Below are 288,358 nucleotides of genomic sequence, written 5' to 3'. Positions count from 1 at the left end.
GGATGGAAGAGGAATGAAAGGAGGGTTAAGGGGGTTGGGTTAAGGTGTGGAGCAGGAGGGCTAGGTCTCAGAGGAGGAATGTTAGGGTGTGGAGTAGAAGGAAGGTTAGTGAAAGGTGAAGAAGAGGAATGGGTAGGTGGAGGAGGATTAAGGTGTGGAGCAGGAGAAGGAAAGTTGTGGAGGTGGAAGAGAAAGAAGAGGAGTACAAGGAGTACATGGAGGATAAAAAGTTGTGTTAAGGAAAGAGAATAGATAGGGGTTAGGAAGGGGATTAGCTGAACGGAACATAAAAGGGTAGGGAAATGAAGAGAAAGGAGATAAGGGAAAGCAAATGATGGGAAAGGAAAAGTGTTGTCATGGAAAGGTAGAAGAAAACAAATGTATTAAGAAAAGGGGACAGGGGAAACGGGAAAGGAGAGGAAAGAAAGGAGAGAGGAGAGGTGAGGTGAGGTGGTGGGTTAGGGTACTGAAGTGAAAGGACATTGAAGATTTATTAGGGGAAGGATTGGAAAAAGAAAGGTGGGCAGGAAGGAAAAGCAGTGAAAGGTAAGGTAAGGGAAGCAAATGGAAAGGAAACAAACAGCAAGGAAGGGTTGAGGGGAGTAGAGTAAAGGGTATGTGATGTGGAAAGGACAGAGGAGTGGATGATAGGAGAGAAAATAGGACGATTGTGGAGAAGAAGAGAGGGAGAAGGAGCAGGTGCCTTAGGGTGTATAAGGGAATAGGCACTGAAGAGATATAATGTGAAGTGAAAGTACTGGGATAGGGAAAGGGTAAGGGAAAGGGAAGGGTGAGTAGACTGAAGCGTAGAGGTTGAGGAGAGTTGGAGACAGTACAAAAAATAGAGTTGGGGGACAGCAGAGAGCAATGGGGTGTAACGGGGAATGACTGTGAAGGGAAGTGGTGGGATATAATATGTTAAGACAGGTCAGCATGGTTTCTGCAGGGAAGGAGAGGAGTAGAGATTGTGAAAGGAAAATGGAGGGAAGTGAAGGGAACATAAGAGAATGGAAGAGCGCTGGCAAGTAGAGGGAAGGGTATTGGGAGGGATGGTAAATGAATATAAGGAAAGGGAAGGTTAAGGTAAGGAAAAAGGAAGAGGATAAAAAGGATGGAGTATTGTATGGAAGGGAATGGACTGCTCTGGAAAATGCTGGTCGGAATGGACCTTGAAAGGGACGACAAAGAAATGTAAATGCAGTGATTATAGTAGAAAAGTGAAGGAGATATAAGAAAGAAGCAGAGGGAATAGAAGCTAGAATGGGAAAAGGAGTAAAGAAGGAAGGAGAAAGAAGAAAGGGTAGGGGTGAAGGAATAGGAAAGGGGAGGTTAGAGGCAATTAAGTAAATGAGTGGATTCGGTAAGGTGCTGGGGATGCAAGGGAAGGAAACGAGATGGAAAAGGAAGGAAATATAGGGGTTGAGTATCAAAGGGTTAGAGTAGAAAATGGGAGGACTATAGACGAAAGGGGTAGGGAAGAGGGAAGAGACTCGAAGTCAAATGCGAAGATTAAGTTGTAGGAAGGGAATTGGAAAGTAGTGAGAGAGGAGGAAGATGTGTTGAACCAAGGGAAGAGGGACATAAGGAATGAGAAAGGTGAAGAGAATCGATTGGAAAAGTAAATAAGGTTGGGATGGGAAGCATTAGGGTGGAAGGGCTTCCAGTTGGAAGAATCGGGGTGAAAGAAGGGGTTGGGAAGAAATTAACTGTTAAAGTAAATGGAGATTTCAAGTCAGTTTTATGTCAGTTTTCAGTACGGTTTTCAGTTCAGTTTGGTTTACATATCAGTTTTCATTTGGTTTAGTCACTTACCTTGTACTCGCGCGCCCGCCACTGCCCTCTTCCTTTCTGGAGCCTGCACGTTTCTGCAGTTTAGGCCTCTCCGTGCCACCATACTCCAGCCGCCAGCAGTGGCCCTCCCCGTCCGGGGTCCTTGTGTGCAATGCTGCAGCTCCCTGGTTACCAGCCTTTTATACCAAGTAAACGTCACAGTGGTTTTCAACATGTCATCATACCTCATCACTTTGTGGCCGATACCATTTGGTGTGGTTAACAGAAGATCAGTTCAAGTATAGGTACGATCTCATTTTTTAACGAGTCCCATCTATTAAGTCACTAAAATGATCAAGCCATAGCCCTGAAAAAAAGACCTCCATGCTCCCAGACATACTTCTTCGGCAGTTGCCTTTCCTTTTCTTCCTGTTGCAGTTGAGGCCTCCCCTTTGCAGTTAGTTACCCGGGGTCTCAGGATATCTCATTGCAGAGTCTGTGATGTCATAAGCGTCCCATTCACAGCGTTCTGTTGGTGCTGCTAGGATAGAATTTATGGTTGACATAGTCCATATTTCTCTAAATCATTGTTAAAGAAATGATATATTCATCATAATTCCCATTCTTATGAACATGTCTGCACAGAGCCCCTTCTATTTATTTATATATTAAAGGATTCTCACTAGGCCTCACCTACTCCTCTGTGCTTGTATGTACGTTCCCTGTAGTAATGTTGTGTAATCCATCTCACAGCATCTCCTTTGGCACACATCATGCCCGCCCCAGCAGCAGTTTTATCTCCCGGATCCATAGTGCGGACGTCCATAGTAGGCGTGGCCGAGTATGAGGAAGTGAGACACAGCTCGCAGTAGTCTGGCTCCGATGTTCTGCGCCTGCAATACTACGAACAGAGCAGTGCTTTAAATGGGCCGGCACTTGAATTTTTCCATTTCAAGCACTGGAACAGAGTATTTTCATTGGTGCAAGTGGCGCAGTGTCACCGATGCCCAGGTCTGTAAAAGGCCAAAATTGCACCTCAATATTTTCTGTTGTGAAGTATTCATATGTCAAGTTTATGTATACCGTTTTCTCCAGTACCAATGTGGAGGCGCATGTCATATAAAGTGCCCTCCCACGAATTAGTATTTTTATTTATTTTTGCAATTCAGTATAGCGAGGACCTGGCCCAAAGGCATCAGAGACCCTTACAACACAGAGTTACAGCAGGTTACATTAATAGTGGTTGCATTTGGACGTTTACATCAGGGTATGTATACATGAGTAATCACAAGAGACAGTTATATTAATAATAGGGCAGAGAACATGAATAGTTAAACATAGCAAGGCAGGTGGTTAGACGAGTGACAGAGAAGAGTGTTCCAGATTCTAGTCACGCTACCACAGAAGGACTGATTCATGTATCGTTGCCTGGAGGTAAGGGGTTTCGGGAGCAGGAATTGGCCTTTTCTGGAACCCCTATTTGCTTCTGATCATTTCTTTCATTTAAGATGGATAACAAACACGCATTAGTGGGTGCTTCAGGAGAGGATTGGGATTCTATATGCTCCTACTATGTAATAGAATGTCCAGTCTTAACCACACGAGGCAGAATCCTAATTTCTGAACGTTCTTTCCCAAACTCACTCATTTATGGTTACCACTTCACAGTAACTAATGCAGGAAGTGTTAAGACGTGCAAATTGTAGTCAAGGGGTTTGCCCACTAGATGGCAATCTAACTTCGTAAGTGTTCTTAGGTTCGTAGATTGACAACAATCAATCAATCAATCAATCATAGTATTTATAAAGCGCGCTATGTACCCGTCAGGGTTTCGAGGCGCTGAGGGGGGGGGGGAGGGGGAGCGCTGCTGGTTTAGCGGTCGAAGAGCCAGGTCTTGAGGAGCCTTCTGAATGCGAGGAGGTCCTGGGTCTGGCGAAGGGATGTGGGGAGAGAGTTCCAGGTCTTGGCGGCGAGGAAGGAGAAGGATCTGCCGCCGGATGTCTTGCGCTGGATTCGGGGTACGATGGCGAGGTTGGCGGATCGGAGTTGACGTGTTGGGGTGTAGAAGTGGAGTCTGGTGTTGAGGTAGGAGGGTCCGGTGTTGTGAAGTGCCTTGTGAGCGTGGGTCAGGAGTTTGAAGGTGATCCTCTTGTCTACCGGGAGCCAGTGGAGTTCCTTTAGGTGAGGGGAGATGTGACTTCGGCGGGGTATGTTGAGGATCAGTCGGGCGGAGGCATTTTGGATACGTTGGAGGCGTTTGATGTCTTTGGTTGGGATGCCTGTGTAGAGTGCGTTGCCGTAGTCAAGTCTGCTGCTGACGAGGGCCTGGGTCACCGTCTTTCTGGTTTCTGTTGGAATCCACTTGAAGATTCTGCGGAGCATTCGGAGGGTGTTGAAACAGGAGGAGGAGACGGCGCTGACCTGTTTGGACATGGTGAGGGCGGAGTCCAGGATGAAGCCGAGGTTTCTTGCGTGGCTGGCAGGGGTGGGTGGGGGTCCGAGGACGGAGGGCCACCATGAGTCGTTCCAGGCCGAGGGAGTGCGTCCGAGGATGAGGACTTCCGTCTTGTCGGAGTTGAGTTTCAGGCGACTGTTGTTCATCCAATCGGCGATGGATTTTAGTCCCTCGTGGAGGTTTGTTTTGGCGGTGAGCGGGTCTTTGGTCAGGGAGAGGACGAGCTGGGTATCGTCGGCGTAGGAGATGATGCTGAGATGATGTTGGCGGGCCAGTTGAGCGAGGGGGGGCCATGTAGACGTTGAACAACGTGGGGCTGAGGGAGGATCCTTGGGGGACGCCGCAGATGAGGTTGGTGGCTTTGGAGCGGAAAGGGGAGAGACGGACTCTCTGCGTTCTGTCGGAGAGGAAGGATGAGATCCAGTGGAGGGCTTTATCTTGGATGCCGGCTTCCTGGAGGCGGGTCAGTAGGGTGCGGTGGCAGACGGTGTCAAAAGCGGCTGATAGGTCGAGGAGGATGAGGGCTGAGGTTTCGCCGTTGTCCATTTGATGTCTGATGTCAACTGTGGCGGCGAGGAGGGCGGTCTCAGTGCTGTGGTTTCGTCTGAATCCGGATTGTGAGGGGTCCAGGATGAAATTGTCTTCGAGGAAGTGGGTGAGCTGAGTGTTGACGATCTTCTCGATGACTTTCGCTGGAAAAGGGAGGAGAGAGATCGGACGGAAGTTTTTGAGGTCGTTGGGGTCAGCCTTGGGTTTTTTGAGGAGGGGTTGGATTTCTGCGTGTTTCCAGCTGTCCGGGAAGGTGGCAGAAGTGAAGGAGAGGTTGATGATCTTGCGGAGTTCGGGGGCGATGGTGGCGTTGGCTGAGTTGAAAACATGATGGGGGCAGGGGTCCGTGGGGGAGCCTGAGTGGATGGTGTTCATGGTTGCTATGGTTTCTGCCTCGTCCACGTGGGTCCAGGCGGTGAGGCGGCAGTCGCGGGAGGAGACGTCGGGGGTGGGGTCTGGCGGTGGACCGGTGATGAAGCTGTCGTGGATGGTGGTGATTTTATGGTGGAAGAAGGTGGAGAGGTCGTCGCAGAGTTTCTGGGAGGGCGGGATGTCGTTGGAGTTGGCTTTCGGATTGGAGAGTTCCTTCACGATGCCGAAGAGTTCTTTGCAGTCGTGGGCGTTGTTGTTGATGCGTTCGGTGAAGTGGGCGCGCTTGGCGGTGCGGATCCGTTGGTGGTGTTCGCGGTTGGCGTTTTTGAGGGCGGCGAGGTTGTCGGGTGTGCGTTCTTGGATCCATTTCTTTTTGAGTTTCTGGCAGTTGCTTTTGGAGGTGGTGAGATCGTCTGTGAACCAGGCTGGTTTTCTCTTTCCTTGGGTGGTGGTGGGTTTCTTGAGAGGGGCAAGGGTGTTGGCGCAGTCGAGGATCCATTGATGGAGGTTGATGGCGGCTGTGCTCGGGTCGATTGCGTCGGGTGGAAGGCTGTTGACGAGGGTGCTGGTCAGTTGTTCTTGGGTGATTTTGCCCCAGCGGCGGTGGGGAGGTAGCTGGATGCGGTGTTGCTCTGTGGTTTTCTTATAGGTGAAATGGACACAGTGATGGTCAGTCCAGTGGAGTTCGGAGGTGTGGCTGAAGGAAATGTGGTTGCTAGAGGTGAAGAGGGGGTCAAGGGTGTGTCCGGCGATGTGGGTAGGTGTGTTGACTAGCTGGCGGAGACCGAGGTTGAGGAGGTTGGAGGTCAGTGACGCGGTGTTGACGTCGTTGGCATTTTCCAGATGGTAGTTCAGATCTCCCAGGAGGATGTAATCCGGGGAAGCGAGGGCGTGGGTGCTTGCAAGGTCGGCGATGGTGTCGTTGAAGAGGGGTCTTGGTCCTGGAGGGCGGTAAATGAGGGTTCCTCTGAGGGTCGTGTTGGGGTCCGTGTGGATCTGGAAGTGGAGGTGTTCGGCTGTCCTGAGGGTGTCGTCCGAGTGGGTGTGGATTTTGAGGGTAGCTTTGTGAGCGATGGCTATTCCGCCGCCGATTCCGTTGGTTCGATCTCTTCTGGTGATTTTGTAGCCGTCCGCTATGGCGATGGCGATGTCCGGAGACGAGGAGTCGTTCCACCAGGTTTCGGTCAGGAAAGCCACGTCAGGAGCAGTGGTGTCGAGCAAATCCCAGAGCTCGATGGCTCGACAACACGTTTTCTGTTACTCAAGTACTATTAAATACTGGTTTAAAGTGAAACAACTCAAATGCTTTCCTTTTTTAAGAAGATCAAAACGAAAATGTGACACTGCAAAAGCATAGAATCAAGGCCCACATTTATGGTGACCTAGCGCCATTCCAATGCCACATTAGTATCATTTTTATTACGCTAATATGGCATTGGAAGGGCAAAAACGCAGTACCATATGTGTAAAGTGGTGCAATGCTTGCTTTGCACCACTTTGTAACCCCTTGCACCACATCATGCCTACACCAGGCATAATGTATGCAAGGAGGGCCTTCCGGTGCTAGGGGAGGGCTATTAAAAATGGCAAAAAGAAGTCTATCATACTACTTTGCACCATTTCTATCAGCACTTTCTAATGCCTGCTAAGTGCAGGTGTTAAAAAGAGGCTCAGATTGTGTTCAATGGGACTCTCGGTGCTTTGCAGGATTAGCGTAAAAAATTTCTGACGTTAGTCCTGCAAAGCGCTGGACGAGAGTAAAAAATTATGACGCTAGCTCCCTAACTACCGCCATGGAGCGCAGTATTTTAAATACAGCGCACACATGGTGGCGTTTGGGGGTGCTAAGGGGCGCAAGAAAAGTGGTGCTGCACTCAGTGCAGAACCACTTTTCATAAATCTGGGCCCTAGGCTGCTGCATCATGGAACTAATCATTTCTAGAAAAAAAGTTTGATTCTTGTTAGACCTGTCAGCTCTTGGCATGGTTTCCCCTGTCTTTTTGGCTTCTGACCTCCTGTTTTGGTCCTGTGCTAAAATTCATTTTTTTGCTGGCTTTAGAACTCTAGGCACTTTGCCACTGCTGACCAGTGCTAAAATGTGAGTGCTCTCTGTCTAAATGGTATTGATGATTGGTTTAGTCATGATTGGCATATCTGATTTGCTAGTAATTCCTAGTATAGTGCACCATGTGTGCCCAGGGCCTGTAAATCAAAAACTACTAGTGGGCCGGTTGTACTGACTGTGCAACCCACAAGAGTAGCCCTGTAAACATGTCTCAGCCCTGGCACTGCAGTGTCCCTGTAGGCAGTTTTGAACTGCCAGTTTGACCTGGCAGGTGCACCCACTTGCCCAGCCCATACCTTCCCTTTCATAACATAGCAGTCACCTCCAAGGTAGGCACAAGGCAGCCCCATGGGCAGGGTGCAGTGTATTTTAAAGGATAGGACATGTACTGGTGTGTTTAACATGTCCTGATAGTGAACAGTTGCTAAATTCAATTTTCACTATTGCAAGTATATCTCTCAGTTAGGGTAACATGAGGATTGTCTTGAAATATCTTTCAAGTGTAATTTCCTACTGGGAAGAGATAGAGATGTGGAGTTTGTAGTCTCTAAACTCAATTTAATAACACGACTTTTGGAGATTGCTGGTTTCTGAATTGTAGGTGTGAAATTGCCACTTTTGGAAAGTGGACATTTTCTTGCTTAACCATTCTGTGTCTCTGCCTAGCTCTAGAATACATATCTGGGTCAGGGTGACAGTTGGGTTGTTTGTGCGTCCTGTAGACAGTCACACAATGGGTGCAGAGGTGTGCCCTGCATATCCTGATGGCCCATCACCAGGCTGATGGGTCTTCCTGAGCTAGAGTGGTAGGAGGAGCTAAGCCTGCACCTGAATAGGGCTGTGCCTGCCCTCACACAAAACAGCCTCCAACCCATGGAGTGTGTCTGGGGCCAGGGCAGGGAAAGGCTGGATCTTGTGCCCTACAAAGACATTCCTTTGAAGTTTGCCTACTTCGACAGTGGAAATTAATAGAAGTACTGGACTGCTGAGACCACAACTTTAGAACACTTCTGAACTGAGGACATTCTGCCAGGAAGAAGAGATATATGCTGTAGGAGGGACAGCCACTCTGCTTGTTGCTTTGTTATGCTGGCCCGCTTTTTGCTGCTTCTCTCCTGGGACTGAAAGGACAGGACTTTGCTTTCTACATCTCGCTTTTTTCCAAGGTTCTTCAAGGGCTTGAACTGAGCTTTCCTCCTGTTAGAAGTCTCAGGGACATCAAATAATTAATCTGCCAGTGCCTGGGCTCTACTGCTGAGAGTCCAGACTTCCCAAATGGTGGCAACTCCAGTCTTTGGGCCCTTGGAAGTGAAAGCTGGTGACTTGAAGAAGAAAATCCATGCACCAACATTCTGCAGCAGAAAAATTGACGCAGTGGCTGTTCCTCAGCTGAAGAATCAACGTAGCACCTGTCTCGCTGCTGCAGAATTGAACATAGCGCATCTGGATTTAAAGGCATCATCCCAGGGGTGTCAATTTCTCAACAACCCCGCACCGCAGTAAGGAACCAAGGTTGTGTGTCTGGAAATCAATGCACAGCCTTTTCCACAAGGAAAGGATTGACACATCACCTCCCCTACGCAGTGACGAACCAACACATTGCTTTGCTTTTTGACATCTCACCTCCCCTGCGGCTTACAGCGTATTTGTTTTTGACGCACCCCAGGTACTTTGTGCTAAAAAGATTCAATCATTGATTCTTATGGATTAGGACGCATTTCCACTTTTAAAAAGTGATATTTTTACTTGTGTATGTTGGACTTTTGTTGTTTTCGTCTTGTTTTATTCAGATAAATATTGGCTATTTTTCTAAACTGGTGTGAAGTTATTTTGCAGTGTGTCCACTATGTTACTGTGTATGTGTACAAATACTTTATACATTTCCTCTGAGATAATCCTGACTGCTTGTGCCGAGCTCTCCAAGGGGGTGAGCAGGCTTATTTTAGCTGTGTGACTCACTTACCCTGACCAGAGTGAGGGTCCCTCCCTGGACAGGGTGAAAACCACTACCAACTAGAGACCCCTTTTCTAACAGGTCTTTCCAATATTCGTGCTAAATACCATAACAATTTAATACCCTACTCTATAGGTAGGATAGTTCAAAGTTGCACATGTCGCACTAAAGTAGAATCGTGACTAGTGAATCACACTAGTTCCTTAATCAGCGCAGATGAGCTGGGCTTCTGCCAACTGGTAGATACACTAATAATTTTTGTAAATGCCAAAAAAAAACACTGCGCAAGTTGTGAGCCTTTGCAATTGCAAAAATGTAAATCACTTTTATATGTTCCTTTCTTTCTTTCTGATGATGATGATGATTTGCTCACATCCAATTAGCTTGACACATCTCACTGGAAGTTAGGAAACAATATGTGGCCTGATGAAGGTTAGCTGTCTGAAGTGTCCAGAGCCAAAACATAGATTTTTGTGGCTGAAGGTAAATGTAGTGAATAAAAACACAACGCATTTTCTTACAACTCTGTGCCTGTTTGCCTACACGTTGGCTGTGTTCATGATATCACATAGGGTGATCTGCACCCATCTCCTCCTTGTTCTCCAGATTATGTCTCAACTCACCATTGTATAAATTAAAAGTGCTAAAACAGTATTTGGAAATGCTGTGCAAAACACCAACATCGGAATATTTATGGAGATCGCATAAAAGCACTAAACAGAGATCCATACAGACAAAAGTGTAACTTTGTACGAAAAAATGGAAGTAAGTGAAGTATATATGGAATAATGCAACCGACATAGCACAATAAAAAGGATGGGTCGTAATGCAGCAGACGGCGTGCAAAGACACAACACTATCATTTGGAAATATGTTCCCACGTCCTTCAAGGCAACCTTGGAGGTTAGCCTCCACCCACCAGCAGGTTTGCAAAATAAGTGTGTATTGTTTTCGATGTAATGGGTTTATACTATAGCTCTATAATGTCGAGCGTAGCACCACGTGAGATCAAATACTTCGGCACTCTTTACTGACAGCATTTTTGGTAAAACATGCAGAAAGAGCAGATTTCTGCACATTTCACCGTTTACAAAGGGGTCTTAATGACCTCTTACTTCAGGAGTCGGCCAAGTCCAATTGTTACTCGATCATGTTCTTCGTCAGATTAATAGCGAAATCTGCAGAATTGCACTTAGTTCTTTGAGCATTTCTTTCCCAATGAACCAGTGCTTTAAAAGGCCGGTACTGAGTTCTGGCACTTTTTTATTTTGCGAGGGATAGTACCTGCACTTCTTAAGAAAAACGTAATACTTCCATTGGAGAGTACCGGCACTTCTCAGAAATAAGTATGTACTCTGACACAGAGTACCTGAACTATTTTTCTAACTCAAGCACTGCCCAATACCCAACCATTAGAGCAAAGTTCATAGTAGATGGAATTCCTATTCGCAACGTCAGGAACCACCCCAAGAACACTTTGTAGCTAATCTTCACTCTGTTTCACATGGAAAAAACTTGTGCTTGGACCAAAATGGGTACCTTGCACATCATTAAGGTATTTCTAAGCAGACATGATTGTTTCTTGTAATTGATAATCCACATCCCAGAGACCCTAAGATATGTAGGACACCGTTCCGGTGCCATCGGTTAAATCGTTTGAAGGATTATCTTCACAGGCTGCAGAAATTCATATTATGATTTTTTTTCTGCCACTCCGGAAGAACGATCTTTAGAGAAAAAGTGGTGACGGTCATCTATTGAACAATGTAATCGAGGGACTTTGCGGTATGAGGGCACGGTTGCATCTTCAGTCATAGTTTGGTCCAGTGGAACAGCAATCACAGATAGAAGGTAAAAGTGCTGGTAATTCAATTAAGTGATGCAACAGCAACTAAAAAGCATCCAAACGCACCCAAGAAAGCTGGGGGGATCGGGGTGAAGTATGCCAAACCCACACATTTCACCACCGTGACCCATTTTCTGAAACATGTATTTGCAACCTCCTAAATCCCCACCTTCTCTACCTTTATCTGCTAACAAGCACTAAAACGGCAGTTTGCTTAATGCACGCCAGACCTGTTGGATTTGCCACTGCTTGTTGTTCTTTCCCCATCTGGATTCTTTTTTTCTTTTTTTTTAATAATGTGCCTGATAGTTCCGATTCCATCTTGAACGAGGAACAACTATTGGCACTTAATCGTTCCAGAATTGTTCTTGTTAACGAAGGTCTAGGTGTCTGCAGTGGAAGCTGTGTTCCGGCTACAGGCAACAACAGCCCATTGCACAAAGGTCGACAAAAGAGGAGAAATACACACACACAAAAAAACAGTAAAACTGATGGGTTTTGTTCTTCATGGTCATATCGTCCCCTAGGACAAGGTGAGTGCCTAAACGAAGAGCTGTAGCTATTAAATACAGGTATTAACCCAGCCCTCAAACTCCATTCCAGAGCAACAGTCACGAGAGCCATTCTTGAGTCCTGTGTAGATTATCGCAGCTGTATTTTCATCGGATCCTCTGTCCAAGCGTTGAGCAAGTTTCAGAAGGTACAAAATGCAGCTGCTATGTATGCTCTGGGCTTGCACAAGTCACTCCTTCTTTGCATTCTTTACTCTGGTTCCCCATAATATCGTTTATTGTTCAGAAGTCTCGTTCTGATGCTTAAATCCCTTCACTTCACAGATCCTAACCCCTTGGTACGAGGCTCTCGTTTACTAGAACCACGGTGGGTTTTAGGGCCCGAAAATGCTGGGCTGGCAAGTTTTACTTTGCTGAAACTGAAACCCAAAGGGGCGATTGTTTCATCTGGACCATGTGGTGGAACGATCTCCACCATCTTTAAAGATGACCACACACCTGGAGATGTTTTTTTCTTTAATAATTGAAAAATAATACATCTTTGATTCATCTGCTCGTTGAGTATCACAACACATTCATACCCACAGTTTAGGCATGACAAAAACGATTGAAACTACAAAGACAGCCTTCCAGGCATCCACTTACAAATCATCATTGAAAATGGGAAGAGATCCTAAGTTCTCACCACTCTGCTCCACAAATCCAGCGGTCTAGCCAGCCTAAGGTCCGGTACAGGCCAATTCAGTAGAACAACTACCCAATTTCTCCTTCAAATGTCTCACAAGGGAGGTGAACCAACATTTCGTTTAGGACACATTTTCTCTGAACACCGCCTCCCTCTTGTTCTTTTTATTAGCACTCTACGACTCTGAGGATATTTTTAGGGCAGCCAAGGAGTTACAGGGCTTCAATAGTGAGGGCACAGGTTGTTTACGACTTATGTCCTTTGATCCCCACACAAACTTATTCCAAATTGAACGAAGCATATCCCACAGCACTGAGGGTTCAATATGTCAACGAGAGAACGGTCCAAATCTCCTTCAGAGAGGTGAGAAGGGATGGAAACTCAGTAACGCATATTAAGACTCAGTAAATCACTGCACAGTCAGCGCTTTCACTTCTAAAAAGAAAAAGAGCTTTAATGCATGCACCTCTAAATACTATGGAATCACACATTTAAACTGGAAATGGTTTGCAGTATAGCACAGCAACATTTTTAGCATAGCTGATGCTCATGAGAGAAGCTCCTAGAAGAAGCGATAGCTCACAATCCGTTGGAACTCCAGGACAGGAGGGCAAGTTCAGAAGATAGTCACGCTCATGGTGAATGATTTGCACTATATAATTTTCCTACATTATAGATAGATATTGCTTCTAACTGCTGTAAATACTGCACCACTGCAAAAAGAGAAAATAACTCCAACTGTGATGCAGTGTGTTTTAGAGTCCATTTCTAGGGCCTTCGATTTAGCGAGAGTGGTTGTAGGTGGCTGTTTGGTTTTTGTTTTTCCCTTCAGGGGACACCCACCTCCCGAAATCCCCCTCTCCCCCCCCCCCCCCACTTTATGGTCCAAATCTAATGAACGTCGTTGAGATACAGGAGACTCAGGGGCCCTCTTCACATGTCTATGGGAGAGCTATCATGTTGCGTTACACCACTGGCCTTGCCCCTTCTTTGAAAGGCCTGTCACAAATGAGTCTCAGCCTTCCTTCTGTGGCTCTCCCACCTCAAATTTCACCAGACCCTATTTAACCTCCAATCTTTGAGTGCCCAGCACTAGCAGATGGTTTAAAGGCAAGCTCTGGGCTTTATTTAAATCAGGTAGCCATGAGCACCAGAATCTCTGGACCTCGAAGTTCCCGCCGCACTAACAATTACATTTCAATAGGCTAACCAAACCGAAAACAAAATGACGTCCAATTGCTTCATTTACCCCTCAAATTTGTGCCCTTCTGCTGCCATTTTACTGCAAGGCTCATGAACCATTCACCAAACTGTACAGTGTCAGACAGATATATCACAATGCCTTCCAGCATCTCATGCATTCTCCACTACCTTATTACTTGGGGACTTAGGCACTATGCTAGATTGCACTTGTAGTGCCTTTGGGTAGGCCCTACAGACCTACTATTGAGTGCTTAGTTCTCACCCTGGGATGAACCCATATTACTTATGGATAGGGCTCACCACCCTCCTATTGTGGTGTTTAGGCTTAATGCTAGGTCATCTTGATAGTGCCTCTGGGTAGGCCCCACTGACCTTCTAATGTGGTGCTTAGCCCTCATCTTGGTTCACTCCCATAACCGTAACTGATTAGGCTTCCCTGACCTACTACTGTGTTGGTTACACTTAAGGCAAGACTGCCTACAGTACTTCTAAGTAGATCGCCACTGACCTACACCTGTAGTGCTAAGACTTCATATTAGGTTGCCCTTAGAGAGCTTTAGGGTAGGTCAAACCACCTTCTACTGTAGAGCTTACTTCTCTTCCTATTGATCCTAAATTGCTTCTAGGTGTGGCTCATTGACCTACTACGGTTGTGCTTAGGTTTCACCTGAGCTGCAACCCACTCTTCATTAGGGAGGGCCCAACTTATGCTTAGGCCTCATGCTAGGTTCCCCCTACAGTGCTACTAGATAGGCCCCACTGACCTAAAACGATGGTGCTTTGGCTTCATGCTAGGTTGACCTCATAGCATTTCTGGGTAGTCTCTACTCACCTGTTACAAAGGTCCTTAGTTCTCATCCCAGGTTGCTCCCAAACTGCTTCTGTGTGGGCCTCACTGACAGAGCTGTGGTCCTTGGTTTTAATCAGAGTTGCTGCCTACCCCTTCACAGAGTAGGCCCCTATTACCATGGGACAGACTTCATGTTAGGTTATCATTATTGTCTGGGTCGATCCATTGACCTACTCCAGTGTTTTTTTGGTTTTGCTGTAGATTGCTCTTACTCTGCTGCTGGGTAAGCCACCCTCACCTACTACTGTGGTGCTTAATTCTCATCCGGGGTGCTCATACAGTGCTTTTTGATGGGACTCACTTATTAACTAATGTTGAGGTAAGGTTTCACTTGAGTTGTCACCTAACCTTCCATTGGGGTGGCCCACCAACCAACTACCCAGGTGTCTAGTGTTCATACGGGCTGCTCCTATTGTGCTTAGTCTAGACATAAGTACTTTTACATTGCTCTAGGGTTTTTCATGAGTTGTGCCTATTCCGAGTTGACACCCCGACTGAGCTACTGAAGAGCCTACACAGTGTGCCACTCCAACTATGTCTTTACTCAGATACTAACGATCCGTTATTGCTAAATCTGGCTTGCCTTGCAATGACTATTAATACAGCTCAGAATCCAGTAGTACAGTGCCTGCCATCCAAAACCCGTACCTGATTATCGACTTCTTGCAGTTCCAGATCAACAGACCCAGAATAGTGGTGTGAGTTTACTTATTGGCTCCTATCTTTCGCTACAGTTTGGTCATCTCAAACCTTATTACTGCCAACCACGGATTGCGCCTGAGCATCTGCCACCCTGGGTTCACTCCTGGCTACTATTCTTCCACCACTTCAGATCAATAGACGGACTAATTAGCAGTTCTATTTCGCTACATCAACACAACAAAGGGGCCAAAAGTTCAGCATAAAATCAACAAACAAGTTAATGGACCAAAATCACAGAACCTAAAGCCAACCAAAACACTACTTAATAAAAATAGGAGCTTTCAAAACCAAACCTAACAGTCAACGACTCAAGTGAACTAGAACCACTGCTCACTTTCAGCCTAACAGACTTGTTTACTCATCAGATAACGCGTATTAGTAAAAATATCATTAAAGAATTTATTACTGTAAATCTCGCAAAATAAAACTGCTATTGGCTGCACTACCATACTGCGGAAAGGTACCCAACCATCTTGTCTCAACTCTCTGCCCCTCGTTCTTCTCTGATCCAAGTGTGCACTCCCTAGCTCTCTAACTAAACCATACCGTCTTCCACTGCCCCTGGCCCATCACACCTTCTCATGGACCCTTTATGGCAAGCCTCCAACACCACAATCACTCATCAAAATCCTTAACTGCACCCAGTTCCTTATCCTTCACTACCCACAGCCTCATCTAATCTGTTCTACCCAAACCCTCAATCCTCCAAAGTCACCAATCTCTCTTAGTACAAAACAAAACTTTGAAGCACATTGATACTGACTGGTCACCAGCTCCACGTGCTCATGCCACGAATTGTAACATAAGTCATAAAAGATGTAGACCTAGATAACAAACTGGAATCATTTTTACAATCTGCAACTCGACAAAAGACACTAAGCCTCTTTCTGTTATTGTTTTCTAATCCTACTGTGCCTCTCAAATGCCTTCCTACCTAACTAGAATCCCTAGCTAACCTTTTCAATCACCCACTATACAATCCTCTTCTAACAGCCAACATTCTTATACCTCTCTTACCTTACCAAAACCAGAAAAATCACCTTTCACATCCAAGAGCACTTCAAAAATCAACAACTAAAATGCTACAGTGGTCTTAGCTGCAACTGTGCATTGTCTAGGCAAAACATCAGAATTATAAATCAGAATTGTCAGCCATATTCTACAGTACAGCTAAGGAACTGAAAAACTACATAACCTTAAACGCCACCAAATATAAATGACCAACAGCTAGGCCTTCAGCATCATCAACCAGAGGAACTAAAAAAAGACCATCTGAGAAGCTACTGTAGAAGCACCCCAGATCCCCAATAATAATGCCTCAATAATAACACGTGAAGTAGTAGACTGTATATGTGAAATCACAGACCTTGGCTTAACCTGAGCAAATCTCGAAAGCTTCACACCTCAGCAGAACCACAACCAGATGAATACAATCAACTAGCATTGTTAACTTTTCCTGGCCAAACCAACAACCAGTTTTCATGCAGGCCTACCAAAGCTAGAAAACTAAGCAAACACAGGAACCACATTTACGACCAGCTAGCGGATTGAAAGCCTGTTCTATTTTTATTATGAGAAACCTGGCTTGGCAAAGATACCACACCCACTCTACAGAAACCAGTCGGGAAATGATACCTATATCCAAGGTCACTGGAATCATGCAATTGTGCAATCAAGACGATTTTCGCATAGTTATAGATTAGCCAGATTTGCAACATACTTTATCATCTGCTGCATAAACTGGAAATGTTGACAAAAAATGCTGTTTCTAACAGAAACGGTTCAAAAGTTACTAAAAAACGCAGTAACACGTGTTGCTGCACAGTGGAAGCCATTTGAAAATGTTCACTGGTTCTTTATTTCTATGTGTGAGTGTTCGAATGAGGTGCAGTCAATGCCCAGACAGTGTTAAAAAGTCTAACAAGCACTGTCAAAGCCAATAGGTCTCACCTATACAAGAGCTATTGGCTATGGAAATGTGTTTTGCTATGTTGTACACCAGTGTGGCTGCTATTCAGTATGGCTAAAATATAGTGGCATGAAGTGTCAGAGTGAAGTAGGGGAATACAGTGTCAGAGTGGTTTTGTTGGAATGTTGTAAAGTGTACAAGGAGGAGTAAAGTGTCTCTGATTTGAGTAGAGTTTATTAGAGTTTAGTGGTTCAGTTGCAGAGAGTGTTGTGAAGTGGGGATGGAAGAGGGTGAAGTGGATTGAGTAGTGGGGTGGATTGGAGAGGATTGAGAAGTGGGGTGGATTGGAGTGGAGTAGAGTGGGGTGGATTGGGGTCGAGTGGGGGGTTTGAGTGGGGTGGATTGGACTGTAGTGGGGTGGAATGGATTGTAGTGGGGTGGATGGGATTGGGGTGGATTTGAGTGGGCCACATTCGATTGGATTGGAGTGGGTGGTCTCAACTGGAGTGATAGGGGTGGGGTGGATTGAATTGGAGTGGGATGGGATAGATTGGACTGGAGTGGGGTGGGGTGGGGTGGGATAGATTGGAGTAGGGTGGGATAGATTGGACTGGAGTGGGGTGGATCGGATTCACTGGATGGTGTGGAGTGGAGTGGGGTGGATTGAAGTGGAGTGGACTGGGGTGCACTGGATGGACTGGAGTGGGTTGGGCTGAATGGATTGGGGTGGGGTGGATTGAATTTGGATTGAGTGGGTGGATCGGAGTAGAGTGCAGTAGATTGGAGTAAGTGGGGTTGATTGGAGTGGGGTTGATTGGAATGGGCTGGATTGGATTGGACTGGGTGTGGATTGAAATGGGGGGATTGGGTTGGGGAGTGGTGAGCTGCAGTGGGATGGATTTTACTGGAGTGGGGCTGGATAGATTGGATTGGTGTGGGGTGGATCGGATTGGGGTGGGGTGTAATGGATTGGAGTGGGGTGGACTGAACTGGGCTGAGGTGGAGTGGATTGTAGTGGGTGGATTTGATTGGAGTGGGGTAGGCTGGATGGATTGGACTGGAGTGAAGTGAAGTGGACGGAATGGGATGGGTCTGATTAGGGTACAGTGGAGTGGATTTGATTTAAATGGGTGGGATGGGTGGACTGGAGGGATGGATTGGGGTGGGGTGGGGTGAGGTGGATTGGACTGGTGTAGGGTGAAATGGATTGTAGTGGGGTGGATTGTAATGGGGTAGGCTGGAGTAGGGTGGACTGGAGTGCAGTGAGTCGAATTGGGATGTATCTCATTTGGGTGGAGTGCATTTGAGTGAGGTGGATTGATCGAGTGGGTGTATTTGAGTGTGGTGGATTGGAATAAGTGTGGTGGACTGGATTGGGGTGGATTGGATAGTTGTGGGGTGGACTGGATTGGTCTGGTGTGGACTGGATTGGAGTGGGTGGATTGGACTGGAGTGGGTGGGCTGAACTGCTGTGGGTGGGTTGGATTGTGGTGGATTGATTGGAAAGGGGTGAACTTGACTGAAGTGGGGTAAAATAAGATGGTTTGGAGTGGGGTGGATTGGACTGGAGTAGAGTGGGTTAAAATGGATTGTATTGGAGCGGGATGGACATGGGTGGTGTGGGTGGATTAGATTGGAGTGTGGTGGATGGGTAGATGGAGGACTTAATTGGAGTGGGATGGTTTTTTGGAGTGATGTCGGCTGGATTGGAATAGGGTGAGTTTGATTTGAGTGGGGTAGGATGAACTGGGGTGGATTGAGCTAGAGTGGGGTGGATTGGAGTGGGGTAGATTGGACGGGGCTGGATTGGGGTGGGCTGGATTGGTGTAAAGTGGACTTGACTGGTTTGAGGTGGATTGGTGTGGGGTGGACTGAATTGTAGTGGGTGGATTGGAGTGTGGTAAATTGGGATTGAGCTGGGTGGATTGGAATGGGGTGAGGTGAGGTGAGATGAGGTGGATCGGATTGGATTGGAGTGGGACAGATTGTTTTGGATGGAGTGGGTTGTTCGGGATTGAAGTGGAGCACTGTGGTTTCGGGCAGGTCCCTGCTCCTTTCATCCACAAGCACGACTATGCTTTCATAGATGCTATCATGGACTCAAAAGCAGACCACAAGAAACTCTGCATCCTTGGTGACTTCAATATCTGCTTTAATATAAGAGTACTAGAACGGACAACATGTCTACTCATTAAATTTGCCCCTTACCAGTTGGTCACTGGTTCCACCCTTTCACCTTGCCACACTTCTGATGCTATATTAGCCAAAAGAAATTTCAGTCCTAAGAAACATACCTACTTACTTGGGGCTACCACCATATCTTCTTTTTTAAATTCAGTCTCTTGAGCAGTTCAGTTCAAGCCCCCTCAGAATGAAATGCAACCACCAACACCTGGAAGAAGCACGACCTAAACTCAGTAAAAGAATAGCTCTCTACTTCTTCTCATCTGACACGTCAGTAAGACAGTTCTACTAATGGCTAGCCAGGCAATAGAACATGGTAACCCCACTCAACTGAACAGGTCTACAGCTTCACAGAAGAAAGGCTTGCTGGTTCATCTCTGATACAACATTTATGAAGATAGAAACCAGTATCTTTTATGATTATGACATAAAGCAGCTCCAAAGACAGTGATGAATATACAGAACTTCATCATGATACATTACATCTGCCCAATTAAAAAAAGGTTCCTGAAAACAGTTAGTAACCTCTGTAGCCCTGTCTTCACCTCAGCAAACCTGCAGCACTCTCAATAACTTTGCTATGCTTTAGCAAAACAGTGCAGTAAAAATGCCAAATTTGAATCTTAGTTCCATTAAAATGCAAGCAACAAAAGCCTTGCACCGCTTTCCCTGACAAAACTGACCACCCAGAAACCAAAATCTACACTTGCACATTCAACTGTATGTCACAAAAGGAAACCAACAACATAATCAAAGGCATAAACATGACATGCTCCCTCTTCAAGCATCTACAGAATCATTTCCATAGCGACAACTGCTGCAATATTGGCGAGGTTACTTTACTCCCTCACTGTAATGAACTGACTTTGATACTCAATTAAACCAATCTTTAAGCAACAAGAGTCTTGGCCAGCCAGCCCCAGAAAAATGCAGTGCCTAGTGATCTCTTTCTAGGCAAACTTAAAGATAAGACAGCCTTCTCCCAATTCTCATCTTTTATCGAGCAACAGTAAGTGTACTATTTGACAGACAGAACCGTTTCAGTCCTGGAAGCCGCACAGAATCAGCACTAATTTATCTCAGGCATGGCCTCAAGAACTCCAGTGCCACTAATGGTATTGTTTTGCTACTACCACCAGTGGGAATATAGTCAGCGTTGGACACAGGTGCCCAGCCTTTCCTACTGAGAGACATTTTGACACTGGTATCCAATGCACTGTGCTGAAATGGGATAAACCATACCTTAAGTACAGATCACAAACTGTCTCACTACCTCCCTTTATTTAACTCATCCTACACTTGCTCTACTGGTATACTGCAAGTCTAAAAATTCACACCCTTATTTGTCTACCTAGTCCTTCTTCCTGACCTTGTGAAGCTCCTTTAACTTCACAGGCTACACTATGCCAATAAAACCCATACGATTATAATACTAAAACAACCACTCAGATCATGACCTCAGGAAAGTGCAATTGCCGCGGAACGTTAGAGGACAGAGAATCATCTCAAACTAAAATCCATCCTCAAAACAAATACTCACCTGTGGATCTTGGCTGAACTATCACCTATGCATCGGTGTTCTATGGAAACAGGACTGTCTCCAAGACGGCAAGTGAATTGAAATATCTTGGTGTGATTATGGACTAGAAATTCACCCTTCATTCAGAAATCAACAAAGTTATAAGGGGCTCGTTCTAAAGAATGCATATATTTTGACATATCTTGCTTTTATCTACGCCTGGATACAGGCGTCACCGGTCCTAGTGATTTCCGGTTTAGACAGTACATTGAGGAGGAGGCTTACAGTATACTTAAAATAATATTACTTGATGATACACTTATCCCGTAAGAGGAACTATCTTTATACAGGTAGTTAGCTCAAAATGCTTACGATTAATGACAGGAAAAAACGGTTAGTAGTTGCATGGGTCTGCTAACCCCCTAAATATGAGCCACGGACCCCAAGGAGCCCGTGACCCACACCTGCAGAACCTCTGCTAAAGAAAATGAATCTGCAAGCGAAAAGAAATTCAGAAATCAGCAACCAGACTAGTCCTCGATCTAAACAGAGAGGACCACATCACACTAGTGTTACCACATATCTAAGCAGCTGCAGAAAGAAAAGAATGACTTAGACAAGCATAAAGGGTCTTGTACTATCAATTCTCTTATGGAATAAGATACAGGCATCAGCAGCCAACATGGTGCACTACACAAATAGGGTAGAAAAAGCCACAGGAGATGCTCAGAAACATATGAGGTGATAAAGCCTCAAAAGACACTGAAATCATTTTTGAACTAGACACTTTGACAACACTGTAAATGCCAGAAGAACAAGTTACTTACCTTGGGTAACAAATTATGTGGTAGAGACATATTCTAGTTGCAGATTCCTTACCTTAGAATTTCCCCCAGACGTCAGACTGGATCCAGAGATTTTCTTTGATACAGGTATGAAAATTAAATTAAATTTACCACAGCAAACAGCTATAGAACTGAGAAGGGCATGGAGAAATTGGCATCTAAACACTCAGTCAAGCACTACTGTCACCCCATTGTGGAACCCTGTAGGTAGAAGTTCTGTAAAGGTAAAAGAACTATAAATTTGTTACCTCTCTTGCTAAAGAGTAAAACCACTAAAAACTGTACAATAATCAAACAGCCTATGCCATTAAAAATAAGCCATAAACTACATTATAACAGGGAACGAGGTGGGGGCCGAAAATTAATATAGGAATGAGAAGTTGTGATAAATTCTATGTTCTAAAAGGAACTTGCATTTCCCTATCCAGGTTTGTTTCTTTAAAAATATATATGAAATAGTTTATACTACAGTGGACTAAATCAATAAAATGCACATTAAATGGCACTGTTCACAGTCAATTAATCTGGCTACCAGCCATGCCCGGCTTTGCCTCTGGGCTCCCTCCCAGTGACCCTAGTCCAAAGTATGTTCTCCACCATCCCCTGATTTTCTCAAACTTACGAGGTTAGCCTCTGCTGTAGTATGTCACTTTTGTGGCAGTTGTGCATAGGTCCATTTCCCGTCTCCATTCCTGCATGGAAGGTATTTATGCGCCCCCCAATATTTGACCATATCCCTCTTGACCACCACTAAGCCCAACATACAAAAAACAAGTTCGGAGAAGCGAAGACCAACATCATTGGGGATCCCCAGTATCACAAACTGTGGATCGGACTGGAGGCCTGTATTCTTGGACATTCCCACAGCGTATGCATAAAGGACCCTATGGCATCTGTGCAGCATAAACAGGCCGGGGAGGGTGCTCTTCCCATACTGTACAGTCCGCGGTGGTCAAAGTACGCCCTGTGGAGTATTTTAAATTGTGTTAAGCGCAGACATGCCTTAATGGCTACCTCCCGTGGATGCGTTAGCGCCATCTCACAATCTATGGCCCTCATTATGACATTGGCGGTAAATCCCACTTACCGCCATGTTGAATGCCGCCAACATACTGCCACCGCTGCGGTTATCCATTCAAAATATTATGACACACACACACTAATCCGTCACTATTCAGCCACACACACAAAACCGCCACACCAAAGGTCAGTGATAAACTGGCGGTATCCAAAACCACACTGTTACGCCAACAGAACAACCCCCACAACATTGTGACCCACGAATCACCACGGGGGACATTTAATGGCGGTAAACCATTGGCGGTACATACCGCCACGCTCAAAATACACACACTCAAACAAAACACCACCACATTGGACAATTCAAACTACACACACCTGACACCCATACACACACTGCACCCACACCACTACAAAACACACACCCACATTACCCACAGCCCTTTACGACTACAAACCGTTGCCATGAAATAGACACCACAACCACAGACAAGATCAGAGACACACATCACCATCACCATCACCTTTACACCACCCACGCACGTTACATCACACACCCCAACACATCACCCTACACACCCTCACCCACACTACTCACACAACAACCATGGCACCACAACAACACCCCAGATTCTCTGAGGAGGAGCTAAGGGTCATGGTGGAGGAAATCATTCGGGTAGAGCAGCAGATATTTGGAGCACAAGTGCAGCAGATATCCATTGCTATGAAGATGGAGCTATGGCGGAGGATCGTGGACAGGGTCAACGTCGTGGGACAGCACCCCAGAACAAGAGATGACATCAGGAAGAGGTGGAATGACCTATGGGGGAAGGAGTGTTCCATTGCTGCAAGACACCAACTCGCAGTACAGAGGACTGGTGGTAGACCCCCCACCTCCTCCCCCACAACTAACAACATGGGAGGAGCAAGTCTTGGCAATCATGCATCCTGAGGGCCAGGCTGGAGTAGGAGGAGGACCGGAATCTGGTAAGTCAACTCTCAACTACTATCACCCCCCTACCTGCATGCCATCACATACCCCCACCCTCACTCCCATCACTCCACCACCTCCCACACACCACACCATCACATATCACTCATCCCAATGCCAAGCTCTGCATGCCATACCAAAGCATGGACACCACCCACATACCTGCATGGACACCTATCACTAAAGCATGCATACTAGAGACAATCAGCTAGCCCACCACATAACTCACACAAGGTAAAGCTGGCAGGGCAATAACAACCATAGAGGGCAACACACCCATGCACAATATGTCACACACAGAAACAATAACACTGCATTTACATCCCTACAGGTATCCCAGCCAATGTCATCGGAGAAGAGGTGCCAGCACTATCCAGTCCCCCCCACAGAAGAGGCCCACAGTGATGACAGCGACTCTGCTTGCCTGGATCTGGATGACCAACCTGGCCCATCAGGGACCTCCGGACAGTCTGTTACCATGCACAGTCACACACCACCACAGAGCCTCCCCCCTAAGGAAACACCAGCAAAGCACCCACCCAGCATACCCATGCCTCTGTCCCCAGGACACGTCAATCAGCAGTGTGTCCACCTCTACAGGGACACCAGGGCACACCTCAAACCCAAGACAATCAGGGACCTGGGGTCAGTGGCAGTGGGCACACGGTTCACGGGACAGAGGCACAGGACAACAGGGAAACTGGGAGGACTGCTGGCCACCAGGGGGAGGACAGGCCCAGGGAACTGACTCTCCAGGAGGCACTCACTGAGATCCTGGGAGCATACCAACATTCCCAGGATACGCTGGGCCAGATCCTGGACAACATGCAGGAGAACAGGCGGCTGCAGGAGGGACAGTACCAGTGGATCAGGGAGATAGCAGGGGTGCTGGCACACATGGCCAACATAATGAGGGATATCACCGAATAACCCTTAGACCTGGGTATTGTATTGTATTGTAATAGTATTTATACAGCGCTTACTACCCCTGACGAGGCGTCAAAGCGCTTTTCGGTGAGTAGCATGCTGCTCTGGAACCCAACAAGAATTAGTGATGGATTAGTATCGGGAAATATGAGTACAGTTTTAATATTATTATGAGTTAATTTGAGCCGCGGATATGAGAGTTTGTTAGTTAGATTGACTGGAGTAATGGAGGGGTGGAGGAGGAAAGAAATCCAGAAGTGTTAATTGGGAGTATATCCCTCATTTACTCAACCCAAAGTCTTGGGCTGAGTAAAGGAGGATGGAGAAGGGAAGAGTGTGGAAGGGTTAGGGAGAGCATAGTAACAGGGTGAGATAAATGAGGGAGAATTTAGTAGGGTTGTGTGGGAGGTCACGGTAGTAGAGTGAGGTTTGGTGAGTTAGATGTGGAAGCGGAGGGAAGAGCTTAGGCAGAGTTATTTAGGAGATGAAAGTAGTAGAAAGGATTTGGGATGAGTCAGAGTGGGAATGGGGGACAGTTTGATAGAGACATGACATATTATGATGGGTAAATAAGTGTGATGAGATGAGAACAGGGATTCATAGATATCTAGTATAACAACCCACCCAGGAGCCATGCAATGACCCACGAACATGCCAAGCACAGAAACATATACATATATATATATATATATATATATATATATATATACACACACACATATATGTACATACACTACATTATTAGAACCATGGGTAAATATATAAGGTATAGGGTGTAAGTACCTAGGGTGCCCACTACAAACCAGGCCAGCCTCCTACAAAAGTACCTTCCGTTCGGTTCATAAAAGGCTACCAAGAATACAGTTTTAGACAGAGGTTTAGTGATCTTAGTTTAGAGTTTATGGGGTGCTTAAATATCAACTCCTGGCAAAAGATTTAAAAATTACAGCACATGGTGTGGGGTAGAAAATTTAGACATGCATACAGTTTACAGGACGGATGTGTAGAAGTGTGCAGATTATATTGGCAGTTCTCACATTTACAAGAGGCTCAGGAGACTGGAAAGTCTGGTAAGTAATTACTGGTAAGTAAATATTAGTAAACACAAATTTTTGGTCAAGAAGGGGGAAGTATATACCTAGACTTCCACAGTAAAAAATAGGTGATTCTATTTACTATCGTATTTTTAAGTTGCTATACATTTAAATTATTTGCAACAATATTCAGTATGACCTCTTTATTGTAAATAAACTTAAAATTAATGCTTAATCACTAATTTCTAGGTGCTCCTAAAATAGCAGCACAGTGAAAGTGAATATTATGATACATAAAGTGCCAATGTTATGTACAATATATACAAAAATGTCGTTAAAAACAACAAACAGTGACCTTCCATAAGATTCCTTCAATCCAGGAGTCTTGAAGTCACTATATAATTTCTACAGTAATCCACATTAATCTTCTTGTCGACGTTTCGACCCTATTTGAGTCATAAATCAGAAAGGGGTCATCATCAGGACTGTGTATTTCTCTAAATTGGTAGCACCTATTTAATCCAAGGTCATCTAGTGCAATGCTCCCAGTATATTTCTTATTGGAAGTTATCAGCAATATTTATCCTTTTCATAAATCCAAGATTTGGAAATTAATCTTCTGAAAGATGCCAATGTCTCAACCCTGAAAAAACAGAGGATGCTTTATATAGCAGCAATCTGTTTATCTTAGACTTTGCTGTTGTGGCGAAATGTAACTTAAAGGCTCTTATTCCTTCTTTTATGATAGGAACAACGCGCTGCAGGACACATGTCCTGCAGCGCATCGTTCCTATTGTAAAGACGACTAATTTCCGTAGAATCTACATATGGATCCCGACGGAAACCAGAAAAACTGTGACCCAGGCCCTCGTCAGCAGTAGACTGGACTACGGCAACGCACTCTACACAGGCATCCCAGCAAAAGACATCCGACGCCTCCAACGCATCCAAAACGCCTCCGCCCGACTGGTCCTAAACGTACCCCGCCGATGCCACATCTCCCACCACCTGAAAGACCTCCACTGGCTCCCCGTGGACAAGAGGATCACCTTCAAACTCCTCACCCACGCACACAAGGCGCTTCACAACGCCGGACCTGTCTACCTGAACAACAGACTCAACTTCTACGTCCCCTCCCGCCAACTCCGCTCCGCCAACCTCGCCCTTGCCATCGCTCCCCGCTTCCAACGCAAGACCTCCGGCGGCAGATCCTTCTCCTATCTCGCCGCCAAGACCTGGAAGGCCCTCCCGACCGCCCTGCGACAGACCCAGGATCTTCTCACCTTCAGGAGACTCCTCAAGACCTGGCTCTTTGACCAGTAGCAGCAGCCCCCCCCCCTTCAGCACCTTGAAACCCTAACGGGTACGTAGTGCGCTCTATAAATACTGTGATTGATTGATTGATTGATCCTTCTTGTTCACCTATGTGCCTCAATTTAACGTTCCTCAGCCCTTGTCCTGGGATTCCTCACAGGGGTCAGTAGCCATGATGGGTTGGGGTAACCAGAGTCACCTGAAAATATCGAGGGACAACAGTTAGCCACACACTATCCCTTATGGCCCACACCATACCCATATACCAACATCCACTGAGTGGGAACCAGGGCTCACCTATTAGCCACATCCTGTGCCTCTGGAGTTGACCCATCACATTTGGGATGCTGCTATTCCTCAGGATAAAGGCACCATGCACAGACCCAGGATACTTAGCATTGACATGGGAGATGTACTGGTCCGCCAAGCACACCATCTGGACATTCATCAAGTGAAAGCCTTTTCGATTTCTGAAGACCTGTTCATTGTGCTAGGGTGGGATAAATGCTATATGAGTCCCATCAATCGCCCCAATGATGTTGGGGATATGTCCCATTGCATAGAAGTCAGCCTTTACCATGGCCAAATCCTCCACCTGGGGGAAAACAATGTAGCTGCGCATGTGTTTAATCAGGGCAGACAACACTCTGGTCAGCACTATTGAGAACATAGGCTGTGACATTCCTGCTGCCAATCCCACTGTCACTTAGAAAAAACTAGTTGCCAAGAAATGGAGCACAGATAGGAATTGCACAAGATGGGGGATCCCAGTGGGGTGATGGATAGCAGATATCCGGTCAGGCTCCAATTGGGCACACAGCTCTGTGATTGTGGCCCTGTCAAGTCTATAGGTGAGGATAATGTGCCTGTCCTCCATTGTTTCCAAGTCTACCAGGTGTCTTTACACAGGGGAATGTTTCCATTTCCTATTCATCTGCAGCGGTTGCAATCTATGGGGCAAAACAGTGAGGAGCCGGTCATTACTGTCCAATGCATGATGTGAATTTTAAATGTATTAGTGGCATATGTCCTGTATGTACAATTAGATATGTGACGCAGTTATGATCCATGGCTGCCTGCCCCCTGAAATGGCATCCGCCTGTCCTGTATGAAGGGACAGGTGGAAGTGAGGTAATTCCGCTGACATTGTGCGCCTTTGCCTGAGGTGGTTGGGAACGCTGTGCAACGCCTCATTGGATAATACTGGGCCCTATTGGTTACGGTGGCCAATGGTGATGTACGCTGGCGGTGACGGTATGCACCGCCGTGGATGTCACCACCATTTTCTACCTGTTCACTCACTTGCCACCTGACCTTCAACAGGAGAGGACCTACATGGCATGTGCTGCTGTGACCTGTGTCTGTACCCTACCATGGCCCGTGTGACTCCTCAGCACAGCAATTATAACCAGTCTTCTATGACTGGTCATATGTCAAAGACTGCACTTGTTTAGAACACAAGTGTAAGATGCTCAAGATCCCTTGCTCATATCAATAATTCCTGATCCTAAAGCTTGATCATCAATTCTGTAGGTACAATTATGAACTTAAAACAGAAACTGCCAGGATATTACTGCTCTTAACCGGGCTAACCAGTGTCTGAGTTTCATGTTTTCCCTATAAAGCTCCCAGCACTCAAACCTAGCTACGGAGTGGAGTATATTGTTCTGAAATAAAAACTGAATGTCACACAATCCACAGAAGTGCCAGGGAACACTTACCAATAAATCTAAAGACCATTAATAATATTGGGAAGAAGGATAGAATGACATAGCAATATTAAATCATGAATGGTCTTACTCTGGGTACGTTGTTTGGATCCCTAAGGGTACAAGAAGTTCATAAAGAGAAGCATATCAAGCTGTGATGAAGGACACTGCCTGGATAAAACTAATGGTCAAAGAGAAGCCTTTAATACAAAACGTAGATATGCTGCGCAGAGGTAATCCATTTTACACTATTATTCACAGCAATACATTTTAGAGGTGATACACTCAAAGTGAAAGAAAAGAAGAAAAGGAATCAACTGATGTGAAGAACCAATAAAAGAAAATAGCATTCTACCTATCATGTGACTAAAATATGTACGTTAATGAGTATCAGTAAGTAGTACTACATTCTTTATTGTTTAGATACTTAAAACTTACAATCGATAAAAACACAGAGTAAAAAATATCTTTGAATAAAATCAGCTGATTTGAATGGGTCTTCTTACAATCATCCTTCTTAGGAAACACATTAGCTGGCCAAAGATTGCATACGTGGACATTTACTCTATAAAATCAATCGAACATTGTGTTACAGTCTTGATTAACAGTTAAATTCTATCAGTCATGCGTTATTATGCGCAAAAAAAAAAATGTCATTAAATTCCTAAACATACCAATACTGCAAGATTCTAGAATACTTAAAAAGCGCATCGTAGCTGTAATAACGTGTCAAAATGTAGTAGCTTTAAAAGTGCTCATTTTCTATTAAAAAAAGAGCTAAGTGCATTGACATTACTTTTGTCTCCTCATACTGGTTATATCAAAATACCATAAAATACGTGTGCTACTTGAACATAGGTAATAATTGCTTATCACAAACCAAACTAGCTTTAAAAATACTGTTTTCCTAGATAATGTGATTAATAATTTGGCGTTAAAACATAGGTAATAATTTCTTATCACAAACCAAACTAGCTTTAAAAATACTGATTTCCTAGATAATGGGATTACTACTTTGGCGTTAAATCTCATCTCCTCATGTCTATATACAATGATACCACAATAAACTTGGACAATTAGAGTAAGGGCAACAATTACTTAGCTGAAAGTGCACACTACCCTCCCACAGATACTGAGTACTCTAGTAGTTCTTTGGCATTAATTCTATCTCCTCATGCCTATACTGCAGTGATACTATATTTAACCTATACTACTAATAAAAATTACATGTCAGAAAGTGAGCACTACCTGCCCCTTGACACAGAGTACCCCGCTTTCAAATACATAGCGACTAAGCAATTGATCAGTGTGATTGGTTCTTTGGGGTTTGTTCATGGAAGACACAGAAATTACTATAACCCAGGTTATTTTCCTGGATTAATTTATTTTAAGTGCTGTATCACACAGAAAAAAAATTCTTAGCTCATTGTCTATCTTTGTACAGTCTCTCCCTCTCTCTCTCTGGTTGTTTTTTTTTTTTAATTCTTTCATCTTTTTGGTCATTGGGTTTCCTCCATTTGTTCTTTCTGTTAATCCTCCATTTCCTTGTATTCTTTTTAGGTATATCTCATCCGGAGTTCAGCTCCCAGATTGGCGGGACCATGCGGGAAGAGAGAACTATGGAAAGAAAATGTTAGTGGATCCCGTTCATTTTCTTTGTCTTTATGTAGAAATAAGAGTGGGGAGGAGCGGTCAAAACAGTGTGAGGAGAAAAACAAAACAAACAACAAAGAAAGAAAAACTCCAGCGTGAATATGGGAGGGACCCCGTATAGTCACAGTATAGTGTCAATTTCTTAAAGCATAGCAGTGCTTTTTGTGCAAACCCAGGTGTACAGGATTTCTTCCCCTTCTGCTGCTCCTCGTCTCACAAATTATTCCTTCCGCCTCCCCACTTCCACCAAAATCCAGTGGTGCTGGGAATACATGCACGTACATGCATGAGCCACGCCCCTCCAGGGACGTGGCTGGGTTCTTTGTTCTGTCCCATGATGGTATCACCACAATGCGTACCGGGTTCCCTACTCTGCACGGCGTTCTCGGTTCTCCTTCCCTCCTCCTGTCCTCCGGCGTCTTCCTTCATCTCTCCCAGTGGGTCCGCCCCCTCTCCAGCTCCGTCGCGGACCTTTCGGTCTCCATGGTCTTCCCTTTCGTCGCTCTTGCCCTCACTGGCGTCTCCTTCTCCTCCTTATCTCCTTAGTCCCTCGCGCCGCCTTTTTCCACTATATCTTTGGTATCCCGGATATCCGGGCTTCCAAAAAGGGTCCGGTCCTCTTTTTCCTCGCTGGGACACCCAAGGTATAATAACATCAGCCCTGTTTCACTATTCTGTGACAGGGTTACCACAACCCTGTTACAATCAGCTAACAGTCATGCCAAATCAAAGGATCTTTTGTAATTCAATCTGTGCTAGTTTTGACTCTGCAATTCGTATAAAGTTAAGAAACTTCCCAATGAACATCGCGTTTTCTCCTTGGAGGCAGGCTACAATCACCCGCAGACACATGCTGTTCTTAATGAAATACTGTCTCAACACCTCTTTTCATTCTATCACAAGAGCAGGACAGATACATACAATGTGGCAAATGTCCTCCTTAAAGTAATTACAAAGCAGACATGTTATCTCAGTGAAGCATCGCCTCCAGACAGGGGAGGGGAAGGAGTTTGGGAATCCCCCATCTTTAAGCTTGGATTTTAGCACAAACAGATCCCCGAAATATGGTAGGGGGCTTTAGGAGGTCATATGAGCCGACTTCCATCCAGACGTGAGATCTCTTAGACAACACTTCTTTGCCTTCATAGACTGAAATATTTTACCCTATTGAATTGATAACCCTGTTAAAAACAAGTGGTGAAATGGCTAAGGCCCAAAGCGCCACCTCCTTGAAAGTGGTAAGGGACTGATTTAAATAGTTGTTTGCCTCAATGTTACTTGGGTCATGTATAGCCTTCCACACAATACTACTTAAATTAGCTCTTGAGTTAGCTTATAGCAGACTTTCAAGAATGCACCCAGGCTACCCACGTTCTGTCTCCAGATAAACTCCAGACTGATTTGTACTGGAGAGGCACTCTGAGGAAAATTAAACACACAATTGTATGTCCTTATTACAACTTTATCAATTATTTTATCCGTTCCTCCTCTTAGCACCTCTATTCCATAGGTAGGAGAGGATGCATGTTTGCTATCATGACCTGCAAGAGAGGCTGAAAAGACATTCCTTTTAAGGTGCTCCTCAAGAAGCAAAAAGCAGAGGTTAAAGTGTAGTTTCTTCTTTGTATAGTACTATACCGTTTACCGAAAGTTCCTTTAGATTAAAAAATGACTACCAGATATTTAGATTCTGACACAGGAACTAACCCTGAGCCATTCAGATAGTAAATCGATGGTAGGCATCGTCTCAAGGTTACTAACATTGTGTTTGTTTTGGATAAATTCACTCCTAACCCATGTTTTTCAGCGAACGGAGGCGCTGCGGTAATTAATCGCTGTAGGCCAACCTTAGTATACATAATCAAAACTATATCATCTGCATACAGCATACGGGCCGCACTAAATCCTGACATCTTAGGAGAATATGAGTTAACACTATTAAACAACGTGGTCACCTCTACCAAGTACAAGTTGAAAAGAAATTGAGCCAAAACACATCCATGTTTAAGGCAATTGTTTGTCAGCATTTTCTTCGACATTGGTAAACCTTTGCCCAGATTAACCTTGTTCGCTTGTTAGTGTGCAGCAGTTGTATGGCTCTTAATAAAGAGGAGAAACTCCCCAGCTTTGCAGCCTGGACCATAGAATGTTACGCTGCACTGCGTCAAAGGCAGAACTAAAGTCAACATAGCAGCGATGTAGATTGGATGAACAGCACCATGCTTGTTCCATTAACAAAGCAAGCATGAAATTGTTTGCAGGAGTACCAGTTTTCTTAAGGAACCCAGTTTGATTCACAAGCACTAAAGAGCCTGCTTTGGCCCAGTCTATAACGTCTGCAAGCAAACATTTGGGAAAGTATTTTATCTCCCCATCCATTAGGGTATTTAACCAATAATTGGCTGGTGACGTGGTCTTCCCTGCTTTATAAATTGGGGCCAAGATTGACCCATGCCAACTGATGGGAATTACCTGATTTGTAAGAACATAGCTGTATAAAGCAGTCAGTTGTTTAGGCCAGTACCGGAGGTTCTGTTTGTAGATTGCTTGTAGCATACCGCTGAGACCTGGGGCGCCGTCGCAGCGATTATAGTTGTGATGATTTTCTCCACATCCCGGTTGAAATAGATCTTACTGGGCTTATTGTCTTCATGTTTAAGGACCCCTCTTCACGAAACCCCTGTGATACCCTTGGGCCTCCATACATTTATGGAGATCTATAGTCCAGGTGGATTTCATGATGTTCGAAGTTAAAGGGGACATCCCAGCGCCTGTGGCATGATTCACCAACTGTCAGAATTCTCAGGCATCATTTTTCCTAGAAAGTATTTTATACCAATACAAGTATTTTTTAGTCTTTACTGAGTCCCATGTGTTTTTTTTTTATATATAGTGATCTCAGCTTCTAGAGAGTCACACTCTGGAGGGGCAGATTTGGACCATTCCTAAGTAACCGTAGAGCACGATTCAGTTTCTTCTTTGGTGTTATTAGTTGGGCCGATACCTTTTTCAGCTGAGCTAGGGCTAAACCAGAGGCATTAGAAACTCCTTGGCAATGGTCTTGATCCACCAGGAGTCACGTCGAAAGTTGAGCCCATTAATCACTGATTTCTTCACAAACCTGCTTCCATTTATAACTGGCTTTATGTTCCACAGTTTCCATGGATCCTTGTGACCAAAAAAACCTTCTGTAGTTGATCGTAGAGACTGAGCCTACCGCCAGCTGGACTTGAATTGCACATTCTACATGTAGCAGTGTCCTCTGAGGTTGATGGTCACTTTCCATCTGGCTTCCCTGTTCATAATGTTTAATAATTTGAAATAAGGCTAGTGACACAAAAGTATAATCAATTATTGAGTTAGAACTTGCTGAGTGGTAGGTTGGCTGAGCTGGAATATCTGGGCTAATGCAACTGTTTTTAGATTTCAAAGCTATGTGCTCCACTTAATTTACAAATTGTTGCCCCCTGTTATCCTTTCTCTGCATGGACGGCTGAAATGTAGGTGTTAGAAATGGTTGGCAGTCAGGTTACCCCCTGTCCAAGCAAGGACCCTCACCCTAGTCAGGGTAAAGGAGAATCGCCCTCAGTTAACTCCTGCTCACCCACTTGGTAGCTTGGCACGAGCAGGTAGGCTTAACTTCAGAAGCAGTGTGTAAAGTATTCGTACCAACACACACAGTAACTCAGTGAAAACGCTACAAAATGACAACACAGGTTTAAAAAATAAGTCACATTCATCTAAACAAAACAAGACCAAAACAATAAAAACCCGACATACACAAGTCAAGTTATGAATTTTAAAAATAATGAAAGTCTTAATCCTGAGAAAACAGTGAGAACACTGTTATTTCACAAACGTACCTGGGTAGCGTCAAAATAAAGCAGCCTGGGCGAGTGTGTGTCGAAAAAAGCCAGCGATGCGTCAATTTCTCACCCACAAGCGACAATGTGCGATGTTCCTGCTTTGGTCAGGTTGGCGTGTGTCATTTCTTCTCTCCCGCAAAAGAGCGATGTGTCAATCCGGACGGGCACCTCGGGTCCGGGCAGGCTTTGCGTTGATTTTCCACAGCCAGCGATGTTGCATTGAAATCCGGTCACACGGTGTCAAGAAACCGCGCTGCGTGGGGGCTTGTGTCGTTAGCAGCTGCTGCACCAGTGTTGTGTGTCATATCTCCAGCCGCATTGTATAGATCTTCCAGCCGCGATGCAGGTGGAGAGTCTATTTTAGCCGCAAGGCCGGAGGTGTGTCTTTTATCAGCCGTGAGGCGGGTGGTGCGTCGAAAGTTTCCCTGCACGGCAGTCTTTGCGTCAATTTCGGTCCTTTTCAACCAGCTGCACCTTTCAAGGGCCAAGAGACTAGTTAGGGCACCACATGGCAGGCAGGACTCTCAGCAGAAGGCCCAAGTGCTGGCAGAGAGAAGTCTTTGCTGTTCCTGAGACTTCAACAACAGGAGGCAAGCTCAGTCCAAGCCCTTGGAGATTCTTCTCAAGCAGGAATGCACAACAAAGTCCAGTCTTTGCCCCCTTCCACAGGCAGAAGCAGCAACTGCAGGATAGCTCAACAAAGCACAGTCACAGGCAGGGGTAGCACTTCTCCTCAGTTATTCTCCTTGACAGAGCTTCCTCTTGATTCCAGAAGTGATCTAATTTTCAGGGGTTTTGGGTGTTCTCTTTATACCCCTTTCTGCCTTTGAAGTAGGCCTACTTCAAAGAGAAGTCTCTGTTGTTTTCAAGATCCTGCCTTGCCCAGGCCAGGCCCCAGACACAAACCATGGGGTTGCAGACTGCACTGTGTGAGGGCAGGCACAGCCCTTTCAGGTGTAAGTGACCATTCCTCCCCTCAGCCCAGATGGCCCATCAGCATAGGCAGGCTACACCCCAGCTCCCTTTGTGTCACTGTCTAGAGGAGGTGCAAACAGCCCAACTGTCAAACTGACATAGACAGGGAATCCACAAACAAGAAACTGCCTTGTTTCTAAAAGTGGCATTTTCAAATACACAATCTTAAAACAAACTTTACTAAAAGATGTATTTTTAAATTGTGAGTTCAGAGACCCTAACCTCCATATTTCTATCTGCTCCCAAAGAGAATCAGCATGTTAATAATATTTAAAGGCAGCCCCCATGTTAACCTATGAGAGAGATAGGCATTGCAACTGTGAAAAACTAATTTGGCAGTATTTCACGGTTAGGACATGTAAAACACATAAGTACATGTCCCACCTTTTACATTCACTGCACACTGCCCATGGGGCTACCTAGGGCCTACCTTAGGGGTGTCTTACATGTATAAAAAGGGAAGGTTTAGGCCTGGGAAGTGGGTACACTTGCCAAGTCGAATTGGCAGTTTAAAACTGCACACACAGACACTGCAGTGGCAGGTCTGAGCCATGTTTACAGGGCTACTAATGTGGGTGGCACAACCAGTGCTGAAGGCCCACTAGTAGCATTTGATTTACAGGCCCTGCACACCTCTAGTGCACTGTCCTAGGGACTTATTAGTAAATCAAATATGCCAATCATGTAAAGTCAATTACACATACATTTTTGATAGGAGCACATGCACTTTAGTACTGGGTAGCAGTGGCAAAAGTGCCCAGAGTAACAAAAACAGCAAAAACAGAGTCCAGTATACATCAACAACCTGGGAAACAGAGGCAAAAAGTTAGGGGAAACCCCCGCCAAGGACGCCAAGTCTAGCAGTAGGTATTTGCCAAGTCTGATCGAATATATCCAATATTTGATCCCTTGTCAATTGCTGCATTAAGTTCATAATGAAGTCACCTGTCATCAATATGAGCGGAGCTGGATTTAAGGCTGTTTAAACTATTATTAAGGTCAGTAAAAAGTTAATTTTTTTTCTTGCTTTTTAGCATGCAAAGGGATATAAACACTAATGATTAGCAGAGCTAAGGCACTAAACGTAAGGGATTCCGTGAGTTTTGCCATGTGCAAATTAGGGTGGTGTGAGAAAGTGCATTCTTTTACATGGCTGGCTCCCCACCAGGAATATTATGTGGTCTTGATTGTACTGCACAGGGTTCCTGACAACCAGGTCCCCTGTGCCACTGCTTCTTCCCTAAAACTATACCACAACTGGCAAAACATCAGACCCCCCTTATAAGTCCCTAGTAAATGATACCTTCGATAATTACGGCATGGGGACTGAAGACGGTCCCCTAGGGACCCCTCACCAAGGTCATGCCACCCCAGCTGGCATCCCTTGCTGCTGGACCAACAACCCAGTCGACATGGCCCACTGCTTGTGTGCCATGGCCAGAAGCAATGCCTAAGGTATAGGTAAGTCACCCCGTTAGCAGGCCTTGCAAGCCCTAAGGCAGGGTGCACTATATCAGGTGGGAGCATATCTGCATGACCAGCTATGCCCCTACAATATCTAAGTCTATTCTTAATATTGTAAGTGGCAGTGAAGCCATAGAGAGTACGTGGCCTGGAAACTCGAAAATCCCTTTATAAAAAACAAATAATAAATAAAGTGTGAAGCCTGTGGGAGTTTAAAAAAAAGATAGGAATGTTTGTGGAAGGAGAGAAGATGTACCAGCATTATAGGATCCTGGGACTTCCTCCTATATAGAAGAGAATCAGATGACAGCTAGTGGTACTCAAGCTGTGGACAAAGCACACTAATGAGCAAAATCTCTGGAGGTTTTGATTAAGGATTTTGTCGGGAAGCATTTTAAACCTCCTGCGTTAACTGAGATCACAAACCTGGGACATGGGTCTGCATTATGGGGGAGGCTCACAAGAGCTGTTGGAAGTACTGGAGAAGACAATTTTTGAACTTTTTGGAACCCCTGGAGCGACTTATCCTCAGCTTTCCTCCTCTCCATGTATGTTCCGCCCTGAGGGCCTGAGCTTTGCAAGCTCAGGTGAGGAGTCAGGGTCTGTAGAAGGCCTTCCTCCAAGTAAGGAAAAATCTGCAGATGGGCAGCCGAAGGGTGGGCAGCTCGGAGTACCTGGTTTAACTGCCTGGGAATCCCAGGATGGCAATGAAGGGACTTTGCCTATGTCAGTGGCAAATAATGACTTTATTATCAGGCCCCTCATTGACGTTGGATGTCCTCCTGCTTATGCAGAAAACATTACATGAGCTATTTGAAGCTTCACTTGCCGCAAATAAGTCCATGAGAAAAGAGGCACGTCTGTTTAAAAAAAAAAATTGTTCGAAATAAAAGCAATTAATTCTTGTATGCTCTCATTGGTAAGACCGGTACTTTCTCAATCTATGAGTAAGGAGTTATCATTGGGCCAAGGTGAACAGGGTTGTCCATCTGTATATGTATCTAGAAGGTCTATATTGGTGAGGAGATGGAATCATGGGTGGGTTGAGCGCTGTCGTTTGTGTCAACTAAGGGAGAGGAATGGAAGGAGTTTGAGATCAAGGCCTCACACTGTAAAGCTCAAACCAACACAAGCTCAACCAGTGCAACTTGAACCCTTAGAGAGGCAGCAAACGATAAGAGGGGTGGGTATAGGGAAGAAGGGAGGCGTTAAAAAGGGTTTATAGAAAAAAAAAAAAGAAAAAAAAAAGAGTCTGTTGGGTTCTATAAAAGCCAAGGTGGGTGTAGGGACCAAGAGCTGAGGTAACGCCAGACAAGGTACGAAAGGAATGAAGCTTCTCTGTCAGGGTGTAAGGAGTTTTAAGAAATCTGAAGGCCAAGTATTGTAAACCCCGCAGCATACAGATGAAGATTCAGCCCAAGCGAGGGTATATTCTACCCGTGGTGTACCCAGGGAAAAATATGTGTATCTGGAGGTGACCTGAAAAGGGAAAAAAGCGAACTAATGGAAACCAATAAATAGATCAAGTATTTTGTCAGCATTCTCATCTTGTAAGGTGCTGAAGGAGGTTGTGTCAAGAGATAGCAAGTATGTAGCCTTCGTCCAGTCCAAAGCAGAGAGATAAGTAACGAAAATTAGTTTTAGCTCTATCATTTTTGAAGATTTGGGTTTAGAGGCTAGTGACACTCTTAACAATCTAGGCTTAAGAATAGTGCAGGCAATAGAGGTAGAACCTCTCAGGTCAGAACTTCCCCTGTTGGTAAACCATGCAGGCCTAAATAAGGAACAGCTAAACTTGGTGATGGGGGAGAAAGGAAGCTCGTCCCGACCCTGGTTGGTGGGGTTTAATCATGGTACCTTAAAGGTAACTCTTCCGTCTCAGCCAAGAGAGAGAGTGATAGATCGCCTCCCTCTAAGGAATAAGTTTGCATGTTTAAGTTTTGATAGAGAGAGTGACCCTTCATGGCAAGGAAAAGTACATTAGGTAGTTGTCACACCCACCAGTTTAGGAGTTGTCTCCTGGAACGTACATGGGTTGGGGAATTTGACAAGTTTGGCAGACCTCAGACAACTATGGAAGGATAATGAGATAATTTGTTTCTAGGAGACTTGGGTGGTGGAGTGGTTATATGCAGTTTGTGAAAGGAGGCACCAAGACGGGGCCGGGGCGGGTGCAAGGTGGCTTGATGACACTTGAATCAACTAAATGTTGTAAAGGGTCAAGAATTATAGAGATAAGTGATTGGCTTCTAGCTGGTTCATTGGATCTTTATGAGGGTTGCATATGGCAAAATACAGTAATTGTAGCGATATATATATATATATATATATATATCAAAAACGAAGTTGTCCTCATGTGAAAGCGCACTCCCAACAGGTTAATATAAACAGGAAGAAAAAGCAAAGCCAGCAACTCACAGTGAATTCTTTAAGCAGTTTCATTATTCCAGGCCTTAAGTTATAAAATCATCTCTGGACACGTGTTTCAAGGTCAATCCTTTCTTCAGCAGAAAAAATATAAAAGTGTTTCACCCTCGTAGGTGCAGCCAGTGCTGGAGGTGTTCCAGGCATCTCTTTCTTACTGAAAAGACCGGCATGGCTTCAGCATGTCTAATTACAGGCACCTGATTAGTCTCTTTAAATACTAGTCCGCCCCAGTGGGCCTCTCAAGTGAGCAGTGCATGCTGGTTGTGGTGGTCCTGCAATTTTTTCATTTTGCCCCAAGTGGGTTGCTGGAGCCAAACGAAATAATGACCCAAAGTGCAAAACCTTTGTAGGCGAATCCAAAGTAAAATTGTCAGATTTGCTGTGAATACCCAACCTGATTGCTCTTATGTGACAATCCATTTTTAGTCACACAGACCTGCTTCGATGTGCAGTGGTGCTGCCTTCCCGGCTGGACAGGCCGGTTAATTATCAAAAACGAAGTTGTCCTCATGTGAAAGCGCACTCCCAACAGGTTAATATAAACGGGAAGAAAAAGCAAAGCCAGCAACTCACAGTGAATTCTTTAAGCAGTTTCATTATTCCAGGCCTTAAGTTATAAAATCATCTCTGGACACGTGTTTCAAGGTCAATCCTTTCTTCAGCAGAGAAAAATATAAAAGTGTTTCACCCTCGTAGGTGCAGCCAGTGCTGGAGGTGTTCCAGGCATCTCTTTCTTACAAGCTGAAGCCATGCCGGTCTTTTCAGTAAGAAAGAGATGCCTGGAACACCTCCAGCACTGGCTGCACCTACGAGGGTGAAACACTTTAATATTTTTCTCTGCTGAAGAAAGGATTGACCTTGAAACACGTGTCCAGAGATGATTTTATAACTTAAGGGGTAACCCGAAAAGAGATGTGGCAGGTGTTCCAGAAGGACCTGGTGGAATTCACAGAGCTCCCGGGAGTCCACCCATTTTTCTTCCAGGGGACTTCAAGCTTCGTCTCATTCCTGGTCAGGTGGATACTCCCTAGATCTATTAGAGAGTTATGGATTCCCCAATGTAATTTTCCCCAAATGTGCACAGTCTAAGTTTGAAGGGGAAATTACACATGCTCTTTTTGAGCTAGGGTTTATATGCTTAAGGGGGATTCACCAGCAGCACAAGCCCTTTTGTACGGGAACCAGCAGTGTCCAATTGATTATATATTTATAGAGGCTTGGTTGTTCGTTCTTTGTACGGATGGTAGGGCATTGAGTATAAGGGTCAGTGCACTGAGGGCTACAAATGAACACAGTGGCAGCACCAACACCTTGGGAGAGAGTGATACTGATGGTAGTAGATCTTCCAAAATGCCTGACAATGAGGAAAGATGAAGTATACATTGACCAACTGAAGCAGTATCAATTTACCCACAAGATGGGCCATGGTAGGGCTGTGGAGAAATCAATATTGGTATGGTATTCTAAAACCATTGAAGAGGTAGTTGATCACTTGCTGCCAGTAGTGGGGCGATGTAACAAGAATGTAAAAAAGGATTTATTGTACCTCCCTTCTAAGCAGCAGTGATCTGATAAGGATTGTATATCTGCCAGAAAGAAGTTAAGAAAGGCAGGAAGGGTGGGGCGCGCTACGAACAACCCTAAATGCTAATGAGGTCTATTATTGTAAGAAAAGAAAGTACGAAGCCCTGGTTAAGACAAAGAAGCAGGCCTTCTTCCAGACGAATTGGGACCTTGTAATTAGGACCCTACAGGAAAAGGAATTGAGGAAGTTCTGGCAGTTGCTGCAAAAGGGTTGTGGTACTGCGTCCTCATTGGCAAGAAGTATCGTCCAGAAACTGACTGGGTAACATTTTTAAGTGAAATTTATAGGGGTAGAGAGCCAATAGCAAAGGAAATTTGGCCAAATGTGTTGGAGGAAGCTTTGGTGTCCTTATCTGTTTATTCTTTAGCCAAGTTGATAACCTTCCTAAATGTAAAAGGAGCAGCAGCACCAGATAATTTAACAGATATTGTGGTTAAGTTAAAACCAATGTGGTGGGCAATGTTTTTTCCAAACGTTTTCATAGCCATAACCAGGACAGGTGTATTCCCATCCAGTTGGAAGGGAGCAGTAATCAAACCACTATATAAGAAAGTGAGAGAAATGTATCTGTGAACTATTGTTTGCCGTTGTGGCTGGCGATGGGGCAAAGTGGCGAGGCTGGGGGGTTTGGGGAGACACACAAAAAAAAATCATATCTTGACCGCACCGCCGCTCTCTGCTGCACTTCAGGCACAGACTCCCAGCCTGGCCTGCGGCCAATCCTGTCGCTGAACAAACCAGCGCTAGAATTGGCTAGAGCGCCCTAGATGGCACTCCGAGGCAAACTGGAAGCCTGTGCCTTCTCTCTCCAATCCGGCAAGACAGTACCGGGTAGGAGAGTCCTGTGCGCATGTGTGTTTGGCTGGCATGAGACAGCCGGCCAAACATAAACGCATATTGAGAGGAGTGCTGTGCACTCTCCGCAGTGCTTGTCACCCCTATGTCCCCTCCCCTATAAAAAATAAAACAATAATAAATACTGCTTATTATCATTTTATTTTTAAAGGTTTGCAGCTGCTGCTGCTGGCGGGTGACGGAGGCGACGCTCCTCCGCCATAGCGGAGGAGCCTCCCTGATCATTTGATAAGCCTGCTGGATGTGGGTGCAAAACTGTACCCTAAGGCCATCCTTAGCTCCCTGAAGAATTGAATAGAGGGCAACGGAATAATATCACTGGATCAAGGGGCATTCAACTATAGATCATTGTTTTAGTTTTGGGGCTCTGGGACTGAAGGCAATGGAAACAACTGGGAATTTATTTTTCTGTTTTGTTGATTCTAGCTCAGCTTTTGATTTGGTAAATGAGTATTCTGTGATCTAAACTAAGGCAGCAGTAAATACCCCAATGTCTATTGGTGATCCTGCAGGAATTACACTTCTGAATTGGGCCCAAGTGGACTTGATTTGGAAGGGTCTCTTTCAGGAAAAATACCTTTAGGTAATGGTCGAAGGCAGGGGTGTGTTTTGGCACCTACGTTGTTCTCCCTGTTCCTAGCCTTGGGGGGGCAACTCAGTCCTGCTCACCTACAGTAGGGGGTAGACATGTGTCATCCCTTCTCTATGCAGACGATTTGGCAAATTTGGATTTGATCCAAGTATGCTTACAGAGAAAGCTGAACAGATTTAATGATTATTGTGAGGCAAACAAACTAGAAGTGAATTCGGAAAAAAAACAAAATGATTCCCTTTGGACAAATCATAAATGGTTGTTAGGTAATAGTAGGGTGGAGGTGGTATTATCCTACAAGTATTTCGGTATTATGTTTACAAGACAGCCGTATTGGGCCCTTCGTAAAGAACTGGTTGAAAGGAGAGCAGTAGCAACGACTGGGGGCCTAGTCCATTTCAAGAATACTTATGGGGGCCCCTCGTGGTTTCCACTCCTGACAGCTTATAATGCAATGGTCCCCATTCAAGGTCTTTATGGGGCAAAGGTATTGTCCCGAAGCACAGATGAAAGTTGGGAGAAATATAAGAATAAGTGTTTCAAAAAACTGTAAGCCCTCCCAAAGAGTGTGATGAGTCAGGCAATTAGACTGGAAGGGGATTTGCAGGTGTGGAAATATTTAGCTTATAAAGCAACCCTGTGATTTTGGGACAAACTTTGGGTCTCGGAGGGACAGAAGATATCAGCCTTATGTACTGTGGAGATAGGAAGGAGCAAGCTAAGGTGGGTGGTACAGGTCAGAAAAAGGTTGGCAGCAATTGAAGATGCCCATCTTTCGAAAGCTGAATTTAAAATGGCCTGTAGAAGAGAGTCTAGATTGGCTGACATGGAGTATGTAGGGATCAGGCCCTCCACCTTGTACATGGTAAAATCATAGGAAAATAAGAAGGCATTTCCGTACTTAGTGTTGCCTGATGCCCAACTACGCTCCGCCCTAATAAAATTTTAGTTGGCCTTACACTTTTGTTATTTAAAGGCTGAAAAATATGCAGCGTTTTTGGATGCAGAGAATAACTGCACATGGGTTGCAGTATCATAATTGTAATATTCATATGGTGATAGAGTGTCGTCATTCTAATAGGATTTGTTGTTTGATTTTCAAGCCTTTGTTCATAAGATATGATATAAATCAAGGTAATGAGGCACTTGCACTTTTGTTGAATATGGAATTTTTAGATGTTGCATGCGCTTTGGTATTTTTTTAAACATTTGTTTGGACTAGTGGTGTAAGAGGATTGGTTAAGAATGTTAGATTTTTAAGGCCAGGTTGCTTGGGAAAACTATTATATGTATAGTGCGTTGGATACTTGAATTATAACATGTTTTAAGAATGGAAGAGGGGTAATGTGGGGGGCAAATTATTTGATTTTATTTGTATGTATGTTTTAAAGACTGTGTCTAAACATTAAACAATAAATCTTGAACCTGAACACCTTTGCAAAAAAGGAATCTTATGTTGGGCCACTGAGAGTTCGCACTGGATGCAGTGACTAGAATAGTAAAAGAGCTGACTGTAAGGCAATTACCGACAGCAATAATAGGAGAGAAAGGAGCAAGAGTTACAGAGATGGCGGAAGATTGGCTGCTGAGAGAAGCGGATGAAGATGCTGATTTAGGTCTCAAAAGCAGACCACCGAAGGATACCTCACAGTAGACTTTAATTTTAGTTTTGCAGACTTGACAGTGTTCTGATCTTCCTTACCTACATGTGCTAGCATGTGACCCACTAACCATCGAGTTCGTTAAACGAATGGGAATGGCACCCAGTCTCAAAAATATCTAAATTACACTTTTAATTTACACGATGTGAACGAGTGAATGCAATATAAAGCACGACTCTGAAGACTGTAAAATAATTTGCGGCAATCAAGCATATTTTGCATTGTCAGCATAGAGAGCTTTTAGCATGAATAAAGAGTTCTAAATCTGGTTACTCACTGTCATACGTAGAAACATTGGGGAAACAAAAGTTGTTTTCGTCTGTTGCTACCTCACACAGAGGTTGCAGGCCACACTGGTTCACTGAAGAACAAAGCGAAGACCTCTGAGTGGGGAGGGGAAGGGTTGTACAGAGGATGGCGTGGAAAGGTGGCAGGAGGCCAGATATATTTTATACTTAGTATTAGGGACACCGAAAAGAAGGTGATGTGGGTTGGTAGGACATCCGGCCTTAAAAGGAAATGCGTGGACAGAGGATGTTAAGTGCTGATGGTAGAACTGCAGGTATTTATTTATTTTTTTAATATTTAGAAGGGCGAGAGGAAAGTAGTGCTGGGGATGGTGTGGGAGGGTGTCATTATTTTTGGAATGGAAGGAAGGAGAATGATGACCAGAGGGTGGTGGATAGCAGGGTTCAAGGGGCTGAGGCCGATAAGGTCACGTAGAGTGTATTTTCCCCACGATCACTCTATTACTGAATTGCTGCTAAAAGTAGGGGCAGATGATTTGAGCGGGCCATACCGAAAATTGTAGAAGGGTAAAATTGAATTACAGGTGTTTTTCACTTGGGTGGTCCGAGTGATTTCTTAGACAAGCCAAGTTTTGCTCTCGTTTTCTGATGAACCTGTCGTTCAGAACACCTCCATTATCATCACCACTCTATTCTATACGTAAACTTTGCTAAATTATTTGAAATAAAATATCCTAGAATTAAAGAGATGGGAGTTTTTCATTTTCCCCAAAGAGGTGGGGAATGTTCCTATTTTGTATACTATTAAGTCAATGAGCTATGATAGTCACAAGAGTTTAACATTTGTTTAAAAGTATGCAAGGGTCTTTGCCTTGAATCTGTTCGGTAGAACAGCTAAAGAGAACACATTTTTTAAGGAACTGAAAAACAATGACTACCACGAGGCAGGTATTCTACACTTCATCATACATGTGGTCTTAATAGCCTATGCAGATGCAAGGATATGTCCTGGACTGCCAATGCAAGACATGTGAGAATATATTTTAACTGGAAGGACACATTTAACTATTAAAATAGGTCACTGAAGATTTGCCTAAAAGTGACAATATAAAAGAAGGGTGACAATTGGATATGATACCTTTAAGGACGATGGCATGACTATCACATCCAATTTCTATATTAAAATAAACAGCCAGACATGTAGCCAGAGCTAAAAAATCATGTGTCTTCCCTGTTGCCTCTCTTTAGACGTCTGGCTGCACCTTTACTATTGACTGCTTGGCCTATAAATCAAATCCTTTCGGATGATAAAAGCACTTTGCCTAGTTCTCAAAAATTAAATAGTACCTTTAGGTCAGGTCCGGTGAAGCTTCTCAGCCTAAACAATAGAGACAGCCTAGTCTCATGTCTCCAATGCTCGTCGTACAGTCCCTTTGAAGTCTGAGAGATAAGGGGAAGGCATGCATAGGCTGAGACATGAAAAGCAGAATTTATATGGTCTTATTCTGGACAACTGCTATTTTGAATGTGGTGCAGTGATTAGTAATGCTTGTGGACAGGCTCCTTAATGCAGCAGTGATGATGTAGGAACATTAGATTTGGTGGGGTTCTAACCCAAAACAGAATCCCCCAATTCCCTTTTTAGCTCCATGTGCATGCAGACAAAATGAGCTGATGAGATGCCAGAGGTTTTGCAGAGGTCTGTGAACGAATGTAAAGGACTAGCTCTGCTGTTGTGGTCCCACCCAGAAGGATGAGTGGCTCCTCTCTCAAGGTGTCAACTGGACTCTCTCCCAGGATGCTGTGATGCGATTAATTTTGTTTGACCAATGACTTTGTGTTTCACCACTGCGCATATTAGTTGCTCAATGTTCATCAGTAGCACATTGTATGTTTTGTACAGCCTAGCCGCCTATTGGCTTTGACATGGCATTAGCCATTATCTTCTGTATTCAGTTTAGCCGCCTATTGGCTTTGACATTGCATTAGCCATTACATTCTGTATTCTGCCTATTGGCTTTGACATGCTGTATTCAGCTCAGCTGCCTATTGGCTTTGACATGATATTATACATTGCATTTTGTATTCAGCTCAGCTGCCTATTGGCTTTGACATGATATTATATATTACATTTTGTATTCAGCTCAGCTGCCTATTGGCTTTGACATGACATTAGACATTGCATTTGATATTTAGGTTAGCTGCCTATTGCCTTTAACGTGGAGTTAGACATTGCAGTTGAGAATCCAAGCTGTATTTTTCCAAGCTGTGTTTTTCCACAAGATGAACCAAGCTGTTTTCTTCGCACAGTAGACTAGACCTGATAAGAGAGGGTACATTTGGTGTTTTTCTTTCTGCTCAAGCTTGGGAAGAGGAGCAGTCTAGGAGATCTGGCCAGTCTCCAAAGGCTTGCGTGGTTTTCCCGAGTCTGAGAGGAGGGGGCACACTTTTGTAACGGATGACTCGGGCTTCAGAGAATGAGATTGAAATCTGCTGGACTTCAGGCTGGAACTTGGCGCCAGTTGCCAGTCTCCTGTGTGGGTAGATAATCTCTTTCTCGCAGTTGACCGGAGTCATCAACTTGCAGACCCCAGAAAGATGAAGCTGTAAATGGTTTCTCACACGGTGAAGTATTTGTTTTGCTTTGCATTATATATATAACCTGCTGTGTACATTGCAACTGAGAAGTACTGTGATATATTTTGTTTTCATTGAACGTGTGCTTGAAATCTATTAATTCGTCTCTCACGAACTTGTGGGTGGGGAAGAATGAACAACAATAAAGGTCTTCTTTGAACTCAGAAGTGCATTCTTGATATGTTCTGTAAGCTCTGATACGAGATAAGTAGGAAAGTAGAACAGATGCAAATACCTGCTCCTTGATTCTACCTCAGAAACAGGAGAGAATGTGCCTGTTGTGCCATAGGTTAGCCTTGTGGGCCTGCCACAATGGGCTTCTGCCTCCATATTCTAGCACCTAAGAGTGTCCCGTGGTTGTAGGTGGCTAAGGAGTGCTGGGAGGTAGGGTCGGTTTAGAGCTCCTACAGAGAAATTCCAGTAGCTAGAATTAAGATGTGGTGCAAAAGCTGAAGATACCTTTCAAACGTTTAGGACTAAGGGTTTGGAAGTTTTTTTAAATCTCACTTTATTCTTAGTCCAGGAGTCCTGCTGCTTATATCCCTCATTGCTAGAGTAGGTCCTATGGAGCAGAAAATAACCCAAACTCTTTCCAAATCAGTGCAGCTGGGACCACCTTAGCAGCAGTTTCAGTTGCCATTCGTGCACACACTGTTTTTGCTACCTGTGGTGCTGTGTGGCTGTGGGCTACAGATAACATAAAATGTACAGTGTGATTACGAGCTTTCATGTTCAAAATCCAGACGAAAGAAGACTACCCACAAAACTACACATGACATTTTCAACTTGAGCCTATTTCAAGTGTGCTGTCCTCAGGGTGGTCACGTGTTTTAACAGTATTATCTCTCCTTTCTTTTAAGGCATTACTGCTGCTGAAGTGTTCCTGTGAAAGTGCATAAGGCTTTGGTTGGCATGCTAGGCCCAGCCATGTGCTCTGAACCATGACCACCCCTTCACCTGGAGCTGTATTACACTGGAAGCCTGTGAATTAGATGGCTGCACCAAAAGAAAAGTTGACGGACCTCAGGAGAGAGCGGCAGGTGAACGGAAAGTGAGTAGGGCACTTAGAGGCAAAAGCTACAGAAGAATGGGTGGATTGTAGAGTACCAAGGCATCTCTGTGAGGCACAGGCGTCCGCTACAGCTGATTTGTCTGCTGAGACGTATTTCCACATTGACAACCCTAATGACAACAACACTGCACACCTCCTCAACAGTATGGGCAGGCTCAGATTGACCCAGATCATCCAAGACCCTACACATCGCAGAGCACACGCTTAACCCCATTTTCACCTCCACCGCATCAAATACAGCCATATTACAGAATGCACATAGACCGATCACTGTAAACTTAAAACTGTAAACATAGCACTTGTATAGCGCACTACTCACCCGTTAGGGTCTCAAGGTGCTGTACACATATCGCTGTGGAACCCCTCCTGGCTTTTCCCTGTGAGGTACCCACTCCTGGACAGCCCCAGGGTGAAGCCAGGCAGCCAAGCGCTGTGAGGGCCGTTGTGGAGATTAAGCAAGCTATTGCCCAAAGTTACAAAGTGGGACCCATTAATTAGATTAGGCACTGAGGCGAGAATTATCTGGTCCAAGGGAATTGAGCCCAAGACCTGCCGAGTTGGGAATTGAACCCTGGTCCCAGGCCAGATCTCTGCATCAGGGTCTGCCGCTCTAACCATTGTGACACACACACTTCTCCACTGCATCGTCCACTTCAGCATCTCCAGCCTCTGCACCTCCACCCCCAAGATGATCAGGGGCCCCCTCTGGAGGTGGAACAAAATCTCAGAGACCAGCTGGGTGGACGTTCTCAACACCTCCAACCCAACCTACCCCCCTACCGCAACCAGCCTAGAACAAGGAATAAAAAACTTCGATGCCTGGATCATCAATTGCACCAATAGCATTGTTCCCATCAAGAGCAATATCCGGAGAAAATCCTCCAAAAAGTCCAGCTAGTACACCCAAGAACTCAGAACAGCGAAATGAGACAGCAAACAGCTGGAGAGAGGAAATGGTGCGCCAGCAAGGACACCTCCGACAGAGCAGCCTTCAAGACCTCCCTCAACCTGTACCACCACCTGCTGAGGGCAACAAAGACAACCCTTGCCACATGCATCGAAACCTGCATCAACACCACCAAGGAACTTTTCAACATCGTTTAGAAATACTCCAACCCACCTGCCAGCGAAAACAACATCACACCCTCACAGGAGCTGTGTGACAACCTTGCCCACTCCTTCCATGACAAGATTGCAACCATATTCAGAAACTTCAAACCCCAATCCACACCTACAGACTTCCTCAGCAGGTAGACCACCACCGTAATCAACACAGACCACATACTGACCACCTGGTACACCCTCCCAACCCATGACATCAATTCCACCATGAAACCCATCCACTCTGGAGCTACCACAGACCTCTGCCCGCACTACATCTTCAACCTTGGCAATCAAAGGATCGACCAGGAACTCACCACCCTCTTCAAAACCTCTATGAACACAGCAACATTTCCCGACCCCTGGAAATATGTCAAAGTCAGATCACTACTCTAAAAACCCTCTGTCGACCCCAGCGAACCCAACAACCACCGACCAATCTCCCTGCTCCCATTTCCAGCGACGGTACTGGAAAAGATCATCAACAAGTAAATCATGACATATCTGGAGAACCAACTACTCAATCCCCCATCCCGGCTTCCGCAGCAATGACAGCACCCAAACTGCCCTGATCGCAGCCACCGATGACATTCGAACCCTCCTTGACTGAAGACAAACACCGCATTCCACAACATGCTGATCGAAAGACTCACAACATTGGTATCCAAGAGGACGAGCTCAGATGGATCACCTCCTTCCTCACTGGAAGAACCCAGAAGCTCTACCTCCCACCTTTCATCTCAGAAGCCAAGGAGATCACCTTTGGTGTCCCCCAGGGCTCATCCCTCAGCCCCACACTCTTCAAGCCATATATGGCCAACACAACAGATACCCACGGTCTCAACGTAATTCCCTACGCAGATGACACCAAACTCATCCTCTCACTCACTGACGAACCCTCCACTACCAGAACCATCTTCCACAGATGCATGACAAGCATTGCTGATTGGATGAATACCAACTGCCTGCAGCTGAACACAGACAAGATGGAAGTACTGATTTTTAGCAACAGCAGCAACACATAGAACAACCCCTGGTGGCCATCAGACTTAGGGCCCACTCCCTCCAACCACACCACAAACCTCAGAATCATCACACAATCTCATCATGAAATCACAGATCAATGTCCTCTCCTCCGCCTGCTTTCCCACTTTGCGCATTTTACGTAAGATCTTCAAGTGGCTCCCTCTGCACGCACCGTGACAGGCCCTCATCACCAGCCGACTGGACTATGGCAACGTCCTCTACGTAGGAATCGCAGTGCACCTCCTACAGAGACTTCAGACCGTACAGAATACTGCAGCCAGACTCATCTTCAGCCTTCCCTGATGAACCCACATCACACACCACCTCAGGCAACTCCACTTGCTCCCCATACAGAAAAGCTGCCAACCCAGACACGAATGGGTCTACACAATCAAGGACCCATGTACATTAACCAGTACCTGAACTTCCATCAACCGTTGAGAAGACTACTTTCTGCCTCCCTTTAACTTGCCCATACTCACCGCGTCTACTGAAGCAGAAGTGGAGGACATACCTTCTCTCACAGCGCAGCAAAATCCTGGAACAGCCTTCCCACACACCTCCAGACCATCACCTCACTTCCGGAATTCCTAATGGCCCTCAAGACCTGGCTGTTTGAATAAGCCTCCAGGACCTGCAAGCATCTGGATACCCTATTGGGTGATTAGCCTCACTTTATACATTCTGATTGATTGGTGCTCAAATGAGGAACGGGAGTCTGTTGCAATATCTTGGCACCTGTTATTGTTCTAGAACTAAAGAGGAAAAGAAACCAGAACATTTCTGTTGAATTTCTAGGAAACTGTTAAACAAAGCAGAGTGTGCGAGGATTTAAAGTCTCCATTATCAAAATATTTGAATCTGTCTAGAAATAGTGATTGTCTCTCTAGGGAGAGACCAGGTGTCATATTCAGGTCGCAAAGACAGCAGGCTTTTTGTGAAAAGCCAAGTCAAAGTATGTAGGCCTGTATTTTGATAGTAAAATGCATGTGTTAAAGGCAATATGCCTTTTTTGGCACACTATTGTTATGCAGAGGTACAGGCATTTTTTTTTTAAATTGGAACATCAGATTACTAGTATAGGTAGGTTAGTTTATACCCCCACCCAAAAAAATCCTTGAGGCAACAGATTTACACCCTGGTACCTTTCAGAAAGGTTCTGAATCGGGTTGTCCACTGTAAAGTCATATATAGTTTTCAATTTTGTGTACACTATTTAGATGTTTGTACATTGTAGTACATTACAAACTAAAAGCAGTAGGTGGACATTGATTCATTGAGTGTGACTGATATACGCTGTTAAGGCATCAGTTTCTAACACAGAGGCCATATTGGGTCAGTCCTGGACTTCTTTGCCTTGCTATCCAGAGGGTCAAATGGCAAAAGGGTTAAAAGACCCTAGTTTGAAAGTCTGTAGTAAAGAAGTCCCAGGATGCCAGTGGTAATTAGCCTTAACTGTACAAGTTGCAACCAGTAATTTCTGATTTACCTTTGACCCCCTCCCTCAAACAAGCTTTCTGATACTAGCACTGGGCCTTCTTGAACAAGTTATGCCGCCGTGCACTTACACTTCACACAGTTGTTCAACAGTTCTCTAACATCAGGTCGGATAATATTATCTTAACACTTTTTTAATACCAAAAACCTTTTAAAATGTCATTTTAGTAAGAAGGCTGCTTCAGAGTGGAATCATTGCTGCAGTTAGGCACAAGGGTTCAAAAAAGAGACAATGTGTGTAGACTTATTATGGGAAAGGCATAAATGCTTGCATAATTGCTTTAGGTTATGATAACATCTATTATTTATGTACCAAGTTTGTTATCTGTGTCAAATATATGACTGATACAATTATATGACACAATGTCAATATATTCACCATAATGCACTGTTTAGACATTTCTTTTTTATGCATCTACTACTTACCTAAATGGAGAAAAGAAAAACAGTACACAGGCACCGAAGGGGTTATTATGTCATTTCTTTAACTCTTTAGCATGACCCTTACCTTCTGCTCAGTTACTCTGCAGAGATCAAATGCGCAAAAGATTGTGTCCGTTTTCAAAGTTTAATAAAGTGTGGTTTGCCAAGAGTTTATTAAATTAATTTATGCATACATAAAACCAGGAAGTCCAATTTGTCCTGTACAGCAGATAAAGCCCCTCAAAACACAAGAAAATTGTGCCAATTACAATGACCATGTTAAAAGTCTCATTTCCCTGGGGTTTTAGTCCTCCATTCATGCCACATTTTAACAAGTGGTTCTCTGTTCCTCCACATCAGGTCATGTCCATAGGTCACGTACCATCTGCACACAATAAATGCAATACATGATTATTTACAGTAAAATATCGAATAAGAATGTTCACTTCACTATCTGATGCCATTTTATTATGTCGACCACATCTGTGAATGTGCAAGCAGGACAGGCAAATAATCTACTCCAAGAGGCCTATCTCGTTGATCACAAACGAATACATACAGGTGCACTTGTAAAAGAAATTACTATAGAAGCATCTAGCCTGCTGATAGTGCTTGGCGATTATGGAATTCCTGAACCCAACATCAAATATTATCATTAATCAATCATTTGACACAATGCAATTTTTTTTATCACCGTAAATCTGAGCAAAGCGTACATTTTACGAAGTGGCTCTGAATTTCATAAATTTGGCAGAGAAGGATTTACTAGTGGAGATAGATTGTTTTTATTGTATCATTATGGCGTCTTTACTGCCTTTTCAATAATTTTTAACATAGGCCTGCATCTGTTAATCAACTTTGTTCATGGATATGGACTCAAACATCACACCTATGTCAACAAAACCGAGACAATATTCATTTTGCCAAAGACCACAAGTCTGGTAACCCATTCATCGACCTCTTGAAAAGATGCACCACTCAACGAGTTTTAAAAACCAAAAGGTCAATGTGTATATCCATCACTAGGATTAGCAGGGATGTGTTGAACGAAAAACTAAAGAGCATTTACACTAACGTGCCCCATGGTTAGACTAATGCTACGCTAGTTGTCCTTTATCACAGACAATATTTATTTGGGGATGGGGGTGGGGGGTCGGTCATGTCATTGTGAGTTCAGATATGGATGCTCTCCATCACTGCTGCCTGTTTTTCATTAAGCTTCTGTTTTTTCAACAAAGGAGCTTACTCCAAAACCTGAATTCTTTTTTATGAAAGCATGTAGTTAGAGCAACAAGCAGCAGGAAATTCAGGTGGGGTCACTGCTGTTGATACGGACTTGGCTCATGTGGCGATAGAGGCTTGGAAGGGGGATTGCACTGGGGCCTTCTCAGTGTTCACACGTTTGGTGGTGCAAAGAGGAGATTCAAGAGGACTATTCAACAGCTGCAAACAAAAGAGGGACCGCAGATCAAAGATCAGAAAGTTGTAATCTTACCATAAATTGAGCTATAGACCTGTAAGGAGGACTGATGCCTGAAGTATCCTTGAGCTTCCCCAATCTGCTAGGAGCCCGAGATTCAGCGATCTTCAAAAGGTCTGAGTTTTGGTTTTGGAAGCAACACATGACTACAGATATAGTGCAGGCAGCTCATCTCGGTTGTATGACACAACCATGCATGCCTTAACAATTAATTTTGTTGTGAAAGCATGCTTAGTAAAGGCATATGTAGAAACCTCATGCGTGGTTGTGTCATACAACTCCCCGTCTTAACCTAAAAAACTATCCCAACCCCCCCTCACCTGCCCTGTGGCGCAAAACTGCCCCCACCCCTAAACAACATCCCCAAACCCTGGCCCGTTTACATAAAAAACAACCCCAACCCTCCATGTGCCCTGAGCTCTGAAACCTTACTCCACCCCTATAAACTAAACTACCCAACACCCCACCCACCCTAAGGCCCCTAAAAATAAGTAAACTACTCCGACCCCCACCCCTGACAAATAAACTACCCAGACCCCCATCAACCCTAAACCCTAAAAAATAACCTCCCTCAAACCCCCGCCCCTAAAAAATAAACTACCCCACCCAACCTAAGCCCTAAATACACCCCTACCCCTAAAAACTACCTCCAAACCCTGCCCCATTTAACTCACTGCGTCCTCTCCCGATCCTTCCTCCTCTTGCCCTTCCTTAAACCTTACCCGCCCCTAAAAAATACACTACCCTGCACCTAAAATATAAACTACCCCAACACCCCCACCCACCCTAAGCCCTAAAAAATAAACTTCCCCAACCCCTAAAAAAAGAAACTACCCGACCTTCCATCCACTCTGAGCCCTAAATCCACCCTCACCCCTAAAAACTACCCCCAAGCCCTGCCCCAGCCCCACTTACCTCACCATGTCCTCTCCCGATCCACTAGACCGTTCTCTGCCTTTTCTCTGCCTTAACCATGCATGTGTGGTTAAGGCAGATGTTGTTTAGGCAAACACTGTTCGGCTTGCATGGGAAACTTCCATGTTGTTTAGGACGTTTTCCCACTCACCTCTCCTCCTTTCCGTCGCCCCCCCCACCCAAGAACAATACTATAGCCTTAGATCTGCCGTAGCGGGCTCTACCGGCTATTAATGGCCCGCTCCAGCGAGGGCATTTAACAAGGGAAAGGGCCTTTAATAGCCGGTAGAGCCCGCTACTGCGGGTTCTAAGGCTATTAGAACATTCTGCCCTGAGTGGCAGAATGTTCTATTAAAAAAACAAATTGCTCACGGAGCCCGAGGGGATTAAAATCCCCTCGGGCTCCGTGAGGCTTTGTTCACAGCTGTTGCTGTGAACAAAGCGAACACTGGAATGTTGGCGCTGCGGGCTTTTACCGGCCAGTAAAAGCCCGCAGCACTCTATGGTTTTCAATGGAGCTGCCAACGTTTGAATGTTCTAATTAGCATTATTCCACTACCAATGCCCCATGAAGTATTGAAAGACTTGTACGTGCAAGGCTGGCAGGAAGTCTTTCGTTCCTAAACAACACATGAGGAATCTTTAGTAAAATATAAAAGCTGCAACAACGACACAAAAACTATCCCTTTCATTGGTAAAACCACTTTGGAAATTGGCAACTCTAGACATATCACCACTCACTCTGAGCACCCCGGTGTTCTGGACTGAATTTGTTTACATTCCCTCAGACTGTGGCAAAAAGGGATCAAATCGGAGATATAGAACCATATTTCAGGCACTTATCCTCATTCTGGCACTGTTCTCCATGGGGAAAAGACACAAAAGGGCTTACTTTCCACACAGGCGCAAAGGGTTTGTTTACATACCCCGCTGCAGCTATTATAGGAGCTGGACATATGTACATTTGCTTCAGACTTCAGTCAAATCATGAGCCATCTCCAGCTTTGCTCAAGATAGAAAGACAAGGTTGTGACTAGGCCTGGGTTAAACTCACGGAGTTTAACTTCACAGAATTCTGCAGAGTTACAAAAAAAACTGTGCAAGATTCTGCAGTATTCTGTGAACGGACAGAAATAGGCACATCACGCTGCTTGTGTTTTGATTTAGCGCTGGGAGCTCGTTCAAAAGGGCGAATGGTACAATGTGGCATGGCAGAGGATGCAGTTCCTCAAGTGGATTTTGCTGCACCTCAACTAGATCTCCTACTCAAGTGGCAGCATTCTGCCTGTGAACGTTTGCGACCACATGCGTTGGAGAAATTGTCTTGGGTACTCTCCTAGGGACTGAAAATATTGCTAGGGGGCGACAAATCTCGTCCGCCAACTTACTGTTTGCGAGTAACGTGCGAGAAAAACCTCTGCTATGCAGCAGTTGGCAGAATTTGGCCAAAACACCGCCAGAGGAGAAGAATATACCACCCACCTCTAGCTGTCATAGCTTTTCCCAAAGGGTTTCGAGTATTGCAGCATCATTAAAATGGAACGTTTCAGACACTACAATGAGGAACAGAAAATAAAGTGGAACCTTCAGCTCAGAGGACAATCTTCATAAATGTGTCTAACTCCGAGATACTCCTTTTCTGCCACCAGTCTGCCAACAGGAAGATACAGGCACAGTTTGAGTATTCCACTCCGAAGTACTGTTCTGTCTTTAGATACCAAGACCAAGAACATTTTTGAGTTTTCCTATTACTTTTTTACCAAGTTCTTCAACAGATGGTTTCACAAAGACAAACACTGTGCTATAATCGACCCAAATTGTAATTACGTTTTCAGGGACACTTTCTATGTAGTCCGATTTCCAGCCTTACCCTGCTAGTATGCTTGCATTAATAACTAAGATTCCCACCATTCCTTAAACTGAGTGCTTTCCCTCGGTTTTAAAACTCAGTAGCGTTGCAAGCAGTCCAAATTGTGTCAGCAGAGGGCTTTACAGCACACATTAATTGGAAGTTGTGAGAACTAGGAAAATAAATAACAGAAGCGCACAGAATGAAGTACATGGAAACCTTGGTGCAAACCTTACCAATAATCAAATTAAATCACATCAAAAGCAAACTTTATTCGGCTTCTTAAAGGCATTAAAGCACAATAAATTAGCACAATATATCAATGATAAATACATATAAATACACTGTTATAAGTTTAATAAATGTAAAACCTTAAAAAGGTATTACCCACCAATAATGCCACAGTGGTTAAGAGTTCAAAGTCCAGAAGCCCAACAGAAAGTGAAACATACACAGGCGAGACTACCCTGAGAACAATTCCCAGCTTAGCAATACATATATTAGGGGCATTCCAGCACTGCTTTCCTCATACGTCTTTAAAGTTTATTTGCAAGAACTATTCGACGAAGTCCTTCAGGACAAAGACCAACCTCAAATGATACTGAAACTCAGTATCTCCACACAATAATGCTTTGTGAATGTGTGTGGGGATGTCCATGTTGCTGCGTCGCAGCTCGTGTCTATTGGCACATTTGCCATGAATGCTAGTGTTGCGCACTTCTTTCTTGTTGAATGTGCTTTAGAGCAATGATGTAGACATTTGCCAGCTGAGGTGTAGCATCTTTGTTTGGTCTCCACAATCCATTGTGCAATAGTTCCCTTTGTGATGGGTGACTCCTTGCTGGATTTGGTAGATGAGGTGAACAGTTAGTTTCCCTTGCGAAACTGTTTGGTTTCCTCTAGGTAGTATATCAGTGCTCTTCTTACATCAAGAGTGTGTAATGTCTTTTCCAATTGTGTCTGTGCGGATTCTTAAGGAATACTGGCAACTCAATGCTTTGGTTGACTTGGAATTTCCTCACAATCTTATATAGGAATTGAAGATTTGTCCTTAGGACAATCTCGTCCTTATGAATTTGCAAGTATGGTTCCTGTATTGTTAGCAATTGAAGCTCGCTTACTCTTCGTAGCAATGTGATTGCTATCAGAAAGGCAGTTTTTAATCTGGTAAACCAGATCCCTGATTTGTGCATAGCCTCAAATTGTTTTGTCACCAAATGTGTTAATACCGCATTTAAGCTCCACATTTGGGCTGGTGCTTTCCTTGGGGGATTGAGGAGGAAATTGGTGAGTGGGGGGGGAGGGGAGAGGCCAATTATTTTGGATCCCTCCAGGAACCTTTTTATTACAGTTGCCCTGAAAAAACGCTTGCACGCAGCTCCCCTTGTGTAGGCCACAATTGCTGCCAGGTGTACTCTGAGAGATGAGTAGTTGATCACAGTGTCCAGCAGGTGTGTGAGATGGGTTATCACTGTTTCCTGTCTAGATATGGTCTCCAGGGTATTGTTCATTGTGCACGATAAGAGGTACCTTTTCCACTTTGTTGTGCAGCATTGTCTTTTTGGCTTTCTAGCCTCTCTCAGTATTTCTATGGTCCTAGGTGGGAGGTTTATGTGTCCGAATTCTATGTATCCAGGCGCCATGCTGTTAGACTGAGTGTTGCTGGTTCCGGGTGGAACACTCACCCCTTTTGCATTGTGACCAGGTCTTGTTCTACCATGATCTTGATCACATGTTTTTTGGACAGTTCAAGTAGATTTGAATACCAGGTTTGTCTTGCCCACTCAAGGGGCTAGTAGGATGGGATTTGTCTCTGTTTGCCTGACCTTCTCCAGCACATTTGGCATTAGGAGAATCGGAGATAAGGCATAGGCAAATCTTTCTGACCAGTATAGAGACAGGGCATTCCCTTCTGACTGGTGGTGCTGAAACCTAGAGGCAAAGAGTGACCTTTTCTGTTTTCTATTGATGCAAACAGGTTGATTGTTGGTGTGCCCCAAATCCTGAAGATTTTTTCTAGGTTTTCCTGTTGTATATCTCATTCGTGTGAGCTGCTTTCCTGTCTGCTCAGTCTGTCTGCCTCTATGCTGACTTTCTCTGGAAGGTGGACTGCTTGCAGTTTGATCCCTTGTGGTATCGCCCATTTCCATATCTCCTGTCCTAGTTTGCTTAGGGTAAATTACTCTGTGCCCCTCTGTTTGTTCAGGTAGAACACTGTTGTTGCATTGTCTGTTAGGATTAGAACGGTTTTCCATGTTACTTGTGGTTGAAAGGCTTTCAGGGCTAGTAGCATGGCCTTTATCTCTAGGAAGCTGATGTGCTTTAGAAAGTCAGTGTTGTTCCACTGACCCCAAATTCTCAAGTTGCCTGCGTGTGCTCCCCATCCTTTGTGAGACGCATATGCCCTAATGGTCACAAATGGAGTTGTTGTCTTGAAAGGTCTCCTCTTGGTTATGTCTTTGGATGCCCACCATTGTATCTCCCTCTGTATTCTCTCTGTTACAACCACTAGAACTTCCCAACTCCTGATGGCTTGTGACCACCTGTTGCCTAACCATTCCCGGAATGGGTACATGTGGAGTCTTGCATGGGTTATGAGGGGGATGGCTGATGCCATCATGCCCATCCTCACTGTCAGAGATTGCCCCCTCTGGTAAGGGCGAGTTTGCTCTGTGATTGCCTGTACTCTCTCCTGGTTAGGGAATGCATGTGCCTTTCTTGCATCCAGTCTTGCTCCTAGGAAAATCTTCTCCAGTTGTTGCTCTGGGGATGATTTCTTGTGGTTTATGCTGGACCCCAGATTTTTTAGGGTTGTGATTGCTGTTTTAGTGTCCCTTTGACGTTTCTCCTTTGTATTTGCTTTTATCAGCAAGTCATCCAGGTAGGGGTAGACGCAAAATCTCTTCCTTTTTAGGAATGCTACGACTGTTGCCAAGCATTTTGAAAAACGCTTGGTGCTGATTTTATTCCAAAGAGTAAGACCTTGAATTGATTGTAAACCTTGAGTACGAACCTGAGGTACTTTTTGTGTTCTTGATTTATGAGAATGTGCAAATAGGCATACTTTAGATTGAAAATGTCACTTACCCAGTGTACATCTGTTCGTGGCATTGGTCGCTGCAGATTCACATGTTGTGCACAGTCTGCCATCTGGTGTTGCGTCGGAGTGTTACAAGTTGTTTTTCTTCGAAGAAGTCTTTCGAGTCACGAGACCGAGGGACTCCTCCTCTTTGCTTCCATTGCGCATGGGCGTCGGCTCCATCTTAGATTGTTTTCCCCGCAGAGGGTGAGGTAGGAGTTGTGTGTGTTAGTAATAGTGCCCATGCAATGGAATGAATAAGTATGTACAAATTAAGGTTAAGTAATATATATATATACAAATGCACAAATGTTGAAGATAACTTCCAACGGCTACAGGCTCCCGGGGAGGCGGGTGGGCACATGTGAATCTGCAGCGACCAATGCCACGAACAGATGTACACTGGGTAAGTGACATTTTCAGTTCGATGGCATCTGTTGCTGCAGATACACATGTTGTGCATAGACTAGTAAGCAGTTATCTCCCCAAAAGCGGTGGCTCAGCCTGTAGGAGTGGAAGTGGTCTGAAACAAAGTTCTCAGTACGGCTTGACCTACTGTGGCTTGTTGTGCGGATAGCACGTCTACACAGTAGTGTTTAGTAAATGTGTGAGGCGTGGACCATGTGGCTGCCTTACATATTTCGTGCATTGGAATATTTCCTAGGAATGCCATGGTAGCGCCTTTTTTTCTGGTTGAGTGTGCCCTTGGTGTAATGGGCAGTTGTCTCTTTGCTTTAAGATAGCAGGTTTGGATGCACTTAACTATCCATCTGGCTATACCTTGTTTTGATATTGGGTTTCCTGTATGAGGTTTTTGAAATGCAATAAACAGTTGTTTTGTTTTCCTAACCTCCTTTGTTCTGTCGATGTAGTACATTAGTGCTCTTTTGACATCTAATGTATGTAGTGCCCTTTCAGCTACTGAGTCTGGCTGTGGGAAGAACACTGGTAACTCTACCGTTTGATTTAAGTGGAACGGTGAAATAACCTTTGGTAGGAATTTAGGATTGGTTCTTAGTACAACCTTATTTTTGTGTATTTGGATAAAAGGTTCTTGTATTGTAAACGCCTGAATTTCACTTACTCTTCTTAGAGATGTGATGGCAATGAGAAATGCAACTTTCCAGGTTAAGAATTGTATTTCGCAAGAATGCATGGGTTCAAAAGGTGGTCCCATGAGTCTTGTCAAGACGATGTTAAGGTTCCATGAAGGAACAGGTGGTGTTCTTGGTGGTATTATTCTTCTTAGGCCCTCCATAAATGCTTTAATGACGGGTATCCTAAACAGTGAAGTTGAATGGGTAATCTGCAGGTATGCAGATATTGCTGCAAGGTGTATTTTAATGGAAGAGAAGGCTAGATTTGACTTTTGTAAGTGTAGTAAGTATCCCACTACATCTTTTGGGGATGCGTGTAATGGATGAACTTGATTATTATGGCAGTAGCAAACAAACCTTTTCCATTTGCTTGCATAGCAGTGTCTAGTGGATGGTCTTCTAGCTTGTTTTATGACTTCCATACATTCTTGAGTGAGGTTTAAATGTCCGAATTCTAGGATTTCAGGAGCCAGATTGCTAGATTGAGCGATGCTGGGTTTGGATGTCTGATCTGCTGTTTGTGTTGTGTTAACAGATCTGGCCTGTTGGGTAACTTGACGTGTGGTACTACTGACAGGTCTAGTAGTGTGGTGTACCAAGGTTGTCTTGCCCATGTTGGTGCTATCAATATGAGCTTGAGTTTGTTTTGACTCAATTTGTTTACCAGATATGGAAGGAGAGGGAGAGGGGGAAAAGCGTATGCAAATTTCCCTGACCAGGTCATCCATAGGGCATTGCCTTGAGACTGTCTGTGTGGGTACCTGGATGCGAAGTTTTGGCATTTTGCGTTCTCTTTTGTTGCAAATAGGTCTATTTGCGGTGTACCCCAAAGTTTGAAGTAAGTGTTTAGGATTTGGGGGTGAATCTCCCATTCGTGGACCTGTTGGTGATCTCGAGAGAGATTGTCTGCTAGTTGATTTTGGATCCCTGGAATAAACTGTGCTATTAGGCGAATGTGGTTGTGAATTGCCCATTGCCATATCTTTTGTGCTAGGAGACATAGCTGTGTCGAGTGTGTTCCCCCTTGCTTGTTTAGGTAATACATTGTTGTCATGTTGTCTGTTTTGACAAGAACGTATTTGTGGGTTATGATGGGTTGAAATGCTTTTAGCGCCAGGAATACTGCTAGTAATTCGAGGTGATTTATATGCAGTTTTGTTTGATGTACGTCCCATTGTCCTTGGATGCTGTGGTGATCGAGGTGTGCTCCCCACCCTGTCATGGAAGCATCTGTTGTTATTATGTATTGTGGCACTGGGTCTTGGAACGGCCGCCCTTTGTTTAAATTTGTACTGTTCCACCATAGAAGCGAGATGTATGTTTGGCGGTCTATCAACACCAGATCTAGAAGGTGACCCTGTGCATGTGACCATTGTGATGCTAGGCACTGTTGTAAGGGCCTCATGTGCAGTCTTGCGTTTGGGACAATGGCTATGCATGAGGACATCATGCCTAGGAGTTTTAAAACCACTTTTGCCTGTATTTTTAGTGTTGGATACATGGCCTGTATGACCTTGTGAAATTTTTTAACCCTTAGTGGACTCGGAGTGGCTAATCCTTTTGTTGTGTTGATTACCGCTCCTAAGTAGTGCTGTATTTTGCACGGCACAATGTGTGATTTTTTGTAGTTGAGGGAGAACCCGAGTTTGTAGAGGGTTTGTATGACATACTCTGTGTGTTGTGAACACTTTGTTAGCGAGTTGGTCTTGATTAGCCAATCGTCTAGATACGGGAATACGTGTATTTGCTGCCTTCTGATTTGTGCGGCTACTACTGCTAGGCATTTGGTAAATACTCTTGGTGCGGTCGTTATACCGAACGGTAAGCCTTTGAATTGATAGTGTATTCCCTTGAATACAAACCTTAGGTATTTCCTGTGCGAAGGGTGTATCGGTATGTGGAAATACGCGTCTTTGAGATCTAAGGTTGTCATGTAATCTTGTTGCTTTAGCAGTGGTAACACCTCCTGTAGCGTGACCATGTGAAAGTGGTCTGATTTGATGTAGGTGTTTAGTATTCTGAGATCTAAGATTGGCCTCAGAGTTTTGTCCTTTTTGGGTATTAGAAAGTACAGTGAATAGACTCCTGTGTTTATTTCTGTACATGGTACCAGTTCTATTGCTTCTTTTTGCATTAGTGCTTGAACTTCTATTTCTAGGAGGTCTAAATGCTGTTTTGACATTTTTTGTGTTTTTGGTGGGATATTTGGAGGGTCTGTAGAAATTCTATGCAATAACCATGTTGGATAATTGCTAAGACCCAAGTGTCTGTTGTTATATCCACCCACGATTGATAAAACTGACTTAGTCTTCCCCCCACTGGTGTTATGTGGAGGGGTTGAGTGACTTGTAAGTCACTGTTTGGTTGTTGGGGTTTTGGGGCTTTGAAATTTTCCCCGGGTATTGTTTCCTCAGGAATTGTCCCCCTCTGTACTGGCCCCGAAAACCTCCCCTTTGGTACTGTCCCTGGTAGGTAGACGGTGTTGATTGTGAGGTGCTGCCTTGTGTGGCCTGACCCCGAAACCCCCCTCTGAAGGTTGTTTTACAGAAGGTGCCGAAAGTGCCTCTGCTTTGCGGGGAGTAGAGCGCGCCCATGGCCTTGGCTGTGTCAGTGTCCTTTTTCAGCTTCTCAATCGCCGTGTCAACCTCTGGTCCGAACAATTGTTGTTCGTTGAACGGCATATTGAGTACTGCTTGCTGTATTTCTGGTTTAAAGCCAGACGTGCGTAACCATGCGTGCCTTCTGATGGTTACTGCAGTGTTTATTGTCCTTGCAGCTGTGTCCGCTGCATCCATAGAGGAGCGTATTTGGTTATTGGAGATGTTTTGTCCCTCCTCAACCACCTGTTTTGCCCGCTTTTGAAATTCTTTGGGTAGATGCTCGATGAGATGCTGCATCTCGTCCCAATGGGCTCTGTCATAACGCGCTAGGAGCGCCTGAGAGTTTGCGATGCGCCACTGGCTTGCAGCTTGTACAGCGACTCTTTTCCCAGCTGCGTCGAATTTTCGGCTTTCCTTATCCGGGGGTGGTGCATCGCCCGATGTGTGTGAATTGGCTCTTTTGCGAGCTGCTCCTACCACGACTGAGTCTGGTGGCATTTGAGAGGTGATATAAGCAGGGTCTGTGGGAGGTGCTTTATATTTTTTCTCTACCCTTGGAGTGATCGCTCTACTCTTGACAGGGTCTTTGAAGATTTGCTTCGCGTGCCTTAGCATTCCTGGAAGCATAGGCAGGCTTTGGTAGTTGCTATGGGTGGAGGACAGGGTGTTAAAAAGGAAGTCATCCTCGACAGGTTCTGTGTGTAACGACACGTTGTGGAATTCTGCTGCCCTAGCTACCACCTGCGCATACGCTGTGCTGTCCTCGGGTGGTGAGGGCTTGGTAGGGTATGACTCTGGGCTATTGTCTGACACTGGGGCGTCGTATAGGTCCCAAGCATCTTGGTCATCTTGGCTCATGGTGGTGTGAGCCAGTGAATGTGACGGAGTTTGTGCCGGTGATATCTGAGTTACAGGTGGAGGAGAGGGTGGCGGAGTTGCTTTCTTTGCAACCTTTGCTTGTGGTGTCAGTTGTTCAGTTTGGAACTCTAGTCTCCTTTTTCTCTTGATTGGTGGGAGAGTGCTAATCTTCCCTGTTCCACTCTGGATGAAGATCCTCTTTTGTGTATGGTCTACATCAGTAGTCTGTAACTCCTCTTCAAACCTGTGTTTACGCATTTGAGAGGACAATGATTGTTCCTCTGAATATGAGCCGGTAGTGGGTTCGGTTGCTGGTTGTTTTGGCACCGAAACTGTGTTTTTTTTTGTTTTCGGCTCCGAGGTGAATCTCTTCTTTTTCGGAGTCGAGCCTTCTCAGCGTCGATCATCCTCGGTGCCGATGTCTCTGCGTCGAGCAGCGTCGGCTCCGCTTTCTCGGCGTCGATCTTTTTCGGCAACACTTTCTCGGTCCCGAGAATGTTGCGTGCCTGTGTCTCGACCCGAGTCGGACGATCTGGGCACCAGTTCGGCCTTTTTCGGTGCCGATGGACGGTCACCTTTATGGGTTGAGCCATGGCCAGTTGGCAGTGGCGTCCCCTGGGCCTTGTCTGTTTTCTTGTGCTGTGTGCTTTTCGACGTCTTACTCACAGTTTCCTCGACGTCGAATTCATCCGAGTCCGATTCATGGATGGAGAAGGCTTCCTCCTCTTCTCCTTGTTCCTCGAACTCTCGGTGTTCTGTCGGCGTGGACGCCATCTGTAGTCTTCTGGCTCGACGGTCACGGAGCGTTTTTCGGGACCGGAACGCACGACAGGCCTCACAAGTTTCTTCTTTGTGCTCGGGTGACAGGCACAGGTTACAGACCAAATGTTGGTCGGTATATGGATATTTATTGTGGCATTTAGGACAGAATCGGAACGGGGTCCGTTCCATCGGTGTCGATGTTACACGCGGTCGGGCCGACCAGGCCCAGACGGGGGATCGAAATTACCCCGAAGGGCTACCGGAGCTCTTCACGATTCGGTGTCGATTCTAACTATCCCGATCCCGAGCGAAACAATACCGACGTAGTTTTTCGAAGTTTTGACTATCTTTCCGTCCCGAAACCCGGAGCGAAAAGGAACACGTCCGAACCCGAGGGCGGAAAAAAAACAATCTAAGATGGAGCCGACGCCCATGCGAAATGGAAGCAAAGAGGAGGAGTCCCTCGGTCTCGTGACTCGAAAGACTTCTTCGAAGAAAAACAACTTGTAACACTCCGACCCAACACCAGATGGCGGACTGTGCACAACATGTGTATCTGCAGCAACAGATGCCATCGAACCTATGGTTATCATGTAGTCCTCCTTTTGTTAGACTGTAATTACCACTTGTAGGTTTGTCATTTTCAAACGTCAATAAATTTGTTTATAAATCTGAGGTCCAGGATCGGCCTTAGTGTAAGGTCTTGCTTTGGTACCAGGAAGTAGGGTGAACAGTTTCCCTTCTTCAACGCCTTTGTTGGTACCCTTTCTATTGCGTTTTTTTGCAGGAGTTCTTTTACTTCTTTCCTTAGTTGTATCAGTTCTGTTTTCTGATATCTTTTCTTCCTTGGTGGGTTTGCGAGTTCTATGCAGTACCCGTGGCGTACCACGTGTAAAACCCAGCTGTCTGTGGTAATCTTTGCTCATTCTTATGGGTATTGTGCTATTCTGCCTCCCACAGGTGGTGTGTGTGGGCTTGGGGCTATTTCCGATCACTTGGAGATTCCTCCTCCTTTGGAGGATTGGCACCTAGCTCTCCCTCTACTACAAAAGGGCTGTTTTGTGTGATGTGCCATTGCTGGTACCCGGTTTGTTGGCCCACCTGTTGTGTACTACCCTGGGTCTGTTGTGGCTCGTGTTAAAAAGGGTCTCCTTCCTGTGCGTCTTCTGGGGGTATTTCCTCCCCTCCTGAAGATACCTCTTTATTGGAGATCATCCATCGCCTTTGCTGCCTCGTTGTCCTTCTTAATTTGTTTTAAGTCATCATCTGCCTCTTGATCAAACAAGGCAGCTGCAGTGAAGGGCTTGTTTATGATGGAGGCCTGGACTTCTGGCTTGAAGCTCTAGATTTTGAGCTCAGGGTTGTTCCCATACACAATTGTCTGCTCGCTGTGTTGGCGGCATCCAGCGGTGATTTTCGGCAGGTGCTGGGGATATTTTTCCTCTTCTGGGAGCCTTTTCATTAGCGCCTCAATCTCGTCCCACTGTTGGTGGCCATGTCTATTGAGGAAGGCGTTGGTGTATGCTATACACCATTGTGTTGCCGCGTCTCTCTCCACCTTCCTTCCTGCCATGTCCAGCCTCTTGCTTTCCCTTTCAGGAGGAGGGCCTGTGGAGGTGTGTGCACTGTAGTAGTGATGATGATAGAGTCTTACACTGGGTTCCCCTGGAAATATTTGGGGTCCTTTGAAAAAAGTTTATTTTTTCTTTTCCACCCTTGGTGCCATGCCCTTTGCTTGCAGCAGGTTCCTTGAAGGCCTCCTTGTCCTGGTCTAGTATGCTGGGTAGATTCCCCTTGCTTGTCATCAAAAGGGTTTCTAGGAGGAAGCATAAGTCCAGTTTCTCGTCCTCTAGAGGCACACCATATGTTTCAGCTGCCCTCTTAATCAGGCTGTTGTAGTCTGTAGTGTCGTTGGGGTGGAGGCCTTGAGGGATAGCTGTCGACCTCTTCTTCTGGGCTCTCCGTGTCGAGGTCATGAAATTTGTCTTCAAACCTCCCTGTTACCTCTTCCTCTTCGGGGTCGTAGAAATCCTCCTCTGCCTTCTTTTTGTGGGGTGTCAGGAGGTGCTGGTCCCTCTAGAGCAGCATCCTTCTCTTCGACATCTGTGCTCATCGAAGGCTTAGCTGGGATCATGAATTGTTTCAGCATGTTGTTGAACTCCTTCTTGCGTTGAAGGAGCGCCGCCATTTCTGCCTCTAGTCGACACATCTTCTTCTACACTTCTAAGGCCTTTTCAATGTCCTCCGTCATTGATGGTCTCTTTATCGGTGTCGGCAGTTCTTCCTCCAATGGTTTTTGTGTTTCTCTCCCCCTGGAGGTTTTTGTCTCTTTCAGCACTGTGCCTTCCCCGGTATCACTGGTCTGTGATTCATGGGCCTCCTTTGGGACCCTCAATCATCGTTTTCTTGGACATCAGGCTGCCTTGTGCAACTTTTTCCTCTGGGATCTTGTCCTCCAAGGTTTTCAGCAGTCTTTTTACCTCCTCGAGTCTCTTTTCGAGGTCCTTCATTGCTTTCTTCGGTGCACGTTTTTTCTCTGAGTCCGCCTCGGGAATTTCTATGTCAGACCCTGTGGGTGGGTTGATTCTGCACCCTGATCTGCTCTTCATTGCTGGATAGACCTAGGTCCTTCGGGGGTGCTTGAGGTTTCTGGCTGTGCATTGCTGCGTGGTGTTCCTCTCTCTGCTTTCGGCACACCAGAGTGTTTTCGGTGCGAATGCAGCACATGCCTCATCCCTGTGGTCTTTTGGCAGGCAGAGGTTGCAGACTTTGTGCAGGTCGCGCAGGGCAAATTTTATTGCGGTAGTTCAGGCAGAATTTGAAGAGGGTATTTTCCGTGCCACATGTGAAATCCGTCAGCGTGTCCAGCCAAGGAATGTGACCAGCGGTTCCCTTCTGCCACTCTTCCCTTCTTTCATTTGACGATTTTCCCTAAAAACCTTGATTTTGCTGGAATCTTCGACGTGGTCCCAAAAAACCTTTGGAGCTCCTCCTCTTTCTTCCAGACTCAACAGCAGAAAAAAAAAATCTGAAGATGGCTACCACACACAGGAACTTCTGGGGCGCCATCTGACATCACATAGGGGACAGACCAATCACCAAAAGGTGGTCGACGATGCCCGGGGGGGAGAAAAAAAAACTAAACTGAAAAACAGACAATGCCAGATCCAACCACTAGCTGGTGGAATCACGCATAGCATATGAATCCAGAAAAGGATTCACGCTGTAAAACCCACGGTTCTGATTGTCACTCAGATGTTATGCATTTTCCTTTAAGAACATGGTGTCTGTACTTTAATATTGTTAAATTGGGATAGTTTCAAACTCAGAATGAAGGCAAAGAAGTAAGAATGGGAGATCTGCTAAGACCAATACAGGAGATTGACCCATGCTGTCACTTCATCTCATGAACATCAACTAAGGAACTAAGTTGATCAAGGTTATCGCTATGATTCATCCTGAGTTCCCAAGAGGCTGAACAAAATCTACATATGCAGAACATACTACATTTTTAGTGGTACTGCTGAAGACAGGTTTGCTCAAACCCAGTAGAAAACAGAGGACCACTTAAGAAATGTTGCAGAGCAGATAGGTACTAGGTGAATGGTTAAGGCACTGTTGACCTCTACAGTGAAGATGCAACCAATAATCTCTAGGTTTTAATTAGGTTTATTCACTGGACTGGCTACAGACTTATACAACCACAAATACAGTATGTATTATTATTCCTACAGCCCTGGCCAATTAAAGCTACCATGTAGAAAACCTAAAGGGTGGACAATACATCAGCTAACAAATGGTGATGCACAGAATCATCATGCCCTATGCGGATCAAAGGGACCTTTTATGAAACATACTTTTTTTTTTAAATATCTTTCCCTGATATTGAACATGAATGAAGTAAACAAAAGGTATTCCATTACTGTGATTTCTACTGTATCAATATCATTAGTGTCATTAATGCTTTCGCTGAAGCTTAGAGAAAACTCAGCTTTTTTTCCTCAGTTTGAGTGGGTACTCTTTCCACCTCATTTCCCACATCCTTTATCTTTTTTTAGATCATGATCTCAGTCGGTCTTAACTCTTCATTTCTGGTTAATAAGTGGTTTACACTGCTCAGAACAACAGACGAAGTACTCGCATGACATTTGAAGTCAACTCAATCACACCTCGTTATGTAATTAATGTACTTATCAAAAATAAAATTCCTCTCTAAGTAACGCCATATTGGAGACAGTAGCTTACTTTTACCAGTAGAAGAAAATGTATATAGATTTCAACCTTCCGAATCCATCTGTGGGCAGACCTGGACCATGCAAATCCTGTAATTACTTCTACTAACAGCTATGTTTTCCTTATTCTTTCTTTCTGTACCATAAGAAGTAGTTACTCATCTATGGTAGCAATATTATTAGATGCTGTATCTAACTGTATATTCCTGATCTTTAGAAAACTCCCAGACACCATGCTGGAACCAGAGACGTTTTCCAGCAATGCTCCCTTGTGCGAGTAGGTGGCGCTGCGTGGCTCCTCAAAGACTCTGTACTCCCCTGTAAGTGATACTGCGGAGCCATATAGCAGAGCTTGTAAAATTTTTTTCCCTCTGCGCCCTCAAATACAGAACATGTGGACAAACTGTGGATGACAGTTTGCTAATCTTTAACTTGGGGCCTTTTAAGTAGCTAAAGAGGCCACTCAACAGAACGGGTGGAAAGAGCACAGTGAGAAATCTGCTATTAGACAGTGTCCAGCAGACACAGCAATACCAAAAGTAAGTGCCTTGTTTTTCTGATTGATACTTCTAACTATGGAATCGTCATCTTCAAAATAGGTATCAGAGCAGTACCTCCCAAAAACCTGGAGGGTCTGACGAGTGGCCTAACAGGACAAACAGGGAAAAGTGAACTTCCTGCTCGAACTGACATCCAAGTCAGTAATACTTTGTGAGCGCTTTCACACACTCCTATTTAGCAGCCTGGCAGGTGTCTAAAACCAACACCCCTCAGGTCAAATCCGTAGAAGTGGCCCTAGATCTGGTGGAATGAGGGTGCAGGCCTCCAGGGGGGTGTTTCTTGGCCAGTGCACAACATATTTTGATGCATGGGACTATTCACCTTGAAATTGACCTCTTGTACCTTGCCTTTAATTTCTTCATTGCACAAAACCTCACAAAGAGCTGGTGGTCTGCACAATGGTACCTTAAGCAGTAAATATAGAATGTCTGCACCATTTTAGGGTCGAGCTCTTTCAAGGGGTGAAGTGGAGCTAAACATTTTGGCAAAGTAATCGATTGACCAACGTGAAAAGGAGTCAAATCCTTTGGTAAGAAGACCTCCTCAGGCCATTTTGTCTGGGAAAATGGTCACCTAGGGTGTTTACACAGAATGCATCTGAGTTTCACTCAAGTGGCCTGCAGATATGAGAGAAATGAGGACAACAACTTCAAGCATCTATAGTAACAATGGGCAGTTGCTCATTGGCTTAAATGACTTGCACATGAGAAATGCTACGTCAATTCAAATCCCACTGTGGCATAACAAATGGCTTTGGTGAAAACATGCGAGTCAAATCTTTTATAAGATATATTCCAACCGTCAGGCAAACACAATAAGGCCAAAACGCTGACTTATAACCATTTACTGTGCCCACCTAAAAGCCTAGCTGGGCTAGTAAAATAATAAAACATCTGAAAGTTTGGCTTGCAGAGGGTTGGTGAGTCAAACACCTCACCAAACACATTTATCTCAGTGTTGATGGATTTTGAGGAAAGCTGTCTGGTTGTGGGTATGACATCAACCAACTTGGTCGGTATGTCACGAACATTTGATAAACAATCAATCAATCAATCACAGACATTTGTAGAGCGCGCTACTCACCCGTTAGGGTTCCAAGGCGCTTAGGGAGGGGGGGACTACTACTGCTCGAAGAGCCAGGTCTTGAGGAGTCTTCTGAAGGCGAGTAGGTCTTGGGTCTGTCGGAGGTAGGTAGGGAGCGTGTTCCAGGTCTTCGTGGCGAGGTAGGTGAAGGATCTGCCGCAGGAGGAGGCTCATTGGATGCGGGGGACGGTGGCGAGGGCGAGGCTTGCGGATCTCAGTTGGCGGGTCGGAGTGTAGAAGTTGAGTCTGTCGTTGAGGTAGGAGGGGCTGGCGTTGTGGAGTGCTTTGTGTGCGTGGGTGAGGAGCTTGAAGGTGACCCTTTTGTTGACGGGGAGCCAGTGGAGTCCTTTGAGGTGAGGGGTGATGTGGCAGTGGCGGGGTGCGTTGGTGATGAGTCGGGCTGAGGTGTTTTGGATGCGTTGGAGTCGCTGTAGGTGTTTTACTGGGATTCCTGCATAGAGTGCGTTGCCGTAGTCCAGTCTGCTGCTGACGAGGGCGTGGGTCACTGTCTTCCTGGTGTCGGTCGGGATCCACTTGTAGATCCTGCGGAGGGTGCAGAGGGTGTTGTAGCAGGAGGAGGTGACGGCGCTGACTTGTCTGTCCATGGAGAGTGCGGAGTAGAGGATGAGTCCCAAGTTGCGGGCGTGGTCGGTGGGCGTCGGGGCAGTTCCGAGGGAGGTGGGCCACCACTAGTCGTCCCAGGCGGAGGGAGATGTCCCAAGGATGAGGATTTCTGTCTTGTCGGTGTTGAGTTTCAGGCGGCTATTACTCATCCAGTCGGCGACTGCTTTCATTTCTTCGTGGATGTTGGCTTTGGCAGGGTCGTTGGTGAGGGTGAGGATGAGCTGGGTGTCGTCGGCGTAGGTGATGATGTTGAGGACGAACCGGCGGGCCACTTGTGCGAGGGGGGCCATGTAAATGTTGAACAGCGTTGGTCTCAGGGAGGAGCACTGGGGGACGCCGCAGATGATGATGTTGGCTTCTGAGCGGAAGGGTGGGAGGCGGACGGTCTGTGTTCTGCCGGAGAGGCAGGATGAGGTCCAGGCTAGGGCTTTTTCCTGGATGCCAGCTTCTTGGAGGCGTGACAGTAGGGTGCGGTGGCAGACTGTCGAAGGCCGCGGAGAGGTCTAGGAGAATGAGGGCGGAGGTCTCGCCGCGGTCGAGTTGGCGTCTGATGTCATCTGTTGCGGCGATGAGGGCGGTATCGGTGCTGTGGTTGCGTCTAAATCCGGTTTGTGAGGGGTCGAGGACGCTGTTGTCTTCGATGTGGCGTGTCAGTTGAAGGTTGACAATCTTTTCTGCGACTTTAGCTGGGTAGGGGAGGAGGGAGATTGGGCGGAAGTTCTTGAGGTCCTTGGGGTCGGCTTTTGGTTTCTTGAGGAGGGCGTTGATGTCTGCGTGCTTCCAGCTTTCTGGAAAGGTGCCTGTTTCGAAGGAGGCGTTGATGATCTTTTCAGAGTTGGGGCGCGATGATGGAGTCGGCTTGTTGAAGATGTGGTGGGGGCAGGGGTCAGTCGGTGATCCGGAGTGGATGGAGTTCATGATTTTGCGTGTTGCATCGTCGTCGACGTTGGACCAGGCGGTGATGGGGTTGGTGATGCTAGGGTACGAGGTGGTGACGGAGGTCGGTGCGGTCGGGGTGTTGAAGCTGCTGTGGATGTCGGCGATCTTGTTGTGGAAAAAGGCGGCGAGGGAGTCGCAAAGTTCCTGAGAGGGCGGGATGTCGTTGACGTTGGTGCTGGGGGTGAATAGTTCCTTCACGATGCGGAAGAGCTCTTTGCTGTCATGTGCGTTGTTGTCTAGGCAGTCTTTGAAGGACGACCTCTTGGTGGTCCTGATGAGGTGGTGGTGTCGGCAGGTTGCGTCTTTGAGGACTGCGTGATTGTCCGGTGTGCGTTCTTGGAGCCATTTCTTTTCCAGTTTCCTGCAGGCGCGTTTGGAGGCCAGGAGTTCGTCGGTGAACCAGGAGGCTTTCTTGCTGGCGGGGTTGCTGGGGGGTTTCTTCAGTGGTGCGAGGATGTTGGCGCAGTTGTTGATCCATTGTCTGAAGTTACAGGCTGCGGTGTCTGGGTCGGTGGGCTCGTTTGGTGGGTTCTGGGAGAGGGTGCTGAGAAGTTGTTCTTTGGTGACTTTGCCCCAGTTGCGGCGGGGGAGTTGGTGGCCGTGGTGGTGTGCGGTGTTTTTGTTGTAGGTGAAGTGGACGCAGTGGTGGTCGGTCCAGTAGGGTTCGGTGGTGATGAGGCCGAGGTTCGTGAGGTAGCTGATCAGTGTGGTGGAGTTGTGGTCGTTGTTGTTCTCGAGGTGAAAATTGAGGTCCCCGAGGAGGATTTAGTCCGTGGAGGCGAGTGCGTGGGTGCTTGCGAGGTCAGCGATGGCGTCGCAGAACTGGGCCCGTGGTCCGGGGGGTCTGTAGACGAGTGTTCCTCTGAGGGTGGTGTTGGGGTCGGTGTTGATCCGGAAGTGTAGAAAGCTCTGCGGTGTTGAAGTGGTCGTCGGTGTGGGTGGTGATCTTGAGGGAGGATTTGTGGACGATGGCGAGTCCTCCTCCGTGGCCGTTGATGCGGTCCCTGCGGGAGATCTTATATCCGTCTGGGATGGCGATGGCGATGGCGATGTCTGGCGTGGATGAGTCGTTCCACCATGTCTCGGTCAGGAAGGCTACGTCCGGGGCAGTGCTGTCGAGCAGGTCCCAGAGTTCTACGGCGTGTTTGCGTGCGGAGCGGGTGTTGAGGAGTATGCAGCGGAGGTGGTTCGGACTGGTGGTCGTTGGCTTGGAGGTTCAGTCGCATGAGAAGTGGCAGGTGCAGCAGGCGAAAGGTCCGTGGGTGTGCTTCGGGCGGCTTGGTAGCAGCATTGGTTTCGGTCTTGGTCGTAGTTGAGTGCGTGGAGGCAGGCGGCGTCGTACCGGAGCCTGGGCGGTGCGAGATCCAAGGGTCCTGGCGCTGGGCGCAGGCCAGGCGCGGACGGGTGCAGACGGGCTTGCCTCTGGCGCGCCGGCTGCGCAGTCGCGCAGCGACCTGCATTAAGAGGGGGTGGAGGGAGGGAGGAGGAGCTGGGGGCGGGCCGAAGCGGCGGCAAACGGGCGAGGGAGCGGCGAGTAGGGATGAAAAAAATAACGCTAGGTAGCTAGAGGGGCGGGGGAGGTGGGAGGGCAGGGGGTGTAGGCTGGGAGAAAAGAGTCAGGGAAGCGGGCGGATGGCGCTGGATTGAGGGTGGGGGGGGCAGAGGAGGAGGGAGACGCGCAAGGGGAGAGAGCAAGAAGCGGCACAATACACAGGACAACGAGACCACTAGGCAACAGGTACAGACACTAGGACACAGGGCACAGATGGAACAACAGTGAACAACAGTGACAACGTGACCACAACACAATACAACACAGAGAATACACAACAGGGAGAGACGGCGAGGAAACAGAGACAGAAACAGACACGACAGAGCAAACCTTACTGCCCACCACTGGGCCACCAGGGATGAGGCGCAGGCGGGGGCCTGCGGGTGGAGGAGGGCCTCGAACTCAGGCAGCAGCGGCAGTCAGGGACAGGGCACCTGCAGGGTGCGCTGTGCGGCGGGGGGAGCGTCCTGTCCTGACAACACAACATTATCACTGCACATGAAGGTGTAGTTTGTAGAAATTTGGGTGCAGGACCCTTTCCGTTTTTCCTAGACAGGAGGTTGTCACAAAGTGGTAGCCAGATTGGAGGGCAAATGCTCAGAAGTTCTGGCAGAAAAATTCACCTGGCCCAGTTGGGGTTCATTAAGAGGACCACGGCCATGTCCGATCTGATTTTCCTCGAACCTCAAGGCCAGATAGGTAGCAGTGGAAGCGCACACTGGGGCCCTTTGTCCCATCTTAACTAGACTGAGGGCCTCATTATGATCCTGGCGGGCGGCGGAGGCCGCCCGCCAGGATGCCGCCGTCCAAAATACCGCGCCGCGGTCAAAAGACCGCAGCGGGTATTACAAGTTTTCCCCTGGGCTGGCGGGCGGTTGCTGAAAAACCGCCCGCCAGCCCAGGGGAAAACGACCTTCCCACGAGGATGCCGGCTCGTAATCGAGCCGGCGGAGTGGGAAGGTGAGACGGGTGCATTGGCACCCGTCGCGTATTTCAGTGTCTGCAAGGCAGACACTGAAATACTTTGCGGGGCCCTCTTACGGGGGCCCCTGCCGTGCCCATGCCATTGGCATGGGCACGGCAGGGGCCCCCAGGACCCCCGCGACCCCCCCCTACCGCCATCCAGTTCATGGCGGGAACAGGATGGCGGTAGGGGGGGGTCAGAATCCTCATGGCTGCGGAGCGCGCTCCGCAGCCATGGAGGATTCAAACGAGCAGCGGAAAGTCAGCGGGAGACCGCGGACTTTCCGTTTCTGACCGCGGCTGAACCGCCGCGGTCAGAATGCTCGTTGGAGCACCGCCAGCCTGTTGGCGGTGCTCCCGTGGTCGGTGGCCCTGGCAGCCACCGGCCGCCAGGGTCAGAATGACCCTCTGAGTCTCCAAGCGATTGTCATTAAGAAATCTTAAAATTGCAAATCTTTTGACACTGCATGTTCTGGACAGTGCCAATCAGATCCAGTCAGGGCATACCCCATTGGTCGAAGACACCCGCAACACCTAGGCACGGAGATGCCACTCTTGGTTCTACAGGTGACATCTGCCACCTCATTTGCTCTGGTGTTCAAGGGCCTCCAGTAGGTGGTTTGTAACAAGAAAATGTTCTACTTATTCAGCCACCTCCCTAGAAGACTTTTGGACTGAGGACATTCTGCCACGAAGAATAGCTAGATGCCGTAGGAGGGACGGCAACTCTGTCTGTTGCTTTCCTGTGCTGGCCTACTGCTTCTGTCCTGGGAGGGAAGGGACTGGATTTTGTTTTCTACATCCAGCTTTCCAAGGTTTTCTAAGGGCTTGAACTGAGCTTGCATCCTGTTAGAAGTCTCACCGATATCAAAGACTTCATCTGCCAGACACTGGGCTTCCTTGTTGAGTCTTGACGTACTATGTCATGCCAAATCCAGTTCCTTGGCCTTGGAAGTGAGTTCTGGTGAAATCAAGTAGAAACCAAGTGCATCGACTCCAGAGTGACTTCGGAACTGGTGCTGCTGTCCGACGTTTTGCCGCTGCCTGCACCAGGAGCGGTGGTCCCCACTGCATGCAACGACCGTGACTGACACCACAGGCGTGACGCCACTGCAGCGCCTCCAAAGTCCTGCCACAGTGTGAGTCCCGAGTGCTTAGTCCCTGAAGTCCGGGACACCCGACTCCGCGACAGCATCTATGGCCCGTGGTGTGATCACGCCACGACGAAGTGGATGCTGCATATCAACCCCACTGGATCGTAAGGAACCAATGCCTCTACACCGACACCACATCACCCCCCCTGCAACCATAAGGAACCTACGCCTCACCTCGCCTTTCTCGCAGTAAGGAACCGACACCTCACCTCCCTGGTAGCAGTAAAGAACCAACGCCACACCGGTGACAGTGACGCCTCACCTCCCCAACCCGTGCAAGGTCTTTGTTTCCTTGTCATTTTCCAAGGTACTGTACCTGGGGTTCTGTGTGACTCTGTGACCGGCTCTCACTCACTTGAGTGCCACTGGACTGTTGGGAACAACCCCATCAACGACGGTCTAATGGCCCAAGCTGGAGCTATTGTGTTTATAAGCCCTATACTGAAGTTTAATCTTTGGAAATTCGTATTTTTGCTTGAGTATGTTTGTTTTTTGTTGTTTTGGTCTTGCTGCATTCAGATAAACATTGGCTGTTTTTCTAAACTGGTGTAGAGCACTTTTGTGGTGTTTTCACTGTGTATATATTTACAAATACCTTACACATTGCTTCTGAGATAAGCCTGACTGCTCGTGTCAAGCTACTAAGGGGGTGAGCAGAGATTATCTTAGCTGTGTGGCTCCCTTACTCTGACTAGAGTGAAGGTCCCTAGTTGGACAGGGTTCAAACCACTGCCAACTAGAGGCCCCATTTCTAACACTGCATCAAAATTACAAAGTCATCCTAGGGAAAGTTGCTCTGGTGTCAAGGTCGGAGTGGAAGCAAAAGGCAGAGCGCAGCTCTTTTACTCTGCTACACAGGTTGGGAGGGCTGGCATGCACAGTAAAGAAGCCCACTGAATAGCCCCTAAAGTTTCTGTAATGTTTGTGCAACTGCTTGACTGGCCCCAAGGATTGTGCTGTGGCGCACCTGTATTTTGTTTTCAACATTTCTTTATTGAGCATTTTGCATATTACAATGCACAATCAACACCAAATGCCAATCAGAAGCAGAATCATACTTAAGAAAGTGGGTAAACTAGGTAAGGAATGATAACCAAGTAGTCCAGCAAAGGTCCATATTTAAACCGCCAATACTGTACTGCCCACCATTTATACAAAGAAAGTAATTAATAATAAACTGTAACAAGGTAAATACCATCATCCGATTCAGTATTGTTTTAGGAAGAGAAAATCCTTGATATACATGTGAAACTCATGTAATTGGGCTACGTAGTTCCCTCTGTTAAGCTCACTGGAGGAGTTAACAATGAATAAACAATGAACCATATCAAGATGGGCGTAAGGGTAAAGGAGACCGAATGCTTTTAAACGTGTCTGATTGATCCAGGAGACAACAGGTGATCGGTTAATGGTGTTGTGAATCCTAGTTTGTTTTTAATGGGATAACAGGAGTTAGCTTAGCCTCTGGCTTGCAGACTCGTGCCCCCGTCACCTAGTGACTTTTAACCTACTTAGCTTGCTCCGTCTTAGCCCATTTAATTATTTAATTCTTAGAAGATGGCTGCCTTGTTTATAGTTAGGCCACTTGTTATGAGTTACATTATCAGTGTCACCATGCTAAGGCGTCAGGATCAAGCAACAAAGACAAACAAACAGTAGGTGTTCACACTTAGGGATTTTCCCTCTCTATACTTTCGAGGCATTGTTTATATTGATTGCTGTCCCAAGCAAGTCTGTTATCTATTGTTTGGGAACACACCTACGTCAGGGGTCCTTGTAGATCTGTATAAATACATTGCACTTTAGACAGATAATCAGAGGGATTCCGACCGGAGGGCCTCGCCACCATCGCTGATATCGATGCTGCAGTCGTCTTGACGCTGACCCAGTCTCCGTTTCCCTGCGGAGTCTGCAATAGGTAACGAGGGTTGGGGGCTCCTCTCATGGACATGGCATTGGCAGATTAGGTTTAGCAAACCCAGCTCTCCTTTAGGTAGGAGGTTAGGCCTCTCACATTAAGGTATCAGGGCATATTAAATCTCGTATGTCTTTCCTATGCATTGCAAGATGGTGGGGGTCTTTGTAATAATTACTCTCGTCTTCACAATTCTGTTTCCTGCATTATTCATTATCCTAATCATTGCAGCCCATGCAACTTATCGTAAATTGCAGTTATGTTAAATAAAAACTATTGAAACTTTACTGCATTTTGTCATTGCCTGTGTCTGTATGAGACATGATATATCTGTGAGAAAGAGGTAATCTCCGTTTAACTATGACACTCCTTGAGATATCTTATTCTCGAGTCCATGCGTAAAGGCTGCCACAAATCACCTTTTACTATTGTGTTTCTGGTGAGGTGCTGCTAGTGAGCCGGTAAGGTTGGGACAACAGTTGTGACTTGTTGTAGGAAAGGCGTAGTTGCCTACAAGCAAAAGTACTGTCATCCTTTAACCAGCAGTCTTGCCCAGAAAAAGGGTCCAAACTACGACAATGGGACACCAGAACAGACTTGTCAAGCATGCAGTCAGCATGCGTCGGGGAGGTTTTTGCTTCCAGCTTTGTAGGACTGTCACCCTGGCCACCTCCAGGGCATTCTATATCCAGTGATCGATACGATTGATAATGTCTGGGACGGAGGTGTCCTGGAGAAATCACAGTTCTATTGTTGGTTGTAAGTTCATGGCCATGGCGTCGTTCATACGAGAAAGTCTCAGTGACTGTATCTCCAAGGCACACTGCAATGATGGATTTAAGGGCTAGCTGAGGAGAACATCTATTCGAAAGTATCAGTTCAGTTTGACTCTCTATCCAGAGGACTAGTCTGGTTTGCCTTACTTATTGATGCCTGGACTACCAGGCTTTCTGGTACTGAATGTTAGGTCAGGAAATCTGGATCACCAGCAGTAGGTCTAGGTCGCCTAGACGCAGGCCAGTGCTAGAAAAAAAGCCCATGCTGCCATAAGAGTGTCATTAAAGGCATCACTGAATGGCAACAGTGACAGATGAAGCTGTCTCTGGCTGAAGAATTTCAGTTAATAAATTTGACTGCTTTAGTCATGGACAACTAGAAGCCTAGGGCCCAGCCGCCCTTCATACCACCACTGCATAGAAGGCGCATTCTTCCATTGGTGGTGCAGATAGCAAGTCTACTTCAGTTTCTGTGAATGTATATAGCCCACTGGCATTTTGTAAGTCTCACCATAAGTCATCATCAGTATAAGGAAGAGGAAGTAAAGACACCTCTACATCATCATCATTAGTGTCATGAGGGACATTAAAATTAGGTATATCCTAAAATGCATCAAAATCAGGTCTGACGAAAGAGTCTAGTCTTTGATAGTAATCGGGTCGCGGCTGAGCATAGGACTGAGTGGCTGTGCCTCTGTTATCTCATAGTGTGACATAATCCTGGAATGGGCTGACATTGGTTCAAGGTAGGAGAAGAGCATTGGAAATGGATCTTGAATGGTGGAGTTGGTATCTGCAGTGCCATGGAAGGGACCAACGTGGTCCTCAGTGTCAGTGTGGAAGAACCGGCATCGAGATGTGAACAGTACTGGGTACCAAGAGGGCACATGGACGCAGGGTAGGCCTCACCAATGGGAGCACAACTGGGGAACCTGCATTTCTATGGAACCTGAAGATGTGTCGGAGTGAGCCAGAAGCGCATTGAAAACATGCAGCAATCGCTCTTTGAAAGAAGCTACCTTTCAGATTGACAACAGCCTAAGGAATTCAGAGGGTCTAGGGACCAATTGGGGTGCATATTGGATAAGGATTACACCAGGGATGCTTGACTGCTGGAGGTGGGTCTGGGCAGGATTACATGTTGCTGAGGGGGAGGAGTCCTGCTGGAGGTAGGCTTGTGCACTTATAACATGTCTCATTTCCCAGCAGAATGCACCTGCGCTAGAGCAGGCCTATTTGCACCCAGCAGAGCCTGAAGGAGGCTGGGTCAGGCCCTGCCTCTGTTTTGCTACGAGACTCGCAGCAGAGATTTGTGTCTATACTTTGCAAGATGGTGAAGAGAAAATCTGCAACCATCGCCAGTGAAGAGCGAAATTTAACTATCTCTATTGCTAGCTTCTTAAGTACTTCAATGGGAGCCATTAACCAAGAGATTGATTCTGTGGAAGAAAGACTGGGTATCACCAAAATAGAAGCGTATGATGCTTCTGGTAACAATGACAATCTCGACCCTTCTTCCATTTCCACTTTGCTGCCAATTTCTGGCTGTCCCTCATTTAGTGGGAGAAGGGCTAATCCATACGATTTAGGTATGCCACTGATCCACCTGAAGAAACAGAGACAAAATTAGGTTCTGGCACCCCGTTCGCCACCAACCACTAAAAAGAAAAAGGACTGTGTGCACTATACGGGGGTAGGGGAAACCTGCATCTAAACTTACAACAAATGCAACTGCAGTACTTGCTAACAAGGAAGGCATGGTAAATGCGGACAACCTACTTTAGCTTCTACCCATGAGAAATACCATAGCTTGGAGGGATTGATAACAAAGTGCATGGACCTGTTGTTGCTCGCCTGAGCGCTATTGAGGAATGCATTCTAAATTCTAATGCAAGTGTACACCCTAGCAAGGGGGCTCTGCTTTGTATTCAAAATGACTGTTTAAGTTCTACCCCATCCACTACATCTGTAACTATACTAAAAAAAAAATGCTACGCTTAGCAACACGTCTTCTGAGAACCCCAGTATTGCTCCACCTGCCCGGGCAGGTCCTGAGTGATAAACATTCTATACAAACAACTGGGAAGTCTTTTTCACTCCCTCCTCCATCTGAAGCCATCCCATGTGTTGTAATTCTTAAATGTGCCCCATCGCTGAGGCTTCCAAAATGGTAGAGTCAAGAGCAACTAGTGAATAAAGTAGTTCATTGCTGAAGGGGTGAGATGGTTTTGGTGATTCTATTATATAGACAGATTAATATGGTTCAACGGAGAAAAGGATTGGGAACAGTTTGAAATCGGACTGTAAAGACTGTGCTGAAATTAACTTTAGGAATCCTAATGATGTACACCATATTTTCAATAAGATCTTTTTAGTTTTGCTAGGTCCCAATAGGGTTGTGGCGGTGCCCCTGGGATCTTTGTATAGACCCGAACCTGTTCCATTATTTCTTACGCCACTAATTGTGGTTTCTCTAGCCAGGGGCCCCCCTCATTCACCCATTCAGTCCCAGTAACTAACAGATGTGCAGTATGCAATATTGCCATTGACTGACTTACAGGGCACATATCGCATAGCCTGCCTCTTCATCCAATTACAAGTGCTCTACTTGCCCAGGTACTAATCGTTTGGCAACCCCTATAGACTCTCTGAATTGTTATGAGTGTGACAGCGTGGCCCACTGTTCACTACCATCATTAAATTCTATATTTTCCTTGCAAACCCGACCCTCTGTTGCATATAAATTTGCTTCATGGAGCGTGGCAAGCTTGGGGACCAAGTGTAAGAACCCAGAATGGCAGGGCTTTGTGGGCAATTTTGATGTAAATTGCTGGGCTACTGTCCCATTACACTTGGATGGATTTACTTCTTATTTCACTCCTGCAATTCCCTCCAACGAGGGTAGAGCCACTGGGAGATGCTTACCCTCTTTTCACTTAATTTTCCGGGGAGAATTGTGTGGTAGAATTCAATCGCACCTCATTTTTAAACGCTTACACTTGATTGTAGAGCTAGGGAATTTTTATTAATTAATTTTTATAACAATAATTTTGATCCCAGCAATATTGGTATTATTAATTCATTGGGGGGTGAGCTGGACAAGGTTCCTAATTTTTTAACCGGCTCGCCCTTCAGTATTCTGGAAGGGAAATAGTAATATTCGACACTGTAATTTTTCAAACTGTAACACATGGTGTTGTTATCAGTGAGTCTGTTAATCATTTCCAGCACACTCCTTATGGTAAAGCCCTAAGGTTGTTATTGACCACTTACTTACTGTTTGCAGTTTGCTACATTTGTTACTTTCTGGACCGCACCTTTGCTTTGAGGTATGCTTTTCTTCATTTCTCAGCTATGATACACTATCATCATTTCAAGGTACCTCCCTGATGTTGGTGATGGGGTTTTATTAGAATTTTCTATTTGTAACACTTTTCCTATGCCATCGCTACTATTTTATGTCACTCAGGGTATGCGGACACTGGGTTCTTTGACTTTCTTACTTATATAATAGGCGTGTTTTTACGATCATCTCTCTCACTACTTCCCTTTCTTATTGGCATAGGGCAACTTACCACCTTTTATCTTCAGTTGACGCATGATTCACCATTTGTACTCTCACACTCCATTTTAACATGCTATCATCCTCAAACATTCTTTGATAGGGTATTTATTACAATAAATGTTTGTATATATCTTGCAGCCTTGAAAAAGTCACTTGTTTTGACAAAACACGTGTTGGCTTGCTTATGCAAAGATGTTCATCCAACTGAGTACGATGGCTGTGGTTAAGGAACGTTGATCACTCGATGGACCTATGCTGATGCCTTCTGATGAACTATCAATTCACAACTGTTTTCAACTGAAAGACTGATTTATATGTGGACTTTCTGAGTGCAGCAGGGTCGGTTATTAACTTTGTTGAAGTGTTTGTTCTGAACACCAAACTACTACTCTCTGATAAGCCTGAACTGCTCACCCACATTACCACAAAGAGACCATTTGGGATTACTAATTTAAGCCCTGTAAACCAATAAGAGTCGTCTGGACTTTCTACATAGTGTACTTCTTTTTGGTACACTACATAAAAAGCCAGCTTCCTACACCCTGGTGGTAAGGTAACAGGCCAAGATGGGGTGCCTGTGGATCTATTTAAGGGTGACATTGATCTCTGGGCCCCTTTGCTGGCCAATGTATTAAAGACAATTTCAAAGCAAGCACTCAACTATCTTGGTCCAATGCTACAATTGTACCGATTTTCAAGAAGTGGGATAAATTGGACCATAAATGTTGTTACCACCCATATATTTGATTGACAGTACAGCCAAAATTATGGCCAGGATTGTCTTAGATCACCTTGAAACATGGGCCCAGGATAATCACATTCTTCTAGACCTGCAATATGTTTTTTGTTCAGGCGTCAGTACTATTTAACAAAGCGTTAACCTGTACTTACTGATAAGCAAGTATACCAAATCCAAGCTGGGCAATTTGAAATTTGCGTGTTTGGATTTGAGCTCTGCAACGGACTACATAAATAGATCAAAGTTGTGACAAATTATGCTTGGTATGGGTTGGAAAACACAGTTTGCTTCCTGAAGTAACTGCATACTTATGTTACTGCTACCGAACAGTGAAATGACTGAGGCAAAAAAAGGTTAGTTTTTTTTCGTTTTTTGGGGGGGGGGGGGGGGGGGGGGGGTTGGGTGGACTCTTCGTCATACCTCTGTACTTGCCCCTTTTTTTCTCTCATTATAATAACAGCCTTGGGAAAATGTTGGTTAGTCTGGATGTAGACTCAAGTAGGATCCCGCCTTGTCCTGGTGTTACTCTATGCCAACGATGCGGTGCTCATTGTTAGAATCCTAGTAGGTCTTCAAAGGCTACTTGATCATTTTTCTAGGTTTATGTCAGGTCTAGCTCTCTCCATTAATCATAACAACACTCCAATTATGACCTGTGGCTATGACTAGGTCAAAAAACAAGGGTTACCATTTGAACAAATTTAAGATTGAATCAGTATCTAATTTTTCTAAACTGGAAAGCATAGGAGCGGATCAGAATCTGAGTTTCCAAGGAGCATTGAGGAGCTTTTTGGTTTTGCCACCAAGTTTGGGGGTCAAACCACTATAGAATTTGATGGCAGTAAATAAAGCTAAAAGTGTTCCCACTTCAAATTATGGATTTGAAGATATTGGAAAATGGATTGTTGAGGAGGTTACTGGATATACCTAATAGAAGTTCAACTTATGTTTGCCATGCCAAAATGCAGTTTGGTTATATTACGTATATATTAAATTGCACCCATTTCTTCTGTGATACTGAACTAAGTATGAAACTGGTCTTAACAGACCGGTTATGCAGGACTGCCCTAAACTAGACAAAGCCCTTAAAATCCCTTGGTTAGAATACATAAAGAACGTATGACGCAGTTTGGACATGCCCGAGTTGTACAGTAAGCCACACACTTGCAAGGGCAGTGTTAAGGCCCATTTTTACAATAATGCCAGAGCCAGCTGTGAACTTCAGCAGCAAACTGTTAAAAATTACTTATTAACTGAACCTTCATTTGGAGTAGCATCATACTTCACCTCGGTCACAAACCTACAGCACGGATATCTTTTGATACACTTCAGGCTTCTGACTGTATACCTCATTGTTCAGTTTCCAATACCAGTTCAATAGTTTGATAAGCTCATACTATGCCCATGTGATGATTATTCACCACAGAGCACAATTCATTTCATGCCATTTTCTAAAGTTCTAAGAAAGCAGTTGATGTTTCCCATTTTGAAGCATGCTGGACTTAGGCAGACTGTGGACAAATATATTCAATTTTCAATTAAGCTGAGATTATTAATGACTAGATATGTAGGATTATGTTATGTACCCTTGGTCACTGCACTGCCCTTGTCGAAATATTATTGAACCTTATACTTCTATTGTTTATAAATATTCTTAAGCTGAATTTTTTAGTATGTTGAGCAATTGATTTGCAGGGTAGCATTAGGTATTGTAATGTTTTCAGTGTAAATATCTTTCAATTACACTGTTTTTAAACATTTTTAATGATAAAAGTTACCCTTTATGCTAAAACATTTTATCTATATAGAATGTTTTTACTACGTAAAATATTATAAATTGATACTTTTTATAATAACATATCTTTTTACTGGGACCTTATGAAATGTGCAGCATTAGGTTTAATTATCCTGTTCCTTAGGGTATATATTTAAACAAATAAAGATGTTGGTTGACTGACTAACACCAGAAGACTGAGATCTATAGCTTGACATCCAAGGAGTCTTCTCACTGTCTTTAAGTGGCAGGATGGTTTTGAGTCCCGCTTGGCTTTTTGCCACTTATGGGGCATTTTTCATTTGAATTCATGTAAGGCTTGCACTTTGAGCTAGGCTTTTTCACAGGAATAATGTTGTGACAGAGGCAGGAATCAACTCTGTGCCTTGGGGTAGTATTTGTGCATCAACTACTACCTCTTCTTATGTCTAGAGATGTAGAGCTTTGCCTCCAGTTCCTGGATCACTTTCAAGTGCATCAGTGCACTTTCAAGTGTGTAAGTGCACACTTGTGACAGGACCCCAAGTATCACAAAAAAATACTGTGCTGGTCTGCACCCGACATTTGCTTCCTGCAGTCTCGGCCCGGTTTAAATCCTGCATGTTTGGATAGGACATTTTCCTTGCACACTGTCTGACTGAGTCGTCGGAAGACTGTCAAGTTGTGAACGAAGCTCTAAATATGTGCCAAGAAACAAACTGACATCACTTTGCAGGGCTGGCAGTTATACGCAGCTCTGCTCAGTCACTTGCAAGGTATTACAATGTCACCCTGGAGCCTCAAGGCGCCACATATTGGCATGGCTAGAAAACATCTCTAGGTCCAGTCTGGCTCCTTAAAGTATTCTAAAGGTGATGAGTCTGCGGCTAGAACTATTCATCAGAAATTGGTGGTGTTAGTATGTTGCATTCTTAGAATCATTGTGACAAAGGACCAGTACATTTGATGAGCAACTTGCAGGTCATTAAGATTGTGGATTATTGCTACTAGTGTTTAAATTCCTGATTTCCAAGCAAGTAAAAAGATACAGAAAATACTAATGCTTATCTTATAAAAACATATGTATGGAATAATGCTTATTTACTATATTTCTAACAAAATAAAATAGCCCTTACATTCCAAACAAAGCTCCACCAAGATGGGCTGCATGGTCAAATAGCCTCCAACCAAGAATTAAACCTGCGGTATCCAGTGCCAAGATAGCCTTCAAAGCCTGAAATAAAACAGAATACGAGAATCAGCCCAAACACACTAAGGTTTTCATAAGATATTCTACAATATTTTACATTTCTTTTCGGACACAGCTTGAAACAAAAAGGTTACTATTCTAAATTGTATTTGACCGATACAGTCTATTGTGACACCTGCAATACGAACTCTAATGAGCACACAATAATAACTCAGTTAATGATACAAGTGCTGTCTCAGAATTGTAATTTGAGTTACAAAACTGTTTGTAAATGTTCAGCAACTTGATTTTGATTTGAATCAGAAACTATACACTTAATGTAAGAATTTACAATTCAATCCCAGTCAGTTTGGTGCAACATCGGTCGAGGTAGATTTGTTTTAGAGTCAGAAGGACAAATGGTTCTTCCTAAGGGTCTGTGGCCTCAGCACTGGCGTGGACACCTGGGGAACCAGCAAAGATCTCAGCCCTGGGTGAGAAGTCGGGACATGCATTGGTCCTGGAGTGAAGGCGGACCCTGCAGTGGGGTTAAGAGGCACAGACGGCATGGGATGATCTTCTGGTGGTAGTATGACTGGAGGCCTCCTCTGTCCCATGGGGCCAAAGGCATGCCAGACAATGCGAAAGGGTGGCGAATATATGCAACATAGCCTTTCTGAAGTCTTCGACCTGTTGCGGCATTGTCAATGGCCTGGGAAATTCAAGCAGAGTTGCGATCAGCTGAGGAATCTGCTTTGCAGTTGGCGACCAGGACCAAGATTGAGGGGTATTCGGACATCCTTGCAACTTCTTCTGACAAGAGTGGTGGGAAGAAGGCAAGAACTTGAATGTGTCCTCGAACAAGACTGACCCTTAAGCATCTTCTGGCAGTGTTCTGCTACATACAGCTTGTCCTTGCAGTCCCGGATGACCTTTAGGTTCATCCTGGCACAGTTGTCGCATCACTTTGAGTTGTGTGAAGAACCCAGACACCAGAGACAAACTCGGTAAAGGTCTGTGAAGGAAGCTGGCTCTTCATGTGTATGTCAATATCTAGATATATTGTGGAAAGAGTCCAGTGGTTCCCCAAGGAGTGGACAGGGGCTTGCTATACAAAAAACTAAAATCTCAAAAAGCTCTATTTGGAGGTTGTGTGGTCGAGCAGCTTTAGGCTTAATACACACAACAGTCAATAAATGAAATGCACGACTCAAGGAGATCCACACCAATTTATAAAAATAACAAGTATTTTTATATATGATTAGACATGTGAGAAGAATTGTTCACGTAGTATGAAAAACAATTTCTGCAAACAGGTAGAGTACAGCGACTTACAAAACTAATTTCCAGGAGTTAAGGTGAGTGGTGGGCAAGGTCCAAGGCAGCACCAGCAGTACACCACCAGCAGCAAGGGGGCAGCCGGGTGCAGGGTGCCAAACGAACGAGTTACTTACCTTCGGTAACGACTTTTCTGGTGGATACATTAGCTACCTGTGGATTCCTCACCTCATGAATACTCCCATGGCGCCAGCATTCTACGGAAATCTTCTTACTAGTCTCTGCACGTCGACGAGGACGTCACTGTCTCGCACGCGACGCCGTCTGACGTCATACAGGCAATAAGAGGTCCTCGACGACGTGCGGACGTCAGTACCAATCATTTTTTACGTGCATGAGAACAACCAGGCAATGCAATGAAAGAACAAAGCAACATCCATTATAATGTAAAAATACACCACATTGTATGAATAACTGTAAATCTTTTTATGTACATATATATATATATATATATATATAAAACTCTCTCTTTTAAAATATATACACACACCAAGTATATACATAAAGATATATAGACATATACCTACATATATATAAATATATTATATATATACATCTATTGCACCCTCAAAGACCAAGAGGAGCACACTCAAGGATTACTTGGCAAGACCATAAAGGCAACGGGGAGGCGGGTGGGACCGTGAGGAATCCACAGGTAGCTAATGTATCCACCAGAAAAGTCGTTACCGAAGGTAAGTAACTCGTTCTTCTGATGGATACAACTACCTGTGGATTCCTCACCTCATGAATAGAGTCCCAAAGCAGTACCACGCCCGGCGGTGGGTGCCTAAATGGTCAAACCAAGAAATCCTGCAGCACTGACCGTGCAAAATGGCCGTCCCTTCTAACCTCAGAATCTAAACAGTAATGTTTTGCAAAAGTGTGAAGGGACGACCAAGTTGCGGCCTTGCAGATGTCGACCACAGGAACACCTCTGGCTAAGGCCGAAGTGGCCGACTTAGCTCTGGTGGAATGAGCTCTAATGCCCTCAGGAGGATCCTTCTTTGCCAAAGAGTAACATATTTTAATGCAAAGAACAACCCACCTGGATAGTGTTCTCTTGTGGACTGCCTTTCCTCTCCTCTTGCCCACGTATCCAATAAACAGCTGATCCTCCAGCCTGAAATCCTTTGTTCTATCGATAAAGAAGCTCAACGCTCTCTTTGGGTCCAGACGGTGCAGTCTTTCTTCCTCTTTGGAAGGATGAGGCGGAGGATAGAACGTGGACAAAGTAATTGCCTGAGCCAAATGGAAGGGTGAAACAACCTTCGGGAGGAAAGCAGCCTTGGTCCTCAACACCACCTTATCCCCATAAAAAGTTGTATAAGGGGGTTTTACTGATAAGGCCTGCAACTCACTCACTCTCCTTGCTGATGTTATAGCTATCAGGAAGACTGTTTTTAAAACCAAATACCTCAAGGGGCAAGAATGCATAGGTTCAAAAGGGGACCCCATAAGGAAAGTCAGGACTAAGGACAAATCCCATTGCGGCATAACGAATGGCTTTGGAGGATATTGATTTAGAAGACCTTTCAAGAATCTGATAACAATAGGGGATTTAAATAAAGATGGTTGGTCTGGAAGACATATGAAGGCTGACAAGGCCGATAAATAACCTTTAATGGTAGCCACTGCACAGCCTTTCTGCGCCAGAGATAGAGCAAAAGACAAAACGTCCGATAGATGAGCATGTAAAGGATCAATCTGCCTCTCTCCACACCACGCAACAAATTTAGACCACCTATTAGCGTAGATAGATTTAGTGGAGTGTCGCCTGGCCGCTAATATAACATCCACTACCTCAGGCGGGAGAGAGAAGGAACTCAGGTTGCCCCGTTCAATCTCCAGGCATGTAGGTGCAGACTCTGGAGGTTGGGGTGTAGAACCTGCCCCTGCGACTGTGAGAGGAGGTCTGCCCTGAAAGGGAGACGGAGCGGCGGGCACGTTGAGAGTTGGAGAAGGTCGGAGTACCACACCCTCCTTGGCCAATCCGGAGCTATTAAGATTACTAGAGCCCGGTCTTGGCGAATCTTCCTCAATACTCGAGGAATCAAGGGTATGGGAGGAAACGCGTAAAGCAACTGGCCGCACCAGGTCATTTGAAACGCGTCCCCCAACGCTTCCTGCATCGGATACTGAAGGCTGCAGAACAACGGACAATGCGCGTTCTCTCGAGTGGCGAACAGATCTACCCGAGGAAACCCCCACTTGTGGAAGATTAAACGGACTTGATCTGGATGGAGACGCCACTCGTGGTCTGCCGAGAAGTGGCGACTGAGACTGTCCGCACGCACGTTCAAGACTCCGGCCAGATGGTTTGCTATCAAGCAAATCCGATGGTCCTTTGCCCAGGACCATAGTCGAAGAGCTTCTCTGCAGAGAAGGTACGACCCCACTCCTCCCTGCTTGTTTATGTACCACATCGTGGTAGTATTGTCCGTTAGGACCTGTACCGACTGACCACGAAGGGAAGGGAGGAAGGCCTTGAGAGCCAGACGTACAGCCCGTAACTCTAACAGATTGATGTGAAAAATCTGTTCCTCTGGAGACCAAAGACCTTTGATCTCCAGATCCCCCAGATGAGCTCCCCACCCTAGAGTGGAAGCATCCGTTATGACTGTGGCCACTGGTGGCGACTGCTGGAACGGCTTTCCTTGTGAAAGATTGTTGCTTGCAATCCACCACTTCAAATCCACAGCAGCATCTCTGGAGATCTTGACAGTACCCTCTAGATCCCCTCTGTGTTGAGACCACTGCCTTCGGAGGCACCACTGAAGAGCCCTCATGTGCCAGCGAGCATGCGTGACCAACAGAATGCAGGAGGCAAAAAGACCGAGCAGACGAAGGACCTTGAGGACTGGAACTACCGCTCCATTTCGAAACATTGGAACCAAATCCTGAATATCTTGAATCCGCTGAGGCGGAGGAAAGGCCCGACCCAATGTTGTATCCAGTACTGCCCCTATGAACAGGAGGCGCTGAGAGGGCTCCAGGTGAGATTTGGGCTCGTTCACCGAAAAGCCCAGGTCGAACAACAACTGGGTTGTTGACTGCAGATGACGCAACACAAGCTCCGGGGACTTGGCTTTGATCAACCAATCGTCCAAGTAAGGGAATACTGCTATCCCCTTCCTTCTGAGCTCTGCCGCAACCACCGACATCACCTTCGTGAAGACTCGAGGTGCTGAAGTAAGACCAAACGGAAGGACCGCAAACTGGTAGTGTTGCGATCCCACCACAAACCGGAGATACTTCCTGTGTGACTTGAGTATCGGGATATGAAAGTAAGCATCCTGCAAGTCGACAGACACCATCCAGTCTTCCATGTTCAACGCCAAAAGCACCTGTGCTAGGGTCAGCATCTTGAACTTTTCCTGCTTGAGGAACCAATTCAAGATCCTCAGGTCCAGAATTGGTCTCAAACGACCATCCTTCTTGGGAATCAGGAAATACCTTGAGTAAACTCCTTGACCCCTTTCCTGCTCCGGGACCAACTCCACCGCGCCCTTTAAAAGGAGGACTTCTACCTCCTGTTCTAGCAACAGGAGGTGTTCTTGTGAACAATACGAAGGGCGGGGCGGGATGAGGGGCGGAAACTCCCGAAAGGGAAGGGTGTAGCCTTTTCCCACAACACTGAGAACCCAAGTGTCCGACGTAACAGTCTCCCATTTGGTGAGAAAATGCTGTAATCTTCCCCCTACAGGAGAGGAGTGAGTGGGAAATGGTGGAAGCCTAAGGCTGCTTCCCCTGCTGCACCCCGCCAGAGGATGAGGAAGAGGCAGAGTGCTGCTGAGAGGCTCCCCTGGTGCGGACCCTACCCCTCCCCCTAAAAGATCTATAGGGGTGGGAAGAGGCAGGTTGCTGATATCTTCCCCGAAAGGAAGAGGAGGAAGAGCCACGCCCAAATCCACGAAACCTCCTGAAGAATCTGGAAGAGGCCGTGGAAGAAGGAGCTTGGAGTCCCAACGACTTAGCCGTGGCCCTGCTCTCCTTAAAACGTTCCAAGGCCGAATCAGCCTTAGCCCCAAACAGTTTGTCCCCATCAAACGGGAGATCCAACAATGTGGACTGTACATCTGCCGAAAAGCCCGAGTTACGGAGCCAGGCCTGTCTCCTTTCCACCACAGTTGTGCCCATTGCTCTGGCTACCGAGTCGGTGGTATCCAGTCCCGTCTGGATAATTTGGGTCGCAGCAGCCTGGGCATCAGAGACAAGATCCAAAAGACCCTGGGGAAGCTCTGTAAACGAAGAGGAGATGTCATCCATCAGAGCATGAATATACCTCCCCAGGATACAGGTCGCATTAGTGGCCTTTAACGCCAGACTGCAGGACGAAAAAATCTTCTTCGACTGCGCCTCTAGCTTTTTTGAGTCTCTGTCCCCAGGCACCGTCGGGAAAGAACCAGGCGCTGACTTGGACGAACAGGAGGCCTGCACTACCAAGCTCTCCGGCGTAGGGTGCCTAGATAGGAAACCAGGATCAGTTGGAGCCGTCCGATACCTCCTGGCCACGGCTCTGTGAACTGCTGGGGAAGATGCCGGCCTCTTCCACACCTCTAAAACCGGATCCAGCAGAGCGTCATTAAAAGGTAACAGAGGCTCCGCCGCGGCTGAGGCCGGATGCAACACCTCCGTCAAAAGGTTTTGTTTTGCCTCCACCACCGGCAAAGGCAGGTCCAAAAAACTAGCTGCCTTCCGTACCACTGTATGAAAGGAAGCAGCTTCCTCAGTATATTCCCCCGGGGACGAAAGGTCCCACTCAGGGGAAGTGTCCAGCCCACTGGCCGACTCCAGTCCACGCAGCCCATCACCCGAGTCCTCTAGCTCTCCTTCCTCTAGGGCTCGTTGGTACTCCTGCTCTTCTAGTACCCGGAGAGCACGTCTCCTCGAATGAAGTCGTTGTTCAATACGCGGAGTCGACAATGCCTCCGCCGAAGTCGAAGATCGGCGCCGATCTTCAGAAGCCACCGACGCCGCGTCCGGCGCCACATGTAACTTCGGCGCCGACGAAAGAGCAGCTGAAGCAGATGGACCCACCGGAGTCACAGGCCGAAATCCCGACGTCGACGGGATGGAAATCCCCGGGGCCAATCCTTCTGAAGCCACCGGAGCGGCCACCGGCGCCGACACTGGCGCCGAGCCCACGTTCCCAAACGGGAGAAAGGGCATAAAGGGTGCCGGCCGAAGAGGCGCAGGATCACCCAAAGAAAAGGCCAAAGGCCCAGCCGGAGCACCCCCTGGAGCCATCTGTTGGAAGATGGCATACATCGCATTCAAGAATGCGGAACTATCGGCTCCAGGGGTGGGAAAAGCCGGATACTGGGGTGCCTGTCTCGGAGGCGACCCCGACTCCGGCCTCGGCGTCTGCGCCGAAGAAAACACTTGAGGCTCCAATACCTCAATCACCGACGCCTGTCCAGGCGAAGTTGGTGACGCCGGAGAGGGCAACGGCGTCGAAGGATGCGGCGTCACCGTGGGGCTGACCTCCCATGTCTTTCGGCGCCGATCCGGAGACCTGGAACGAGCCTCCCTTGAATGACGCCGAGATTCTCTACGGCGCCGGGAGTCTCGATGACGCCGATGTTTTGGAGAAGACTTCTTGTGATGCTTCTCCTTTGACTTGGCCATAAACAGCTTCGCCTCACGTTCTTTAAGGGCCTTCGGATTCATGTGCTGACATGAATCACAAGTCGAGACGTCGTGGTCGGAGCTCAAACACCAAAGGCAATCGGAATGAGGATCCGTCACCGACATCTTGCCTCCACACTCACGACAAGGCTTAAATCCAGACTTTCTCTGCGACATTATTTCCACGGAGAAAGAGTACGCAGCAAGATATACACTGTAACCGCAAGAGTAACAGTTGCTCCCTCGAAGATAACCGTTTCGAATGCACGGAAAAAAGGGAACTGACGTCCGCACGTCGTCGAGGACCTCTTATTGCCTGTATGACGTCAGACGGCGTCGCGTGCGAGACAGTGACGTCCTCGTCGACGTGCAGAGACTAGTAAGAAGATTTCCGTAGAATGCTGGCGCCATGGGAGTATTCATGAGGTGAGGAATCCACAGGTAGTTGTATCCATCAGAAAGCATCCCACGCCCAACGTGTTTCAATTGAGATTGGTAACTGCAAAAAGAGACTGCAGGCTCTGGTCAGGAAGCCAGTCTGGCTGAACCACAAGCAAGGATTTCGCCCCATGATACTTGGACACAGGCACCTTTGGTCCTCTTCACCACAGCTCAGGGGTGAATGGTGCAGAGGTGTCTTCAGGTGTCAGGTGTTCCTTATTGGTGCAGTCGCGGTAGAGGGGGCTGCATGCAGAGGCTGCAGGCGTCCTTGGGAGTTCAGGAGGAGTAAAACAATGATTGACTCTGACTCTGGAGGGTTGGAGAATCATGTTGGCACTGGTGACCCACTTCAACTCGTGCCGGAGGCAGTAGGCGCAGTGGTGGCTTCATGTGTCGGGTTTAGGCACTTCCGGAGGCTACAAAGTCCTTTCTTTGGAGTTTGGAGAACAGATCTGCTGTTCACAGAAGGTCTTAGTGTTTATTAAAGGCAAGTAGTCCTGCCAGGTTTCTGGATTCACATCTGCAGGACAAGTTGCCTTTGGTGCAGATTTCAACTAGGGATGCAGACAGACTGGTGGGGTTGGTACTAAGTTCACTTGCTTCTTTTTCTCCTCTTCCGCTTTTCACAGCTCTTTAGTGTCCTTGGTCTTCTTAGGTCGTCAAGATCTGCTTGTCTGGTGCCAGGGGCTCTCCTAAATACTGAATTCAGAAGTGTTTCAGGGAGTGCAGGGTAGTAGCCATGGGGCTATTCACCCCTGCGGTCACTACAACCCCTATATGACCACTTCCTGTGGGAAGTGGGCATAACACTGTCCCAGAATTCCTAAATCTGCCAACACCAAGATGGCAGATTCTGAAATGTGGTGTCCACATCAGGCAGCTCTCCTTAGGGGTTGGCCTGACCTGAGAGGTGGACACACATCTCTAAACACTAAAATTCCCTGTCCAGGTGCCAAATGAGCCCTGGGGTTTGGAGGGGTAGGGTTAAAATCTCCCTTTTGAAGGAAGCCAGATCTGCAAACCTAGGGCACTGGGCTTCTTGGAATTTAGATTTGCAGGTCATCCTGTTGGGTGGGGGTGTATAACACCCCTCCCAGAGCAGGCTTTGTAGCTGACTGACTGAGAGCAAAGGCTCTCTCACCTTAGGAGGTCAGACACTTGTCTAGTAGTGGCAAGCTGGCTCAAACTAGTCAGCAAGCACACCACAGGCTGGGGTACCTCTAAGATGCCCTCTGGGTGCATGTATTGATAAATCCATCACTGACATCAGTGTGGGTTATCAATATGAGATGTTTGATACTAAACATCCATATCTTCAGTGAAGCCATCATGTAGCTGGGGAACTTGCATTAACCAATGTCCAGCACAGCATAAATGGCGTCCCTGCCCACTTATCAGGTCTAAGAATTGCAAAGACATAGCAGGGGTATATCTGCTCTATCTGATATGCCCTCACACTTCATATAATGCAACTTGCCTTAGGACTGTAAAGCATGCTGTATGGGTGACTTACATATATTGCATGCAGTGTTAGGGGACATGGCACACATGCTGTGTGTTGTGTTTTCACTTTTGTAAGCACTAAGACACGCAGCCTGGAATGGCAGCCAATCATGTGCTTGGCGAGGGGTCCCCTAGGGTGGCACAATTCGTGTTGCAGCCCTTAGGGACCCTCTTTAGTACCGCAAGTCCTAGTTATCAGGGGTACTATTTACTAGGAACTTACAGAGGTTGGTAAAGGGTTTGCTAATGGTGGAAATAATTGTTCAGTTTTGGAAAGGAGATATGGCACTGGGGGTCCTGGTTGCACTTTCAGTCAAAATCACATAGAGTACCAGGCAAATATTAGGGGCAACCATGTCAAAAAGAGGTACGTTAATACAGTCTGTCACTAACATTTGTTTGTGTCAGCCTTGCAGGGTTTCAATTCAACAGTTTTAGAAGGAGACGTATCCCTTGCACTCTGTAAAATTGGGACCCTGTGAAATTTTCTACATGCTTGATCCCAGTCTGTGGTAAAAGCCTACAGAAGGCATGTAAATAACGAAATGAGCAAACAATAAATTAAAAGGTTTTACTCTTTTTCCACTCCTAACTGGATGGTGTACATACACTGGTAAGCATTTCTTAATCATTTTTTAAGAGACGCATGACATAATTTTGTACTTTACGTTTTCAGGTTTTACAGATTTAACTAAATTATTGCATGGATGACCCTTCAAAATATAAAAGACAAACTTAAAGAAAAAATTGGGGACGAAATTGCTAAACATGCTGATAAGTAAAGACACCAGGGCTACCTACTGTCTGTCCTCAGTAGATTAATCTGTCATATTCTTTAAGACATAGTTATTCTATTTCGAAACATTAAAAATGTTAATCCAAATGCGTACTCACACTTCCAGCTGTGAACGTGATCATAGGAAGAAGAATTATTGCTAATTTTGCTTCTGGCATCTTTGTGCATACTGCTGCAAGGACTGTCATAATGGCCCCTGACTGAAAAAAGAGAAAGCATACTAAGAATCATATGTGTATGTATTTATATATGTATGAAAGTATATATATAAATAATATATATAAATAATATATATATAATATATATATATATATATATATATATATATATACATATATATATAAATAAATAATATATATAATATGCTTTATTGTATGTTGGTTTCTTTTCAAAGTAACAGTGTTCATACATTAATCAAAACATTTAAAAAGGCATTTACAGGTCCTTGGACTTTCTATCACATTCCCAGTGGCTCACATAAAGAAGGAACATCTACAAATCACAAAGGGTCTAGGCAGACAGACAAAATAGCAGTATTCAATTGACATGGAGCCCTAAAAGAGCACAATAAATACAAAACTTAGGTCGATCAAATAAAACCCACCATAAAATAAAATGTAAAGATGGAATACAACTAAGTAAATAAACATGTTAAATATTAAAAATTATTAAAAATCTAAACACAGAAATAAAACAATTGACATTAAAAGGAGCAATCCACAGTTATAGCGCTGACCCTTCACAGCAGAAATGGACAACTGGGTGAGTACTTTTAGTCACTCAAAGCTCATAGAATTTCTAGAGCGTACCGCCACACGCAGAAACAAGTTTAAACAGTGGCATGTTACCTCATCCCCTAATTCCAGCAGTGTCCGATACGCCTGAACACAATATCAAAGGTTTTGGAGTTTCAAAAATGGAACCAAAAATCATCTGGTATAAATCTTGTAAAAGCAACGGAAAACAAGCATTTGCAATGCAATCAGTCTCGCGTTTGTGGAGGTTAGAGCTCTTGACACTGAAAATGATAATGTTCTTATACTTTTGTTTTTTTTGTATGCAGTGAAGTGATATTTGCATAGTGCTACTGCCATTCATATGACTGCTGGCGCTCAAGTACCCGAAAATTTGAAATAGGTTATGAGGGAGGGGAGACAAGGGTAATATGCTGGCTGACAAAAAAAAAATTAACAACATCCTGGAAAATGCAAACACTCAGGGAATGCAAGATTAAGTAAAGCATGTAAAATGTAAGTAGGAACAACATAGTTACCTCAACGCTTTTACACTTATTATTCAGAAATCAATGAGTGTTTTTGCCTGAAAAGTTAAGGACATGACTATAGGGCCCGTAAGGGACCAGTTTAAATGCTCATTGCTTATATCCTTACAAAACTTAAGCAGTCTGGTTTAAAAAGACCACATCCCTGAACATGAGCCGCAGTACACATTTTATAAACTAAAATAAGGAAAATAACTGATAAGGATCAAGTTGATTATTTTCCACTCTGCAAATCATCTAGGTATTGCAGCACCTTCAGGAATAGTGCACATCCCCATCCGGGGAAAACAATAGGAGTTATTTACAAGCCCCTTGTGCCACCGGCGCGTCACTTTTAATATCGGAAAAAGTGACATACTAGTGGCACAACCGGCTTGTAAATAAGCCCCAATGTTGTTCAAGGAAACAGGAGAAAAACGAAAGTAGCACTTCACTGGAAAACTCTGTAATGTGGCGCTAATGTGTGTGTGGTTGTGAACAAAACCAATCTGCCCACTCTGGGACCACTCTGTCTTGCTTTGTTTAGTTTAGTTCCCCTATTTTGAACCTTTTTTTCCCTCCATCCTGAGGCTGCACCTTGGAAGAAAAAAAGGTCAGAAAAAGACGACATTTGCAGCTGAAGTGTTTTTGTTTTTTGGATCCATTTCACAGGAGAACAAATAAAGGAAAGTAGGAAAGGAGAGGAAACAGAGGGTAAGAGCCGTTTGTTGAAGTCATGGTTTTCAGCAAGTGAGGAGGAGTGAGACAGAGACAGAAAGAGAGGGAAGAAGAGGAAGAGAAAGAGGAAGAAGGGCGGGCAGCTGGCAGAGAAGTGGGCATTGTAGAGAGGTAGGTGGTGTGAGATAAGTGTGGTGAGGGGGAGAGGGGTGGGGTTCATCATATTCTGAAGGGGGGCCCTATACAGTGGTGAGGTAGATAAATCCATGCGATCAGCTGGTTTTCTTGTGGGTGGACCAAAGACGAGCTGAGGAGCAAACAAACGTTTTCCACTGTACGCATCAACCAGGTAATGCAGTACCTCCAGGAATGGTGCACTTCCCAATCCTGGGAAAACAATGCTATTCAAAGAAAGACAAGAAAACAAAAGTAGCGCTTCACTGGCAAACTCTATAAAGTGGTGCTAATGCATGTGGTTGTGAATAAAACCAATCTGCCCACTTTGCGACCACTCTGCCTTGCTTTATTTAGTGGCTTTGGTCCAGAGGCTGCACTCTGGAAGAGAAAAATGTCAGAAAAAGACAACATTTGCAGTCAAAGTGTTGTTTTGTTGGTATGCGACTCATCGCAGGTGGCAGGGGCGAAGGGGCGGGGAGGGTCTCACAACCTGTTTTGACGCTCCAGCAGCTCCCCGTTTCAGGCCCCTGATACTAGCAGTGCTCACCTAATGACAGCAGACTTCACATGATATACTGGCAGCAAAAAAAATGTAAACATGAAGCGCGGCATCCATGAAGGGGGGCGACGTGCTCATAAAACAAAAGCGTTCTACAGCGCAAGTGCAACCGGAAACATGAAGCGCAGCATCTGTGAAGCATGCACCCTGCTCATAAAACTGAAGCACTCTATAATAAAAGAAACTAAGTTTTTAAAAAATACAGTAAGACCACATATAACGGGGCAGCCCTCATGGGAGGTTACAAAAGTGCAAAAAGGAGCGAGTAGTAAGCATTTGCACCAATCAAAAGCAACCATTTAGGAAAGGCTGTAAAACAACCCAATTAAAAGATGGGCGGTACTTAAAGCCCATATTCTAGATACATCATGTCTTGGAGACAGCACATGTGCTACCTAAGCAAGACCTAAAAAGGAAGTGGATCATGGATTGTTTAGAGGATTTATTACATGGACATGTTCTTAAGGCAAGCTTGGTCTGAAAACCCACTGGGAAACGTATGTAATATTGTATAATGCCCACCTTAAAACGAAACAACAAAGCACAATCCCAATTCCTAGCTGTATTCTATAAATAACTTGTGGGAGGAGCATCAGAAAAAAATATCTTAAACTTGGGAAAATAAGTCACTTTCTTCCCCGCCTCCCTCAATCTCTCAGATTGGGCATACTCAAGCAATAGGGCGTGGACTTGCTTTCTACCAGGTAGGAAGCCAGATACTGTGACAGAAAAATATCTATGAGACCAATTCCTTCCACTTATTTTTTTTCACAAAAGCCAACCAGGGAATAGAAAGACCTCTATGGCAGACAATCGGACACTATATCTCTCCTTAAAGATGCCTCTTCCGTGTGTAAGACAGACAACCACAGAAGAGGGGGTGAGTATGAATATAGTCACTCAAATATGTCATATCTAATTCCTTATGGCAATTAAAGTGAGAAGTCGATACCGGGACCAAAAGTACTCTTCTCAAAAAACGATTATCTTCCATTTCTAGGATTGATGAGATTCCAGCCCTGTATGTCACTATAGGCATGCACTGGGCAGAATATATCTGCAGCTGCGGTGCAAATACCCTCCCTCCCCCTGAAGATGCTAAACTAAGAAGGGAGCCTACTGCCCTAGAAAACTAAAGACTATTCTGTGAAATGTGAGGGGACCATGAGCCATTAGCACTAAACATAACCCCCAGATACGCAGACAGGGAAAAGTTCAGGTACTAGACAAAGTATTCTGGCCCACCTTAATTGAAGGCACCCCACCTTGTTTCGCCCCACAAGTCACTATAAATAATTGAGCATAATTAGTTGACAAATCTAAATTTGACAGAAAATGAACAAATGAGTTAACTAAAGTGTGTAAGGCTTATGGAGTATGAGCTATTAATACTGCATTATCGCGCACAGTAATGGTCACCAATTAATATTGGAACATCAGATGTGAACCTAGTGAGCTCCAAGCTGAGATCATTAATGTACAAAATAAATAACAAAGGTGCCAACACACAACCCTAGCGCACAAGGTACTCAATATTAATCTACTCAGACACTTCTTCTTCATCACCAAACCTGGCCTGTGCCTTCGTACCAGTGTGCAAACACACTAGTAAATGTATCAAAGCAGAGCCCATACCCAGTTAAATTAGGACCTGCCACAGCTTGGAGCGACTTACGCAATCGAAAGCCATCAACAGGTCCATAAATGCTAGGTAGAGTGGGAAATGCTTTGCCACAGCATATTTCCCAATTATTAGGTGATAGTTTAAGCACTGCTCCACTGTGCCTATTCCTATACAAAAACCAAACTGACAAGCATTTAGTATGTTGTTGTCATTAATCCATTTCAATATTCTATTATATATCGCTCTCCCTAGAATTTTGGCAGGGATATCAACCAAGGAAATTGGCGGTAGCATTTTGGGTCCAAATGATTCCCTTGTTTAAAAAATTGGGACAACAGTAGAAGAGACCCAAGAATCCAGAATTAATGAAGAGGACAAGTTGTTAAAAATGTTTGTCAACAGTGGTGCCCACAAGCTCGTATCACTTTCATTAAATTAATTGGGACGCCATCCAGTCCTGGCCCCTTACCCTCACGCTCTCCTGAATAGCCACCATAACTTCCTGCAGGGAGCCAAAGGGGAAGGGTTGGGAAAGCTTCAATGTGGACAACCCACCCTCATGACCTCTCCTCCAAAAAGTCTGACTATCTTTGGTGCAGGCTATATCGGCTAGTACAGTCCATTGATGCTCAAGTACCACTTTCCTGCAATTATTTATAACAGCCTTGTAGTGCTTGCGCTGGGCTTCTAAAAAGCAGGGTCACTAGGCCTCAAGTTTAAAGCACTCTGCAACAGGCAATTTACCTGAGAACATTTATGGTCGAACCAACAATGGGACTGGAGAACTTGTTTATTTGGGGACTAAAGTGAGAGACTAATCTTTCCACAAAGCATCACGAAAGAAACCACCACCTGCTCTTTGTGCTCATCCTCTGCTAAACATTCCAAAAATAAGGGCTTATTCCCAGCTATCAAGATATACAAGAATAGCATGGGATTAGGCATTTTCCAGCATAGTCTGAGATTGTTTTAAGAAGGTGCAAAATTCCTAAGGCCGGAACTACCTTGAGGAATCTCTCGGGGGAGGGTGGTTCAACTCGGTGGATGATTTCAATCAGATTGTGATCCCTGAAATTTGAACTAATAATAGAACTAGGCTCAGAACTCTGCAGAATTCACAGATTATGAGAAATAAAGATATGATCAATTATTGTGGTAGCATTCAACCCCCTATAAGTAGGCAAACTGGGTTCCTCCCCCTCCAAACATTGAGCAGATCTGAAAAAGCAGCAAATGCCTTCAGTTCTCTCCCCCTCATCATTGATTTCGAAGATGCCGTAGCCACAGACCCTGCACCTACAGAAGACAGACTGGCGTTAACGTCTCCAGTTAAGCGGAGATACAATTGCTGGCGCTGTAGATTTTTGCTCCATCCGTCTGTTATGAAATCAAATAGACCACACAATTTCTGATTAGGCACATTAGATAAATCATTGTTATAAAAGTTAACAAACAATAGCGACTGACCCCCCTTATACCACGACACCACCTGAAAATCTTGTCTAGGTGTCTTCACAGTCTCTGCACGCCCACCAAGCAATCGGTTAACCCAAATTAGCAAGCCTCCAAATGCACGGCCAAAACTCATTGGCAGTGCCGGTGAGTTGAAGCATGCAAAACCCTCAAACGCTTTAGAATTCATTTCCTAGGTCTCTTGTAATAACACAATGTCATATGAGACCTAATCCAGTAATAAAACTGTAGTCCAGTAATGTTTCAGCTCAGGATTTTTAATGAACAATTTTTAGCTGTGGATGGCGCAGAGACAGAACACACAAAAGGGCACCCTGATATAAATGAAGTGGTATTGATCGAATCAAATGCTGGATCGCAGGACATCAGGGTTATGTTGAGGTGATCAGGCTCTACTGAATTGTAGGAGGCCAATGAACAAGTAGAAGGAGCCGCCAATCTCTTTGACATATCATTAAGTTCATCATCAGGTAGAAGTAGACTCCACGCAGTCGGCCTCAGTACTGACCACCAGTCAATATCATTTAGGTCCGCTAACGGTGAAAACCTGTTACTGCAGGGTAATCTCCACAAAGTCTTAAAACCTGGGTCATGATGGGATGGTTGTCTACAGGTGCCTTGATAGCTTATAAAAATGCCCCCAAGGCAAAGTCACTATCTTGGAGCTGGCTACTGTCTCTAGCACATAGTGCCCCAGTAAACTTCTCATGCTGTGTGGGCACTTAAAATTAACATTAACACAGTCTAGAGTTATATTGTTCTTGGAGGGGCCTGTCCTGCTAACCCTCCGTACCTTCAAAATTTCACGTCTTCTTACAGGATTAAAGTTTCTATGCACAAAAGGTCTAAAATGTAACAATATGTTGACCTAATTTTGTTCAATTGGTCAAAGTCGTTAGTTAAACAGTGCACAGAGCTCTAGAAATGGGATTGGTCAGTCCTATATGAAGGCAATAAATAGTTTTCCACTCATCTGTCCCAGCTGAATCAATAAATATTTTTTCCTGAACAGTCACTGCTCCTGAGGTGAAACTGAAATCAATATGTGGTGACTGATGGTTGTATCTGACGAATTTAACAGAAAGTGTTTTGAACAAACATTGTAAAGTACAACATGTCAGATTTTTATATGCTAATGTACGCAAACAGCATTTCTTTATGCCTGCCTTTACAGGGATCAGCACATTAACAGCAAACACAAAGGCTTAATAACTGGTTGTTCTTCCATGAGTAGAGTATTTTGTATGTTTAGCCATTGTGCTGTAGTTTGACCTGGGGCAAAGTGACTTCAATAATAGGATTACACTGACCTGTAAAGAATACTACATAAAGGCAGCCACATCTTAGAGTGACGGAGGCTGGTAGAAACAGGGATGAAGGGAAGAAGTGAAGAATTTATCAAAAGGTAACAAGCGACTACTAGGTAGAACTTGTACAGATTCTTCCACATGATATATATTTCCTAGTAAGTGGCAGATAGCTCCCTGTTTTGCCAAAGGCTAGTGTACTATTTAGGAGTAGGTAATGGTGCAACAGGCAATAGACATTTACCCACAAGTAGCAGGAGCTGTTTAGCAACCTTAGGGCCTTTCCTGGGCAAGTCACTTGTTAGAAAGTCCAATTATTCCAAGACATCAGCACTTCAAAATGACAGCTTAGCTGGGGTTAGGTGAACCATGTTAATGGTCCCATACCATAGCATGTGCCTGACTGCCCAAGACCTACTGGCCTGACAAGGGATACTGGCCCTTCTGTTAAACTAGAAGTATTCTCTACCACCCCTACCACCACTGGTAAGGGCCATATGGAGCATGGACCAGCTGATTAAAAAATAAAGACTATTTGTATAGGAATTAAAAAGGGGGCACCATTGCATCACCAGCCGGGAGTCTTAAAACAGCTAAAATAAATATTTGCACACTGTTGAGTCAGTGATGGTGACAGATTAGAAAGCATCAGGCTTGAGACTCTATGCAATTCACTTCTGAATAAATCATCCAGGAACGCGCAGAATTGCACATCAGCACACAACCTAATGCACAGCATGGAGCACAACCATCTCTGCCCAAAGTGTGTACCAAAGGTAGTTACACCTTACACCAGGTCCAGTTATCCCTAATTAGTGAAATGTAGTCAGTGTCTAGCAGCTAAGCTGCCTAGTGGTAGCTTGCAGCAGAGCAGCCAAGGCTGAACTGGGAGACATGTAAAGCTCTTGAAATACCAGTGTAGTCACACAGTACTCACACACATGAAAGAAAATACTCAGTGTTACAAAAATAAAGGCACTTTGTTTTGGTGACACAAATCCCAAAAATATCTTAGATACTATACTCCCTTAGGAGGTGAGTAATATGCGCAATATATACACTAGTAACAAAAAACAGGTAAGTACACAGTCCGAAAACAGTGCAAATAGTGAAAATCACAATAGGTTGCAATGGGCCTAGGGGGAACACAAATCATATACTAAAATAGTGGAATATGAAAGTCAGTTTCCCACCTAGGCAAGTGTAGTGTGTAGAGGAGCGCTGGGAGTGTAAGAAAACATCAAAGTTAAGTAATAGACCCCACCCTAGAGATCAGGAAAACAGGAGTAAATCACAGTAAGTTTACTTAGAAGTTGTGATAGAAGATTATGCAAGAACCAGAAGAGACTGCAAGACACCAACAATGGATTCCTGGACCTGAAGACCTGTAGAAGAAGGGGACCAAGTCCAAGAAGCACTGAAGAGTCCAGGGAGAACAGGAGCCCCTGCTAACAAAGATGAAGGTGCAAAAGAAGAATCACCGGTGAGTTATGCACTCAAGAAGACAGATGCGGGTTCCTGGTTGGTGCAGAAGATGTCCCACGCTGGATGGATGATTGCAGTCTGGTTTGTGTCGCTGGATTCCGCCAATAAGCCTTGGAACACGCAAAGCTCAAGGTTAGCGGAAAATGGCGCTGCCCGGGACCAGGAGGGACCTGGTGGACTCTACCCAGGAGGGGGAGACAGAGGGGGCTCTCAGCAACTTAGAGTTTTCTCAGAAGACCAGGCAGCACGCACAGTAGTCCCACAGCACGGGGACAAAGAAGGTGCAAATGAAGGCCCGCGCAGCACGACACAAAGGGATCCCAAGCTGCCGGAGAGCAACTCAGGAAGCTGTGTGTCACAGGATGGAGTGATGGGGGCCTAAGCTGTGCACTAAGACCTTCTTTGAAGTTCGCACACAAGCCTTGGCAAGTGCCAGTCACACGGTGCACGAGACTACTGTCTTGCATGGGGAGGCAAGCCCTTACCTCCACCAAAGTTGGACAGCTGGACCTTGGAACTGTCGGGGTCACTTTGGTCCATCACCTGTATTGCTGAATCCACGCTCGTCATCTGGAGAGGGGACCCACGCCACCAGTCATCGCTGCAGAGAGGTGCCTGCCGAAGCAGGGAAGTGACTCCGTCACCCCACGGGAGATTCCTTCACTTCTGGTGCAGGCTGAAGACAGGCAGTCCTCTGAGGTTGCACGACCTGGCAACTGTTACAGTTGCTGGCAAGAGCTGAAGATACAATGTTGCAGAAGTGGTCTTTGCTTCTTTGTTGCAGTTTGTAGAGTTCCTGGAAGGTCCAGATGCAATTTTCTCAGTAGAAGATGAAGTAAAGGATGCAGAGGATTCCTGCTGGAGTCTTGCAATTTGAATCTGAGGAAACACCCAAAGGAGAGACCCTGATAGCCCTGAAACAGGGATTGGTCACCTAACCAGGTAAGCACCTATCAGGGGATGTCTCCGACGTCACCTGCTGGCACTGGCCACTCAGATGCTCCCAGAGTGCCCCACCACCTTGGAATCCAAGATGGCAAAACCCAGGGACACTCCGGAGGAGCTCTGGGCACCACCCCTGGGGTAGTGATGTACAGGGGAGTGGTTACTCCCCTTTCCTTTGTCCAGTTTCACGCCAGAGCAGGGACTGGGGGTCCCTGAACCGGTGTAGACTGGACTATGCAACGAAGGCACAATCTGTGCCCTTCAAAGCATTTCCAGAGGCCCTGGGAGGCTACCCCTCCCATGCCTGTAACACCTATTTTCAAAGGGAGAGGGTGTAACGCCCCTCTCCCAAAGGAAATCCTTTGTTCTGCCTTCCTGGGCTTGAGCTGCTCAAGCAACAGGAGGGCAGAAACCTTTCTGTGAGGTGGCAGCAGTTGGGGCTGCCTGGAAACCTCAGAAGGCTGGTATAGCAGTCCTGAAGGTCCACTGTGGCGCCCCCAGAGTGCATGGGATTGTGCATCCAATACTGGAATCAGTAATGGGGTACAATTCCCAGTTGTAAGACACCTTAGATGGCCATATTTGAAGTTACCATTGTGAAGCTGGACATAGGTATTGACCTACGTTCAGCGCACATGTAAAATGGCGTCCCTGCACTCACGAAGTCCGGGAAAATGGTCCTGGACAACGTGGGGGCACCTCTGCTAGTGCAGGGGTGCTCTCACACATAGGTACTTCGCACCCAGCCTTCAGGGTTGGAAGACCTGACATATAGGTGACTTATAAGTGACCTGGTGTAGTGAAAATGTCTGTGAAACAGTGCATGCACTCTTTCACACAGGCTGCAATAGCAGTCCTGTAGAAGCCTTTGCAGGGGCTCCCTATGGGTGGCAAAAGTAATGCTGCAGTCCATAGGGATCCCCCAGAACCCCAATGCCATGGGCACCTAGATACCATATACTAGGGACTTATACAGGAGGACCAGTATGCCAATTTGGAGTGAAATACTGAGTTACCAGTATATAAGGACACATTTGGAAACAAAGAGAGCATGAGCACTGGTGTCCTGATAAGCAGGGCTCCAGTGACACTTTAGAAAACAGTGAAACATACTGACAAGCAGGTCAAAAATCGTAAGCACTGGGGTCCTGACTAGCAGGATCCCAGTGACACAGTCAAAACACACTGACATCAGGCAGAAATTGGGGGTAACATGCCAAAAAGAGCATACTTTCCTACTGAGGGGCAGAGGACAGGAAGAAGAAATAAACATCTTGGTTTATATCTGCAAAAGGCCAGCACCAGGAAAGTGAGTATGGAGGGATGAGAAGAAAAGAAAGGGAGTGGCAAGGATATAGAAGTCAATTACAGGAAAAGGTGCATATACAGAGCTGTAACAAGATGGCCTGTAGACAACTTTCTACGACTGAAATTACAAATATCTGCATGCCTGGTGAATCCTGTCCAAGAGGAGTGTTAAAAACACCCATGTCCTAGGGAAAATCTCTCTTCTGCTTGGTCCCCAAATCAAATTTCGTATGAGGCTTCTGTCTGGGAGCATGCGCAACACAATCAGTCTTAGCAGTCAGACTGCCAAGTACATCATGAATGCACATTTGTTTACTACTATACATGGAGGAAAAAGATGGTGGTGGTGACTGCATGATCGTTTTTATCCCAACCGCTATTGGCTACCAATTCCTATAATTTGTGATGGATCCTCTATTTTGTTGTCAGAGAACTGGGGAATGTAATCAGGAGGTCTCTCTATTTAGGACACTCTAAACGTATAGGTGACATTATTGCTGTCTAGACCAGTGCTTAATTTGTGCTTGTTGTTTCTAGTGCGGAGCACCAGCACTTATTGTTGAGGGCCGGCATTTAGTTTTCTACCTCAAGCATTTACTGAGAGAAAGAGACACATATGGTAAAGACTGAGGAAGATAAAAACGAAAAAGCCTCATCACAGGAGAAAGCAGAAAACTGCAAAAGTGATCTGAAGGGACAGGAAGTGACTTTGAAAAGGCACAAGATAGCTTCAGCATTACGCTGCCACAGTATTCTGTGTTCGCACATTTAATTGAAGCAGCGGCGTATTTCAGAGGAGAGTTATGAGCACCGGCACGTTTTTATTTACAAATTAAGCACTGGTCAAAGCAAAAAGTAGTGCTTTGGATAAAGGTGGTTTCACCTTGTAGCTCTCTGGTTAGCTGCTGCGTTGCACAATTATTTTACATAGCCAATCCTAATCTGTGGAAAGGGGGAAACAACTGTTTCATTGATCGCAAGGGGCATGACCAATCACGTTCAAGCACACGCAGCCTTCGCAGATGCAGTCAATTTTTTTTCTCTAACTAGCACCATAAAGTGGTACAAGATAGACTGATGCTTTGCGAATTCGCAAGATGGAAAACTGGGCTGTGAATATAATTTCAAAAGGAAACATAGTTCATCCTGCCATAGGACTACTGACCTTACAAAATGAGTTATGCATTACAGACTGACCTGTGCAGTAATTACTTCTCCACTGATCTGTCTAAAATAAAGGCACCTAAATTGACAGACCTTATTGTAGGGCTGAGCCCTAAAAAAAAAACTCAAAGGATGTGGCTACCACCCACTAGTTATCACACAAATTAAATAAAATCAACCTGTGCTCAATCACTGGTAACAAGATACAAAGTAGTAAGACTTAAATCAAAGGGAACATGTAAAGTACCTAAGCAGTGCATACACATTAGAAAAACAAAATAAAACAGCACAACAAATTTTAACGTAAAGAGAAAAACTTTGGGATAATAGACGATCAACATGAAAAAATCCAATATGAGGAACAATAGATATGAGTTTTCAAGCGCTAATGTGAAAAAGTGAAATCACAAAAATGGAACGACGATTTAAAAACACACAGAATTAAACACAAATGTTTATCCTTCAAGTTGCATGAAAACCTTAACCTACCAACCTACCACATACAAGTATTCACCAATTCACACCAAGTACAAATTAATACACACATTGATTGAAACATACGCTCACATTAAATGCACTAAGTGGAAAAAAGATGCATTAAACTACTTTATATACAAATTATTTATTCACATATTAGAACAAGAATCAGGAAACTTATGTTTCTTCATCTTGGAAATTCCATGGCAAATACCATTTGACTGTTGAATTGAAAAGGTGCAGAGAGAGGACAATGGATATAAACAGTACTCAAGTGTTGCAAAGAGAGGCCACAAAATATTCCCAAGTTTAAGATAAATTTCTAAGTGTTCCTGTGCACGTTCCCATCTTTCATTTGTACAGGTTTCCTTTTAAAAAAAGATAAGGAATATGTTATTTACCCTGTAAGCATCCTTTCATAGCGACTGGCGCTGTAGATTAACATGCTCTGCAAACCCCTCCCATCTACTTTTGGAATTGGACATTAAAATGTTCCCTGGCACCCTGAATCTCAGATCAAAACGGAATTAGAGAAAGAACTTAAGAAGGACTGCTCTGCTGATCCCTGGAACTGGCAAGAGAGGCTGCACCGACTGTTAGACGGCATCTGCTGTGCCTTGGACTAGCAAAAAGAGGACTGTGCCTATGGCTCCTGGTTTGTGGAAAGGTCGCTGCAGAGCCCCAAACCAAAGAAGTGACTCCAGAGGTCAGTCACATGACAACCTGGAACCAGGACCATCAAAGCGGAAAAAGCCCAACTCAGGCAAGTCAATAGCCACATCGCCACTAGATGACCCAAGAGGCTCATCCTCGATGGCTAAAAGTTGCACTAGAGTCTGCTAGACCAGAGAGTGTCTGTTGAGTCCAGATTGGTCACCTAAGTGCAATACCAGCCTTTACCAAAGGATACTGCTGGACCTGCTGTGTGAGGAGAGCAGTAGCCCAGCAGCAGCTGGCCTCCGACTTACTCAAAGAGGACTACAAGGGATATCTACCCCTGTGGCCAAAGACGTCCCACCTCACCTGTAGACCGAGGAATACCCACAAGGACACTCCCGCTGACCGCGTTACACCAAGAACATCGATCAATATTCTGCATCTCTAATATTAGGACCATTACATTGAAGTCTATGGCGGTCTTGATGTAAAGTGTAGATCTGGATTTGAGACTGCTTTGTTGACCAGGTAAGCCATCCAAATACCCCTTATTGGTCCACGTGACCTTTTCCCTGTCAGAATTGGTTGCCTCACTCAGACTGGAGCTGCTGAACAAAAGGCTTTCAAACTTTTCAAACGTTTCTAAACTTTTGTTACCTATGCTTGTTTGTTCTTCGGTCTAAAAAGCTGAGATGTATGTTTGTCTTTTAAATCTATATCTCTGGAACCCTTTGGTGGATTTTGATTGGTGTATAAAAATTCATAAAAATATAATCTATTTTTATACATTGGTGTGAGATTTCTTTTGTGTTGTGTGACTTTCCCATTCCATTGTTTCATGCTTCTAAATGTTCCTGTCGTTACGCCTTGCTGCTTGAAGCCACAGCTACCCAGGGTTGAGCTATGGGGTTTTGGAAACCCAAGACTGGCCCAAAGACTTGCGAGTGTAGTACACTGTAAGGTTGTACAACCATACCGTACCACAATCTTCACAAAATGGGACTAGAAAAGTTCTGCCGAGCAACAGATTGTTGCTGCTCCACCACTGGAGGGAGTGCTGGTTTCTATCAACACTAGACCATCCCAATGACCCTTCGCTTTTGACCATTGCCTCGCAAGGCACTGTTGGCGCAGGCATATATGTTGTCTGGTGTGTGTCACAACTGCTATGCAGGCTACCCGGATATCTAAGAGCTTCATTACGGTTTTTACAGTAACTGGACTGAAACAAAGGCAGGAGCTGATGATATGACATCACCATTTGTTGTTTGGGATATGCTTTCATTCTGACAGATTTTAATACAGAGCTTAAGAAGGGCTGGATCTGTTGGGGATGAAGGTGGGACTTCTTTTCACTTATTCTGAACCCTAGACTGTAAAGCAAGGTCACAGCTATTCAAGTGTCTGCTAGGTACTGTTGTGAGCTGCTTCTCCGGCTCAGACAGTTGTCGGGTTATGGGAAGAAGTGAATGCCTCCTCTATGGAAATGGACAACTATCACTGTCAGGCACTTTGTGACCACCCTAGGAGTCAGTGATCCTAAAAGGTAGGACCTTGAATAGGCAGTTTTGTCCACTTCCCTCAAACCAAAGGTACCGGTGATGGGCACATTAGATGGGGATATGGTAGTAGTTGTTTCAGGTTAAACATCACCATGAAGTCCATTCGGTAGAGCAGTGGGATGATATCCTGAAGGTTGGTCCTATGAAAGATCTCTGACAATATGTACTAGTTTAGTGGGCTAAGGTCTAGAATGGGTCGGAGGGAACCGTCCTTATTTGGGATGAGTAAGTATACTGACTAGACACCTTTGCCTCTTTGATGTGGTGGCATGAGCTGTAGTTCTCCCTTTTAGGGGGGTAGTTTCAACCTCCTCCTCGAGTACATTGAGGTAGTCTTATCTGACGATGGTGCCAGAGTGGTATGTTAGAAGGTTTGTGAAATTCTAAGCAATAGCCCTGCTGATCTGTTGTTAAAACCCATTGATCCAAGGTGATTTACTTCCAGTAGGGGTCGAAATCCTTTAGTCTCCTCCCAACAGGGGTTATGTCAATAGGGGAGTGTGGTTAAGTCAGTGTCTGGAGGCAGAGTTTATTTTGCCAGAACCGCCTCTGCCCTGTCCTTTGTAGCCCTGGTAGCTGCCTCTTGAGTATCATCTGCCTGCCTGGGACACACAAAGGTCTGCTGTTGACACTGGTAGATTTGCACCTGGAGAAGGAATGTGATCCTTGCCTCAATCTTGGGTTGTTGCCTGTGAAAGCCCCCCCCCCCCTCCCTTGTAGTGCCACTATAGACTTTGCTGTCTCGGTGTCCATCTTTATTTTTTCTAACATTTCATCTACTTGAGGAGAAAAGGCATGTTCCCCATTGAATGGGGTGTTTAGTAGGGATGGTTACACTACCACTTGAACCCAAAGATACATAGCCATGCATGAGGCGCAGCAAGATACAGATGTTAATACGATGCAAAGTGGTATTCACAGCGTACAGTGAGTATCTGCAATGTATATGATCTTCTCCTCTGTTACTATCTCGTATTCTTCTCCTGTTATTGGTATTGTTAGCCCTCTAAATGAAAGTCGCTGGACCTCAACAGCAAGTCAACCAAACCCCCAATACGCTAGTAGGTGGGTGCGCCACCACCATGCGCTTTCCAGAAGTATCAAGGCATCACCTGTGGCTTGTGCAAAGGTGTGCTTCCATGCTCTATGTACCACCAAGGACCCTGGGGGACCTGACTACAGATGTAGAGTGGGTCAGTGAGAGAAGCTCACTCTTCTTCTCGACCTGTGGTGCGACTACCTTCAACATAACAGGGTCCATGTAGAGATTTGGGGTTGACTTAGCATAGCCTTGAGCAAGACGATGAACTGAACAGTGCATTCAGTTTTGAAGAAGGTCTCCACTAGAAAGTTGTCCTTCCTCCTGCAGGACATGCATGTCTATCTTATTATGGTGGACTGTTCTCTGAATCACCGCATGATACATGCAGTATTATCTGGCAGGTATGGGTTTGCTGGGTATGGCTTCAGACTGGGCTGTTCGTAGGGTCAACTCTGCAATCAAGACGTGGATTGCTCTCATCACCTGCTCCTAGAGTCTGGTACTTTTAGTCTCTCTTCCTGGGTTTGAGCTGGAGTGCACTAACCTATTGGGTACTTTGGTGGTGGTCGTGGAGGAGGTAAGTATTGATGTGGTGGTAGTGGAGGTAGCAGCAAAGGTAGCAGTTGGTGTGGGGGAGTAGAATTCCTAGACAGACGCCCAGGACATATTGTTTGGGGTGAAGAACAACAACCCCCTGAAGCACAAACCCTTTGGCTGCCAGTATACAGTAACACATTATGGATCAGGGAAGAGCATTATCTGCAGAAATATTTGTGTCCAAATGTTAACGCTGTTTGAACCTGTATTTGTGGCTCATCAATGCAAAGCCTTTATTATTAGGGAGGGTGCTCTAAGGAAATCTGAGCTAGGACTGCATTACTGATGGCGGATTCAGTATAAAAATGTGTACACATGTATGCAAAGTTTAACAATATGAAGCTAGATATAAGGTTCCCAAAATGCTCTCTAATTAGATACAAATATTTGTAGAAGCTGAAAGCAAGATCATTTTATCTTTGTTTTCAAAATAAAAGGTTCACAAAAAAATGAAACTAAGAAGAAATGTTTGCTAAATTACTGTGAAATTTTAGGTAATATTTATTCGCAGCATTTTTTAGTAAAATGTGTCAAAAAATATTTAAAATGGAAAAAAAAAAGATTCGGTGTAACCAGTTTCAACAAGATTGCATGCCTTGTTTTAACATAGTTTTTGTAAAAGTTTTTTGTTGTGGGAGCTGCCAAGCTCACACGATTGTAACAAACATTGGCAAAAAGCAAAAATATTTTTGGGTCTCAAAAAGCACACATTAGCACAACAGTTCCTGGCACTGAACAAAACTATGTGTGCCAATATGCTCCTTATGGAAGAGAAGAACGCAGTCACAGATAGACAGCGAGAGAGAGATACATTTTTAATAATTACAAAAGATCTTGGTGAACGTCAGACCAAATGAGATGCCCAATTTTTAAAGAAAGTCACAAAAGTGCACCCATGAAATATGTCCTTGCATTTGTGTAGATTTATGGCTTTCATTAATTCATGTAAAAGCAGGACAGGAAATCCTACTCCTAGAAAATGTTTGTGAACTCCATTTTAGCATGAGCAAATATGAATGTGTAGATTTGCTCATGTGAAAAACTGTTGAGAGTTTACATGTTCACTTTCCCTCAATCCACTTTTTTCCAACCCTTGAAGTAGTTGTACTTATGCCCTTGCCAAGGAGTAGATTTCCAACCTATCTAAGTATGGGAAAAGATGAGAGAAGAACTGGTGAAAAGCCCTAAAACATACAAGTTAGTAGGTTTGCATAGATTCAAAAGGGCACTCCAACCCTGGAACTATTGGTAACTCCAGTTCCAGTATGCAGATCTGAGGAAAAGTGGCAAAATAAGGGAACTGCTAGTATTCCAACTTTACTATAGTATGAACCTTGGCATAATAAGAGAGGTTATTATCAGAGCTCTTACATAATGAGATTGCTGCCATAATTTGTCATTGCACTACATGGTACCAAAAGAAGTGGATTTGGTTACAGGACAAGCATATTTATGAAGCAACCTGTCCCATGGACAAGTAGATATTTTATTACATTACCCAACCCTGTGGAGTAAAGGAGGAGACAGTGGTGGTGATTGACTGGGTGTGGGTGGTTGGAAGTGAGGTGCTTGTGGCCTTGTTCCTATGTTTCGTAGGCACAGATATCTCAATATGTTAAAGGCGAGCTCTTCTTCAAAAGGTCAATCACTGCTTCTTGGAATTGGGAACAGTGTGGTTGACGGCCTTCCAGAGGGTGGCTTGGCAGTGATTTTGCCTGTCTCCCAGATAATGATCAGCTGCTTCAGTATGGTGTCAAGCTCCGACACCACCTTTTCTGGGATAGGTGCTTCAGATTTCACCAATCTCTGCATCTAAGGGAAGCTGAGCATAGATGTGGCGCTTGGTTGCTGAGGTGCTCTTGGCATTGATCTTGGCTCTAAAGGAGGTTGTATGGCACCCTTTGGCAAGGAATTGACGACTGACACAGCTTAACCTCTCTTGCTGGTGGCATGCTTGGCTCCAAAGCTTTCTCACAGTGCTGGCTGAAGCCTGATGCCAGCAGTGAACCAAATGCTAGGAGCTTCTTTCGCCCTCGCTCAGGGCTCTAACACCAGACTCTTGCAGCATTGGTGCTCTGCCTCAGCATGGGGGTGTTTAGCAGAGTGGCGTTTTGTCCCTTTAATTTGCTCTCCGGAATCATATTCATGTCACTTGGAGTCTTCTTCACTCGAGGCAATGGTGATTTTGACTCTTAAGGGTGTCCAACTTGGTCTTCTCCTTCAGAGGCGCTCAAGGACAGGGATTTGAGGCTGGGTATTGATTAGGCCCCTGGGAACGGAAGGAGACAGCTCTTCCTACTCGATGCAGAGTGTGTCCCGTTCCCCAAAAATGTCAGAATGCTGAAGCACCTTGTTGCATGACCAGCACTTTTCCTTTCTACACCTTAGGTTTCTTTTTGTTTTTAACCGCAGAAGGTGAGGCAGAACTCCCAGGAGGTCTTGCTGTGGTTGATGGAGAGACAAAAGGTTGCAAATGCTGTGCTGGTCTGTCCAAAGATACTTTTTGTTCTACCTTGAACAGAACTGGAATGGTGTGTGTTCCTTATCCCCTTCCTGTATTTATTCTCTGAGGAGAACTCTTCTAGTACCAAAGGGGACTCAGAATCGAGGGAAATAGACAGAGACACCGAGATGTCCAATCGGGACAGTTGTGGTCAGTGAACAACATTGTCGACCACATGGTAGTTGTTAACCAAGCAAGGGGGCTCACGTAGGTCTCCAAATCATTCTGTATTTGTGTGTACCTGATGCAAGAGAAACAAATTCTAGGGTGGAGTCAGAGCAATGCACATTGTGGACTAAGGGAGGAGTCACAGCACATCCCATAACTCAAAACTTCTTTGAACAAAAAAGTTGTAATGTCCAACACTAGATGGCAGGATTATATAAAGCATGTGCATCTACAGCCACTCATGTAATGAATGTAAACATTACCCAGTGCTGTGGCTCTTATGATCCTATTCCTCGATCTGTGATTCTCCAGACAGACAGGATGTTGTATTAATAGGGAAAAGGAATATCTGGCATCATAAATGTTAAAATAAACTGAAATAGAGGTGAATCAGGAGTCCTGTCTTTTCGAAGGCCCACTACCATATTCCATTCTCTGGCACTGAGCGATGTACAACACAATTGTACTTACAAAACACATGAATACAGTGAATACTTTGCCCATCCCATTAAGTATATCATGGAGATGGAAAGCCACCTAAGGTGGCCAGCTGTCAACTGTTCTAATCAGTTTCATTCAAAGGAGAGAATTTCTTAAAAGTATAAAACTCTAGAATACAAGTGGCAACCTAGCACAGAACACTGGCCTTCAATGCATATTTGCCCAAGTAAGAAGTGGTAGTGTCTGAAAGCTTTCACACAATCCAAAACCTTCCATACATCAACGTTTTGAAGGATAATTTCAGCTCCTACAACATGAAACTGAAAGATACCATGAGAAAGATATCCTGGTGCACTGGAAAATGGAATGGAACTTTGGCAAAAAGAAAAGTACAGCTGATAAGAACTGCCTTTTCCACATGGGAACCTGCTTCCAATCCTGTCCGGTTGAAATAACTGCCCAGGCCTGCTGAAATAACTAATAATGAATGAGCTTTTGCAGGTCATCAATTGAATATCACTTCTGTCAAAATTGTTTGCAAGCAATTACAGATAAAGCAATATCCCACTCAAAAATGGGATTGAGCATTAGCACACAGAAATAGAGCAGCCTCTCAAAAAGTTATTTGGCTGAGCAGTTTTGGAGTTAAAAAAACACTTTTTGCATGAAAACCTATGTTTAACTGAAACTGCCAAGTACGATCTGCTTGGCTGGAATGGTGAGCAAACAGAAAAGACATTGGCCAAAACTGCAAGTTTAGTGAATGATATCTTTTGCAAGGCCCCAGCAAGCATAAGTTTGGAAGTCGGACTATGTGAACTCTGAATGATTTACAAATTCCCATGAACCAAGTAAAAGTTACTATAGGGTGGTGTTGGTGGTGGGACAAGCAGTCTAGATCAGTTATAGGAAACAAAGAATTGCAAGGTCCCTCTGTTAATAAAAAAAAAAGTCTCTGAAAGGAAATTGCGCAATCTCTAGAACATATGGGAAACAAAAATAATTAGGCCTGAAGGAATGTTCCAGAATCATGCTACACCAAAGACCTCTTTTTCGTAAACCATCTCTGTGAAGAGATCAAAGAGGAAATTCATATTAAAGGTGTGCAAACATATAGGTTCCAATGGTCTAATCAGTCAAAATTCATCATTTAGAATTTTTCATGAAATCGCAACATTTACTTTTTTATTTTTCAATGAAATCACTGGAGAAATGCTTCCATTTTTGCGTGAAGTTTTAGGCAAAACAAGTTCACTTCCAGTTATTTCAGCAAGCTATATTATTGCGGTCTTAATTCGACATTTAGAAAAAAAAACAGTTTTTATAAAATTTCTGGAAAACTGCAAAGCTTGACCCATAATTACACGCAAATAGAAGTAGTAAATTTAATTGGTTCTGCTCAACCCTTGCGCATATAGGAAGCTGTTTTTCTAAGTGAGCACAATCTCTGCTAATACACAAGATAAATTGTACAATGCCTGCAGGTGGCAAGCAGGTCTCCTATAGGATCATGTGAGTAATGAAAAAAATAGTATGGATATCAACTATTTGCAGCAGGTCCTTTTTTGGGCGGGGGTGCAGAACTCCTATCACCCGACAACCGAAACATGAGGTTTTCTGTCACTAACATTTAGTTATATAATGTCAATTTTGTCCGAAGTACAAAAAGGCATTAAGTTATGCTAAAGTCAAGCAGCTGTGGCACCCTGCTGCTCACAACCAATGAGGAAATCAGAGAGAAATCTGAGAGAAATCCTACCACTGTGGAAAAAATATGAAGCCTTGTCAATGGGTAGATGTTGCCTAGGATCTAGTCTTGGATTGGCTGAGAGGAGGATCCTGAGCCCACCCCCAGATAAAACATTTCACACTATGGGGGAAAGCTGGCTGTGTGTGGCTAGTGAGTGATCCATGTGGCCCTCGATGGGGTCACTGCACCACTGTTTAGTAAAAGGCTGAAGGGTGGAGTCTCTCATGGAAGTTATTCGAGCCCCTGGCTAAGCTCCTTGCTCTGCCCAGTACCCCTCCTGGCGGTCCCTCGCATTGAATTTCCTTCCTCCCAATACTTCTGTCCAACTCCCTAACCCCATTCCACTGCTGAATGCAGTCCCTGTCACTGGCCCGCTCATGCGATCAAGCTGCTCGCTTCTCTGTTACTTGACAGACAAAACAGACTGAAGGTTTATCTCCCCCACCAGGTTTTCTAGTAGGAGAGAGTAAGTGAATGAAAAAAATCAATAATCTTATGCTGTCTGCCCTCTATCGACAATAACAACATCTATGTATATTTAAAAGTAGAGTCCACATTACCACCCCCAGTCTCCTAAAATCTGCAAGGTCAGGGGCATTACGTCACTGTGACTGGTATGTAGAGACCCCTCTGTAATCTTAAATTTAAATATAAATAATCTGGATTGCCACAGCTACATTGCCACCAGCTGCCTCCTAAAAGCTGTCAAAGAAGTGGCATTAATTCACTGAGATTTCTAATGGAGCTCTTTTTGACCCTGTCCCTTGTCAGTAATCAGTCTATGTGGCCGTTGAAGTCAATGGCACTTCTGCTAGCTGTGAAAGGCGCAACATTTGCAGGACGTCTATGAACTCAGAGAGTCTGTCTGCAACTTTAATGAATGCCAACGAAGAGCTGGCTGGGCAACTTGCAAACTGTTCTTTGGTCTGCTGTGATAAGACAGGCCCCCTGAGAACAAAGGTGGTGCAGTAGTGTATGACTCCTAAGACTCATGGGCAACACTGCACCACCAGATGGACAGACTGCTGCCTGCCAGTGCCACCTAATTCTGCCAAATCATCCTGACCTAACCCTGGCAGAACAAGGAGGACTGTCAGCAATTAATCGTACCCTCAGTGGCATACTCAATTCATTTACTCAGTGCTGATGAACTTTTGAGTTTAAGTGTTTCTGTGTGAGAGAGCGTAGTTTAAATATTACATATATATTAGATGTGAAATGCTTATACCTAACAATGCTGCCTACAAAAACGATCATAAAATATTATTTGCTTAAATGTATTCTTAACATAATTATAAGTGTGAAGTTACTATTGTGCACATATGCTAATGTCGAATATAAGAGATAATTGCTTATGATTAATTGAACATCTACGAAGATTGCGTTTATTAGAATCTATAAGTCTTAAGTTAGCGTGAGCTGAAAACTTAGCTGTGTAGCTCGCATATTAAAGCATATTTTTCTGTTTCTCCAGTGTGCTGATTCGCAAAAGGCCATGACCCAGCATGTGTTCTTTTCCTTTGTTTTATGTTGCAAGTTATGCCCTATTCCCATCCGCATGCTAGCTGCCTTAGTATAAGTTTTATACGTTTTTGCAACAAATATGGAAACATTCAAGGACACTCGACCATGGAAAAGAGAACTTTTGACCTGAAGAATGTGCCAGAGAATGAAGTAACCCCCGGATGTGCCACCTATGAAGACGTCAATTATGAAGACCAATCAAAGCGTTATAAATTATCGTGGGGTGACAAGTTGGATTACTTAATGTATAATTTGATAGGCTAAACATAGTGGGGTATAGCGATTATCCAATAGAATTTTGGGGGAATGTATTTGGGAAAAGGGATAAAAACTCATGACCCAGAACTGTCAGTAGAATTAGGTAGGGAATGATATCGATTGCATCCAGAAACTCTGTCACGCTGTTTGGCGATTTGAGACTTAGACAAAACCATCCTCAGCCATAGACTGCCCCATTACACTTTCCCTCCTTATGAGGGTAGTGTCCCCTGTCCTTAGATGAAATAGACTGTCGGCGCTCTAACTGATGTCCTGAAGACAAAGACTGATCCTGTATGCTGACTCATTCCGAGGAGGGTAATTATGACAATTGCTATTGTAATTCGTCTATTTGCTTTTCCTTTCTAGGTACCAACTGCTGTATTTTTTTGGATAGAGACCATAGTTAGATGTTTTCTAAATTAGTGTTCTAAATTGTTTTGCATGAAGTCCAACATGCTGATGCTAATTAGTGGTTAGATTAGGCATTCACCTTGACTGACGCAAATAGACATGACTGACGTTGTGCTATGCTGAATTGAGACGTATATGAGGCTTTATGCATTCTGATTTGTGTATCTCTTACATTGGTGCTTTTATGTTTGTGATCTTTGTCTTGTCGAAGTCTTATCACGTTTGTCATATCGCGACTATGCTCTTTTGCTTCATGGTTTTGAGACTAATACTCTTGCTATTAGATTGTAATCAATAGGGAATAAAATTCACAAAACTCTCATAAAGGTGTGGTTATTCATGACTGAAAGGTCATGGTTGCGCCGACCGTTTAATCAAAGTCTAAAGTGAAATATATAGTGGTGATATATGTTGATAATATCATTGATATACTGCTTGACATATTAATCAGTTATCTCGTTCTACGGTGTCTCACAACTGGGTCAAAAGATTCATCAGCCTAAAACGAGTCCTAATGTGTATAAATTGACATAGAGGGACGCGTTATCATGTGCATCAGGCAAACAATTACAGTTTTTAAAACTGGATGGTTCGTCTTTACGAGTAGGAGGTGCGCCAACCTAAAAATGTTCAAAATACTTTTCTCGGTTTCAGAAAAGGTTGAGGAACAGGGGGCATGTATGCACGTGATGAACACAATTTAACTCAGATGATACTGTGTGGAAAAGTTGCACTTGAGTTCACTTTACTGAGCATTGCCATGTCTTTTCTCCCTGTTTATTTGTGATGTCAAGTAAGTAATCGTGTGTCCTGCAAAACTGTAGTGCAAATTTTAACTCTTTAAATGTCAATCTCGGTTTTTTGTTTTCAGAATCTGGTCACCAGAGCATGAAGTGTAGAGTGCAAGCAGGTGACGGTGCCTGCAGGTTTCTATACACTTGCTGTACATTCCTTTGCAGGGATGGGGCCAATAAGTGTTTATTTGCCTTTAGTGATTCTGTGGTTAGAAACCACCTTTTCCTCTGGCCTTCAGCACAGACAGTACGGGCGCCTACCCTATACACCATGGAAGGTGGGCCACTGAAGCTGAAAATGAGCAGAGCATTAATGTGGCTTTTGCTTGCCGCTCATACCTGTGGGGGGGGGCTGTGGCGGCGGCTTTAGTTGTGCCGATCAAACAGATGACATGGAGCGATGTGTAAGTGCTTGTGAAATAAATAAGCACATTCAAACAGCTTTTTCACAATCAGACACCAAATTAAAATAAGCAAAGTGTGTACTTATTTAAAACAGAATGCTGTCTTGGCTCCTGAACAAATTTAAACAGAAAGCACTGTCCTTTGAGTTTGAAAAGGGGAAAGGAGGAGACATCAGTTCAGTGGCTGAATTCTACAAGGTGTAATCAGGAAATCTGAGTTGAATCCCAGCTTCCCCAAATCATGCGATTCTTGACAGTTACTTTAGGTCACTGTTTACCTATTCCACTGATTATCAAGTCTGAAAGTGCTTTGCTTGCTCAACAAAAGCCTCTCTTCTATATGCTCTAAAAGACTTTAATGCTGCTCTGTCTATTCAAACAACTATATAGAACATGCATACAGAGCACAGAAAAACGGACTTGTCTCTTGGTTGACTAATGGCATCTTTCTCAGGGCATGGGGAGGCAGTTCAATAATGTTTCTAAATTCAGGTTTAGAAACTGTCACTTTCAATAGGTGGCACTCAGTCCAGTATAATCTAGTACACTAGAGTGTCCGCTTCCACGCGTTAAAGGAATACATCTTTCTACCATTGAAGATTTTAATCATATTTTACAAGACATTTGTTAGACAATTAACATGCCAAATATTGATGTGCCTCTGATAGTGCTCTGGCTGTTACTTCTATGTCAGACCACTGATTTGTCTGGTTCTGTTAATTTACTGGCTTGCCTACCTCTGTCAGCAGAGGGTTGGTGTGAATGCTGGAATAAAATCCGTACGTTCTACAGGTTCTTTTCCCAGAGTTCTTAGGGTACTGTGTTGCATCTTTATAATAAAAATAAAAAAAAATAAAAAAAAGGGTATGAATATATCAAAGTCAGCGTATAGAGTGCATGTATTTTGTAGAGCATTTATGGTGGCCCATCTCATATATACTGCGAGTAGGTGAGACAAGTGGATATCTTAACAGGACAAGTAGACTTCAGTAGCACTATATCCCTCGGACAAGTACATTTTTAAAATAATTCCACACCCCTGTTGAGGTTAGGTGACAAGGACATATTCTTTTGCCAACAGATACACTCTTATTTTCATTAACTAAAGGAAAAACACAGATTGGAATGCTTCACCATCCGCATGTTGAAATGCAAGATAGAAATTGTACTGCCTTTTAACACCAGAATGTCATCGCATGACAAAGATTATGACTTCTCAAACAGACCAAGGAAGCTCCGCTTAGTATACCTCTGAGTCGTTCACCTGGTCCCTGTAAATAGGTGTCAAGGAAACTGCATAGGTAAGCAGGCAACCAGGAGGACTCCAAAAGGGCATCAAAATGCCCAGTGGAAAATGGTCTGAGACAACAAAATCCGCACCAGATGTGCAACAGATCTTCTGGACTAAAAGCAATAGATTTGAGGTAAACTAACTGATGACTGTCTTGCTGGAACGCACTAGTGGGGACAGATATGTACTGTGCTTCTGATTTTAACATGTTTCACGTTGAGCAAAGAAAACTGCTTGTCTCTTAGTCTGTAAATGAATCCTCGGAGTCTGGAAGACATTTGCTGTAACCTCATCTTTAAGCACAATGAAATGTGCATGGAATTTGTGCATTGTGCTTGGATACTGAAAGAAGTCAAGAAAATGCAGTGCCACCATGTACACTTCCACCAACATGCCCAACCTTCCAATACTCGCTCAAAATAATTTGACTAATGGCATTAATGCAATGCAGATTAGCAGTGTCTGTGTTGTCTTTAGTGTCCTAAATAAAAATATTATTTAATATACAGGACAAGTTAACTACTTATTGATCCAAAAACAATATTTATGTGTGTTAATATAACACCAAGAATATATAGTGAAATAAAACAAACTGAATGAACTACTTACAGCACCAAGAGATGGACCAAATCGCCCTGTGGCCATTTTAGCAACGTAGCTGGCAAAACTAGAGATAACACCTACAATAAAAGAAGGTATACATTGTAAAATCAAAACACCAATTTCTGCAATGATTGTATATTTTAAGCTAGAGATGGCTATATTCCATATACCCAAGTTTATATCGAAAAAGACTGCACATCCACCAACATAAACATTTTAAAGACAGTAGCAATGAACGACTAGTCACAAAAAAGCAAACTAGGACGCCAGTACACCATTCAACATGCCCAGGTCTCAAACAGGATTGTGGTTGTAATATTTACAAAATATATTTAATTTAAACTTTACTTAGTTTTTTTTTTGCATGCAATCATTGCAAATTCAGACACAATCAAGTCACAAATACCACAGCTGTAAATCTCACCATTTGCAATGATTTACCCTCATGGCAGGCCAGTTTTCCAGGGCCTAGGCATGTCAAGCGCAGCTATGTAATCCCTATAAGAAGCATGGTCACTGCCGCCAGAAATGCAGTGAGTTAACACTACTGCAAGCTCACTGAAATGACGTCTCTAAGTTTCCACGAGGAAGCAAGGTCGAAGATGCAATGCTTACTTTTGGAGGCTAGTATCGGATAAAAACGTATAGATCGGGCAGTGCAGGTACAACTCACAATAAATAGGTTGACTGAACATTTTCTTTTATAAAAAGGACTACAACTGTTATGGTTTTAAGTAAATGAGCACGAACTGCAAAGTAACTTGCAGTTCAACAGCATCAAGATACTTGAGGTTCTCACAGTCAATACAGTTCTACCACCTTCTGTAATAACCAAAGGGGACAGAAACATAGGCGGTCATTATGAACATGGCGGTAAAGACCGCCGACCGCCGTGGCAGCGGTGAACAGAATCCCGCCGGCGGCGGCGAATGGAACCCGCCATATAATGAACAAAAAAAAAAACAACACCGCCAAACATTCCCACACCACCACCCCCCGCCAGGACCCTGTCGGCGGGAATCACGGCCCACACCACCCCCGCTAAGCACACCCACATCTCACCCTCCAAATAAAGATGCACAAATCACCTCAGCGGACAGTGTAGGCCGGACGACCATTGGCGGCTGCGACTGCCACAGGCGGCAAGTGGGACCAACAGCAACCACTGCACACATTGGCTAGGCTTAGAACCCACACAACACACATCCAGAACACCATAAAACACCCCCAGACACACCCCACAATCCCTTGCAATGAAACCAGGACTCAAGAAGGAGAGCACCAGAGCCTGTTTTGTGGAGAACCCAGCACTTGTGAGTCAGGTGTGGCCAGGGACTATTGAATTCTGTTGGACTGGCCATTGGCCCTGTTTGCTTCATCTAGCTCACTGAGCGAGTTAATAAAGTTTCTGTGTGGCCTGTGTTTGGGCTACACGCAGTTCCACCCTGGTGTATGTTTAAATGATTTATGTGTATGGGGCTATTGTATGTCCTATGGCCACGTTGCAATGGCCTCCGGTCGGGTACGTCCCTCTTGGTGTGGGGTGTCTGACTAGTGCTGCTGGGAATGGTTGGGGGGGGGCTTTGCGGGGTGGGTGTAGTAGGTGGGTATGTCATTTTGCCCTTTCCTCCCTTGTGTCGTAGGTTGCGGTACTTACCGTCGTCGTCTTAGTTAGCGGTCTCGGTCGTGTAGATATATGGCAAGGAGCAAGGCTGGCATGCTCTGCAGCTCTCTGTCCATGGCTGCCACTGCACGTTTTGTGGTACTCCGGTGAATGTTTCCTTCTATTTGTTTAATTTCCGCCTGGCTTTGTGTGGCGGTGGTTCCCGCCCGGAACTAGCGGCGCAATGGTGTTCATAATTTGATGGGCGGGTTGGGCCTTTTCCGACGGCCTGTGGGCCGACTCTGCCGGCGTCAGCGGGACTCCTTTCCTGGCGGTGGGTGGTGCGCGGGATGCAAGAGTTTCGTTTGGTTCATTATTTGGCGTCCGGACCGCTCCTCTGTTGGCGGTTGCTGCCACCACCGCCCGCGGTGCGGAACGGACCGCCATGTTCATAATGAGGGCCATAGTCTGGATTCTCTAAACATACAGTAATTATCTTCAGGGTCCACAGTCATTAATGTGAATTAAGAGCTCCCAGGACTTTGGGGTAGGTCAGAGTCTCTGTGCTCGTCAATGCTCACCGACTATGTAGAGATGGAAAAAATTCATACAGTTCCTCATCAGCAAAGGGCAAGCCGGGCAGCGTCAGTCAATGTACAGCAATGCCAGCATTCATGCTCTTGACGAAGGAGTGAAGGAAGGTCACAGTTGCAGCTGGAAACCGAATCGCTCTGACCTTGGTGATTGTTGCGGACGTGTAGGGGAGAAACCATCTTTTGAAATGCTTAGGATCATCATCTTGGAAACACCAGCTCACAGAACAACTGGTTTCGTAGCAGGGGACTTTCTGGACCACCACACAGGATGACACATGAAGTGTCACACACTGCTTCATACCAGCAGGGGTGCAGGGACTCACAAAGATGGTAAGCAAACTCCCAGGGTGCCTCTCACAATGTCGTACTGTACACATCCACACTCTGGACATGCGTCTGCGGATGTCGGGATTGACAGTGGTGGGGTGGGGTCACCAACTACCCTCATGCCTGCAGTGCTGTAACGAGTGGGCTACTTGAAACTCAAACTTCAGTTGGGCTGGGCTGGGCTGCCTCCTGTCTTGGTCCGCAACTAAGCAACTCACTGCAGCACAGTCACATAGGCTCACAGGTTCTAGAAACGCAAGGAAGGTTCCGAACACTCATAGTATATCATTCTACCACTGTCTCAGAATGGCTCAGCGGCATGGATCTTCTCAGTCCTATAGATTTGGCAATAACCCCTGAAAGGTGCATCTGGTCACTCCTTTCTCCTCACAGTTATGCAGACCTTCCATGAGACAAAAGGTGAATAATCGGTAGCTGAGGGGAGCACACATATCCAGTCTTTATGACCATTGTCATTTTTAAGCAACAAATCAAATTCAACATTTGCCCCCCCCCCCAATCTTTTGGGAGGATGCAATCCATAGTGCATTTATGTATCATGAAGCAACATCACTGTGGTGACCGTTTTGGGGAGAAACTCACAGGTTTCCATCTGTGCATTCCACGCAGTCAATTTCTGATGTGGGCTGGAGCATTATCCCAGGCTTTCTATGAGTTATGTGACTCTTGGCCAAACTATCAGGGTAAAGTATTAATCACACTGTTGCATTCTACCGATACCTACTGGAACTGGTTTGTACTGGTCTGTACTTAATGTTTATTGAAAGCCTGTCAACATGTACTCATATACACAACACATACTCAGGTGTAGCTAGTGAGACCAGTTATGACCTACTTCATGAATTTAAAATGGAGAGCCGGTAGGTAATCACCACAGCAGGACACAAGAGGAAAAAGTCCCAGATCTCATTGCTAGAATCATCCTCCAAACATTTACAGTGTCATAGCCTCAACACGTTAATATTAGTGACTTGTGCAATAAAGAGCACTACCCTGTAAGGGAAGCATATCTTCCTTCAGTTCCGTATTGAGATCAGCCTAATCTATTCTTATATTATGTGAGATCCACAAGTTATTTATTGCACCAACCGTTTTGTAAAAAATAGTGATCTTACTGTTTATTATTATCCCAAGCGTATTACACACTTAAAAAGAAGGTACACTCAAAAACAATAGTATCACATTTAACTGCATTTAAAAAGCAAAGGAAAGGGTAATAATAAAAACCTTAGTGGTTAAAGAGAAAGTAATAAATGACATGTAAGTTAAGAAAGACACTATTTCAACCTTCTTTATGAAGCAAAAAGGGGGAAGGAAAAAGAAAAGATGAAGTGTAAATACTTCTTTTGTTTATGGGATGTGAAAATGTTCATCTTTTAGGTCTGTTATGGACATGTATTCTGGCAATGCTATGGCGTTGAGTCATTTCTATAATGCCATAATGCACCACGGACATCATCAACCAAGAGTGCTACTGTACTGCAGAACAACAAGCCCACGACCATGTTGAACTATCAGCAAAAAGAAGAGTGTGAGACAACAGTCCGCTGAAACGCAAACATGACCTGCCACAATTCTCAATTTACTCTGCTTGAATGCTCATGTGTGCTGGTTCTGTGACCAGTAAGTGGTGTCCCCACTGTAGGAGTAAGAGACAGAGGGAGAAGGAGACCTGTTGATCAAACCCCATTATAGGTGCCTCAGATTTAATTCTTGAGTTGGGTAAAAACACATAAAAAGCAAAGACCAAATGAAAGTTCTGTTTATGCTGTGTGTCTGCGTGTTATATAATATTATCAGGTACTATCCAGGAAATTATCATCTATCGGTATTTAAATATGACCTCTGAACTCACCAGACACAAGGGGCCACGAAAAGGAACCACACCAATGAGGGCAGGAGAGGACAGACGACATGCAACGTTTGTCATTCCCACTTAGGCTCTGCATACCACTGATGCGTTGCCTGCTATATAATCCCTTGAAACTCACCTGTCCTGGCCAAACTTTGGGAAAAGGGATTACCATGCGGAATACCATAGAGAAAAATCTGTGTCACAAAGTTATCACCAGTTTCTGGAGGTTTCCCTCATAACTGTACCATACTGGCAGGTTGCCACCACACAGTAATGGTAATTAAGAATGCACCTCACCAGTAACATCAAGTTCATAATCGGGGGCTAAGAATCTGCCTAAACCTAGCCTCTGCATCTTGTGCACGTTGCTGCAAACCTTCTGTCCTCACTTGTACTTGTTCAAAAACCTTACTGAAATATGATCAGCTGGTGCTGCAAAGTTGCAAAGCTTGGTGCCTTATTCACAGACTCATTTCTACCCTAAAAGCTGCTGGATGTCTCTCAAGACTCTCGTCAGAATAATGACTAGGTGCCATTTTTATGACACCTTTTGGTTACAGAGAAATAATTTTCAGCAAGGCATGCAAACAATGTTTTATGGTAGTCAAAGTGGCTTACACTTTCCTTTTGTTTATGTTATTCCCCTTTCTGTGAGGAATGTGTTTAATCTCCTTAGATTTAGGTTCTGCTGTCCTGTCCCGTCCATGCACTAACCAGCTCCTGCCAATCCTTCAGATCCCTGCCCACTCCATCAACCTACTCTGGTCTTCAGCCCCAGACCACTCTTCCAGCCAGAAGGTACAGGTATATGCTACTTGCTACTTTCACTTCACACAAATCTCCTTGCACCTCCAGTGAGCAAACTCCCCATTAGCTACTCCAGTCCTGGTTTAGACAAGGAAAAGAAAATGCAACAGAGAAAGCCTGATATTTCCTGAGGATAAAGCTAGAGGACAGACATATGGTAACTGACCATCATTTTTTAAAACAAAATTTCTGCAAAATGAGACTGGGATGACATATGGACTCAGCCACAGTCTCACCACTTTTGAAGAACTACAATCTGGTTTCTTGATCCTCAAGTATGTATTTTTTGCAAATATCTTCAACTGGAGTCCTACCTGGTGTCCTTTATTGGAAGCAATCACTTGCTGATGGAGATCACACTGGTTAAAGGTCTTTGATCTTTGTATTGCATCTACGCATTCTATTGAAATCTGATTAGGAAGATCACTTGGAGCTACTCAGTGAGAAGTGGTCAGGGGAACCCAGGGATCCAATAACTCCAGACACCATTTCTTTATCTCTGCAATCTATGTGTCAGTACTTGAAACCCGCTAATCTTCAGCTAGAAGACTATAACGAAATTTGTAGCATATATGTGTTTCCTGAGATAATGGCCAAACAGTGTATTCTGGAACAGATGGCTTACCCTGAATGTAAGGGGACAGGCAACTATTCTCCATAAGTTGGCTACCTGTCTCTCACTGAATACTTTCTGGAAGTAGGTTTTCAGACAACAAGCAACATTCACAAGAAAGTTCTGGCCCCCAGCAAGTGCTAAAATATTTTGGGTTGGGAATCCACGATTTTTACAATTCTCCAACCTTTTGTGTCTTGCCATTTAGCAATGGTTACACTAACTATGGAAAAGTATAAACCTATCCGAATGGCACATCTATCTACCACTTGAATTCCGATTTATCCACATAACATTTTTTTTTAAATGACCTTTTGTTGTCCTAACAGACGTAAAGTTAATAATGAATGGAACACACAACAAGCCACTTTAAATCTATAAGGCTTAAAGTCTACTGCAGGTTCGGTTTTTATTTTTCAAATCCCCACAAGCACTTATTTATTGTTGTTGTCACTAACATATTTTATTCACTTATACATCATGTGGCCATCCTTATTTCAATTATTTTAAGTTTGTATTGCACTGAAAAGGTAGGTCAATAGAAAAATAGGAAAATCTCTAAAGAAGGTTAACATTTCCTATAGAGGAAACAATATATGTTTTTAAAATGAATCCAGGTCCACATTTTACTACAGTAAAGCAAATGTCAATGGGTGCTCTGAAATAGATGACATTCTCTTGCAAGGGAATGAACGCAAAACAAACGTTGATGTTATTTAGTGAGAAAATGTCATCAGAAGAAAACTATTTTGCAAACAGACAAAGTGAGACGCCTAAAACAGAGATAGACAATCCTAAAATCTTCAAGTCCTGTATTAAGTCATGAGGCGCACTATCAACATTACCAATTTGAAAAGTCAATGGGAACAATGATGTGCCACACTTGCATGCAATTAATATAATAGGATTATGTTACAAATGTATATAAGCAAACTGCATTCTTAAAAATAAGAATAATAAAAGCTTATTTACCTGCTGATAAATAAACTGCCATGAACTGCTCACGTCCCAAAATAGATACTATACTTGAAGAGAAACTCCACAAAACATACATATTCGCTGCCATGTGAAACAGGGAGAAATGACTGAACGTTGACAGAATCATTGGTAGGCAAAGGGTTTCTACAAGACATAAAACAAAAATAAATGCTTATATGATATTGCAAGACTTAGCATGAATAGGAAGTAATTGAAGTTAGCAAAAAAATATTCTAGATTTTAAAATTCCAGAATGAAATGAAAGAGTAACATGTATGAAGTGATATAATCTCCAAACAATCTTTGTTTAACAAGTTTGAAGAACAGGGTGAGTAGTGAGGGCTGGAGTCATCAGGACTGGATATGGTTATCAATCTCGGGAAGCCCAGAATTCCATTCCATAGGACATACCCCAAAAGCAGCAGCCGTCTCTCCCATATCCAGGTGATTTGCTGTCCCTGCATCTGCCCCATTTTCAAGAAACAGCTGCTAGTCTGCTGAAGCCAGGAAATAACTGTATTAAGATGACTGATTCTATTACTAGAACAGGAGCAACCACTTTAACTGCTGCCATTAAAAGAATATTCTATAGAAATTCAGTTGCCTAATGTCACTATGGGATGGCATGTTAGAACTGACTGGTCTTTGCTGGTAGGAACGGTACAAGTAGAAGAGACATGACATAGATTGCATTTACTTTACTAGCTATCCTAGTTGTAAAACTAAGGACCTTCAGATCAACTGCTCCCAAATACAACTTGGCAGTTGATATTCCTTGCACAGGAAATACTTCGGTAGTGGTTGTAACTCTGTCCTATTCCTTGGTCTCTGTTACCACCACCTTCTGCAAGGCTATTCTCTCAGAATGAGCAGACTCTTGAACCACACACGGGCTACTCAGGCCACATTTTTTTGGTGCGCTTTACACTTAGGTTACAAAAAAATCCCACCTGGCATTGGCAGGGCAAGATACTGTAAGGCTGCATTCGAGAAGGCTAGCTGAACCTGGCCTACACTCAGAGAACCAATACAATTAGACTTAGCCACCGACAGTGCTTTGAGCAGTCGCTGTATATTTAAGGTGCTGGAACATGTTGAAAGTAGTTGGTAGTGCTCTTTCCATGTCAGACTGTTGCACCTGACCGCACCATTTTTTTTTTTACTTTTGCAGAATCTCTGACAATCTATGCCCCAGAAAGGATACAGTATGCAAATACAAACCGAGTGTGCAAATACTTACTGGAGGCCGGGTTAGAAGTGAAGTATTTAATCATTGTGCGCTGCATGGATGGTACTTTCCATAGACAGAACACTAAGATATTTGCTGCTATAATGCCTGTAAAAGAAAATCAAACAAATTATTTTTTGAATTGTTAATGGATATTTGTACTAAGCTGTCTTAGGAAAAAAGGTACTGTAGAAAGCGCAACACCAGAGGATTTAAAACTCAAGTTAAGATGCATGATGAAAGTGAAACAGCCAATAAAACTCATAAAATTGTGTTATACAAGACTGAATCCAAGTATGCCCAGTTACATGTGGACATGCAGTGGTAGCCACTCATGTCAAAAGGAGTACTGTTATGTATTGCACCCTCATCACACAATCAGGCTTTAGCAACATACAAAATCTTGTACAGACTTTGTGAGGAGACTTGTGACATTGATACGCAGCACAGGCAAACATGTGGGGGTGGTAATGATATAAAGGAGATACATGTAGCACATGGTTATAGTGTCAAAAAGCATGGACTCCACCCTCACAGAATTACACTGCCAGATGATGGAGTAAGTGGATCATGATCCTAACCCACTTCTTGAGCAACAGCATGATACTGGAACTGTCCCTATAGTTTCAACCACTTTCCCTTGAAGAAGAAGGTCTAACGGCAAGGAAATTGCTGTCAGTTCCAGTAGGAAGACATAACCCCTGTGTCCTTCTCCAGTCACAGCAAAGGGACTGCCATAAGCTGCCCAACAGCAGGGGTATTAGTTATTAAGGAGATCAGATGAGATGGACCATGATATCGTCCTTTCATTCTCAGCTTTGTATTTGATAGCTACACTAAAGCATGAAGCAGTTTATGTTAGGTTACCCTAGAACCATAAAGCAGAGCTCCACTAGATGTCTGTCAAATGGGGTATAGTATTCTTTAAAGCAAATGCTCTCTTGAGGTAAGGAAAACACATTCCCATGAAAAAAAGTGACCTAACAAGTGTTTATTCTGGTTTCTATTTTATTGAATTTCGAATAGCTGTGACTTTGGATGAAAACTATATAATTAATTACCAAGGATACCGCTTACAGAAATCATGTTTAGTACGTCAGGCACATTTGGATCAAATCCCTAGTATGTGGGAAATGGAGCAAATAAAACAATATAATCCTCGGTACAACCCATCTCTTTGCCATGGCTGAAGTGAGTGGTCTTGCAAATGGAGAATTTGGGGTCAAGCTCAGAACAATGATAAGTACCTTTCCAGGTTTCTTCCACTTTGCCTTGTAGGTTAATTTGAGCTCAGTGTGCATGGTGGAATGTCGCAGTGCAAAAGTTCAGAACAGAGCAAAACACAACAAACAATCAGAAAGGATATTAGATAAGAGAATTGTAGGTTTCAAGTCGTGCGGCATTCCTATAGCAAATCCTCGTTGATCAAAACAAAAAACAACATTAGAAACAGCAACACTAAAGAAACAATTTTCAGAAAGGGCTACTACGAAAATGTGAGAATGTTCAGCGACTAAGGCGATACTCAGAGCAATATGTTTAAATTCTGGGACAGAAAGGATAAATAAATAGGATAAATACACAGGATCTATGAGCGTAAGAACTATTTTAAACTAACAATCCTCTGAACAGGCACGGGGAAGGGCTAAACAACGCTTATCATAAGAAGATAGATTTGCGAACGGGACCGTCCAACGTTCAACTCTAGCCCTGTGAACACTGAACGTGCCACTTCTGAAAAGTCCTGAGTGCTGGGCATGTATGTGTTTTTAGAAAGTAGACTTGTAGTGCTGCTATCAAGGTTTTTTTGCTCCAGCCCTCCTCTTCTTTTACTAGGCCCTTACCAAATTGGAGTATCCACACGCCTTCTTCCCATCAGCTAGAGGATGAAGACAGAGAAGGGGTGTTTATGGTCATTTGCTGCATGTAAACAAAATCTGTTTTAAGGAGTGCATTATGTTTGTGATCCTAATGCGCATAATCAGATTGCTTGATGACACTGCATGACTGGACCACTAATATTTTGGGACATTAATTTAAGGTCAAGTTTATTAATTTCAAGAACATTCGAGAAGGCACACAGCTTACTAAAATGTTTAATATATGGCTGCCATGAATTAGAGCAGTGCATGCACTTTTGCAAAAAAACTCATGAAAAGGTAATATGAACAAGAGAAATATCAGCCATTTCACAGATATGGAGAATGGTTCAAAAGCACCAAGAATTAATGAAGCAGGCAGTCTGAACAAACTCACTACTGACAAACTGCTGCGTGTACATGTGTGCAACAGATGTCTACTCACTCACCTCCATGAGCAATCGGATACTTATGAGGGGGGTGTAGGGTGGGGAGTATAAAAGCTGACTGTACTGTGAAAGTCCTTAGGCTCAGGTACCCTATGCTTGCTCCATTTTTCAGAAAATATCCACATTTTAAGCATCTACAAATGGCATAGTGTGTCTTTTACAGGGGAAATGTTCATATTGTGAGAAGACTTTTGAGATAGGCATAGCTTTATCCTATTTTCCTGCAGTTGCAGCTCTAATCATAAATGTAGAACCAAATGCAATACCTTTAATTACTTGTTACGAGCGAATCCTTTAACACAGTAAGTTTAAACAAACCTGCCACCGTCTGTTGCCCTTCAGTCAGGCTGTTCCACCACTTGTTCACCTACAAATGTACAACAATTATTAATCAATAGATTCATGCACGATTATCTAGTTTCAAATGCACTTTGTAGTCCTTTTTAGTTGAGAGAAATAAATAAAGCAAGCGATTTTACACACTGATGAGACGGTTATGGAATGTTCCTTGCTCCAAAGTATTGCATATTGTCAGGGAGTGCTCATGCTAACTAATTCTAAATGACTATTTATTTGACGTGTGTCTGGTGACTAATAATGAACTCAATAAATTCTAACAAGTGACATGAGCTGCAGCAGCATGTTGTCCATGAAGGATTCCTGTTTTGTGCTGGCACGCCAGCTTATGCAACCATATGTGCATGGCATATGGGATGTTGCAGTTGTGCGTTACCAACATGTCAAACAAGAAGGCGGCAGATCAAATTTTAAGAGGCAGTCACAATCGTGCAGCCTGTTAATGTTCATAAACATTTACACGATTACTTTTGTAAAAGCAGACAGCTTTGAGGATCATCATGTATCCGTATGCTTTTCATTTACCTTACATTGACCTTAACAGGGAAACCTCCAGTATCTTTGTTTTTGGTTTTCATTTCGAGTTAATTTATAATAGTATCTCTTTGAGCTTCCCATTTTACCTCTGACGAATATAAATTTGTTTAATATTGTAACTTGATTTCGTTATATATATATTTTTTTAAATGAAAGTGTATTATGCCCCTAATCCTACGGACCGCATAGCAAAAATAGTTATCATGACCGAGTGATTCATTTTTTGGTACACAAACAACCTTCAGTGTGTGGCTACCATTAACTTTGTTGAAGTGCTCATAAGCTGAGCAATACCTCTATTAGTGAAACTGAGCTGACAAGACCACAACTGTGGGTCTTTCAGATCGCACTATGACTTTGGAGTAGAAAAGACAACCAAAACAGGAGCTAAGTAGAATGATAATTATGTGCTTTGGTGTAACAACAGTGGCACAGAAATGGTGCCACGGACACTAAAGCATTAAAGAAAATATCCTTTCCTGCCCCCTTGCTGAGATATCATTTACTGGAGTGTAGTGGATCCCTCACACCTAGGCACCCCGGTGCCAATGCACCTTTTTAACTACTGATAGCTATAACCCTATGCATTATTATTTGTAATTTAATTTAAAAAACATAGTTATGTACAAAGATTCACAAATTCAAAAACATGCTTCCAGTTATCTTTAATGTGTGTGTAGAGTGATATGGCTGCATTAGTTTTACTGCTAAAGGGTTTAGCATTTGTAAAATAAATACCAAATTGTTTGCTAGTTAATGCAAGATTTTCTTCACTGGAGATCACCATTCTCATGACTACCGCTCTAAAGACATCACTACAATCTGAATTGTGCCCAAACCTCCAAATTGCTCCGATTTCCAGTAAAGCATTTTTCTACGCTGTGTGCCGCTCTGCTGTGCTCACTAGTCTTTAAAGTTTATGCTCAAAATTATACATGCTAAATTAAAGAAGATTAAATTGCAAACATTTTGTTTGACCCACATTTTCATAAAGATACGTTCCCTGTGTGGTTGGGTAATTAATGACAGGAACAGCAAACTATACATTAACATTCTTAAAATGGTTACAAAATATGAATATAAATACCCATAGGGCTACTCAAATTCGTTTGTAATTTCATTACCTGTTTTCTGAAATCCAGTTCTTTTTTAGGCCTCCTACTATCCAGCAAATCTGCCTGTACCTCATCAAAATAGCTCTGGACTCTGAATTTCAGAGATTCGTACTGCCAAATAGAAGCAGAAGCAAATGCACAACCTGTAAACTGGATGAAAAAGAAAACTATGAAAAAAATCTTCCATATGAGAATACATATAGCATAGAAAGTGCGTTTCAGGCATCCAGACGACAGAGAGAGAGAGACACATTGTTGTAACCATCTCAGGAAACACCGAAGTAAGCGTTTTGTGTTTTCTTTATTTGGCAATAAATCAATCATGAAGAGCGCAGAAAACGCGTCTCTTCGTCAGCTTCATCTCCATTCAACTGTCACTCTGCCTCGCTCGAGCAGCCAGACGCGACCGAGGCAGAACGGGTTCGGCACGCGGAAGCGCGCACCGAACCTGAGCATAACATATTATCTCCCTTTTTTTTTTTTTTTTTTTTTTTTTTTTTTTACAAAAAACACTTACATAAATAAGAACAAAAAACATAAGCGCATTGGACAAAAACCTATGAGCATTAGATAACCTATGTATTCCATAACATTTAACAATCACATCAGTGTGTACATGAGATAAAAAAAAACATAAAACATTCTTGCTAAATACTATGATGTTCTCTGAGTTTGATCGGAATCCATTTCTCACGGACAGACCTCCTCAAGGTGTCGGGTTCTAACAAATGATTGTCTAACACCTTGCGTTCCTAATGAATGCCCTCTGACCCAGAGGAGTCACTTCCTTCCACTCCACGGTGCCCAACATCCTTAACCTTAACAACCTTCCCCATATTCCACCATTGACCACTCTCAACCATGATGGCATTACCACATACTTTCTTTACCCTAACAAGAGCCCCATAGCAAGCTTCCCCTTTCCTCACAAATGTCTGTAACTTGACGCGCACCAGATCTCCAGGTTGAAATTAGAGTTTTTTTGTAGAATTTTTCAGGTCATACCTAGCTTTTACCTTTTCTTGATTTATTTTTACTTCACCCAACACCCCGTCCTTGTTCACAGAATCAGGAATTTTACCTGAAACCACTCTGGCTAACCACGCTGGAAACAGTCTTGAGGTGCTTCGTCTTCCTTTAAGCAGTTCAAAAGGAGAAATGTTAGTCACAGAATGTGGAGTGGTTCGATAGAACCACAACATCGAATTCACGGCCTCTTCCACATCCAGTTTACTTGCTTTAGCCCATTTGATACATTCCACAACAACCCTATTCATTCTCTCCACTAAACCATTTGTTTGAGGATGGTATAGAGAACTTTTCAAATGTTTCACACCAGATTCTCTCAGAAACATTTCCATGTCATAACCCACAAACTGTACACCATTGTCCGAAATCAAGGTTTCCGGAAAACCTTCCCTCCAAAAAATCTCTTTGAGAAACTGAATCGCACTACCCGCAGTAGGCTTTGCAAAAAAACGCACTTCTGGCCACTTACTGTAATAATCCATTAAAACAAACGCATAACGCATCTGGCTGGGGAGAAAATTGAATGGTCCAACCATATCAACCCCAACTTTGACCCAAGCCTTATCCGGTAACGATATGGGTTGTAATGGTGGTTTAGCAGTCTTCAACCCTTTTTCTGCACCATTACACACCACACACCCATCAACCACTCTTTCTACATCCTTGTCCATAGAAAGCCACCAATAGTGTGCTCTAATACGTCTCTTAGTCATAGTGGCACCAAGATGACCCTCATGAGCATGGTCCTCCAACCTTGTACGAATCTCACACGGGGGAACACATTTATCATTCCTCAAAATGATCCCATTTTCAATTGACAATTCTTCACCCACCTTGACATATGGCTGAACTTCAAGATTCACATTTCTTTCCTTAGGCCAACCATTGATTATATGCTGCTTAACAATGGACAACACCTCATCACTGCTTTCAGCCTCCCTCCACACAGTCTCAGTGCACACCTTGGACTCATCAGCATCAATCGCAGCTATGAAACAATCTTCCACATCATCCTTCCAAATCAAGATTACTTTCTTCAGTTATAGGTAGACGAGATAGATAATCTGCTGTGAAATTGTCTTTCCCCGGAATATGCTTGACCTGAAAGTCATACTGCAACAATTTTGTGGCGAGGCGTGCGATATGAGGAGTCGTATAGTTAATCTTATCACCATTTAAAATGTAAACCAACGGTTTATGATCTGTTTGAATTACATATATTCTGCCCCAAACATAACTCCTAAATGTTTCGCTAGCCCAATAGCATGCGAGCAACTCTTTCAATTACTGAATAATTCAGTTCAGGATCACGTAAGACTCTAGAAGCATAACTAATAACTTTCTCCTCTTTTCCTAGACCTTGCGACAAAACAGCCCCCAGCCCATACATACTAGCATCCACCGTAATAGTACACAGTTGACTGGGGTCGTAAGAACTCAGTGGTCTGGCGTCTATCAACTCTTGCTTGACCCTTTCAAAAATGGTTTGACATTCACTGTCCCATTTAAACGGAACTTTGCTCTTGAGCATATTGGACAAAACTTTCATTTTGCTAGCATAGTTGGAAATGAACTTTGAGTAGTATTCACACATGCCAACAAAAGATCGTAACTCATCTTTATCTTTAGGGTTAGGGGAATCTACAATCGCCTTTACTAACCCAGGACGAGGTGTAATACATTCCCCAGACACACAATGGCCCAAAAATTCTATTTCTTTCTTATAAAACTCACATTTTCCCTTCTTTACACAGACGCCAAAGGACTGAAAAATTTTAAACACTGATCTAATTTTCTCATTGTGATCTTCTAAACCCCTTGTGTGAATCAACACATCATCCTGAAAAATTAAAATACCTTGGATTTCCCCCAAAATTTTGTGCATGACGCGTTGGAACGCTGATGCTGCTGAAGCCAACCCGAATGGCATCCTGCAAAACTGGAAAGTGCCAAAGGGTGAATTGAAAGCGGTGTAATGGCGCAAATCCTCATCCAGTTCAACCTGGTGTTAAGCAGACGCCAGATCAATCTTTGAAAACCATACTGAGCCCCTGAGCCCTTCAAGTAGGTCACTGATCTTGGGTAAGGGATACGAGTCTATCCATATTTCCTTATTGAGACTCCTGAGATCCACACATAAACGCAGGTCTCCATTACGTTTACGGGCAACAACCAAAGGAGAAAGCCACAAACTGGACTCAATTGGCTCAATTACACCATTCTGTTGAAGCTTGTCCAATTCAGATTCAAGATCTTCTCTTAAACTAAATGGTACTGACCTGACTTTATGTCTTACAGGAATGGCCCTATCCTTAACCTTTATTCTATGCTTGAATCCTGTAATCTTCCCCAAACCCTGGGCAAAAACACCAGGAAACTCATCCTCAAACGGTGTCTTTGAATCTGCACACTCCACCACCAGAACTTGCTCTTTAGTTCCAGGTTTCAGCACCATGCCAAACAAACCCCGATGATACCACCCCAAAATATTCAAACCCTTATATGCCACATAAATTTTACCAAAAATCTTCCGACCCTTGAACACTAATCAGTCTTCTATGTAACCTTCTAACTCAATTTTCCTGCCTTCATACGAGACCGGAGACCTATCGGGAGGGAACAACTTTCTGTCACCCCAAGTATTATGGAACAGCTCTGATGAAATCATAGTAATGCGTGCACCTGAATCCACCAATAAACGAAGCATTTTATCCCCAACCCAAATATCCACCATGGGATCTATGCATTGGTTATGTTCCTTGACCCCTAATACTTTATCTGTGACCACAACAATCATGTCTTGGAAGGCTTTTACAAAAGATTCTTCTCTATTTTCTTCCTCGTCCTCCACTATGCACGTGACATTAGCTTGCTTATTACTAGTGGATTGACAGACTCTAGCAAAGTGACCAACTTTACCACATTTTCTACACATAACGTTCTTTGCAGGACAAGACTTGCCATCTTTGAAATGAGGCATGTTTCCACATCTAAAACAAATGTTCGAGGATCTAAAAAAAGGATTGTCACTCTTCTTCATATCAGTATTCTTCGCTGCACTCCTTTTAGTAACAACACTGGCATGAAGAGGATCTGAACCCTTCATCGTAGAGCTAGAAGAAAGTTCCATCAAAGAGATCTGGGCAAGCTCCACACTCTTGGCTACTTTGATAGCTTCATCCAACGTTGGATTTCCCATGGTGAGTAATTTCTGCTGAATATGTTTATTTGTACAATGACCAATGAACTGGTCCCTTATGAGTTGGTCTTGAAAATCCCGAAATTCACACTTGGAAGCCAGTTGTCTTAGAGCACTGACATATGCATCAACATCCTCGCTTTGAAATTGCTGACGCTTGAAGAATTTGTGCCGCAAAACTACTAGACTAGGTAAAATGTCAAATCTTGTGGACAACTGTTTTGTAGTCATCAAATATTCATCTAGTTCTACTTCATCCAATTGCGGTAGCTCAGGTAAATGTTTGAAAATCTCTCTCCCTTCATACCCCAATGAATGTAAAAGCAAACATTTCTTTCTTTCAGGGCGAAAACGAGATGCTCCTATGGCACCCAGGTAATTTTCAAAGCCATCAAACCACTGTCTCCATGGAATAGGAGGAGCCCCAGGAGTTTCCAAGAACGGTGGTGGTGGATTGACTGATTGCATTACTTAAATCCAGGCGTGACGTTCACAGTCAATGTGCTTTGAACACGTAACAATAAAATTCTCTTGGTGATATATAACAGGAAAGATTTAAGCAAAAAGTACTTCCAAGATGGCACCTAAAAAGGCCATATCCAGTACAAATCAGTACACGTACTATATCCCCAACACAACATGCTGATTCACAAACCTCCGGAAGGAAATGCCCAGACAACACCTGTTTTCTTCAGAAAAAAGATGTGTAGGACGCCTCCCACGAAGAAAATGCCAAGGAATATATTCCTAATCTCCTCACGATCAACGCGTAGTAGGAAACCAGCTCGTGGCCACAAATGCGATGTTGTAACCCTCTCAGGAAACACCGAAGTAAGCGTTTTGTGTTTTCTTTATTTGGCAATAAATCAATCATGAAGAGCGCAGAAAACGCGTCTCTTCGTCAGCTTCACCTCCGTTCAACTGTCACTCTGCCTCGCTCGAGCCGCCAGACGCGACCGAGGCAGAATGGGTTCGGCACGCGGAAGCGCGCGCCGAACCTGAGCATAACACACATGCAATGAGAAAGTAGGACAGAAATACAAATGAAGAGAAATAGACAGGGATGGCTCCTCCATTTGGGCGGAGGAGCGTTGACCTACCCCCCACCCCAGCCAGCAGCGGCAGCTGCAAACCTTTACAAGAAAACGATAATAGACAGTGTTTGTTATCATTTCCTTATAAAGGGGTGGAGCCACGGGGGTGACGAGGAGTGAGGGGGAGTGCACTTCCCCTCAGAGCGCATGTGTGTTTGGCCGGCCGTCTCGGGCTGACCAAACACACATGTGCAGTAGGCTCTCTCCAGCCCTGCAGTATTTGCTGGGCTGGAGAGAGCCTGCACAGGTTCCCAGTCTGCCTGGGAGCGCCCTGGCTGGATGCTCCAAGCCAATCGTGATGCTGCTCTGAGCCTGTGCCTGCCCGCAGCAACAGAGGAGAGGAGCGGAGCTGCAAAGAGCGAGGTAAGTGATTTGTAATTTTTTTTTTTGTATTTTTTTTTTTTTCTAAAACCAGAGCGCCCCCAACACCGCCCCACTCCTTCCATTCAGTGCGAGCCACAACTCGAAGTAGATCACACTGTCAGATCCCCAGCACCTCTGAAATAATCGCAACATTGTGGAATAACATTCCAGGACTCACCTCGGTGGGATACAATTTGGATATATTGACAATAAGGTTTTTGACTGGTCAGTGACAAAAAGTCCTTCCAACCAGTCTAACGGTCACCTCCTCCAGAAATGTTAACCCTTAAATTGAGATAAAGGTTGATTGTGGCTTGGAGAGACAGACATAAGCAAGCACCGCCCTCCCAAACTGTCTGATCAAACTTGCAGGACTAGCTGCAGCAGACACATCTGGGCTGCCAACAATCCCAGGTCCCTGCAATGCAATGGTTTATCCTTTCCAGCACGGCTGGGTATGCCATGTAGGGTCAAGAAGCTAATCCAAAGGATTCTACCAGTCAAGTACCATGTGCCAGGTGACATCTGTACAACCTGCAAGGGAATCCCTGACGTTCCCCTTTAATCACAGGTTCTTCACAAACATGAAATCTTCAGGACTGCTGGGGGTGCTTCAGGGTGCAAAGGTGAGGAGGACTGTGTCACTTTCCCCAAGAAAAACGGTGTGTTCCTCAGCCTGCTTCATATGAAATCTTGCTGTGGGAGTCTAATGCCAAGGTCCACTTGCACTATCTGACGAAAATCCTTAAAGTAAAATCACTGTATAATCTTTGACAATGCACAAGTTATCCCCTTTCACCACGTATAATCTTATATGCAGAAGTTACTTTTCCCATCACACACTTGCTGCCCTTCTTGGGTTATTTCTTTCTGAGAACAGTCTATAAATAATGAATAATAAAAGGATAGCCTATATAACATGAATATGTGGTTCCGTATGTTTTAGGTATTAAAACAAGGCTTAGTTAGTAGTTGATGTAAATGAAGAAGGAGAAAATGAAGTAGTTTTTCTATATTCACCAACGTTTGGTCAGATGTGGAATAAGAACCTGTGTCAACTTCATACTGAGATGGACGACATGGGAGACTATACATTAGTTCTTGTCTTATCATTGACCCTCACAGGTCACTACTTCAAAGGTCATTCAATGGACAAGGAACCCGACTCTGAAATAAGTAAATGAGGTGGGCCTGATGCCAGGGTCACAGAATGCTACAATTCCTATGGGCTCATGTTAGGTGCCCCACGTCCCTGTCAGTTGCACAGTTCAATGAAGCCTGAACCCAAATTTGACACCCAGAACTGTGGCACAACTTGAGGCATATTTTCCAGGCTCCTGAATGCAGATGTACAGTGGCTTTGCGGACCAGTATCTCCTGAACCCTCACCACATCTCATGCCTTGTCTGTGAAGCAAGTTTCACAGCTTCTCTCCTTAAGAAGGGATTTGGCAGAGAATAAGTGCTTTGGTTTGATTTTAATGTATACAGTTTTCTATGTTGAAGTTTTGCCTCTTCATACAACTACTATCTCTTCAAAGTGTTTTGTTAACAGCGTCACAAACAGTAATGCACAAGTGGATTTGTGTTGCTAAATCGGTTGGTACCTGACACAAAGCATTTGCGTTACATAGTGCACCAAAGAGTGGCACACAGAAGAATAATCCGACGGCAGCAGAATCTTTTGAAGAATGTGTATCAGGCCCCTTTATAAAACATATACATAGCTGGCATTTCGCATGTACACTACACACTCAAATTAGTTATATAAAAGTAATCTATTATTACATATACAAGTCTCATGTATGTTCTCACCACAATCTTCAAGTACCTGTTATTTTAAACCTCCCATTTATGTCACCACATCATTTTTCTGCATTGCTTGATATGCATTCTTGTCCACATTTCTTTCACAACAGCTAAACCACATGACCAATATAAATATATATCTGAGTAGGGACACAAACAGTTCCAAACCACTTGAATATTGTTCGGCTAAGAAAATCCCCAAACGCCTAACACTTAAATACTTTCGATGATTAATAATATCCGACATCTGGAATTCTTTGAGCTACTTCATGCTCAAAGGTCATCCTTCTATAGTTTAAAGATTCTTCTACGTCAGGGCCCAGGCGCCAGGTTTAGGAGTTTTATTTTTCTATGAACACCCAAAGATAAAATTGTAGTAAAATGCATTTTCGGGAGAGATAAGTAAATTAGTTTTTAAAAAAATCATCAGTCTTTAACTAATCACCAACCTAGAACTGATCTATGGTAAGTGCGGATCTCCAGCACTTTCTCTTCCCTCACTGTCAGCAGCCAGATAAGTGCATTATGTTCTTATACTCTTCGCCCTCCGTACTGCCAGACCTACTGGTTTGTTCAGAGTTGTTTAAGCTCATGATATGCATTGTCCACTCAGGTGAGCCAGCTCCTTTATACTGAGCACTCTACACCACCTACACGGGGGCCAGGACTCGGAGTCCTTAAATGGTGGTCACATCATTTCAGTTTATGTTACGCCCATTACATTAAATTGCAAGGTCTAAGGGACCGAATGGACAGATGGAGGGGGGGGTGGGGGGGAAAGGGGGGGAGGGAGTCTTCTCTGTCAAACTGAATACGTTTGTAAAGAAATGGCTCCCTGTTGCAGTTACCCCCCACTTTTTGCCTGATACTGATGCTGACTTGACTGAGAAGTGTGCTGGGACCCTGCTAACCAGGCCCCAGCACCAGTGTTCCTTCACCTAAAATGTACCATTGAATCCACAATTGGCACACCCTGGCATTCAGATAAGTCCCTTGTAACTGGTACTTCTAGTACCAAGGGCCCTGATGCCAAGGAAGGTCTCTAAGGGCTGCAGCATGTCTTATGCCACCCTGGAGACCTCTCACTCAGCACAGACACACTGCTTGCCAGCTTGTGTGTGCTAGTGAGGACAAAACGAGTAAGTCGACATGGCACTCCCCTCAGGGTGCCATGCCAGCCTCTCACTGCCTATGCAGTATAGGTAAGACACCCCTCTAGCAGGCCTTACAGCCCTAAGGCAGGGTGCACTATACCATAGGTGAGGGTACCAGGGCATGAGCATGGTACCCCTACAGTGTCTAAACAAAACCTTAGACATTGTAAGTGCAGGATAGCCATAAGAGTATATGGTCTGGGAGTCTGTCAAACACGAACTCCACAGCACCATAATGGCTACACTGAAAACTGGGAAGTTTGGTATCAAACTTCTCAGCACAATAAATGCACACTGATGCCAGTGTACATTTTATTGTAAAATACACCACAGAGGGCACCTTAGAGGTGCCCCCTGAAACTTAACCAACTATCTGTGTAGGCTGACTGGTTCCAGCAGCCTGCCACACTAGAGACATGTTGCTGGCCCCATGGGGAGAGTGCCTTTGTCACTCTGAGGCCAGTAACAAAGCCTGCACTGGGTGGAGATGCTAACACCTCCCCCAGGCAGGAACTGTGACACCTGGCGGTGAGCCTCAAAGGCTCCCCCCTTTGTCACAGCCCAGCAGGGCACTCCAGCTTAGTGGAGTTGCCCGCCCCCTCCGGCCACGGCCCCCACTTTTGGCGGCAAGGCTGGAGGGAACAAAGAAAGCAACAAGGAGGAGTCACTGGCCAGTCAGGACAGCCCCTAAGGTGTCCTGAGCTGAAGTGACTAACTTTTAGAAATCCTCCATCTTGCAGATGGAGGATTCCCCCAATAGGGTTAGGATTGTGACCCCCTCCCCTTGGGAGGAGGCACAAAGAGGGTGTACCCACCCTCAGGGCTAGTAGCCATTGGCTACTAACCCCCCAGACCTAAACACGCCCTTAAATTTAGTATTTAAGGGCTACCCTGAACCCTAGAAAATTAGATTCCTGCAACTACAAGAAGAAGGACTGCCTAGCTGAAAAACCCCTGCAGAGGAAGACCAGAAGACGACAACTGCCTTGGCTCCAGAAACTCACCGGCCTGTCTCCTGCCTTCCAAAGATCCTGCTCCAGCGACGCCTTCCAAAGGGACCAGCGACCTCGACATCCTCTGAGGACTGCCCCTGCTTCGAAAAGACAAGAAACTCCTGAGGACAGCGGACCTGCTCCAAGAAAAGCTGCAACTTTGTTTCCAGCAGCTTTAAAGAACCCTGCAAGCTCCCCGCAAGAAGCGTGAGACTTGCAACACTGCACCCGGCGACCCCGACTCGGCTGGTGGCGATCCAACACTTCAGGAGGGACCCCAGGACTACTCTAAGACTGTGAGTACAAAAACCTGTCCCCCCTGAGCCCCCACAGCGCCGCCTGCAGAGGGAATCCCGAGGCTTCCCCTGACCGCGACTCTTTGAATCCTAAGTCCCGACGCCTGGGAGAGACCCTGCACCCGCAGCCCCCAGGACCTGAAGGACCGGACTTTCACTGGAGGAGTGACCCCCAGGAGTCCCTCTCCCTCGACCAAGTGGAGGTTTCCCCGAGGAACCCCCCCCTTGCCTGCCTGCAGCGCTGAAGAGATCCCTAGATCTCCCATTGACTTCCATTACAAACCCGACGCTTGTTTCTACACTGCACCCGGCCGCCCCCGCGCTGCTGAGGGTGAAATTTCTGTGTGGGCTTGTGTCCCCCCCGGTGCCCTACAAAACCCCCCTGGTCTGCCATCCGAAGACGCGGGTACTTACCTGCAAGCAGACCGGAACCGGGGCACCCCCTTCTCTCCATTCTAGCCTATGTGTTTTGGGCACCACTTTGAACTCTGCACCTGACCGGCCCTGAGCTGCTGGTGTGGTAACTTTGGGGTTGCTCTGAACCCCCAACGGTGGGCTACCTTGGACCAAGAACTAAGCCCTGTAAGTGTCTTACTTACCTGGTTAACCTAACAAATACTTACCTCCCCTAGGAACTGTGAAAATTGCACTAAGTGTCCACTTTTAAAACAGCTATTTGTGAATAACTTGAAAAGTATACATGCAATTTTGATGATTTGAAGTTCCTAAAGTACTTACCTGCAATACCTTTCGAATGAGATATTACATGTAGAATTTGAACCTGTGGTTCTTAAAATAAACTAAGAAAAGATATTTTTCTATATAAAAACCTATTGGCTGGATTTGTCTCTGAGTGTGTGTACCTCATTTATTGTCTATGTGTATGTACAACAAATGCTTAACACTACTCCTTGGATAAGCCTACTGCTCGACCACACTACCACAAAATAGAGCATTAGTATTATCTCTTTTTGCCACTATCTTACCTCTAAGGGGAACCCTTGGACTCTGTGCATGCTATTCCTTACTTTGAAATAGCACATACAGAGCCAACTTCCTACATTGGTGGATCAGCGGTGGGGTACAAGACTTTGCATTTGCTGGACTACTCAGCCAATACCTGATCACACGACAAATTCCAAAATTGTCATTAGAAATTGATTTTTGCAATTTGAAAAGTTTTCTAAATTCTTAAAAGACCTGCTAGGGCCTTGTGTTAGATCCTGTTTAGCATTTCTTTTAGAGTTTAAAAGTTTGTTAAAAGTTTGAATTAGATTCTAGAAACAGTTTTAGATTCTTAAAAAAGTATTCCAACTCTTAGCAGAATAATGTCTGATACAGAGATGCAGGTGGTGGAACTCGACACCACACCTTACCTCCATCTTAAGATGAGGGAGCTAAGGTCTCTCTGTAATATAAAGAAAATAACCATTGGCTCCAGACCTACCAAAATTCAGCTCCAGGAGCTGTTGGCAGAGTTTGAAAAAGCCAACCCCTCTGAGGATGACTTCACAGAGGAAGAAATTAGTGACTTGGAGGGCAATTCCCCCCTTCCAGTCCTAAATAGGGAGACCAGGGCCTCTCAAGCCCTGTTTCCAAAAATGATAGTCAGAAATGTTGCTTCCCTCACAGGAGGGTCCAGCATTTCTGAAATCACTGAGGATGCTCTCAGTGAAGATGACCCCCTGTTAGCCAGGATGGTCAAAAGATTGGCTTTGGAAAAGCAGCTCCTAGCCATAGAAAGGGAAAGAAAAGAGATGGGCCTAGGTCCCATCAATGGTGGCAGCAACTTAAATAGGGTCAGAGATTCTCCTGACATCCTAAAAATCCCCAAAGGGATTGTAACAAAATATGAAGATGGTGATGACATCACCAAATGGTTCACAGCTTTTGAGAGGGCTTGTGTAACCAGAAAAGTGAACAGATCTCACTGGGGTGCTCTCCTTTGGGAAATGTTCACTGGAAAGTGTAGGGATAGACTCCTCACACTCTCTGGAAAAGATGCAGAATCTTATGACCTCATGAAGGGTACCCTGATTGAGGGCTTTGGATTCTCCACTGAGGAGTACAGGATTAGGTTCAGGGGGGCTCAAAAATCCTCGAGCCAGACCTGGGTTGATTTTGTAGACTACTCAGTAAAAACACTAGATGGTTGGTTAACTGGAAATGAAGTGTGTGACTATGTTGGGCTTTATAATTTGTTTATGAAAGAACACATTTTAAGTAACTGCTTCAATGAAAAGTTGCATCAGTATCTGGTAGACCTAGGTCCAATTTCTCCCCAAGAATTGGGAAAGAAGGCAGACCACTGGGTCAAGACTAGGGTAACCAAAACTTCCACTGGGGGTGACCAAAAGAAAGGGGTTACAAAAACTCCCCAGGAGAAAGTGTGTGACACTAGAAACAAAGAAAAAGAGTCCTCTGTAGGCCCCCAAAAACCAGAACAGGTGGGTGGGCCCCAAGACACAACCCAAAACAAAGGTGGGTACCAGGGTAAGAACTGGGATGCCACTAAGGCATGGTGCCACAACTGTAAACAGTCTGGGCACCACACCAAGGACACTTCTTGTCCCAAAACCAAACTCCAGAACAAAATTCCTGGGGTAACCAGTGTAGCCATGGGAGATGACTCCTCAGATGAGGAGGTCTTCCTAGCCTTCAACTGGAAACAGGGCCCAACAGGTGAGTTGGAGATCCCAGAGGGAAGCAGACACTTCCACCACCTACTGGTGAATGGAATCCCAACCACTGCCCTGAGAGACACTTGTGCCAGTCACACTATTGTGCATGACAGGCTGGTGCTCTCAAACCAGTACATCCCAGGTGAGACTGCCAGGGTAAGAGTTAGCCTAGACAGGGTCACTAAGAGGCCTGTGGCTTTAGTACCCATAGAAGTGGGTGGCACTCTTAGCTGGAGAAGGGTAGTAGTCAGTACCGACCTCCCCCTTGATTGTCTCCTTGGAAATGACTACCCAGAGGTTAGTCAGAGCCCAAGAGAGGAACTGGTCCAGTGCCAGTCCTCTCCCAAGGATTCTGGAAGTCCTGCCTCTGCAGTAAATGCAAGCAGGCCCCAGAAGAAGAAGAAAAGAAAACAGAGTAGGAAGGGTGGACAACCTTTAGCCAAGGTTACAGCAAGCCAGGGAGATTCTGCTCCAGTAGGGGAGGACTCCAAAAATGGCCCTGATAAAGTCCAACCTGACCCACAAGAAGTCCTGGCTAGTCAGGCAACTGTTAAACCTGAGTGGGTGGCTCCTCAGCTAACAGAAGAAAGAGTGGAAGAAGGGTGTTTACTACAAAATGTGGTAACCCCCCACTCTAATACAGCAGACAGGCACCCTGAACCCAAAGAAGCCTGTAACTTAGCCCCTTCCCTTGTAGGTGAAGAGCTAAAGGTGTGGTTCTGGGCACTGACAGCTGTCAGTGGCCTCTGCTGGGTGTTAGCCTTTATGGCTGCACTATCCTTGGCATGGTGGTCAGACCCCATGCCAAATAGCAAGTTAGGCCCCCTGACCCTGTTGGTCATGGTGGGGTTACTCCAGCTCTGGGTAACCTCTTTGGGTAAGCTAGGGATGACCCTGGCTAAGATAAGATTAGCAGAGGTGGATACCTCTAAACCCAAAATAAACAGAATGGGTGGAGACATTGAAGAGGCAGACAAGAGGCAATTCAGACTAGGTCCTATCACTGTGGAAGTGGGTCAGTTCCCCAAAGGGAATGACCTGAACAGAAGGATGTAAGGCAGAGTAGGCCCTGCAACTAACCAGCCTATTTCTCCTACTCTTCCTCGCCTGACAGACTAGGAAGACTCTCCCAGCTTGGGCTGAGTCTCCTGGCCTGTGGGCTGGGGGGGGCTTGTGTAAAGAAATGGCTCCCTGTTGCAGTTACCCCCCACTTTTTGCCTGATACTGATGCTGACTTGACTGAGAAGTGTGCTGGGACCCTGCTAACCAGGCCCCAGCACCAGTGTTCCTTCACCTAAAATGTACCATTGTATCCACAATTGGCACACCCTGGCATTCAGATAAGTCCCTTGTAACTGGTACTTCTAGTACCAAGGGCCCTGATGCCAAGGAAGGTCTCTAAGGGCTGCAGCATGTCTTATGCCACCCTGGAGACCTCTCACTCAGCACAGACACACTGCTTGCCAGCTTGTGTGTGCTAGTGAGGACAAAACGAGTAAGTCGACATGGCACTCCCCTCAGGGTGCCATGCCAGCCTCTCACTGCCTATGCAGTATAGGTAAGACACCCCTCTAGCAGGCCTTACAGCCCTAAGGCAGGGTGCACTATACCATAGGTGAGGGTACCAGGGCATGAGCATGGTACCCCTACAGTGTCTAAACAAAACCTTAGACATTGTAAGTGCAGGATAGCCATAAGAGTATATGGTCTGGGAGTCTGTCAAACACGAACTCCACAGAAACCATAATGGCTACACTGAAAACTGGGAAGTTTGGTATCAAACTTCTCAGCACAATAAATGCACACTGATGCCAGTGTACATTTTATTGTAAAATACACCACAGAGGGCACCTTAGAGGTGCCCCCTGAAACTTAACCAACTATCTGTGTAGGCTGACTGGTTCCAGCAGCCTGCCACACTAGAGACATGTTGCTGGCCCCATGGGGAGAGTGCCTTTGTCACTCTGAGGCCAGTAACAAAGCCTGCACTGGGTGGAGATGCTAACACCTCCCCCAGGCAGGAACTGTGACACCTGGCGGTGAGCCTCAAAGGCTCCCCCCTTTGTCACAGCCCAGCAGGGCACTCCAGCTTAGTGGAGTTGCCCGCCCCCTCCGGCCACGGCCCCCACTTTTGGCGGCAAGGCTGGAGGGAACAAAGAAAGCAACAAGGAGGAGTCACTGGCCAGTCAGGACAGCCCCTAAGGTGTCCTGAGCTGAAGTGACTCTAACTTTTAGAAATCCTCCATCTTGCAGATGGAGGATTCCCCCAATAGGGTTAGGATTGTGACCCCCTCCCCTTGGGAGGAGGCACAAAGAGGGTGTACCCACCCTCAGGGCTAGTAGCCATTGGCTACTAACCCCCCAGACCTAAACACGCCCTTAAATTTAGTATTTAAGGGCTACCCTGAACCCTAGAAAATTAGATTCCTGCAACTACAAGAAGAAGGACTGCCTAGCTGAAAAACCCCTGCAGAGGAAGACCAGAAGACGACGACTGCCTTGGCTCCAGAAACTCACCGGCCTGTCTCCTGCCTTCCAAAGATCCTGCTCCAGCGACGCCTTCCAAAGGGACCAGCGACCTCGACATCCTCTGAGGACTGCCCCTGCTTCGAAAAGACAAGAAACTCCCGAGGACAGCGGACCTGCTCCAAGAAAAGCTGCAACTTTGTTTCCAGCAGCTTTAAAGAACCCTGCAAGCTCCCCGCAAGAAGCGTGAGACTTGCAACACTGCACCCGGCGACCCCGATTCGGCTGGTGGCGATCCAACACTTCAGGAGGGACCCCAGGACTACTCTAAGACTGTGAGTACAAAAACCTGTCCCCCCTGAGCCCCCACAGCGCCGCCTGCAGAGGGAATCCCGAGGCTTCCCCTGACCGCGACTCTTTGAATCCTAAGTCCCGACGCCTGGGAGAGACCCTGCACCCGCAGCCCCCAGGACCTGAAGGACCGGACTTTCACTGGAGGAGTGACCCCCAGGAGTCCCTCTCCCTCGACCAAGTGGAGGTTTCCCCGAGGAACCCCCCCCTTGCCTGCCTGCAGCGCTGAAGAGATCCCTAGATCTCCCATTGACTTCCATTACAAACCCGACGCTTGTTTCTACACTGCACCCGGCCGCCCCCGCGCTGCTGAGGGTGAAATTTCTGTGTGGGCTTGTGTCCCCCCCGGTGCCCTACAAAACCCCCCTGGTCTGCCATCCGAAGACGCGGGTACTTACCTGCAAGCAGACCGGAACCGGGGCACCCCCTTCTCTCCATTCTAGCCTATGTGTTTTGGGCACCACTTTGAACTCTGCACCTGACCGGCCCTGAGCTGCTGGTGTGGTAACTTTGGGGTTGCTCTGAACCCCCAACGGTGGGCTACCTTGGACCAAGAACTAAGCCCTGTAAGTGTCTTACTTACCTGGTTAACCTAACAAATACTTACCTCCCCTAGGAACTGTGAAAATTGCACTAAGTGTCCACTTTTAAAACAGCTATTTGTGAATAACTTGAAAAGTATACATGCAATTTTGATGATTTGAAATTCCTAAAGTACTTACCTGCAATACCTTTCGAATGAGATATTACATGTAGAATTTGAACCTGTGGTTCTTAAAATAAACTAAGAAAAGATATTTTTCTATATAAAAACCTATTGGCTGGATTTGTCTCTGAGTGTGTGTACCTCATTTATTGTCTATGTGTATGTACAACAAATGCTTAACACTACTCCTTGGATAAGCCTACTGCTCGACCACACTACCACAAAATAGAGCATTAGTATTATCTCTTTTTGCCACTATCTTACCTCTAAGGGGAACCCTTGGACTCTGTGCATGCTATTCCTTACTTTGAAATAGCACATACAGAGCCAACTTCCTACAAAGTTGTATTTAAAATTTGTGGTACCTTGGGACTCCAGCTGGGCCAATCGTCCTGATATCACCATATCTTGAACCTTAATTTCTTTAAAAAATGGTAAACTGATTTACATCAAATCTCAAAACGCATATTTTCGGAGTTAAGATCTAGCTTCTGTCAAATTAGATGTAATTTTGTTTACCTGTTTTTGTCTCTATTGCCACCCATAATCCATACGGGAATTTACATGGGAAAAACGTGTTTTGGGACCCTCTTTTTTCAACCCTTTCTTGATGTATCAAACAAAACCTTGCCAGGAATGAGCAGAAGTAAATTAACTTTCTTTTATAGAAAGCTTCATCAAAATTTGTCAAACGGCACTGGAGTTATTAGCAAAACAAAACAATGCTCTTCCTACGAAAACTGTATGTCACAGTGGCGGTTAAAATTAGGTCAGCGTTTCCATAGGAAATGCCTTTTTTGTTTTGCTAATAACTTTTTCACCGTTTGATGAATCTTCACAAAACCTTCCAAAAAAGTACTTTTTTTTTTGCCTAGTTTGTGCATGGAAAGTTTCAGGGTGATTCGCCAAGCAGGGACCAAGAAAAAGGTGGCGGTCTCAAAAAGGAAAATCCCCACACTTTTTCCATAAACTTTTTTAAGACGCACTACCACAAAAACAGCTGAATGGAATTACACCAAATATGGCAAGAAGCTAGATTTTGGTCCAGAAAGTGTGCTTTTTGGGGATTTGGTTTAAATCCATTCAGTAGTTTCTGAGAAATTAGGGTTAAAATGTTTGGGTATGTGGGCAGTTGGTGTCCAGATCTGCTCTAAATGGCCAATTTGAAGAAGAATAGTGATTCCTGAATGGTTGGTGACAACCTGAACAATGTGTTTTGGCAGCCAATGCAAGACTCAGTGAGGTGGTCCCTGTGTATTGTAACTTAATATAAGAAAATACATAAGGGGCTGGGTAAGTACAACCAAGACCCCAAAGGAGTGTGTGTTGGGGGAAAGGAAAGTTGTTCCAGAGGCAACCCCTCCCACACACACACACACACACACACACACACACACACACACAAACACACCACCCTTATTGGCTGGACACAAAATGGAACATGCTGTGGCAGCCTTTACAAGACTTTGGGACATAGACCCCATTGAAATGCAGGGTAGTGAATGGTTCTAGGGGTCACAAAAAAGAGCATTTATAAAGGGTGATAACACTGTTTAGTTACAATCTAAACCATTTGTCGGTGTGAAATGTGGGGTGTTCTAAGGTGATTTTACCCTGTGAAAAATTCAGACCATCTGTCGGGATTTAATGAATCAGTTTTGAGAGAAAACCCTCATGAGTTTCTCAGAGAGGTTATAGAAGGTGCCACACAAGCTAAATGAGAGCATACTTTTAAACTCACTGAAACATGCATGTTCAACACCTGCACCAGACTGCCAGTTAACTCCCCAGTGATCAACAGTTACCATGTTCTAATGACTAGCTAGAATATTAATATTCTGAAATTTTGACAAAAGTGTGGCACATCTGAACACCAGTTTGATGGAATCAAAGCATTTTCTACTGAGGATGCTACAGTAAATGAGGAAATTAGATGGCTTCAAAACAAAAACAAAACAAAAAAATCGCAATAGATGTCCATCGGACAACAAATAGCTCAAACGTAGCCAAATATTACACAAATATAGCCCAGGTATAACCCAATGAGAGAAGTGTGCAAAATGCTTAAAATGTTTTTATTTTGCAGTTTTATATAGTGCAGACGTGACCCGAAGGCTCTGGGTTGCTGTATGTGAGATTCAGTTACATTGCAAAAGGACACATTCATTTTGGTTTCAGGCATGATGAGATTATGCGATTTGGCCAGGATGTTGAGCCGATACCGAAACTCAAACCTGGTTTCTCAGTTGCAGAGTGTGAAGCTCCAGCCGTAATGCCCAGTCCTTCCCCCTATTTATAACAAATAATCAAGTGATCAACTCGATAAAAGCATAAAGATAGTAAGTAATTTAGGGCCAGATGTAGGAAACTCCAATTTTGCGACTTGCAAATTGCGAGTCTGACCGACTCGCAATTTGCAACTCGCAAAATTGGATGCAGAAAGGTGTCTCAGACACCTTCTGCGACTCGCTATGGGGTCGCAAAGACCCACCTCATCAATATTCATGAGGTGGGTCGCAGTTTGCGACCCCATAGCGAGTCCCTGCACTCACAGGGATGGTGGCCTGCTGTAGTCAGCAGACCTCAATGTCTGTGACTGCTTTGTAAATAAAGCAGCTTTTTTTTTTCATTTTGCAGCCCGTTTTCCTTAAAGGAATCTAGGAATCTAGGCACCAGGGATCATTTTTTTTTTTTTAGGTGAGGAGCGACCCACTATTGGTCGCTCCCCTAGGGGGCAAATTATATTTAGGCCATTTCAGCCCCCCTTGTGGGCAAATTGGCCTATTTTGATGAGGCCAATCTGCCCCCAAGGGGGACAGAAACCACTAGACACCAGGGAGTTTTTTATTTTTACGTGAATTTCACGCAAGGGGAGCGACCCCTTAGGCAAGGGTCGCATCCCTGGGGGGAAAATTTATTTTAGGCCATTTCTGCCCCAGCCTATTTTGATTAGGCCGATCTGCCCCCAAGGGGGACAGAAACCACTAGACACCAGGGAGTTTTTTTTTTATGTGAATTTCACACAAGGGGAGCGACCCCTTAGGCAAGGGTCACTCTCCTGGGGGGATAATTTATTTTAGGCCATTTCTGCCCCCCTTGGGGGCAGATCAGCCTATTTTGATTAGGCCGGTCTGCCCCCAAGGGGGGCAGAAACCACTACGCACCGGGGATTTTTTTTTTTTTTTTTTTTTTTTTTTTTTTTTTTACAGATGGGGAGCGACCCCTTGGACAAGGGTCGCTCCCCTGGAGGGGAAAATTGTATTTAGGCTATTTCTGCCACCTTTGGGGGCAGATCGGCCGATTTTTGCTACGCCAATCTGCCCCCAAGGGGGGCAGAAACCACTAGGCACCGGGGATTTTTTTTTTGGCGCCAATGTCACGCAGGGGGAGCGACCCCGTAGGCATGGGTCGCTCCCGGGGGGAGGGGTACATTTATTTTAGACCATTTCCGCCCCCCTTGGGGGCAGATCGGCCTATTGTGCTTAGGCCGATCTGCCCCCAGGGGGGGCAGAAACCTCTAAGCGCCAGGGCATATTTTTTTTTGTGTTTTTTTTGTTTGTTTGTTTGTTTGTTTTTTTAGAGATGGGGAGTGACCCATTAGGCAAGGGTCGCTCCCCTGGGGGGCAAATTGTATTTAGACCATTTCTGCTCTCCTTGGGGGCAGATTGGCCGATTTTCAGTCAATCTGCCCCCAAGGTGGCAGCAACCACTAGGCACCGGGGATTTTTTTTTTTTTGCGCCAATGTCACGCAAGGGGAGCGACCCCGTAGGCAAGGGTCGCTCCCGGGGAGGGGTTGGGGGGGCAAATTTATTTTAGGCCATTTCTGCTCCCCCTGGGGTCGGCTGAGCTAGAGGCCAAAATCCACAGGTAGGCACTTTGCAAAAAACACCTCTGTTTTCTGTGAAAAATTGTGATGTGTCCACGTTGTGTTTTGGGCCATTTCCTTTGGTGGGCGCTAGGCCTACCCACACAAGTGAGGTACTATTTTTATCGGGAGACTTGGGGGAACGCTGGGTGGAAGGAAATTTGTGGCTCCTCTCAGATTCCAGAACTTTCTGTCACCGAAATGAGAGGAAAAAGTGTTTTTTGTTGGCCAAATTTTGATGTTTGCAAAGGATTCTGGGTAACAGAACCTGGTCAGAGCCCCACAAGTCACCCCATCTTGGATTCCCCTGGGCTTCTAGTTTTCAAAAATGCGCTGGTTTGCTAGGTTTCCCCAGGTGCCGGCTGAGCTAAAGGCCAAAATCCACAGGTAGGCACCGTTTTCTGTCAAAAATTGTGATGTGTCCACGTTGTGTTTAGGGGCATTTCCTGTTGCAGGTGCTAGGCCTACCCACACAAGTGAGGTATCATTTTTATTGGGAGACTTGGGGGAACGCTGGGTGGAAGGAAATTTGTGGCTCCTCTCAGATTCCAGAACTTTCTGTCACCAAAATGTGAGGAAAATGTGTTTTTTTAGCCAGATTTTGAGGTTTGCAAAGGATTCTGGGTAACAGAACCTGGTCAGAGCCCCACAAGTCACCCCATCTTGGATTCCCCTAGGTCTCTAGTTTTAAAAAATGCGCAGGTTTGGTAGGTTTCCCTAGGTGCCGGCTGAGCTAGAGGCCAAAATCTACAGGTAGGCACTTTGCAAAAAACACCTCTGTTTTCTTTAAAAAAAATGTGATGTGTCCACGTTGTGTTTTGGGGCATTTCCTGTCGCGGGCGCTAGGCCTACCCACACAAGTGAGGTATAGTTTTTATCGGGAGACTTGGGGGAACATAGAATAGCAAAACAAGTGTTATTGCCCCTTGTCTTTCCCTACATTTTTTCCTTCCAAATATAGAAGAGTGTGTAGAAAAGACATCTATTTGAGAAATGCCCTGTAATTCACATGCTTGTATGGTCACCCCGGAATTCAGAGATGTGCAAATAACCACTGCTCCTCAACACCTTATCTTGTGCCCATTTTGGAAATACAAAGGTTTTCTTGATAGCTATTTTTCACTCTTTATATTTCAGCAAATGAATTGCTGTATACCCAGTATAGAATGAAAACGCACTGCAGGGTGCAGCTCATTTATTGGCTCTGGGTACCTAGGGTTCTTGATGAACCTACAAGCCCTATATATCCCCGCAACCAGAGGAGTCCAGCAGACGTAACGGTATATTGCTTTCGAAAATCTGACATCGCAGGAAAAAGTTACAGAGTATAACATAGAGAAAAATTGCTGTTTTTATCACCTCAATTTCAATATTTTTCTTTTTCATTTGTTATTTTCTGTAGGAAACCCTTGTAGGATCTACACAAATGACCCCTTGCTGAATTCAGAATTTGGTCTACTTTTCAGAAATGTTTAGGTTTCTGGGATCCAGCATTGGTTTCACACCCATTTCTGTCACTGACTGGAAGGAGGCTGAAAGCACAAAAAATTGTAAAAATGGGGTATGTCCCAGTAAAATGCCACATTTGTGTTGAAAAATTGGGTTTTCTGATTCAAGTCTGCCTGTTCCTGAAAGCTGGGAAGCTGGTGATTTTAGCACTGCAAACCCTTTGTTGATGCCATTTTCAGGGAAAAAACCACAAGCCTTCTTCTGCAGCCACTTTTCCCCATTTTTTTTTTAAAAAAACGACATTTTCACTGTATTTTGGCTACTTTCTTGGCCTCCTTCAGGGGAACCCACAAAGTCTGGGTACCTCTAGAATCCCTAGGATGTTGGAAAAAAAAGGACGCAAATTTGGCTTGGCTAGCTTATGTGGACAAAAAGTTATGAGGGCCTAAGCGCGAACTGCCCCAAATAGCCAAAAAAAGGCCTGGCACAGGAGGGGGAAAAGGCCTGGCAGCGAAGGGGTTACAACACTGTGGGGGGGAAGTAGAGCTCACATTTTAAACATACAAAAACAACAGAAATGCACCTGCTATATTTAGAGCTATCTCAAGTAACTATAACTCGTGACTTCACCATGCACTGCTAATTGCTCCACAAATTACAACACTCATGATATTTTTCATAACATCATTGATAATATCAAAGTAATATTTTCTGTAAAATGCATGCATGGCGGGGGCGTGAGCCATAGTAACCTTAGGGCACAAGTTATAGTTACTTGAGATAACTAACTATAACAGGTGAATTTCTATGGTTTTGTATGTTTAAAATGTGACACTGTAACCTTTGTTTTTATTAAGTGAAATATATAAAATTAACTACTGGTGTAGTTATAGTTAGGAACTAGTTCCCACAGGAAAAGCATTTTTGATTTTGCTAATAACTTTGGCACCGTTAGATAAATCTTCACGAAAATTTCAAAACTAGTTTTCCACTCACTTCACCTGCTGTCTGGACAGTTTTCAGGTGATTCATCAAGTAGTCGCTGAGAAAAAGGGGATTCCCAAAACGCGTTTTCTCCATGTAATTTCCCATAAGGATTTTAGACACAACTACTGCCCAAACCACTGGACAGAATTGGAATTACACCAGATTTGACAGAAAGCGAGAGCTTGGTCCAGTAAGATATGTTTTGTAATTTGGTCTAAATTTGTTCAATAGTTTTGGAGTTATTAAGGAAAAAAAGATTTATGTACATCTAGAGACATGGATCCACTCTGGATCCACTGCGGCACATCTGCGGATCCACACGCCAACAGCAATGCCGTGCTTGGCTGGCCAGAACCCTAGCGAAAATTTGCGGCTGCCATTTTGTGTATCAGCGCTCAGTCCCATGGGAGGGGGGAAATAAAGATGAAATAAGATATAAGGGGTCAGAATAGAGGTATCCAGAACCCATAGAACTAATGGAGGGGTCTTTGCGGGAGCTCTCATCAGCAACAAATGACCCCAAAACACTGTTTTTGGGGACACGTGAGGATCCACAGACCCTCCACAGCACTAAGTGCAGTCCCTGTGTGAATCCATGACAGATCGGCCAATTCAGACGCAATAAAAAAAAAAATACACCCCTCACAGACCTACTGACACACACACACACACACTCACAGTCACAAATCCACAAAACTACTACTATACCCAGTCAGATCCACACAGCCACTCACACACCCACACAGCCACTTGCACACCCAATGATAGATCTACACAGCCATTCATACACCCACTCACGCACCCCCAAAACCATGCCCACACTCACTTACAGACCCCTAACACCACTCACACACCCACTCACATAACCACTCACATAACCACAGACTCACTTACACACAGTCATACACTCATACACTCACATACCTACTCATACGGCCACTCACACACCCATTCACAGACCTAGAGTGTGGGGTTGGCTGCAAGCAGAGGGTTGACCGCAGGCCAGGCCCTGTGGCTAACTCTCTGCTGAAGGCTGTGTGCAATTTGGGGTTGGTTGTATGCAGGGGTTTGGCTGAAGGCCCTGCAGCGCCCCCCCCCCCCCCACCACCACCACACACAGTCAAAGGCCATGTGCAGCGTGCATGCGGCAGAGACTGGATTAACGTATTAAATATTGCTTTATGTTAAAATAACCCCTAGAAATTTACTGAAAAAACAAAGTATACAGGGATTTTATAGTTAGGAAACAGAATTAAAACAAATCTTAAGAAATTCACTAAGAAACAAAGGTTACAGGGATGTTATAGTTAGGCTTAGATTTTATAGACACAAAACCATTGAAACTCAGAGGTTCTAGTTATACTTAGCTCAGAAAACTATAACTTGTGCCCTAAGGTAACTATAACACCCACCCTCGCCATGCACTGCTAATTAACCCACATATTACATTGATGACATCATTGATAAAATAACTGCAACATTTGCAATAAAACTATTGATGAGAAAACTGTACGTGGGAAGGGCGTGAGTTATAGTTACCTTGGGTTTTATCAGGGCTAGCTATTTTTAGGGCGACTGGCCTACCATGGTGAGAGAGCACAAACTGGCAAAGAACATGCTTTCTGTTCATTCATAAAGTGAATGAGTAATAGAGATTCCTTTAAATCTTGCTTTCATCTTCTCACATTTGCTCTGTGTTCAAAGACAGAGGTCAAATGTCAGCGTATGTCTTAGAAAACAAAAACTGCTGCTTATATTATCCTGGAGACTAGTGTTTACTTTTCTTTCTCTGACAGCAAAGTTAGAGGATTTTATAATGTGAACTGTCCAACAACCATGCTGGGCACACAACATTTAGATAGCTTGTAAATTAACTGTTCAAATATTTCAAAACATATTTCAGTGGTCAGGAAAGCACTTTTTTCTAAGCTTGAAGTAAAATGGAACTAAAGATTTTAATAGAATAACCCCAAGTGGTAACCCTGGGGAATCACCCCTTGATTCACTGATAGCGTTGGACTTTGGCATGCACGGCTGCCTGCGACGGCTACGCCTCCTGTTCTTTGGGGGATTCGTACTCTGGAGGGCACCTCCCCAGCATGTGCAAATTCACTGCTCTCCTACCGCTATTGGCCAAATGAAGAGTGGTCATTCTCTGGGGCAGGCGCCCAGCTCCTCTACCCGCTACCTGGTTGCAGGATGCTGCTTACTGTCAGGAGGAACTGGACATATGCCTATACGGTCCCAGCTGAAGGATATTTGGGCTCTGCTGGTGGCCTATCTGATGATGCAGCAGAATGCAGACCTCAGTGATGGGCACGCTAACTCTGAGGGGGTGCCCCTTGTACTTTGGACCATGTCTGACAGGCATCAGGCTCAGTCTCCCTGCCTTCCCCTGGGGCCATCAGCAAGCCTGTGAGCCCCCACTGCACACACCAAGTGGAGTTGGATTATAGACGTGCTTTATGTTGTACTGCTGGGGACTGAATAAAATATTTGCCTAGGATCACATAGTTTGCCAAACGTTTATGATTTAAAAGCATTACAATTAGGTCAAGTTCTCATAACATTTTTCAGATTTTAAGAGGCCTGGTAACCCTTAGTGTTTATTGTTTGGCTAGGACCTTTTTCTGTTTTTCATTATTTTTTTCAGACTCAAGAATCAGACGCAAACTTCATTCCCTGAGGATTGCTAAGGGTTCACAAGTCAGACCTCTCAACTTCTTACTTGTCAACTCTTGGTTTCTAAAATAGAGTCAGAAGACAGCAGAACAAAGAAAGGGTACTACAGTACCCAACCACCACTTGAAGTGTCAGGGACTAACAAATCAGAAATCCAACTTATTAATCATGCAAACGTTTTCAATTTGACCTACAGGGGTGCCTTTGAGGGACCTCTAACTTTGGGACAAGTGTCAGTGTGTTCTCACCATGCTCCTTGCAAGGCATTTTTCCATAACTGCAGGACATGAGCACTTTGACAGAATCTTGTAATGAATGACAACTGAGTATTTTTTCTCCTGCAACAGCCAATCAGAGTTCTAGTCTTGCAGCTTCCTAAGAGACAACAGGAAAAAATGCTTCCTTGTTCAATCAGATTTCTTACATTTTATAAATCTAGACATGCAGATAATTTATGAGACTCAACCAGCTAATATGTCAAAACTACTGACCAGATTTACACCAAATCAATAAAAGCACACTTTCTGAATACAGTAATGCTTTTATTCTACGTTTGGTGTACATTCGTTCAGAGGTTCAAGCTGTAGTAGTGAGAAAAATTTCCATTAGGAGTTAAAATGGTAAAAACACCACATTTTTCACCCTCTTAGCTTTGTCCCCCAGAGAATGGATTACCATACTGAAGCTTAACTGAATGAACTAGTAAATTGCCAATTTTTACAAATCGTCTAAAGGGTCAATAAATTTAGGCAAATCAAAAAATGCCTTTTCAATGTAAAGTGCATCTAAACCATAACTACACAATAGCAACCACCACTGATATATATTAATTAATATCTATAAAAAAAATCATTACATTTGCCTGCAATGTTGCACTGGGATGATCTATCTGCAATGGTGACTCTGTATGAACTGAATGCGTTGTAATGACTTGTGTTGTAGTATCCATATGGTAGTGACATACCACAATCTTATGACTTTTCAGGATTTGAAGGAAGAGTTGTCTTGGAAGGCATCAGGAAGCTAAGATGTATTATGCAGGAAGTGGGAGTTGACATATTTAGTTTGGGCTCATTCATGAGAGGGGTCATGACATCCAATGCTTTCCTGGTTGGGGGAAGAGTGGAGAACACAAGAAGGTTGCAGGACTGGGTGACGGATTAAAACCTGGAAGAAGTTCAACTTTAAAACGGTGACTGATGTTGCCTCTTTGTAACTGAAAAGCATTGAACTAACACAATTCTCAACAAAGTGTCCTTACATATAAGGTAAAAGAATCTTTTGTCTTAAAAGGTACCAACTTTTAAGGGCATGAAGGTGTGAATAAGCCCACGCAACATCAAACGCAGAGGCTGTCTTTCCACTGGAGGAAGGCATTTGAGATGATTTTTTGTTCAGAGCAACAAAGAAATAAAATTATGATTTTTGCATTTGTTTGATATGTACTTTTTGGGCTTTTTTTGATTTGTACAGACACTCATGATCTCTGTTTATGAAGAGAGTTGATTGGCTCTTTACAGTTGAAATGGTTTCTGCGATCAACCCTCACAGGAGTAATTTTATTTTGTGAAGATCTTGTAGGCCTTTTGGAGTACGTAATGGCTTCTTTATATCGGTTTGTTATTAGGTATGTAACAGAAGCACAAATGAATGCAGGAGAAGCAATTATACAGTATTTGCTTCCTGGCTGGACGGCACTAAAGATTCCACACATACAAAAAGTAGAGCTGTGAATTCTCATTGCCTTTAGATGTGCTCTAGACTGTTGAATGGATAAAGACTGACAACGTTTCGCCTACTTTTCTGGACTTCTCCAAGAAATGCAGTTTGATGCAATGTTATTGGTAGCTGCTTAGTACAATAAAGAAAGAAAATGTATAATTATTATTCTTATTAGCTAGAATCTTAGTTTTCTGTGTTGAAAACAAGGACATTTTACATGTCACTGCTTTGCACTGCCCTTCTGTTCAGCCATTTTCCACTAACCTAATCATGTTCACTTTTTCATTAAGTATATTTCTTAGGTCAATTTTAAATATAGCCAAACATGTCTTCTGTCAAGTCCCATCATTTTAGATCTAAACATACATTTAAATATTCTCACCTCTTCCCTTTATTTATACACCAAACATATGGTAAAAGCCATTATGTTTCCATTCTTTTCTATCACAAAATTATCTTCCTCCACCACTTTAGAAAACACACAGCAATACCCTTGCATGATAAAAACCTTGCACTACTGTGGTGTTCCTCCTCCAGGCATGGGCAGATCTGTCTTCTGCTTCCGGAGAGTGGACTTGAGAGACTACAAGTTAGGCTAGATAGGCTGTTCCTTTTCTACCTATTCTTCCTGAAAAAGAGGCCACTGATCTTCTCTGGAACAAGATTATTTTTCTTTCTGGAACCCACAAGTGATCATGTAAATCATTCATTCACCACTATTTTTATGTGACAATAAATCTGGCAATTTGTTTTTGATGTAAATAAATATTACTCGTTATACTACAAATATATTCTTAGTATGAGAGAAAAGGGCTGGTATGGAAGGTTGCTATTCCCAGAAAAAATAAATTTACTCAAGCTGAATGAGTAGAGAGCCTCAAAGAAAAACATTATTTTTTAAGGAGATAAAGAAATCTAGGACCATGTCCACAATATTTAGCTCATCCTATTCACAGAACTAGTAGTCGCAGGTATTTTGTATCATAGTTTATAGCTAAAGAAGTGGGGAATCTGGTTGGCAAACATTTTCCATGCCCCGTTACTAATGCAAATATATTTGTACACCAAAAAGGTTGGATTATGGTTCAGATAAGATTTTAAAGAGGCTCCAACAGATCAAATGTTTGTTGCTCTGACTATAACCCACAGGAATCTGATTTGCCTTTAATAAGGTTGCTTCTAGGGTGTCAATTTTTATGTCACCTTTTCTACTGACATGCCTCATCCTGGTTTAATAAAATCTAAGGCTTTATTTTAATATGTTTCATGTTATGAAGGCTGTGTTAATTTACGTTTAAAATATGCTTAGGGATTACAAATACATGATCACTTTATCTCCCAGTGCCTCCCAAAAAAGTAAATGTCTCCTTGTGTTACGTAACTGGTGCTCATGTAAAGTGCTTCAGTACCTTCCAGTCAAGTTCGCGCAATATAAAAACTGCAAAAAAGAGAGCATGCATTGCTCATTTTTTTTTTACTAAACAATGACATGTATGGTGCTAAGGTGTGTCAAGTTGCCACAATATTTTATCATTACCTTGCACATGTATATCTCATGAGCTATAGTTCCACATTAAACTAAAAACTAAGAACAACTTGGGCCCCAAGATTAAAAAACAAAATAAGGTGAAATATATAAATCCCAGATAAAGCATCTGTAAAACGACTTCATCTGCTGCCGAGGGAAGCTAGAACGACTGATGAGCATTCAGCCCAAGAACTGGGAACAGTGAACATTTGGATTGCGTTCTTCCCAACAACCCTGAGAAATGATACGGGACTGATATGAACGACTAGAAATCAGGAAATAATATTGTGGGTGCAGGGGAAACTGCAAGCCCCTTCTTAAAATATTTGGGAGATATATTTACGTTCCTACTAATTGACTGTGCAAATGCTTTAATTATCACCATAATTGCCAGTAATTTTCTTAACTCTAGGTGAATGTGTAGTAAAGAGTTTTACCAATATGATCGTGCTTGTTTCTAGCCTTCCAGAACCCAAAGTGGGGGCTCCACATAAACGACACTGCATGATTTTCTAGATTTCTTGGAAAAGCCTTGATACTGACTCAGTCTGTATACTTTAGCGTACATAGGGTCAGTGAGCACCCTGTCTGTTTTCCCAGCTCTTCTGGCCCACAGTTTAACTAAAAGAGTTCCAAGGCCACAAGAAGCCACGAAACACCAATGTTCAAATCACTCAGTCGACCTCAAGATTGGCTGACTTGCCATCAGTCCCCTAGTAGCTGTTTGTAGTAAGGATGCTATGCTTCAGTCACCATGACATCCACGTTTAAGTTACAGCCTTTATCAGACTCCAGTATACTCACTAACTCTATGAACACCTGTTTCCCTCCTCGGGTGCAAACTGTTTTGCTGTGCCCTCAGTATGGCACACGTGTTGCAGGAGCTGGGCCTCCTCAAACCGGCTAGCGCATGGAGTTCGCTCTCTAAAGACTTCAAGCCTACATTCTAAGGAGCCTGGGATTACCAATGTAGTATTCTAACACCCAGTATTACTGGCATGTGGCTTTCAGTAATTTCAGGAAAAATGAATACCATAGCATTATGACACTCCGTGAGCAGTCTCTCTGAGAAATGAGGAATCACAGCTGTAATCCAATTTATTGCAGCAGACTGTTGCCACCATTCCCATTTCTTGATGGTTTCTCTTTCGGAAATGTCAATAGTATTGGCTGGTGATTTGTTTGGAGAGGCAGGAGGGATAATGGGCATGCAGTATTCAAATGGAACGTTAGATTCCTGGATGAGGAATTCCTTTTAACTTCTAATCAGTAGCAGCTCGTGGGGATTTCTGGGGGTAGGGATTGGGGGGGGGGGCATTAATACATTATTAAAATGTATGAAAGAAAAAAAAACTACCTTCTCTGCTGGGCGCTGCTCCTCTCTCCCGCGTCGTTGCTCCAGGCACAGGCTACCAGCCTGCCCTGCACCAATCCTGACGCTGCTAAGCCAGGGCACTCCCAGGCAGACTGGAAGCCTGTGCAGATGGTCGACCAAACATACATGGACAGTGAGAGGGAGTGCTGTGCACTACCCCTCAGTGCACGTCACCCCGTGGCCCCAACACTTTCAAAGAAAGGGATAATAAACGTAGCTTATTATCTTTTTCTTTGAAAGGTTTTGCAGCTGCTGGTGGGAGGTGGGGGGGAGGGGGGGGCGTAGCTCCTCCACCCTTATGGAGGAGCCGACCCTGCTTCTAACGCAACCCTTTAAAGCTTGGACAATCATACACACAACAGAAAACATGCAACAACAGCGCTGCCTGGCTAATTGTGTCTTAGTACTAGGACAACCTGTGTCTGGGTAACAGTGCACTTTATGAATGTATTTTCAACATAATAACGATAATACAAATCTTCTAAAATAATTTGGCATAACAGCTGGGCACTGCACAGAAAACAAGCAATAGAATCATAATTCCAAACTTCAAGTAGTGTGTTGCCTCGTCCCTCAAGTACATAAGAGAAAGAAGTTTGATTTGAGAAATGGTCAGGACATAACCTCAGTTATCAGTCTCCTCATACAATAGCTCATTAAGAAATGTTTTCTTGACAAAGAAATGTCTGAAAGGAGTGTTTTAAATTCTCTAATTTTGTTAAGCACAAATGGGGATTTTAGCAGCTCTGACAAGTTTGGTTTTATTATTTTGGAGTGCCATACTTCCCAAATTGACTTGTGTACCTTCTCCCAGAAGGTTCAAAACCGGAGTCAGTAACAAATTTAGTATTGCATAGTAGACACATATTAGATAGTTGAAAATACAGCAAGCACTTTACGGCCATATCTTACCCCAACAGTAAAAACAAAAGGTTTAAATAGACGCTTCACTGAACTGGAGGTTGTCTGAAAGATGGCCTCCTGTAATGGTGGAGCAATTTTATTTCTAAAAACCTCAGCTGTCTTCTCGGACTTTCGAGCTTCAACATTTTTGGGTGCTTTCCGAAATCCATGTCTTTGCTGGGTGAAAAATGTAAACCTGAGAAAGAAAATGTAAAGTTAAGAAATATTTTTAAATCTAACCAAATTTAACATATAGCAACAAAACTGAAAACGTGTGCAACAATCCCATTTTTATTTGTCTGAGGTACCCCCCCCCCCAAAAGTAATCTTTAATTTAGTTATCATAGGTGTTATAGTAAACATTAAAATGTAAGGATTTTTGTGTTTCCCACATTCACGTAAAATGTTTAGAGGTAATCTTGGACGTTTTACAATGTGAGCTCTGCAAATTAATATGATCAACTCATCTACACAGACCACAACTCTACTTCCATTTACTGCTGTAATCTTTGTGATGCAAGAAAGAGTGCTTTCATGGGAGCAACAACCACTGCAGAGACCCCCTCAAATAGGGAAGATGCAGGGCAAGAATGACAGACTTAATGCTTACATTATTATACAGGTAATACCTATTTTAACAAACTTTATATTCGGAGTTTTTATCATCCGGTTTTCTCAAATGTATTTTACACTCAGATTACTTGTAACAGGTTTTAGAAACTCCGAGTTATTATAAATCTTATAGACCTTTTAAAAGAAGCAAATGTGGTCCATGTTTCTGAGGCTAAATCGGAAAGAAAATTAAATACGGGTGTGAATGACCTCAAAGGGGAATTCCAAAACAGGTGGGATGTTTTCAAAGAATGTAATGGGCAAACTAAAACATAAATGGCCCAAATAACAAATAGGAGTCACAAGTCTACTGTAGCAGTTGGAAATGGGATCTTCCAATTTTTTGTGGATTATCGATCTCAAGAGTACAGCTGGAGAGCTACAAAAATCAAGGATTTCCAGGACTAACGGCACTAGGCTAAGTTACATGACAGAGTATAGTGGGTGGGATGTTTTCAAAGATTGTAATGTGCACACTAAAACATAAATGGCCCAAATAACAAATAGGAGTCACAAGTCTACTGTAGCAGTTGGAAATGGGATCTTCCACTTTTTTGTGGATTATCGATCTCAAGAGTACAGCTGGAGAGCTACAAAAATCAAGGATTTCCAGGACTAACGGCACTAGGCTAAGTGAAATGACAGAGTATAGTGGGTGGTACCAGAGGGCCCTGTATCCACATCTCCTGAATTCTTCATGTTTCCAGTGTGTCTGGAGAAAAATGCACATGAGACATGGGCATGGAGAGACCACGGGAACTGGACGCCACACATCCTCCGACGTGTGGGGGGAATCCCTTTATCATTCAAGACAAGACTATCCATGAGCAATGCACCAAAAGCCCACCTAAGCCACCTCCATTGATGTGGGAGCTGAATTTCAAAATGATTGTTACCGAGGATGCAGAAGCTTCCTCAGTGCCCCACTGGTGTTTGAAAGTCTGCATGTTGCGAGTGGAGAATACTGCAGGAGTGCAGCTTCATCCTGGTGCTGCATGAACCATGTGACTACATCACAGCAATGTGCCATTTGTGGGTACCCATGTACAGGAACTGCACAAGTCCCCATGTCACTTATATTGTCTAAATCCATGGTGTAACTAACAATGTGCCGGGCCTGTGAATGGGAAAAGCCTGAACTGTGATCTGACTGGGAACAAGTGGCTATGGCCCCTCTTCCTCTGACCTGTGGAGTTTAAACTGCTACATCAAGGGGTGGTAGAGACAATGCTCTGCCTCTCTGAATGAGTGGTGAAATACCTGCCCTGCTAAGACTGCTTTAATGTGTGGCTCCAACTGCTACCTCTGCTCCTTTAGATGGGCTCTATAGTTAGTGGACCCAAACTGCGAGATCACGTTGTCCTTCTGAAATGAAACTTAGTTTCTGCCTCCCTCATGCCAGTTGTTATATATGGTTTGCAACTGTGCTGAGTAAAAGAAAGTCAACACTTTTTCTGTGCTTGTTCAGTGTAGTAAGACCGAACTTCTGTAACACTAGATTGTTGACAACATGGACTTTCAGTTTCTGTTGCTGCCATTTTGATTCTATGGCAGGACCGGGTGCAAGGATTACGCTTCATCTTTCTTCTTTTATTAACAGCAGCCATAACTTAAAAGTTATCAGACTTCATTTCCCATAAACCCAAAGGAAAAAGTTACAGTTAACAAATGTTAACGTTCAATCAGATGATGCAACGACCCTTCTGTAGTCCCACAGCGCTGTTGCTGCCTTCTCTTTCTTGGATGCTCAGTAGCAGAGTTCAGATATTAGGTATCAATTTTACGATGTCTTCTAGTAATGAGCAAGTGAGTTTCTTGTGTCTATGGGTTGGAGTAGAAAATAATAAATTGGCAATGAATTTATATACCAAATAAACTGATAGAAACACTCTACTTTATTTCCAAAGCAGTCACCCAAGGGCCTTAAAAGAAAATCTTCCCGATGGTCAATTCCTTATAATACGCAGGAATTGCACTTCAGAGCAGGATTATTTCCAAAATGTAGAAATTCTTTGCGACAAACTTATGAAGAGAGGCTAGCTCAGGAAATTGCTCAAGAATGCATTGAAGAGAGCATGGTTTACTCCTAGAGAACTTCTACTAACTCCAAAAGAAAGAGCACAAGAAGTTCCACTAACGTGTGTTGGCCTTCTCCCCTAGCGCTAATAAGATCAAAATTATTAATTCCAACATGAAATTAATTAAAGACACTTGCGTGCCAAGACCTCTACTTGCATTTAAGAAGAATAGGAATTTACGCCAATATTTGGTCCGCACACAGTGTATAAAGAGAACTTCCCTACCAAAGAGAATATTAGGGTTACCAGCCCCAAAGGGACATTATAAATGGACAGAATGCAAACAGTAAAGAGGTACAGGTTAATGGACAGATATGGTAATTAAAAAAAAAATCTAATTGCAACACCAAAAAAGTGGTGTATTATGTACGATGTCCATGTAATTTATATTATATAGGGCAAACCATCCAACACGTTAAATAAAGAATACTACAACATGTCTCATATACGATGCAAAACACAGGGAGCTCCATTAATTCAACATTATAGTGAAACCGAACACACAGAAAATGTTATGAAATGGGAAGTATTATACGTGCTTTCAAAGTGTGTTAAAAAGGCCCATATAAGTAATGTGGTTTTAAAAACAGAGGCAAGTTTGATTTCGAGATTTGTTACCTCACTGAATGGATTAAATGAGTATGATACCGTTTGGGTTTTATTGGATATGTAAGAGTTCATGATAACCATGTGGGTTTAAGAGCTGACCAATAGATGCTTTAGTAATTAAGACAAGGTACTGCCAGGAGGCAGGATTATATATGTTTCTTGAGTAAAACTGCTGTCTTTTTTGTAAATTATTTTTGTGAATATTTGGATATAAGCGTTTGAGCTTTATTTGCAATACATGGTATGCCCAGTTCCTTCTGCCCCCTCTTCCTTTTTGTAGCCATCCGCTTTATTACGTAGTTCCAGGCCATTTAAATTAGTACCGACATTCTGGGTCGACCCCACATGATTAGAATATGGGAAATAACTGGTGCAGTTGGGAGTGATCAGGCCTCTAGAGGAAGGAGCAAAGATGCATATGACATACCCGACAGTGAAAGAGAGATTGCAGTCAAGTACGCTTCCAGCTGGACGTACGAGGAGATTTCAGCGCGGGTCAGACACTGCTGCTTTCCCCGCAGCAGAAGACGAAGCAATGTGATTACAGGAGATCGTATTATGACTCCATCGCGACTCTACGTTACCCGAGCAGTGAGTACATTATATAAAGGATGGGTTGCATAGTAAGGAACCCGAAGTAACTATTCAGGGGATTAGGGACTTATTAAAAATTGTTTGTGGTTATTGCATAGGTCCTCGCATGCTGGGGTGATATGATGAGGAGCGGTTTTACACGATCAGTAACCATACCCTACAGAAAGGTGCGATACATGTGAGTTTTTCCTAAGTGTTTTTTCATCACAAGTCCCACCATTTGTTCACTGGAAGCAGGCTTAGAAAGGGGAGTAATTAAGCTTCCTTTTTCACAGAGGGCACAATAGACTGAGCTACATACAAAATAAATTATAAGAACATAACAATACAACACATGGCATGTGGAGGTGTTTGGTTCATGTTTGAAAATAAGGGATAAAGTCATCACCTGTCTAGTTTGGTCTTTTTGATATAAGAGTGTGTATATAATGAAAATTATTTTAACAATAAGATGTATTTGTTAGACCTGTATTTGTAATGGGCCTTTTGTGTGTTTTTACTTTAAGTGAAGTGAAACATGCTCCTTATGGGTCCTGAAGAGGCCAGAAGTAAATAGGCCGAAACGCGTCAACAACATAATATCAGGAATCCTCATAAATTACAGATTTATGGATGGTGGTGGTCAATAAATCGTTCTACAGTGTAAATAATTACAGTTGACTGGGTTAAATGAAGTTTGTTTAATCGACTACCTTGCATAGACAGACCTGGACTTTGCGAGATATTTATGGATAATGACAGTCAAGTAACTAGGAGATAAGGAATACGTACAGAATGTATTTTGTTTTTAGAGACTATAGGAACAAATAAAGGAAATTATAAATACTAGGACAAAAATAATTGATGTCTTATTGGTCCAAATAATGTGTGTTTATTGATCTCTTGAGAGTCAATATAGTTTTTTTTTTTTTTAAGAGTTGATACTCCCCGTCTGCAGTTGTGGGAAGAAAGAAGAGGCAACAATAGCATTGTGGGACTATAGAAGGGTCATGGCATCATATGATGGGGCATTAACATTTGTAGAACTGTGACCTTTTCCCGTGGATTTATTGCAAATTAAGTCTGTTAAGTTTTAAGTTATGGCTGCTGTAAAAAAATTAAGAAAGATGAAACGGAAACCTTGTGTCCCTAAGAGAACTGAAACTTTCCATTACACTAGCTAGGTAATTTTTAATTCTTCCATAAAACTTTCTCTGGTTTCTGCACCAGTCTAACCTGATAATATTATTTCACAAAAGCTGCTGTTTTTATGCCAGACAAGATTTCAAAGCCCTTCGCATCTACTGACATCTGACAACTGGGGGAATATAGTTTACGCTGTAAATGAGATATGCACAGAACTGGGGCTCAAAATATTTAGGGTCACTGATTAAGTTGACTGGCTGGGCAGCAATATACAGAACTTCTCAAACAGGGCGCCCATCACAAATATGTCAGTGGCCAAATGGAGAACAAACACTTCATGCCTACAGAATCACAAAATACCTACATTTATGCCAGAGTATGTAGAGGGTTCCCCCAAGGAGTAATAACATCCGAGCGGAGTAGCCGGAAGTGGTAGAGGATTTCAACATCTAAATGGTTCTCAAGAATGGTTCCCTACTAAATTGGCACTGAAAGATTATCAAATCTGTGACAATGCAAGGCAAAAGGTTTCCGGGCTCCCAATCCATCTTCATCACCATTGCACCTGTTGAACTAGAGGGGCTAAAATCATGTGGAAATATGTCAAGGATGATTATACTTCTTGAAGTAAGTCAACATAATAGTAGCTGTTTACCTTGATTACACTCAGGCCGCCAAGCTGAAGTGCAGATCATTGTTCAAGGTGAAGACGCAGCTAAGGTATCTGAAACTGAACTAAATGCTCTAGTTTCTGGCCAGGCGGAACTTGATAGTGGACGACAAAAAGCAATATTTCACGGACCACAGAATGCTGTGAGGTTGAGTGAATGGATGATTGCCAATAGTGGCAAAAGAGGGAAGATCAGGAGGTTTCAGAAACCAACCTGATGACAGAAGGAAGTCTAAGGGGTGGACAGTCATCAAAGTGAGTTCCCTGCTACATGTGAGCCTCCAAACCATCCACTGTGACTCTGACACATACACCAAAGCATCATCAGCATCTTCTGGAACTGCTGAACATTGTACTTTTACAGATCCCATAAGTACAATGATGCTGAATAACTGTGATGGTGAACAGAGAGGGGATGGTAGATGCTGAGTGTGCACCCATCTGACTTGTTGCGTAGTGACAAGATTGATTTGGTCTCCTACATTGTAGTACACTCACTCCAAACACAGCTCAGCCCAATCGGGGGATTGGATAGCAAGGTAGGTAATCTTATCTATTTAACTATATGTAGGGTTTATTCCACAGCACCCACCAGCGGGATGTTTCCCACAAAGTCCCGCTCTACGAATTGGAGTAGGGCATCTGATGACGATGCAAACTGCATCAACAGCAAATTGTTGGTGTTACAGCTTAGTGAGGAAGTTGGAATAATAGCCCATCAACGGGGGTTGTTTTGATGGTTCTCTTTTGGTTTTGTTTCATACTGTTAGTCTTCTTCTACCCCTCTGCCCATTGCTTCCTCCCATCCTGGCATGGGCAAGTTCCATCATTCTGTTTTTCTACTTTGAATTATTGATTCCGATTTGGTGGTTCATGAGTACCCAAGGGTGGCCTATCGTCATTGGAAATAAGATATCCTGTAAGATACTCAATCTGGATTCACCCTATGCGTCAAAAAGGTGCAACATACAAGAAAATGCAGTGGTGAAAGAAAAGGAATCAGCCCCTGCTTATTCAACAGACAGGAATTACCATGATGTCAATTAACTACTGTTTTTTTTTTTTTTGGCAAGGAAAGCAACAGGAATGGTTTGTGGCCATATGAACTGCGACCGAGTCCGGACATACCTGTAGCACTGCTGTGCTTATTTTGCCTCCCTGTAAGAAATACACTTATAAGCAGAGGAAGCCCCTACCCTCTGAAGGAGATGGAATCAGCAGTACTGCAAGTCTCACTCCTCCAATGATAAGGAGGCAATAATGTGGATGAGGCCTGGGGTCCCATCTGAAGCCACAAATATGTGCACTGACAAAATGGGGAGGTATAGATTTGTAATTGATTGCCTGAACAGTAATTCTTTGTCTCTCGACGTGAAAGTACCTAATGTACTTCCTGCAGTTTCTAGAAAAACTGGACTAGTCCAGTGATGGGCTGGGTGCTTGACCATGCTGTGGCGGAGGTGACTTCAACTTATACCTAGATAGTTCCAGCCTCTTTTCAAGACATGCGGCCAGTACCAGAATCACACTGGACCCCTCAAGGCAGGGCAGCAAGTTTTGCAATGCACACCATATAACAAGACACACTCCCAATGACAGGACATTCGCCCGTTATAACCCTACACATACGCTGCATACAAGACTGGATATTTTTACAAGGGTCAAGCTTCAGCCATGGAGTGGGAAAAGTACAGTCCCGAAGAATACTCAATCTAGCCATAAACTGTGGTTGATAACACCGTCTAGAATCACACCAGTGGTGTGGATCACTACTTAGTGCCTTCAGACAGCTGTGCTCTCTGATGCTTTTGGGGGCACCCTTGGTGACACTATTCAGTACTTCAACAAAAATCTGGGTTTTACACGTAAAGTGTGGACTCAGAGTTAGGTATTCTAGTTGGAGTTTTAAGAATCCTGTAATGAGTCAGTTTGAGGCTCCCATTAGGCCACACTGAGAGCTAGCTCAGACCACACATAAAAACATAATTCATTGTATGAAGATCAAACTTATATCAAATCCCACATTAGACACTGAACACTTAACAGAGAATGACAAATGTGCATGTGGTGGTAAGGTTTTTGGTGTTTGTCTATCATTCGTATGCTGCCACTTGAGGGGAAAAAGTGCAGAGAATATTATTATAACTACTATGAAGCCAAGCCGCCAAGAGAAAGTTGACTGCACTGCTCAGAGAGCAGAGGATAACTCTCTGGCCCACTCAAAGGGAGGGACCAGCCAGGTATTTGTTAGGTAGCCTATATGAAGTACAATATGCAAAGCTCACCCAGCCAATCTTGGAGAGTTTTGGATGACATGCACATTCTTTGAATGGCAACTAATGGATGCATTAGATGCAACTCTCACAGTCCGAGAGGTCAGCACAACCATAAAATTGGTCAGGGGTTAAGAGCCCACCCTCTGATACAATCTGATGTGAGTTCTACAACACCTTTAAAAGCTTGCTAACACCTAGACTTGTACAATCATATACACATGCGGATTCAACTGGGAGGCTTCACTCGTATTCCACCAAAGTGATTTTGCAGCTGTGCAAAAGGCTGGTAGGCATTCAGACATATCTTTTTATCACCCAATCTCAATGCTGAATATGGACTTGAAATATTGATAGAATTTCTAACCTAGTCCATTCTAATCAAATGGGGTATTTTTCCAGGCAAGAATGTGCGTCCAATCTCAATGGCCCATTTCTTCTGATAGTTGGACTACTGACCAGTGCCCCTTCTCATTACTTACCTCCTCCCCCCCAACCCCCCCAGGCATGGAAAAGCCATTTGACATGCTGAGATGGGACTACCTGCACAAAGTCGTACGTGTGATGAATTTGATTTTTCCTAGAGTGAACACCTGTTGCTGCCAGAACCCCGTTTACTTGATGACCCACTACAGCCATAAACACTCAACTCATTGGTATTCCCCAACTCGTTCTCTTGACAGTGGCTATGATGCTTCTGTGTCTGGGTAGGGGTTTTGGGCAACAGATAAAAGACATATTGGAATACCACAACATGCCTCTATAATGCCTACTTTTCACTTTTTGTACATTTCTGCTACTTAACTATCGTGGTCCATATGTATACCTATGTATTTAACTGTTTCTTGTACTTTCATGAAGATGATTAAATAAAACCAAAATCAAAATAGCTTTCTTAAAAAAAAAAAAAAAGACAACTAAGGACTTTTGTTAGGGTATGCAAGTTGGCGATTGGCGTTAGTGGTCCAATTTTTTTTTTTTGTGCTTTTTAAAATATTTTTATTGAATTTTCAGTACAAATCTGCTTTCCATAATTTTCCATTTACAATGTCAGGATTTGGGTGATCTGATATAAAATATACATTCAAAACAAACAATAAAAAAAAAAACTTAACTTAGGTCTTCTTATAATGCTCAGAAAATATTGGTCTGCTGTACCTGGGCGATAGGTCTTGCAGTGTAGTGTTGGTTGCCATGTAATCAACAGCTTGGTTATGCTCTTTCCTGCTAGTGTATGATTTGTTTGTGGTGGTGGGGGGTTCCGGTCTAGTGTCGGTTTGTGGCATATGCTGCAGTAGTACTTATTATTCATATTCTAATTGTTTACTCATCTCTTGCTAGTCGCTGTAGGTTGCAGCAGATTGAGGGTGTGGGAATGGAAGCACTCTCGAGCCTTATGATATATCTCGTCCGGCTTGCTTGGTCATGTTAGAGGTGATCGGGTGCCAGCCTATTTATCTCAAAGCGGTCACTTAGTCGAGTTCATGGCGGCCTCTCATCATTCTTGGCCTCTAATCTGCTTACTAACGTTTCCCAGGCTTCACATCCTGTGTGTTGTTGGCCCTCCCTTGCTAATTTTTGTAATACCAGAGATTCTGTGCAGGTCCATCGCAATGTCATGTTGTGCCAGGTTTTCAAATCTGGTGCTATGGACGCTTTCCAATTCATAGCTATCAATCTTTTGTACATCACATATGCTAGGTCTGCGAACTTATGTAGGTGCCAATGTTTCTTTTCTCTCGGTCTCAGCCCTAACAGGCAGGATTTAGGATCCACTGTGAGCGCCAGCCCCGTCAACTCTGAAACCTCTTCTACTACTCCACTCCCTGTACACCCGAGCACATTCCCAGACCATATGATAAAAATGTGCCAGTGAGGCGTTACATCTAGGGCAAGCTGGGTCTGAGCCGGGGAACATGCGTTTAATCCTAGCTGGTGAAAGGTACGTTTGGTGTGTGTAGTTGAATTGTGTGCAGCGGAATCTGGGATTTCTCGATACCCCCCATGTGTGGTGTAAAACGTTCGGACAGTCCTCTTGCGATATTGGGTTTGGCAGGACTGTGTTCCATCTTTCCCTTACATTCTCCAGGTTAGGTTCGGGGAGTTTATTCAGGGTTTTATATAAGTTCGACACTACCTTTATTTGATTGTCATATTGCAGCATGTGGTGCAGTGACGTCAGTTTCCCTTCCTCAAAGCAGTCTCCTGCTGACAATATGCCCGCCTCTGCCCAAGCCGTTAGCGAGTGCGTCCTAGCCGCGTTGGTCCATCCAGGAATCAGTCCCAGTGGGATGGGCGGCGAATAGGGGAGCGCTGTGTGACCATTTTGTATATATCTCTTCCAGCATGAATGTGCCACTAGCATTAACGGATTGTCAGACGCCCCTTTCAGTGTTTTATTTGTTAGCCATGTGATCAGAGGTTCTCCGTGTAGACTCGCCAGCACCCAAGCAGATTCCGCCTGTGTGGGTCTATGTATCCAATTCAGTATCCACTGTAACTGTGCAGCAGCGTAATAAAGTTCAAAATTGGGGGCGCCCAGGCCGCCCGCATTTACTGGGCGCTGCAATGTGGTGAGTGCGACGCGCGCTCTGCCCCCTCCCCATATAAGTTGCAACAGGATTGCGTTCAAGTCACGAAAGAAACTCTTGGGGACCGGGAGTGGCAGTGCTGCGAACAGCCGGGGTAATAACAGCATGTTTGCTACCGCCACGCTGCGCAGGGGTGACAATGGTAGTTTACTCCAGAATCGCAGCAACCCTTTCATAGAGGCCAGTGCTCTCCCCAGGTTTCCATCTCTAAGTTCTTCAGTTCTATGATATATATGGACCCCCAAATATTTGAACGTGTCAAAACACCATTTCAGGCGCCCTGCTGGGGCCGTTTCTTTTCTCGACGGGGACCATATGGTTAATGGGAACACACACAATTATCCCCAATTTACCACCAAGCCCGATATCTCCCCGTATTCAGTCAAGAGTGAGATTGCTAAGGGTATCATCTCGCTACCTTTCCGCACGTGTATTAGGGCGTTGTCTGCATATAATGATATAACGTGGTGTAGCCCATTCCTGATTATTCCCCAATTATCTTCCACGGCCCGTATTCGAGTCGCTAGTGGTTCCATCGCTATAGCGAACAACAAGGGAGATAGGGGGCATCCCTGCCTGGTGCCTCTAGCAATCGGGAAGCTATCAGATATGACCCCTCCTGTTTTCACCCGAGCTTGTGTGTTGGCGTATAATGTCTGTACCCACTGTATGTAATTAGGGCGATTCCCATTTTCCGCATGGTGCCGAACCAAAAGTCCCACCCCAGTGTGTCAAATGCTTTCTCAATATCTAGCGAAAGGACCATTTCATCATAGGCATCCGGGGGGGTGCCTCCCATTACACTCAGCAATCTGCGGATGTTTAAAAAAGTATTACGTTTTGGGATTAATCCATTTTGGTCGTCGTGTATCAAACTGTGTATGTGTATTTTGCCTAGGATTTTACAGTCGAGATTTAGGAGTAAGAGTGGTCTATAGGATTTAACATCTGTGGGATTGCGTCCTTGCTAAGGAAGGACCACTATCATTGCCTCTCTCTGTGTGGGGGGCAATGTCTTACGGCTCCATGCCTCCTCGAACATTTTCAGCAGTTGAGGCTTTAAGTGTTTTGAATACATCGCGTAATATTCTATAGGGAGGGCGTCTATACCTGGCGCTTTGTTCCTGGGCATCTGTGCTAATGCTCAGTCCAGTCCCTCCCCACCCAGAGGGGCCTCCAACATCTCCCTGTCTGCCTGTGACAATTGCGCCAAGGGGGATCCTGCAAGAAAGGATTCAAGTTGTACAGCCGTGCATACTGTGCATTTGGTATACAGGTGCGTGTAGTATTCCCTAAACGCCCTGTTTATCTCTTCTTGCGTGGTGGCCATTTTACCGTCGTCTAGTTTTATAGTATCTATGGGAGACTGCTGATGGTTCTCCCGAAGGAGCCATGCCAGCAGCCTGCCCAATCTATCCCCCTCCGATTGTAGGCGCATTAAATTATATTTGTGGTCGTGTCGGTGGAGGCGAGAATCTGCTTCATTATATTTTAAGCGCGCCTCTTTTAGCACTGTATTGGGTGTCTCCTTTCGTGCCACTAGTGTTTCCATTGTTCTCAGTTCCTTTTCCAATTTACTAATCTCTGCGTGAAGGGCACGTCTCACTCCCTAAGTGGACGATATACAATGCCCTCTGACAACCGCCTTGTGTGCTTCCCACTCTACTGCTCTTGTGTCTGTGGAGTCTTTATTAATTTCCCAGTACTGTCTCAGTGTCGTGTTCAGACCCTCTGCGAATGCCTGGTCCTGGAGAGCTTCCACTTGTAATCGCCAAGTAGGGATCACCGAGCATCTCCTACTCCAATTTAGTGTCAATCTAAGCGGCGAATGATCCGACAGTGTCTTGGCCAGGTATTCTGTACCATTGGTCAGTGCGCATATGTCCAGGGTCCACCATTTTATATCTATTCTAGTGTGCACTTTATGGGGTATTGAGTAAAATGAATACTCCCTCTGTTGGGGATGTTTCATGCGCCATAGGTCATAGAGTCTCATGTCTCCCGCCCATGTCAACAAGGGGCACCTGGTATTTCTATTTGTTGATCCTTTCGGGGGGGGGGGGTGTTTGATCTGTCTAACACTGCGTTCAGTATGCTGTTGAAGTCGCCCCCCCAGATGGCTGGGGCTGCAGAGTTTACTAGTAATGCTGGGGTAAGCATGCCCAGGAATTCCGCTAATGCATTGTTGGGGGCATAAATCCCTATTATAGATAATTGTCTCCCGTCTAATTGCCCCTCTATTGCCACATATCTTCCCCCTTGATCTATCCTATGCGAGGTTTGGGCAAATGGGACGCCACCAGCTATCCATATCAACACTCCTCTAGGGAAGGCTGAGTATGTTGTGCCTGTTATCTGCCCACCCCATTTCCAGCGAATCTCCTGTAAATCAGGCTCCAGTAGGTGTGTTTCTTGTAGAAAAGCGATATGTACTCTCTGGCGTCTGAGACGTGCATATACCCGAGCTCTTTTACTTGGCGCACCCAGTCCTCTCACATTCCACATGACTATTTCATAATGGTGTGTATTGAGATTTGCGTGCGGAGTCATGTAGTGTTGTATGATGTCCCTATATGAAACCAGCTCCGGGTTACAATGCCAGTCCGGGCCCACCATCCTCACCAAATAAATAATTAAGGCTAACAACCGCAGCAGTGTTCTCTGTGTTCTGAGTGAGTTGACCTATTGTATACAACTTAACTGTCTCCCCCCCTCCTCCCGCCCAAACTAGTTCCCTCACACGACTACAAACACGTAGTAAACTACACAACACACTCCTACTTAAGAAAACCTCTATCCGTGCGAATACCTGTAGGGGAGCTATTTTGGCAACCTGATGTGGCTCGAATATGGGGCTCACATCCTTCCACAGACATGGTCTGTGCAAATATATGGGCGCTCCCGGAGTGTTAGCCCCCCCCCGGCCCACATGCACAGTAATATTGGCAATGTTCACAGTGAAGAGGAATGTATTGTTCAAAAGATACTCGTGGGTGGCAACGGCGTCCTACGAGTTGATTCCTGCATCGCCCAACCTTGCCTCCCATCCGCTTGTCACACAGTTCGGGTGGGGAAGCGGTCTAGCTGCTTACATTCACAGTGCATCTGCAGATCTGGGGGTGAGCTTTGGGCCCCTGAGCACTTCTGTTATTGTGGAGTCCTAGCTAGCCGAGTCGGAGTCCGAGCTGGCCGTGGGGGCCGCCCGGAGTGTCTCAAAGGAGTTTTGCGTGTGCAGGGGAGTTTCTTTCAGTACTTTTGCCCTTTCTTCTGCTGCCTGTTTTTCCGTGGGTTGACCCTTGGGGCATCTCCTGGTGCGCTTCCTCGATGAGGAGGTTAGCCATTCCTCTCCTTCATTCATTCCCTCTTGGGATTGTGCGATGCCTTTGGCATGCAACCACGTCCAGGCATCTTCAGGGGAGGTGAATATGTGGGTGCGCTCTTCTGATATTACTCTCAATTTAGCAGGGAAAAGAAGGGCATATTTAATGTTGTGCTCGCGGAGGCGTTGTTTGATTTTTACATAAGAGTTACGTTGTTTCTGTACCTCTTGTGTGAAGTCTGGGTAGGCATTAACCACTGAGTCTTCGTGTCGGAATGGGCCTTTGCTGCGGAATTGCTGTAATATTAAATCTCGATCTCTGTAGTTTAAAAATCTTGCTATCAGTGGTCTAGGTGGTTGACCCGGGGACAGCGCCTCCCCGGGACTCTGTGCGCCCTTTCCACAGAAAAGAACTTCGATGGGGACCCATTTAGTACTTCTTTGATTAGCCATTGCTCTAAGAATATTTCAGAGCTCTGTTCTGGTAATTTCTCAGGAAACCCTAGGAAGCGAACGTTATTGCGCCAGGATCTGCTTTCTGCTTCCTCAGCGCGTCGCCACAGGATCTTCACCTCTGCATCCAGACGTTGGATTTGTTTTTGGTTATCCGAGACTATAGGATTCGTCGCGTTTAGCACATCTTCCGTCGACTTCACTCTCTCCGCCAGGTTGCGATGGTCCTCTCTAAGTAGATTCAGATCTTGTGATACTGTGTCTATTCTAAGTTCCAGAGAGGATTTAGTGTCCCTGATTGCCTGTAACACTTTTTCAAATTGTGTAGAGTGTATTTAGAGTGTGCTTTCCAGCGACTGTAGGGTTGGAATTAGCTGTTGGTCGCTCTGTGCCGGTCCCGGCGCATTTCGTTCTTGATTTTTGGCAGATTTAGACTTCCCAGCCATGTTGCGTGTCCGTTGGGCAGCTATCGCGATGTAGGGCAGCGTTGTTATGTGCTGCTTGGTCGTCAGAATTCGCTGGTGGCGCGGGCGCACTCCTCGGTGTGTGATTCCCTGCTGTGGCTCCGCTGAGCTTGCCTGCGACTCCCCTCGGTCGAGCCGGACAGCGACGGCGCAGGTAGAGGGCAAATGGGTGGTAAACACTACCACTGGTAGTTAAATGCCCTGGGGCAGGAGTGCGTCTCCTCCTTCAATGTGCCGAGCCACCGCCAGCAAAATGAGATTCGGGCCACCCGGGTGACCTCCGCCGACCCACCACAGACACCGCTTCCGCATGTGTATGTGGCCTCTGACAGAGACGGGGGAGGGAGGCCGGGCGGGGCGGCCAGCAGATAAAAGATGCCCGAACAACCCCCCCACCAGTCCAGTGTTGTTGTTGCCCCCGCTCCGCGGGGGGGAAGGAGTTCGATTTTAAATGGTGTAGAGGGAGTTGTCCTTTGGTCGCGTGGGCGTCACCACAGGGCCCGGGTGAGCGCTCGTTAGTCCGGAGCAGCTCCTCTCTGACTGTACCGCGACCTCACCGCTGCTCCAGGCAGGAGATCTAGGCAGTGGAGCGGCGCGCAGCTCCCGGCCGCGGCACATCAACTCCCCCGCTCCTTCTCCCCAGACGCAGGGGCGTCCCACCCGCGGTGGAGAGCAGAGTCAACCGCGGCAGCCGCCGCTGTCCTATGGAGGGGGGGAGGGGGTGAGACGGGGGAAGCCGTGCGTTAATGCTGTCCCCCCCAATGAGATCCCCCCTCTGTATCATCCCCCTCACCTCGCGCCGCTGCCCGCCGATCGCAGATGCGTGTAGCCCAGCGCCGCCTCCGCCTGAAATCGAGTGATGTCACGGCCTCTGGCTGCCTCGCGGCACACGACCGGTCCTGGCTCCTCCGTCCTCCCACACTATGCCACTCGGTTCTTCAGCGGCACGACTGCTTCCAGGACTTGAGTGCAGTGTTTTAGGCGCTGAGTTCCACTCCGGGAGCGCCCTGCAGGATAATTACCGTAAGCCAGAGTCGGAGCTCACGGATTAAGCGTCCGACACTGCCGCCATTTTGGCTCCACCCCGCAGTCCAATGCTTAACCAACCTCCAACTAGCTGTAACAAAAAACAAACATGCATTAGCAATGATAATAGGTCTGGCTTTAAAGAAATGTTGTGCGGTAATGTGAAGCTGAATCTCTAGAGATGGATAGACTCCCTTCCTGAAGGATGCAGTCATTATGCTTCTCTTCAAGCCTGGCAAAGATCCTCTCCAATCTACGTCCTAATAACCATTGTCGTTGATTCATTTTGACACCAAAATCTTGGCAAAAGTATTGGCCTCCCACTTGTCGTTGCTATTGGACCAAATCATCTCCCGACTGCAGACAGAATTCATATGGGGGCATTCCTCTTCCCATAACTTACGGACCATTTTTGTGGTACTCCATAGGATTTCCCCTGGATTGCCCTCGGCGGTCGCTCTTCTTGATGCTGAGAAGGCCTTTGATTCTCCTGAATGGCCCTTTTTGCTTGCCACACTACTCAAGTTGGGCCTTCCTAACAGTTTTGCATCCCCGATTCAACTTTTATACACTCAACAGCGGGCCCACATTTGTGCCAATGGGTCCCTTACGGGCTCCTTTGCCTTGACAAGGGGGACCAAGCAGGGCTGCCCTCTATCACCTCTCCTATTCATCATGGCCATGGAACCACTGGTCTTACATCTTCAAGCGAAACACCTCCACCGTGGCTTGCAATTTTGTACAGGACCTCTCTTCTTCTCATTACACGCAGATGATATCCTGCTCTTTGTACGAAATTCCAGGGAGAACATGTGCTCCCTTATACAAGAAGTCATTCAATTCAGCCAGGTCTAAGGGTTCTGTATTAACTGGGGTAAGATGTAAATATTCCCTCTTACTGACTCCACAAAACAATTTATGTGCCCCTGCACGTTGCTGTGGAACCCAGGCCCCGTTCACTATCTAGGTATTTGGCTCCACAGAGACAAGGAGCAGATTACTCAGCTAAATTACGGCCCTGCTACAGACACCCTGGCCTCGCAGATTGAGAGGTGGTGCCGACTCCTGTCATCAATGGCAGGCCGCATAGCAATCATTAAAATGGCAATCCTCCAATACAGATCCCCCTCACTAATGCCTTTTTTGGCACCCTTAAAACCTTACTGCTACTGTTGATCGGGGAAAATTGCAGGCCCTGGGTGTGTTGGAGCACATTGGTGCTACCTTATGACAGGAGCGGATTTGGTGTCCCACATTTTCAGCTGTACTTTTTGGCTGCCCAATGTCAATAATGATATCGTTGGTTTCACCCTGACACCAGTCTCCCATACGCTATACCAGAGCATGATCAAGCAGACCCAGTTCCTCTAGCTTCTATCCTTCCGCAGGGTATCCCTTTGGACCACACTAACATACAACCCCTCTCCACCACTTGCTGGGCATGGCGGCAGCTCCCTCGTTTGCTTTGGGGTGACCTTCTCTACTCTTCAGCCATGTTGATGTCCAATAACCAATGGCTGCCACCCACACAGGATAAGCTGGTACAGCATACACTCTCTCGCCATGAACTTTACACATTTAGGGATCTTTTCCTGAGTGACATGCTCTCGCTAATGATGATAATAACTGATCCGCTAACGCTACGGTTCTGGATCACTTCGCTTTGAGATTCGTACACAGTTCTCTGCAAGCTCGGATCCCCTCCTATCCTTTTCCCACAGACAAATTCTCCCCTCTGACTGTGGTGATAGCTGACCCCAAAGATCGCCATCCGTTGTCTAAACTAGGTCACGCCTCAATGGCATTGGTTCCGACCTCCGATATCAAACTTAGGGAACACTGGGAGCTTGATGTGGGCAGGCCACTAACAAATAAAATATGGCATTTTTGTTGCACACAAACCAAATTGGTATCCCCTAAACATAAACACAAACTGGTACACTTCAAATTCCTCAGATGTACTTACCTCGCCCCACTTACCCTTGACAGGATAGATGTTACTCAATCCTCCCATTTCCCAAAGTGTAGGGCGCTGGACGCAGACTTCGCACACATGACCTGGAACTCCGGTCACATTGTAGAATACTGACGCTAACTATTTACGCAGCTATCTGCACTGACAGAGACCACCATCGAGCCTGCCCAACTAATGGCCTTGCTGGGCTATGTGGCTGAGCTACCCCCTGGGATCCATAGATTTACTGCTATAGCGATACTATTGGCCAGAAAGGAGATAGCCTTGCACTGAGACAGCAAACAATGCTCCTCTTTATCCAAATGGATTTGCAGCATGATACACTGCAATACTACCAGAGAGGTCTATGCATCATTCCCATAACCTCCAGGCACAGTGATATATGACAACCCCTTAGGAACTATTTAGCATTGCTGGATCCTTCCGATATAGACTAACACCACCAGACTGGGTCAACTGCTACCTGGGAATACCCTTGCCTACCACCCACTCTGGTAATGAAGTATAGCATCACACCCACATTTTATGTCTCCTGTCGCCTCCGATGATCCCACTTAAAACAAGCTACCTCCCCGCTCCTTTTGAATGGAATTACTAATGTATCTGATTCAGCACTGCCTTTTGTACATTGTACTATTGTTGATGTATATCTATCAGCTCCCATGCAAGAGTTGTAAGTGATTATTTGTTTGTGTTGTTCTCAAAAAATATAAACAAACTTTAAAAAAACAAAAACAAAAAAGAACAATAAACTAGCATGAGAACGGATATGCATTTGTGTGAAAGCAAAGAACTGTGGAATAATATTGATATAGGTTAAAAGGTTAGGTGACAGATAAACCTTCCAGCCAGACCTAAATATCCATGTAGACTGACTCCCAACTGTCCTGCTGCCAGTGAAAAACCCCATAAAATAACTAGTTACCTAGGGCACTTTAATAGCATTACAATGTCATGTGTGTGCCCCTGAAAGTTCAAGCTCAGGCAGCCAGGTGTATAAACAACAACATGATCACAACTATGTGGAGCGCAGCCACTTTTTTCTGTTATAAGAACTTCTGCCCAATCAAAACATGGACTCGTGGCTCTCAACACATGGGCAGAGCCAAAACCCCACCCTAGTAATGCTCACAACGCTGTTGGGCGAGAACTGTGCTGTCAAGCCAGATGACAGTCTAAATTCACAAAATAATTTGGAAATATATTCCTGAAGGTGCACATCAACATCTGACATAGATTTACCTATTTTGGGGAATTTGCAAAGTATTCCAGATGTGCTCCTGGAAAGACACAATTACAGTTTTCTGTGAATATTTGCATTTATAAGCAGTTACCATTAACAGTTGTGCATGTTGTACAATAAAACGTGTGCAGATAGTTTGTTTTCTCCTCATGGAAATATTTTCCACATGAAGAAAATGCTTTCTCTATAGCCCCACCAATTGTGAAGTTGTCACTCAACATTCTCACATAGGAGAGGGATTTGGCCCTGCTAAATAGATGTAAATCTGCAAATGCATCTACTGGGAAATGTGCATGGTAAGGTTTGAAAATACCCATAAATGTATAAGTCTGCAGGTGTTGACCAAATTTCCCTTTTACTCCAATCGTGAACCAACACTCCCGGCCCCAGTCAGCAGATTTCTACCTAGTACATAGTATTACACCATACTGTTCTTGTATTGCCAAGGAACAAAGGGATGGATGAGAGCAAATTTATCATTTGTAATTGCAGAGCTTAATTTCCACTCATAAAGCAAGTTCAACTTAAGTTTTGCAGACGCTTTTGTGAATCTTGCCCTTAAAGAGGAAAGCAGGCATATTGAAAGGTGCAAAACTAAAAACATGCCACAAGTAAGCAAGAGGAGTAGTCAACTGCAAATGTTAGCACATAGAGTCAGGAGGTGCACTGCATGCTTGATCTCTTCCCAACAGCACAATGTCATTTAGATGTTGTGATGTGACTGTTGGGCAAAGCCATATTTTCCGCTCAGTTTTTATTGCCTTTTCAGTGGTCTCCATTTCTCCAACTTTTTCACCCAACTTCAGAAATTACATCTGCATTGAAGAACAATGTGGTGTGATATACCCAGGAGGATTCAGAGAGAAATGGTCGCACCCTTGGTCAAGTACTGGAACAGAAGGAATGGTTGTACAATCATTGAATGTATGTTTATATCATTCTGTTTCACATTTCAGGGAAGGCTCCTCTTACACCTTCAGAGAGGATTTGGGCTAAATGTGAGTGCTTTAAAAGTGTATACTTGCCTGGTAATCGGTGCAACAACATCAAGGAGAAACAAGCATTTTCAATGCAATAGGTCTCGCATTTGCAAGAGTTAGAGCTACCTTGCCTCATAATTTGGTCCGTTCCTGCCACATAACTCAAAAAGAGTGGGGCCCTGGTCGAAGGTGCATAACAAAGGCTCACAAAAAAAAAAAAAAAATCAGTCCTACCCGGGCTTCACCCACAGAACTGGCTTATGCTATGTGCTACCGATCAGGGTGACAAATGAACAGTCAAAAGTGCTACATTTTTTGGTTCCCGGTCACAGAAAACAGTCCCGACACCAGTAGCAGGTTTCCAGTGGAGTTGCAGCAAGCCAGCTTCACAATACAATAGACATTTTTTGCTTTCAAAACACTTCTTGCAATATAAAATCATTATTTTGGCTCACTGCCCTGATGAGCCCCAACAGTACTAGCAAAGACACTGGCCAAACAGCAATAATGAAATACCACAGTGCATAAAATATATCCCAAAGATCCACAAAGTACTGGCCACAAGAAAATCTGCAGTGGCCTGTGATGCCTCTACTCTGGGTCACACAGAGCAATGGGCCGTAGGAGTTAACGATAACAGGGCCAGTTAAATACTTTCATAATAAACTATCGGTTGTGACTCCACAGCGAGCGCACCATCTGCCTCCTGCACAAGATTTCAGGCAGCAGTGCAGTCCTGCCAGCTTCATTTCAGATCCTCTTGGGTCCGGACAAGAGTAAAATCTGATCAGAATGTGGCTACAGATTCAAGTTTCAAAACACTGTGAGCCTTGTGAAAGGCAACGGAACTGCAGCAATGATTAACTCTGTCATAGAAGAGTGCATGCGATGTACCCAGTCCCTGTGCGCCAGGGTATTTCTGAACCCAACATGACAAGGACAGTGTGCAAACGGGGAGTACATTACAGAGTAAAGAAGATAGAGTCAAGCGAGAAGATGGGTGGTGGAGGTTGGGGAAGACAGGGAGTCAAAAACTCTGGGTGTGTATTAGAGCGACCAAACACAATTGAAATGACTGAATCGATAACAGTGTGACCATTGTGACGTAAGTGGTACAATACCTCCAATCAAGTTTGCGCTGCATGAAACTTCAAAGCGCCATGGCCTCCATGGAGTGCGAAGGGGAGAGACAAAATAAACAAGCATTTGCAATGCAACGGGTCTTGCATTTGCTCGAGTTAGAGCTATTAGCGTTGTAAACGCCTAACCAGACTTTACTTGCCACATAAATTGAAAGGAAAAAGAAACGAGCGTGATCGTGCTATGTAAAACGCAGCGCAATCGCGCTGCGTGGAAAATAAAAAGATAAAGTAGTGCAGAAACCAGGCTGAAAACATGGAGCCTCGTATGTTTTCAGTAGTTTACCGGTGCAGTGTAGGTGGGCTAAACACCGGAAAAGGCATGACGTATGCATGCCTTTCACTAATGAAAGCAAGCAGATTCTAAAAAGCAAGCACATGAACCAATGAAAGTGACAGGCGTGACATGGGTGTGGTTAGCACCCCAAAGAGAAATTACAACAGGGACAAAGCGCTTGTGTGCTCGACCCTAACAAGAAGGCTGTCAAATCACGAGTCATATGGGCCTCAGGAGCGCTTGAGAGGGAAGCATTGGGGAGGAGCACAACATCTGACCGGAATGAAAATGACTCAGCGGAAATTCCTGTAAGATCGTCAGCACGCGCAGAACGTGGTCTCTTTCTGTGCAGGTGAAGAGAACAGAGCTCTCAGGAGGCGTGTTTTGGGAGCGGGGCTTACTAAAGAATTCACCAAAAACGGAGTCAATGTCAGTCCCACCGTGAGTTGAGATATTGAGGCCTTGCAAACAATAGGCATCTTTGAGCCTCAGTCAGTGAAAGGCTCGAACACCGGGGACCGCATGCAGGCACACTCTGCGCAGAGCCCACAAAGAGCAAATGTAGGGCGAAGGAGAGACACAAAAGAAATAAAATACTTTTCCCACGCTGAGGTATATCAGTGATCATGCAGTAATCAATGTAACTGGGTCAGTCTTCAAGGTGGTAACAAAACCACCCCAAGGTGGGACAAACATAAAGCATTTACCAATGTCATCAAAGGATTTTTGAAAGGCAAGCCCACAAATGAGTGAAAGGGATGGACGTGAGGTGGTTGTGGGTAAAAGCGCACATAGATACCAACACGCCTGAAAAGCAGCGCTTGGGCGCTGCCATGATCGTCCTAAAAAGGAAACACTTTAAAATGTGTTTTAGATTTGTCATAATGATCCACGACTGATAGTTAAATTAAAAAAATACTAGAAAGCCATGTTAAAAATGAACACGCACGATTGTATATAAAAGTAAACAAGTAAAGGCCCATTCATGTATGTCTGAGTCTTTGCAGAATCTTAAAACATGAACAAATGGTCAGTATTATTCCTTGGGAAAGGTGACAACTGTACCACCACTGCAATAAAATTCCTTTGAGATCTCCTTCTTATCTGTTTCCAAATACTGACATGCATGACAGAACTTAAAAGAGTCCTCGCAGCAGCAAAGAGAACTGTTGACCAAAACCACTTCTACAGGCAACGCACTGTCTCATTTTACCACATCTACTGAGCTTGGCTGCCGTAGTAAAACCGAGAACGAATTGCTAGAAGATTAACCCATGGGGAGGAGTGCCCATTAGTCCTTGATTTCTTTCCCAGACCAGGTGGCATATAAGAGGTTTGAGGACAGGACAGAAAGCAGCGCATGTGTCCTGGGAACAAATGACACTAGTAATTCACAAGACGTGTATTTGTCTCCTGTTTCCCGAGCTGTTTCTGGAATCCTTTCCTTCATCTGAGATTGGCTTTCTGAGCAATAGCACCGCCTCCTTGCAGGAAGAGAAATTTTAAGTAGACCAAAGCAACAGCAAAGTGAGATGAGTTGAGGAGGGGCATGGTTTTAATGTGCATGTACTACGTACAGTGCTGTAAATGGAAAACCAGAGCTCTCACTGCTTATTATAAACTTCAGAATATCCAGCAAAACAATTTATCAGCGCATTCATTTTAGCGTGCTCTTAAATCATCATCCTGCAAAATTTGTACTTTTTTACAGCATGTTTAGTGGGAAACCGTATAATAAAACAAAGCGAAGCATACAAAGCACTCTAATAACGTGACCGATTTCACACTGTTTGCGCTGTGAGCATACAAAAGTAAAAATATTACAAGAAAAAAAAAAAACAGCGCGATCGCGCTGAAATTGAAAATGGAAAAAAAAGAGCGCAATTGCTCTATGTAAACGGCAGAGCAATCGCGCTGCGTGGAAAATAAAAAGATAAAGTAGTCCGGAAACCATGCTGAGAACACCGACCCTCGAATGGCTTCAGTAAGTTTACCGGCGCTGTGTAAGTGGGCTAAACCCTGGAAAAGGCATGACGTACGCAAGCCTTTCACAAATGAAAGCAAGAGGATTTTAAAAGGCAAGCTCATGAACCAATGAACGTGACTGACGTGACATGGGCGTGGTTAGAAGCCCAAAGAGAGATTACAGCCTGGGACAGAGCGCATCGCACTCGCCCATAAAAAGGAGTGTGCCCAAACTAAAGTATATGGTGCAATAATCCGTGTAACAAGGTCAGTCTACAAGGCGTAACAAAACAGCCTCAAGGCGGGAAAAGTGTCAAGCATTTACCAACAACATCAAGGGATTTTTGTAAGGCAAGCCCAGGAACAAAAGAAAGTGATGGGCATGAGATGGGCATTGTTAAAGCCCACAGGACAGATTAAAACACATCAAAAAGAAGCGCTAGCACGCTGCTATGCTATACCTTAAAAGGGTTCCTTCTAGAGATATTGGTTAGCACTGGTGTTTCGGATTTCCAAAGAAGATGCAACATTTGAATATATTTTTAGCAACACCAATAAGAAGAGTGGTTGCAATGATTGCTTTAAAGCAGCACTACGTTCTGCTCTTTCTGACATATTTAAGCACTATAAATAACAGTTGTTTGCTATTACCTATTTTAATGGTACTTAGTTTATTGATCTCCAACTGAGCTTAAGCTGAGCTGGCCATTTCAGGATCCGAGCCTGTGATCTGAAAATCACTGCATTTCTCTGACACAGGTGTTTATGTAAGTGAACAGTTCTGCTTGCAAGTTATTACCCGGGCTTTTCAGATGGAGGTAGACAAGTGGGACCCAACAGTTTCACGTAATAATGAGAAGCATAAGCAAGATGACTTACTCGTTTATCAATGCATAACATCGAATCAGAGAGAAATCTCATGTTTTAAGTTATTTTTCTACAGAAATGTGGTTGTCTATAATCAGATTCAATGCATATTTTTATTCTTAGTTAACCAATGGCAGTCCATTACGGACTAAATTTCAGGGAAAAAATTAAAGTAAAAGATGTGAAATCATTCAAGATGATGATATTAGCATAAAGATGGTCTTGGGCTCATAAGAACAGTTTTGAAATTGAGCACTGTTCTACCACAAACATCACACAACTATAATAAAAAAGCAACAGAACGAAAAGCGGCGTGGAACCTATCCAATCTGCTATACCGAGAGGATCCATACTGCGTCTTTGTTGATTCCAGCAACTTCAGCACCGGATTTATCTAAACAAAAGTATTATACTGTGGATATTGTCAACGCCAAAAGCTAACTCCAGTGACATCTGCAGTGCCACTGAGCCAGAATCAAGGATGACTAAAAAGATGATACTTGACACTGTCATTCACTAGGGCAAATGACATTTCTGAGGAATGCGTGGAAACGAAGGCTGAACAAAATTAGCTACTTGCTCAGTGTAAAGTGGTAATAAATGGTAAGGCAGCACTCCGAATATAACTCCAAGTATGTTTATTTCATTAAGACACCCCATCCATCAGCCACGGCTCAATCTCCAACTGCCACTTCAGTATTCCTTCATTCCACCCTCCGCGTTCCAAATTCTGTTTCCATGACAAATGGTTCCGTTCTTGGAATCATTTGTTAGGAACACCACACATCTCCCATATTTTAAACAAACACAAAACAACATTTTAGAAAAATACAATACCCAAATAACAGACTAAATTGTAAATGACTAAACATTAGAACAACCAAACCCAAATATGTGCTAATAATACAGTAAGACTAAATTTCAAGCCTATCAATTCAGGATATAATCTTTAAAATATTCAGGAGTAAATTTCGTCCTACTACTTTTCCTTTCTTCATACGAAACACCTCTCTCATAACAGTCAACACTACGTTTAGACCCAAATGATCATTTTGTCTCTATGTTTCCACTTTCACCTGAAGAAACCAAGTTTTTCTCCAGCAACTCTTTGACAGGAACCACTCTGTTCATATTCCATATTCTTCCATCTGACGTTTTAACTGCATTCCTAAATAATTTGATAATCTTCAAAAGGTCTAGTGTATTTTGACCAATCTGCACAACCAACTGGAGCTTTAATTTTTACATCACCCACTATTACGTCCATCTTACAAACTCTTTTCCTTATGTCATAATCCTGTTTCCTTTTGAGCATTAAACGTTCCTCTCTTCTTCTCCAGTCTGTTTCATACAAATTAAAATTATTCTTTACTCAATCCATCCATCCTGGACACAACTTGGTACTGGGCACTCTTCTTCTGAAAAGTTCAAACAGTGATTTACCAGCTGTCGTATGTGAACAGCGATAGGCAGTTATTCTGCTCAGAAGTTCTTTTCTCCAATCAATACCATTTCCTCTTGCCAGTTGTATGCTCTCTTTAATATACCTATTGAATCTTTCCACAGCACCATTTGTCTCAGGATGATAAACCGCAGATCTTTTGAACAAAATTGACGTTGGTTATCCGATAAGATTGATTTAGGAAAACCTTCTTCCCTAAAAATGTCTTCCACAAATAATTTCACACTGAAAGAAGAGATATCACTCACATTCTTAACCTCTTCCCATCTGGAATACAAATCTAGTAAAACAATTAGATATGGAGTCGAATGTTCATTTTATAAAGGACCATCAAAATATCAATTACCACTTCGTCCCACTGTTTGCTCTGTAAATTCCTACAAATCATGGGTACATTACGGGTTTTCAATATCTTGTCACTATGTGAACACTAAACACACTCCCGAACCATTCGTTCAAATCTCCAAATCCATGTCGGGCCACCAAAAATTGGCTCTCAAATTTTCTTTTGTTTTCACAATCCCAAGATGACCAACATGTGCTTGATTTATTATTTTCTTTCTCAAATTGAAAGGTGAAATTAACCTCGTACCTCTCAATAATATTGACCTATCTATAGCCAATTCTTCTTTTATCAACTTCCAAACTTTTTTCTAGATTAAGGAAATTCCCATTTTCCATTGCTTCAATAACCTTTCCCAACCCTGTATCTTCCTTCCGTGCATCTTTCTACTCTTGCTCAGTTATAGCTCCACAAGTAATTTCATCCACGTTACTGTTAATCTTGCAAACATCTTCCTCCATCACTAGTTCATTTCCACATTCCTCCCCAGTTTCATTAACATCAACTAATCTTGAAAGGCAATCTGCACTCACATTCAATGCACCAGGTAAATATACAACCTTGAACTTGAAGTCTTGTAGTTAAATTATCCATCTTGTTATCCTGGCAGAAATGCATTTCAAACCTTTGCTACCAAAAACTTCAACTAGTGGTTTATGATCAGATAATACCACAAAATCCGTTCCCCAAATGAAATGTCTACATTTTTTAAGAGCCCAGTAAATAGCTAAAGACTTTATTTCAATTACAGAATCGTTTTTCTCTGCCCCATTCAAAGTTTTTGACGCACACGCAATCAACATTTTCTTCCCTTTATCTTCTTGCATAAGCACAGCCCCCAAACCCTTCGCACTCGCATCAGTGACAATAAATGTTTGCCTGCCAGGTTTGAATGCTTGTAGACATGGTGCTCCCCCTAACTCTTCTTTTATTCTTAGAAATTCTTCTTCACACTGCAGATCCCACTTGAATTCTCTCTCATGTTCACCGATTTTCCTGCAAAATTCTTGATATACCTGCCATAATACTCAAACATACCAAGAAAGGAACTAACCTCCTCCTTAGTCTAAGGAGTGACCAACTTCTTGATAGTATTGACTAAGTCTGGTTTGGGTCTTACTCCATCACCTGAGATCAGATGTCCCAAGTATTCGACCTCAGCCAAACCAAAACGACATTTCTTTCTTTTAAGGGTGAGACCTGCCCGATTTAAACATTCCAAAACCATATTCACATGATCAAAATGTTCCTCTGCTGTGTCACCAAAAATCAAGACATCATCCTGATAGCATTTCACTCCCTTTAAGTGTTTCAGTACCTGGTTTATAACCCTTTGAAATACTGAAGCAGCTGAAACAAGACCAAAGGCATCCTTTTAAATTTAAACGCACCAAAAGGTGTTATAAATGCTGTAAGTTCTTGGGAACTCCACCTGGTGGTATGCAGATGCTAAATCTAGAGTGGAGAAATACTTTGCTCGTCCTATCATGGAAACTATTTCTTCTATATTCGGAAGAGGAAATGTGTCTACTACCACCTCTTTATTTAAGGCCCCAAGGTCCACACACAACCTAATATCTCCATCACTCTACTTTGTAACTAGTATGGGAGCCAACCATTCTGTAGCTCCAACCTCCTCAATCACACCTAACTTTTCTAGCCTCTTAAGTTCTGCCACCACTGGCTCTTGTAATGCCAATGGAATCCTCCTCACCTTTGCCACTACAGGTGACTGCATCTTTCTTCAACCTAATTTTATGCTAATACCCCTTGAGACAGCCCAAGCTATCTGAAAATTTTTGTACAAATTTCCTCTCATAATCACCTAATTCCTGGACTTGTACCTGTGGTTGTGCATTTGGGTTAAGTACACCACCTAATAACTTTTGATGTGTCCAACTAAGAAGATTGTCACCTTTGTTTGAGACATAGATCTTTCCTACAATATGCATTCCTTTTAACTCCAGATGCCCTTCAAAGAAGCCCAACATCTTAATAGGTTGTCCACCACAACCTCCAGGGCACACATCCATCTCCTTTAGTGTCCTGTTCTTTGTACCTATAGTATCAAAGCTCTGTTTCGAAATAATGGTCAACTGTGAACACGAATCAAAACGCATCAATAACTTGACACCTTCCACAAGAACAACTTCACTGGTATGTTCACTCCTATCTGATTGTACCTCAACTTGAAAAACTATTTCCCGTGAAACTTCCTTAAACATCTCTCATCAGGTTACTATAATTATTTTCCTTCTTTCTACTACGACAACACTTGTAAAAATTTCCTTTTTTTACCCACTCCCATTGCAAATCACACTCAAAGCTGGGCAAATACTTGCATTCGCTTTATGAACACTCTTACCACATCCAGAACACTCACCCTTAAATTTCACAATCTCTTCTTTTTTTTCTCACCCACAACATCCTTGCTTCTCACCTCACATACTACTTCTTCAATTTTCTCAGTTTCACCTGATACTATTTTCTTGACCGCACTAAATTCCATGCCACATTTCAACATGTGTTCAACCCTTTTTGCCACAATGATGACCTCCTCTAAGAGGTGGTTCGTCCTTCAACCACAATTCCTCTCTAATCTTATCCTTACTACACTTCAGCACAAATCGATCACGAATCCTTTCATCCACCAAAGTCCCAAATTTGCACAAAGCTGCTAACTTCCTCAAGCTTGTTATGTACTCCTCCACAGTCTCATCCTTCCCTTGCTCTCTCTTCCCAAAATAATATCTTTCCATAATCGTGCTTACCCTTGGTAAATAGTGTTTGTCCAACTTCAGTACACATATTTCAAACTCATTTACATTTCTCACTTCTTCACTGTTCAGATCTGGTAAATTCTCTAATATTTCTTGTCCTTCCTCACCAAGACAATGCATTAGTAACGCATGCTTCCTCTCAGCACTCAGAGTTGGACCACACACCCTTGCATAATGAATGAACATCTTTTTCCATTTAGTCCACTGATAAATTGGTTCTCCAGGGCTACTTAAGAAAAAGGGAAGTGGAGTCACATTCTGCATTTGGACAAATCTTCCTTAGTAACAATACTGTGTCTTGAAATACAATATTATACTCTCTATTTGCAAACAGATAGGAAATGGTATAAAAACAAAAATAAATGTTTCCAAGTTGAGATATGTCTGTTGAGGTGTGCCTGTCACTGTGTATTCTTGGATTTACATACTTCTCCTAAAATGACAAAGGTGTGCCTGTCACCATGTACCTCTACGCATCCCTCATAGTTTCATTACATAGTCCTTGAAGACTCTGTCAAACTTCATGAATATCATGAAATTCCATCAACACCTTTTGTTTTTTTAAACAATACAAATATTGAATGAGTCCTGAAAAGCACTACAAAACGGCCTCATCGTAATCCATTTCAACGCAACACTAACATGTTACGCATTGCTATGACACCAAAAAACTCTCTCTGTAGAAGAATGTTTATACGGTCCTTCACAAATTGGGAGCGCCGCCCCTTTAAACTCCTTGTTCGTCTCCACAATAAGAGAAGAAAATAAATAATAATCCTTTACTCGTTTCCCTGCGAGGAAACCTTCTATGTGTCTGCCCCTTTAAGGCTCCTCGTATCGACTGAGACACGTCCCTCGTAACGATCCAAGGAGTCGTTCAGCCTCAAACGCCTGTTGAAATCCTCCTCGTTCACAGGCTGAAATCACCACCACACCAATACGACTTATCTGCCAATTCCGCTCCTCCAATCCTTTGTCGGCAGGAACCTGCTTAGTTACCACGGACGCCGTCTCGGAACTCCTAGCACTGCTTCCGTAAGTTCCCTATAGTGACGAAAGCCGTTTATCCATACCGCCGGCTTCCCGTGCAATGTTGAGGCATCACACCAACATCGCTCGTCGCCAATGTAAAGTTGTAATAAATGGTAAGACAGCAACCGAATATAACTCCAAGTATGTTTATTTCATTAACACGCCCGATCCATCAGCCACGGCTCAATCCCCAACTGCCACTTTCGTATTCCTTCATTTCACCCTCCGTATTGAAATTCTGTTTCCATGACAAATGATTCTTTCTCGGAATCATTTGTTAGGAACTCTACACTCAGTACATTTAGAACCATGGAATGTCTTGAGTAAAGGAAAGCCGAGATAGAGGTCATCTTTGCCATGAATAACTGTGTCTCCATAAATGTACTCTTGAGACTAACACTGCCATACCAAGACTTCACCCTCCTTCTTAGTCAAAGATCTTCCTCTGGAAACACCAAAATTGATAGCAGTAACGTCGCAGGAGTTTACTGGCCTTGTCCACGATCTAGCAATGACCCCACAATGAGTGACCGTAATAATAGGAACATTGGTATCTTGTATTTATTATTTCCATTGTTTGTACTGGGCATCACTCAACAGGAAGTTGCATCATCAGAGTGGTGGTAGATGAGAATCCAACGTAAAGGAGTTGCAAAGAGAGCAATCTCAAAGTGCCACTAGAGAAATATTGCCAGGAAATCATTATATCCGTACGGTCAGGTGGCAAGAAGGCAATGATTTGCTCTTTTAAGTCTCCTAGAGAACAGCTATGGCTGGAAAAACTTTCATAGGCAGCCTGAAGCACTACTATCCAATGCCACAATCCAAAGTACTAAGCATAACAACTTTAAACTGATTCTTTTGCTGATAAACTACCAATAATTTTTTAAGGCAGGCAAAATGAGGTCAGGCTGTTCTGGTTTTGGGTAATAGAGTATTCAAGATCTTCTTCAGGCAACCTCCCCATTGCACAAACGTAGACATGAGGCTCTTTGGTGAGGAAGGTGAGCAGCAAAAAATGCCACTAAGTAGTCAAAGATGATAAGCTGCATAGTTACTGAATGCAGGTTTAATGTTTTTGTATTTGTTTAAGAGGAAAATAACTAGGGCAAAGCCAACTAAGCTTTACTCGGTGCTGAAAATCTATCAAGCAACTATTTCCTTTCTGACAGTTCTGTAATCCTTCCTCAGATTTTAGGGATCACAGTGTGTCATATGTAAAGGGATATCATGCGGTGGGTAGTCAGGATGTTGGTAAATGGGATTATGACAGGTTGGATGTTACTTTGGTTGACAACAAACCTTGTGTACCGAAAATTGAACAATGAGCCGAAAACCTGGGTTTCATTCAAACTGATGAGACCTGAAAACAGGCTGAGCTCTGGTGGAGAGGTAAACTAAATGTCCCTCAGGTAGCCGGGGACCAAAAGAGAAGTGTAGGTAGATAAACGCCAAATTGTATGATAAAAAGAAAAAAAAAAAAAAGGAAAATGTAAATATTTTAAATGGTCAACAGGATTAGATTGCAAGGTGCTAAGAGTGTAGGATTAGGTATGTTTGGTTCTGCTGAGATAGTGAAAACCTCATGGAGCATATGTTGTAACAGTCAGAAAAGGAGCTGCTCAAAGTTGTCCCTTTATAGGGTTCTTAAAGGTACAAGAATGGCATTGTAAAGTATAGGATGAAAGGTCATGGTTTAGTTGTGTGGGTAAAATAGAAGGTGAAGGAAATCTAAAGGCAGGACAGGAAAAAGAAAACATGTGTTCACTGTCAGGTGGTGAACAGATGGTTCACTTCCAACACCAGAAACAGGAGACCACATTAACTATTACAGGAGGTTGCACAATTTTAGATTAGTTTGTTCTTTAGAGTGGTCTGCGTAAGGTTTAGGTATAAGATAAATGTATATGATGATGTCATGATGGAGCTGTGTAAGTCAGTGTGAGGCGCACCTGTGTTTTTTTCGTTTTAATGAAGAGGGTTGTTGTAGTGGGAGCCTGCAAAGGGGGAAGAGGGGGTGTTCATTGTTAAGCAAACACCAGGCCTAGTTTCACATCCTGCTGCAGATATTTTGCAAGGCACTGCCTTCCATGATCATCGAGAACTTGGAACAGGAACAATAATTGGGACAGTGGGACCCAGTTTTATACAGTCAAAGCAGATAGGAGAATGTCACAAGGGGGAGGGGGCCCCTTTTGAATCTGTACAAACCTACCAATTTGCATGTTTTAGGGGTTTTCATCAGCTCCTCTCTGATCTTTTCCCAGACTAAGAAAGGTTGGAAATTTACTCCGACAACGGCAAACTTCTTCCAGGGTTGGGGAAAAAAAAGTGGTTGGGTGAAAGTGAACTTGTAAATGCTCAACAGATATTCGCATGGGTAATCATGTATATTTGATTGTGCTAAAATGCAGTTCACACATATGTTCTAGGAGTACAATTTCCTTGCCTACCTCTGTAAATTCTTGTGAATTCATGAAAACCTTAAATCTGCACTAATACAAGGACATATATCATGGGTGCACTTTTGTGAATTTCTTTAAGAATTGGTACCCACTTAGGTCTGACATTAACCAAGACCTTTTGTTTTTATTAAACTTCTATCTACCTATGTATCTATCTATCAGCAGTTTTCACTGTGAGTGACAGGATTTGGCTCTTTCACAAGGAGCATATCTGTACACAAAGTAGTTGTGTTCAGTGCCAAGGACTATTGGAACAATGTATGCTTTTTAGGGTCAGTGTTTGCTATAATGGTGCAGGCCCGGCAGCTCCCACATCAATAAAGTTTTATCAAAACCATGTCAAAACAAGACAGGCACTTACAAAACTAAAAGGCTGACCACCAATAGCGAGCATGTTAGCTTTACCAACGATTGTTTATTGTCATGTTTCCCATAATCGAGTTAAAAATTATTACACTGATTAATTATAAATATTTTAGCATGAATCAACACATTTTACTAAATTAAGCTTCAAAGAAACAGTACCTACAATTTCACAGTAGTTTAGCAAAACCTATTTTTCCTAGTTGCATTTTTTGGTGAACATTTTATTTTGAAAGCTAAGAATCAAACTTGCTTTCCAGCAATAATCAATTATTTGCATCCGATCAGGGAGCAATCTGAGAGCATTATACGTAGCTTCATTTTTATATGGAATTACTCTCAGTAGTGCAGTTCGAGCTTACAGCATTTCCGTAGCGAGCTCACCCTAAGAACAAAGGCTTTGCATAATCGAACCATAAATATAAGCTTGAACAGCATTAACATATGGGCACAAATGTTAGCTTAACTGCAGACAATGCCCTTGCCTGATCCATAACGTGATACTGTAAACTTCCAGCCAAAGGCCCTGTGCTGCAGGAAGTTGGGCCTAAATGTCCCAAGGACAAAATAAACTTGAAAACCTTTTGTTCTTGACCACAAACAATATGCCCTTGGCTTCGGGATATTGGAATTCCACACCCCTGACCCTAGATACAGGAAGTCAGGCACTCAGGGCAAGGGACATGCCTGTGCACCATGCATGGAACATTTCCCATCCAACAGCTTGTTACGCTGTAGATGAAGTATTGAATCTTATGAAGCAGCTTCAACTGGGGGGAAAAGGAAGCTTTTCTGTGTGTTGCATCACCAAATAAATATTCTCAACTACAAGTAATGTTCAGCGCTTCTCGTAAGTAACATGATCCCAACAGACTACTTACCATGGTTATTCCCTATTAAATTCAGGACTACAATAGCCAGAAAAAAGAAAAAAAATACCTGGACTGTGTGAGCTATTCACATGGAACAAGGTAACTTGGTTGCTACCGTGGCTATTATATATTCTCATGAGCACTTCCTATAGGGTCCCCCCTGTTACTTTGGGATGGAGGTAGTTCTTGCATAGCACTAACTGAGTCACAGCGAGGAGTTTATGAAGGGGGCCTGGCTGTCCCGGATCTCCTTAGGTACTATTGTCCGGCACAACTGGTGACTATCAATAACTGGGCATTTGCAGACCAGGCGGAGGCGGCGTTTCGAGTAGATAGAGATGCGATGGGGAGCGGAGGCTATGAAGCCACACTATACGATGCTTATATTATTCTGCTATCTGATTCTTTACAGATCATGAGTTACACTAGGAGTAAGAGTAAAAAGGGTAGAATGTGTGGTTGGTTGAGTGTTATTCTAGGTATTGTGTGTGCAATAATAATTATAGGTGTGATTGTGGGAATGCCATTGATAGATAAGAAAGTGACTAACAATGCTTCAAAACCTGAGACTGCTACATTAACACCGTGGGAGAAGTTTGAGCAGGATACAAAATACTTGCATGAGGGAACTCATTCAAAAAGGGAACTATCTACTAATGTCTTCTATCGCCTGCTGAATGAGTATGTTGACACAATGGATGCAAAGAATTGTTATGTGTGCACAAAGATTCCTTCGTCAGTGCAAGAAGGGGTTACTTACCATAGCTTGCTGATAACTTACGGGATAAGCTGTAGTTTGCTGTTAACAAGATTCTATGATAAGAGCATGTGCAATACTTCTACTCTAACTTCGATGTAGTGTTTTCTTTTGTGCCTGTGATTGAGTTTTAAATAAATTAGCTAAAGAACACAGCATTAACATTTGGGACAGCTTATGCGCATCGCAATAACCTAACCTGCTTACTAACGCCTGTAGAGAAGAGCTTCTTAGATCACACTGATGATAGACGAAAGGCATTAAAGGAAAGGTTAGAAAAGGGATTAGAAAAAACGCACGCTTGCAAATGGTTATGCTTACACTGCAATAAAGACACAGGGCAAGTTAGCTATAGACACATTACATGTAGGTAGGCTTTGTATATATAGGCCGAAATCTGAGCATGACACTTTATTTGTAGGAACGAGTGAATGCAGGCATGTGTTTTTGTTTCAGAGTAAATGGACATTCATGTTTAATGGACAGGATCCAGCGATCCCTGGGATCTATTATATATGTGGACTTAATGCTTATTACCGTCTTCCTAAAGGATGGTATGGGACATGTTATTTGGGGATAGTTTTCCTAAAGATTTACCAGGTTGATGACTTAAAGCAAATACCTAAAATGTCTGAATTACAACACACTAGACAAAAGAGAGAGACAGCGTCTGCTGTCGTTGGTGACATATTTGGAGCCATAATTCCTTCAGTAGGGGTTTTCTTAAACTCCATAAAGATTCGAAAGTGGTCTACTATTGTGGATAACATGCTGACAAACTTCACAGGGGCTATACTCCTGATGGATACTGAACTTGCTGCGGAAAGAGCTATGACTCTTCAAAACGGCTTGCTTTAGACATTCTTTTAGCGAAGAGCGGCTGAGTCTGTAAGATGCTTAATGAGCGCCATTGTTACGCGTCCATTCCAGATAACAGTAAATAAAATTAGAGTTATGCTTACTAACCTAACAAGAGATAGTGCAGATTTGAAGGAGCTGAAGGAACCTGGAGTTTGGGAGAAAGTTGGGAAAGGAATTACAAAAGTATGGAATTGGTTTAGTAATATTTGGAATGGGGTCCTTGCAAAAATATTAGGGGGTCTATTAATTGTTCTGATTTGTTTATTGGGATTATGGGGATCATGTAAAATTAATGAAAGAATTAAAAGAAATTTGACAAAACGAAACAAAAGAAATGAAGAAAATGAAAGGGAGAAAATGTTTAATGAAATTTGGGAAAGTTCGCACCAAGGACAGGATGTTGAAATGCACATTATGCGCAAGGTGAAAGGTTAAGGGAAAGGTTCATGTGATGACAAGTGTCATCAGAGGAGGGACTGAGAAAGCGTAGCTTATATAATCAATATTAACATGAAATGTTTATGAACTAATGTGTAATAATGCTGCACAGAAACTGTACTAATGTACTTTGCTAAAACGTGCACTTGAAATGTGCCCACAGGGAGTGGCCACCAATATGTACAGGGACTAATAAAATTGACTAATAATGTTAAAATGATATGTTATGATATGATTTTACACTAATAATAATAGGTATATGTTAAGATTTTGCTAATAAATCACTAGGCCTTTAGTTAGAATGAGTCGAGGCCTAGCTGCCTGACTCTCATATTAAATGTATTTTTCTAACGTACAGTGTGCTGACTTGCTGAAGGACATGAACTCTTGTTTTTTCTCTAAACTAGAAGCTGAATGTAACTGTAGTAGATCCATTCTCATGAATTCCGACTTGCTTATAGAAACATTTTAGTTGAATGCAACACTGTAGACCAGTCGTAGGTACAAGCTCGCCTGAACCGATACAGACAATAGAGCCACTGACCGAAGATGTGGAAAGCACCACAAGACTATGAAATCATACCGGACATTCCACCCGCTAAAGACGTCAATCATAAGGACCAATAAAATACGTGAGAACTTTTATGGGGTGACAAATTCGATGAGCTAATGTGAAGTTAATTGGTTAAAGATAGTGGGGTTCAACCCCTTGTCCAATCAAATTTTAGGGGAATGTACAACGAAAAGGGGATAAAAAACCTTGACACCAGGAAGTAAACTAGAACTAGGGAGTAGGAGACTAGGAGAGGGGGAGATGCTGATGCGTTTTGCTATGATCCAGAGACTTTGTCACACTGCTAAGTGACTTGATAATTTTACTTAGAACCATCCTTGCCCTTAGATTGCCCGTTTACACTTTACCTCCTTATGAGGGAAGTGCCCCCTTTTACCCGTTTGCTGAATTCCTGATGGCAAATCAACTGATGTCCTGAGGACGAAGACCGAACCTGAATGCTGACCCCAAACGGAGGGTAACTATATGACAATGAAATTGTGATTGTCTGTTTACTTTTCCTTTCTAGGTACCAACTGCTTCTTTTGACAGAGACCATAGTTAGATGTTTTCCAAATTGATGTTACTAAATAGTTTAGCATGAAGCCCAAGATGCTAATGCTAATCAGACTTTAGGAGAGGGGTTCACTAAACTGAAGCAAATAGACAAATGACTGAATCTATGCTTTGTTGAATAACCCTATGATGATACACGGCTAAAGACAATCTATGCTGACGCCGTGTTATATTTTAATGTTCGTGATTCTTGCTTTGATGAAACCTTACCAGAGTTGCCATATTGTGACTATGCTAATGTGTTTCTTGGTTTTGAGACTAATAAACTTACTAGTAGAATTGTAACAATAGGGAATAAATATCACAAAATTCATATTATTCTGGTGTGGTTATTCATGACTGAAAGGTCATGGTGTTTCTGAGTTTCATTAAATGTCATTGACTAAGGTGAATTGCATTGTTTTAATAAATATTGATAACATTATTGACATATTGATTGACATGTTGATTAGCTATCTCGTCCTAAGGTGTCTTCAATCAGGGTCAATAGATTCATTGGCCTAAAACGAGTCCCAAAGTGAGTAAATCAATCATAAAGGGACGCGTTAACAGTTCTGGTAGCAGAGCGACGGTTTAGGCCCTTTGGGGCCCTAGGACGGAGGACTGTTGTTTAAATTGTTTTTTGAGATAATGCAAATTGGAGGTATGATCTGTTTCTAAATTCCCCATGACTTTCCCGGAATCTCGGAGCCTGCCTAAGTGAGTTGGGTATGTTCTCAGCGTTCTAGTATGTGTGGTGTAGAATTTGCGCTTGCTCAGCTTCTGCATATTGCAGGTGTTTTGTGAAATTTGTGTGTATTTAGGCCAGGTAAATGTTGTTTTAGTAGGAGTGGGCGTACTGCGCAGTATGAGAGTAGGGAAGTCGGCGAACTTAATGTGAGTGTGGCGCTTTGTGCTAAAAAATTATCCACATGGTTGTTGGTGATGTACTGACCCGTCGTGGTCTAAGACTCCGGAGTATATTGACAAGTGTAGGAGACACTTGGGTTTATGTTGTAATTTGTGCGGTTTAATAGGTCAACCGGGCGTGGTTGACAAGTTGAGTTTGAGTCAAATTGTGTGAGTGAAACCTTCGATGGAGATTTGGCAAGTTCTAAAGTGCACTAGAACGAACCATTGACAAGTCGAGAGTATGATTTGCGGGTCGAATTCTGCTTGCGTATGCAGGAGCTGAGAAGGAGAGAGTAGCGGCCGAGGCTTTAAGTGAAATCTCTGTAAAGTTCTGAAGCGAATGGGTTACCCTTCCTGTAGTAAACCGGCAAATTTGTTTTTTTGTTGTTAAAGGTGCTCGCAATACTTTGCATTTGTTTTGTGTGGAGAGGAAAAGCCACAAGACTATGTCAGCTGAAGTGTGTGTGAGTGTGACATCAGTGGTGCCGCGCTGGGATAGGTCAGTTGCCGAGAGGGGTCGCGCACGGATTGGCAGCCGTCCGTGAGAGGCAAAAGGTTGAGGTGGGTGGGTGAAGAGTGTTCTGGGAATTAAAGTCACTTTCTGATTAGATTCAAAACAAAATAAAAGATGCAAAAATGAAGTTTTTCAAGGCTTTAAAGAGTGCCTGGAAGGGAGATACATATATTAGGGCTAGTGAAGGGGAGCCTACACCGTCTGAGGGTACTCCAGCTTATATAGTAATGGAAGAAAAGGGAGTCACGCCATGTCTTTGGATGAAGCAGTGGCGCAAATTAACAGAGAAGGAGGGATGTTTAGCGCTTCCGGAGCATGCAACGTTCAATACAAGAATCTTAGAGAACTTGAGGTGGATGTTAAGTGTACAAAAGCCACCTCCGAGACCAGCTCAGTATGAGGCATTAGCAGTCTGGGATTTAATGGCCATACAACAAAGACAGCAAAAATTTGAAAGGAGAATGAAAAGGGCAGAGAAGACTTTAGCTGAGGCTAGATAGGACAATGAGAGCAAAATGTGGAGAAGGGGAATAGTTGACGGACTTAAATTGTTTCCAGCAATAACACAGGAAGATGAGACACAGGGAAAGAAAGCCACCTGTAAAACAGACAAGGGCTCTAGCAAGTCAAGAGACTCAGAGGTCTTGGGTAGATGAAGATGATTCAGATGATGAGGAGTTTCTTAATCAGTTGCTACATGATCGCCTGCCACCATATGCTATAAATGACACTGCTCCGAGCACTAGTGAAGGTCCTGAGGATTCGACACAGAGTAAGAGAATTACAAGTACAGTGCAGGCAAGCGATACCATTTTGATATGAAATGGTGACAGTGTACCCACTGCACCAGACATGCAGACACAGTTGCAACCTCTGCCACAGATTCAAAGGATTTATCCAGATGTCCCAGTATTAGGAACAAATACTAGTCTGATGGTGCAGTCTGATCCGATATATTCGAGATCAAAGCTAGTGCAGATTGAGCCAACTCCGCAATTGCTGCCACAGCAACAGCTCATTCTGGGTTACAATCCACTGGCAGGACCGCAGTCAGTACCTGCACCAGCCACGGTGAGTCAAGCTTTGGGAGTTACTGCTCCAAGGGGTCTAGGGCCTGGTCAGACACCAGCTGCCATATCATTACCAATTACTGTTGGTCCGCCAGTACCGCTATATGCGCAGGGTAAGCCTGGAGTGTGTGATCAGGAAGTGGGGACCCAAGAGGCAATAAGAGGAGGGTTCACAGGAACTCCCCAACCAATGACACCAAGGGAACAAGCAGCAGAAGGACTCAGGTCTTTACTAGACCTCAGCCCGATTGGGGCTCCTTTAGAGGAAATGAGACAAGCAGGGCTAAGTGTGCTGGCCCCACAGATGCTGAGTACAAATACGACACAGTCACCATCAATGCAGTCAGGAAACATTTAGTTGCAAGGCTTTTCCGTGCAACAACTGAATGAGTGGTTAGAAAAAAATCAACACTTCACAAACTACTACAGTGACCGCAGAGAGGTCAGAAAGGGATGAATACCTGAATTTTGTGAGACTGGGTGTAGAAGCTGCAGAACTAGTGGAAGGAACAATGGGGGTGAACAGATTAAGAGTCATACACAGAAGCAGAATTGAGGTATCTGTGCCCCAAAATTACAAAAGAGTGTGTAAGGTGCACCAGAGGTTGGCAAACCTGGCGGATAAATACAACATTGATATTGACAATACTAAACATTTGAAGAGAAGCTACAGATTAGACTTCGATTCTAAAGATTTTGATCACATGAGGTCTACCGGAATGAAAGCGCATCTTACAGAAATACTGCAAAGTGCGCAGATTTGGGGAACCTTAGAGAAATGGGAAGGCAGATGGGCAAAGAAAAGAGATAAAGAGAAAGGCGATGATCCGGAACCAAAGCAGGCTAAAGCCGCACCAGACACGGGGACAATAAAAATGTCACCAATGAGAGAAACAGCCGGAGGGGTTCTAGTCCATGTACCGTGGTCTAGGGGAGACATCCTGTCATTCACAAATGATTATCCCAGGTTGAGGGAGAAGCCAATAGAATGGTACCAACAGACGGACAGGTTTTTGAAGTTGGCGAAATGTCTCTGGGAGGACTTGAATACCCTGTTTGAGATTATAGTTCCACCTGATTTATGGCTTGAGTGCAACAGAGGTGTGGATTGGCTGACACAGGAACCGGCAAGGGATAAGGTGACTGGAGCACCATTTGAGGAGGTGATGGAGTATTATCATAAGGTGATTGAGTTCTTGAAGCAGAAAGTGTCGCCGAAAGTGACTGATTGGCAGAAAATCGATCGAACCTCACAGGAGGCCAAAGAGTCGATTCATGCTTACTATGAGAGATTGTTGAAAGCGTTCAAACATTACAGTGGCACTGAGACCATAGAACCGAAAGACATGAATCATCTTGCGTTCAGGTTTGTTGAAGGGCTGACACCAGAGATTAGCCAGATGATTGAGAATCATTTGATCTGTTGGCAAGCAAAGCCGATTGATGAGGTGTGGCAGTATGCAAAATACTGTAGTGACAAGATTGAGTTGAAGCAGAGAAAGTTGAAAGAGAAGGTGATGGTGATGCAGATTAAGGCAGCACAAGCAGGGATGCAGGGAAATGGAGTGCAACAGGTTATACAGCAGCAACCGCAGGGAAATGGCATGTTTCAGGCACAACCGAGAGGTCGAGGTTTTGTGAACCGTGGTCCAGACCTGAATACTGTTGTGGTTCAAAACGATGTGCAGGGGATGAAAAAGGTGTCACCATGTCACGCGTGCGGGGGGTGGGACATTGGAAGCAGGAATGCCAAAATGTGGTGCAGGATTGTGTTGTTCAACAAAGCAATGATGTTGGTACATTTCAAAATGTGAGGGGTCCAAAATTGAGGGGTCAAAATCAAAACTACCAGAATAACATGGTACAGATGCAGGGGTTACAGCCCATGCAGCAAATACAAATGCCGCGTGTTCAACCAGCACAAATGCAGCAGGTACAACAGCAGGTTCCCATGGTACCTAGACAGCAAATGCAATTACTATTAGCTCCAATGGGACAGCAACAGGTGATGCTTCCTCAACAGGTCACAGGCCAAACAATGAGTCAAAATAACACAGTACAACAGTTCCCATTGCGTGGTGAGGATGGAATAAACGATGAATGGTCGGATGATTGTTCAGACAGTCGGGAGTGCAGGCTTGCAGCGTCCCTAGAAGTAGATCAGACAGGACACTATGTAGAGGGGAAGGTAATGGGTCATAAGGTTTCATTTCTAGTTGATACAGGAGCTACACGCTCTACAGTCAGAAGTGCAGAGGTTCTGAAATTACCACTTTCAGGGCGTACCATAAGAGTGGTAGGAGTAGCAAATCAGGTTTTGACAAATCCGATTACAGACCCGGTTCAAGTTGAGATTGGCAACTTCCAGGGACTGCACAAATTTGTAGTCTGCGATTCTAGTCCAGTATCCCTACTGGGAAGAGACTTGCTGTGCAAAACGAGGTGTTCCATTACCTGTTCCAGACAAACCGTGATGATGAAGGGGACGATGGGCAGTTTTCAGAAATGAGACAGAGACTGCAAATGAATATTACCCTCTGACAACTTTATTCCCGATGCTTACAGTACTTGACTTGCCACCAGAGTTGCAGGGAACAGTAACAGAGAAAGTGTGGGACCTGACAGGAAAAGAAGTGGGATTGATAAAAGGAGTAGAACCAGTCAAAGTACAGGTTAAGCCGAATGCAGTGTTTCCGCAGGTACCGCAGTACCACATGACACAAGATGTCCTCATTCAGGTAGCGCAGATAATTGCGGACTTTGTGAAGCAAGGGGTTCGTTCTGAAAGAAGTGATGAGCAGCCCGTGTAATTCACCAATAATGGGTCTGAAAAAGCCTTGTGGGAAGGTTCGAATTGTGCAGGACTTGAGGAAAATAAACGAGATTGTGGTAAAATGCTGCCCCATAGTGCCAAATCCAGCAGTAATCATGTTTCAGGTTCCGTGTGATGCAGAGTGGTTCACAGTTGTGGACTTGTCTCAAGCATTCTTTTCGGTGCCTCTTCATGAGGACAGCCAATTTCTCTTCAGTTTCAAATTCCTGGACAAGGTGTACAGTTGGTGCAGAATTCCTCAAGGGTTTTCTGAGTCACCTTCCATCTTCAATCAGATATTGAAGAACGATTTAGAGACGTTGGAACTGCCTTTCAGTTCGACTCTAGTACAGTACATTGATGATTTGCTAATTGCGTCCAGAACAAAAGACGACTGCAGGTATGACACAATTGCCTTACTGAATCACATACATATTCATAGACAGAATGGACATAAAGTGTCCCCAAACAAGCTACAATTCTGCTAGAGAGAGGTGAAGTACTTAGGTCACCTAATTGAAAAAGGGTCAAGGAAAATATCCAAAGAGAGAATGACAGCCATACTGCAGATGAATCCCCCGACAACCAAGAGATGTCAGAATGTTTCTGGGAATGGTGGGCTACTGTCGTCAGTGGATTCCCAATTTCTCGATTATCTCTAAACCATTGATAAAACTGACAGGCAAGGAAGTTCAGGATGACCCGGGTAACATAATCTTGTCCGTGAAAGAGATGAAAGCATTCATGGAGTTGAGAGAATGTATGTGCAAGGCACCAGCTTTAGGTATGCCTGACTACACAAAGCCTTTTCTACTGTTTTGTCATGAACGTGATGCATGTTCTTTGTCTGTTTTAACAAAGGTCCATGGAGGTGCAAACCGCCCAGTAGCACATTTTTCAGCTACTTTGGACCCAGTCGCAGTAGCCTTACCGGGTTGTTTGCGTGCGGTTGCAGCAGTTGGTCAAAGCCTCACACAGTGTGAAGGCATAGTGATGGGACATCCCTTAACAGTAATGGTTCCTCATTCAGTTGAAATTTTGCTAACCCGAAACCAAGACACAGCATATGACAAATGCTAGATTAACAAGATACGAGACCGTTATACTGGGGTCTCCGAATGTTTCCCTCAAGAGATGTACTGTATTGAAACCGGCAACTTTACTTCCTATTGAAAATGCAGACATTAGTGATGCTGAGGAAGTGGAACATCATTGTCTTGAGGTAACAATCAACAGAACTGTGCACCAAACCAAGACCTGACATCAAAGATACTCAGTTAGAAGAAAATGATTACATTATGTTTGTTGATGGTTCATGCATGAGAGACTCAGTGGGACTACTGAGAGCTGGGTATGCCGTGTGTACAATCACCGGTATTCTAGAAGCTTCCTGGCTCGAAAGAGTGTACTCTGCTCAAGTGGCTGAATTAATTGCCCTTACTAAGGCATGACACGCAGCTGTAAAGCTGAAAGTCACTATCTATACTGACAGCAGATACGGATTCGGAATTGTACATGATTTTGGCCAACTGTGGTCACAGAGGGGTTTCATGACCTCTTATGGTTCACCAGTGAAAAATGGCGAAAAGATTAAGGATTTGTTGAATGCGATTCAGTTACCTCTTGAAATTGCTGTGGTGAAATGCAATGCTCATGCTAAGTCACAGGACTTTCTGTCAATGGGAAACGGCTATGCAGATCAAGTCGCAAGGTTTTGAGCATTGAACTGTATATTGTTCCGAGAGCAGTGGTAATTGTTACCTGAAACGGAGAATGAAACATGTTTGAATTTTGCATTAAGGGTGGTTGACACATTAGATGAGCTAAAGTTACTGCAGGGACGTGCTGGCAAAGAAGAGAAACACTCCTGGCAAAGAATGCACTGTGTACAAAGAGCTGATGACATATGGGTCTCAAATGAGGGGAAAATGGTCTTGCCCAACAGTCTTCTGTCACAGTTTACGAGGTTCTATCATGGCCAAGCCCATATAGGGAGAGATGCAATGATCAGATTGTTCAAAATCGATTGGTTCAATCCAAAATTCAGACAAGCTGCAGAGGTTATCTGTCAAAGGTGCATCATCTGTCAACAGATGAATGCAGGAAAAGGGACTGTGGTAAATATGAGCCACGTTGGGAGAGCTGGCGGTCCATTTAGCAGGATGCAGTTGGACTTCATTGAAATGCCTGTGTGTGTGGAGGACTAAGATATGAGTTGGTGATTGTGTGTGTTTTCAGTCATTGGATTGAAGTTTACCCTACACGTAGGAATGACAGTCTCACAGTAGCAAAGCTGTTGCTTAGAGAGTTAATACCACGTTTTGGATTCCCGATCTCTTTAGAATCAGATAGGGGCAGACACTTCGACAATGAGATGATTAAGCTCTTGTGTGCCGCATTGAACATTGAGCAGAAGCTGCATTGTAGTTATCGCCCTGAAGCATCAGGCCTAGTGGAACAGATGAATGGTACCTTGAAGTCGTGAATGGCAAAAATGTGCGCTGCTACCAATCTGAAATGGCCAGATGCATTGCCCTTAGTGCTGATGTCAATGAGAAATACACCTGACAAGAAAACTGGACTATCTCCTCATAAGATACTGATTGGTTGAGCTATGCGATTACCCGCAGTACCTGCAAATGCTCTTGAAGTATCACGGATGATATGGTGTTGGACTACTGCAAGTGTCTGGCTGATGTGGTCCGCTCTTTTTCTCACCAGGTGGAGGCTAACACATTGCCACCGATCAGTGATCCAGCTCACACCCTGAAAGCCGGTGACTGGGTTGTTGTCAAGAAACACGTGAGGAAGTTGTGTCTGGAGCCGCGTTGGAAGGGGCCATATCAAGTAATACTGACAACCACTACTGCTGTGAAATGTGCAGGTGTTCCAAATTGGATACATGCCAGTCACACAAAGAGGGTGACGTGTCCAACTGAAGAGGAACTTGAAGTATCCAAAACAACAGCTGCAGAAAAGGAAGTCTCAGGGCCGGAGAGTATTCAAAGGGGAACTGAGACTGAAGGAGAACCCACTGAGGACGGCTCGGTAACTCAAAGTGAGTTCCAGAGGGGTGACAGTGAGCCTATCTTAGTTGAGGTAACAGGAGAACCGACGCAAAGAGAGGTTCTCCCAGAAGCAGACGGATTCAGGTTTGAAGTTGAGCCTGTGTCAGACCCTGAAGGCGAGGGGGAAGAAGCAGAGGGAGGTCAAAGCGAACTGACTCCTCCTGATCCAATTGCAGGTCCATCAAGAGAAAACACCATAGCACAAGAGGAGGGAGCTGTTCAACATTCTGAAAAGCCAAGCAGGAAGAAAACACATAGAGGAGATAACTGGCCAAAGCCACAAGCTGCAATAGAGAAAGTGAACCCTGTAGACACAATTGAGGAAGAAGTTGATACAACCAGAAAAGAGGAACTCAGTGAAGGAGAATTACAAAGTGAACGCAGATTGAAAAGAAAAAGAGTTGCAAACAAAAGGTATGCAGGTCCTGAATGGGCGTATGCAACAACCGCTGAATGGCAACAAGAATTCTTGGCGTTCTGTTTTTATCGGGAGGTACCAGGTCAAACCACAGCACCTGAATTCAATCCTAGAAAGAGACTGTGTTAAAATACTGAAATTAAAATTAAAAGCTGAGAAGCTGAGAAAAGAGACTGATAAACTACCGGATGTGACACTGATAACCTGAATTGACTTTCAAAACCGATTATGACAAGCTGCTAAACCTGATTTGAGAAAAGGGGTCCTGGAGTGAGTAAAACGCTGTCAATATTCGCAGAGAGAGAGAGAGAGAGAGAGAGAGAGACTTTGCACAAGGAAAAAAAAGAAAAAAAAAAAAGAAAAAAAGAGCTTTTATATCGGCCTCAAGTTGATTGTTTGCTGATATTATTCTGCTATCTGATTCCTTACAGATCATGGGTTACACTAAGAGTAAGAGTAAAAAGGGTAGAATGTGTGGTTGGTTGAGTGTTATTCTAGGTATTGTGTGTGCAATAATAATTATAGGTGTGATTGTGGGAATGCCATTGATAGATAAGAAAGTGACTAACAATGCTTCAAAACCTGAGACTGCTACATTAACACCGTGGGAGAAGTTTGAGCAGGATGCAAAATACTTGCATGAGGGAACTAATTCAAAAGGGGAACTATCTACTAATGTCTTCTATCGCCTGTTGAATGAGTATGTTGACACAATGGATGCAAAGAATTGTTATGTGTGCACAAAGATTCCTTCGTCAGTGCAAAAAGGGGTTACTTAACATAGCTTGCAGCTAACTTACGGGATAAGCTGTAGTTTGCTGTTAACAAGATTTTATGATCAAGAGCATGTTCAATAGTTCCACTCTAACTTAGATGCAGTGTTTTCTTTTGTGCCTGTGATTGAGTTTTAAATAAATTAGCTAAAGAACACAGCATAAAGTTAGTTAGGGGTTTCTTTGAGCCGACATTAACATTTGGGACAGCTTATGCGCATCGCAATAACCTAACCTGCTTACTAACGCCTGCAGAGAAGAGCTTCTTAGATCACACTGATGATAGACAAAAGGCATTAAAGGAAAGGTTAGAAAAAGGATTAGAAAAACGTACGCTTGCAAATGATTATGCTTACACTGCAATAAAGACACAGGGCAAGTTAGCTATAGATGCATTACATGTAGGTAGGCTTTGTATATAAAGGCCGAAATCGGAGCATAACACTTTATTTGTGGGAACGAGTGAATGCAAGCATGTGTTTTTGTTTCAGAGTAAATGGACATTCATGTTAAATGGACAGCATCCAGCGATCCCTGGGATCTATTATACATGTGGACCTAATGCTTATTACCGTCTTCCTAAAGGATGGTATGGGACACATGTTATTTAGGGATAGTTTTCCCAAGATTTACCAGATTGATGACTTAAAGCAAATACCTAAAATTTCTGAATTACAACACACTAGACAAAAGAGAGAGACAGCGGCTGCTGTCGTTGGTGACATATTTGGAGCCATAATTCCTTCAGTAGGGGTTATCTTAAACTCCATAAAGATTCGAAAGTTGTCTACTATTGTGGATAACATGCTGACAAACTTCACAGGGGCTATACTCCTGATGGATACTGAACTTGCTGCGGAAAGAGCTATGACTCTTCAAAACGGCTTGCTTTACACATACTTTTAGCGAAGAGCGTCGGAGTCTGTAAGATGCTTAATGAGCGCCATTGTTGCGCGTCCATTCCAGATAACAGCAAAAAGATTAGAGGTATGCTTACTAACCTAACAAGAGATAGTGCAGATTTGAAGGAGCTGAAGGAACCTGGAGTTTGGGAGAAAGTTGGGAAAGGAATTACAAAAGTAGGAAATTGGTTTAGTAATATTTGGAATGGGGTCCTTGCAAAAATATTAGGGGGGTCTATTAATTGTTCTGATCTGTTTATTGGGATTATGGGGATCATGCAAAATTAATGAAAGAAATTTGACAAAACGAAACAAAAGAAATGAAGAAAATGAAAGGGAGAAAATGTTTAATGAAATTTGGGAAAGTTTGCACAAAGGACAGGATGTTGAAATGCGCATTATGCGCAAGGTGAAAGGTTAAGGGAAAGGTTCATGTGATGACAAGTGTAATCAGAGGAGGGACTGAGAGAGCGTAGCTTATATAATAATAGTTATATGTTAAGATTTTGCTAATAAATCACTAGGCCTTTAGTTAGCACGAGTCGAGGCTTAGCTGCCTGACTCTCATATTAAATGTATTTTTAGGTCGAGCCTAGGCAGCACGCATGCGCTGTCTGGAAGACCTGTTGTTTTGGATAAAGGGCTTTTGCTCCCGCCTGCTACTTACCATAGGTTATCTGAAGCGTCACTCTTCTGTGCTGCCTCTTAACAGGTTTGCAAAGCCAATACCTCACTTCCGTTCTTGGCAGAGGCGCACCGGCCAAGTACAGTGTCCTCACACATTCAATTGTTTATCTGTACTTTTCAGGAACTCATTTTTTAATTGCTTTCTGTCTTGACTAATTCTCCATTTTTATTTGCACAGCTGCTCCTTCTGCCGTTTTCATTTGCACAGCTGCTCTGCGTGTCTTTGGAATTTCTGCATAGAACACTGTGTGTTCTTTATTATATGTGCTTACGAAGTGAGCACATCTGCAGCGCTGAACGGGCTGGTATATAAAGTCTTAATTCCTTAACATTTTAAAATGAGGGTGCTTATTTAAAGTGAAGTTTTCAACTGTGAGTTCACCAATAGCTACTGTGCTGTGTGTAATGTTCGGTCACTAGTGAATTGTTTATAAGAAAAAGCCTTAGGACCAACATTACTTTTCACTCTATTGAAAATGCGGACATCATGGATATGCAAATATTGTCGATGATGTCACATCACCGTGCTCCAGTTCGTATTGAAAGGGAAACGCCTACTCTCCTAAGACCTAGAGACCGGACTGTGACGGAGGTTCAGGTCAGAGCACTTCGAAATGGCAGCCATTTCAGAAAGGCGATGGTTGTGTGAAACAAGCACAAGAACATAGGGCTGAACAATGGAAGAATTACTAATAAGGGGCTGCACAGTATCGGTTTTGAAGTAGTCGGATTTATGGTTCTGCGAGTGTAATTTACTGCAAGGCACAGGTTGTTCAGGTTGTTTGTTTTAATGGGTTAGTTTATCCGTTTCCTTTGGCAATATTGTAGAATGTGCTGTGCTTTCGTCATTTTTATTAGTGTCTTTTAGATTGTCAAACTAGCCTCATGCCATCAGCCCACACTGGAGCGATCGGAAATAAGTGCCGCCTAGATGTATTTCTTACAGGATCACTTCAAGAAACCATAAGAGATGGAATTCATTTCCCCGTCAGTACACCTCCAAGGGGATGGGAAGTCAGAAAGGAGGCGCTTTTCACTAGCTTCAGATGATGCGTGGATGCAGCAGCCCGGGAAGGATAAAGTCCCCACGGGCATGAGCCTCGCCCCTTCCTGTCTGGTAAACATTGGCACTAGTGCATCTTTTTCTCATGCTTCTCCGTGTTCAGCAGGACGTTGTACGGCAATGTCCTCCGAAGATGCTGTCCTGGGCTGTAAAGTACTTGCGAGAACAGATACGTCGGTAAGAGAATGCTAAATGTGCCATTACAGGAGAAGGCACTTTGAGCAGATTGGAAAAAGTAAGCAGTATGAGCTGCGGTTTATAAGTTGCAAAGAACACATAATTTTTCCTGCTTGTATGTTGCAATGCTTGTTAACTGACAGAACAATCTGCTGCGCTATCCAATCTCATCTCGAAGTTCTCTGGTCCTTCTCTCTTAAGCAGCGAAATGACCGCAGTTTCTTAATTATTTCTGTGAACGGCATCACATAAGAGAGAGGTGTAGACAACCGTCTGGAGCCATGATGCTTTCTGACAGCAATGCAGCGCTTGACATTTAAGGCACATTTTCCACGCTTTTCAGAATCTAAAATCTGTTCTGCTGGAAGGGATAATTGTCTGCCTCTAGGCCTATCGTCCATTATGTGAAAATTCCAGGTTGCCCGGGTTGGCAGAGACAAAAAAAAACTTAGAAAAGTTTGGGTCCATTGAGGTTGCAATTTATGTGTCTTTTTATTCAGTGAATGGAAATGGCTGTTTTAATAATTAAAACAGATTGGAGTACTTAACAACAGCACAATTACATGGGTATTATGCAGACACCTGAAGGGTGGCAAGTTCATAGCATTTTTGAAATGCTATATGTGCAGGCATGTTTCGGTTGAATCCTAGCATCTTTATCCAAATATAGACTTATTTGAGCAATAGATTGGCATAACTGAGTAGGACCCTGGCACAGTTAACAGTATTAATTGAGCAAAATGAAGGCACATTCAGCACAGTACCCAGGCATATTTGAGCACTGTTCCTCTGACATCCAACAATGCTCCTAGCACACATCAGCATAATGATAATTTTAAGTTTAACCCAACACTAAATAAAACAAGGCATGTTTAAGAAGAGCTGTGTCGTGCTTGGTATTCTATTGGAATTAGAATGGCAAATTTATATTAGGATGCTAAATGGCAACATTTTCATTTTTTGCTGCACCTAGAGGAAGAAGATAAATGGAAGTGCTTTAGTTATATGCAGGGCCACTGGAATTATATGGTAACAAAAGACGAAATTATGAGGCAGGGTTGACCAGTTTATGTGGCAAGAAGTGTCCAGTTATGAATTTACAATGCCAATTGCTCTAACTCAAGCAAATGCGAGACCTATTGCATTGCAAATGCTTGTTCTAACATGCAGTGTGCTGACTTGCTGAAGGACATGAACTCTTGTTTTTTCTCTAAACTAGAAGCTGAATGTAACTGTAGTAGATCCATTCTCATGAATTCCGACTTGCTTATAGAAACATTTTAGTTGAATGCAACACTGTAGACCAGTCGTAGGTACAAGGTCGCCTGAACCGATACAGACAATAGAGCCACTGGCCGAAGATGTGCAAAGCACCACAAGACTATGAAATCATACCGGACATTCCACCCGCTAAAGACGTCAATCATAAGGACCAATAAAATATGTGAGAACTTTTATGGGGTGACAAATTCGATGAGCTAATGTGAAGTTAATTGGTTAAAGATAGTGGGGTTCAACCCCTTGTCCAATCAAATTTTAGGGGAATGTACAACGAAAAGGGGATAAAAACCCTTGACACCAGGAAGTAAATTAGAACTAGGGAGTAGGAGACTAGGAGAGGGGAAGATGCTGCTGCATTTTGCTATGATCCAGAGACTTTGTCACTTTGCTTAGTGACTTGCTAATTTTACTTAGAACAATCCTTGCCCTTAGATTGCCCGTTTACACTTTACCTCCTTATGAGGGAAGTGCCCCCTTTTACCCGTTTGCTGAATTCCTGATGGCGAATTAACTGATGTCCTGAGGACGGAGACCGAACCTGAATGCTGACCCCAAACGGAGGGTAACTATATGACAATGAAATTGTGATTGTCTGTTTGCTTTTCCTTTCTAGGTACCAACTGCTTTTTTTGACAGAGACCATAGTTAGATGTTTTCCAAATTGATGTTACTAAATTGTTTTGCATGAAGCCCAACATGCTAATGCTAATCAGACGTTAGGAGATGGGTTCACTAAACTGACGCAAATAGACAAATGACTGAATCTATGCTTTGTTGAATAACTTTATGATGATACTCTGCTAAAGACAATCTATGCTGACGCTGTGTTATATTTTAATGTTTGTGATTCTTGCTTTGATGAAATCTTATCAGAGTTGCCATATTGTGACTATGCTAATGTGTTTCTTGGTTTTGAGACTAATAAACTTACTAGTAGAATTGTAACAATAGGGAATAAATATCACAAAATTCATATTATTCTGGTGTGGTTATTCATGACTGAAAGGTCATGGTGTTTCTGAGTTTCATTAAATGTCATTGACTAAGGTGAATTGCATTGTTTTAATAAATACTGATGACGTTATTGACATATTGATTGACATGTTGATTAGCTATCTCGTTCTAAGGTGTCTTCAATCAGGGTCAAAAGATTCATTGGCCTAAAACGAGTCCCAAAGTAAGTAAATTAATCATAAAGGGACGCGATGTCAGGGGTATTAGATGATGACAATTAGGTGAAGGCAAAACAGACCCCAGGGAGGTGGCAATACGGTATTGCTTCCGATTGATCCAGTTGTACTACACAGGGCTAACTGTTCCAGGGAGCTCCTGCACAGGATGTGACGGGGAACTCCCCGCTTTGTCTAGGGCAATGTGGGCAGTTGGGAACCTGCTTCCATATTTTGTAGACATGACCCGGGATACAGCACTTTTGGGAGGGAGTACTGGAGGTTATGACCAGAGTGCTCGGGCAAGAGGTCGTCTAGGACACCAAACTGCTTCTCTTAAATATAACTAGTGAAAAGGTAATGCAGAAGTACCAAAGGCTATGGCTTGCAACGGCGGCAATAAAGGCCAAGCGTAACATAGCATGTGCCTGGGGAGTAGAGTCCCCTCCCCAAGTAGAAGACTGACCAAGACTGGTGCCAAGGGGCAGAGAGAGTGGTCTACAAGAGTAGGGGATGCCTCGAAATATAGGACAAGATATGGAGGGCTGGAGTGCTTACAGGGGGGATGAATGAGATGAGAGGAGAAAGGGAGGGGGTTGAAAGAAACAGAGGTACAAAACTTCCTGGACCTTTCACTGCTATTGCTAATTGAAGCGATGCTTCATGTGTATTATGTCAATGAAACTGTTGTTGAAAGCTTTTTCTGCATGACCGAGGACTATTGTATCAATCACTGCCAATTGTCGATTCCAAGCAACAATTTGTTTTATGTTGATTAATAACAAGATTTTCAAAGAAAAAAAAAGATAACTTGGTCGCTTTGCTAAACACTGATTCGTTACCAACTCTGGATTCTAGTTTTCAAGACATTCAAGGCAACTCCCACTACTCCTCCCAAATGTTCAATCGTTATATCTTTAATAGGACACTTCTCTCTTCATCTAAATCACCTCCTTACTAGGAAAACCAGGTCAGTCCATGTTACCAGGACAGCAGGTATTCGGCACTGGCTCAAAAGAATTATTTATAAAAGGGAAGCCTAGGACTGAACAAGTGGTGTAGCAGTAACAAAGGGCGATCTAGTAATGTATCCATAATGCTACCCTTGCCCTCATATGTCACATCACATTCTGCCATTCACATATCTTCCTCAAGAACTGTTCTCCTTGCCTTCAACTTGATATAATTGCTAATCCTGCCACTCCAAAGCCTCTGCTCATTCTAAATCTGTAAATCATGTAAAATCTAAGTGTTTCTCTGTTGTATACTTTGATATCTTTGTTATTCATTGAGCACACTCAAAATTGCCTGTGAATGTTGAGTGTATGCTCTTCATGTTTGGGGCCGAATGTGGTGTGGTACACTTCGTACTTGAACGTGCACTGCAAAACTCAATAATATGATATACCTTCCCAATTGCTCTGTAGAGGGTTTATTGCATTTATATAGCGCTTACTATCGATGATGAGACGTTGAAAGAGGCACACTATTTGTTCTTCAGTCAGTAACAATTAGGAAACTGCACCCTACAGCTGAGCTGGGTCCCTGCATACACTTAAGTGCCTGTCAACTCACCATCATTTGTGTCACCCACATCTCAATAATATACACTCTCCTAAAAAGCAACATGTCTTCACACGTTTACCTTAGTTTCCACCTCTTTGTAACTGTCATCACCATCCAAAAACGTTTCCCCCCCCCCCCCCCCCCCGGCAATCACATTAATGGGATAACCCTGGTTCGATGGGCCACTTTCACACTATGTATTCACTAGGACTGGGAAGCTATATCTTGTGTAATTTGTTGTAGGAATATTCCCCCACCCCTCACTCACCCAAACTATAGTGAGCAGTATGTGACCATGCACTCCATATTAAGTAACTGCCCTGCGTGGGGCGAGGCTCAGCTCTTGCTGCCCAGGGTAGTAAGGGGCGGTGGGTTCTTCTTCAATGCCATCGCCTTTACCTGTGCTCGTAGTTCCGTGTCTGTGTTAGGCAGTCCTGAATCCAACCTCTTGCTCTGCAGCTCCTCAGGGCCCAACTCCCACAGGCCATCCCGCAGCCCTGCTCTCACATCCACTTCTCTTTTGATTCAGAGGACTCCTTCACAGTTGAACTACAAACCGAGGCACGCCACAATTTCTTCTGCAGTTTCCTCACTGGCCATGAGAAATGGAAAACGGACGCGGTTGTTTGAACTTGTCTTCGGAGTTAAACAATCCCTGTGCCAATGCTGAATGTAAATATCTCAATAATTCGAGTAAGGATCTCCGCCGAAAATATTTTTCACTAATATTAATAAAATGCTGAAATCCTTGGTTAGGGGAAAATATTATTACAATCTAGAATACATAGCACAATAAATAGCGAGATAACTTTTCGTATATTTCTTATCTTTCAACTTATTTTGAAAATGAATTTCTATGTTCAGTTTTGCGATAAAATCCGGAGAAACTATAAAAACGTGCCAAAGTTGACCGTTCGAAAATGGCCGACTCCAAAACGTACAACAGAGCGGGCTCACACCTACTTGTCCTTTAATTATTTCCCACGATGTCTGCACAAACTCTAGATCACGAAGCCAGATGGGCGGAACATTGTCCTGCACGGCGGCCATGTTAGCGTTAGGTGGGGTGCTAATGCTCCAGACCTGCCAATTTAAAACAATTATTTGCAGTGAAATGCGTCTCGCGTTTGGGAGCGCTAGAGCTATTTGCATTCTAAATAATAATGTTATTTAACTATGTGTGTTGTAGTGTAGTGAATGTATGTGGTGTGTACTGAAATTATATGTGTTGTATTGGGGCTGTTGTTCATTTGTGTGGCGTGGAATTGTGAGTTGTGTATTTGTATAGTATAATTATGTGGCATCGTGAATAGCTAGTGGTGAGAGCTGCAGAGAATAGAAAGGAAGAATGGGAGGGATAGTTTGTGCAGGTAGTGGTTATTGACATTGAGACAGAGGAGCAGAAATAGTGTGTATCAAAAGAGAGAGAGAAGAGAAGAGCAAGCCACAGATGCCTAAGAAGGGAGCTTTTGTGTATGTAGAAGACACTTTAAGAAGAGGAGGAGAGCATGTGTTTGAGGGGCGGACACTTTGAAAAGGCATGGGAAACAAATTGCAAGAAGATCTGTAGTTAACTATATTAGTGAGGCAGGGATAGTGCGTGAGAGAGCAAGATAGATAGGTATGGCATTGTTAAATGCAATAGGTTTCGCCTATGTGATTAATAATAAGTTGTTTTTTATTGTAAATTGTAGCTTGGTGAGCCGTTGTTCAAATTCAGCAAAAATCTTTGGTAAAGCTAATATGTCTTGTCTATGTTAGATTTAGTGGCTTCGCAAATGTTTTTTTTAGCTTTGTTGCAAATGGCTCAAAGTACTTTAAAAAAAAAACTGTATGGCACAGCCAGTGTTGTCCGCATTATTGTGCTTTTTTTATTTTCAGTTATGCTGCAATGAAGCTAGCACTGTTGTATTAAATGGTTAACAAAACACTGACAAAGCCAATAGATCTTCCATAGGTGAGACCTATTGGCTTTGGCAATGCTTGGTATGGGCTGCCATATGGTAAGTTATAAGTATTTATATAGTGTTTACAACGGATAAAATACTAATGTTATAGGATGGAGAATGCCCTTACAGTTTAAGCATTTTAAGACCATACAAAAACTGTGAAAATGTGCCATATAAATGCGCTAAATATAACATAAGATGTAGGTAGATAGAAAAGTCCTATAGGTTACAGCTTTTATTACAGTGATACTTTAGGCTATGTGTTACTTTGGGAGCAATAGTTACAAAAGAATCAAAAAGGTATTCCTGACTTCTTGCTAGTAGTGAAATATAGCAATAATCGGTGTTCAGTTGGTTTACTAGAGCATTTGGCCCCTGTGCCACTGCTCCTACTGCACCATTCAAATCCTGGCCCTGGTGCCTGCAAGGTAACTCCGCTTGTGACTGCTTGTTTAGTAGCAACATATAGCAACAATCAGTGTTCAGTGGCTTTCATGGAGCTTTTGGCCCCAGTGCCACTGCACCTGCTGTGGCATTTAAATAATGGTCCTGGTGCCCTAGTAGCAACATATAGCAACAATCAGTGTTCAGTGGCTTTCATTTAGCTTTTGGCCCCTGTTCCACTGCACCTACTGCACTATTCAAATCATGGCCCTAATGCCTGCAAGGTAACTGCACATGTGACTTCTTGCTTAGTAGCAACATATAACTATAATCAGTGTTCAGTGGGTTTCCTGGAGCTTTTGGCGCCTGTGCCTCTGCACCTGCTGCACCATGCAACGGGGGTGTCCAGGGGGCTGGCTGCCTTAGTGACTGTTCATGTAGATGAAAACCAAAGTTGAACCACTTGCAATGACCGGTGTCTTGCAGCACCTCTCCAGGGTCCTACTCCTTGGCTGGCCGTACCTCCTCCGAGAAGAACGAGACACCTCCAGCAGCCGCAGACTGAGAGGGGGGCAGCGTTGAGGGGGTTTGCAAAGAGCGGTGGCAAAGTGACCCAGCCACGATAGCTGAAGGAACTGGGGGAGCACACTGAGTGTGGTTTCTGCAGTGGAACTGGCTGTACATCGTCTGAGGAGAACGAGACATGATGAGCTTTAATATTCATTTATTTATATATTTATTTAACTGTTTTGTGTGTCACTCAAGCAAAAATTAAGGTATAAGAGAGCTTTAGACTGCAAAAATGAGACAATAGGGGTTATATGTAACAACAACAACACATGCAAGGGGGGGTAGTCAGAACATGAGCCGTAGACTGCGAGGGGGGGCCACACTGAGGATGGTTTGCGAGGAGCGGCGGCAAAGTGTCCCAGTCGTGATTGCTAAACAAGCGTACCAAAAATAGAAGTGAAGGGGCAGGACAGAGGATACTAGTTGAGGGGGGCTTATGAGGAGCAGCAGTGAAGTGACCCAGCCACGATTGCAGAAGGAAGGGAGAGCCACTGAATCGGCAAAATGAAAAAAGCCATGTTTTCTGCTTTGTGTGAACACGTAGAACAGCAATTATTTAATCCCTTAACTGCTGAGCCTCACCCCCCTGTGCTGAGCCCTTTTTTAGCTATTTGGGGTAGTTCACGCATAGGCCTTCATAACTTTTTGTCCACATAAGCAATCCTCGCTAAATTTGTGCCCTTTTTTCCAACATTCTAGGGATTCTAAAGGTATCCAGAGTTTGTGGGTTCCCTTGGAGGAGGCCAAGAAATTAGCCAAAATACAGCTAAAATTTTGTTTTGTTTTCCAGAAAAATAGAAAAATGGCAAAAAAGGGCTGTAGAAGAAAGCATGTGTTTTATTCCCTGAAAATGGCATCAACAAAGGGTTTGCGGTGCTATATCACCATCTTCCCAGGTTTCAAGAACAGGCAGACTTGAATCAGAAAACCACATTTTTCAACACAATTTTGGCATTTTACTGGGACATACCTATTTTTACTTTTTTTGTGCTTTCAGCCTCCTTCCAGTTAGTGACAGAAATGGATGTGAAACCAGTGCTGGATCCCAGACAGCTAAACATTTCTGAAAAGTAGACACAATTCTGAATTCAGCAAGGGATCACTTGTGTAGATCCTTCAAGGTTTTTCTACAGAAAGTAACAGCTAAAATAAAAAAAAATGAAATTGAGGTGAAAAAAGAGCCATTTCTGTCCACGTTTTCTTCTATAACTTTTTCCAGCTATGGCAGATTTTTTAAAGCAATATACCGTTATGTCTGCTGGATATAGGACTTGTAGATTCATCCAGAACCCTAGATACCCAGAGCCAATAAATGAGCTGCACCTTGCAATAGGTTTTCATTGTATACTGGGTATACAGCAATTTATTTGGTGAAATATAAAGAGTGAAAAATAGGTATCACGGAAACCTTTGTATTTCCAAAGTGGGCACAAGATAAGGTGTTGAGAATCAGTGGATATTTGCACATCTCTGAATTCCGGGATCCCCATACTAGCATGTGAATTACAGGGCATTTCTCAAATAGGCCTCTTTTTTACACACTGTCTTACATTTGGAAGGAAAAAATGTAGAGAAAGACAAGGGAAAAACACTTGTTCCGCTATTCTTTGTTTCCCCAAAGCCTCCGGATAAAAATGGTACCTCACTTGTGTGGGTAGGCCTAATGTCTGTGACACGAAACACAACATGGACACATCATATTTTTACATTGACATCTGACGTGTTTTTTGGAAAGTGCCTAGCTGTGGATTTTGACCTCTAGCTCAGCCAGCACCTAGGGAAACCTACCAAACCTGTGCATTTTTCAAAACTAGACACCTGGGGGAATCCAGGATGGGGTGACTTGTGGGGCTCTCACCAGGTTCTGTTACCCAGAATCCTTTCCAATCCTCACCATTTGTCAAAAAACACTTTTCCCTCAGATTTTGGTGCTGAAAGTTCTGCAATCTGAGAGGAGCCACAAACGTCCTTCCACCCAGCATGCCCCCAAGCCTCCGGATAAAAATGGTACCTCACTTGTGTGGGTAGGCCTAGTGACCGCGACAGGAAATGCCCTAAAACACAACGTGGGCACATCACATTTTCCCAAAGAAAACTGATGTGTTTTTTGCAAAGTGTGTAGCTGTGGATTTTGGCCTCGACCTCAGCCGGCACCTAGGGACCCTAGAAAATCTATATATTTTCGAAAACTAGACACCTAGAGGAATTCAGAATGGGGTGACTTGTGGGGCTCTCACCAGGGTATGTTACCCAGAATCCTTTGCAAACCTCAAAATTTGGCAAAAAAAACACTTTTTCCTCACATTTCAGTGATAGAAAGGTCTGGAATCTGAGAGAAGCCACAAATGTCCTTCCACCTAGCATTCCCCCAAGTCTCCTGATAAAAATGGTACCTCACTACTATGGGTAGACCTTGTGCACGTGTCAGGAATGGATCACACAACGGTCAATGTTAGTCCTTACATGAGGGCAAATGTTGACCCGGGGGGGATCCATTCCTGATGCAGGCACTAGGTACAGGCACTCAAGTGGGGTAGCGTTTTTTATCAGGACAGGTGGGGAAACACTGGGTGGTAGGAATTTTGTGGATCCCAGCATATTAATGTAGTTTGTGTGACAGAAATGCAAGAGAAAAATAGAGTTTTTAATCAACATTTCACCTTTACACGGTATTCTTGTTGTATCTTGAATGTATACATGAAGAAGGCTGGGAGGTTGGCAGGTAACAGTGTTGGAATTCTAGATTGTGAATAGTCTGTAAGGCAGTTGCTGCTGTGACTTGCCACGGTTGAGATGTCTTTATCCTTCAAGAAAAATAAAGCTTGAAAATAAGGAGGAAAGAGGAGTGTGCTTCTTTTCATTGGCGACAAGGATAGGACCAGAGTCTCTGGACAACTCTGGCAATTAGTGAATGAAGGCCACAAGATTTTGATGCAGAATACGAGGAAACAGTTTAGATTACAGCAGCAGTAAGTTAATGCAGATGATTGGACCGTTAAAATGGCACTTTCCGTGTGGTGTAAGGCGTTGTGAAAGACTGAGCATTTCAACTTATTGTGCCTGTTGATTGTGTACTGCGTTCTACACCCAAAGCAGATAACGTGTTTACGACACTTGGCACGAACAGAGAGGAGTTTTTTAGTTTTTTTTTCATGCCAAGCAGGAAAGAAGAAATCTGAATTACAAACTGGAGAGTGTATCTGTGAAATACCGTATTTCAGATGTTGTTGAACTTTAAACTGATGTGGAACTTCAGCGACGCGAGTTGGCACGAGCACACCAACGCTCTCATCAGCACTGTGGTAGTAAGGAAGTAGTGTTTATATGCACGGCCGTCACGGCAACGCTCACGTCAGCGCCATGACGACAAGGAAGTGGCGTGTGTGCGTATACGCACGTAATCTCGTGTGCATCCACTCCACAGGCCATAACAACGTGATTTCTGAGGACGCTAGTTGTGCTGTGCAACCGCACGGCAGCAAACAATTAGCACTGAAGTACATTGTTTTTTTTGTTATCAAATTAAAGGCAGATTTGCAAACGGCACGATTTCACCAGCTCCCCACTAAGGAAGGGAAAAAGAAGAAGTGGAGAAGGGAGTGCATATGACTGGGTGTATTCGAGTTTGCCATCGACATTTGGATAAATTTTTTCTCCATCATGATTGCGCATAGACATCGGTGACTACTTTTGTTATTTAAGTTTATTATTTGGGGAAAATATTTCATGTGTGAACCTTCAGATCCTGTAATTTAAAGCTTCGCCATGCAAGCAATATTACCACCATCCACATTTTTGCCTGTCCCAGGGGAACCTTGCATGCCTTGGGAGGACTGGCGGGAAGCATTTGAAACGTATTTGGAAGCATTGGGTGGAGCTATTTTTACAGCTAAAAGGAAACTAGCATTATTAAAGCATAATTTGGGGGTTGAGGGGAGGAAGGTTTTGAAAACGTTGCCATGTGGGAATATTGTTGTGAATGAGAATGAGGGAGAAGATGAAGATGGCGAGGAAGATGATGTATATTTTAATGCGATATCAGCTTTGAGGAATTATTTTGGTTGCAAGCTAAGTATAGTGGTGGACGTCATAAATTTTTCTCCAGAGTGCAAGCATCGCATGGATTGATTGATCAATTTGTCAGTGCACTAAGAATGTCAGCAATTACTTGTAGGTTTGGAAGCTTGCATGAGGAAATAATTAGGGACCAGTTGATCAATCACACTAAAAGTTTATTGTTAGAAATGGGTTTTTTGGTTGGCAGTCAGGTTACCCCCTGTCCAAGCAAAAGCCCTCACTCTAGTCAGGGTAAGTCACACACAATCCAAGATTATCCTGTGCCCACCCTCTGGTAGCTTGGCACGAGCAGTCAGGCTTAACTTAGAAGGCAATGTGTAAAGTATTTGTGCAATAAATCATACAATACCACCATATAGCACCACAAAAATACACCACACAGTGTTTAGAAAAATATAGAATATTTATCAGGATAATTGTAGGTCAAAAGAATAAAGTTGTAATGGGAAATTGTAGAGATATCACTGAAAAGTGATATAAAGTGTCTTAAGTCTTTAGAATATAAACAAAGGGCCTGATTCTAACTTTGGAGGACGGTGTTAAACCGTCCCAAAAGTGGCGGATATACCACCTACCGTATTACGAGTTCCATAGGATATAATGGACTCGTAATACGGTAGGTGGTATATCCGCCACTTTTGGGACGGTTTAACACCGTCCTCCAAAGTTAGAATCAGGCCCAAAGTCTCTTTCAAGCACAAGTACCTGGTTTGGAGTGGAAAAATCTCCTCAGAGGGCCACAAAGGAAGAGGTGCGTGGAAAAAGGGTGTGTGCGTCGATTTCTCCCCAGCACACACAGACTTGCGTCGTTATTTTCCACGCGGGGAAGTCGTGCGTCGGTTTCCGGCGCGCGGACAGTCTCTTTCTGTGGGTCGCGGGGATTACCAGATGTCCCGGGTCTGTGCGTGGATTTTCCTGCTTGTTTTCCGGCTGCGCGTCGTTCTGCGGGGCTGCGCGTCGAAATTACGATCTCACAGCAGGCGTCGCGTCGATTTCTCCTCTAGAGGCTGGGTGGCGTTGTCCTTGCGAAGCCGTGCGTCGGGTTTCCGATCGTCCCAAGAGCGTCGCTTCGATCAGCGTCGGTGTGCGGCGTTTTTCTCGCTGCGGAACAAGCTGTGCGTCGAAATTTTCGTGAAAAAGAGAAGTCTTTTTGGTCCTGAGACTTCAGGGAACAGGAGGCAAGCTCTATCCAAGCCCTTGGAGAGCACTTTCACAGCCAGATAAGAGTTCAGCAAGGCAGCAGGCCAACAGCAAGGCAGCAGTCCTTTGTAGAAAGCAGCCAGGCAGTTCTTCTTGGCAGGATGTAGTTTCTTGTTCAGGTTTCTTCACCAGCAAGTGTCTGATGAGGTAGGGCAGAGGCCCTGTTTTATACCCATATCTGCCTTTGAAGTGGGGGACACTTCAAAGAATGGCTAAGAAGTGCACCATGTCCCCTTTCAGTTTAATCCTGTTTTGCCAGGGTCCCAGTAGGGGGTGTGGCAGTCCTTTGTGTGAGAGCAGGCTCTCCACCCTCCCAGCCCAGGAAGACCCATTCAAAATGCAGATGTATGCAAGTGAGGCTGAGTACCCTGTGTTTGGGGTGTTTCTGAGTGAATGCACAAGGAGCTTTCAACCAAGCCCAGCCAGACGTGCATTGTAAGGCACAGAAAGATTTAAGTGCAAAGAAATGCTCACTTTCTAAAAGTGGCATTTCTAGAATAGTAATATTAAATCCGACTTCACCAGTCAGCAGGATTTTGTATTACCATTCTGGCCATACTAAATATGACCTTCCTGCTCCTTTCAGATCAGCAGCTACCACTTCAACAATGTATGAAGGCAGCCCCAATGTTAGCCTATGAAGGGAGCAGGCCTCACAGTAGTGTAAAAATGAATTTAGGAGTTTTACACTACCAGGACATATAACTACACAGGTACATGTCCTGCCTTTTACCTACATAGCACCCTGCTCTAGGGGTTACCTAGGGCACACATTAGGGGTGACTTATATGTAGAAAAAGGGGAGTTCTAGGCTTGGCAAGTACTTTTAAATGCCAAGTCGAAGTGGCAGTGAAACTGCACACACAGGCCTTGCATTGGCAAGCCTGAGACAAGGTTAAGGGGGCTACTTAAGTGGGTGGCACAACCAGTGCTGCAGGTCCACTAGCAGCCTTTAATCTACAGGCCCTAGGCACATATAGTGCACATTACTAGGGACTTATAAGTAAATTAAATAGTCCAATCAGGTATGATCCAAAGTTACCATGTTTAAAAAGGGAGAGAGCATATGCACTTTAGCACTGGTTAGCAGTGGTAAAGTGCGCAGAGTCTAAAAGCCAGCAAAAACAGTGTCCAAAAAGTGGAGGAAGGCAGGCAAAAAGTTAGGGGTGACTACCCTAAGGCTGTCAGGTCTAACATGTGTCCCCCCCAGCTGAAAGTGGGGAGAGCTACCCGACCTCCTGGGAGCTCTCATCGCTAAGGCGGAAGTATCTGGAGAGACCATCAGCATTGGCGTGGTCAACCCCTGAGCAATGTTCCACCGTAAAGTCCATCCCCTGTAGGGAAATGGACCACCTCAAGAGTTTTGGATTCTCACCCCTCATCTGCATGAGCCATCTGAGGGGCCTGTGGTCTGTCTGAACCCAGAAGTAAGTCCCAAACAGGTAGGGTCTTAGCTTCTTCAGTGCCCAGACCACGGCAAAAGCTTCTCTCTCAATAGCACTCCATCTCTGTTCCCGTGGTAATAGCCTTCTGCTAATAAAGACTACCGGTTGGTCTAGGCCCTCCTCATTTAGCTGTGCTCGAACTGCCCCTATGCCATGCTCTGAAGCGTCTGTCTGCACGATAAATTCCTGGGAGTAGTCAGGGGCCTTGAGCACGGGGGCCGTGCACATGGCTTCCTTCAGGGCGTCAAAGGCTTTCTGACAAGCCTCTGTCCAATTCACCAACCTAGGTTGTTTCTTGGAAGTGAGTTCTGTCAAGGGTGACACAATGGTACCATAGCCCTTGACAAATCTACGGTAGTATCCTGTGAGGCCTAAAAAGGCTCTCACCTCCGTCTGCGTTCTAGGTGGTTGCCAGGCCTTGATAGTTTCAATCTCGGCCTGGAGTGGCTGCACCTTGCCACCACCCACTAGGTGTCCCAAGTACACCACGGAACCCTGCCCAATCTGGCACTTACAAGCCTTGATGGTCAGGCCTGCCTGTTGCAGGGCCTGAAGCACCTCCTTGAGGTGAAGCAGGTGTTCCTCCCAGCTGGAACTGTAGACAGCTATGTCATCCAGGTAGGCTGCACAGAAGGCATCCTTGCCAGCTAGGACCCCGTTAACCAACCGTTGGAAGGTGGCGGGGGCATTTTTCAATCCAAACGGCATCACCCGGAACTGGTAATGGCCATCAGGGGTTGAAAAATGCAGATCTTTCTTTAGCCCCCTCAGTCAGGGCGATCTGCCAGTACCCTGAAGTAAGATCAAACTTACTCAGGAACTTGGTAGCACCTAGCCTGTCAACGAGCTCATCAGCTCGGGGGATGGGGTGAGCATCAGTCCGTGTGACTGAGTTGAGACCCCGGTAGTCCACACAGAACCGGAGTTCTGGCTTCGCACCTGGGGCAGTAGCCTTAGGGACCAACCCCACTGGGCTGGCCCAGGGACTACTGGATTTCTCGATAACCCCTAGAGTCAACATCTTGGAGACCTCCTCCTTGATGCTGGCCTTCACCTTATCCGACAGCCTGTGAATTTTGTTCTTCACAGGGAGACTGTCAACGGTGTCAATATCATGAACACAGAGGTGGGTCAGTCCAGGAGTAAGGGAGAACAGGGGGGAGAACTGCTCCAACAGCTCATAGCAGTCTCCTTTCTGGTTTAGAGTCAGGGAGTCAGAAAGAATGACCCCGCTTACTGACCCATCACCTTCTTGGGCAGAGAGGAGGTCGGGAGGGGTTCACTCTCCTCTTCCATTCCTTCATCTGTGACCAGAAGCATGTTGATCTCCGACCTCTCAAAATGAGCCTTTAGTCGGTTCACATGGAGCACCCTTAGGGGATTCCTAGGGGTTTGGAGGTCCACTAGGTAAGTGGCCTCCGCTTTCCGCTCCTTTATTTCAAATGGGCCAGACCAGCGGTCCTGGAGAGCTCTGGGCTCTACTGGCTCCATTACCCACACTTGGGGGGTCATTCCGACCCCGGCGGTCAAGGACCGCCGGGGTTGGCGGGAGCACCGCCAACAGGCTGGCGGTGCCCCGCAGGGCATTCTGACCGCGGCGGTTTGGCCGCGGTCAGAACAGGAAAACCGGCGGTGTTCCGCCGGTTTTCCGCTGCCCTGGGAATCCCCCATGGCGGCGCAGCTTGCTGCGCCGCCATGGGGGATTCCGACCCCCTCACCGCCATCCTGTTCCTGGCGGTTCCGACCGCCAGGAACAGGATGGCGGTGAGGGGTGTCGTGGGGCTCCTGGGGGCCCCTGCAGTGCCCATGCCAATGGGCATGGGCACTGCAGGGGCCCCCGTAAGAGGGCCCCACTTTGAATTTCAGTGTCTGCTTTGCAGACACTGAAATTCGCGACGGGTGCCACTGCACCCGTCGCACACCTTCCACTCCGCCGGCTCCATTCGGAGCCGGCTTCCTCGTGGAAGGGTGTTTCCCACTGGGCTGGCGGGCGGCCTTTTGGCGGTCGCCCGCCAGCCCAGTGGGAACCCCAGAATGACCGCCGCGGTCTTCTGACCGCGGGACGGTCTTCTGGCGGTCCCAGCCAGGCCGGCGGCTACCGCCGCCGGCGGGGGTCAGAATGACCCCCTTTGTCTCCAGGTTGAAACTCTACCAGGGTGGCCTTCTGGTCATAACAGTGTTTCATTACCTCTTGACTGTCCTCAAGGTTACTTTGGGCCTCTTTCCAGAAGCGGGTCATCTGGTTGCGGAGGGCCAACATGTAGCTGACCACGTCCTGAGGGGGTGCCTTTGGAGCTTTCTCCAATCCCTCCTTGACAATGCTTAAGGGTCCTCTGACAGGGTACCCATAGAGAAGCTCAAAGGGACTGAACCCTACCCCCCTCTGGGGGACCTCTCTGTAAGCAAAGAGAAGGCATGGTAAGAGGACGTCCCACTTACGCCTCATGGCCTCAAGGAGGCCACCAATCATGCCTTTCAGGGTCTTGTTGAATCTCTCCACAAGACCATTAGTCTGGGGGTGATAGGGTGTGGTGAACTTGTAGGTTACACCACACGCATCCCACAGAGACTTCATGTATGCAGACATGAAGTTAGTGCCTCTGTCAGACACTATCTCCTTGGGGAATCCCACACGGGTAAATATCCCCATCAGAGTTCTGGTCACCACCGGTGCAGTTACGGTCCTCAGAGGGATTGCCTCTGGGTAACGGGTAGCATGGTCCACCAAAACCAGGATTAACCTGTTGCCTAAGGCAGTTTTGGGATCCAAGGGACCAACAATGTCGATGCCCACCCTTTCAAAGGGGGTGCCAACGACAGGAAGTGGAATCATGGGGGTTTTAACCCTTTTTCCTGCTTTACCACTGGCCTGGCAGGTAGGACAAGATCTGCAGAAATTATCTGAGTGTGTCCTCATTTTGGGCCAATAAAAGTGGGTGACAAGCCTGTTAAAGGTCTTGCCTTGCCCCAAATGTCCTGCCAGGGGAATGTCGTGAGCCAGACCCAGTAGGAAGGTTCGGTAACATTGGGGGACCACCAGCGTACGTGCTAACCCAAAGGCCGGAACCTTAAGCTCACTGTAGAGGAGATCATTCTCCCAATATAGGTGGTGATCGCCAGAGGGGTCACCTGCCGCCTGGTTTGAGGCTTGTTTCCTCAGACCTTCCAGAGTGAGACATTCTTTCTGCGCCTTGCAGAACTCCTCCCTGGTGGGCCCACCCTCAACTTGCCAGCCAGCAAGCTCAGGTAAGTCACCTAGGGTGGCAATGTCTTCCCCAGTTGGCTCGGGAGCCTCCTCCTCAGGAGCCCCGTCAGCCACTGCGGGAAATTCTGGGGCCGGTTTCCCACGCCCCTTGTCCCTCCTCTTGGCAGCTCTCTGGGCCATCGTTCCAGGCTCCAGACACCCTTGACTTCCCTCTCGGTCAGCCATGGACCTTCTGCCCATCAATGGTGACCCACTGCCGGTACTTGGAAGTATTTTTGGGCATGTGGGCCTTGGGCACCATTTCTCCTTCTCCCAGGGACACTAGGGAAATCTCTACCTGTTCCCCAAAGCTATCTGGGTCCATCTCCCCCCGAGCGCTACACTAGTCAACCCAGGTGCCTGTCCGGTAGTGGACGGTGCCCTCTTGGGGCACTGGGGATCGCCTTTATAGTGACCATACTGGTAACACTCCATGCACTTGGGGTTAGATTTCCCTGACTTGTCATATGTCCCTGGCTTTTTCCCAAATCTGGAAAAGGAAGGGTTGCCACCCCCTCCCTGGGAATTCTTTTGGGGGCCTTTGGAGAGTTCCTTATCTGCAAGTTTATCTCCCCCCTCTTTCTTCTGTTGGGAACCCTGACCACCTTTGTGGGAGTCCCCCCCAGGTACCTTCTTGGACACTCTGGTGATAACCCAGAGGTCTGCCTCCTCAGCAAGCTTCCTGGGATCAGTCAGCTTACTATCCACTAAGTGCTGGCGCAACTCTGTATAATTAGTATTAAGCATATGCTCTCTCAGAATCAAGTCATATAAACCTTTATAATCAGCTACTTTGTTGCCCCGCACCCATCCATTCAGTGCCTTACTGGAGAAGTCAAAGAAATCTACCCATGTTTGTGTGGTTTGTTTGGTGCTGTCCCTGAACCTCTGACAGTATCCCTCAGGGGTCAGCCCAAACTTGGCAAGTAAAGTGGCTTTCTGAAGTGGGTATGTGTTTTGATCAGGTTGATCCAATGTGAGGAGTGTATCCCTCCCCAATGGCGGTACATAACCCCACATAGCTACCCCCCATTGCCCTTCAGGAATCTCATGAGCCCTTAGTGCAACTGCATAAGCAGCTAACCATTTATCTATGTCATCTCCCACCACAAAACTGGGCACCACATTTTTGGGTATACAAACCTTCTTTTCTCCAGCAGGTCCTGTCAGTATGCTGCCACCATTATTGCTGGATTCAGACTGTCTCGCCTTGATCTCCAGCTCTTTGAGACTCAGTTCATGAGCCAACAATAGTTTCTTTTCAGCCAAAGCTCTCTCAGCCTCCACCTGTTTGGTTGCTCTCTCAGCTTCAGCTTGTTTGGCTTCTCTTTCAGCTTCAATTTGTTTGGCTGCTCTTTCAGCCTCAGCTTGCTTGGCTTCTCTTTCTGCCCTTCTCTCCTCCTGTTGAGCCTCAATTTTCAGTTTTGCCATTTGCAATTGGAACTCCCTTTCTTCTCTCCTTTCCTCTGCGGTCAGGCTTTGCACAGAGACACTGCTCCCTGGTCTGGAAGGGGGCACAATTGCAGTGGTAACACCATCCACCGATAGTGAAAATTCCTCTGAGGGGCCATTTTCTGGCTCCTCTTCCTCATCATCCTCTAAATGGGCTTCTGCCCAGGCCCTCAGCGCCACTTGAAAGTCCTCCTTTCTGGAGGCCCCTTGGGTGGGTACCCTCATTGCCCTGCAGAATCCTCTTAGTTGTTTGACCGTATATGTATCCAACTGGACTAGGTCAAAGTCCCCTGTATGAGACCCAGTCAGAGACATGTTGAGTGAGGATTTAGTTTTTGAAAATTGTCAGGAAAAAAACGGATTTTCAAAAAGAGATAAAAACCAAGTTGACCTTCAACTGTGGGTAGGTAGTGAAATACTTAGCTACTGTATGTCACTGCACAAATACAAGTCCTAACCCACCGCTGCCACCAATGTTAGAAATGGGGTTTTTGGTTGGCAGTCAGGTTACCCCCTGTCCAAGCAAAATAGAAAAATATTTATCAGGATAATTGTAGGTCAAAAGAATAAAGTTGCAATGGGAAATTGTAGAGATATCACTGAAAAGTGATATAAAGGGGGTGATTCTAACATTGGCGTGCGGCGGAGGCCGCCCGCCAATGTTCCCCCGACAAAATACCTCTCCGCGGTCACAAGACCGCTGAGGGTATTTTGAGATTTGCCCTGGGCTGGCGGGCGGCCGCCAAAAGGCCACCCGCCAGCCCAGGGCAAATCTACCTTCCCACGAGGACGCCGGCTCCGAATGGAGCCGGCGTAGTGGGAAGGTGCGACGGGTGCAGTTGCAACCATCGCGTATTTCAGTGTCTGCTTTGCAGACACTGAAATACTTTGCGGGGCCCTCTTACGGGGGCCCCTGCAGTGCCCAAACAGGATGGCGGTAGGGGGTGTCAGAATCCCCATGGCGGCGGAGCGCACTCCGCCGCCATGGAGGATTCCCCCGAGCAGCGGAAAGTCGGCGGGAGACCGCCGACTTTCCGTTTCTGACCGCGGCTGAACCGCTGCGGTCAGAATGCTCGAGGGAGCACCGCCAGCCTGTTGGCGGTGCTCCCGTGGTCGGTGACCCTGGCGGTCACCGGCCACCAGGGTCAGAATGACCCCCAAAGTGTCTTAAGTCTTTAGAATATAAACAAAGTCTCTTTCAAGCACAAGTACCTGGTTTGGAGTGGAAAAATCTCCTCAGAGGGCCACAAAGGAAGAGGTTCGTGGAAAAAGGGTGTGTGCGTCGATTTCTCCCCAACACACACGGACTTGCGTCGTTATTTTCCACGCGGGGAAGTCGTGCGTCGTTTTCCGGCGCGCGGACAGTCTCTTTCTGTGGGTCGCGGGGATTACCAGATGTCCCGGGTCTGTGCGTGGATTTTCCTGCTTGTTTTCCGGCTGTGTGTCGTTCTGCGGGGCTGCGCGTCGAAATTACGATCTCACGGCAGGCGTCGCGTCGATTTCTCCTCTAGAGGTCGGTCGGCGTTGTCCTTGCGAAGCCGTGCATCGGGTTTCCGTTCGTCCCAAGAGCGTTGCGTCGATCATCGTCGGTGTGCGGTGTTTTTCTCGCCGCGGAACAAGCTGTGCGTCGAAATTTTTGGCGCACGGAGCGTCCAAGTGAAAAAGAGAAGTCTTTTTGGTCCTGAGACTTCAGGGAACAGGAGGCAAGCTCTATCCAAGCCCTTGGAGAGCACTTTCACAGCCAGACAAGAGTTCAGCAAGGCAGCAGGCCAACAGCAAGGCAGCAGTCCTTTGTAGAAAGCAGACAGGTGAGTCCTTGGAGCAGCCAGGCAGTTCTTCTTGGCAGGATGTAGTTTCTGGTTCAGGTTTAGTCTCCAGCAAGTGTCTGATGAGGTAGGGCAGAGGCCCTGTTTTATACCCAAATGTGCCTTTGAAGTGGGGGAGACTTCAAAGAATGGCTAAGAAGTGCACCAGGTCCCCTTTCAGTTCAATCCTGTCTGCCAGGGTCCCAGTAGGGGGTGTGGCAGTCCATTGTGTGAGAGCAGGCCCTCCACCCTCCCAGCCCAGGAAGACCCATTCAAAATGCAGATGTATGCAAGTGAGGCTGAGTACCCTGTGTTTGGGGTGTGTCTGAGTGAATGCACAAGGAGCTGTCAACCAAGCCCAGCCAGATGTGGATTGTAAGGCACAGAAAGATTTAAGTGCAAAGAAATGCTCACTTTCTAAAAGTGGCATTTCTAGAATAGTAATATTAAATCCGACTTCACCAGTCAGCAGGATTTTGTATTACCATTCTGGCCATACTAAATATGACCTTCCTGCTCCTTTCAGATCAGCAGCTGCCACTTCAACAATGTATGAGGGCAGCCCCAATGTTAGCCTATGAAGGGAGCAGGCCTCACAGTAGTGTAAAAACGAATTTAGGAGTTTTACACTACCAGGACATATAACTACACAGGTACATGTCCTGCCTTTTACCTACATAGCACCCTGCTCTAGGGGTTACCTAGGGCACACATTAGGGGTGACTTATATGTAGAAAAAGGGGAGTTCTAGGCTTGGCAAGTATTTTTAAATGCCAAGTCGAAGTGACAGTGAAACTGCACACACAGGCCTTGCATTGGCAAGCCTGAGACAAGGTTAAGGGGGCTACTTAAGTGGGTGGCACAACCAGTGCTGCAGGTCCACTAGCAGCCTTTAATCTACAGGCCCTAGGCACATATAGTGCACATTACTAGGGACTTATAAGTAAATTAAATAGTCCAATCAGGTATGATCCAAAGTTACCATGTTTAAAAAGGGAGAGAGCATATGCACTTTAGCACTGGTTAGCAGTGGTAAAGTGCGCAGAGTCTAAAAGCCAGCAAAAACAGTGTCCAAAAAGTGGAGGAAGGCAGGCAAAAAGTTAGGGGTGACTACCCTAAGGCTGTCAGGTCTAACATGTGTCCCCCCCAGCTGAAAGTGGGGAGAGCTACCCGACCTCCTGGGAGCTCTCATCGCTAAGGCGGAAGTATCTGGAGAGACCATCAGCATTGGCGTGGTCAACCCCTGAGCAATGTTCCACCGTAAAGTCCATCCCCTGTAGGGAAATGGACCACCTCAAGAGTTTTGGATTCTCACCCCTCATCTCCATGAGCCATCTGAGGGGCCTGTGGTCTGTCTGAACCCAGAAGTAAGTCCCAAACAGGTAGGGTCTTAGCTTCTTCAGTGCCCAGACCACGGCAAAAGCTTCTCTCTCAATAGCACTCCATCTCTGTTCCCGTGGTAATAGCCTTCTGCTAATAAAGACTACCGGTTGGTCTAGGCCCTCCTCATTTAGCTGTGCTCGAACTGCCCCTATGCCATGCTCTGAAGCGTCTGTCTGCACGATAAATTCCTGGGAGTAGTCAGGGGCCTTGAGCATGGGGGCCGTGCACATGGCTTCCTTCAGGGCGTCAAAGGCTTTCTGACAAGCCTCTGTCCAATTCACCAACCTAGGTTGTTTCTTGGAAGTGAGTTCTGTCAAGGGTGACACAATGGTACCATAGCCCTTGACAAATCTACGGTAGTATCCTGTGAGGCCTAAAAAGGCTCTCACCTCCGTCTGCGTTCTAGGTGGTTGCCAGGCCTTGATAGTTTCAATCTCGGCCTGGAGTGGCTGCACCTTGCCACCACCCACTAGGTGTCCCAAGTACACCACGGAACCCTGCCCAATCTGGCACTTACAAGCCTTGATGGTCAGGCCTGCCTGTTGCAGGGCCTGAAGCACCTCCTTGAGGTGAAGCAGGTGTTCCTCCCAGCTGGAACTGTAGACAGCTATGTCATCCAGGTAGGCTGCACAGAAGGCATCCTTGCCAGCTAGGACCCCGTTAACCAACCGTTGGAAGGTGGCGGGGGCATTTTTCAATCCAAACGGCATCACCCGGAACTGGTAATGGCCATCAGGGGTTGAAAAATGCAGATCTTTCTTTAGCCCCCTCAGTCAGGGCGATCTGCCAGTACCCTGAAGTAAGATCAAACGTACTCAGGAACTTGGTAGCACCTAGCCTGTCAACGAGCTCATCAGCTCGGGGGATGGGGTGAGCATCAGTCCGTGTGACTGAGTTGAGACCCCGGTAGTCCACACAGAACCGGAGTTCTGGCTTCGCACCTGGGGCAGTAGCCTTAGGGACCAACCCCACTGGGCTGGCCCAGGGACTACTGGATTTCTCGATAACCCCTAGAGTCAACATCTTGGAGACCTCCTCCTTGATGCTGGCCTTCACCTTATCCGACAGCCTGTGAATTTTGTTCTTCACAGGGAGACTGTCAACGGTGTCAATATCATGAACACAGAGGTGGGTCAGTCCAGGAGTAAGGGAGAACAGGGGGGAGAACTGCTCCAACAGCTCATAGCAGTCTCCTTTCTGGTTTAGAGTCAGGGAGTCAGAAAGAATGACCCCGCTTACTGACCCATCACCTTCTTGGGCAGAGAGGAGGTCGGGAGGGGTTCACTCTCCTCTTCCATTCCTTCATCTGTGACCAGAAGCATGTTGATCTCCGACCTCTCAAAATGAGCCTTTAGTCGGTTCACATGGAGCACCCTTAGGGGATTCCTAGGGGTTTGGAGGTCCACTAGGTAAGTGGCCTCCGCTTTCCGCTCCTTTATTTCAAATGGGCCAGACCAGCGGTCCTGGAGAGCTCTGGGCTCTACTGGCTCCATTACCCACACTTGGGGGGTCATTCCGACCCCGGCGGTCAAGGACCGCCGGGGTTGGCGGGAGCACCGCCAACAGGCTGGCGGTGCCCCGCAGGGCATTCTGACCGCGGCGGTTTGGCCGCGGTCAGAACAGGAAAACCGGCGGTGTTCCGCCGGTTTTCCGCTGCCCTGGGAATCCCCCATGGCGGCGCAGCTTGCTGCGCCGCCATGGGGGATTCCGACCCCCTCACCGCCATCCTGTTCCTGGCGGTTCCGACCGCCAGGAACAGGATGGCGGTGAGGGGTGTCGTGGGGCCCCTGGGGGCCCCTGCAGTGCCCATGCCAATGGGCATGGGCACTGCAGGGGCCCCCGTAAGAGGGCCCCACTTTGAATTTCAGTGTCTGCTTTGCAGACACTGAAATTCGCGACGGGTGCCACTGCACCCGTCGCACACCTTCCACTCCGCCGGCTCCATTCGGAGCCGGCTTCCTCGTGGAAGGGTGTTTCCCACTGGGCTGGCGGGCGGCCTTTTGGCGGTCGCCCGCCAGCCCAGTGGGAACCCCAGAATGACCGCCGCGGTCTTCTGACCGCGGGACGGTCTTCTGGCGGTCCCAGCCAGGCCGGCGGCTACCGCCGCCGGCGGGGGTCAGAATGACCCCCTTTGTCTCCAGGTTGAAACTCTACCAGGGTGGCCTTCTGGTCATAACAGTGTTTCATTACCTCTTGACTGTCCTCAAGGTTACTTTGGGCCTCTTTCCAGAAGCGGGTCATCTGGTTGCGGAGGGCCAACATGTAGCTGACCACGTCCTGAGGGGGTGCCTTTGGAGCTTTCTCCAATCCCTCCTTGACAATGCTTAAGGGTCCTCTGACAGGGTACCCATAGAGAAGCTCAAAGGGACTGAACCCTACCCCCCTCTGGGGGACCTCTCTGTAAGCAAAGAGAAGGCATGGTAAGAGGACGTCCCACTTACGCCTCATGGCCTCAAGGAGGCCACCAATCATGCCTTTCAGGGTCTTGTTGAATCTCTCCACAAGACCATTAGTCTGGGGGTGATAGGGTGTGGTGAACTTGTAGGTTACACCACACGCATCCCACAGAGACTTCATGTATGCAGACATGAAGTTAGTGCCTCTGTCAGACACTATCTCCTTGGGGAATCCCACACGGGTAAATATCCCCATCAGAGTTCTGGTCACCACCGGTGCAGTTACGGTCCTCAGAGGGATTGCCTCTGGGTAACGGGTAGCATGGTCCACCAAAACCAGGATTAACCTGTTGCCTAAGGCAGTTTTGGGATCCAAGGGACCAACAATGTCGATGCCCACCCTTTCAAAGGGGGTGCCAACGACAGGAAGTGGAATCATGGGGGTTTTAACCCTTTTTCCTGCTTTACCACTGGCCTGGCAGGTAGGACAAGATCTGCAGAAATTATCTGAGTGTGTCCTCATTTTGGGCCAATAAAAGTGGGTGACAAGCCTGTTAAAGGTCTTGCCTTGCCCCAAATGTCCTGCCAGGGGAATGTCGTGAGCCAGACCCAGTAGGAAGGTTCGGTAACATTGGGGGACCACCAGCGTACGTGCTAACCCAAAGGCCGGAACCTTAAGCTCACTGTAGAGGAGATCATTCTCCCAATATAGGTGGTGATCGCCAGAGGGGTCACCTGCCGCCTGGTTTGAGGCTTGTTTCCTCAGACCTTCCAGAGTGAGACATTCTTTCTGCGCCTTGCAGAACTCCTCCCTGGTGGGCCCACCCTCAACTTGCCAGCAAGCTCAGGTAAGTCACCTAGGGTGGCAATGTCTTCCCCAGTTGGCTCGGGAGCCTCCTCCTCAGGAGCCCCGTCAGCCACTGCGGGAAATTCTGGGGCCGGTTTCCCACGCCCCTTGTCCCTCCTCTTGGCAGCTCTCTGGGCCATCGTTCCAGGCTCCAGACACCCTTGACTTCCCTCTCGGTCAGCCATGGACCTTCTGCCCATCAATGGTGACCCACTGCCGGTACTTGGAAGTATTTTTGGGCATGTGGGCCTTGGGCACCATTTCTCCTTCTCCCAGGGACACTAGGGAAATCTCTACCTGTTCCCCAAAGCTATCTGGGTCCATCTCCCCCCGAGCGCTACACTAGTCAACCCAGGTGCCTGTCCGGTAGTGGACGGTGCCCTCTTGGGGCACTGGGGATCGCCTTTATAGTGACCATACTGGTAACACTCCATGCACTTGGGGTTAGATTTCCCTGACTTGTCATATGTCCCTGGCTTTTTCCCAAATCTGGAAAAGGAAGGGTTGCCACCCCCTCCCTGGGAATTCTTTTGGGGGCCTTTGGAGAGTTCCTTATCTGCAAGTTTATCTCCCCCCTCTTTCTTCTGTTGGGAATCCTGACCACCTTTGTGGGAGTCCCCCCCAGGTACCTTCTTGGACACTCTGGTGATAACCCAGAGGTCTGCCTCCTCAGCAAGCTTCCTGGGATCAGTCAGCTTACTATCCACTAAGTGCTGGCGCAACTCTGTATAATTAGTATTAAGCATATGCTCTCTCAGAATCAAGTCATATAAACCTTTATAATCAGCTACTTTGTTGCCCCGCACCCATCCATTCAGTGCCTTACTGGAGAAGTCAAAGAAATCTACCCATGTTTGTGTGGTTTGTTTGGTGCTGTCCCTGAACCTCTGACAGTATCCCTCAGGGGTCAGCCCAAACTTGGCAAGTAAAGTGGCTTTCTGAAGTGGGTATGTGTTTTGATCAGGTTGATCCAATGTGAGGAGTGTATCCCTCCCCAATGGCGGTACATAACCCCACATAGCTACCCCCCATTGCCCTTCAGGAATCTCATGAGCCCTTAGTGCAACTGCATAAGCAGCTAACCATTTATCTATGTCATCTCCCACCACAAAACTGGGCACCACATTTTTGGGTATACAAACCTTCTTTTCTCCAGCAGGTCCTGTCAGTATGCTGCCACCATTATTGCTGGATTCAGACTGTCTCGCCTTGATCTCCAGCTCTTTGAGACTCAGTTCATGAGCCAACAATAGTTTCTTTTCAGCCAAAGCTCTCTCAGCCTCCACCTGTTTGGTTGCTCTCTCAGCTTCAGCTTGTTTGGCTTCTCTTTCAGCTTCAATTTGTTTGGCTGCTCTTTCAGCCTCAGCTTGCTTGGCTTCTCTTTCTGCCCTTCTCTCCTCCTGTTGAGCCTCAATTTTCAGTTTTGCCATTTGCAATTGGAACTCCCTTTCTTCTCTCCTTTCCTCTGCGGTCAGGCTTTGCACAGAGACACTGCTCCCTGGTCTGGAAGGGGGCACAATTGCAGTGGTAACACCATCCACCGATAGTGAAAATTCCTCTGAGGGGCCATTTTCTGGCTCCTCTTCCTCATCATCCTCTAAATGGGCTTCTGCCCAGGCCCTCAGCGCCACTTGAAAGTCCTCCTTTCTGGAGGCCCCTTGGGTGGGTACCCTCATTGCCCTGCAGAATCCTCTTAGTTGTTTGACCGTATATGTATCCAACTGGACTAGGTCAAAGTCCCCTGTATGAGACCCAGTCAGAGACATGTTGAGTGAGGATTTAGTTTTTGAAAATTGTCAGGAAAAAAACGGATTTTCAAAAAGAGATAAAAACCAAGTTGACCTTCAACTGTGGGTAGGTAGTGAAATACTTAGCTACTGTATGTCACTGCACAAATACAAGTCCTAACCCACCGCTGCCACCAATGTTAGAAATGGGGTTTTTGGTTGGCAGTCAGGTTACCCCCTGTCCAAGCAAAATAGAAAAATATTTATCAGGATAATTGTAGGTCAAAAGAATAAAGTTGCAATGGGAAATTGTAGAGATATCACTGAAAAGTGATATAAAGGGGGTGATTCTAACATTGGCGTGCGGCGGAGGCCGCCCGCCAATGTTCCCCCGACAAAATACCTCTCCGCGGTCACAAGACCGCTGAGGGTATTTTGAGATTTGCCCTGGGCTGGCGGGCGGCCGCCAAAAGGCCGCCCGCCAGCCCAGGGCAAATCTACCTTCCCACGAGGACGCCGGCTCCGAATGGAGCCGGCGTAGTGGGAAGGTGCGACGGGTGCAGTTGCAACCGTCGCGTATTTCAGTGTCTGCTTTGCAGACACTGAAATACTTTGCGGGGCCCTCTTACGGGGGCCCCTGCAGTGCCCAAACAGGATGGCGGTAGGGGGTGTCAGAATCCCCATGGCGGCGGAGCGCACTCCGCCGCCATGGAGGATTCCCCCGAGCAGCGGAAAGTCGGCGGGAGACCGCCGACTTTCCGTTTCTGACCGCGGCTGAACCGCTGCGGTCAGAATGCTCGAGGGAGCACCGCCAGCCTGTTGGCGGTGCTCCCGTGGTCGGTGACCCTGGCGGTCACCGGCCACCAGGGTCAGAATGACCCCCAAAGTGTCTTAAGTCTTTAGAATATAAACAAAGTCTCTTTCAAGCACAAGTACCTGGTTTGGAGTGGAAAAATCTCCTCAGAGGGCCACAAAGGAAGAGGTTCGTGGAAAAAGGGTGTGTGCGTCGATTTCTCCCCAACACACACGGACTTGCGTCGTTATTTTCCACGCGGGGAAGTCGTGCGTCGTTTTCCGGCGCGCTGACAGTCTCTTTCTGTGGGTCGCGGGGATTACCAGATGTCCCGGGTCTGTGCGTGGATTTTCCTGCTTGTTTTCCGGCTGTGTGTCGTTCTGCGGGGCTGCGCGTCGAAATTACGATCTCACGGCAGGCGTCGCGTCGATTTCTCCTCTAGAGGTCGGTCGGCGTTGTCCTTGCGAAGCCGTGCATCGGGTTTCCGTTCGTCCCAAGAGCGTTGCGTCGATCATCGTCGGTGTGCGGTGTTTTTCTCGCCGCGGAACAAGCTGTGCGTCGAAATTTTTGGCGCACGGAGCGTCCAAGTGAAAAAGAGAAGTCTTTTTGGTCCTGAGACTTCAGGGAACAGGAGGCAAGCTCTATCCAAGCCCTTGGAGAGCACTTTCACAGCCAGACAAGAGTTCAGCAAGGCAGCAGGCCAACAGCAAGGCAGCAGTCCTTTGTAGAAAGCAGACAGGTGAGTCCTTGGAGCAGCCAGGCAGTTCTTCTTGGCAGGATGTAGTTTCTGGTTCAGGTTTAGTCTCCAGCAAGTGTCTGATGAGGTAGGGCAGAGGCCCTGTTTTATACCCAAATGTGCCTTTGAAGTGGGGGAGACTTCAAAGAATGGCTAAGAAGTGCACCAGGTCCCCTTTCAGTTCAATCCTGTCTGCCAGGGTCCCAGTAGGGGGTGTGGCAGTCCATTGTGTGAGAGCAGGCCCTCCACCCTCCCAGCCCAGGAAGACCCATTCAAAATGCAGATGTATGCAAGTGAGGCTGAGTACCCTGTGTTTGGGGTGTGTCTGAGTGAATGCACAAGGAGCTGTCAACCAAGCCCAGCCAGATGTGGATTGTAAGGCACAGAAAGATTTAAGTGCAAAGAAATGCTCACTTTCTAAAAGTGGCATTTCTAGAATAGTAATATTAAATCCGACTTCACCAGTCAGCAGGATTTTGTATTACCATTCTGGCCATACTAAATATGACCTTCCTGCTCCTTTCAGATCAGCAGCTGCCACTTCAACAATGTATGAGGGCAGCCCCAATGTTAGCCTATGAAGGGAGCAGGCCTCACAGTAGTGTAAAAACGAATTTAGGAGTTTTACACTACCAGGACATATAACTACACAGGTACATGTCCTGCCTTTTACCTACATAGCACCCTGCTCTAGGGGTTACCTAGGGCACACATTAGGGGTGACTTATATGTAGAAAAAGGGGAGTTCTAGGCTTGGCAAGTATTTTTAAATGCCAAGTCGAAGTGGCAGTGAAACTGCACACACAGGCCTTGCATTGGCAAGCCTGAGACAAGGTTAAGGGGGCTACTTAAGTGGGTGGCACAACCAGTGCTGCAGGTCCACTAGCAGCCTTTAATCTACAGGCCCTAGGCACATATAGTGCACATTACTAGGGACTTATAAGTAAATTAAATAGTCCAATCAGGTATGATCCAAAGTTACCATGTTTAAAAAGGGAGAGAGCATATGCACTTTAGCACTGGTTAGCAGTGGTAAAGTGCGCAGAGTCTAAAAGCCAGCAAAAACAGTGTCCAAAAAGTGGAGGAAGGCAGGCAAAAAGTTAGGGGTGACTACCCTAAGGCTGTCAGGTCTAACATGTGTCCCCCCCAGCTGAAAGTGGGGAGAGCTACCCGACCTCCTGGGAGCTCTCATCGCTAAGGCGGAAGTATCTGGAGAGACCATCAGCATTGGCGTGGTCAACCCCTGAGCAATGTTCCACCGTAAAGTCCATCCCCTGTAGGGAAATGGACCACCTCAAGAGTTTTGGATTCTCACCCCTCATCTGCATGAGCCATCTGAGGGGCCTGTGGTCTGTCTGAACCCAGAAGTAAGTCCCAAACAGGTAGGGTCTTAGCTTCTTCAGTGCCCAGACCACGGCAAAAGCTTCTCTCTCAATAGCACTCCATCTCTGTTCCCGTGGTAATAGCCTTCTGCTAATAAAGACTACCGGTTGGTCTAGGCCCTCCTCATTTAGCTGTGCTCGAACTGCCCCTATGCCATGCTCTGAAGCGTCTGTCTGCACGATAAATTCCTGGGAGTAGTCAGGGGCCTTGAGCACGGGGGCCGTGCACATGGCTTCCTTCAGGGCGTCAAAGGCTTTCTGACAAGCCTCTGTCCAATTCACCAACCTAGGTTGTTTCTTGGAAGTGAGTTCTGTCAAGGGTGACACAATGGTACCATAGCCCTTGACAAATCTACGGTAGTATCCTGTGAGGCCTAAAAAGGCTCTCACCTCCGTCTGCGTTCTAGGTGGTTGCCAGGCCTTGATAGTTTCAATCTCGGCCTGGAGTGGCTGCACCTTGCCACCACCCACTAGGTGTCCCAAGTACACCACGGAACCCTGCCCAATCTGGCACTTACAAGCCTTGATGGTCAGGCCTGCCTGTTGCAGGGCCTGAAGCACCTCCTTGAGGTGAAGCAGGTGTTCCTCCCAGCTGGAACTGTAGACAGCTATGTCATCCAGGTAGGCTGCACAGAAGGCATCCTTGCCAGCTAGGACCCCGTTAACCAACCGTTGGAAGGTGGCGGGGGCATTTTTCAATCCAAACGGCATCACCCGGAACTGGTAATGGCCATCAGGGGTTGAAAAATGCAGATCTTTCTTTAGCCCCCTCAGTCAGGGCGATCTGCCAGTACCCTGAAGTAAGATCAAACGTACTCAGGAACTTGGTAGCACCTAGCCTGTCAACGAGCTCATCAGCTCGGGGGATGGGGTGAGCATCAGTCCGTGTGACTGAGTTGAGACCCCGGTAGTCCACACAGAACCGGAGTTCTGGCTTCGCACCTGGGGCAGTAGCCTTAGGGACCAACCCCACTGGGCTGGCCCAGGGACTACTGGATTTCTCGATAACCCCTAGAGTCAACATCTTGGAGACCTCCTCCTTGATGCTGGCCTTCACCTTATCCGACAGCCTGTGAATTTTGTTCTTCACAGGGAGACTGTCAACGGTGTCAATATCATGAACACAGAGGTGGGTCAGTCCAGGAGTAAGGGAGAACAGGGGGGAGAACTGCTCCAACAGCTCATAGCAGTCTCCTTTCTGGTTTAGAGTCAGGGAGTCAGAAAGAATGACCCCGCTTACTGACCCATCACCTTCTTGGGCAGAGAGGAGGTCGGGAGGGGTTCACTCTCCTCTTCCATTCCTTCATCTGTGACCAGAAGCATGTTGATCTCCGACCTCTCAAAATGAGCCTTTAGTCGGTTCACATGGAGCACCCTTAGGGGATTCCTAGGGGTTTGGAGGTCCACTAGGTAAGTGGCCTCCGCTTTCCGCTCCTTTATTTCAAATGGGCCAGACCAGCGGTCCTGGAGAGCTCTGGGCTCTACTGGCTCCATTACCCACACTTGGGGGGTCATTCCGACCCCGGCGGTCAAGGACCGCCGGGGTTGGCGGGAGCACCGCCAACAGGCTGGCGGTGCCCCGCAGGGCATTCTGACCGCGGCGGTTTGGCCGCGGTCAGAACAGGAAAACCGGCGGTGTTCCGCCGGTTTTCCGCTGCCCTGGGAATCCCCCATGGCGGCGCAGCTTGCTGTGCCGCCATGGGGGATTCCGACCCCCTCACCGCCATCCTGTTCCTGGCGGTTCCGACCGCCAGGAACAGGATGGCGGTGAGGGGTGTCGTGGGGCCCCTGGGGGCCCCTGCAGTGCCCATGCCAATGGGCATGGGCACTGCAGGGGCCCCCGTAAGAGGGCCCCACTTTGAATTTCAGTGTCTGCTTTGCAGACACTGAAATTCGCGACGGGTGCCACTGCACCCGTCGCACACCTTCCACTCCGCCGGCTCCATTCGGAGCCGGCTTCCTCGTGGAAGGGTGTTTCCCACTGGGCTGGCGGGCGGCCTTTTGGCGGTCGCCCGCCAGCCCAGTGGGAACCCCAGAATGACCGCCGCGGTCTTCTGACCGCGGGACGGTCTTCTGGCGGTCCCAGCCAGGCCGGCGGCTACCGCCGCCGGCGGGGGTCAGAATGACCCCCTTTGTCTCCAGGTTGAAACTCTACCAGGGTGGCCTTCTGGTCATAACAGTGTTTCATTACCTCTTGACTGTCCTCAAGGTTACTTTGGGCCTCTTTCCAGAAGCGGGTCATCTGGTTGCGGAGGGCCAACATGTAGCTGACCACGTCCTGAGGGGGTGCCTTTGGAGCTTTCTCCAATCCCTCCTTGACAATGCTTAAGGGTCCTCTGACAGGGTACCCATAGAGAAGCTCAAAGGGACTGAACCCTACCCCCCTCTGGGGGACCTCTCTGTAAGCAAAGAGAAGGCATGGTAAGAGGACGTCCCACTTACGCCTCATGGCCTCAAGGAGGCCACCAATCATGCCTTTCAGGGTCTTGTTGAATCTCTCCACAAGACCATTAGTCTGGGGGTGATAGGGTGTGGTGAACTTGTAGGTTACACCACACGCATCCCACAGAGACTTCATGTATGCAGACATGAAGTTAGTGCCTCTGTCAGACACTATCTCCTTGGGGAATCCCACACGGGTAAATATCCCCATCAGAGTTCTGGTCACCACCGGTGCAGTTACGGTCCTCAGAGGGATTGCCTCTGGGTAACGGGTAGCATGGTCCACCAAAACCAGGATTAACCTGTTGCCTAAGGCAGTTTTGGGATCCAAGGGACCAACAATGTCGATGCCCACCCTTTCAAAGGGGGTGCCAACGACAGGAAGTGGAATCATGGGGGTTTTAACCCTTTTTCCTGCTTTACCACTGGCCTGGCAGGTAGGACAAGATCTGCAGAAATTATCTGAGTGTGTCCTCATTTTGGGCCAATAAAAGTGGGTGACAAGCCTGTTAAAGATCTTGCCTTGCCCCAAATGTCCTGCCAGGGGAATGTCGTGAGCCAGACCCAGTAGGAAGGTTCGGTAACATTGGGGGACCACCAGCGTACGTGCTAACCCAAAGGCCGGAACCTTAAGCTCACTGTAGAGGAGATCATTCTCCCAATATAGGTGGTGATCGCCAGAGGGGTCACCTGCCGCCTGGTTTGAGGCTTGTTTCCTCAGACCTTCCAGAGTGAGACATTCTTTCTGCGCCTTGCAGAACTCCTCCCTGGTGGGCCCACCCTCAACTTGCCAGCCAGCAAGCTCAGGTAAGTCACCTAGGGTGGCAATGTCTTCCCCAGTTGGCTCGGGAGCCTCCTCCTCAGGAGCCCCGTCAGCCACTGCGGGAAATTCTGGGGCCGGTTTCCCACGCCCCTTGTCCCTCCTCTTGGCAGCTCTCTGGGCCATCGTTCCAGGCTCCAGACACCCTTGACTTCCCTCTCGGTCAGCCATGGACCTTCTGCCCATCAATGGTGACCCACTGCCGGTACTTGGAAGTATTTTTGGGCATGTGGGCCTTGGGCACCATTTCTCCTTCTCCCAGGGACACTAGGGAAATCTCTACCTGTTCCCCAAAGCTATCTGGGTCCATCTCCCCCCGAGCGCTACACTAGTCAACCCAGGTGCCTGTCCGGTAGTGGACGGTGCCCTCTTGGGGCACTGGGGATCGCCTTTATAGTGACCATACTGGTAACACTCCATGCACTTGGGGTTAGATTTCCCTGACTTGTCATATGTCCCTGGCTTTTTCCCAAATCTGGAAAAGGAAGGGTTGCCACCCCCTCCCTGGGAATTCTTTTGGGGGCCTTTGGAGAGTTCCTTATCTGCAAGTTTATCTCCCCCCTCTTTCTTCTGTTGGGAATCCTGACCACCTTTGTGGGAGTCCCCCCCAGGTACCTTCTTGGACACTCTGGTGATAACCCAGAGGTCTGCCTCCTCAGCAAGCTTCCTGGGATCAGTCAGCTTACTATCCACTAAGTGCTGGCGCAACTCTGTATAATTAGTATTAAGCATATGCTCTCTCAGAATCAAGTCATATAAACCTTTATAATCATCTACTTTGTTGCCCCGCACCCATCCATTCAGTGCCTTACTGGAGAAGTCAAAGAAATCTACCCATGTTTGTGTGGTTTGTTTGGTGCTGTCCCTGAACCTCTGACAGTATCCCTCAGGGGTCAGCCCAAACTTGGCAAGTAAAGTGGCTTTCTGAAGTGGGTATGTGTTTTGATCAGGTTGATCCAATGTGAGGAGTGTATCCCTCCCCAATGGCGGTACATAACCCCACATAGCTACCCCCCATTGCCCTTCAGGAATCTCATGAGCCCTTAGTGCAACTGCATAAGCAGCTAACCATTTATCTATGTCATCTCCCACCACAAAACTGGGCACCACATTTTTGGGTATACAAACCTTCTTTTCTCCAGCAGGTCCTGTCAGTATGCTGCCACCATTATTGCTGGATTCAGACTGTCTCGCCTTGATCTCCAGCTCTTTGAGACTCAGTTCATGAGCCAACAATAGTTTCTTTTCAGCCAAAGCTCTCTCAGCCTCCACCTGTTTGGTTGCTCTCTCAGCTTCAGCTTGTTTGGCTTCTCTTTCAGCTTCAATTTGTTTGGCTGCTCTTTCAGCCTCAGCTTGCTTGGCTTCTCTTTCTGCCCTTCTCTCCTCCTGTTGAGCCTCAATTTTCAGTTTTGCCATTTGCAATTGGAACTCCCTTTCTTCTCTCCTTTCCTCTGCGGTCAGGCTTTGCACAGAGACACTGCTCCCTGGTCTGGAAGGGGGCACAATTGCAGTGGTAACACCATCCACCGATAGTGAAAATTCCTCTGAGGGGCCATTTTCTGGCTCCTCTTCCTCATCATCCTCTAAATGGGCTTCTGCCCAGGCCCTCAGCGCCACTTGAAAGTCCTCCTTTCTGGAGGCCCCTTGGGTGGGTACCCTCATTGCCCTGCAGAATCCTCTTAGTTGTTTGACCGTATATGTATCCAACTGGACTAGGTCAAAGTCCCCTGTATGAGACCCAGTCAGAGACATGTTGAGTGAGGATTTAGTTTTTGAAAATTGTCAGGAAAAAAACGGATTTTCAAAAAGAGATAAAAACCAAGTTGACCTTCAACTGTGGGTAGGTAGTGAAATACTTAGCTACTGTATGTCACTGCACAAATACAAGTCCTAACCCACCGCTGCCACCAATGTTAGAAATGGGGTTTTTGGTTGGCAGTCAGGTTACCCCCTGTCCAAGCAAAATAGAAAAATATTTATCAGGATAATTGTAGGTCAAAAGAATAAAGTTGCAATGGGAAATTGTAGAGATATCACTGAAAAGTGATATAAAGGGGGTGATTCTAACATTGGCGTGCGGCGGAGGCCGCCCGCCAATGTTCCCCCGACAAAATACCTCTCCGCGGTCACAAGACCGCTGAGGGTATTTTGAGATTTGCCCTGGGCTGGCGGGCGGCCGCCAAAAGGCCGCCCGCCAGCCCAGGGCAAATCTACCTTCCCACGAGGACGCCGGCTCCGAATGGAGCCGGCGTAGTGGGAAGGTGCGACGGGTGCAGTTGCAACCGTCGCGTATTTCAGTGTCTGCTTTGCAGACACTGAAATACTTTGCGGGGCCCTCTTACGGGGGCCCCTGCAGTGCCCAAACAGGATGGCGGTAGGGGGTGTCAGAATCCCCATGGCGGCGGAGCGCACTCCGCCGCCATGGAGGATTCCCCCGAGCAGCGGAAAGTCGGCGGGAGACCGCCGACTTTCCGTTTCTGACCGCGGCTGAACCGCTGCGGTCAGAATGGTCGAGGGAGCACCGCCAGCCTGTTGGCGGTGCTCCCGTGGTCGGTGACCCTGGCGGTCACCGGCCACCAGGGTCAGAATGACCCCCAAAGTGTCTTAAGTCTTTAGAATATAAACAAAGTCTCTTTCAAGCACAAGTACCTGGTTTGGAGTGGAAAAATCTCCTCAGAGGGCCACAAAGGAAGAGGTTTGTGGAAAAAGGGTGTGTGCGTCGATTTCTCCCCAACACACACGGACTTGCGTCGTTATTTTCCACGCGGGGAAGTCGTGCGTCGTTTTCCGGCGCGCGGACAGTCTCTTTCTGTGGGTCGCGGGGATTACCAGATGTCCCGGGTCTGTGCGTGGATTTTCCTGCTTGTTTTCCGGCTGTGTGTCGTTCTGCGGGGCTGCGCGTCGAAATTACGATCTCACGGCAGGCGTCGCGTCGATTTCTCCTCTAGAGGTCGGTCGGCGTTGTCCTTGCGAAGCCGTGCATCGGGTTTCCGTTCGTCCCAAGAGCGTTGCGTCGATCATCGTCGGTGTGCGGTGTTTTTCTCGCCACGGAACAAGCTGTGCGTCGAAATTTTTGGCGCACGGAGCGTCCAAGTGAAAAAGAGAAGTCTTTTTGGTCCTGAGACTTCAGGGAACAGGAGGCAAGCTCTATCCAAGCCCTTGGAGAGCACTTTCACAGCCAGACAAGAGTTCAGCAAGGCAGCAGGCCAACAGCAAGGCAGCAGTCCTTTGTAGAAAGCAGACAGGTGAGTCCTTGGAGCAGCCAGGCAGTTCTTCTTGGCAGGATGTAGTTTCTGGTTCAGGTTTAGTCTCCAGCAAGTGTCTGATGAGGTAGGGCAGAGGCCCTGTTTTATACCCAAATGTGCCTTTGAAGTGGGGGAGACTTCAAAGAATGGCTAAGAAGTGCACCAGGTCCCCTTTCAGTTCAATCCTGTCTGCCAGGGTCCCAGTAGGGGGTGTGGCAGTCCATTGTGTGAGAGCAGGCCCTCCACCCTCCCAGCCCAGGAAGACCCATTCAAAATGCAGATGTATGCAAGTGAGGCTGAGTACCCTGTGTTTGGGGTGTGTCTGAGTGAATGCACAAGGAGCTGTCAACCAAGCCCAGCCAGATGTGGATTGTAAGGCACAGAAAGATTTAAGTGCAAAGAAATGCTCACTTTCTAAAAGTGGCATTTCTAGAATAGTAATATTAAATCCGACTTCACCAGTCAGCAGGATTTTGTATTACCATTCTGGCCATACTAAATATGACCTTCCTGCTCCTTTCAGATCAGCAGCTGCCACTTCAACAATGTATGAGGGCAGCCCCAATGTTAGCCTATGAAGGGAGCAGGCCTCACAGTAGTGTAAAAACGAATTTAGGAGTTTTACACTACCAGGACATATAACTACACAGGTACATGTCCTGCCTTTTACCTACATAGCACCCTGCTCTAGGGGTTACCTAGGGCACACATTAGGGGTGACTTATATGTAGAAAAAGGGGAGTTCTAGGCTTGGCAAGTACTTTTAAATGCCAAGTCGAAGTGGCAGTGAAACTGCACACACAGGCCTTGCATTGGCAAGCCTGAGACAAGGTTAAGGGGGCTACTTAAGTGGGTGGCACAACCAGTGCTGCAGGTCCACTAGCAGCCTTTAATCTACAGGCCCTAGGCACATATAGTGCACATTACTAGGGACTTATAAGTAAATTAAATAGTCCAATCAGGTATGATCCAAAGTTACCATGTTTAAAAAGGGAGAGAGCATATGCACTTTAGCACTGGTTAGCAGTGGTAAAGTGGCAGAGTCTAAAAGCCAGCAAAAACAGTGTCCAAAAAGTGGAGGAAGGCAGGCAAAAAGTTAGGGGTGACTACCCTAAGGCTGTCAGGTCTAACATTTATGTATCCAAGAGAAGTTACTGAGTTTGAAGGACCCATCATTGGATGGAACTGAGGCCCTCATTACAACCCTTGCTGTCAGTGTTAAAGTGGCGGTAATACCACCAGCAGGCCGGCGGAAAAAAAAAGGGAATCACGACCGTGGCGGAAACCGCCAACATAGACAGCCACTTTAACACTCCGACCGCCACGGCGGTACAAACAAACAGCGCGTCAGTCACCACCAACAGACAGGCGGAAGACAATGTACTGCCCACACTATTATGAGAGGCCAATCCGCCACCTTTTTCGGGGCGGAACCAACGTGAACGAATACACAGCGGAAACAGGACTTGGAAGGGAAAACACTCACCACTCCACACCCCACAAGGAACCAGGACGCCATGGAGCCAGAACTCCAAATACTCCCTGCGATGGTATTCCTGCTCCTCCATCAGGAGCACCAAAGACGGCGGCGACGACCATGGAGAGTACTGCACCTACAACACAGGGGAATGGGGAGGGAAAGGAGAGTGACACACACACGCAAAACCCACACCCTCACCCACAACAACATACACACAAATACATGCTGCAACATTACATTTATACCCCCCACCCCCTCTGGAAGAACGCAAGGACAAAAGGAAATGAGTTGAACGATTGTAATAAATAAAAATCCATTAGTCAAAACTCGAAATACAGTATATACAATTATGTACACCAACTACACAAGTCTGGATAGTGCACCAATTATTGTTCGTGGACCACTGCGCCCAAAATGCATGGGCGAGGCCCACACTCGATACCAGACTCCAAATGGAGAGAACACTGCAGGGGCATCAGATCGAAATGAAACAGGCACCTCAGGGGGAATGGAAGGGGGGCACCTCAGCCGGATGAGTGCACAATGCCACTGCTCCACGAGGGGGCTCCATGCCCACTGCTGTATCCTGGGGAGTGCAAAGCTGCAGTCTGTTAAGTCTTTCCAGTGGGTGGTTTGCCCACTGCGTTATCCTGAGGACTGCAAAGCCACAGTCCCTCAAGTCTTTCCAGTGGGTGGTTTGCCCACTGCTGTATACTGGGGAGTGCAAAGCCACAGTCTCATGTCTTTCCAGTGGGTGGTTTGCCCACTGCTTTATCCTGGGGAGTGCAAAGCCACAGTCTCTCAGGTGGATGCCTTTCTCCACTGGTTCTGGAGGGGGGCTTTGTGCCCAGAGTGCTTCATCCTGCCAAGGACTGAAGTAGTGGATGTATCTCTCCACTGGTTCTGGAGGGGGCTTTATGCCCAGAGTGCTTCATCCCGCCAAGGACTGAGGTAGTGGATGCCTCTCTCCACAGAAAGTCATGCATCATGGAAGCTGCCCAGGCTCCTGGAACTGACCACCAGCCTCGGACGACTGACCACTGGGGATGGCAGCCATGTCTGCGGTGGTGCCACAGGCTCAGGATGTTGCGGGGCCGCTGGCGGTGCTTGCGGCGGGGTCATTCACGGCGGTGCTGGCGGAGGCCTCTGTGGCATCGGTGCTAGCGGCGGGCTCTGTGGCGGCAGCCTTTGTGGCATCGGTGCTGGCGGCGGCCCCTGTGGCGGCGGTGCTTGCAGCAGCCTCTGTGGCATCGGTGCTGGCGGCGGGCTCTGTGGCGGCGGTGCTTGCGGCGGCCTCTGTGGCATCGCTGCTGGCGGCGTGCTCTGTGGCTGCAGTGCTGGCGGTGGGCTCTGTGGTGGCGGTGCTGGTGGCGGGCTCTGTGGCATCGGTGCTGGTGGCGGGCTCAGCGACTGCGGTACTGGTGGCGGGCTCAGTGACTGCAGTGCTGGTGGCAGCCTCAATGACAGTGGTGCAGGTGGAGGTCTTCTACGCCATACAGGTTGGCGTCGGCGTGGACTGAAGGTGTGACACTGGTCCAATTGTCGGTGGCACCATGCCCTCTCCTGACCTGCCCTTTATTTTCTGGCCCTTCCCCACCTTGGATGGTAGTGCAGCTGTCTTGCCACCATCCCCTTTTGTTTTCCCTGAACCCTTGGTGGCAGCTGTTTTCTGTATCGCCCTCTGGGATGTGGGCAACCTTTTGACTTTTGCAGGTGGCGGAATGTCCTTGCCATCGCTCCGTGGCACACTGGCAGCCCTGTTGGTTGGCGCAATCCAATAGCCCGCAGTTGCTGGCACCACAGTGCCTGGTGATGTGGTGGCTGAGGTGGTGGGTTGGGACCTGGAAAGCCTGGCCCTAGGGGAAGGACGGGGGGGAGGTGTAGGGAAGAGGTCAATATTAGCCAGGAAAAGTTTTTAGGCACACTGGGACGGGTAGACGGAGGGGGTTTGGGAGTGGAGGAAGAGGTAGTGGTTGTAGGAAGTGTACGTTTGCTGAATTTGGGTGAAGGTGCATGGGTTGGAGTCTGTTGTGAGGTGGATGGCTGTTGGGTGGGTGTGTGCCTGCGTTTGTGTACTTTGGGAGGAGGGCTCACAGACACACTGGTAGAGGACACGGGATGTGTGAATGGTAGTGGGGGTGGTGAGTGCACGTGAGCGGTGTGTGGTGATTGGTGTGCTGGTGATGGAGGTAGTGGCTGAACATGTAGTGCATGCAGGTGTGAGTGGAGACGAGACAGGGAGGAAGGAGGACGACGTGGAGGAGGGGGACACAGTGGAGGCAGAGGATATTGGTATGTCTGCATGGGTATGATGCTTGTGTGAGTGCCTGTGGGATGTTTGGTGCTTATGTTTGCCTCAGCCACTTTTGTGTGTTGAGGTGTGTGCATGCTGGTCTGATGGTGTGCTTGGGATAGGCTGAGGTACAGGGGATTGGGTCTGGGTGGAGGAGGTTGGAGGGGGAAGGCTGGACACATGGACATTGGCAGCCATCAGTGCTAAAGCCAGAGCCTGAAATGCTCTCTGTTGGGCTGCCATGCCAGAATGAATGCCCTCCAGGTATGCATTTGTTTGCTGCAAATGCCTCTCGACACCCTGGAAGGCATTCAGAATGGTTGATTGCCCAACAGTGAGGGGTCTCAGAAGGTCAATATCCTCCTCACTGAGGGCAGCAGGGCTGACTGGGGCAGGGCCTGAGGCGAAGGAGATGCCCACCCTCCTGGGTGAGCGGCCACGGGAAACACGCTGAGGGGCTGCTGAGAGGGCAGTGCTGGTAGGGGGGGTGGAGGCTGTACCTGTTGATGCGGGGGACACAGAGGGGCCCGCCACCACAAGGGAGCTCCCATCAGAGGAGTCGCTGCTGTCACCTCCTGTCCCCGCCGTGGAGCTCCCCTCGCCGTCCGTCCCACTGGTGTCTTCAGACTTCATTGTCTTGCCCTCCAGGGCCAAGTGGAATGCAGCTCTCTCGTGCTCCGGTGCCACTGCTCCTCCACCTGATGATGCTATTGCACACAATACCAGGGAGACCACAAAAAGGGGGGGAGACAGAAGTAGGACATGTTCAGTGCATGCAATACCACTACCGTTGGCGGACACTACAGACACAGCAGCTCTCTGCACTACGCCATGCAATTAGAGTTCCTATATTATTCACAGGGCCATGGGGCACAAGGCCTATGCCCGATTGCTGCACACATGGAAGTCACAGGAGCCTGACTAGGTGTAGATGGCTCTTACCACTGGTGGGGTTGGGGTGCCACATAGCCTGCCTCACAAAGGGACCTTGCCTACAAAGCTCGCCCTGGCCTAGAGGAACCCACTGCCCATCTCCCCCACCCAGACATTTCGTAATGCGCGCAGAGTCATATGGATGTGACTGAACTCACCCGCTTGTGGCTGCTGTGATGCCCTCAAGCGCCCATCCAACTCTGGATACACCGCCGCCAGGATCCGGAACATCAGGGGGGGTCATGGTGCGACGGGCATCCCTCCCACGTTGGGAGCCCATCCCCAGCCGGGCCTCCGCCGTCTTCTTGCTCTAGCGCCGAATGTCCTCCCATCTTTTCTGGCAGTGGGTGCTCCGTCTGTGGTGGACCCCCAGGGTCTGGACGTTCTTGGCGATGGCACGCCAAATATCCTTCTTGTGGTGGGCACTGACCTAGAGGAATAGTAACTCTTTAACTCTCCGGACTGTCACAGTCATTGACCCACGTTCCCACCCTTGCCCTGACGCACATACACTCACCGTCCGCTCATGCAGGGCTCAGTCCCCCCCCATCTTCCATCCACACCACTCCAAACAAACTTTGCCCAAACAGCATGCTCACAGTGTACTCACCTGTTTGTCTGGAGGACCGTAGAGTAGCGTGTACTGGGGGAGGACCCCATCCACTAATTTCTCCAACTCCTCCGAAGTGAAGGCAGGGACCCTTTCCCCAGACACATGAGCCATCGTCGCTTCCAGACTGAGGTCACAGCAGCACTTGCAGTGTAGGTCCTCCCCTTTCGAAGGTCAGGTATCAAGTGAGTGAACAGACAGAAAATGGCGGTCACGTCTGCGGAGGTGCGTACCGTCACCGCCGGCGTACATCGCCATTGGCTCCTGTGACCCATAGGGTCCAATGTTAACCAATGCAGGATTGCGCTGCGGCCTTCAACCGCCTACCACGATGGTGTACTACGCCAGCGCAGTTACCTCATATCCCCTTGTCCCACCTTACAGGTCAGGTAGCCGCCATTTCAGGGGGCCACATGGCATTAATAATAACTGTGTCACACCTATCTAGGCCTTGCATACACACAGTGACAGGCACATTGCGGATTAACAAATGTGTGCAAATATTTATTTTTTAATACCTCAGTGTTGCCTGACTCTGCTCGCTGTTCTCGTCCAAAGGGCACGTCCGCTGGGGCAGGTGAGGAGATGGCGGCATCCTCCGGTGTACAGACCGCTGGTGGACCTGTCGACAATGGAAGGGAGACACGTAATAGTCAACTACAAACTTGATTGTGCAACAATCCTGGAACTGTGTGCCCAGTTGGAGCCAGACCTGATGTCAGCAATCCGCCATCCCACAGGGATCCCCCCTCTAGTGCAGGTCATGTCAGTACTCCATTTCCTGGCAAGTGGGTCTTTTCAAACTACAGTGGCCATTGCATCAGGGATGCCCCAGCCTATGTTCTCAAACGTGTTGTCCAGAGTGTTATCTGCCCTGCTGAAACACATGCGCAGCTACATTGTGTTCCCTCAGGTGGAGGATTTGCCTACAGTGAAAGGTGACTTCTATGCCCTGGGACATATCCCCAACATCATTGGTGCCATTGATGGGACACATGTGGCCTTGGTACTCTCCTGCAGGATTGAACAGGTGTACAGAAACCGGAAGAGCTACCATTCTATGAATGTGCAGATGGTGTGTTTGGCAGACCAGTACATCTCCCATGTGAATGCCAAGTTTCCTGGCTCAGTGCATGACGCTTACATTCTGAGGAATAGCAGCATCCATTATGTCATGGGGCAACTCCAGAGGCACAGTGTGTGGCTAATAGGTGAGGACAAGGACCCTATACCCTGTGAATAGTTGCCTGGGTCTGGGGTTGTCCCTAAGGGTTAGTGTGTGTCTAACAGTTGTCCCTCGACATTTGCAGGTGACTCTGGGTACCCCAACCTGTCATGGCTACTGACCCCAGTGAGGAATCCCAGGACAAGGGCAGAGGAACGCTACAATGAGGCACATGGGTGAACTAGGAGAGTGATTAAAAGGACCTTCGGCCTCCTGAAGGCCAGGTTCAGGTGCCTCCATATGACAGGTGGTTCTCTCTACTACTCACCAAAGAAGGTGTGCCAGATCATCGTGGCCTGCTGTATGCTGCACAACCTGTCTTTGCGACAACAGGTGCCTTTTCTTCAGGAGGATGGTCCAGAAGGATGTCTTGTGGCAGCTGTGGAGCCTGTGGACAGTGAAGAAGAGGAGGCAGAAGAAGAGGATATCGACAACAGAAACAACATTATCCAGCAATACTTCCAGTGAGACACAGGTAAGAAGATGTCACTGCCTCACACATCTCATACAATTGTTAGACCTATCATATGTCTGGAACTTTCACCCAGTGTATGGATCCTGACTTGTCACTTTGCCTTTCCATTTCACAGATGTCGGTCCCACTGTGTGACTTCTGCTATATTACCTCATGGACTAAAGCTCTGTTGCATTGGTATGTTGACAATCTACATTGCTATATTCCATAGTTATTGCAAATACACATTTGTGAAAGCACAGACTGACTCCAGATTATTTTGTGATTCAAGGGTGTTTATTTCAGTGCAAATTAGTGGAGGGGGTTGTAAAATGGGCAGGGGTGATGGTGGAGGATTGTCCATGGCAGAGTCCAGTCTATTTGTTTCACAGGTGCATTGTCCAAAGGGGCATGGGAAGTGGAGCTAGGGCAGTTGATGGATGGACAGGGTGACGAAGTGGGACAGAAGGATGACATTCAGGGGGGGTCTCATTTCCTGGCTGGGGTCTTGGCATTGTTCTCTGTCTTTGTCCTTGATCTCAGGGACTGTTTGCAGGGTGGTTCTCCATCTGCAGGGGGTGGGGTGCTGGTGTCGTGGTCCTGTGGTGGTGCCTCCTATCCACTAGCGCCGGCGGAGGTGGTGGGCCGTTCATCATCCAGGCTAGTGTCAGGGGCCCCTTGTTGTGCCACAGTGTCCCTCCTGGTGTTGACAAGGTCCTTCAGCACCCCTACAATGGTGACCAGGGTGGTGTGATGGACTTGAGTTCCTTCCTGATCCCAAGGTAGTGTTCCTCCTGCAGCCGCTGGGTCTCCTGAAACTTGGCCAGTACCGTTGCCATTGTCTCCTGGGAATGATGGTACACTCCTATGATGTTGGGGAGGGCCTCGTGGAGAGTGGGTTCCCTGGGCCTGTCCTCCCCCTGTCGCACAGCAGTCCTCCCAGTTCCCCTGTTTTCCTGTGCGTCTGTCCCCTGAACCGTGTGCCCACTGCCACTGCCCCCAGGTCCCTGATTTTCTTGGGGTGGTGGGTTTGCCTGGGTTCCCTGTAGTGGTGGACACACTGCTGCTTGACGTGTCATGGGGATAGAAGGATGGGCCCGCTGGGTGGGTGCTGGTGTTTCCTGAGGGGGGAGGCTCTGTGGTGGCATGTGCCAGTGTCAGGGGAACCGACTGTCCCGAGGTCCCAGATGGGCCGGGCTGGTCATCTTGATCCAGTTGGACAGAGCTGCTGTCATCACTGTGGACCTCTTCTGTGGGGGGAGTGGACATTTCTGGAACCTCCTGTCCGGTGACGTTGGATAGGGGTCCTGCAGAGGTGTAAAGGCATGATTATTGCATCTATGTGTGCTATTGTGTGCAATAGGTGGGTGACCCTGTACTCCAGTGCTTGCATTCTTGTCTAGGACCTTGTGTGATACTTGGTTTGGGGTCTGTGTGGGTATCTGTAGTGGACATGCTTTGGTGATGGGTGTCCATGCTTTGGTGTTGCATGCAGGACTTGGTGTTAGGATGGGTGGGTTGTGATAGTGGGACATTTGTGTGGTGTTGATGGGGGTGAGGGTGGGGTATGTGATAGCATGCAGGTAGGGTGGGGGATGTAATAGTTAAGATTTGACTTACCAGAGTCCATTCCTCCTGCAACTCCTGCGAGGCCCTCGGGATGCAGTATAGCCAAGACTTGCTCCTCCCATGTTGTTAGTTGTTGGGGAGGAGGTGGGGGTCCGCCGCCAGTTCTCTGTACTGCAATCTGGTGTCTTGAGACCACGGAACGCACCTTCCCCCGTAGGTCGTTCCACCTCTTCCTGATGTCATTCCGTGTTCTTGGATGCTGTCCCACTGCGTCGACCCTGTCTACGATTCTGCGCCATAGCTCCATCTTTCTAGCTATGGAGGTGTGCTGCACCTGTGATCCGAATAGCTGTGGCTCTACCTGGACGATTTCCTCCACCATGACCGTGAGCTCCTCCTCAGAGAACCTGGGGTGTCGTTGAGGTGCATGATGTGGTGTGGGTGATCTGTGAGGTGGTGTCGGTTGTGATGTGTGAGGGGATGTGTTTGTGTGTGTTGTCTGAGGTGCATGGATGTTGTGTGAGTGATGGTGTTGTGTGCCTGTGGATGCTAGTGTTGTCTCTGGTGGTGTCTCTCTCTGGGCTTCTTTCTCAATTTTGGTCGTAAGGGTTTGTGGGTGATGTGGGTGTGTGTTTTATATTGGATTGGGTGTGTGGGAGTAGTGTGTGTATGTGTATCAGGTGTGTGTATTTCAAATTGTCCAATGTGGTTGTGTTTTGTAAATGTGTGTGTATTTTGAGCGCGGAGGTGTGTACCGCCAATGGTTTACCACGGTTGAAAGACCGCCGCGTGGATTCGTGGGTCGTGATAGTGTGGGCGTATTCCTGTTGGCGTGACGGTGGAGGTTTTGTTATCGCCAGTTTATCACTGACCTCTGGTGTGGCGGACTTGTGTTGGTGTCTGGATTTTGGCGGATTCCGGGCTGTGGGCTGTAATAGCTGTAGTGGTATTCTGCCGCCGCAGCGGTGTGTTAGTGGTCTTCTGCACGGCGGTAAGCGGGATTTACCGCCAATGTTGTAATGAGGGCCTGAGTGTTAATAATATGGAGGATGTGTCGGGACACTCAATTAATGAGTTGAAGCAGAAGACTAGTAACAAGGTGGATGGGAAAAGGAAATGTTTTAGATGTGGAAGTATGAAACATTTGGCTTTTTCTACCAATTGTCCTGCTAAAGACGCCAATTGTTTTCTGTGCAATAGAATAGGTCATTTTTCTAAGGTATGCAATCAAAAGAATGCTTCATATAAGAAAAAGAGTGTGAATTGTTTATGCAATAAAATTCAGGAACATGATGTCTCTGAGGAGAATGAAGATCACATAGAGATACTAATGATCAATGAAAGTTCAGCATGTGTAAAGGAACAAGAAAACAAAATTTGCGGACTTGAAATAGATCCGTACAATCCCCCGAAGTGTGAAATCAGCTTGAATGGAGTGATAGTTTTTATGTGGGCAGTTTCATGTTTCGCGTATACACTTATTGATAAAGCGACATGGGTCAAGTTGGGACAATGTGACCTATCTGACCCTGAAGTTGAGTTTGTGGGGTATGGTGAAAGCAGGATATCCATCATGGGACGTTTCCGGGGTAAGGTGATTTTTAAGCAAAGGGAGACAGTGTGTTGGGTGTATGTTGTAGAAGGAGGTCGTTGTTTGTTAGGTTGGAAGAAACAAAAAGCGTTGAAGATTTTATTAGATCCCAACAATGAGGAGCAAGTGTTGACTGTAGAACAGAACGAGGTTGAGCGATGGAAGGTGGAGTTTCCTAATTTACTCAAAAGTGAACTGGGGTGCTTGAAGAAATTTCAACACAAAATTGTGTTAAAGGAGGGGGCACTACCTAGAGTGCATAAAGTAAGAAGTATGCCGGTGGTTTTGAAGAATGCTCTGAAAGAGGAACTTGCCCGTTTGTTGCAGTTAGGTGTGATAGAAAAGATTGAGGCTTCTGAATGGTTAAATCCGGTTGTTTTGGCCCATAAACCTAATGGAAAAATCAGAATGTATGTGGATTTAAGAGATTTGAATGACAACATATGGGTGAACAGACATCCCATTCCCAATATTAATGAGTTATTAGCTGGTGTTAAAGGTGGTAGGATATATTCAACTTTAGATTTGTCGAATGTATATCACCAGATTCTTTTACATCCGGAATCTAGGCATTTAACATCTTTCATTATGCCAGAAGGAGCGTTTAGGTTCATCCGCATGCCATTTGGCCTAGCATCGGAGTCAGCTGTATTCCAAAGGGCTATGTAATGTTTATTAGGTCACTTGGAGCATGTGAGATGTTTCCAAGATGATGTGCTAGTGTGGGGGGAAAATGTGAAGGAACATGATGGTGTGTTAAGGGAGGTGTATCAGATCTTGGAAGGTGCTGGATTAACGGTTGAGGTGAGTAAGTCCAAGTTTGCACGTCAGAGTGTGGAATATTTGGGTCACACAATATCTTGGGAAGGAATAAAACCAAAGAGAAATGTAATGGAGGCTATTGAACAGGTGCCCAGTCCTGAGAATAAGGACCGGTTGAGGTCTTTCTTAGGTTTGGCAGAGTACTATGCAAAATTTGTAAGAAAGTTTGCAGTTTTGGCACAGCCTTTGCGTTTGTTATTGAAGAAGAATCAACAGTATGTTTGGTCAAATGATTGCCAACAGTCTTTCCTCAAATTAAAAAGATTTATTATTAATGCGGTTGAGTTGAAACCATTTGAGGTTCAAGATCACACTATAGTTTCAACAGATGCCAGCATGTATGGATTGGGTGCAGTATTAATGCAGGTTCGCAATGGAAAAGAACATGTGATAGCCTTTGCATCACGAACATTGAGGGGCTCAGAGGCATCGTATTTGGTGAATGAAAAGGAGGCCCTGGCCTGTTGGTGGGGAATACAGTATTTCAGAAATTACGTTTGAGGGAATAGATTCGAGTGGCGCATGGGCCATAAGCCTTTGGTGGACTTATTTTCTACAAGGGGTGCAGGTCGGGCATCATCGAGAATTGCAAGATGGTTGTATAGATTACAAGAATACACGTTTAACGTGAAATATGTGCCTTGTTTTACTAATGTAAACGCTGATTGTTTATCGAGGTTACAGGTTGAAGTAGAGTCTGAGGAAGAAGATGAAGAATGGGTGGTGGCAAGTTTGGAAGATAAAAACGACAAGGCTATAAGCAAATGTGTGTGGAAAGCGGCAGTACAGGTTGATAATGAATTGCAAACTGTAATGAGTAATGTATGCAAAAGTTGGTCAGAGGTTGGAGAAGTATCGGGTTTGATAATGAATTTTAAGAATGTATGGTCAGAGTTATCTGTGCAAGATGGTTTGTTGAGAAGAGGAGATAAATTGGTTGTACCGTTCAAATTGAGACAGGATGTGCTGGGAATGTTGCATGATGGGCATGGAGGCATGTCTGGCATGAAAAGAAAGGCAAGAGAAGATTTTTGGTGGCCAGGCATGAATGTAGATGTGCAAAGGTACGTAAGAAATTGTGTGTGTTGTGTGCAGAGTGACAAGACACGTATATGTGAGAAGAAACCAGTTATTCCTGTTCCCTTTCCATCAGACCCTTGGCAGAAGGTAGGAATGGATGTTTGCAGCCCATTTGATTTGGTTGGTCATGGAAGGGATTATGTGATAGTAATGGTGGATTATCATTCCAAATGGCCGGAAGTCAGTGTAGTGAAAGACATTAAATCATCCATGATTGTCGCGTTCTGTGAAGAAGTTTGGAGGAGTGAAGGTTATCCTGCAAAATTAGTGACGAATAATGGACCTCAATTCACTTTGAGTGAATTTGAGGAATATTTAATTAGCTGTGGGGTTAAACATGTTAGAACTGCAGTAGCACATCCTAGAGAGAATGATCTAGTTGAAAGATTCAACAGTGTTTTGGGGGAAAATATTCAATTGTCCCTTCAAAACGGTTTAGATTGGAGGACAGAATTGAAGAATTTGTTATGGAATTATCGTACAACGCCTCACTCTTTGACTTTAGAAACGCCGTTTATGTTATTAAAGGGCAGGAAACCATGTACTAAGATTGTGCCAGGATGGGTGGGGAAAGCAGGAAGGAGAAGTGTGGATGAGAAGGGTTTGCTACGCCGGGTGGAAAAAATGCAAGAGAAGTATGACGGAAGATTGAAAGATAAGATAAGGGGATGGAAGATGAAGGTTGGTGATTGGGTGCGTACCAAATTGATCCATGGTGTGAGGAAGGGTTTGTCCAAATGGTCAGATCCTAAACGTATAGTGGGAGTAAGAAGACATAGCGTAGATTTGGATGACGGTAGGAGGTGGAATTTGAGGAGTGTGGTTAAATGTAATGATCAAGAATTGTGTGTTTGGTCGAAGATGCACCAGGAACTATCTGAAACGGTGAATACGACGTTGTCAGGAAGGATGTGTCTGGATAAAAGGACGGTTAAAAGGACGGAGTATTTGAAGGATTATTATACAGAATAATATAGGTAGAATGGTTGCTAAATAGTTGTGTTGGTTGTTGTGTGCATGATTCATTGTGCCATGTTATAATTCATTGTGTTATTTTATCTCTAATTGGATGTTTTTTTTTTGTTTGTATAATTTTGTTAACTGAAATTGTAAGGGGGGAGTTGTGTTGTATCTTGAATGTATACATGAAGAAGGCTGTGAGGTTGCCAGGTAACAGTGTTGGAATTCTAGATTGAGAATAGTCTGTAAGGCAGTTGCTGCTGTGACTTGCCAGGGTTGAGATGTCTTTATCCTTCAAGAAAAATAAAGCTGGAAAATAAGGAAGAAAGAGGAGTGTGCTTCTTTTCAATTCTGGGTAATAAAACTTCTGTGGACTCCCCCGGGTGTCTAGTTTCCAGAAATGTCTGGGTTTGGTAGGTTTCCCTATATGGCCACCGAGCCCGGGACCAAAAAACGCAGTTGCCTGCTTTACAAAACTAAGGGGGTGATTCCAACTTTGGCTGGCGGCGGGCGCCGCCAGCCAAACGGGAACCGCCAGAATACCGCTGCGCGGTCAAAAGACCGCCGCGGGTATTCTGGGTTTCCCGCTGGGCGGGCGGGCGACCGCCAGAAGGCCGCCCGCCAGCCCAGCGGGAAGCACCCTTCCACGGGGATGCCGGCTCCGAAAGGAGCCGGCGGAGTGGAAGGTGTGCGACGGGTGCAGTAGCACCCGTCGCGATTTTCAGTGTCTGCATGGCAGACACTGAAAATCTTGGTGGGGCCCTCTTACAGGGGTCCTGCAGTGCCCATGCCATTGGCATGGGCACTGCAGGGGCCCCCAGGGGCCCCACGACACCCCATACCGCCATCCTGTTCAGGATGGCGGTATGGGGGTCGGAATCCCCATGGCGGCGCAGCAAGCTGCGCCGCCATGGAGGATTCCCCAGGGCAGCGGAAAACCGTCACTGACCGCGGTTGTACCGCCGCGGTCAGAATGCCCCTAGGAGCACCGCCAGCCTGTTGGCGGTGCTCCCGCGGTCACCAACCGTGGCGGTCTCGGACCGCCAGGGTTGGAATGACCGCCTACGTTTTTTTGTGATAGATAATTTTGATGTCTCCACAATACAATTTGGCCGGTGGAATTTGGAGCTGGAATTTGGGGCTGAACTAAATTGCACGTAAATCACTGAAGCCCAGCTGGTGAAGTCCTCCCAACGTGAAAGGGGTGCCCGTCCGGCACTGACCCCCTTTATGCAACGGATCCTGGTGGTGGCATACCCAGACCTCGATGGGCGCTTGAAGGCTGCACAGCAGTCACAAGGGGGTGAGTACTCATTTCACATACTTCAGTCTGGAAGGATGTCTGGGTGTGCATTAGGGTTCATGCTGCTTAGAGGCAGGGACTTTGACTGGTGTCTATCTACTTTATGGTCCCCAAAGGGTGTAGGGGTGCCTTTGTCAGGTTTCACATACGTCGGCTCCTTAGGTATTTCAGGGGATGGATGTAGAGCAGTATTTCGGTCAGTAGTCAGGGGCATGGCCATGGGCATAATGAAAGGTGCTGCCTGTTGGGTGTGTCTACTGGGTGGGTGTATGTCTGGCCAGTATGTACCTGCATTCAGCTATTTACAAGTGTCTCTCCTGTTTTGTCTCTCCATCCCTGTTCTCTTGTGTTGGTTTGGTACAGCATCAACATCAGGCGAGGGAACTGAGGCACCGGCAAGTGGGGAGGCAGAGGCCCACGGATCCTTGGAGGCAGAGACAACCGACGCCCAGGGGACCAGTGGGTGGGAGGGTGAGGGGAGATCCACGGGGCAGGCTACTACCACAGGAGGTAGTGACTCCGAGACCTCCTCCAATGGGGGCTCCCTGGCGGTGGCGGACCCTAGTGCCTATACCACTACCGTGACATCTTCTGCCACCCCCCATTCCATCACCACCCTCCCTTCTACTCCCCACCGAGTTGCCCGTGCCCGCCCACCCAGAAAGGTGGGCATCTCCTTCGCCCCAGGCACCTCCTCCCCTGCCCCAATCAGCCCTGCTGCCCTCACAGAGGAGGCTATTGACCTCCTGAGAACCATCTCTGTAGGGCAGACAACCATCGTTAGTGCCATCCAGGGGCTAGCATCAGAGGTGCAGCAAACAAATGCCTATCTGGATGGCATTCACGGTGCCGTCTCTGCCATACAGAGATCTTTTCAGGCTCTGGCCTCGTCTTGGACAGCAGCCAGTTTCCCTGCCCATTCCGCAACCCCCTCCAACCTCCTCTACCCCTTCCAGCACCCCACTCCCTTCACCCGTCCAAGGCACACATTCAGAAACCCAGTCAAACACATCAACACACAAGAAACACACTTCAAAACACAAGCACCACACCTCCCACCACAAGCATTCACACAGCCAACAGACACATGCACACACAACAACATCCACTTCCACCAGTGTGCCCACCTCTTTCGCCTCCCTGTCTGCCCCCCTACATCCACACCCTCATGCACTGCACCTTCACTCACTGTTGCTGCTCCTCTTCCTGCACTCACCACAATAGCAGACATCCATACATGCACCCCATACACCACACCTGCACTCACCACCACTACTGTAGTAGAAATATACAGCACACTCACCAGACTTGCAGACACCCACACAACATACATCCACACTAGCTGTCTGTCTTCTCCCACTGTGTCCACCCCCCTCCCAAAACACACAAACGCACCAAGACACTCACCCATCAGACATCCACCACACCACAGCATATTGACCAGTCACCTGCACCCACTACACGCACCCCTACACCACATACATCCTCACCCTCTGCCTCCACTCCCACGCCCTCATCCACGCCCACCCCAATTGCTCTGAAGAAACTTTTCCTCTCCCGTGCTGACCTCTTCCAACCCACTGCCCCACCCCGTCTTGTCCCCAAACGTGCTAACCTCCTTGCCCTTTCCACACCTTCCACATCACAGCCCACCTCTGTCTGCCCTTCACATTCCAGTGCCCCTTCCCCAGATAAGAAAAAGGCCCGGACTGAGCCTAAGCCATCTAGCTCCACCCAATCCAAACAGCCCCCACCCCCTTCAAAGGACAAGCCCACCCCGCCACCTTCCAAACTAAAGTCCAAGGCCCACCCCCGTCGAAAATCCCCACCCCCACCACCCCCTACCCCTCTTCTGTGAGGTGCCTGGATGCCCATATGTTGCCCCATTAGGTGGAGTACCATGCACTTGTGGGAGTCAGGTTGGGCCCGTTGTGGCCCATGGCAATTGTCGCCATACGGACTGGCCATTTAGACTGTTTGGCTCTGTGAGCTTCACTTTAAAGTTTCTGTGTCGCCTGTGTTTCGGCGGCACACCGTTGAACCATGGTCTTTTCTTTAATTTTTTATGGGTGTGGGGCATTTGTATGTACTATGGTCAAGTTGGAATAGCCTTGTGTCGGTAAGTACCGCTTGCTGTGGGGTGTATGGGTTGTGCTGCTGTGAAGGGTTGGGGGGTGTTGCAGGGTGAGTGGGTATGTGACTGTGCTCTTTCTTCCCTTGATCAGTAGGTTGCGGTACTTACCGTCGTCGTCTTCGCCGGCGGTCTCGGTCGTGGAGGTATATGGCAAGGAGCAGGGCTGGCATGATCTGCAGCTCGCTATCCATCTCTGCTGCGGCGCGTTCTGCGGGACTCCGGTGATTGTTTCCTTATATTTGGTTAATTTCCGCCTGCCTTTGTGTGGCGGTAGTTCCCGCCCCGGAACTGGCGGCGGAATGGTGGTTCATTATTTGATGGGCGGGTTGGGCCTTTCGGTCGGCCTGTGGGCGGACTCTGCCATCGACCGCCATGTTCATAATGAGGGCCTTTATGTTACTTTGTGTTGGGGAGGCATTCAAGGGATAAATCATGGCGTTACAATGCATCCACCCATGGATTTGCAATCTGAGATTTACTAAGGTGAGTAAACATCGGATTATGCCAAAAAGCTACACCTGCCTGAGCCACGTGTAATGAGGAGAAATATCTTTCTTGCTCCTTGACACTTCCTCTTTCTATGCATGTTGCATTCTGCAGCACACATAGAAAGAGTACATTGCATCTAAGGATTGCTTATGTGCAAGAAAGGTATCTCTTCCAGCACAAAACACAGACACCCTTGTACCATGGTGCAAAGGTGCTTGCATGGGGGCTAGGCAGCACACAGTGTACCAGTGCAAAAATGTGCCATATTTACTAGAAATGGCATATTTCTGCTTTCTCCCTTTCACAGAATGCAGCATATTTGCTTGCTGCCCTGTATTTTGTGGATTGTTAGTGAATATGCCCCAAATGTAAATTTCCCTAAACTGCCTTGACCCTAATGGCAAGAGCTTTAGTGTCTGAGGGATGACTGCAAAAGAGACCACTCAAGTCCAGGATGCCAAACGGTAATCATTTTGCCACAGCTTCTATATGGCCCAAGGACTCCATATTTGATTTTGTTGGAATATAGGTTGAAATTGACTCTTCGCTCAAGTGATCACAAAATAACAAGGGTAAGTATAAAATTAGAGAGGCTATGGTAAAGTCCCCTGGAACATCCTATGTACTGCACATAAACAGATTAAAAGCCAAGGTCACAGGAATTATGTGGTTCAGTAGTTGTACTGTTTCCAATCAAATATGGATTTACCACACTTGCCACATAATCTACAGTCTGCTGAATAACTCGCAGATTTCAACAAAAAACTATTTGACTCTAGCTTAGATTAACTACAAGCTAAAACAGCACCACACATGGTTCCACTGGTAGGTCCTTTGTAAAGGTTAAATGGTTGCCTATCAGTTGCAAATTGTTACATTCAGGGGTTAAACTGATATAATGATGTAAAACCTTTGCCCAAACAGTATAAATGTTTTACTAATTAATAAAATATTGCTGCCATAGAACAGCATTCACCCCAGCAGGGGTATCTTGGCACTGACTAAAATAACAGACCCTTATTTTGAACCAACTCAATGGTACTCTTTTTTTCGACCTCAGAAGGATGAAAGGCTGAAGGGATCCACCAGGTTCAAACCTGTGACCATGCAGTCAAACAAAGATTCCAACAATGGATACATTTGTCCACTGGGCCACCCGATCAAACGCAGATGATTGTATTATGCTGTATAATTAGACTTGTTGCACAAAACGTTGACAACCATGCCATATAATTTGTAAGCCCAGGCAAATTTTTGTTTTCCCCGGCATAATTTTGCATAATTTCTGATACATTTGCCTGAGACTATGCCATTATGGCACATTTTGTAAATGAGATTTCGTTCTTATAAAATCCTATTTTTGGAGCACAGAAACAACGCCAATGAACCAAATGTAAATAGCAATTGTTTTCTTCACTTGTGATTTTCGTGTGCAATGAATTCATGTGGGTGCAATATGCCAGGCTTTCACATAATGATGTATAATTTCGCATAATCTTTTGGCATTTCACTTCATTTCTGCACTTGAAATTAAGCCTCGGTTTAATATTTTGGTCCTCCAATGAAACATTTTTTCCAGTGGTCCTGACTAAGGCCCATAAAAAGAGTAGATTGGCTATTCCAATGCAATCATTGTGCACCGTAAATATCTGATGCCATTAGTTGTCAGTACTTTTGGGATTGTAATATTACCATAGGATTTTGATTTCCTTCTTATGTAAATGGGAGTTACTGGGAAAATTTGTGGTGACCTGATTAGCTAATTCATGAGTTGAAGACCTTTTTGGTCAGGGACATTTTCAGATGGTTTGAGCAGGCGAATGGATGTAGATAAATTCTGAAGTATTACTGTATAGACTAATAACGCATCACTCATAATTTACAATTCAGGTAAAAGCTAGAGTTTCAGCCGAAATTAGGAATCATGAGTAACTGTTAATGATGGCCTAAATCTCCTCCCTTAACATAAACACTCAGCACAGGTCCTTTACGAAAATTAACATTGTATACTCTGAGAAACTGAGGTCCATACGCTGTAGGCATTCACCATGGCATTTAATATTTAAACTTTCTTGAGAAGTAAGGGCATGCACTAGGTTTGAAGGATGGATATCTCAACACAACCTCATAAGCCTGGAATTGAAATATCTAAGCGTTATACACCATTTGGGGCACTGGAAAGCAACATAGATGGGAAGTAGTTTGCTTACAATAATTGAAGAGTGGTGCAAATAAATAAGACCTCAAGCCTTGGAGGAGAGGTATGATAACCCCAAATGTCAGTGTAATAACATATTGAACCACAATGCCACATAATGATGCTTTACTATCTGTTTGGGATGAGGAATATCTGTTATTAACATTTACTACTGCTGTCCTGGTGCTACAGTACTCTTCACTGAATTGCCAAGGACCCCCATTTTGACCTTGACTCTCTTCTGTTTGTGAGCTGAAGTAGTCTAAGTTTACTTCAGGAGGGGGCGTGGGGTTGGAAAATCAGGAACTGTATAACTCTTTCAATTACAGCTAAGAACTTGGAGATCGAGCCAATTCGTATTTTCTGAAAGGAAAAATGTTGCCATGTGTAAGTAAATTATAATACACTTAAGATGTGATACACAATTAAACTAGAGGTGCCTAGCTTCTTCTGAACAAGGTAACCAACCTCAAACCTTATACTAACTCTCATAATGATAGGTGACAGAAAATAGTTCATTATTGAAAACTAAGGCACATATTATTCTGACCTTTTTGGGTCATCATGGTCATGCCTGAAACATTCAAGTATCACCCCTAAAAATAACATTTTTGAGTTAGGGATAAAGGCCGAGCTACTGTCACCAAGGCTTGCTTTGATGTAATAACTCTAAGAAGCACCAGATTAAAAGTAAGAAAGGCATTAGAATGTGTTCACTGAAGCAGTACAACTGATCTAGTTTGCATAGGAAGGGGAAAACAGCTTTTACCACGTAATGCCTTTATCACCCAATGTCTTTACCACACATGGTAAGTTTATTTAAGGTAAGTACATGTAGATAGCTATAGATAGATAGATAGATAGATAGATAGATAGATAGATAGATAGATAGATAGATAGACATTAACCCCTTCGCTGCCAGGCCTTTTCCCCCTCCTGTGCCAGGCCTTTTTTTGGCTATTTGGGGCCGTTCGCACTTAGGCCCTCATAACTTTTTGTCCACATAAGCTAGCCAAGCCACATTTGCGTCCTTTTTTTCCAACATCCCAGGGATTCTAGAGGTACCCAGACTTTGTGGGTTCCCCTGAAGGAGGCCAAGAAATTAGCCAAAATACAGTGAAAATTTCGTTTTTTGCAAAAAAATGGGAAAAAGCGGCTGCAGAAGAAGGCTTGTGTTTTTTTCCTTGAAAATGGCATCAATAAAGAGTTTGCGGTGCTAAAATCACCAGCTTCCCAGCTTTCAGGAACAGGCAGACTTGAATCAGAAAACCCAAATTTTCAACACACATTTGGCATTTTACTGGGACATACCCCATTTTTACAATTTTTTGTGCTTTCAGTCTCCTTCCAGTCATTGACAGAAATGGGCGTGAAACCAATGCTGGATCCCAGAAACCTAAACATTTCCGAGAAGTAGACAAAATTCTGAATTCAGCAAGGAGTAATTTGTATAGATCATACAAGGGTTTCCTACAGAAAATAACAACTGAAAAAAATAAATATTGAAATTGAGGTGAAAAAAACAGATTTTTTTCTCTACGTTTTACTCTGTAACTTTTTCCTACAATGTCAGATTTTTGAAAGCCATATACCGTTACGTCTGCTAGACTCTTCTGGTTGCAGGGATATATAGGGCTTGTAGGTTCATCAAGAACCCTAGGTACCCTGAGCCAATAAATGAGCTGCACCCTGCAGTGGGTTTTCATTCTATACCGGGTATACAGCAATTCATTTGCTGAAATACAAAGAGTGAAAAATAGCTATCAAGAAAACCTTTGTATTTCCAAAATGGGCACAAGATAAGGTGTTGAGGAGCAGTGGTTATTTGCACATCTCTGAATACCGGGTTGCCCATACTAGCATGTGAATTACAGGGCATTTCTCAAATAGACGTCTTTTTTACACACTCTCTTATATTTGGAAGGAAAAAATGTAGAGAAAGACAAGGGGCAATAACACTTGTTTTGCTAGTCTATGTTCCCCCAAGTCTCCCGATAACAATGATACCTCACTTGTGTGGGTAGGCCTAGCGCCCGCGACAGGAAATGCCCCAAAACACAACGTGGACACATCACATTTTTTGACAGAAAACAGAGGTGTTTTTTGCAAAGTGCCTACCTGTAGATTTTGGCCTCTAGCTCAGCCGGCACCTAGGGAAACCTACCAAACCTGTGCTTTTTTTAAACTAGAGGCCTAGGGGAATCCAAGATGGGGTGACTTGTGGGGCTCTGACCAGGTTCTGTTACCCAGAATCCTTTGCAAATCTCAAAATTTGGCTAAAAAAGCACATTTTCCTCACATTTCAATGACAGAAAGTTCTGGAATCTGAGAGGAGCCACAAATTTCCTTCCACCCTGCGTTCCCCCAAGTCTCCCGATAAAAATGATACCTCACTTGTGTGGGTAGGCCTAGCACCCGCAACCGGAAAAGCCCCAAAACACAACGTGGACACATCACAATTTTTGACAGAAAACAGAGGTGTTTTTTGCAAAGTGCCTACCTGTAGATTTTGGCCTCTAGCTCAGCCAGCACCTAAGGAAACCTACCAAACCTGTGCATTTTTGAAAACTAGAGACCTAGGGGAATCCAAGATGGGGTGACTTGTGGGGCTCTGACCAGGTTCTGTTACCCAGAATCCTTTGCAAACCTCACAATTTGGCTAAAAAAACACGTTTTCCTCACATTTCGGTGACAGAAAGTTCTGGAATCTGAGAGGAGCCACAAATGTCATTCCACCCAGCGTTCCCCCAAGTCTCCCGATAAAAATGATACCTCACTTGTGTGGGTAGGCCTAGCGCCCGCAGCAGTAAATGCCCCAAAACACAACGTGGACACATCACAATGTTTGACAGAAAACAGAGGTGTTTTTTGCAAAGTGCCTACCTGTAGATTTTGGCCTCTAGCTCAGCCGGCACCTAGGGAAACCTACCAAACCTGTGCATTTTTGAAAACTAGAGACCTATGGGAATCCAAGATGGGGTGACTTGTGGGGCTCTGACCAGGTTCTGTTACCCAGAATCCTTTGCAAACCTCAAAATTTGGCTAAGAAAACACATTTTCCTCACATTTCGGTAACAGAAAGTTCTGGAATCTGAGAGGAGCCACAAATTTCCTTCCACCCAGTGTTCCCCCAAGTCTCTCGATAAAAATGATACCTCACTTGTGTGGGTAGGCCTAGCGCCCACAAAATAAAATAGCCCAAAACATAACGTGGACACATCACATTTTTTCACAGAAAACAGAGGTGTTTTTTTACAAAGTGCCTACCTGTGGATTTTGGCCTCTAGCTCAGCCGGCCCCAGGGGGGGCAGAAATGGCCTAAAATAAATATGCCCCTCGAGCCCCCCGGGGAGCTACCCTTGCCTACGGGGTCGCTCCCCTTGCTTGACATTGGTACAAAAAAAAAAATCCCCAGTGCCTAGTTGTTTCTGCTCCCTTGGGGGCAGATTGACCTAAAATTGGCCGATCTGCCCCCTAGGGGGGCAGAAATGGTCTAAATACAATTTGCCCCCCAGGGGAGCGACCCTTGCCTAATGGGTCACTCCCCATCTCTAAAAAAACAAACAAACCAAAACAAAAACACAAAAAAAAAAATTGCCCTGGCGCCTAGAGGTTTCTGTCCCCCCTGGGGCAGATCGGCCTAATAACAATAGGCTGATCTGCCCCCGGGGGGCAGAAATGGCCTAAAATAAATTTGCCCCCCAACCCCTCCCCCCGGGAGCGACCCTTGCCTACGGGGTCGCTCCCCTTGCGTGACATTGGCGCAAAAAAAATAAATCCCCGGTGCCTAGTGGTTTCTGCCTCCTTGGGGGCAGATTGACCTAAAATCGGCTGATGGGCAGAAATGGTCTAAATACAATTTGCCGCCCAGGGGAGCGACCCTTGCCTAATGGGTCGCTCCCTATCTCTAAAAAACAAACAAACAAACAAAAAAACACAAACAAATAAATTTGCCCTGGCACCTACAGGTTTCTGCCCCCCCTGGGGGCATATCGGCCTCATAACAATAGGCCGATCTGCCCCTGGGGGGGCAGAAATGGTCTAAATACAATTTAACCCCAGGGGAGTGACCCTTGCCTAATGGGTCACTCCCCATCTCTAAAAAAACAAACAAACAAAAAAAAAAACACAAAAGAAATTCGCCCTGGCGCCTAGAAGTTTCTGCCCCCCCTGGGGGCAGATTGGCCTAATAACAATAGGCCGATCTGCCCCCAGGGAGGACAGAAATGGCCTAAAATAAATTTGCCCCCCCCCCGGAGCGACCCTTGCCTACGGGGTCGCTTCCCTTGCGTGATATTGGCGAAAAAAAAAAAAAACACGTTGCCTAGTGGTTTCTGCCCCCTTGGTGGCAGACTGACCTCAAATCGGCCGATCTGCCTGGGGGCTGAAATGGTCTAAATACAATTTGCCCCCCCATGGGAGCGACCCTTGCCTAATGGGTCGCTCCCCATCTCTAAAAAAACAAGCAAACAAAATAAAACACAAAAAAAAATTTGCCCTGGCGCCTAGAGGTTTCTGCCCCCCCTGGGGGCAGATCAGCCTGATAACAATAGGCTGACAGAAATGGCCTAAAATAAATTTGCCCCCCAGGGGAGCGACCCATGCCTAAAAGGGTCGCTCTCCTTGCGTGGGGCAGAAAAGGCCTTCCAAAAAAATGTCCCCCCGGGAGCGACCCTTGCCCAAGGGGTCGCTCCCTTATGCCAATTTAAAAAATAAAATAAAATCCCTGGTGTCTAGTGGGCGTTTCAAAAGCCGGATTGCTTGCAATCCGGCTTTTGAAACGCTCAGAGAGACTTCAAAGGGAAGGAAATTCCTTTCCTTCCCTTGGAAGCCTCTCTGGCCTCCTCCACGTGATCAAAAGAGAAATGCTTTGCATTTCTCTTTTGATCGTGCTGGAAGCTGAGCTTCCAGCGCGATGGAGGAGGCCCTCTGTGACTGTCAGAGCGCGATGCGGGCGGACGTCACGGGGGAGGGGGGGTTGGTGTGGAAGGGGAAGGGCTTCCCCTTCCATCCACGACCAGGGGGGGTGGGTGGGGAGCCCATGGGGGGAGCGCTGTCGCTCCCCCCAGTTCCCGGGTCCAGGACGAGGTGATCTCGTTCAAGGCACCCAGGAACCGGTGCCTTGGATGAGATCACCTCGTCCAAGGCACCGTAGGGGTTAAAATAATGGCAAGGATACCTTCATGGTAGCAGGTGGGTAGGAGTAAAGGTTGATAAAGGTAATTTTAGGCTCTAGGGATGGGTAGTGGTAAAGGGTGATAACGGTTGTTTTAGAGCTTGGGTGGGTAGTGGTAAAGGAAGGTCAGGAGTAAATATTATATATATTTATATATATATATATATATATTCCAAATAAATAAACGCCGTATCACCGCCTCTTAAACGCGGTCGGCCCGTGGAGGGGTGGCGAACCACAAATATTCCAACACATGCCGATGCCCACTAGTCGTAATTGATAGAATAGAGAAACCTTGTACCACAGCCAGATACTTGAGCGTGCCTCATTTATTGTATCAAATGGCAGAAAAAAACTCGACGCGTTTCGGAGCAAAGGCTCCTTGCTCATGAGTGCAGTCAGTCAAAACATTTAGAAGATCCATTCACATTACATATTGATCTCCTTGCCAAACCCATTACATAAACATAAAAGAAGGACTAAAATAACACATTCACAATATTGTTGAGTAAACGTGACACTCGGTGTCTCACGGAATATCCTCCGACGCCTCCTGGGGAGCAAGACGAATGTGGAGCCGAGGTCGGAGGACGTAAGACACATTCAATTAAGTTGGGAAGGAAGCACCCGGTATTAAGGAATGCCGACAGACGGAGACTGTTAAATTCAGGTCAGGAGGCGTCAGAGGATATTCCGTGAGACTCCGAGTGTCAGATTATAACAAGGTATGACGATTTTCACATTTACAACGAGGTACGCCAAGAATTGAATGAGTGCGGAACAAAGGAGGAACAACGTTGTTCTGTACCTGGTAACCTCATGGAGGTGAGTGCGGCCCCATGATTATCATTATTAATTAAGAATGACTTGGCCGGTTTAATAAGAGGTGGTGAGGCAAGCGGGACATGAGACTTCTCCATTGGAAGTCTTATGATTTAGCGTGTGATTGACACTAGTCAAATATTAACGAGGGAATTATTCAAATGGCAGCTTTAAGAGAAAATAAAAGGATTGAAGCAACACAAAAACAGTTTGTTGCTTCTAGTAATAAACATTCATCAGGTATTGGGAATGGTCATAAGGAAGGACAGGCAACAAAACAATTATGGGACAATTTGTGGAAAATCTCAAAACGTGAACAAGCTAAATGGTGGGAGGCAACCGCATTGCAAAAATATGTAGAGTGTAATCGGATTCCCAGGGGATTAAGGATTTTTACTTTACCCAATACGGTCAATCCTGATATGATTGAGGAATGGATGTTAAATAACCATAATTGTTCAATGGGGATGCTAAAGATATTAATTAAGTATGCTCAGAAAGAAGTTGATAAATTGGCAGCACAAATAGATCAAAATGTTGACATTTTGAAAGAGAAATGTACTGCAGAGGAGTTTGAAAAAGAGACAGCAAGATTAAATGAATGTTTAAAAAAATTGGAAGAAGAAATTATGGCCAAGAAACAACTTAAATTCCAAAGAGAGGAAGCAGACTATGAGACGGGTTGAATCCTAACCTTTGGGCGAAAATGTGACCTTTTGAGAAATAGCAGCAGTATAGAAGAAGTTAATCAATCTACTATTAAACAACAGACTACAATAGTCCAGGCCGACTTGGCATCAAGTAGTACAATGGAAAGCCAACTAGAAGCTAGTGGAAGCGACACAGGTGAAAGTGATGTGTCTAATCAATCTGATGTGTCATGAGTAAAATCCAACATTTTAAAGGAGTTCAACCTTATGGCGCAAGGAAGAGTGAATACTCAGAGAGGTCGAGGAGTGCAAGGTTACAGAGGTCAAGGAAGAGGAGGCAGCAAAAAAGATGGAAGAAAATTAGGTGAGATCGAGAGTTACACGGGAATTCGTACAAGGGGACAGAATGCTTCCAATCAGGCAATAAATTGACAGTTGTTAATTTATCAAACATTATTCTGCCAAAAAATCTAAAAGAAGTACTGTCTTTAGGTTTGTCTTTTTGTCCGACAGCCTCTTTTGATTACACGCAGACTAGAATTGACTCGTTTCATTTCACAAGACCATTTAAACTTAGATTTTGGCGTGCCACTAGGTCCCCATAGAGAATTAGGCAATTCAAGTTTGGCCCCATCTAATTTATTGATTAGTGATTTGGATGTTCTACAGACAATGGGAGAGCTCGAATGTGACGTGGGTTGGATCGAAGATCCTATAAAAAATCTTGAGAGTGAGGGCCTTAGGACTGATTTAAAATGTGAAACGACTGCCAATCTCAGGCCTAAATGACATTTTGGGGGTGATTTTAACCTTGGCGGACGGCGGAAGCCGTCCGCCAAGGTACCGCCGCCAAATGACCGCACCGCGGTCAAAAGACCGCGGCGGCCATTCAAACATTTCCTCTGGGCCGGCGGGCGCTCTCCAAAAGAGCGCCCGCCGGCCCAGAGGAAATGCCCCTGCAACGAGGACGCCGGCTCAGAATTGAGCCGGCGTAGTTGCAGGGGTGCGACGGGTGCAGTTGCACCCGTCGCGTATTTCAGTGTCTGCAAAGCAGACACTGAAATACTTTTTGGGGCCCTCTTACGGGGGCCCCTGCAGTGCCCATGCCATTGGCATGGGCACTGCAGGGGCCCCCAGGGGCCCCGCGGCACCCCCTACCGCCCTCCTGTTCATGGTGGGTTTCCCACCATGAACAGGATGGCGGTAGGGGGTGTCTGAATCCTCATGGCGGCGGAGCGCGCTCCGCCGCCATGGAGGATTCACTGGGGCAGCGGTAAACCGGCGGGAGACCGCCGGTTTACCCTTTCTGACCGCGGCTGAACCGCCGCGGTCAGAATGCCCTCGGGAGCACCGCCAGCCTGTTGGCGGTGCTCCCGTGGTCGGTGACCCTGGCGGTCACCGGCCGCCAGGGTCAGAATGACCCCCTTTGTCCTCAGATAGTACAAGGATCTATTGATACTTTTCAGAAGTGTATGATACAGGAATTTCAGAGAATTGATCGAGTGGGCTATAAGAACCTGAAGAAGGAGCAAATACAAGCTATAAATGAGTTAAGGAGTATGCAGAATATTGTTATTAAACAATCTGATAAAGGTGGTAATGTGGTGATCTGGCCCCTAAACAAATATTTACAGGAGGGTTTAAGACAGCTAAACAACATCAGTCAGTACAAGGTAACAACCCGATAAAATTATGTGCAAGCTCATACAAAGTATTTAGAGAAATTAAATATTTTGAAGGATTTGTCATTAATTACGAATAAGGAATATATTTTCCTAAAATGTGACTTTCCTAAATTACCAGCTATGTACTTGTTTCCCAAATTACACAAGGACCCTAATAATCCACCAGGGAGACCAATAGTCCCATCTAGAGATAGTGCTCTAGAAAATACTTCTAAATATGTAGACTACTTCTTGCGGCCATTTGGACAGTCTTTACCATCTTACATTAGAGACACAAGTGACTTTTTGAACAGGATTGAAGGTATAACATGGGAAGGTCAATATTTATTAGTTAGCTTGGATGTTGAGAGTCTTTACACCTCCATTCCACGTAAACTTGGGGTTCAAACTAGCCAACATTTTTTAAGAGCTAGATCGTTATCTTATCTCCAAGATACTGAAATGTTACTCAGCATGATGAATACTTGTTTGACTAACAATTTCTTTATTTTTGACAATAAGATTTATAGACAGACCCAAGGGACAGTGATGGGAACCTGTTTCGCTCCCAGCTATGCAGGATTGTACCTGGGCTGGTGGGAGGAACAGGTGGTATACAATATCTGCCAATTTGATGAACACGTTGTCCTTTGGGTAAGGTTCATCGATGATATATTTTGTATCTGGAATGGAAGTGTGGCACAAGTGGAGGCATTTATAAAGGAATTAAATGATAATCTATTGAATTTAAGATTCACAGCCCACATACATACCACTCAGATTGAATTCTTAGATCTTAAATTAGAAGTGCAAGGTTTGAATCTTGTTAGTGTTTTGTTTAGCAAAAAAACAGCTGGCAACAGTCTATAGCATGCTAGAAGTTGTCATCCTAAAAAGCTTATTAAAAGTATACCTTATGGGGAGCTACTTAGGGTGAGAAGAAACTGTAGTGAGGAGACGGATTTCCGTCAAGAAATGGAGATCATGACAAAGAGGTTTTTAGAGAGAGGCTACTTGGAAAAGGTCATTGAAAGTGCTTGTAGAAAGGTTTTATCTTTCAATCGAGATGAAGCATTGATTTCACAGAAGAAACAGAATTCCGACACTCAAATGTCTGTGAGATTCCTCACTAATTTTCATAATCAGTCATGGGAAGTTAGACGGAGTCTAAATAAATATTGGAATATATTAACAGCAGATGATAATATTAGAAATTTTGTTGAGAAAGAAGCACAAATGACTTTCAGAAGAGGTCCCTCACTAAAAGACAAGCTAAGCACGAGTTTGGTGGAGTCTTCATCCCAGAATTCACAAAGATCTATACAAGGTTTCTTCACTTGTGGCATGTGCAAAGCGTGTAAATTTAGTACGAGTTGCCGTGAAATAGTATTATCCAAAAAAATTAAACAGTTTATAGTAAGGAAGCATCTTACCTGTAACACGGAATTTGTGGTATATGCATTGCAATGCCCTTGTGATAAATTTTACATAGGTAGTACAATTCACAAGGCAAAAAAACAGATTTTGGAAAATTTTAGAGCAGTTAAGAATGAAGACAAACAATATCCGGTTACGGACATTTTGGAAGTCATCATGGTAAAAATACAAACTTGTTAAAAATACTGTGTATTGGATAATTTTCCTGTATGTATAAGAGGGGGTAATAGGGAACAAGAATTGCGAAGGCTTGAATCTAAACTAATCATCAAATATAAGACCCTTCAGCCGAAGGGATTGAAAATGGATGAAGAACTTTCAGTCCATCTAGGCTAATATAATGGTATTGGTTTGAATAATCAGTAGTGAGAGAGTTTGAGATTATCCACATAGTGTGAATTGTTTATTTGGCACTTGTGATAAATTATGTGATTAGTAGTTATGTTATTTGATAATAGTTTTACTACATATTATATATATTACATATTTTTGTTTATGTGTTATAGAGAACTGAAGCATTTTGGCCAAATTGATGAAGACAGAAGAGCTATTATATCTTGTCCCCAGAATTGAGTGGGGAATGATCCCAGGAAATGTCACGTTAAGTATTATTTATATAGAATATATTTCCTTTTTTCATTTTCATAATTATGTAAATGACATACCCTAAGGTACAGCGTTATAATGTTGGAATTATGATTGTGAAGAATAGTAGGTAATTTATTAGTTGTATTTTGTATAAATTTATATAGGTAATGTTTTGATTTGATTTAGGTGATGGGCATTGGTTCAGGATATAGAAAAAGTCCAGTCTAAAATGGCCGTCACGTTTACTCAACAATATTCTGAATGTGATATTTTAGTCCTTCTTTTATGTTTATGTAATGGGTGTGGCAAGGATATCAATATGTAATGTGAATGGATCTTCTAAATGTTTTGACTAACTGCACTCGTGAGCAAGGAGCCTTTGCTCCGAAACGCGTCAAGTTTTTTCTGCCATTTGATACAATAAATGAGGCACGCTGAAGTATCTGCCCGTGGTACGAGGTTTCACTATTCTATCAATTACCACTAGTGGGCATCAGCATGTGTTGGAATATATATATATATATATATATATTTATTTATATATACACTTAAAAAATCAAAGGTGGCAGGGACATTATAGTTAGGTTCTGAATTTACTAGCACAAAACCAGAGAAATTCAGCTGTTATAGTTAGAGCTATTTCAAGTAATTATAACTCGTGGCCTAGAGTAACTATAACTCGCACCCCTGCCGTGCACAGATTTTTCTTCAACAATTTTACTTCTAATGTTTCATTGATATTTTTATTGACATTATAAAAGTTGTCATGAGTGCTGTGATATCAGGGGTAATTAGCACTGCATGGCGAGTTAAAGTTACTTGAAATTCAAAACCTACCTATAATGTCACTATAACCTTTGGTTTCTTTAAGTGAATTCCTAAGGTTTTTTTAATTCTATTTCCTAACTGTAACGTTCCTATAACCTTTGTTTTTTTCAGTGAATTTCTATGTTTTTTTAACATATTTTAACAATTTTCATTACTACACGATAACCCAGCTACTGCTGTGCAAGGACTTCAGCCCTGCGAGGCCAACCCCCTATAACCAACCAACCTCTCTCAGCACAGCACCTTTGGCCATGCACGGTGGGGATTGGCCATAGGGACTTGCCTGCAGCCAGGCCCTGTGGCCAACCCACCTAACCACCCAACCTAACTGCCATGCACAGTGGGATTTGGACGCAATGCCTATCTCTCTGGGTTTGAGAATAGGTGTGACAGACTGTCTCTGGGTATGACAGTGACTGTAAGAGTGTCTGTCTACGTGTGAGAGGGTCTATGTCAGTGTGAGAGTATCTGATTGTGCTCCAATAGATGAAAGATGCATTCACCTCCACAAAGGTTTTCAGATCGTTTTTCAATACGGAATCGCAGAGTAAACACACTTGCTTTGCCTTCCCCAAGCCCAGGAGTTAGGATCATTTGTCCTTTCCAAAAGTGGAGCTTTAACTGGGGCACTTGCACCTTTATAAATGCTTCCTGTTGAGGTTTAATTTCTATGAAATGAACATCAGGGCCAGAACAGAATGTCACCTGCTCATTTATCCAACAAGAGTCCACAGTTTTGCACAAAATGTCTCTTCAAATGGAGCACTTTCTACTGTTTAGGTTATAAGCGCTACCTCGTTGGGTTATTGCAGGGGTCTTCAGACTGGGGGCAAGGCCCCCCTTGGGAGGACTCAAATGAACCCGGGGGGGGGGGGGAGGGTTCAGACTCTGGCCATAAGAAGCATTATGCAGATAACAGTGCTTAACAGTGCATTTTTAAGCAGAAAACAATTTATTGTATTTTTAAAAAGGTGAATAACTTAACTGCAATGAATAAATAAGTCTAGACATATTTAAACATTGCAATCTGAATAGAATAATTGTGAAAAATTCTGAACCGGGGCCCGTTGACTTTTTATTTTTTCACTGGGAGGCATGGCATCAAACAGTTTAAAACCCAATGGGTTAATGGCCAGTGTGGGAAAGGGGGACCACACGGCCCCCTTCCCCCAGCCAATTATAGCCCAGGGACCCCATCCTGCAGAGCCCACTACAATTCAATGTGGGGGCACATGACCCCCCCTCCGCCGGCCGATCTCATCTCCAGGGACCCCATCCCCCAGTGCCTGCCCATTTGTCCTGGGTGACACCCAGGGCACCCAGTGTGCAATGGGACCATGGGAAGAGCCTCAAGGCCCCTGCAGTCCCAGCCGTCTCCCCGTCTCCTGTGGGAACCAGCATTGCTGTCACAGACAGGTAGGTGCTAAAAATGCAGCTCCCTGTCTCTGAGAACATTAGTTTCCTCTGTTTCCCTGTCTGTGGGCAGGGAAACACAGGAAACCTCTGCTCCCAGCAAGCTAGAGCTGTTCATCAGCTCTCTCTTGCTGGGGGAGTAGTTGTGTTTGCTCTGGCTTGGTGGGAGCTGTCAAAGGCTCAGCAAGTCAGAGCAAACAGCTATGTCCTGGAGGTGTTAGTCCCCAGGGTGAAGGGACCGCACAGCCCCTCCTACTGTTTCATTTAGACCCCAGGGAGGGGCGGTCCCCCGGCTGCAGAGGAGCACACGTGTCCCCCACATTAATTTTGTGCTTTGCCCCGGGGAGGTAGTGGCCCCCTGAGCATAAAAATGCCCTAACAGGAGGGCCCCTGTGTGCCCCCTCCTTTATTTTTCATATGCCCCCGTGACCTGGCCCACCCAGGGGCTTTATTAAACAAGCGGGGGGGGTCGCACTTTATTATTATTATTTTTTTTTCATTTTTGCCATGGATTTGTGATCCTGTCACGAATTTGCGGCAAAAAGTTTTTTTTTTTAAAGTACTTTTTTGCCCTGGGGGATCCTCCTGGGACCTCAGCACCAGATCTAAGGGGTCAGGATGTCCCTCCCCTGGTCCTTTTTATTTTTTTATTTTTACCTTTTTTTCTGGGACTCAGCTGATGCCCAGTCCCAAGATGGCTGCCAACACTTCCTAGTTGAAGTGTTGGCAGCCAATCAGATCTCAACATGAGATCGGGAGGGTTTGAGGAGCCTTTGCATCCCTATATATACAAATTAGAATTTTCTTTATTATCACAAAAACTACTGAACGGATTTACACCAAATTATGAAAAGGGCGCTTTCTGGATCGAGGGCTACCTTTCTGCCAAATTTGGTGTAATTCAATCCAGGGGTTTGGGCTGTAGACCTGTTCAGAAACCTTATGAAATGAACATGGGTAAAAAAAAATTGGGACCCCCCCTTTTTCTTGGGCTGCGCTTAACAAATCACCCTAAAACTTTCCAGAGAGCAGCTGATGTGAGCATCGATTTTTGGGGGAAAATTTCATGAAGATTCATTAACTGGCTGCAAAGATATAGGCAACTAAAAAAACTGTTTTTCTGTAGAAACTAGTTCCTAACTATAACTATCTAGTGGCAACCGCCACTAAGTAATGTGTGTGTGTGTGTGTGTGTATATATATATACATATGTTTAGTTGTAATAAGGTGGGCTTTGACAAAGACCGTTTTGGTTGAAACGCGTTAGCCCAGAACCTTTGGATTGATGTGATCGCGTTTTCGGTGTGGAATAAATCAATTATTGTGCAGCAGTACAGAGTGCCGGCGTTCTCTTTCAAGATTATAAACTGAAGGAAAAAACTGGGTATATATATATATATATATATATATATATATATATATATATATATATATATATTTATATATATATATACACACACACAGATACACATATGATTTTGTGTGGCATTCGTTGTAAAGTCATACAACCAAATAAGGGTGTTTGCCTGAATGGTCAGGTACGTCGGTGGGCAGTAACCATCACTGCCCAATAGCAGCTGTTGACTTCTTCAGCAAGCTTGATATAATGCATTTGAATGAAGGCACCCTCGATCTTCGTATTGTCTACATTGAACCACCAAGTGCGGGAACACATAGAGGGTCATTCTGACCTCGGCGGTAAAAGGCTCTTACCGCCGGTCAGAAGTCCGCCATTCTACCGCCGCGGTAAACCGCCACGGGCATTCTGACCCACAACTGCCAAACCGCCAAAAACCCGACATCCACGGAAGGCCGCCTCATCAGCGGTCAGCGATAAACTGGAGATGGCCAAACCTCCACTGTCACGCCAACACAAACACGCCCATGCCATTACGACCCACGAATCCACGCGGCGGTCTTTCATCCGCGGTATTCCATTGGCGGTACACACCGCCGCGCTCAAAATACACACACCTTTACAAAACACAGCCACATTGGACAATTCCAAATACACACACCTGATACACATACATACACCACTCCCACACATCCAATCAACTATAAAACACACACCCACATCACCCACAAACCCCCACTACTAGAATTTCAGAGAGAAGGCGAGAGAGAGAGAGAGAGAGAGAGAGCACAGCTATCGACAAACCCAACACACACAGGAACACAACATCATCACCCACACTACATCCACGCACAAAACACCACACACCACCACACACACCACACTCATCACCACAAACACCACCCCACACCACCCCATGGCACCCCAAAGACACCCCAGGTTCTCGGACCAAGAACTCAGGGTCATGGTGGAGGAAATAATAAGGGTAGAGCCCCAGCTATTCGGCACACAGGTGCAGCACACCACAATAGCTAGGAAGGCGGAGCTATGGCAAAGGATCGTCGACAGGGTCAACGCTGTGGGACAGCATCCCAGAAACCGGGAAGACATCCGAAAGCGCTGGAACGACCTACGGGGGAAGGTGCGGTCGATGGTGTCAAGACACAACATCGCTGTGCAGAAGACTGGCGGCGGACCCACACCCACTCCACCCAAATTCACAGCATGGGAGCAAGAGGTCTTGAACATCCTGCATCCTGAGGGCCTCGCTGGAGTAGGCGGAGGAATGGACTCTGGTAAGTCTAATCTCAACTACTTCACACCCCCCACCCACCAGCATGCCAACCCACACCCCCGCCCTCACCCCCAACCCCCCAGCACACATCCTCCCTGCCAATGTCTCACCAGCACAACCCACCCAACACAACCCCAATCCCTGAATGCCACCACAAACCATGGACACCCCTCACCTAAGCATGACCACTGCACATACCCATCCCCCCTCACAAACCACCCTCACAACTCCTCCCACAAGGGAATGCCAGCACTGGGGGACAAGGGCACCCACAAATCGCACGCCATGGCACACACAGAAGCAATAACCATACTCTTTTACCCCTGCAGGGCCCGAACGCCAACACACCGGCCAGGAGGGTCCAGATTTGTCCATCCCGCCCCCAGAACAGGCCCCCAGTGATGACAGCAGCTCTGTCGACCTAGAACCTGATGACCATCGGGGACCTCTGGACAGTCGGTTCCCCACACACAGACACTGGCCACAGCAGACCCAACCCCCTCTGGGAATACCAGCACAGCTCCCACCCAGCGGGCCCATGCCTCTGTCTTGCGGACGCGTCAATCAGCGGTGTGTCCGCCACTACAGGGCACCCAGGCTGACCCACCACCCCAACAACAACAGGGACCTGGGGGCAGTGGTAGTGGGCACACCGTCCAGGGGACAGAGGCCCGGGGAAACAGGGCAACTGGGAGGGCTGCTGTGCGAGAGGGGGTTGACCGGCCCAGGGAACCCACTCTCCAAGAGGCCCTCACCACCATCATGGGAGCATACCACCACTCCCAGGAGACGATGGCGACGGTACTGGCCAGGTTCCAGGAGATCCAGGCACAGCAGGAGGAACGGTACATGGGGTTCAGAAACGAACTCAGGACCATCGGTACCGCAATGGGGACCATCGTCCTGGCCCTCAACCAGATAGTCACCACATTGCGGGACCATGTGGCACCCCAAAGGGCCCCTGTCACCAGCCCGGACGACGAACAGCCTACCACCTCCGCCGGCGCTAGTGGACAGGAGGCCCCCACACCACGACAGGCCACCAGAACCCCACCTCCTGCTGAAGATCAACCACCCACAAGCGGAACCTGAGATCACACAAGAAGACAGAGTAGGATGCCATGACCCCCGCCAGCATAAGATACCCCCTGATGTCATCCCACTGTCCCACATTGTCACCCTGTCCAACCTTGAACTGCCCCTGCTCCATCCTTCCACAGGCATATGGACAATGCACCTGTGCTACTGAGAACTGGACTCTGCCATGGACATTACTCCACCCCCACCCATCACCGTTTTACTATCATGGACCTATACGCAGCACTTTAAATAAATCACCAATTGCACTTCAAATGTCAGGAGTCTGCTTGTATTCTTTACAAATGTATTACACATAACGGTGCAATAATGTTCATTTACATTGTGATGACAACATACCAGTGTCAATAAGCATTAGTCAATGGGCAAACAAAGCAGAGGTCACGCTGTGGGTCATACAGCTCTGAAAAGGGAAGGGAAAGTCAAAAATCAGTGAAAAGGAACTGGGGGGAAACACAGAAAGTAGAGATGCAGGAGGCCAGAAGTAAATGTAAAATGGCGTGTGTGATTCTTACCTGTGTGCTACTGAAAATACTGTTGTATAACTGTGTCTCTGTTGTCCGTGTCGTCCCCTTCGTCTTCCTCCTCTTCACTCTCCACAGGCTCCACAGCTGCTACAACACCACCATCTGGACCATCCTCCTGCAGGAAAGGCACCTGGCGTCGCAAAGCCAGGTTGTGAAGCATACAGCAGGCCACGATGATCTGGCACACCTTCTTTGGTGAGTACATTAGGGATCCACCAGTCATATGGAGGCACCTAAACCTGGCCTTCAGGACCCCGAAGGTCCGTTCTATAATCCTCCTAGTTCGGCCATGTGCCTCATTGTAGCGTTCCTCTGCCCTGGTCCGGGGATTCCTCACTGGGGTCAATAGCCAAGGCAGGTTGGGGTAACCAGAGTCACCTATTAGCCACACACGGTGTCTCTGTAGCTGTTCCATCACATAAGGGATGCTGCTATTTCGCATGACATACGCGTCATGCACTGACCCCAGGAACTTTGCATTTAGATGGGAGATGTACTGGTCAGCCAAACAGACCACCTGGACATTCATCGAATGGTAATTTTTTCTATTTCTGTACACCTGCTCATCGTCTTTTGGGGGTACTAAAGCCACATGGGTTCCATCAATGGCACCAATGATGTTGGGGATATGTCCAAGGGCATAGAAATCACCCTTCACAGTGGCCAAATCACCCTCCTCAGGGAAAACAATGTATCTCCGCATGTATTTCATCAGGGCAGACAACACTCTGGACAAAACCTTAGAAAACATAGGCTGAGACATCCCTGATGACATGGCCACTGTTGTCTGAAAAGACCCACTTGCCAAAAAATGGAGTACTGACAGAACCTGCACCAGAGGGGGAATCCCTGTGGGTTGGCGGATGGGGGACATCAGGTCTGGCTCCAGCTGGGCACATAGTTCATGTATAGTGGCTCAGTCAAGTCGGTATCGAAATATAATATGTCGTTCTTCCATTGTCGACAGGTCCACCAGCGGTCGGTACACGGGAGGATTCATCCTTCTCCTCGCAAGTCCCAGCGGACGGTGCCTAGGAAGGACAACATGGAGCACAGAGTCAAGCAACCCACAGGTTCATTCACACAGCTTGCACAGTACACGAATCGCTATGCATTGAAAGGCTTGTATGAGTGGCAATGCAAGGCCTAGGCCTGTGTGACGCAGTAGAAATTAAGATATGGGGGCCCTTGAAATGGCGGCTGCCTGACCTGTGAAGTGTGACAGTGGGATGTGAGGTCACTGCGCTGGCGTGGCACACCGTGGCGGTAGGCGGTCGAAGACCGCGGCGCAAAGCAGCATTGGTTAACATTGAACCCTATGGGTCTCAGGAGCCAATGACGATGTGCGCCGGCGGTCGCGGTACGCACCGCCGCGGTACGCACCGCCGCGGGCGTGACCGCCATTTTCTATCTGATTAATCACTCGAGACCTGATCATCCACAGGAGAGGACCTATACTGCAAGTGCTGCTGTGACCTCGGTCTGGAAGATACAATGGCTGCTGCGACTGGGGAAAGGGCCCCTGCCTTCACTTCAGAAGAGTTGGAGAAACTTGTGGATGGGGTCATGCCCCAGTACGCGCTACTCTACGGTCCTCCAGACCAACAGGTAAGTCCACTGGGTGCACGTTGAATGGGCTATGCTTGGGTTGTGTATGGTGGATGTAAGATGGTGGGGTGGGGAGCGAATGAGGAGTGCAAGGCACAACAGATGAGAGCATGTGCCACGTGGCAGGGTTGGGGAGGGGGGGGCAATCAAATCTAACATGCAGAAAATGTTGAAATTTTCTTTCCCACCCTGTACATGTCAAATAGGTCAGCGCCCATCAGAAAGTCGACATTTGGCGTGCCATCGCCAAGGAAGTCCGGGACCTGGGGGTCCACAACAGACGGGGCACCCACTGCCGAAAGAGGTGGGAGGACATCCGCCGCGGGACCAGGAAGACCGCTGAGTCACTGCTGGGGATGGCCTCCCAACGTAGGAGGGGTGCCAGTCGTACCTTGACCCCCCTGATGTCCAGGATCCTGGCGTGGCCTACCCCGATTTGGATGGGCGCGTGAGGACATCACAGCAGACACAATGCTATCTTTACACGCAGTGGAGGCGTCTGGGTGGGGGAGGAGGGCTGTGGGTGACATTAGGCCAGGGCGCTTTATGTAGTGTAGTCCCCTCCTTTAGGCATGGCCCTGTGCCCCCGCCCCCCACCTCTGTAGGGTGCCAAGTACAGCAATCCATGGTCCAGCATCACCCATGTGCGCATTTGTTGTCCATAGACCTGTTGGCCTAGTCACAAGTACTGAGTAGTGTACCCCGATTGCGCGGCGTAGTGCATGAGGCTCCTGTGTCTGACCTCTCCGCCAACGGTGTTGGCAATGCATGCACTCAACCTGTTTTTATTTCTCCCCCCACCCTTTTTCTTTATCTTCTTGTGCATGTGTGCATTAGCATCATCAGGCGGAGGAGAATTGGCATCGGAGCACGAGGGAGCTGCAAGTCACAAGGCCCCGGTGGGCCATGGTACAGACACCGAGGTCACCAGTGATACGGAGGGCGAGGGGAGCACCACAACGGGGACCCGTGGTGACACCAGCGACACCGACACGTCCTCGGAAGGGAGCTCCCTAGCGGTGGCGGCAACATTCGGGCCCCTCACCTCTACAGGTACAGCCGCCACCCAGCGCACCAGCTCCGCCCTCCCAGCAGCCCCTCATCCTTCGCTCCGTGCCCGCTCGCCCAAGAAGGCGGGCATCTCCTTCGCCCCAGGCACCTCAGGCCCTGCCCCTGTTACCCCTGCTGCCCTCAGTGAGGAGGTCATTGACCTCCTACAGACCATCATTGTTGGGCAGTCTACCCTTTTGAATGCCATCCAGGGGGTAGAGAGGGAGGTGCATCGGAGCAATGCATACCTGGAGGGCATTCATTTGGGTCAGGCTGCCCATCAACGATCGTTCACTGCTCTGGCCT

The 288,358-nt window shown here is 45.4% G+C and overlaps 1 protein-coding gene across 4 annotated transcripts; it reads right to left on the bottom strand.

The window, feature by feature from the left end:
• Positions 1-51,641: 51,641 nt before the first annotated feature.
• On the bottom strand, positions 51,642-218,110 carry PARL (presenilin associated rhomboid like). Of its 4 annotated transcripts, XM_069213898.1 has the most exons (11): positions 217,903-218,110; positions 179,932-180,255; positions 164,404-164,546; positions 133,709-133,849; positions 132,009-132,057; positions 129,395-129,490; positions 128,149-128,298; positions 121,361-121,431; positions 94,987-95,088; positions 85,130-85,227; positions 51,642-51,882 (listed from the first exon to the last, which is right to left on the bottom strand). In XM_069213898.1, the coding sequence occupies exons 3-11, from the start codon at positions 164,518-164,520 to the stop codon at positions 51,786-51,788; spliced, it is 921 nt and encodes a 306-aa protein (XP_069069999.1). In that variant the 5' UTR covers positions 164,521-164,546; positions 179,932-180,255; positions 217,903-218,110; the 3' UTR covers positions 51,642-51,785. The 4 variants fall into 4 exon arrangements, with proteins under 4 accessions (XP_069069999.1, XP_069069997.1, XP_069069998.1 ...); XM_069213896.1 differs by lacking the exon at positions 179,932-180,255 and having other exon boundaries at positions 164,360-164,546; XM_069213897.1 differs by lacking the exon at positions 179,932-180,255.
• Between the last annotated feature and the right edge of the window lie 70,248 nt (positions 218,111-288,358).

Source organism: Pleurodeles waltl, chromosome 11 (genome assembly GCF_031143425.1).
Source record: "Pleurodeles waltl isolate 20211129_DDA chromosome 11, aPleWal1.hap1.20221129, whole genome shotgun sequence".
Classification (NCBI taxonomy): Eukaryota; Metazoa; Chordata; class Amphibia; order Caudata; family Salamandridae; genus Pleurodeles; species Pleurodeles waltl.
The sequence above is the reverse complement of the archived record's forward strand: the minus strand, read 5'-3'. Positions and strand labels throughout refer to the sequence as shown.

What these genes read in the sequence shown, in the direction of transcription:
- PARL (XM_069213896.1), bottom strand. Translation starts at nt 217,991, where the DNA reads ATGGCCTGTGGGAGTTGGGCCCTGAGGAGCTGCAGAGCAAGAGGTTGG. An exon ending in AGGGCAACAGACGGTGGCAG is followed by an intron (nt 129,491 to 132,008) that starts GTTTGTTTAAAC and finishes TTTCTTTTACAG; the next exon opens with GCATTATAGCAGCAAATATC. An exon ending in GGCAGTTTATTTATCAGCAG is followed by an intron (nt 121,432 to 128,148) that starts GTAAATAAGCTT and finishes CTTTTATTGTAG; the next exon opens with GTGTTATCTCTAGTTTTGCC.